Source organism: Mesocricetus auratus, unplaced genomic scaffold (genome assembly GCF_017639785.1).
Source record: "Mesocricetus auratus isolate SY011 unplaced genomic scaffold, BCM_Maur_2.0 Super-Scaffold_100026, whole genome shotgun sequence".
Lineage (NCBI taxonomy): Eukaryota > Metazoa > Chordata > Mammalia > Rodentia > Cricetidae > Mesocricetus > Mesocricetus auratus.
In genome coordinates, this window is record NW_024429207.1 from 25,584,356 (window position 1) to 25,849,684 (window position 265,329).

Genomic DNA, 265,329 nt, shown 5'->3' on the forward strand with positions numbered 1-265,329 from the left:
ACTCAGCCCCTGCTTTAGCAGCCATGACATGTAGGAAAGACACGTGGGCCTCTGACACAAGGAAACTCCAGATCCTCTGGCCTCCCAGAGCCTAGGGCCAAAACTGAACACAAAGAAAACTCCAGACACTCACCCTCCCCAAGCCTCCTAGATGCTTGGTTCCTGGGAACTGTTTGGTCACAAAAGAGACTCCAGGGGAGACCAAAACCTCCCCTGTAGTCTCCAGAATTTAGTTCTGAAAACTATTGGTATCTATGTACAACAAACTACCTGCAAGTGACAAGACAAAGCCATAGAAACCACAGAATGTTCTCTCTCAGCGCTGGCCAACGAGAATAATTGGTACACAGGTATTTCATGCCAACATATGATTTTGAGAAATTCTCCTAATTGTTCCCAAATGTCAGCCAATCAGAAACCAACCCGTACCTACTGATGTAATCCTGTAACTTTTGTCTTTAAAACCTGAGTTTGGCTTTTAGCACTCACATCAGGGAGTTCCCAGCTTCCTGTAACTCTAGGTCATAGAACCCCATACCTGTTCTGTACATGGAGAACACTATTCAAGTGCACACTCTCCCCACACACACTGCCTTTGAGGACAGTGGTGGTGCATGCCTTTGATCCCAGCACTTAAGAGGCAGAGGCAGGCTGCACAGAGAAACCCTGTCTTCAAACAAAAACAATGCAATATTTTAAGTGATACAGAGATTTCATGTACCCTTTTCCCAGTCTGGCCTGCAGCTGCAGCTGGCTTGTAACTTATTGTATACCAGGCTATCCTCAAACTTTTTGTGATCCTCCTGCCTCCTGAGTGCTGGGATTGAAGTCATGCACCACTCATTATTCATGGCCATTTTGTCCATTTCCTAGCTGGATTTATTAATAAACTCTTAGTAGTTTCCATTTTAGAAAAATCTGCAATAATATAGAGTTGCGATATACATCCCACCCAATTCCATTGAACTCAACTCCATTGCTTTATTGATAGTCTAATGGCTATCTTTAGTTTTTAACTGATAATTTTAACTTCAAGGGCCCATACAGTATATTTTATTTACCCACCATGTACTTTAGGGTATCTTAGCTGTGGTAGTTTCTCTGGCCTCATTTGATTTTGATGACCCTGACAGTTTGAGAACTACTGTCATGTATTTTGTAGATTGGCCTTCCATTGGTAATTGTATGTTTCTCATAATTAGACTGGGGTTATTTGTTTGGGGAGAAAAGGCACAGAAGTGGCCTTCCCTTCTCACCAGTCTCATTATCTACCTATCTCTGCTACATATTATAATATATATACATACATGCATATATATATATATATGATACCAACATGACACTATAGATATTGATCACCTTAATTACTGGCTAGAATAATATCTGTCATATTTCTTCCCTGTAAGGGTATCCTTTTGAAATTTTTTTCATTTTGTAAATGCACCTGACTTACTTTATAAACGCATTGTAAGTTGAAAGTTTCATAAATCAAAATGGGTTGAGGGCCAGTGAGATGGCTTCCTTCTAAGCCTGACAACCTGAGTTCAATCCTCAGAACCCACGTGAAGGTGTGCCTTGTTCCCTTCTGTTCCTGTGAGAAGATACCATGACCAAGACAACCTGTAGAAGAGTTTCGGAGTGTTAGTGTTTAAAATGCTTTTACTCTTGGCTTTTTTGTACTCTGGGGGTGCCACCACCCAAGCAATTCACACAGAGACTTATCCTTAGTTATGAATGCCCGGCCTTAGATCGGCTTGTTTCTAGCCAGCTTTTCTTAAGTTAACCCATCTTTTACCTTTCTCACTTCTCTATATTTTACTGTCCCACTCCGTGGCTGCCTTGGGTGGCTGGTCCCTGAAGTCCTCCTCTCCTTGTTCTCTTGCTGCTGCTGCCTCTTCCCCTATTTATACTGCCAGTCCCACCTGTCCTTGCTCCTGCCTCAATAGTGGCCGTTCAGCTCTTTATCAGAGCATCAGGTGTTCTCAACAGGTAAAGAAAGAATCACAGCTCCACCGAGCTAAATGCAGATAAACAAAAGTCACACACCTGAAAATAATGTTCCACCACAGGTTAGAGCAATGGCCATTGTGCTGGAGAGCAACCTGAGAGCGTACATCTTGGCCTAGAAGCACAAGGAGAGAGCGAACTGGGAATGGCCTGGGTTTTGAAACCTCAAAGCCTGCCTCCAGTGACACGGCTCCTAATCCTTCCCAAACAATTCCGCCAACTGGGGACCAAGTGCTCACGGATATGATCATTCACAGCACTGTGGTGGGAGAATTGACTCCCACAAGTTGTCCTTTAGATCCACATTGGCACTGTGTTCTGCACACACACACAAAATAAATGTTTAAGACACCGAATTAAAGGAAATGTGGCTTATTCTGGAAAGAAATGGGAATTGAATTTGACACGTAGCAGTTACTCCAACATTGGGTATAAATCTCTTTAGGCGCCTTACTAGCCACCAGCGCTACCTTTTGTAGATCATAGGTCAGCAACGACCTGAGACCAAATTTAGCTCCCCATCTCTCTTAGTTTCCGCACTGTCTGCAGCTCTGTGCTGCCAGCGGGCCAGTGGATTACCTGCAGCAGAGCTCTCGAAGCCACAGGGTACAAAGTATTTATCTGTCTCTGCACGACAGTATTGGAACCCCAAATAAAGCAAAGCAAAAAACACACCAAAAAGGGTGTTGAGTAAACGTGGAGCCGGATAGTGGTTTTGCACAGCTTTAGCCCCAGTATTTGGAGGCCAGTCTGGTCTACAGAGTGAGTTCCACAACAGCCAGGGATACACAGAGAAACCCTGTCTCGAAAAACAAAAAACACCCAAAAACAATAAAAAAATAAATGTGTGGCTATTTGTGTGTAGCTGTTTATTTGCAGAGAATACGTGATAAAAATGTCCACGTTCAGTTCCTTCTCGGCTTCTGAAAATGCTTTGAACCCTTGCATTATAATCAAATCAGCAAACACTAAAGCATCTTGCTTTTCCTTCCTGTGGCACTGCCAGCCAGGTGCTTCATCAACAAGCTGCATCTCGTCCCCGTCAGTCTCCAGAGTGCCGGGATTACATGAAATGTGCAGCGTCCACCAGGTTACGCCATCCAGGACAAAAATGCCTCATTTGCGGTTGCTTGCATCTTCCACATTCTGTCAAGCTCACCTCTCAAGGATACTTTCCTGGCAACCTCACGTTTTAGATTGGGGGAGGGAAGAGGAGAGGAGGGAGGAAGGAAGGGAAGAAGGGAAAGGGAGAGAGGGGAGAGGGAGAGACAGAGGAGGGGATAGAGGAAGGGAGAGATGGGGAGAAAGGGGGGAGGGAGGAGGAAGAGGAAGGGAGAGAGGAAAAAGTGATGAGGCTGGGAGAGAGAGACTTCGGGGGATACCAGCGCCCTGCAGCCCTCCAGCCTCCTTCATCTTCGTGTGCCCCATCCCCCGAGCCCGGCCCCTGGCGTCGACAGGACCCACTGGGGGTCGGGATGCCCGACTCCCCTCGGGGAAGCGCCGAGCCGCTCCGGAGGGTCCCGAAGCCTTCTCACCGCAGCTCCTCCCACCGCGCCCGCGCCCCACACCGCCAGCGCGTGCCCCGCGCGTGCCCGGCGCCCGGCGCCTGCCCGCCGGAGGAGCTACATCTCGCGCGAGCCCCCGCACATCTCGCGACACTTCGGCGGGTCCTCCCTGGCCTCAGGTCCTAACCCGGCGGCCGAGCAGACTCTGTCAGGCACGCTACTCGCCGCCGCGGCGGGAGCGCAGTGGAGCCCGCGGTGCGGGATTGGGGCGCGGCCGCAGGCTCCGCCCCGCCCGCTCCGCCCCACCCCGCCCAGGGCCGCGAGGTAGGCTGCGGCGGGGACATGCCCCGGCTCCCTCTGCGAGGGCGGAGAGCGCGAGCGGCGGCGCTGCCAGGCGAGTCCAGGTCCGCGGGGGGGCGCCTGGGCTGGAGCGGGCCGGGGGCGGGCTCCGGTGGCCACTGGACCCCGCCGCATCCGTGGGCGGCTCGGCTGCGCTTGTCCGGGGCGCGAGGCCGGGAGCCGAGGGCAGGCCGAGCGAGGGCTCTCCCAGGCGGATAACGGGGAGGCCCGGCGAGCTCAGCTCGGCGGTCCGACCGTGCCCGGTGCAGGGATGCTGCCGCGGCGCATCCGTCTCCCACTCAGAGCTTTGGGTTCCGCTTCCCTGTCTGCAGCGCCAGTCCGCCCGGCACTGGGGTATTGGATCGGGGGAAACTCACCCGCGTTCTTCGTGGAGGGGGTTCCTGAGGTCACCTGTTACTTTTCACCCGGAAACTTGGGCGCCCAGTCTCCGTGCACAACTTGGCTGCAGGCAGAGTTCCTGTTAGGGCGTTAGATGTACCACAGCTCCTGTGGAGGCACACTTGCAGGGTCAGCCAAAATGGTTAAGTGGTTGCTTCTGTTTTCCGTATTTTAGGATTCTAATTATTTATGTAAATGCGTAATGGTGATGTGTCAGAGAGCCTGGCGTCTTAATTAACCAACCCGTTATGATTATATGCCAAACTTGGAAGCAGTAAATTTTCAGCCTTTGGTGCTACGTTTAGGTTGAAAATTGTGGTGGAGTGTCTTGTTGCAGTCCGTTTTGACCGTGTGTATCTTGGGATTTCTGGGTCTGTTAAAGAGTTTATTGTCTGGTCACCCATTTTAGTTTTCTAAGGAGAATTGGGAGCTTCGGTACAGAATGGCGGAGCTGAATATTTTGTTTCCTTCCCCCAAATAATTTTTGTTTTAGTTTATGTAACTTTTCAAAAAATGGTCATGGGGGGGAACTCGTGAACATTTACAGTGTTAATGTATATAATAGTGTTGGGGGCTGCGCATTCCTTTAATCTCAGCACTCGGGAGGCAGAGGCAGGAAGCAGGCTGTTCTCTGTGAGTTCGAGACCAGCCTGATCTACAGAGCGTGTTCTAGGACAGGCTCCAAAGCCACAGAGAAACCCTGTCTCAAAACCAAAAAAAAAAAAGAGGCAAAGTAATTCTGATAGTTTGATTTTGTGCTCTAGAGCGAAATGTCATCAGTGGACTCGAACCAGGAGCACCTGTCTCAGTCAGATCCCTCCCCATCACCAAACTCCTCCAGTTCCTTTGAGCTGATAGACATGGATGTTAGCAGTTTGTACGAACCTGTCTCTTCACATTGGTTTTATTGTAAGGTAATAGATTCCAAGGAGATATGGATTCCTTTCAACTCAGATGATTCCCAACAGCTGGAAGAGGCTCACGGCTCTGGTAAGAAGAAAATGGTGACTTGTGACAAAGATTCTCATCTCTCTCGAGCTAAAAAGTAATGGCCCTTACTGCAGTTGATATTAAAAGTTAAATTTTAGAGGCTTTCCATTTTCATCCTTTTAAAGCTGTGCTAAATTTCTGCATATTTATCCAGCATTTTCTGTAGTCTAGCTTGTGTTTTAGTTTTTACTTAGAAAGTATGTGTATGGAGTAAGGTGTCACATTGCAGAATGAACTAACATGTCATTTGGGGTTTTGTTTTTGGCATTTTTTTAAAGTTTTATTTTACTGAGTTGTATGTTTTTCCCCACTCCCATTTCTTCCACCCCTCCCCCATTTCCTCAAGAGTTCTTGTATTTCTCCTCTTCCTAGAAAATCCATGTCTGTTTCTTAGGGCCCTCTTTGTCACCTAGGTTCTCTGGGTTGTGGCTGGCTGTCCTTTGTTTATGTCTAATATCCACTGATGAGTGAGAACATATTATATTAGTCTTTCTGGGTCTGGGTTACCTCACTCAGGATGGCTTTTTCTATTCTGTCCATTTGCCTACTAATTTCAAGATGTCATTTTTTTTTTTAACCACTGTGTAAATGTACCACATTTTCCTTATCCATTCTTTGGTTGAGGGGCATCTAGGTTGATTCTAGGTTCGGGCTGTTATGAATAATGCTGCTATGAACATAGTTGAGCAAATGTCCTTGTGGTGTGAGTGTGCATCCTTTGGGTATATGCCCAAAAGTGGTATTGCAGGGTCTTGAGGTAGATTGGTTTCCAATTTTCTGAGAAATCTTTCCCCTTCTTCCATATCCTCTCTAGCATAAGCTGTCATCAGAATTTTTGATTTTGGCCATTCTAGTGTGTGTATGTGTGTGAGTACTATTTATGGTATATCATCATGCTTGTCATTAATTTACCTTTTGATCCCTCAAACAAAAACTTGAAAAATCTTTATGAGTATGTATGTATGTATGTATGTATCTGTATGAGTGTCAGTGTGTAAGAGGCATTAATTAGAAAAACTGTTCAGGTGGTATTTTTTTCTTTAAAATATGATTGGTTTTGACATGTGAAAAGTAGTTCATGAGAAAGACAGGAACTATATTCTATTTACTTTTAATATGTAGCTCAGTAGAAACTTTACATTTCACATGATTATTTGGAGTGTAACTTACAATTATATTTTGGGAGAGTTATTTGACATACTGTACTTCATTTTTCTTTTGCAATTCTTATAGGAAAAGAGTGTAATGAGAGAGTTGTTCCCACGGATGGGGGCAGATACGATGTTCATTTAGGGGAAAGAATGCGCTATGCTGTGTATTGGGATGAGCCGCCATCAGAAGTGAGGCGATGTACATGGTTTTACAAGGGAGACAAAGACAATAAATATGTCCCCTACTCAGAGAGCTTCAGCCAAGTTTTGGAGGTATTCCTCTGCTTCTGTTTTACTTACCATCTTTTTTTCATTTTTTCTTCTTCTGTCATTTGTTTGTTTGTTTGTTTGTTTTTAATTCTTCTAACATATTTTGTGTAACTTCCAGGAAAAGTTTGCCTGCTTTTATGTCACACTTTGTGTAATATCTCTTTGCAAGTTTGTGTCAGGGTAAAGTTTTAATTTTAGATTTAAAATTTTATAGATATTGTATTATGCCTTTTAAGTGAAATGTAAATGTTTCCCTAATGATAATTATTGTTAACATTTAAAATATGACCAAAAAAACCCAATCTTTTGACTATTTATTTGTTTATTTGAGTCCTTGCTATTCTAGAGCTTGCTATGTAGGCCAAGATGGCCTCAAACTCAGAGATACCTGCCTTCCTCTGCCTCCTGAGTCCTGGGAATAAAGGCATGCACCATGACGCCTAGCCATTTTTAAGTTTTTTTTCATTTCAATGAGTGAGTGTTTTGCCTGTGTTTAAGTGTACCATATGTGTGCAGTGCCCAAGGTGGTCAGAAGGAGCTGAGTCCTCTGGAACTGGACTTACAGACGGTTGAGAGCTGCCATGGGGGTGCTGGGAACTGAACCCAGGTCCTCTACAAGAGCAGCAAGTGCTCTTAACTGGTGAGCCTTTCTTTAGTCCCAATTTGTATTATTATTGCCCTGAGAAATAATATTGGTTTTCTTTTTTTTAAAGATTTATTTATTTTAGTGTATATGAGTGCTGTCTTCATGTACAACTTTATGTCAGAAGAGGGCATCAATCCCACTATAGGTAGTTGTGAACCACCATATGGTTGCTGGGAATTGAACTCAGGACCTTTGGAAGAGCGGCCAGTGCTCCTGACTGCTGACCCATCTCTCCAGCCCATAATACTGATTTTCTTGAAATGAAATAGAATGTTATTGACACATGTATATGTCATTATGAATAGTGATAGAATTCAAAGTAGTATAAATTTATTTTAGTCTTTAATCTGTTGTTACTTGATTTTGTTTTGTTTCTCGAGACAGAGTTTCACATATCCCAGACTGGCCTCAAACTTAACAGGCAGCGGAAGATGGCTTCAGCTTCTGATACTCCTGCCTCTACCCCGTTGAATTCTGCGACTGCATCACTATACTTGACTTTATGCTTAGCTGGGGATAGGATATGGAACTTTCTTCATGCTAGTCAAGTACTCTATCAATTAAATTGCATCTTTTTTGAGACAGGGTCTTGCTGTGTGTCTCTGGCTGGCTTGGAACTCACCGTGAGACCCAGGCAGACCTCAGATTCATAGTATTTCTCATGTGCTGGCATTACTAGTATAGGAGACCATCTTGGTCATTGTAAAAGAATGTTAATGAGCTGGGAATATAGTTCGATGGTAGAGCCCTTGTCTCATACATGCAAGGCCCTGGATTAATCCCCTAGCACTACACTACCAGGAATTTTAAAATGAATTTGATAAGTTGGAGAATGATTTTCTTACTGGAATTCATCAATAAGTCCAGGTTTAACAAAAATCTCTTAGAAAGTCTAATATAAGAGCCGGGCGGTGGTGGCGCACGCCTTTAATCCCAGCACTTGGGAGGCAGAGGCAGGTGAATCTCTGTGAGTTCGAGGCCAGGCTGGACCGACAGCCTCCAAAACAATACAGAGAAACCCTGTCTCATAAAAACCAAAAAAAAAAAGTCTAATATAAAATGTATTTTATTTTAAGGAAACATACATGCTTGCTGTAACTTTGGATGAATGGAAAAAGAAACTAGAATCTCCAAACAGAGAAATTATTGTATTACACAACCCAAAGGTAAAGTGAAATAAAGCATGTTACTGAGATTAATATCAAAGGTTAATGTATTACTAAGCAAAACCATTGATACATGGTTCTATGGATGCTACACAGGATAACCTTTGGCATAGTTTATGTTAGATTCACTATTACAAAAGATATTAATGCTTAAGTCATTATTCCTTCCATTCAGCTTTTACGTAAGAATTTTCTTCTATTTGTGTATGGTGTGTGTGTGTGTATATGATATGTGTGTGATTTGGGTAAGATGTATGTGTGAATGTGAGTGTGCTTATACAACAATGTGTTGTTGCAGTCAGAAGACAGATTTGAATGTCTGTCTGTCCTGTTCTACCTGAGACAGAGCTCTTCATTGTTAGCTAGTCTCTTATTTCTACCTCCCAGAATCCTGTGTTCTGCATAAGAGACTGGGATTAAGATTCATGTGCTCTTGTGTCCAGCATTACATGGGTTCACATCCTACACTGGATAGCAGTGAGTGCTTAAGCCAATTCCCCAACCCTAAATAATTTTCTCCGGGAACATTATGCCACTATAGGTTAAGAAAACCATCTATATATTAAGTAAGCATGTCTTTCACGTATAGGATTTTTTTTTTAAGTCGTTGTCTCACTATGGAGCCTTGGTTGGCCTTGAACTCACTATGCAGATCGTACTGTGACTCAAACTCACAGAAATGTTTGCCTCTGCCTCCCTAGTGCTGGAATTAAAAGTGTCTGCCACCACTCCTGGCCCATGTATAGTTCATTATTGAAATATCTGTTAGTCCAATGTGTGTTTTCGGAGTTCTCATTTTAGATAGAGGAGTTGTATCTCAAAGCTCCAGTTGAGGTTTGGTTATATGAAAGATGTGTTTTTGTTGTTCAAAACCACAAGTTAATGCAGACTCTGTTGCTCTGGTCTTTTCTGTTTAAGCTCATGGTGCATTACCAGCCAGTTGCAGGGTCTGATGAATGGGGTTCAACCTCCACAGAGCAAGGGCGACCAAGATCAGTAAAAAGAGGAGTTGAGAACATCCCTGTTGATATTCATTGTGGTAATGTGAATCATTTATTTTCTCTTATATTCTGATATGTTGGTTTATTCTTTAAACTGTGGTCCTTTATTCTGTCAAGTTATATCATTTCGAGGCTTAAAAATGGTCTGTAATTATATAGGCTTATTCCAAATTAAGATTAATATCACTTAATCTAAGTTGTTTGGGTTTTCGTTGTTTGTTTTTGACAAAGGGTCTCATGTAGGGTAGGGCTGGTCTCAAACTCATTTGGTAGCTAAGGATAACTGTAAAGTTTTGATACTCCTGCATCATCCCTCTTGTACTGAAAGTACAGATGCACCTTGACTGTGCCTAGTTTATGTGATGCTGGGGATCAGACCTAGGGCTTCCCTGGACGTGGCAGTGCACATCTTTAATCACAGCTCCCGCAGAGGCTAGTGGACATCTGTGAGTTTGAGACTGCCTGGTCTGCATAGTGAGCTCTAGGACAGCCTGTGCTACCTAGTGAGGCTTTGTCTCAAACAAACAGAAAACCTAGGACTTTGTGTGTGCTAGACAAGCATTCTGCCAACTGAAGTGCATCCGGGTGGGGTGAGTGTGCTTGTGTGCGTGCGTGCGTGCGCGCGCGCGCGTGTGTGTGTGTGTGTATGTGTGTGCACTCAGTGCAAGCATGTGAATGGGGAGACCAATAGCTGTGCTCTCTGTCAGTCTCCACCTTATTCCCTGAGACAGGCTCTCACTGAGCCAGACGCCCACTGTTTAGGCTAGTCTGACTGACCAGTGAGCTCTGGGGAATTGTCTCCACTCTCCAGTGGTAGGTTGCAATTATTTGCAGCCATATGCAGATTTTTATGTGGGTGCTGGAGATTGGAATCATGCTTTTGCACTCTTCCAACTAAGCCACCTCCTCACCTCCAGTTTTGGTTTTCTTTTCTTTTGGTTTCTGGTCTCTGAGCCATTTATTTCTCAGAAATACAGAATGTTTCACAAATTTGTGGATTATCCTTACAAAGGGCAATGCTAATCTCTGTACTGAAGTGAACCCTGGCTTTATTGATGTGGGGTCTCACTACGCAGTTCGGTCTGGCCTACTCCAGTGTTCATTTTCCAAGTGCTGGAATCTCAGGCATGCACCACCATCCTCAGCTATTAAATAGTGGGATAACACAAAGATCATTTAAAGTCGTTCCTCATCAAGAAGTCACTGTGTAAGATGAACTGATTTGGTTCCAGTTCTATGAATTTGATTCTGCCTGATTAAGTAGAGATTTATTGTTGGTAATTTCTGTCCTTGATTTTCAGTTAGGGAAAACTTTTTCATAAGAAACTTGATGGCACATATTTAGCTACATTATATAGTGCTTTTTGTCTTGCAGAAGAAATTATTTCTTTCTTGAGCAAAGTCTTAGATTTGTAACTTAAAAGATGAGTTTGAAGCCAGACAAAGGATCTTGAGTTTGACCCATTGTGGGCTTCTTAGTAAATGCCAGGCTAGCTTGCACTTCCTAAAGCACCTCTGTCTCAAAAGTAGAAAATTAACAAGGATTCAGGGCATGATAACTCATGCCTTTAATCCCAGCACTCAGGAGGTGGAGGGAGGCAGATCTCTGAGTTCAAGGGCAGCCTGGTATACAAAGTAAGTTCCAGGATAGTTACAGCTATGTAGAGAGATGCTGTCTCAACTTTCCCTCCTCAGAGGAGATTAACTTAACATTTTAGCCTTTAATAACATGGTAGACATTATTGGGATGATTGGTAAGAGTGGAATAATTAAATGAGAGGAATGTATCTGTTCCCTGGATTTGGTCACTGTACTGTCGCTGTATAGAGCTACATTCTTAGGAAATAAGATGTCTTGAAAGGTTAAAGAGATTTGCTGCATGAAACCTAGTGATGAAGTCTGTTTACTTCCAAATAGTTCAGAAAAATAAATGTGTGTTTACACACCCCAAGAAGAAGGCATAGTAAAATTAATGTGATTATTTTAAAAGTTGGATTTGTAACTGGAATTTGGTGGTCCATGCCTATAATCCTAGCAATTGAGAGGTGGAGGCAGGAGGATCAGTTCAAGGTCAGTCTCAATTCCATATCAGGTTCAGGGTCAGCTAGAGACAGACCCTGTGTCAAAATGAAACACTACAACGAAGCAATTTGGGTTTTTAAAAAGCGAACGGAGTTTCTTTAGAATTCTTTTTCTATAGCTTATAGTTACTTCAAAATAGTTTTAAAACCTGGAAAATATTTCAAGGACCTATTTAAGAATATTTATAACCCTAGCATTCATGAGGCAGATAGGTGGATTGCTGTGAGTTCAAGGTTAGCCTGTCTGACTTAGTGAGTTAGGCCAGTCAGAACTACATAGTGAGACCCTGTCACAAAAAAATTTGAAAATTAATGTACTTTTACTAAGTAGTTAAATATGTGAGTATTCTGTGGCTTTTAAATTATCTCCTTTATTTTATATTTTGTTATATTTATAACATTTCTAATTTTTCTTTTTAATTTTACTTCTAGGGGAACCTTTACAAATAGATCACTTAGTTTTTGTAGTCCATGGGATTGGACCAGCTTGCGATCTCCGTTTTCGAAGCATTGTTCAATGTGGTAGGTCTGCAGAGCATGTAAAATAGATCACTTAAGAATTATCTCCTGTAAGCCAGGATCAAGCATTGCCTTTGGTCTGTTGTCTTAGCTACATAAGAAGATTTGTAGAGCTAAAGGTGGTGACAAGGGAGTGAAGCTTCCCAGCTGAGACCTAAGTGCTAGGAATTTCCAGAGATTAATATTCTTAACTAGTAATCCATGAGTGAGCAAGCTTGTAATCCCTGTGGATTGTGATTTAACCAACCTATTTATAACCAAATTCAGGAGAGCAGCAGAGATGGGAGTTTAAGTAAATAATAGAAACCTACTGCTGGGATTCATACTGTGACAAACCTCAAGCTGTAAGTCATGAATATAATTTAATTTTGAAAGGTGGCATCGTCAAAGCTTGATGGTATTCAAAGTCAACCCACTTGACGGTTCCCTTCTACTCGGCCACGGTTCTGAATCAACTAGAATTATGATCTGCACGGTTAAGGTTAACGTGATAAGAGTGTGGGACAGCAGTGTATTTTTTTAATCTAAAGTATTAGGGGCTCAGCAGTTAAGAGTACTCACTGACTGCTCTTCCTTGGGATCAAGCCTTGGTTCTGGCACCCATGAGGTGGCACACAAACTCTGTAACCACCAGTTAGTTCCAGGGGATCTCATGTCCACTCCTGGCCTCTGCAGGCAATGTGTGCTTGTGGTCCAGACATACAGTCAGGCAAAGCACACATATGAGTAAAATAAAAGTAATAGTTTTGTTTTTGTTTTGAGGCAGAGTCTCACTATATAGCTGTGGTTTCCTGGAACTCTACGTAGACAATGCTGTCCTCAAACTCACAGAGCTCCGCCTGTCTGCCTCTGCCTCCCAAGTTCTGGAATGAAAGACTTGTACCACTATGCCTCGATGAAAATAATCCTTTAAAAAAAATAGTACTGGCTAATGGATGCTTTTAAAAACCAGGAATTTTAGCCGGGCGATGGTGGTGCACGCCTTTAATCCCAGCACTCGGGAGGCAGAGGCAGGCGGATCTCTGTGAGTTCGAGGCCGGGGTGGACCGACAGCCTCCAAAACAATACAGAGAAACCCTGTCTTGTAAAACCAAAAAAAAAAAAAAACAGGAATTTTAACATTTGAGTAGCTGTCTTACCAGTACACTAGCCTATTTCTATTCCAGGAGTATCTGTGTGGGTGTGGGTGTGTGTTTAAACAGTCTCTCCAGCTGGGAGTGGTGGTGCACGATTTTAATCCCAGCATTCAGGAGTTAGAGGCAGGCAGATATCTGAGTTTGAGACTAGTCTAGTCTATAGAGCAAGTTGTAAAATAGCCCAGGCTATATAGAGAAACCCTGTCTCAAAAAGAAGAAAAAAAGAAAAAGAACCTTTTATATATGTAGCCCTGGCTGGCTAGGAATTCATTATGAGGACCCGCTGGCCTCAACTTGAAGAGTTCTGCCTGTCTTTACCTCCTGAATGCTGGCATTGAAGGTGTGAGCTACCACCCCCTTCTGCCTTTTCTTTTTTAGTAAACCTTGACTATTTTTTTATGTTTATTTTTTGTGCATTGGTGTTTTGCCTGCATGTGTGTCTGGATGAGGATGTTGGGTTCCCTGGAACTGGAGTTACAGACAGTTGCGAGCTACCATGTGGGTGCTGGGAAGTGAACCTGGGTCCTCTGGAGGGGTGGACAGTGCTCTTAACCACTGAGACATCCTGCCAGCTCCTCAACTATTTATTTTCAAAATAATTTTTAAACTTTTAAAAATTTCACTTTCTTATTTGTGTGTGTCATATATGACACAGCACATTTGTAGAGGTCAGGGGACAACTTGGAGAAGTAAGCTCTCTTCCTACCATGTGGTGGGTATACAGTCTTCAGACCTGGTGGCAAATGCCACTACTTACTGAGCTAGCCCAGCTAGCTGATGCTGTTTCTATCAAATGCATGTGCAAAAATCAAACAAACAGGAAAACAGCAACACTTAGAGTTAGGGTAAGAGCATGACTATCAGATTCTTGACATGGAGTCTTAAGATTCAAACAAACAGGAAAATAGTAGCACTTAGAGTTAGGGTAAGAACATGACTACCAGATTCTTGACATGGAGTCATGAGATTTAAAAAAAAATTGATGTCATCTTTTCTTTTGGTGAAAAGTTTTATGTGGTAAACCCAAGCCTTTTATTAAATGAACATCTTCTAATTAAATGTCTTAGTTTTTCCTAAACTATTAACTTTGTGTCCAGTCAGTGTGTGTTCTAAGCAAATGTTGTTAGGAAGGGTGCTACTGCATGTTTTGTTGCATCCCGAGTCTATGTATTCATTGCTTTACTGTTGATGCAGAAGTTAATTTTCTTTTCTAGTTAATGATTTCCGAAATGTTTCATTGAACCTGCTACGGACACATTTTAAGAAAGCCCAAGAAAACCAGCAGATTGGAAGAGTAGAGTTTCTTCCTGTCAATTGGCACAGTCCTTTGCATTCTACCGGGGTGGATGTGTGAGTAGTCCCTTATTAACTATGATTATAATATTTTCTGATCATCATTATGCTTAAGGACATCTCTGCTATAGCTGATTATTTATTAAAATAAAATTTTTAGTCAGGTGGTGGTGGCACACACCTTTAATTCCAGCACTCAGGAGACAGAGGCAGGGCGATCTCTGAATTTGAGGCTAGCCTAGTCTACAGAGTGAGTTCCAGGACAGGCTCCAAAGCTACAGAGAAACCCTGTCTTGAAACCTGCCCTCCTCAAAAAAAAAAATAGGCCAGTACCTGAGTATATACACTACTACATACAAATTAACTGATCAGACCTCAGCTTTTAGTGTTGAAAAAGAATAATTTTCCTGCTGGTCTTGGTGACACATCCTAGCACTCAGGAGACAGAGGCAAGTGGAAGTAGATGGATTTCTTTAGTTCAAGGTCAGCCTAGTGTACATACATAGTAAGTTCCAGGACAGTCATGATTACATAGGGGAACCCTGTCTCAAAACACCAAAGCAAACAAACACAAAAACAAGCTTCCCATGAAAGCAGGTCTTTTTGATACTTGAGCTTAGTATTCTTCTTTTTCTTTCTTGTCCTCCCCAACAGCATCCCCACCAACCTCCTCATAATCCTGTAAGGCAGCCATGTCCTCAAGGGCCTCACAAGTGGGTTTTTCTCTCGTGTGTGCTTTCTGTTTTGCAGTTTTGAGAATCAGCCCATAGGATTTACCCATGCCAGACAGGCATTCTATTACGAAGCCACATTCTCAGCCTGGCAGCATTGAGGGCTATTGTTTGTGGATGATGCAGGATTAACTCCTCCTCCCAACACAGCCTTTCTTCTGTATAGCCCGTGCTGACTCTGAAGTCTTGATCCTCATTCCTTAGCGTCCCAGTATTGGCATTATAGATGTGCTGTTCTGCCATGTACAGCTTCAATGTGGAGTTTTATATTTTCTTAATGTCTTAGTATATGGGTGTTTGCCTGCATGTCTTCACCCACTTACTGTTGTAGAAAGGCATGCTTGACATACATCAGATCAAATTTGTGGTAAAAAGTGCTGAATGTTTAAGTTGACATGCCATCTTTGCACAGGGAGCATGTTAATCTTCTCTGTATTATTCTAATTTTAGTATATGTGCTGCAGAAGCAACCACTATATATTTATAAGTTCTTGGAGATGTATCATTAAATGATAGTCAGTCCTCTGTCTTTAGATATCTGGTTAAAGTAAAGAATTGTTCCTGATGTGGTAGCACACGCCTTTAGTCACAGCACTCCGCTTGGAAGGGAGGCTGAAGCAAGTGCAAGGGCAGCATGGTGCACATCGTGAATTCAGGGCATCCAGGGCCTGCAGAGAGACCGGGCCTTTAGTCCCAGCACTTGGGAGGCAGAGGCAGGCGGATCTCTGTGAGCTTGAGACCAGCCTCGTCTACAGAGCGAGTTCCAGGACAGCCTCCAAAACCACAGAGAAATCCTGTCTCGAAAAACAAACAAACAAAAAACCCTGTGTGTATGTACATGCTTGCATGCAGCCACATTCACCATAGTGTACATGTGGTAGTCAGAGGGAATTAATAAATGGTAAAATTAGATGCTACCAAAGAATTATTTTAAAACAATTCTTTATTATTTGCTATCAGTGAATGTTTGATATATGCTTATATACCTACATCCCTGGCTCTGAATTATGACATTTACTTATTTTGTATGCCTACATACTTGAGTGAGGTCTCTGAATATATATTTACTTTTTACACCTATATACCTGGGGTTACTTAAACATTTTGGATAAAAGGAATCACAAGTTTAAGAAACCCTGATATGTTTTTTAAAATATGTACAATTTATTCATTAAATCAATACCATTCAAAATGTACTGCCGTGCATACTACATTCATACACAAAATTCTCAAAGTTTTAATTACTAGTAACTGTTCTTTAGGCCTGATTTGGTAGCAAATGCCTATAATCCTAGCATGTAGGAAGTGGAGGAAGGAGGACCAAGAGTTCAGAGTCATCTTTAGCACATAGCAACTTAAGGTCACTTTAGTCTACATGAGACCCTGTCTCAAAAACCCTTGAAATCCTGGTCCTCCTGCCTAAACTTCTGCAGTGCTGGGGTTGCAGGCATGCCACACCTAGTTTTCAGTGCTTGGTGCATGGTCCTAGGCAAGTGACCTGAGCTGTGTCCTTGTCCATCACAGATGTTAAAAAAATCTTTTATCTATTCTTCGACTATTTTATGTTTGTATTCAATGTATCTTGATGATATTTACTCCGAACACTTCCTTCCACTGCCCTGTAGTCTCCCAACAGATCCTTTCCCACCTTCATGTCTTTTCTGTGTGTCTAACTCACTTACCCCAGGTACCGCTGCCTGATGGAATGACTGATGCTTGTTGGCTTGCTCTTGGGCAGGCTATTATTTTATTTCCTATGTAACCATAACTGCAATGAGTTCAGGGGTGCAACAGCCATTTTATGTGCAGAAGACATCTTTTCTGCCCCCTCTTGTTGTTTCCTAGGCTTTGGAGGTCTTGCTGTAGGTGCCCTAGTAGGGTTGAGCACCCAGCAGTCACCTGTTCTCATCTCTGAATTGACTGCTACCCACTGCAGAAGAGCACCTGTGTGTTTCACTAAACACATTTGTTCAAGCCCTGGCTTGACTCTAAGCTTTAAGAATAAGCTAAATAATAATTTAGAAGCAGCAATGGTCTGGATTTAGGCTTTCTGCTCAAAATAATCTTTTGTTTTTCTCCCTCAGAGATCTGCAGAGGATAACCCTGCCCAGCATTAATCGCCTCAGACACTTCACTAATGATACAATTCTGGATGTCTTCTTTTACAATAGTCCCACCTACTGTCAGACTATCGTGGACACAGTAGCTTCTGAAATGAACCGAATATATACACTTTTTCTGCAGAGGAACCCTGATTTCAAAGGGGGTGTATCCATTGCTGGTCATAGTTTAGGTAACAAATGAATTCCCTGTAGCCAGAGAGGACTATCACATTGTGGTATATAGTGTCTTAATCAGTAACAGATTTGGAGAACTGCAAGTAATCTGTTAATGAAGAATTTTGAAGGGGTTGGAAGGGTGGTGGATACACTGGAAAGTTTCTCTGTTGCTTTTCTTACATTTGTAATTGGCTTATAACTTTTCTGTATAAGAGACAGCCAATGTCTTAGAAATTGTCCCTTCTTCTATTTTACTTATAGGTTCGCTTATATTGTTTGATATCCTAACAAATCAGAAAGATTCTTTTGGGGATATTGACAGTGAAAAGGTAATTTAGAAGTTTAGATAGGTTCTCTTGTAGTATTCCGTACTAAGGATTTTTAACCTTTGTGTTTAGCTGAGTTTAGTCTTATGCCATAATGATATATGTACGTTTATTTTAACAGCTTGGTAATTATCTCTTGTCATTCTTGGGTGATAGAAACAGGACAGTATTTTGCTTCTAGAAATCACTGTCATATTATAAAATAAGTATGGTGTCTTCCTTCTCTTTGTAAATATGCACTTACTAGTGCATGGATAGAGTTGTAGTCACTGAGTTAATTGTAGATTGTGTGCCACAATGTGAAGTCAAGTGGAAGCCAAGGAGAAACATGACGATGAAACCTATTCATCCATCAGCCAAAGTCCCATGAATGTTTTATCATGGTAATAGTGATCTGTGTATTTTATAGACATCATCCATCAGCCAAAGTCCCATGAATGTTTTATCATGGTAGTAGTGATCTGTGTATTTTATAGACACTGTCTTCTATTTTTCTTTTTAAGTGTCCTGTGAACCCTTGGGTTATGAGTTCTTCTAGGACTGGGCTCTGTCTTAGACTGTTTTATCTTTTAGGTATTTATCTTTTATATGTATAGCTGGGTTTTTATATTTTTATCTACATATGAACATTTTGCCTGCATGTTTGTATGCGCATCAGAAGGTGCAAGGTCTTCTGGAACTGATGGTTGTGAGCCACCATGTGGGTGCCAGGAACTGAACTCAGGTCCTCTGGTAGACAAGTGTTCTTTACCACTGAGCCATCTCTCCAGCCCCTGTATAGCTGTTTTGCCTGTATGTATGTATCTACATCATGTATGTGCCTATTGCCCCTGAAGGTCAAAAGAGGGCATCATATCCATGGAACTGAAGTTACAGATGGTTGTAAGCAACCATATGTATGCTAGGAACCAAATCCAGGTTCTCTATAAGAGAGCAAGTGTTAACTGCTGAGTCATCTCTCCAGCTTCCACACCCCTATTTTAAAATGTTTGTGTATAAATGTTTGGCCTACAAGTTTGTCGGTGTGCCACACTTGTGCATGGGCCCTCGCCGGCCAGAAGAGGGCATCAGATCCTGGGAACTGGAGCTGCAGATGGTTGTGAGCTGTCATGTGACTGCTAGGCATTGAACCCAGGTCCTCTGGAAGGGCAACCACTGAGCCTTCTCTCTAGCCCTGTCTGTCTCCCTCCCTCCATCCCTCCCTCTCTCTCTCCCTCCCTCCAGCTAGGGTTTCTTTGTTTACCCCCTGCTGTCTTAGAACTAGTTCTATAGACCAGACTGACCTTGAACTCATGGAGATCCACTTGCTCCTGCCTCCTGAGTGCTGGAATTAAATGTGTGTGCCATTACCCCCTGGCCTGTTTTATTTCTTAAATTATGTTTCTTTAATAAGAGCTCAGTAAAGGTTTGCTAATGATGATAGAGTGATGGGAGATGCCATTCTGTAAATCTGTCTCTCATTGATTGTTGAATAAAGCACTGTTGGCCAATAGGGAAGTAAGATAGGTGGGATTAGGAGTCGAGCAGGATTCTGGGAAGGAGAAACACAGGGAGTCACGATGTAGCCGCCATAGGGGTAAGAAGTCTGGACCCTTTCTCCCGTAAGAGAAATACTTAGATTAACAATTATGGAGTAAATACTTATGTCAGAGATAGCCAATAAGAAATCAATCAAACGGCCAACAGCTTCATAATTAATAAAGCCTCCTGTATGTTCATTTGGGACTGATGTGGCTCTGGAACCAGGCTGGTGGGAAGGGTTCTCTCTACAATAGAGAATATTTGATATTAATTTAAAAATACATTTTTGCTTGGTATGGTGGTGCATGCCTTTAATCCCAGCACCTGGGAGGCAGAGACAGGTGGATCTCTGAGTTTATGGCCAGCATGGTCTACATGGTGAGTTGTAGGACAGGGAGGGCTACACAGAGAAACCCTGTTCAAAAAACAAAATTGGAGGTCTGCCTTACTTACATAGTAAGAGACCAGCCTAGACCTAATGAGACCTTGCCTCAAAAACAAAGTATTTAATGATAAGATTCATTATTGTGAATATCTTATATAATAATTTCAAATTATTAAATAGTATTACTAAAGGAAACTAAGTGAATTTTGTGAATAATAGGCTTTATGATACAATTTTTAGGGTTCATTAGGAACTATTGAGGATCAAGGAGATGTGCCGACATTAGAAGAGGATCTGAAGAAACTGCAGCTCTCTGAGTTCTCTCCTGTCTTTGAGAAAGAGAAAGTTGATAAAGCAGCCCTGGTAAGAAGGCTTTATGTATTTTTTTATGTATTTGATTTTTCCAGACAGGGTTTCCCTGTATTACTTTGGAGACTGTCCTGGAACTCGCTGTGTAGACCAGGCTGACCTTGAACTCACAGAGATCTTCCTGGTCTCTGCCTCCTGAGTGCTGGGATTAAAGGCATGTGCCAATGCCCAGCCCAGCTTTAAATTTTATACCAAGCCATCTTCAGTATTTTTATCTCTATCGTGTTTACCAAGAACATGCCCTTTGGAAGCTTTTTACTTATAAATATTTCACCACTAATGATGACCCTTAGCATTGTTTATCTGCTTTTTATCATATAAAGAGGTCAAGGTTCAGATGAGCCATGTTGATGTGCACATGTAATAACGTGTAACCTAAAGCAGGCTAAGCTCAGAGAAAGCGTGGGGTAAGAGCTAGCCCTGGCGTGACACAGTAACTTTCCTAACTCTTATTTTCTGTTACAGGTAAATATATGTATCCTTGGTATTTTCTTTTCCTCATTTGTCTTGTGTTTTTTCTGGTTTGTAATGCATTTGTTCACTTAGCTGTTACTTAATAACTGCCTACTATGAGCAGGCATGGGCAACTGGGTGCTTGTGAGATGGTCCTCTTCACTGACTTCAGTGTTGGCTGTCTAGGGAAGGTACATTAATTACACATTATTTAATTACAGTTATATTAAGAACTGATAAGGAAAAGTACACAGTGGTGTAAGAATGCAAAAGAAAAGGAAGGCCTTCCCCACTGAAATGAGTAGCACTTACACTGAGGTTTTGATGTTAATCTATTATGTTAGACTTCTTTGTTGGCCAAATGTTCTCACAGCTTCTGTCCATCAGGAGGGGTACAATCCTGAGAAACTGACATCTAAATGGCCATCGTTTTAGTTCTTTTTTATATAATATTCTATTACAATCATATTGACAGTGTAGTTTTTACTAATACTTCTATTCTTTATAGTTTATTTTATGATTAATACAACTTTCTTTCTCAATGTTCCTTGCGCATTATGCCTTTGGGAGCCAGATCAGTATAGAACCAAGAAGAAGAGTGACTCCTTTAAGTGTCTACAGCATTTGATTTTATTTTGCCTAAAAATTTAAAAACAAAGCAAAACTGTTTTGTGTTCTATGCCTAGGCTTTATGTACAGAAAAAGATCTTCAGGAAATGGGAATTCCCTTAGGACCAAGAAAGAAGATACTAAACCATTTCAGGACCAGAAAAAATTCAATGGTTTGTCTCTAATATAGCTTAGTGGGGTGAGACAGTTTTTTTGACAGTGATCGTAAATCCTTATGCTTTGTGAGATATATTCTCTGCTATCCAAACAAATGATTTTGTTTATTTTCCATACTGGGGATTAAATCCAGGACCTCACACTTGCTAGGCAAGTACTTTAAAACTAAACAATATCTCTATTACTCTTTTGCTTTTTATTTTGAAACAGAGTCTCAGATAAGTTGCCCTGGCTGGTTTTGAACTCACTCTGTAGGCCAGGGAGACTTCAGTTTGAACTTGAGATCCTCCTGCCCCAAGCCTCCCAAGTAACTGGGACTATAGACCTGCACCACCAAGCCCAGATCCAGTTTCATTTTGCTTTATGTATTGTTGAAACAAGATTTCCCTGGGTTATTTAGTCTATCCCCAAACTCCTGGGCTTTAATTGAATTAAAGGTGTGTGCCACCATATCTGCTAAGACCCAAGTCTTGATTCAGTATTTATATTCAACACCCAGAGAGACCCTGGATTTGCCTTGATTACAGAGGCGCATACTTTATAGAGTTTAGCAACAATACTCTACTGTTATCTGTCATGCCTGCCTGAGATTTCAGTGCTGCTGATATAGGTGTGTATAGCCCCCATCATTTATTTATTTATTTATTTATTTATTTATTTATTTGTTTGTTTGTTTGTTTGTTTATTTGTATTTCTTTGAGACATGGTCTCACTGTGTAGTACTAACTGGCCTAGAACTCAACAGTAGATCAGGCTGGCCTTAAACTCAGAAAGATAGGCCTGCCTCTAACTCCTCCCAAGTGCTGAGGTTAAAGGTGTCCTCCACCAAGCCCAGAAATTATTTTTAAAGATTTGTTTTTGTTTTATGTGTTTGCCTGCATGTATGTCTGTGTACACTTGCATGCCTGGTGCCCATGGGGATAGAAGGACATTGGACCCTCTGGTACTGGAGTTACAGACAGCTTTAAGTTGTCATGTGGATGCTGGGAATCGAACCTGGGTCCTCTGGAAGAGCAGGCAGTCATCTTACTACTGAGCCACCTCTCCAGCCCCACTTACATTATTGTAAAGCACGAATGGGATGTCAGTTCATGTGAGACAACTATTAGTTTGAAGGACTCTACTTAAAATTATTGGTTCTACTTTGAAGCTTTTCCTTTGACATTAGCAGCTAGTTCCAGTGGATACTATCTCCACATAGCTATTTTTTAAAAATTCTTTTTAGGGTGTTAATAGACCAGCCACATCTGCTTCAGAGGTAAACAGCCCCAAGGAAAATGGTGACTATCTGGATGTTGGCATTGGGCAGGTAAATATACTCTTTGGTTTTTGTTTTAACTACTACTAGTCATACGGTAGGAACAGGTAAGACTCACTGTTAATGAGAAATACCTTTTTTCCTCCTTCCAGGTGTCTGTGAAATATCCCCGGCTCAACTACAAACCAGAAATATTCTTTGCCTTTGGATCTCCTATTGGAATGTTTCTTACTGTCAGAGGATTAAGAAGAATTGATCCTAATTATAAATTTCCCACGTGCAAAGGTTTCTTCAATATTTACCATCCTGTAAGCACTGAATAGCTACTATATGGTTTTACCTAAATACTAGGATTTCTTAGCAAACAGCATATAATTTTGTATTATATTGATTTGCTTTTTCTGTATTATTCTTTAGTTAACTAGACAGTTGGTAGTGCTAATTAGGAAGAAGCAATTAGGAGCTGGTGGTGGCACCCACCATTAATCCCTGCACTCAGGAGACAGAGGCAGGCAGATCTCTGAGTTTGAAGTTAGCCTCATCTACAGTGTTGAGTTCCAGGACAGCCAGAGATATACAGAGAAACCCTATTGAAGAATCAGAACAAAAACAAAAACCCAAAAACAAAATAAAAGAAAAGGAAGTAATTAGAAGAACTGCCTATTTGTGTGTCGGCCAGAGTACCTTGGGTACCATTTGTCAGGTACAGCCCATCTTGCCAAGCAGGCTGGACTGGCCAGCCAGTGAACCCCAGGGATGTGTCTGTCTCAGCTTCCTCAGTGCTGGGATTTACAAGTGTTTGTCCTTACATCCAGTTTTTTGTTTTGTTTGTTAAATACAGGTTCTAGGAATCAGATTCAGGCCCCTGTGCTGCAGGCCAAGCACTGTGTTGACTGAGTCATCTTCCAGCCCATAACTATACCTTTTTACAAAATAAATGTAATTATTTTTGCCTAAGATATGTAGTTCCGGGGCTGGAGAGATGGCTCAGTGGTTAAGAGCACTGGCTGCTCTTCCAGATGTCCTGAGTTCAATTCCCAGCAACCACATGGTGGCTTACAACCATCTACAATTCAATCTGGTGCCCTCTTCTAGCATGTAGACAGAACACTGTGTATGTAGTTCCTCGGACTGTCTTCTTTATTAGGGATAAATACTTAGCTGTTACTTTTTCTATGTAGTTTGATCCTGTGGCATATAGGATTGAACCAATGGTGGCCCCGGAAATAGAATTTGAGCCAATGCTGATCCCGCATCATAAAGGCAGGAAGCGGATGCACCTAGGTGAGTGTCTAGAACTCGATTCTGTGAGTATAAACTAAATGGGATCAATTCTTTTCTTTGCTGGGCCTTAAACCCCACATCATGTAGCATCCTTTATTCGCTGTTTCAGAACTGAGAGAGGGCTTTACCAGGATGAGTATGGACCTGAAGAACAACTTGCTGGGTTCGCTGCGGATGGCCTGGAAGTCTTTCACCAGAGCTCCATACCCTGCCTTACAAGCTTCAGAGACAGCAGAAGAAACCGAGGCAGAACCTGAATCAAGTTCAGAGAAGTCCAGTGGTGAGTGACACTGTCTAGAGATTACCTGAGGAGGAGTGCCATGCTGTGTTTTTCCCAGAGCCGCCTTTTCTTTCTTTCCCCTTTAATTATGTAGAATCCATTCTATGAGTCATAGGTGTCCTTGAACTATGCTAACTTTCCTGTCATCTCTTCTTGGGGGAAGGGAGTGTTGAGACAGGGTTTCTCTGTGGCTCTGGAGGCTGGCCTTGAACTCGTGATCCTTCTGCCTCTGCCTCTTTCAGCAGATCCTACCAGCATATGTAACCACAACTGGCTCCTATCATTTTAATAGCTAAAAATTATAGGGAAATACTACATGAGTAAAATGTCAAGAGAAACCATTAACTACTCTTGAAAACATTTCTCACTTTGGATTTGGGAATGATATTAAATGCCTACTCTGTACTGGGCTTCGTGACATATCTTTAATCCCAGAACTCGAGAGGTAGAAGCAGTTAATCTCTGTGAGTTTATTGCTAGCTTGGTCTATGGAATGAGTTTTAGGACAGCCAAGGCCACAAGCCTATTCTGTGAGTACGTACTTTAAAAACAATTGTGTGTGTGCTTGTGTGAATGTATGGCATGTGTGTATAGCTGCCATTGGAGTCCAGAAGAGGGCATTGGATCCTCTGGAAGATCAGCAAGTGCACTTAATGGCCCAGCCAACCCTCCAGCCCTGTGTTTGTTTTTTTTTTTAAGACATTTTTTCTCTTATGATTGTGTGCATGCTTGAGTGTGTAAAAATGTGCACCAAATGTATGCCTGATGCCTTCAGGGGCCAGAGTCACTGGATCCTCTGGTATTGGTATTATTGGGGGGGGGGTTGTAACCTACCTGATACAGATGCTGGGAATTAGACCTGAGTCATTTATTTGCAGGAGCAGCAATTGCTGAACCATTTCTTCAGCCCCAGTAGCTAGCTTTATAAGATGAGTTTGTGTGTCTTTGTATCCGTTTTCTTTCTATTGCTGAGAACTACCTTAGTTTATAAAATTCAAGACACATGACTTACAGGTGTACAGGTGATGAGATGTATTGTTCAAAAGAAGAAATTGAACAAAATTAGTATGGCTTGAGCTTTAAAGGAATTGAGAGGAAGAACACAGGAGAGAGCTCTCTGAGCAGAATAGCTCATCATAGGGTAAACATGGGATCTGAGGGAGTGCTGAATCTCGTGTGTGTGTGTGTGTGTGTGTGTGTGTGTGTGTGTGTGTGTGTGTGTGTGTGTGTGTGTGTGTGTGTGTGTGTACATACATACATGTGGAGGCCAGAGTGTCTTCTGTCTTTCTCTACCTGAGTTTATTTAGGCAGGGTCTCTCACTGAACCTAGCAAGCCCCAGGGATCCTCCTGTCTCTGCCTCCCTAGTGTTGGGATTACAGGAGTGTGCTACGTTGGCCAGCTTTTTATGTGGGTGTCTGGTGTTGGTGATTGGAACTTTCTTCGTCATTCTTGGAGGGCAAGCGCTTAGCCAACTCCACTGAGTCGTTGTCCCTAGGCCTGTGCTTAGGTTCTTCTGACTCTTCTCACCCAGAAGTTAACACAGAAGAGACGCCTGTGGAAGTTAAAGAAGACCTACCAATCAATGTGGGCATGCTGAATGGTGGCCAGCGCATTGACTATGTGTTACAGGAGAAGCCCATTGAGAGTTTCAATGAATACTTATTTGCTTTACAAAGCCATCTATGCTATTGGTAAGTGTTAAATGCTTTTTGTGTTGTATCTTTATCTAGTCTTCCTTCAGCTCCGACAGAGTTGTGTCTGGTCTCAGAAGTACTGGCACCCATCCTCACCCAGGTAGCTCTGGCCTTTAAGATGCATCTTTTAGACGAGTGGAATTGCTCATGCCTGTAACCCCAGCATCCGTGACACTAAGTCTGGATTTGAGTGGAGGCAGCCTGAGCTCCCCACTGAAATCTTCCTCCCCATCCCCCCAAGGGAAAAAAACCCATCTAAAAACATTTACAATAGCTAAGGCACAATTATATTATTAAATATAATTAATTGCCAGGTAGAATATAGATCAGAGTATTGGTGATAATTTGTATAACAATTTTCATCACCCACGAGACAGAAATAAAGCTAGAAAAATAAGAGTGGGCACAGAAAAGTGTTTTGAAAAGATGCTCACCTGTAATCCCAGTATGCTAGAGACCAGGGCAGGAGGAGTGTTATGAGCTTGGTTTTGTTTTTAATGTTCTGAGGAATTTCTCTATGGAAATTATCTGGCATACTCACTGTCACCCTATGTGGGAAATAAAATAACTAAAACTCAACAAATTCAGTCATTGTAAGGAGCTAAAATAATGCTCTTAAATGTGTTCTGTTTAAATTCAATTATTGGGCAGTGGTGGTACATGTGTTTAGTTCCAAAGCATTCAGGTCAGAGAGGCAGATGGATCTGTGTGAGTTCAAAGCCAGACTTGGTCTGCAGAGCAAGGTACAGGACAGCCAGGCTACACAGAGAAACCCTGTGGTGGGCGGGGCTCGGCGGAGACGACACAGGGATGGGACGGGACAGTACAGACAGATGGATGAACGACACACAAACCATTTAATTATGTCACTTCTCTTGCTCAGGTCATCAGTCTTGGTGGCATGCACGTTTACAGCTGAGCCATCTCACTGACCCTGCTTGTTTGCTTATTAGAACATTAAGCTCATTTAAAAACTGTCTTTAGAGCTGGAAATGTTGGTGCATGCCTGTATCCCAGGACCTGAGAGACGGAGGGGGGAGGGCCAGGAGCTCAAGGCCGTAAGCTACTATGTTTTTAATTTGAGGGCAACCTGAGCTACATGAGACCCTGTCTCAAAACCAAAAAGCTAGACCAAAAAGAACGGCCCTCCTAATGTGGATTAAACTCTGAGTGGGTTGAAATTCAAAGGAAATAGGTTTTTAAAAAGCACTTCCTTCCTGGCACCACCCTGTGCCTCCCAGTGCTGGGGTCCGAGGCATGGGTCAGCATGCTTTGCTAGTGTCTTGTCCCCATCCCTGAAGTACATAGTCCATTCTGGTATTTTATACTTTTGCCTTTTTTCTTTTGGTTTTTCGAGACAGGGTTTCTCTGTAGCTTTGGAGCCTATTGTGGAGCTCAGTCTTTAGACCAGGCTGTGCTCGCCTAGAATTCAGAGAGATCCACCTGTCTCTGCCTCCTGAGTGCTGGGATTAAAAATGTGCACCACCTTGCCTGGTTTATATTCTCGTTTTTACATGTAAATCTGGATTCATTTCAAATTTAGTCTTACATAGAATGGATTTAGGGTTTCTTTTGCTGTAGTAAAACTCATGAACAGAAGCAACTTGAAGAGGTCCAGGTTTATTTCAGTTTACAACTCTTAGGTCACACTTCCTTTGAAGGAAGTCAGGTTAGGAACTCAGGGCAGGAGTCTGGAGATGGAACTGAAACAGACACCATGGAGGGAAGTGTAGGACCTAACCTTTTCCTGCTTCCAGATCCCCTTCCTAACCGTGCATCTCAAATAGTAGGGCGATGTTGGTGCACGTCTTTAATCCCAGCACTCAGGAGGCAGAGGCAGGGGATCTCTGAGTTTGAGGCCAAAATGGTCTACAGAGTGAGTTCCAGGACATCCAGGGCTATTTCACAGAGAAACTCTGTCTTGAAAAACCAAACCAATCTATGGTATTTATATAGATAAATGAAAAGCATATGGCACCAGATTGTCCCATCTCTTCTCAATTTTTTTTCCTACACAGGGAATCCGAAGATACAGTATTGCTGGTTCTCAAAGAGATCTACCAAACCCAGGGTATCTTCCTTGATCAGCCTTTACAGTAAAAATGGCCCGTCTGTGGCTGCTTAATGTAAGTTTTCAATGCAGTGTAGTGTTTACATGTGAGCATGATAGAAAGGAATCGTGAGGCCTCAAGCTTTTATACAGATCTGTATGTGATCTAGGGTAATACTCACTTCGAGGACTGGTTAAAACTCATAGGAAGTATCCAGTCACCCACTTAGGGATTAGTGACTATTTTACCTTGTGCTTGGGATCCTGAGATACAGCATGCTCAGCCTTCCAGATAGGAACCTGGAAAGTCTGTTAGACAGCACCATTCTCTGTGGTGCTGGCTACCCTCAGCTTGAATGGCCTGGTGACTCTTCTCCCACTTTCCCCTGTAGATGGACACTGAGGGACCCTCTCCTGAGAACCCACAGGCCTGTTGCTGCAGCTCTCTTCCCAGCCACGCCCTGTCCTGCATGTTGCCTGCTGCTTACTCCACAGAATCGTTAGAAGATAATGAGTGAAAAGCAAAAGCAAGATCATTGCTTCGTAAGGACACTCGCTAGTTTTTGTAGCTAAGATGTTTACATCTTTTAATGTTTTAACAGCAGTGCTTCCTTATTAATTACATGGAAAAGAATACAGTCTGTTTAGGGGGGCTTAGACAAATTATAGAGAGGTTTACTCATTTCTTTAGAAGGCGGACCAGTTTGGGTGTGTATTAAGATTTAGAGGTACTTAGGGGTCCAGTCTTTTGTGTTCTCTGCACTGGAAGGCTAAGCATAAATGGATATGGACATAGCTATTTTTTTAAGCCAGCGTTTCTTTCCTGTGTGTATTGTATGGAGCTATGACTATAGCTTACTAAAAATATAGCTTGCTCTGAACACTGTCAGCTAGGTTTATTATAGGAATCACTGGTACTGTGTTGTTTTTACAACTGCTTCAGCTTCTGTAAATGTGAAGATTGAATGCCCTTTATACCATATTCCAAACTGGGGGTTAGATCTGAATAAGGTATTTGATAATACATTTGAAGGTGAAGTTGTAAGATTTGGTCAATTATATGGCCATTCGCAACTGTTCATGTTGTAAATGAGGTCTTTTAGTAGCACAAACTTAAGTCTCCTGCTACTTCCGGTTGAGTAAAGGAAGTATCTCTATGTAAACATTGCCTTCCAGGGTGTCCAAGGTCAAAATGTTTACTTAGTTGAGCATGCAGGTTAGCCAGGGAAAGATATATTCGGAAAGAAAACCCTATTTCCGGGTCTGAGGAGCAACTGTGTGCGCTCTTAGCTGAATCTGGCAAAATTAAGGTAGTTATCTCGAGGAATACGAGTGGTTGTGTGCGTTTCTCCCAGGGATCTGCTCGGCTTTAGGCTTTCCCGTCAGCATGTGCTGTCATCTTCCTTCTCCATGATAGTCCTTTATGCTCCTCAGACCAACTCCTCAGGTTCCCACGGGCCTCTTAGAGAGTGGCAGGGTGTTTTGATTTTTGTCTTTGTTTTTCTTTCTGTAAACCTATCATGGTATCCAGGAGTTCTACATTTAATATTCACTGAAACCATCCCTTAGCAGCGGTCTGTACTCCTTTTGTCCAGAAGAGAGAAGAGGTTAGTCACTGTGTCCTGGAGGTTACGGAGGCAAGCACAGGACACACTCAAGCCTGGCTTTCCCTTTCTCGCTTATGGATAATGCTGGAAAAGCAAGCTACTGAGAAATGCCAGGTGTATGGAATACTTTTTTTTAAACAATGTCTCTTGAGTAGGAATTATTGAGAATTAAGTAGACTAATTAAATACTAAAGGGATTTTGTCAAGTTGCTGTCTTCAAATTTGTTTACTCTTGTTCATAGAATTGTTATGACTTAAGAGTAAACCAAAGTACAACCAAGAGTGAGTTCTTGTAACCAAAGATGGGGGCGGCTTGGCCCTGGAGAGCGGATAGAGCCCCGTGCTGTGGCAGTCCAGGCATACAGTAAGAAAGAGCCTGACCCCCACCATCTGCCTGCGGGGTTTCTCACACAATGAGTAGGCAGTGAGGCGCTGTGTGTAGCTGTACGGTATTCGCCCTGCACCATTTGAATCACGTGCAATCTCTTGATTGAGGCTGTTTTTTCAACTCTAGCATAACAGCAATTTTGTCCAGATTCCTGGCTGCAGTTAGTGAGTCCGTTTCAAGGGAAATGAATAGCACCGATTACCTTTCTGATATTTTGCACTTTTGAAATGTTTGTTTTATATGTAATTATATTTAAGACTTTAGTAAATGCTGAAATAAAACTATTGACCAGTTACTTACTTTCATGTGGCCTTATTTGTCATCAAGAAAAAAATCAGTATAGTAGCCATTTTATCTTTTCTTATGCTAAACTCAAAAATTTTAGGCAAATAACTAATATGTAAGTTATTTTCTCTTGACTAATGTTTTCATTGTCATGGAGACATAATAGCTTAGAATTTAAAGAATGGCAGTTATAAGTGTGTCTGTAAATACAGAAAACAGAGCGTATTAGTATCTACAATTAGCTTGTACAACATATACCACATAAAGCAGATGAAAATTCAGTGTTGATCTCCTAGACCCCAAATGGTTCTTTTTTTTTTTTTTTTTTTTTGGTTTTTTGAGACAGGGTTTCTCTGTGGCTTTGGAGGCTGTCCTGGAACTAGCTCTGTAGACCAGGCTGGCCTCGAACTCACAGAGATCCGCCTGCCTCTGCCTCCCAAGTCCTGGGATTAAAGGAGTGCGCCACCAACGCCCGGCTCCCAAATGGTTCTTAAAGTACAAAAATTCTATTTCACTGACTTACAGAGGGGAAAAAAAATGCACTGAAAAATATATTTAAGAGCATGACCCGTTACACCTGGTCTCATTGGTGCACGCCTTTTAATCCCAGCACTTGGAAAGCAGAGGAAGGCAAATCTCTGAGTTTGAGGCCAGCCTCATCTACAGAGCAAGTTCCAGGACAGCCAGGGCTACAAAGAGAAACCCTGTTTAGAAAAACAAACAAAGAGTATGTGATAGGAAGATATACATAAGACAAAATTTTATTTAAAGTACAACAAAGTAGCTATTAGGTGGTCCTCTGTATAAGTTCTCATGATAGCCTATAATTGTTCCATATATTTGTGAACACAAGGCAGAAAGAGATACATTTGTCTTCCAGATAATCTGTAATTTTTCTTTCCTGATGAAGTAAAAAGATTGGCCAGAGTTGTTAGTTTCATTATTTAAGGCTTAATGGAATGTGACCACATACAGTAAACAAGTTTAGCTGGCACTGCCCTTGTTTGTAGGGACAGATTAAGTTTGGTAATAAAGTCTTCAGGATAAAATGGCCTCATGAAAGTCTCCTTGAGGGGAGTGACATTTACAGAAACGTAAAGACCCTCGATCCTGGAACACCAGTCTTATAACCCAGAAGCATTAACCTGTTGAGAGAACTCCCGGAAGAGCCCCTTGCCAGAGCAGGCTCCAGGCAGGGATTCCTGCGAGTCTAGCCTTGGAAGCGGGGCAAAGTGCACAGCCCTGTGGAGGCAGGAATCCAGTGTGGCCATGTCCTCACTTTTACCTTGGAAGAGACTCTTGGCTTGTGCACGGTGTCCAGTTAAGAGGATTGACTTGCTTGTTCTCCACTGAGGTAGGTTCAGCTAAATATCCAAGTGGTGAGACTCATTGGGCTTCCTCTGTGAAGAGGGGAGTCTGTGCTTGTCCTGAAATGGTTTGTGGCATTCTACATCAGTCAGAGGAGGGTAGTACTGCCTGTAGCAGACGTAGGCAAATGTGATTCCAATCATGGACCCAACTAGTACATCTGAAGAGAGAGATAGGCCTCCAGGTTACTCTGCGTGTAGAGGCTAAGAAAGCCCTTGGCCCATGATATAGTTCTTAGAAGTGTCTAAATTTTATATACAGTTACAGGATTACTAAACACCAGATCAGAACACACCCTGTGTTAAATCAGCATGGACTGAGTTCTAATATTTTTTCTTTCAGAGACAGAGTTTCTCTGTGTAACCACTCAGGCTGTCCTGGAACTCTGTAGACCAGGCTGACCTCCAACTCACAGAGATCCCCCTGCCTCTGCCTCCAAGCCCGGGGAGTTAGAATTTTTAAACACAGGAGGACAACAAATGTTCATGTGATTCCAATCATTGACTGCTCTTCATTATTTCAAGAATTGTGGCCCAAGATCATGATTCTAACACTTGGGAGACTGAGGCAGAAGGATAGTTTGTTCAAGGAGAGGCTTGGACTAGAAAGGAGAACCTGACATGTATGGAGGTAAAAGGATCATTCCAGAATCCCATCCTTCCTCCCACCTTTGAATGTGCTCCAGGGATCAAGCATAGGTTGCTAGGCTTGTGCAACAAGTATCTTTACCTCACTCTGAGCCAGCTCATTGGCCCAAGTTAACTTCCGACTCTGTGACACAGCACAGGACCCAGGCTGTCCACACTGGCTCATTTGCTCAGTCATTCGGCAGACACTTAGGAAGCCACTGCTCTGTGCCAGTTTCTCGGGTTAAAAGAGGTGGAGCAGGAACTCCCGGGCATCCATAACCGCTTACCTTGCCAGTGGTGCTTGTAGTCACACGTGCGGGACAGTGCAATTACAGCTGCGAGGAGTAGAGGCGATAAGAACGCACAGAGCCTCCAGGATTCCCCCCGGCCTCGTGGCGTGAAGCAGTGTAACTTCCCTGCCAGGTAGAAGGAGGCAAAGGCCAGACCAGCGAATGCAACTAGAACAGGGAAGACCTCTGAGTTGTGTGTTTCCATGGAAACCCAGTCACTCACATCCAGACAGGCTGGGGAGCAAGGGCGGGCTTTACCCCCTCTTGAGTTAGTATTTTAAGAATAGTTTCTGGAATACAAGTTAATAAGTAGGAATCCAAAAAACTCGCTCTATAGACCAGGCTGGCCTCAAACTCAGAGATCCACCTGCCTTTGCCTCCCAAGTAATGGGATTAAAGGTGTGCACCACTGTCTGGCCTGAATAAAGATGTCTTATGACTGGTAAGAGAAGGCTCATTCCAGCAAGGCTCTGTACGTTAAATGTAATACTTTTTATAAGTACATATTGGGGCTGGAGAGCTGTCTCGGCAGCAATTAAGGGCACTTGGCTGCTTTTGAGGACCTAGGTTCGGTTCCCAGCATTCACGTGGTACTGTAACTCCACTTCCAGAGGATCTAACACCGCCTTCAGGCCTCTATAGCATGCATGCACGAGCTCAGACACAAGCAAAACACGCATATACACGAAACAAAAGTAAGTATTGCAGTGGCTCATCTGAGGGTCATACAGGAGGAGTGTCCGCTGGGGAAGCTCTTCCGGCCCTCATTTACCACGCCCTCATCCCCTGTGCAGGTCAGGTCAGAGTGGGCCAGCCCATCAGGGAAGCACCGGTAGAAGAAATCTGGACGTGGCCTGGAAGAATAAGTAGCGTGAGCATCACGTACAATTTACTCCAACAGAAAGCATTTCAGTTGTAGATGTCAATAACTTAACTACGATAACGTAACTGGATTAGGATAGTCCTTACACTGAGAAAAGAGCTATAGTCACATGTGTTATAATCTAAGAGAAAGACACCATGCAACAGGATTCAAACAGGGGTTTTTATTAGGGAAGGGATCATAAAAAGGGAAAGGGGAGGGGGGAGACCAGCCTCCAGAGACAGGGAGATAGGAAGGGGGATAAAGCAGGAGAGAGGAAGGGGGGATAAAGAGAGGGACTGGAAGAGAAAGAAGGATGGGAGGTGGGCGGGGCCCTTTTAAAAGGGAACATAGTGAATGTGCACAGGTGCTGCTCTTAGTGCTGCAGCTGCGGGCGTGTCCTGTCAGAACCCCAAGGGCAGGCCAGCACAGATGCCTGAATGCTAACGTGGCCAGTGTTTACGGGAAAGGCACAAGAGCAGCTAACACCGCAGCCTTCAGTAGGCTGGAGGCTGTGATGGGAGCACAGGACAGGACACAGACCAGGTGGCACATTTAGGGCAGGCAGAGGGCAGGGGAGAGAGTTCTAGGTGAGAAAAGAAAGGTTGGTGTGAGAATAAAGGAAAAAGCGTTGAGACGAGGTGGCTGAGGGAGGGTTGGTCAGTTTCTCACCTGCCCACTATCAGTTTCACTGTGTTGGTGAAGACACCATTCAGAGCTAGGGCGAGGCTCGCAGCTGGAGAAAGGAAAGGAACTGTTGGTGTCTGCTTGGGGAAGAGAAGCCGCAGCCACATTGAAGAGCTCTCCCTGCTCCGATGTTGAAGCCAACCAGAGCCAGGCACAAAAGCAGCTGTGCCCTATGAACCTGAAAAGCTCCCATAGCAGCTGTGGCCCGGGTACCCGAAAAGCTTCTGTAAATAGCCCCAGGACACAGAGAGGCCAGGGGATTCGGGTGCACCTCCGTGCAGTGCCGGTGCTAACAGTCTACAGGACCACTGTTTTCTGCCGGTACAAGCGGGGCTAGAGGGCGTACCCTAGCGGTCCACACCAGGCTCCAGTGGCTGCACCCCACAACTCCTTGCCAGCACTAGCAGAGAAACCAGAAGGGCTTCTTACCCAGGCAGGCTTGCTTGCTGTCGTTGGCGTCAGCTTTCCTCAGAAACTTGGCTAGGAGGATCAGGGACAGTGGAGTGAGAAATGCAATGACCTGAACGAGAACACATGGCAGGTAAAGCCACCAGCTGCCTCGCTCCCCCACCCAGACGCCATGCTCTCGACCTGCATCTCAAGGACTCAACTCGGGCACCAAGAGCACAAGGCAGGGAGGAGGCCCCGCGGGCGCGGGGAGGGCAGCTCACGCACAAACATGGGGACGGTGGGGAAGTATTCGGCCTCCACGTACGGGTTCCGGTAGAGCCACAGCTCCTCCGGCTGGATCCGTCGCTGGAAGGGAGGGAGCAGCTCGGTCACCCTGAGGGGGAAAAGGGCGGAGATTGACAGGCTCCTTGGGCGGAAGGACCTGCCGCCCGGAGAGGCCTCTCAAGAGCGAGCACCCAGGGACGCCCGGGAGTGTTCTGACAAATCCTTACAGGAAGGCCACAAAGAGCAGGACCCGAACGCTCAGCTCCGCTCCCAAGGCCGCCGTCCCCATCCCGCAGCTCGGCTCCGCCACCAGGTGCTGACGTGGCTGGCTCTGCCCGCGCCGTGGTTCAGCCCGGGGCTCAGCGCCACCTGGCGAGCTCCGAGGAGACACCACCCGCAGGGCCTCCGACCTCCCGGAGCTGCTGCAGCAGTCCAGGAGCTTCGGGGAAATAGGCCATTCAGGACTCATTTGCTTTGAGTACCTCCTGGCACTGTCCTCTGGTTGACCGGCGTGACCTGACCATTGACTAACCAGCAGGCCACCTTTGGGTCTCAAAACACTGGACTGAAAGTGCCCTTCAACCACCTGGTACCCGGATCACCTTATAGAGCACTGAAAGGAACGCCATCCTCCAAGGACCCTTCCTCTACAAAAACAAAACAGAAAGCTCACCTTAAAGAAACCATTTCTTAGCAGCATTTTAAGGGGAAAAACCTGGCTGAAGTTGGGTGGATTTTTTTTGTGTGTGTGTGTGTGTATTATTTCCCAGTAAACTGGACATGAAATTACAGGCAAAGAACAAGCCCATATACTTAATTAGAACATATAGGACAATTTATTAAAGTCAACCTCAAGCAAGACCTGAAACCAATGGAATGCCATTAAAAACGTTTCCACATTCTTACAGAAGCAGAAAAGACATCTGAATTCTAAAGTATCTGTAAAATTAAAAAGGCAAACTTTTCGGTAAATACAATGTACAAAAAACTGTCCCACCAGCACATGTCAGTTAGAAGCTTAATTATTACAGGCAATCCTACACTACGACCAGTTAACAGTAAGTTCTCTTTATACAGGTTGACCAAGATGGATAGGCTCATTTTTCCAATAAAACATTTGTCAATCAACAAAATCCTTAAGCTATATTTCAAAGTCATTATACAGTAATGCCCTCGAAGAATATCCCCGGGGAAAATTAGCACTAATCCCTTAGTGTTAGGAGCTTCTGGTCAAGTCACAGAAACTAAAAAGACTGACCAGTGAAGGTTGACACTTTGAATATTAAGGACTCAAGTGGTTTAAGCAAAGTAATACTTCACAGGAACTACAAAGTCCATTACAGGTAAACACAGATGTAAACAATCTGTAAAGAACATTATTCAAAGAACACAAAGAATGAAGACAGAATCTGCAGGTATTCGTTTATTGTGTAATATTCAAATGGGCACACATGAATTTGTCATATCAATTCAAAATATACACAAATTTTTGTATATAAAAAGATCTTTTTTAGTCAGTTGTAATCAGTTAGCATCTTGGTTATAATTGGCAGTACAGTTACCATAGGGTACATAATTGACAACAAAAGCAAATGTAAAATTTCCTCGTTCCTTTTAATTGACAAGAACCCCTATCCAGGCAAACCGGCAAATGCTAGAAAGCCATCTGCACACACAAGGCTCTGTCAGCAGGTGAGGAAAAAGACAGTGGAGGCTGAGAGTGCCTCTCATCCCTTAGCAGACTAGTGAAGCCACAGGAAAACCAAGGACTCAATACTGACTCTGGCAACTTCTAGTCCCCCTTTAACTTCCACATTCATGACTTTCAGAGCCTACTAAAGGACAAGCAATACTTTTCTCCCCACCTCCCACACAGGTACAAGTGCTCACATTCGCCATTTTGGCAACGGCTTGACAAAAGCCAAACAACATAATTTTCTTTTCTTTTATGTGCCTTTTGAGACAGGGTTTCTGCATAGCTCTAGATGTCCTGAAACTCATTATGTAGGCCTTGAACTCACAGATGTACTCCTGCCTCTGCTTCTGGAGTGCTGGGATTAAGGGCATGCGCAACCATGCCTGGCAGCAGAAATGGGTTTTTGAAACAGGATTACACATAGCATTTCCGGAGTGTAACATAAATGCAAACACCCCCCCTCCCTCCGCACACACTCCTACACCCACCCAGGCATATATTAAAAGGGAAAAAGAGATACTTGGGATGAAGCAAACAAACAAAAAAGACAAAACAAAACCATAGGAAATTATTTCTAAAAATGCAGTCGATATCTCCTGCAGGTATCTTCCCCAAAGGTACCAACAAACCTAAGACTGCTACGCTCCACTGGAAGAACTTGACAGAACACAAAGCAGGGCTGCCACGTAGGGAACTGTAATGAGAATCTGGGGTGTCTCAAGCACTTGAAGAACCCGCATTCAATGAGGCGGAGGTCTCAGTGTTGCAGGGACAGCATTGTGCCTGTGGCGAGCACTGGCCACCGCCTTCCTTGCTCTATTACTTTCAAGATCCCCAGTACCCTACCCCAGGTCAAGCTGTCTGATGCTTCAGTACCTACAAACGTCCAGCTTCTCAGTATTTGCTAACCATTGCAAAGATGTCTACATTTACTCCTTGAGTCCAACTGAAAATGGACCAAGGTTTACTTTTGTTTACAAATAACCAGAGACCCAGGCTGGCTGGTCCTTCATGAAGGGCCTGTCTATCTGATCACGTCCTGTGCTGTCTACAGCAGCTTAGCAGAGTGGTCAGACGTAACAGGCATGTGAGAAAGAATCCAAGTCTAGCAGTAAAGCAGCTTCCCGATGTGCTTGTCCTCTCGAGAAACACAGAAACTACAAGTTACCCAAGCTGGGAGACTCAGGGGCAATTTGTTTTCCTCTCCCATTAGGACATGATGCGGGGCTGGAAGTACCTCAGCTTTGCGGAGAATGAATGCTGCAGGAGTGTTGTGTTTAAAATAAAAGGACAGATAAGCAGCAGGTCCTGGGGAACCAGGTCTACATTCTGAATAGATGACAGTATGTCTTCAATCTGCAGGTCTAACAGAACCTATCACATAAGAAAGAACTCTAAAAGGAAACTACTTCGTGAGAGTTCTCCAGCAGCCCCACCCATCTGAGTGTCTCACAAGACACAGACACCCAGTGTCTCGTGGTTCCACATCACTTACAGACACGCTTGCAAATACTGTGGCGGGCAGAAGGGGCAGCAGCTAGCTGCAGTCCCTTCCACAATTACCTTTTTAGTTTCAAGTATGCTACCTCACTTATATATGTATATATATATATGTATATATATTATTTGTTATCTATACAACACACAGAAACCTCCACGTTCCCATGGTTCCCAAACTCAGTCTATTCTACAGCTTAGGGAAGATAGTCTTTGTGAATGGAAATGAAGTAGGCTTGCAGTGCAAAGGTAAAGAGGAAATTCAATCCACTCTGATCTGCAACGGCCAGGAGATTAAAGAGGTGAATGGCTGCTTCCGCACACTGGCCGGGAGAGCACTGTCCTTTCCTCCTCAGCCAGGCACATGCAGCTACTGTGGCAGCCCAGGGTGGCCTCCAAGCACAGGCACAGGGCCTGTGACAGCTTCATGACACCATCTCCAGCTCTTATTAATCTAGTTTCTCATCTTCCTCCAAAGACTCAGAATGAGGTGAAAACTACACCTTTGGCCTGTGCTGCTCCAAGTGCTGTCATTTCTGGAGTGAACAAAACCAGCCCCAAATACTTCATACCACATACAGATTTAAAAGCTAAAAAATACCAGTTTCAGATATGAGTAAGCATGGTGCCTTCTGGATATACTCTTACGTAGGACAGGGAGAGCCTGGTATATGTATGCATACTTACACAGTCAATGAGCCTTCTGCTTTTTCACCCTCAACTCTAAGGCAGACCTAGGCCACGAGAGCCCAGGAAGAAGCCCTTGCATTGGCAGAGCCAAGTTTGGAGTACTGGAAACGTCTGGGCTATGCTGAGCTTTCTGACCCACACCTTGGCTTCTGAAACAGCAGAACAATCCTATTAGTCATCAAGAGAGATCTGAGAAGTCTTTGCAGAGCTCTTTTAGAGATAGAAAAACAAACAGCCACACCAAAGAAGCTGAGTAGCGATAAACAACCTAAGGTATTTATAAATACATGATGCACCTTGGGGCTTACTATATAAAAGTTATCCAATACTAAAAAAGCCTAAAGTCAAAAAGGAAATACGATACAATTTCATATTGGACACTGTTCTCACAAGAGTTACATTTGGAATATCAAAGGAAACCCTTTATCAGTGAGTTTAGAAAATGTTTATCATATCTGTATAAAATAATATTTTAGTATAATAGAACCCAGATATACTTACATTGTTTTTTAAAGGACATCAAACTTGATAATTGCTAAAGAGCAAGTATAGTGTTTGCATGGGCTATGCTTCACATCAGTCGGAGTGAGAGCACTGCACACTGCAACACCCTGTCTTCCTCCTCGTGGGAGCTTGTTTAACCACAGGATCACTAGAAGTGCTACATCCAGGAGGGGGCAGTTTAGGAGCTTAGAGAGGGAAACTGTAGTGTCTGTCGTCTAGAAATTGCACATTTATATATATATTAAAAAAAGAGGCACAAAATTGCTCTTTCACCCAGAGAAAGAGGTCTGAATTGATTCATAAAAAATTGAAAAAGGAACAAACACACGATAGAACTCCAGGGTGTCGGAGAGCATCTTCTACCCGCGTTAGAGAAGCGCTAGGTTCTTGAGGAGGATGGCCCGACTGTGCACTGCCTGCCGGCAAGCAGTTAGACTTCACTAAGAAAGTTCACGTTTCACAGTGACACTAGGCTTCTACTGAGTCTGATGTTACAGTCTCACATGATCTCATCCATGTAATACTGGGATAGATACATTCCTAAGTGCTAGATGCAGGTGTACTCTGTGGACAGACACGTTGCAATGCTCGAATCTGTTCTATTTAAACATCACAGCCATGTTTTCAAACACCAACTTTCTTGGAAGCGAGTGTTCTCAAGTGCTTTCTAAAATGAAGTGCGTCTCCACAGACAGCCCTTACATACCCTGTGAGTGTTCTTCCCTTACTCAATAGGGGCAATTTTAAGCATTGTATAATACTAAGAAAAACTGTTCACATATAACTTGGGGATGTCTCTGTCTACTTTTACCACCCCCAAGTTAGGAAATCAACTGAAAAAAATATAAAATAGAAATCAGGTTCAATTATATAGCTCTACCAGGAAATAGTGACCATCTGGCAGAGGGAACATGAGTGGCAGAAGGAAAGACAGAAAATCAAATGCCCTTAAAGTCCAAATAAGGCTGGAGTCTACCCTAGGTGGTCAGGAAACGGTGCATGTATGACCCAGCTTGTGGTCTGTGCTTCTTGATAATGTGTCAGGGTGACAGGAGTGAGCACCCTCCTATGTAGCCACATCCCCACAAATGCACTCAGCAGAAAATCTGTAAATGGATGACATCCCGAATCAGTGAGTGCATTTCATTCCCGTTTCCCTACTGGACATTCCCCGCCCCCCCCCCCCACATTTCCAGGTAGTTTCCGCATCGCTCACCTAGTTTAAGACCTCAGAGGTAAAAGCTCTCAAGGCCAGACTGAATACTTGCTGAGAGCCTTGTCTGAGACTAGAGAAGGCATGGCGAGTAGGAAAGTTAGCCTAGCCACGGCTCAGTAAAGAGGTATATAAAGATACACACACACACACACACACACACACACACACACACAGACATAGACACTCTCACACAGAGGTTAGATTGTTAAAACTAAACTTCTCACAATTCCTAAAAATGAAAATAAATAAAGGAATGGCTAATTTTGCTTTATACAACCAAGGATTGCATCTTAGGCTTGATCTTATTGACAGAACTCTCTCTCTCTCTCTCTCTCTCTCTCTCTCTCTCTCTCTCTCTCTCTCTCTCTCTCTCTCTCAAACAAGGACACCTCTTTCGCTAGTTGCAAAGACACTGAAGCACAATAAAAGGCAACCCCAAGGGAATGTCACTGTCCACAAAATTATCCCCAAAGCAATAATAATTAGAGAGAGCAGACCCCCCTGCTTAGCCCATGTGAACTGGTTCTCATCTTCCTTTTGTAAGGCAGTCCGAAGGCAAACACACTAGCATCGCTTGGTTTTAAATGCATCATCTGACTGCTTCTTCTGTTTAGAACAGCAGGGGAGGAAATCACCACCATTCAGTCTTTGATTTCTTCTCCATGATCTTGTGATTCCCATTTACATTTGATCTTGCTCCAAAACTCTGGTGACACGGGAGATTCTGGGTTGTGGTCAGAGCAGCAGAGACGACCTTCTAGTGCAGAGGGCACAAGAGCCCCCTTTTCATGATCTTTACAAAATGAGCGTGGGCAGAACTCACAGAAGGAAATGGCTGCTCGGTCACACTCAGCACACTGATGCCACGGACACTCCCACTTTCCTAAGGCAGGGTCAGAGAAGGAGAGCGCCTGTTAGCCTGGTTCTTCATTACCCAGGAAAAAAGCCAAGTGTCCTCCCCTGCTCCTGGAGATAGGGTCTCACTCTGTAGCCTGGCTGGCCTGGCCTACCTGCTACGATTAGAGGTAAATGCCACCATGCCCGGCCTTTTCTTTCCTTTTGAAACAATGCTTGTCTATAGAGCCCAGACTGGCCTCAAACTCCCAGGGACCAACCTGCTTATGCCTCCCAAGTGCTGGGATAAATAAAGGATGTGCCCCCTGCACCTGACTCATACCCTACCTTCTTTGCTGAGAGACTAATTCTAACCAAATCCAGCTCCAGACTCCAGTCAAACAACCACGTAGTCGTGTTATTTCATACAGACATGAGCTACTGGCCCAAGCCCAATGTCCTAGGTGCCAACTACCCACCTCTAGGAATCATAAGTAAGACACCTGTCCTTGCTACCACATGTGGGTTCTGACCAGAGTAATTTTGTATGCTCTGTGAAATGTTTCTTATTTCACAGTTCTATGAAAGAGAGCAGAGTGCATCCTAAGTTACACATAAATGGCAAACCCTGAAGCAGAGAATGGCTTGAAGGTCCAGCTTACCACATGGTGGCTGAGTCAGGTTAAGGCATAGGAGGTGGTACGCTTTGGGACAGTCTTTTTTGTCACACATGACCAGCTCTCCCCCATCTCCACACTGGAAACAGTAGTCCTCGTGGATCTGCTTTGGCTCTGTTCTGAGTTTCCGTTTTCTCTTTAACTTGGCATTTTTTGTCTTCTCGTCAGCTGCGGCCACACTTGCAGACTGGGAAGACAGACAGCACAGTTTCAAAATCAGAGAACCATGAGGCTTTACACAGTGTCAGGTGCACACCTCGGCCTTAACTGTGTCTCGGTGTGTCCCTCAAACGCCAGAAGGGCTTATCTCACAGCAGCGTGTGATAAAGCCAGGGTTGTCACTGTCATGGCTCCTCTGAAGAAGGCTATTGAGTGCACTGCTAGGAAACAGTGGATCAGGCGAAAACTACAATCCTGTTTGTCATTTCCTTGATTGTTTTTTTTAATGACTTATTTTTATTTTATGTACACTGGTGTTTTGTCTGCACGTATGTCTGTGAGGGTGTCGGATCCCCTGGAACCGGAGTTACGGACAGTTGTGAGCTGCCATGTGAGTGCTAGGAATTGAACCTGGGTCCTCTGGAAGAACAGCCACTGCTCTTAACCAGTGAGCCATCTCTCCAGCCCCCATTTCCTTCATTTTTTTTTTTTTTAACCAGGCGGCTTTAAAAAGAGAGGGAAAGGGAGGCAGGCCTTCATTCCCATGTTTCTCAGATTAACTTGGCTGAGGTAGAAGGTGCTTTGGAGAAATCAGTCAAGAAGCCAAACTCCATATCCTTCTCCGACTCCAGTCTTGAATGGGGCCTCAGTGGGAGCAGGAGCGGCCACTAACAAGGCCTTGATACTTCAGCAAGTGGAAAGTCGCCACACACTAAGCCAGGACCAGTCTGATGACAGAACATGGTGCTGAGGCGACAGTTAGATGCCCATTCCACAGACAGACACTGGTGACGCTGCTGGTAGTTTCCTCTGTGATGTCATGCACTTCGGTTCTGGACTTCTGATGTTTGCCCGGGTCAAACACCTGCTGGCTGCCCAGCGTGGAAAGGGGAAGCTGCCCAGCGTCAGCAGCGTGGTATTGCTGGCTCCCATTGGTCTCCAGGCTTCCTCGCTGCACATTGCTCAGAGTTTCAGTGGTGAAATCACCCCTGCAGACTTCAGAGGTGGCATCTAAGGCTTCGAAGAAAGTGGTCTTCTAGAACCGAGTGTTCTGGGCTGCACAGTGACCTCACATGGGGCTACAGCATCAACACGGGCAGCAGCTGGTGAGTCCCTGACCTCAGTGAGATCCTCCTTGGTGAACACAAACCGTCCCCCACCCCACCCCCAGACACAAGTGTTTCTCCAGAGCTGAGCTCTTTTCCAGAATCCCCCAATGGCTTTTCCTCAGGATGTCCTTGTCCATTGGCACCATAGCTGTCCCTCGGAGGACCATGCGGATCTGCTTGGAGCCCACATTGTCTGCTCCTGCACTGAAGCATTTTAGATAATCATCGCAAAGTTCAATGATCTTTCTTTAATGTGTAGGTGTGAGTGTTTGCATGTAAGTATGCACACATGAGCACAGGTGTGCACGGACACAGGAGGCACCAAATCCCCAGAGCTGGAGTTACCAGAGGGCTGGGAGGGTCTGATGCAGACACTGGGAACTGCATGTGGGCCCTCTGGAGAATGAGTGTCTTTCTTACCTACTGAGCCACCATTCCAGCAGAAGTGAGATGCTTGCAACCAAACAGCTACACGTCCAAGGTGACCATCTTCCCTAGGCATGATGGCGGCGCATTGACTGGTCAGTGATTGCTAGGTTGTGTTCAAAGACAATGTCCAACTGCTGAGCTGTTCTTTGTTTTAATTGTAATGGTGGTTAGCTGCAAGCTGCTTTACTTCATTACTATTCAGACTCCAGGCAGCCTGCCTTTCCCCCAGTGACCTGTAACTTACATGCTACAACAAACACCTTGTATTTATGTAAGGTTTTTGTTTGTTTGTTTCTATTTTTATTTTCCCTTTTGGGCTGGTCTGGAATTAACAGCAATTCTCCTACCCCTGCCTCCCAAGTGCTAGGACTACATGCTTGAGTCACCACACCTAGTGACATTCACCATTTTTTTTTTTTTTTTTTTTTTGGTTTTTTGAGACAGGGTTTCTCTGTGGCTTTGGAGGCTGTCCTGGAACTCGCTTGGTAGTCCAGGCTGGTCTCGAACTCACAGAGATCCGCCTGACTCTGCCTCCCGAGTGCTGGGATTAAAGGCGTGCGCCACCAACGCCCAGCGACATTCACCATTTTAAAAGTATATAATCCAGTGAGCTTTAGAACATTTCAGAAAAACCAGACCTTACTAAAACAAGCTTCATCAAAAGTACAGTAGTGGAACCCTGTGGCCCCAACAATCTGGGAGGTGAGGGCAGAAGAATCAGGAACTCAAGGTCATCCTCAACAACAGTTCGATGCCAGCCTGCGCTGACTCCATGAGATCCCTCCACCACGGAGAGTCATCAACAGACCCCACAGAGTGGCAGGGTTCTGTAACGCTGCAGTGGCCTACAGAGTCAAGAGGCTCCTTCAGCACGCACCCTCCCCGCCCTTGGCTGGGGCACTCTGTACAACTGACCTTTGGCCGCACTCCTAGAAAGCCGCTGCAGTTGTCTGACCCACAGTGGCACACTGTTGGGCCGTTGCCCAGACAGTCCAAGTTATAGTTAAATGTTAACTCCATCCCTAAAACACAAGAGAAATAATTATTCACAGTGACGCACGAGGAAGAGATACTCCAGACACGGGTACGCCGACACATGGTTCTAACACAAAGACTTGTAAGACAGCTCAGGTGAGGGTGCTCGCCACGCAAGCCTGGCACCGTGAGTTTGATTCAGACCCCATGGTGGGAGAGCAGAGCCTAATTCCAGAAGTCACTATCTGTCTCATGAGCACGTACGTACGCACACATCATGTAGACACACCAAAAAGAAGACAAGTTTAAAGACTTCCTCCTTCTACATCCCATCTCACCAAAAACCAATGATAGGAAAGTGGAGACGTGGCTGACATCCCTGCCAACGAGTACGGCAACGCTAAATGCTCTAAGCAGACGACACACCCTTTTATAGAAGCGGTTAAGACCCGAACATGTGATCTACCATCAAGAAGAAGGGCTTCTAGCCTAGGCTTCCTTTAAAGCTGAACTCTGGTTTCTTTTTCTGTTTTGTTTTGTTCTGTTTTTCAAGACAGGGTCTCTCTATGTTGCCATAACTGTCCTAGAACTCACTTTGTAGACCAGGCTGGCCTTGAACTCACAGAGATCCTTCAGCCTCTGCCTCTTGAGTGCTGGGATCAAAGGTGTGCACCACCAATGCACTCCAGTTTCTAAATGAACAACATGACAGGGCATTGTGACAGTGTTAGGAATGCTTTCCACTATGAACAAATTCAAGTTCACAACTCAAACTCATGACTCAAGTTCATGACCCACGTGAAAGCTCCAGGGACCCAAACTGAAGCCCTTTAACACTCTCAGTCAGGTGTGACCAACCCAGAGTCTAGAAAGAGCTTCAGTTTGTCCTCAGGACTGAATTGCTCTTACCAATTCCCTAAGCCTTAGGAGACAATGCAGGTTTCGATGAGAAGCTAAGAAGGGAAGGAGAATGAAAGTTCCCTGTCAACTCTGAGACAGAGTGGTCTTTCAGAGTGAAAAACCAAAGAAAGAAAAAGAAACCAGCTGATGCTGACACAAGCAAATTACTCTTTATAAAAAGATTGACTTGCATTATTTTTAATTATGTGTATGTGTGAATGCGGGTGGTGCCTACGGAAGCCAGAGGCCTATCTGACCCCCTGTAGTTGGAGTTCAAGCGGTTGTGAGCCACCCTACACAGATGCTGGGAATTGAGCTCAGGCCCCCTGCAAAAGAAGGACTAACAGCTGCCATCTCTCCAGTCACCACAAACTGGTTACTTTTCTTTTGTTTTTTCCAGATAGGGTTTCTCAGTAGCCATGGAACTCGCTCTATAGACCAGGCTGGTGCCAAACTCACAGAGACCCGAATGCCTCTGCCTCCCGAGTGCTGGGATTAAAGGAGTGTGCCACCACAGCCCATAAGCTAGTTGATTACATTTGGTATGTGTGTTAAGACATCATATAGATAGAAGTATTTTGGGAAAGTCATGTATCTACACTGAAAGTAGTAACACACACACTGGTGTACACACACACACACACACACACACACACACACACACACACACACACACACACACCACCACCAGGCCTACTGGTAAGTTCTCTCTTTGGATGCACCTTGACTGCACTGGCAAATAATACCAAGTTACAAATAGAGCATGTTATCTTATCTGAATCAACACTCGGGTGCCAAGACTTAAAGGATAATGTCCTCCCTGACAGACCAGATGTCTCCCACAGAGGGAGCCAGGACAGCAAGTCGCCCTTTACCTGCAGGGATATCGCAAATAGCAAACAGCCCAACTCGAACATCTCCGTTTACTGTCCACTTCTGTGTCTCACAGTTTGGATTACAGCTGTGGTTCATGAAACGAGAATAATTTCCTTTTGGTCCAGCATCAATTATTCGGTCCTTCAGAAAGGGGAGAAAATAAGGGGGGTGGGATACTTTTGACATAAACTAATGCAAGCCCATTTAGAAACACACATCATTGCCACAGCTGGCGTGTGGCAATGGGCAGTTCTGAAGACACAACAGTCACCCTCTGTGTAGTTACCGTTTGATGGTCTTAGATTTTTAAAGCTTCTACCTAGACACTGCGTAGAATGGTGTGATGGTGATAGTCTAGGCCACATGTCCAGGTGTTTTTGATAAGGGCTACACCATTCGCATAGCCAACTACTCAGTTACTTTGTTCTCAGTTTTTCTTTCCCCGCTCTAAGCAAGAAGTGAAACTGGGGGACAGATGCAGGTGGGAAGGGGGCTGGGACTCCCCCAAGGAGGATGTGGAGAGGCACCGTGTCTCTGCTCTCACGAGGGGCATACTTTCCAGTCGCTACCTACTTTGTTTTCACTTGAAAACACTAGACAGTTGCCCCCTCAGTTTCGACTCTTAACAACGTGGATAAGCTCCAAGCCTGAAGCTCTAGAATGTCACGCTGACTGACCTGAACTCAGTGAGACTGGAATTCAGAGGCAGACTACAGCATGAAATGGCAACCGAAGTTATGCTCACGAAACAAATGAAAGTGTAAAAATTTTCAAATAATGACATAACTACATGTAGTTAGAATACTTTCAAAATAAACGTTTTTTTTCTTTTTTGAGACAGGGTCTTACAATGCATTTCTGGCTAGTGTGGAACTTACTATGTAGACCAGGCTGTCCTTGAACTCACAGAGATCAACCTGCCTCTGCCTCAAAAGTGCTGGGATTAAAGGCCTTCGCCACCATGCCCAGCCATCTCTTTTACTATTCTTGTTGTTTTGCTTGGGATGAGGCTCAAACCCACAGCCTCACATGTGTTCAGTGCATGCTTTACCATGGAGCCATGACCTCAATCAGAACACAGGGAACACGGGTACTAGTCTTGGTCCTTAAAGTGTGACAGCACACTAAACAGATGAACTGTACCTTGACCGGGGCTTCCCTTCCCCTGTGGACTGCTACAGTAACTGAGGTCACAGCTGCAATGCCCAGGGTAGTCTCTAACTTAAATTTCTGATCCTCATGCCTTACCTTCCCAAATGCTGGGAGTATAGATATGTGCCACAATCCTGGCTAAAGTTTTATTTAAATTAGTAGTTTACTGCCATTTTTCTTATGACAACTTTCATTATTTTCCGTGTATGAGTACACTGCCTGCATGGATATGTGTGTGTCACAATGTGTGCCTGGTGTCTTTGGAGATAAGAGGAGAGCCCCAGATCCCCTGGAACTGACATTAGACGGCTGGGAGCCAGCATGTGGGTGTGGGGAACTGAACCCAGGTTGTCTTCGAGAACAACAAATGCTCTCAACCACTAAGTCATTTCTCCAGCTCTGCTGTCATTTCCTTTTTAAAAGCTTAATAAATACACAGAAACTTTCTGAATTTTTGGCTAACTAAAAATTTCAAGGTATTTTATTACTCAGAATCAGAGTTGATTCCTCTGACAGTGATAAAGAAACCAGGTCTCTCACTGACTCAGATCTGGAACTAGGACCCAACAACTGAAGCCTAGACGCGGTCTCTCTATCTCTGGCTAGACTCCTGCCAGAGTCTCATACCTATGAGGGTTCCTTCTGTACTCCTGAGAGAATTACACCACTGAGTACTGAAAATCATATATTATACTTAGAGAAAATGAAATGAAGAGAAACTAGGTTCAACATAATACTATGAACAAAACATAAAGTCCCTTTTTCTCACCAAAAAATAAAAGCAATTTTACCTTGGTAACAGTTAACATATAAAAATTAGTTACACTGTTCTCGTGCGCTCGCTTGATTCGAAGTCTGCATTCTTCTTCATCAATTAATTCACCAACATATTCATTTACAAATTCACCCTGCAGAGAGGCATTTAATACGGAACTGTAAAATCCATGCACTATACTGTAATGCATTTTTTGTTTGTTTTTCGAGACAGGGTTTCTATGTATTTTTTTAAGATTTATTTATTATGTACAGTGTTCTGCCTACACATATGTCAACTCACCAGAAGAGGGCACCAGATCTCACTATAGATGGTTGTGAGCCACCATGTGGTTGCTGGGCATTGAACTCAGGACCCCTGGAAGAGCAAGCAGTGCTCTTAACCTCTGAGCCATCTCTCCAGCCCTCTTTGTATTGTTTTGGAGGCTGTCCTGGAACTCACTCTGTTGACCAGGCTGGCCTCGAATTCAAAGAGATCCACCTGCCTCTGGCTCCCAAGTGCTGGGATCAAAGGCGTGCGCCACCACCGCCCGGCTGAATAGCATTTTTAACAGCATATGTATGAACTGAAAAGAAAAGAGTAGCTAGTGCTCCTACACTGCTTTCATCAAGCACCACAGTGTGAAGTGTATGTACATCGTCTCAAAAAAGAAAAAAGAAGGCCAAGGGCTGGGAATGTAATGCAATTAGTAGAGCCCTTGCATACTTTGTACAAGGTCATGGGTTCAATCCCCAACAGCGCATAAACTCCATGTGACAGCATGTGCTATAATCCTAGCACGTGGAAAGTACAGATAGGACATGTTGATTTCTAGTCCAGTCTGGGACACATGAGATCTTGCCTTAACAACAAAACCCTAGGGCTAGGGGTCAAAAATGGCTTAGTGTGTAACCTGAGTCTGACACCATGAACCCACATGATGTACTGAGAGATGTTCCACTCTCACCAAGGACCACGGTGTGCAAGTGTATGTGAATCCGCCTCTCCCAGTTATCTCAGACAAGCCATTAAAAATGTAAAAAACACCCGGGCCATGGTGGCTGGAGGCAGAGGCAGGCAAATCTCTGTGAGTTTGAGACCAGCCTGGTCTACAGAGAGTTCCATGACAACCAGAGCTACACAGAGAAACCAGTCTTCAAAAAAACAAACAAAAAAGTAAAAAACAAAAACCAGAGCTGTGAGCTGGCCCAGTTGATAGTGTCCCCCTCTCAGATGTGAAGACACGATCTCAGATCCCCAAAACTAAAAGGTCAAGCATGATGGCAGATGCCTGAAATCCTAGTGAGTGATGGGAGGTAAGGACCAGACAAATCGCTGGAGAAGTTCTAGGTCAATGAGAAACCCTGTCTCAAACAGCAAGTCTCACCTAGTTGGCCTTTTGTCAACTTGACAGGAGCTGAGTTATCTGACAAGTGGAACCCAAACGAGAAAATGTGTCCATCATGTCACCAGGGTATTCTCCTGGTTAGTGACTGATCGGGGAGTGCCCAGCTCACTGAGAGCTGCCCACCATGGGCGTGGACCTGGATGGTCTAAGAAAGCAGGCTGGCCAGGCTGTGGTGGCACACACCATTCACTTGGGAGGTAGAGGCAGCCTAGACTACATAGTAGTTCAGGACAGTCAGCTTTAAAAACAACAAAAAAACAAAGACAGGGAGGAGAGCTGACTGAGCCACGGGGAGCAGCATAAGCGCCGGGGGTGGCGTTCCTTCCTTCCTTCCTTCCTTCCTTCCTTCCTTCCTTCCTTCCTTCCTTCCTTCCTTCCTTCCTTCTTCCTGGCCTCTGCTTCGGTTCCTGCCTTGAGTTCTTGCCCTGACTGCTTTCATGATGAGCTACAACTGTAAGCTAAAATAAGACGTTTCCTCCCCAAGCTGCTAAGACATGTCAAAGACATGAAAACGGCTTAGAAACAACACCCAGATTGTCACGGGACTTCTACACGCATGAGCACACGTTCTAGACTAGAGTTACAGATGGTTGTGAGCAGCCATGTGGATGCTGGGTGCTGAGAATTGAACCCGGATCGTGTGTAACAGCAGCAAATGCTCTTACTGCTGAGCCATGTCTCCCATCACTTAAGTTGCTAACTTGTTTTGTTTCTGAGACAGGGTCTTACTGTTAAGGGTTAGGCCAGAATTCACAAGTTTATACAGCCCAGGCCAGCATCACATTCTTGGAGAGAGTCCTGCTTTAGCCTCTCAAGTGATGGAAACAAGTGTAAGGGACCACACCCAGTTTTAAGTTGCTAGCTTTGTGGTAATACTTTCTTGCAGTAACAGAAAACTAATATGCCATATCAATCAAGCCACCCTACTAAACATCCCAGTAGTTTTGGTCTGAGGTACTAACTGAGACCTAGCCCTTGGCTCCCGATCTCACCCGTGCCACCTATCACTCTGTTCATCCGTCTTGTCCAGGCTCACAGCTTGACTCCACCCCTTGGGTCTGCTGTGAGAGCAGGAAGTACTCTTTAACACTTCTTACATTTATTCTCATTGTATGTGCAAGAGTGCTTTGCCTGCCTGCGTGTATGTGTATCACATGTGCCTGGTGCCTAGAGGTCAGAAGAGGGCATCAGATCCCCTAGAACTGGAGTTACGGATGTGGCAGCCGCACTTCAGGACCTCTGCAAAAGCAACAAGTGCTTTTAACTGCTGAGGACCAGGCCCCGGTTAGTTTCTTTTCCTGAGTCAGGGCTTCACACTGTAGCCCTGGCTGTCTTGGATCTCACTCTGCAGATCAGGTTGGCCTTGAACTCACAGACATCCACGTGCCTCTGGGCTACCCTCCCCCACATCTGGTTCCCTGACAAGAGCCTCAGGAGACCCCATGCCTCTAACATCTGAGACCCACTATTTCAATAGCAGGGTTTACTAGAGATTCTCGTTTTTCTTTTCTTTCTTTCTCTCTTTCTTTTTTTTTATTTTTTTGTGGTTCTTCGAGACAGGGTTTCTCTGTGGCTTTGAAGGCTGTCCTGGAACTTGCTCTTGTAGACCAGGCCCTCCCTGCTCTGGGCTGTGTCTCCACCAGATTACCTTCTTAATGCTTCTTTTGGTTCTGAGGCCCCAGCCTTTCCGTTCCGTTTTGATGATCTCTGCATCGGGGTAGAGCCTCTTGGTAAAACACTGGTTCTGACATCGGTCCCCAGCAGGGCACACCTGCGGGTGACACTCGTACTGCGACATTCTGTTCAGACACTGCGACTCCAAGCCGCAAGGGTTTTCATCAGCAGGCTTACAGTTGCAGCGAGGAATCTCCGACAGGTCGGCCACCTGGATCGGGACCTTTCCTATCACTTTGTTAGCCTAGGAGACAGAACCGCGAGAAGGTGGGTGGCCTGTGAGCAACTGGAACTACACCGTTAAGCATGTAACACGACCCTGAGGGAAGTTCTGCATCTTAAGGTGTCCTGCACAAACAAGGAATAACAACTATGTCTATATACTAGACAAAGTGTTCACTTTGATGTTAATTCTCATTTGATTATTGCTCTTGCCACAGGCTGACAGAAATTGAATACCTGAAATTAACAGAAAATAAGCTATCTGTGAAGTGTCTGGAAGAGAGGGACTAAAGATCTACATCATCATTTGACTGCAGAATAATGTGGTAGAAACAGAACAAAATTTCACATAAGCTGTGGCTCCTGGGTATGGAACAGCTTGCCAAAGACCCACTTATCAGCACCCTAGGCAGGGTCCCCCCTCAGGCCCACAGGCAGGACTCCCGCTGAGGCAGCCTCAGAAACTGCTCGTCTAACAAGGAGGCGCTGACCCATGGGGAACATATCTGCAGGTCCCAGGGGCTTTGACACCAGGGATGGGCGTGCTCACCTTGATGTGTTTGTAGGGAGGGGGTTTTCTTGAAGTCTTCTCTATCTCCAGAGCCTCTTTACTTTCTCGCTGCGCTTTCAACTCCTGGAAACGCTTTGCAGCTTCTTCCAGTGCTGACAAGAAGGGCAAGCAGGCCATTATCAAAGTGCAAACATACACCGCAGGGCAGGAAGCTAAATTCCGCCATCTTAGAGATGCTCTGCATCTGGCCCAAGGTTTACTTTTTAAAATGATATCCTGGAAATCACCAGTCACCATCACTATAGACGTAATAATGATTCAGGGGACAACACATCAAATACTATACTCTGCGTGTTCCTCAGAGCAGAAGTCCTACATCAATGACAAAGGCCTCTAAGTAACCCTGTCCTAGATTTAAATGAAGTCTACCCTACTGAGAAAGGCAGACTACATCATGTTGTGAAGGCCCCAAGCTCTTCCTGGGAAGCCTTTTCTACTGCTTGGCAAAGGAGTGTCACCTGGTTAAAAGACACTTCAAACACAGCACAGCATCCCAGGGTTTATGCATCTCAAATCCAGGTCTGACGTCAGGGTAAGTTTATGAATGCAAAATCATAATGCCTGGAGAATAGTGGCAGAAACTTCGTGTGCAAACAAGGGGATTTGAAGGAGCATGCACTGGGGTGGTGGTTTGAGTCACTGTAAGCGTGGGCCAGCTTACCTTTTTTGAAGGTTTTGTTAATGCTAGTCTGTCCCTCAGCAAAGTTTTTGTCTCCCTCCACATAGGGGAACACTCTGCCTTGGTGTACCCAGTAGTAGTCATGAGAACCAAAGAAGAACACAGGGAAGTCCCCCAAGTCGTGCTTAAGGCCCTGGATGTTGTGTGGCACGGACCTGGGGCTGCAGATCTCTGCAGGCCACCATCTGAAAACAAAAGTGAGAAAGTGAAAAATTGCTCTCTTCTTCAGAGTGGACAGAGAGGAAGGGGTTCATCAGATTCAGATTCTAAAAACACAATACTTTTGTTTTCGTTTTTTGAGACAGGGTTTCTCTGTGTAACAACAGCTCTGGTTGTTCTGGAAGTCTTCGTAGACCAGGCTGGCCTCAAACTCACAGAGACCAGCCTGCCTCTGCTCCCAATGCTAGGATTAAAGGCGTGCGCCACCACCCAGAGACCCTGTCTCTAAGAACCACCACCCACAAAACAAAACTATTAATAAATTAACAAAACACGAACACAGGTGAAACAAAGCAGGCCCTATCTGCTTTGTTTGGTTTCTTTCCTTAAGAGATTAGCATTTAAAACGTATAAAGTATGTATCACAAATGTATCAGTTATAATGTTTAATAAAAAAAGATGTTGGACACATTTCTAGCTCTGGAACTGGGAAGTTAACTAATATGGTCCCGGCACATTTAACTGTAGAGAATTCACTTTCCCAAGCGTGACTTAATATCTTCCCAGGTAGAAAGATTATCTATCAAAAGTAAAAGCTGTCCCTAGCAGTAAAAGGCATCACTCTGAGAATAACCACTGCCATAGTAAAGAGTAAACATGGCATGCAAATCAGCATTTCCGGACTCCAGTCAGGCAGGAAATGCCTCTTGACCTCATGAATCAGCTTGTGTAATGATATTGTGTTTATGATCTAATAAAGCGTGCCTGAAGATCAGAGTGCAAAGCTGGTCACAGCCAAAGAGGCAGGCAGTGGTGGCACACACTTTTAACCCCAGCACTCAAAGACAGAGGCAGAAGGACCTCTGTGAGTTCAAGGTCACCCTGGGCTACATGGGAGTGAATCCGTCTAAAAGAGCTCACACCTTTAATCCCAGCACTAGGGAGGTGGAGACAGAAGTGATATGGCTGGGCAGAGAGAGGAAGATAAGGCTGGAGGAGACAGGAGCTCAGGGCAGGCTGAGGACAGGATGCCCCTTCAGTCTGATCATTGATAGAAATGAAAACTCTCTAGTGGGTGGCCACTTTGCTTTGCTGACCTTCAACTGTCTTTGGATTTTTATTATTTGTCTACAAAGTTTTATGTCAGTTAGCATTTTAGAATCAATTCGGTTTAATAAGTACAGGGTGGAGGTAGAAAAAATGCCTCCCCTTATTGTTGTGCCCAAATTCTGAACGCCAAAATCACCAAGAGACCGATTCCGATGCAAAAACAAAGTCTTTTATTGTTTAATGAGTTAACTGTCTTTAACTTGGGCACTTCATCCATTCATCACAGTGGACAGCATGAGAAAGACCTGGAGAAACCTCGAGGTGGGGAACTTATTGGGCAGCATAAGGGGAATGCCTAGGGGCACACAACAGTCTCAGGATTGGTACACTTTTGGGCTGGGGCGACCTGTCCTGTGTTGATTAGTCAACTGGTTGTTATGACCTATAGGCCCTCCAGGGGTGGTTGCTATGCTCTGCACAGCACCATTATGCCACTTTTACCATAAAGTGCCATAAAGCACATCAGCTAAGTTCTGATTGGTTCCTTGTCACGTGGGTATCTGACCTCCTAGTGACTGGGAGGAGGGGCAAGGTCAGGCAAGCACTTGTTGAGTCTTTTCTGTAGACTGTCATGGCTGCTAAAATGGAGGAGGGGGCGTGGGGGGGCACGCTGGTCCCCTCACTTATGATCTTGTCATGGACACTATTAATATTAGATGTACACTTCCCCAAATAGTAAGAACACATTATGGGGCAGGGAAAACATCCACACATATAAAATAATAACTAAATAATCATCAAAACCTTAAAGGAGACTATTTTTTAAAAATGCTAACCACACACACAATTTGTTGTTGTTTTTGAGACAGGGTTTCTCTGTGTAGCCCTAGCTGTCCTGGAACTCACTCTATAGACCAGACCTTGCCCTCGAACTCAGAGATCCACCTGCCTCTGCCTCCTGGGTGTTGGGATTGAAGGTGTACTTCATCATCATCTGGCTTATGTTTTTATTTTTATGTTTGTACACATGTGTGAGGCCAGAAGAGAATGTCTGAACGCTTGGAGTCCAGGTTACGGGATGTTGTAAGCCACCTGATAAGCGTGTGAGGAACCCAAACTCAGATCTTCTAAAGAGCAGCAGCAAGTGCTCTATCTCTGCAGCCTCTGCTCTTGTTCCTTTAAGAGCTAAGGCTTGGGTTGTCCAGGTGGCTCAGCAGGTGGGTGCTGCTGCCAACACTGACCTCCTGAGTTTATCTTGGGAACACATATGGTAAAAAGGAGAGACAGATTCCTGAAAGCTGTTTTTGACCTCTATGGTTGTACTGTGACTCGTGTGCCCCCATTTAATAAATAAGTACAAATGGATCTTACTGGAGTAATCTCACTCTTTTTTTTTTTTTTTTTTTTTTTTTGGTTTTTTGAGACAGGGTTTCTCTGTATTGTTTTGGAGGTTGTCCTGGAACTCGCTCTGTAGACCAGGCTGGTCTCGAACTCACAGAGATCCGCCTGCCTCTGCCTCCCGAGTGCTGGCATAATCTCACTCTTTTTTTTTTTTTTTTTTTGGTTTCACGAGACAGGGTTTCTGTTTTGTTTTGGAGGCTGCCGGTCCAGCCCGGCCTCGAACTCACAGAGATCCGCCTGCCTCTGCCTCCAATCTCACTCTTTATATGGCTTTTACACATAGTTTAAGACTACTTGAGCACAATCGGCCTGCACACATTTAACCCCAGCACTCAGGAGGCAGAGGCAGGCGGGTCTCTGTGAGTAATATGCCAGCCCGGGCTACAAAGCAAGTTTCAGGACAGACAGGGCTGTTACACAGAAAAACCCTGTATTGAAAAGTATTTTAGAAAAAAAAAATCAAATGGATCTATCAGGACAAGGCTATAAACTCTTGATCAATCAAATGGACCTATGGCGACAAGGCTATACTATAACTCTTGATCTTATTAGACTGGAGACTACGAGTTGGCTCAGTGATTATGAGCACTTACTGCTCTTCCAGAAGACCCGTGTGCCATCTCCAGCACTCACATGGTAGCTCACAACTGTCTGTAACTCAGTCCTGGGCAATCTGACACTCTGCTGGCTTCCACAGGCAAGCACACACACAGTATGTAGACATACAGGTCGATAAAGCTTCCATACACACAAATCAAATAAATAAGACTTAGAAAAATAAGTTAAAAAGAGAGATCTAAGATACAAAGAAAACATAATCTCCACTCTCCATGTAATTCCTTTCATTCCAAAATTTAGTAGCACATAATTCATGAGTATAAAATAATTCTCAGAACCTAAGAACATAACCCTTCCAATCCCCTAAAAAAACCATATCCAAACCCCATGTTCTTTACCCCTTTTGTTCGGGGAGCCTAGCCTGTCTCTGCCTGTGTGCTAATTCACTACATGCAGATTTCAAGTCGGCTCAGAACAGTCTTACTTCCTATTTGTCCTTGGAAAACTTGCCTGTAGTTTCCCAGTTTGGCCCAAACAATCTGTCTATAGCGCAGCTTCTTGCCCGTGCTACAGTCGCGGCAGCTCCAGCGGCCTTCGGGCATGTCTATGCTCAGGCACTCCGGGTGGAAGGACGCGGGGCATGATTCACAGCACAGCAGTTTGCCACCTAGAAACAGACAAACAGGCTGAGCGGCTGAGAAAGAAGGACAGGACAGTTACCTTTTAAGTACATTATATCTTTTTTGAATGGGAAAAACAAAGGGATTGATACAGTGGTGGATTAAAATAGGAAACAAATGAAACAGCCCATTTTTAAGACTCCAGTGACTTGAAACACGGAGCTTTTGAGTAGGACCAAAAACACTGCTGTGCCCCTTTAGAACATGAGCACCTGAGGAAGCAGGTGTCAGCTAGCTAAAACATCACAAAAGATACAGAAACTCTTTAACCCAAGTAGATTTGAAAGTACATTTTCAAACAAATGGCTTTCTTTTGTTCTTCCAAGCAAAGAAAGAAATAATCATGCCTGTATTTTAATCCACTGCCACAATGAACTAAACCTCTTTATAATAAAATCAGCCAAGCATGAAAATAATCATTAAGTTGATCAGTACTTCTTAAAATACAAAAATGGAATACAGATTCTTAAACTGGTCCTTACAGCACCAATACCTTCTCAGTGAAGGCAGGTACTCAGGCAGGCTACACAGCAGTGGTTTGAAAATGTTCCATCACCAAGGATTCCCTTTTTCCTAAATATGACCCAGATTTTCAAAATCATGCCAACCAAAAATAAACTTGCATTTCAATATTAATGATTTCCTCCACCTTTATTTGGAGATAGCCTCATTCTGTAGTTCACACTTCCCACTGGTGATCCTCTTGCCTGTCTCCCAAGTGCTGGGATTATAGGCATACACCATCATGCCCAGCTCTCCTATTTGTATTGACCAAAGAAATACGTAACTGTTGGGGGCTATGATCCAAAAGCAAAGCAAGTATTATAGTATTATCATGTTGGATAGTTCAAAGTCATAGCCAATAAACCTCATGTAATTCTATATTGCATAAATGTGTAATTATCTTAATTTTCTAAAAACACTTGAAATTTTTCTTTGGATATCTAGATTTCTGACTTAAGTTTGAGAACTGCTGCTTTACAGCACAAAACTAAGTAATTCACAATGAGAATGAAGTACTATATGCAAACGCATCACTTCAGGTTCCTCCTAAGCCCTCTCTTTTTAGACTAAGATGTTCCCAGGTTGATTCCAAAACAGGTGTGACAAATAGAATAACACTTTGAATGCAAACAAATACACATGGGGGGGGTGACTAGGTATTTCTAGTATGAATATCAACAAGCAACAGAAAAGGTGAACCACTGAAGAGAGAGACATTCCTATCGACAAGCCAGCTCTATAACCTACAAGCTGCAGAGATGCAAAGCCTTCTACATAACTTCATCAGACTACATGCTCCAGCCTTTTATAGTGTTCCAGAGATCCTGTCTTCCTGCACTTTCACACCTCTAACTGGAACTTTAAAACAAAAGGCAAACCTACATACAACCAGTGATGAACCAAGAACTGTATTTCCTCTGCCAAGCTACACTTCAGTCAGCGGTGCTTCCCCTTTGACTGCAGGCATCAATGGGGATTAATCGGTTCAACTTTCCAGTCTTGAGATTAGTTGCTTGAATGTTTTAAGTCCATTAAAAAGAACAATCAGGAGGAAGACCTGTCTTGCAGACAGCCTTAGAGACATGTGATTATCAGCACCACTGTGGAAGTCGGGCTGGCCATGTTCAGTGTCAATGTAAGTGGTCCTACATTTTCAGTCTTATTTAAGAGGAAATACAGAGCCAGAATCAGTGAAAACTACCATGATAGAAATGTCTAAAATATATAAGAATATAGAAAAAAATAAAAATATGAATGGTCTGTCTACCTTGTTGCTATACAAAAAAATAAAAATAAAACAAAACAACCACACACAAAAAAAAAGACCTGCTTTCCAGATACGAGAGGAAATACATCGTTCAAGCTAAGTAGAGGGCTCAAAACCATTTCAATAGATGTCAGGTTAATACTGAATGCTGGAAACAAAACAACAACTGAGTTAAACTCATTTTATAAATGTACTGACAGACTACTACTACTTTGTGAAGGAATAAGGCCCACCTCCTTGGGAAGCATAAACATCACTGTAAGGCAATGCAATGTGACCTCAGCAGGAAGCGAGCCATAGGCCAATCCTCTCGATACACCTAGTAGGCTCTGATCGCCTCGTTCAGGATCAATTATTGCCACTTGGGCCAGCAATGGAGCAAGGATATATCAAACAGGCAACACAAATGACAAACACTAATAAACACCTATGCTTAACACACAAACACGGTATATTGGGTAGGAATGATGAATTTTTCTTTATCAGTTCTGAACTTAGACCCCAGATCATAATGAAAATACATTAAGCAAAAGCCGTATCCTACCTTCCAAATTCAGATGATTGCTCTGAGATGGAACCCCCAAATAAGCATGAAGTCAGTCACTTTCCCTCTCTCACAAGCAGGCTACAGCAAGCTAAGCACAAATAAAGTTTCCTTGCACGAATGACAGTGATTGAAGAATGTGAACATACATTTAGCTCATGGTTCTTTATGGATAAACTAAACTCCCCATTGGTAATTTGGCTGGGCTACCTTTCAACATCTAGCATTTGGGGTATGCTCTCAACACCAGCTTCCCTCCTATGGAAAGGGAGGGCTCTTGCTTTCATGGCATCTTAACTAAATATTGAAGAAATAAAAAACAGAATAAGTTCCAGAAACAATCTTTTCCAGTACCCGTTACCTTGGTTTTCTTTTCTAAATAGCCTCTCTTGTTAGTTGCTTATAGGTATTGACAAACTATATTATGACTATCCTAATATAACATGGATAGAATGACAGTTCTAGGTCAAGCAAATGAGAAATAGTTTCTTAAATGTCTTTTATACTAAGTAGAATTCTAGTCTTCAGATTTTAATAACCTTTGGAATGTGTGAAAATTGACTCAGGGAGAAAAGTAAAAAATTGTGATGACAGAATAATTTTAAGCCCTTTTTGCTAAATTTCGTAGCTATATGAAAACACAGTCACAACCACCATGGCAGAATCTACCAAAACCATCAGGCAGAGCTTGACAGGCATACATTCCCCCCCTTCATTTAAAGAGAGAAAGAGAGAAAAAGGAAAATGCAAAAATAAAAACCAGAAAGAAACTATTTTAGTTATTACCTTTCTCACATTTCTTTTTGGAAGCTGACGAAGAAGGAATCATAGGTAATTTCATCAACTCAGCACGGTTTGATTCGTTCAGTAGGTAGTGAGATTTATAGGCATAGGAACTGAACATGGGGTCTGAATGGTCCTGAACTATCAGCCCTATATAAAACAAACAGAAAGAGATGAGCTGCGATGAAACTACCCATGATTCCATGAGGGAAAAAATCAGCCCCTATCATGCGCCCGAGCCTACAGTGAGAGATGGGAGCGTGTGAAAATGGAGCCCTACTTCCCTGGACTTTGCTAAAGGAGTGCAAACAATCTTAGATTTTATTTTATTTGTTCACTTTTTGCCAGCACAGAAAGCGATTACCACCTTAAACAGTTATAAAAAGTTACTCTGATCTACCTATAAACAAGATTCACTGTAACACACCGACTCCCAAGACCTCCAATTAAATTTATAATGCAGCTATACGCCATTTTCTATGCAGGGAACTGTTGTTCTAATGGTAATTACTCTGTTGGTTATTATCTTATCATGACCTAGGACACTATAGTATACTCAGAACAGTGTCACTTAGGGACCATTTTGAGACCAAGTCTGTTTGGGAAGGGTCACTGCTCACTCTTTCCTGTGGTGTAATCTTGATTTATGTTGCCCTCCACTGAGATGGGCTCAAGAAATGTCCGCACTAAGTAAAAGAATGGAACTTGACACTGCTACTAAAACAGTAATTTTGTAAAAAAATATGTAATGTCAATAACTTTTTTATTCATTTAGTGCAAAGAGGTGCTATTAAAAAAAGAAAGAAAGAAAGAAGAGAAAGGAGACTGTTAAAACGAGGAAGGTTAAGTAGAATCTCTCCACTCACCAACTGAGCGTCAAGTAAATCACTCAGCCTAGGCTGAGTGTTCTGACCCACACAAAACCGGAAATGTCTCCTAAGGCAACTGTGGCAATCGGTTCAAACTGTGTCTATCAAAGTGTCATTTACATATGCAAAATAAACTGCTATTGTTGCTATTAAAATAGAGAAGACCCTAACTTACCAGCTCTATTACAAACAAAGGCAAAGAATGTTAAGTAATTTTTATTTAACATAGTAGTGAAGATGCACAAAAAATGTAAATACTATAAAGTGCACTGAAAGATGTCTCAGTTTTCCTATGGCGTTTTGAGTTGGCTGGGGATGTGTGTAAGACCTCTAAAAATAGTTCTAGACCTTTCAATCCTTAAGAATTAGCTTCATGACTTGCTTTCAGTTAGCTAGTTTATTTGTGTGTGCTTGCAGACATGTGTACATGCATGTGTACAGTGTGTACGTGCATGTGAGTACAGTGTGTACATGTGTAAGTAGTGTGTGCATGTGAGTACAGTGTGTGCATGCGTGTGAGTACAGTGTGCATGCGTGAGCAGTGTGTGCATGAGTGAGTACAGTGTGTACATGCATGTAAACACAGTGTATGCATGCATGTGAGTACAGTGTGTGCATGCGTGTGAGTACAGTGTACATGCGTGAGTAGTGTGTACATGTGTGTAAGTACAGTGTGTGCATATGTGTGAGTACAGTGTGTGCATGTGTGTTAAGTACAGTGTGTACATGTGTGTGAGTACAGTTTGTGCATACGTAAGTACAGTGTGGCATGCGTGTGAGTAGTGTGTACATGTGTGTGAGTACAGTGTGTACATGTGTGTGAGCACAGTGTGTACATGCGTGTGAGCACAGTGTGTACATGCATGTAAGTGCAGTGTGTGCATGCGTGTGAGTACAGTGTGTACATGCATGTGAGTACAGTGTGCATGCATGTGAGTAGTGTGTACATGTGTAAGTACAGTGTGTGCTTGTGTGTAAGTGCAGTGTGTGCATGTGTGTTAAGTACAGTGTGTACATGCGTGAGTACAGTGTGTGCATGCGTGTATGTACAGGCCAGAGGACAATTTGCAGGGGTCATCTCTCCTATCAGCGCAACCCCAGGATCAAATATCAGGCCCAAAAGCCTTTACCCACTGAGCCATCTCAATGGCCCAGCTCAATGACTCAAACATCCAGTTACTAAGAGCTAAGAAAAAATACTTTATGAGGATGGAAAAATGCTTACTAAGGCTACAAAGATAGAAAATAAGCTCCTCTTTCTAATCCTAAAACATAATAATGTGTCTTGTTTGGCATATGAATCTACTATAGCCTCCTTAAAAAATAGGTCTCTAAAGTTTAGAATATTATATATTTGTACTTTTTTTTTAGTTTTGGCTTTTTTGAGAGTGGGTCTCATCATGTAGCTTTGGTATTTGTCCTGTAACTCAGTGTGCAGGCCAGGTTGGCCTAGAACTCACAGAGATCCACCTGCCTCTGTTTCCTGAGTGCTGGAATTAAAGGAGTGCACCACCTCACCTGGCTTGACTATTTGTACTTTAAAGACTTTGATTTAAATCTCAAATATCTGATATGTTTAGAGTAAAATTTTACAAAATGCTGTGAGAAGAAATGAAATTTTCTTATTATTACACAAAGTTACTTACTATACAGCTAAACATGCGGGTATTCAATTCATGGGCTTTTAAACAAAGTGTAAACAGATATAAACACAGTTTCTGATTCTGAATCATGGAGCTTTGTCCCATGTATTTTATCTTCAAGCTTTTAGTTAATGGTCATCAGTTTAATCTCACAAAGTAGCAAGGGTCTTTGTAAGTATTACATTTTCTACTTGTCCTAAATTGAAAATAGTTTTAAAAAGCAATCAATTAAAAAAATAGCCTGCTGTAATGACACATGCCTTTAATTCCAGAACTTGGGAGATAAGAGGCCAGCCTGGTCTACATAGTGAGTTCTAGGACAGTCAGAGCTACATAGTGAGACTCTGTCTCAGAAAACAAAAAATAAAACAAAGCGTTCCATTATTAAATGAAACAGAGCACAAAAAATATTGGTTAATACTGACTGAATTGGACTTAGAAGATACTCCAAAGTAAGCCATCACACTAGTTCTAAAGTGACATTTGTATACAATTAGGAAGGGTCTGGAAGGGCCAGAGTAGACGGGGATGGCAAAGCAACAAGGTTCCTCACCATCGCTGTTGCTCAAGTCTCCACCGCTACACATCAATTCATAACTCAATGGTTTGGGATTGAAGAGAAGGCTCCAAAACCAAGAGCATGGGCTTTTCTTGCAGAGGACCCATGTCTGATTCCCAGCTCCCCGTGGCAGCTTACAGCCACTTTCAATTCCAGTCCCAGGGTATCTGATGACCTCTTACGGCCTTATGGGCACTGCACACACATGGTTCACAAACATACATATGGGTACACACAAACAGTCCTTTCTGATCGCCACTCTATTCAGAACAGAAGATGTGGCAATTTTTTATTTTTTATTTGCCTATCTGAATCCTTTCTGTCACTATTAACAAGGTGGCAATGAGTATCTTGGTTGAACTCCTACAGGCTTCAAAGCAGGGAACTGTGAAGAGTCTAGCTTCAGGCTGGGGTAAGGATGGGTGGTAGGGAACTGGTCTAGCATGAGTCCCTGGGTTTAATCCCCAGACCACAAGCAAACCAGCAAACCAAAACAAAACATCAGTGTTTCCTGCTCTAATGGCAATAGAATATATGCTTAGGAGACTGAGGTGGGCAGAAAGCCTCAGGGTAAGGAAATACTAGTTGGCTGTAGAAGGCGCTGTAAAAGATGCTAATACAGATGTTTATTTCATTATTAACTGCCTATCTCCTCACATTTTTTAAAATGAGAGATATAGAAGCAAAACCACCTAAAATCTTTCATTCTTACAAATTGGCATAATAAATAAAATACCTACAGTCCCAGCTACTTGGGTAGCTGAGGCAGAAGGGTCACTTGAGTTCACAAGTTTAAGATTAGCCTCCAGACCGAGCTCATCTTAAAACAGAAAACAGGAAACAGAAAGGAACCCTTAAAAATGACCTAATAGACTTGATAGAGCTAATAGTTCCTTTAAATATTACATAGAAGGAAATGCAAAAAACAATGAAAATTTTATTAAAAACAAAAATGGCACTTTTATTAAACAAAAAGACAATTATAATGATTACTAACTACCCAAAAAGGAAAAAAAGAATTTAATTATAATACAGTTAGGATAAAGATGGACAGTGTGAGCTGGGTGATAGTAGCATACACTTTTAATCCCAGCATGATCTACAGAGTGAGCTCCGGGATAGCCAAGGCTACCCAGAAGAAACCCTGTCTCAAAACAACGAACAAAAGATGGACAGTATGCATCACAAGTGATGAATATGTAACGTGTGCTTTGGATAAAAACGGTCCCCACAGGCCCACATGTTTGGTGCCCAGTTGGTGGGATTGTTTGAGAAAGGCTTGGAGGTGTGGCCTTGTTGCAGAAGGTGTCACTGGGGTGGGCTCTGGGGTTTCAAGAGCCGCTGCCACTCCCAGTTTGTCTTCTTTCTGCCTCATGATAATTGACTCACATGTAAGCATTCCAACACCACGCCAGCACCACACCTGGCTGCTGCCATGCTCCCTGACATGACGGGGGACCATCTGAAACTGCAAGCAAGCCCCCACTAAATGCTTTCTCTTACAAGCTACCTTGGTCATAGTGCTTCATAGCAATAGAGTAATAACTAAGGTGGAATTTGGTAACAGGGAGTAGCATATTGCTGTGGCAAGCTTGATCATGCTGGGTTTTGGAGAAACGTGGAGGAAGCAAGGTTGAATGCAATAAGTGGGACTTAACGGGCCTCGCTAGCAGGAGTTTGGAAGATAGCAGGGGTAGAAACCATGTGGACTATGAAGGTTTCAGCTCAAGATGTTCCTGAGGGGAAGAGTATTAAGCATGTGGCTTAGAGACTATTCCTGTGATATTCTGGCAAAAAAAAAAAAAAAAAAAAAAAAGTGGCTGGTTTTTGGCCTTGTCTTTAGACTCTGCCAGCAGTTAAATTCAAGAGTTTTGGATTAACGTTGTTGGCAGGAATTTCAAGACAACCTAGTATTGACTGTGTCATGTGGTTATTAGTGATCACTCTTATGCAGATCTACAATGAAAAAAAACAGGGAAAAAAAGAAATACGAAATGTATAATTTGGAGAGAAAAAGAACATGAGAAAATTTCATGTTAGAGCTAAGTCTTGGGCTCAAAGAGATGAGAAATGGCACGACCCCACTCAGTTAAGAGTCCATGTCGTAAAAAAGAAATGCCTAAACAATCTTTTGCTTCTAAAGCAAAGAAAGCTTACTCAACAAGGAGAGGTCAACAAATCAGGGTTTATGCAAATGTAATTCAAGAAGGGGGCCAGGCCCATTCAAAGCAGAGTAGCAGACTATGGTAGCATCCCTACTTGACTCTGGCTTAGAGGCCAGAAGGATACACCAGCAGAGGGGTTGTGGAGTCTTCCTCCACAATTAAGGAAAGATGCTGAGGCCAGGTGAGTGGCACAGGAGTACCTGCCTAGAGGCTCTGAGAGGCCAACTGTGCAGAGCTGGGGAAATGAAGCCAGCATTGCAGAGGAGATCCCAAAATGTTGGAGATGCCAGAGCCCTGGGATGTCTGCCAAAGAGAACTGTAAAGAGGGCGTTGAAGCAATCCAAGAGAGAGCGGTGTGAAGCGCACTGTGGTCAACAAAGCCAGAAGGAGCAGGGCATCTGAAGAGACCTTTGACGTCAGACATGGAGATGCAGAATCTGGAGTTTGCCCCGCTGGGTTTTGGTATTGCTTTGGTCCATATTTTCTCATTATGCTATTTTCCCCCTTTTGGAATTGTAATGCATATTTGTACCAATATATGTTTAAGTACATACATCAGACATGGAGATGCAGAATCTGGAGTTTGCCCCGCTGGGTTTTGGTATTGCTTTGGTCCATATTTTCTCATTATGCTATTTTCCCCCTTTTGGAATTGTAATGCATATTTGTACCAATATATGTTTAAGTAAATAATTTGCTTTTTTGGGGGAGTTTGTCGAGACAGGATTTCTCTATTTAACAGCCCTGGCTGTCCTGGAACTCATTTTGTAGAACATGCTGGCCTTGACCTCACAGAGATCCACCTGACTCTTGCGACTGAAGAGTATGGGCACTTCTGAAATTAAACTAAATACATTTTGAATAGAGATGTGTCCATAAGCCTAGGGTTTCAAGGAGTGGAATGTGACATTTGAAAATGAAAGTGACCTTCATAGGATCACGTTTGAACGCTTGGTCTTTAGCTGGTAGATCTGTTTGGGAAGGATTAGGTGTGTCACTAAGGGGTGGGCTTTGAGGTTTCAAACGCCCAGGCCATTCCAGTTGCTCACTCCCTACCTCGTGGCTGTTCTCAACACGTGAGCTCTCAGCTACTGCTCCAGCACCATGCCTGCCTGCTGCCACGCTCCCCACTGATGCTCCCCACCGTGATGGTCACAGACTCATCCTCTTCAACTGGAAGCTCCCAATTCGAAGCTTTCTTTGATAAACTGCTGTGGTCATGGTGTTTTGTCACCGCAATAGAAAAGTAAGAATCACCATGACTTCTTAAGTTTGTTGATACCGCCCCACACTGCTTTCAGTTTATTAGTCTCATTCGGGGGAACCCTGCACGGCTGCTCAACTAAACCATCACACGTGTTGCCTTGGCTGTACCTCATCAGGCCCTCAGTGACAGATCAAAACAGACCTCCACTGGAAACTGTGCTAGCCTTGCTTTCCAGGTAACATCCCACAGCTGACATGACTATTCAGGAAGGACCTGCCTTAAGGAGAAAACTGAGGATGAGAACATTCTTTCCATCAGTCAAAGTATCAAACAGAAAAACTAACCAAGAACTTACTTGCAATTCTAAGTTTGCTTTTTTGTTTTCCTTTTTGAGACAAGGTCTCTCTCTATATATATAGCTTTAGCTGGCCTAGAACTTGCTATACTGACCAGCCTTGCCTAAACACCCAGAGATCCTCCTGCCTCTGTCTCTCCATTGCTGGGATTAAAAGGTGCGTGCCCAGCACTCGGGAGGCAGAGGCAGGCGGATCTCTGAGTTCGAGGCCAGCCTGATCTACAAGAGCTATTTACAGGACAGCCTCCAAAGCCACAGAGAAAACTTGTCTCGAGGAAAAACCAAAAAAAAAAAAAAAAAAAAAAAAAAAAAGGTGCGTGCCATCACACCCAGTTTAAGGTGTTTTTTAAAACAGAGTTAGCTTATGGAATTATTAGTTTTCTCAGGATTTGGATGTCTGCTTAGAATGTTCTCTTTCAGTAATAAGAGGATGGACTCAGCACTCCTAGGACGTATTACTATGTGACAGCTGGAGTTCTCTCCAATGCAGAAACACATTTAAATGGAGAAATATGCCAATGAAATCAGAACAAAAATAAAACGGGTTGACACTCACCTCTGGCACAAACGAAACAAAAGCCTACGTTTACAGCAGCAGAATGACTACTCCGCTTGGAATGGTTACTACAGATGAGAATGTGGGAGGACACAGAGACGCTTCCAGCAGCAACACACGCATCTCCAAAGTGATAGGCCACTGGACACCTGAAGCACCTCACCATCCGTCCTGTGTGAAGACAGGTTAAGAGCAGTCTACAGCATGCCGGCTATGGTACTCTGTGAGTAGGCTCCCCTGCCACTCGACACTGTCACGGTCAGTGCAAAATGCTCTTTACTAGGCTGCCTGTTATCCCTGTACTTTCCAGTCCCTAAATGCAAGCCTGATAATCACATCATATCCAAAGGAATGAAACACTATGTCTACACTTAGGGAGTTCTTTAGTGTAGTCTGAAGTGCCTAACAAGTCAGCCGCTGGGGCTCAGCCCGTAGACTTGGAGATGAACAGGGAGACTGCTGGATGCTGCGACGAAGATATGTACTTTGCATGCTGTCCCGTCTGGGGCGCTGGTTACCTTTACTTGCTTTGTGGATGTCCTTCTCCATGGAGCAGGAAGAGCAGCAGTGCTGGGGACAGCGGAACCCTTTTGACTCAAAGATGGCGGTGGGGAACTTTCGGACACAGGCTTCATGGTAAAACTTCCCACAAACATTGACAGAACAACGCTTCACACCCTCACCAGACGCTTTGCATGAAAAGCACGGGTGCTGCCCTAAGAAATTGATGAAAAGCAGGTTAGACACGTCCCACTGCATTCATTTAAGCACTCAGAACGCCAGGGTGAAGTCCAGGGCCTTGAGCGTGCAGACAATTACTCCTGACAACAAGTTCCATCCCAGCACTCGGTTTTTTTGAGATAGGGACTTTTTTATGTACCTCAGACCAGCCTCAAAATTGCCATCCTCTTGCTTCAGTCTCCTTAGAGCTCAGATTACAGGTGTGTGATTCCACATAAGCTAAGTGCTCCTTTTATACAGAAGTAGCTACAGACACAAAAGAGCTGCTCTTGGGAGAAATTCTGCTATTACACTTCAGAGTTTAGCATACAGAAAGAAACACCGGGCTGGAGAGATGGCTCAGTGGTCACAGGCACTGGCTGCTTTTTCTGAGGACCTGAGTCTGATTCTCAGCACCCACTTGGAAGCTCACAACTCTATCTACAATTCCAGTTCCAGGGCCTCAACGCCCTCTTCAGCCTCACTGGGCACCAGGCATACTCACAAACACACCTGCAGACAAAACACCCATACACACAAAATAAATTTCTTAAAATGTAAGAACACAGCCTAGCAGTGGTGGCACATGCCTTTAATCCCAGCACGTGGAAGGCAGATGGATTTCTGTGAGTTTAAGGCTAGCCTGGTCTACATAATAAGTTCTAGGACAGTCAGGGCTACATAGAGAGACTCTGTTTTTTTAAAAAAATTAATAGCATTATTTTTCCACTAAACATGTAATCATATTTATAGTTTTACTATAACCATAATTTATATTTACTACATTATATTTAAATATGCACTATAACCATAGTTAGAGTTTGATCAATGCTTGTTGAAATCTATGACAGGACTTTAAACCTATGTATTAAGCATGTACACACACACAAATATTAGACTCAGCTGCAAGGCAGCATGATCCACATACACCTACACAAAACAAAATCATCGTTTTTTGTTTTTGGGTTTTTTTTGGCCACTGGTACATTGTGAGAGGAAATCTGGACTGCTCTTTTGACCTTGGCAGTTTAATTCTGTATAGCGTCTTAACTCTGAGACACCTATGGGCAGGCGGGGAGGAGAGCTGGCTTAGCCGTGGACATCAGGGCAGCACATCCTCCCTAGCCAGCTCTGGGGCACAGCTCACCGGTTTCACACTCCTCACAGATGAACCTTCCCTCAGGGACCGCGGTCAGGCCCAGGCACTCCCAGTGAAAGTGTCTGCAGCACTCCCCTTCACAAGACACTAGACAATCGCCAGCGGTTTCACAGATCTGTAAGAGCAGAGAGCAGCAACTTTCAAACTGGAGCACCAGAATTGACCGGGGCACTTGCTCAAGTACAGGCCACTGGGTTTGTCTCCTAATATTCTGAGTTAGAAGGTCTAAAAGAGTTTTTCTGAGACAGGGCTTCTCTGTGAAGCCCTAGGTTTGGTTCCCAGCACCTACATAGAGCTCACACACTCATCTGTAATTCCAGTTCCCTCTTCTGACTTCTTCAGACACCAGACAAACAATAAAAACTCACTAAGACTGACACTTGCATTTGAAATGACATATTCCAATTAAGGACAGGGAGCACCACAGATATCCTTAGAACCTACAACTTTAAAGAGATGTAATAATAAAAACAGAACAGCCACCTGCCTACCTGACACACAGTGTCCTTCTTACTCGAGCCAACGCCTCTCCGAGACAAACTCGAGTCCACTGACTGTGAGTCAGAAGCATCTGCATCTGCCGCAGCTGAGGGGCTGTCCACTTCTCTCCCATAGCCAACCTATGGAAAACAGCAGATGACAGAGAGAGACAATTCCTGTAGACACAATGCAAAGCCTAGGGAAACCAGCTCAAATCGATCTCGAACAGCCTGCCTCCCCGCCTGCCTGCCTTCTCTTTTCTTCATTTCCCTTCCTTCCCTCCTTCCTTCTTCAAATCTGGGGATGCTATGTGTCTGTCATTTGGGAGAAACTGCAGCTAATATTTAAAAAGCAACAATGACAAAACCCCTCTGGTTCTATTATGTAAGAAATCTACAAAATAAGTTACAAATAACCAAAGGAATTGTTTTTCTAGCCAAGCTACGCCTTTAACCTCAGGCCTGGGGAGGCTGGGGCAGGGAGGCATCTGTGATTCCCAGGCCAGCCTGCTCCACATGGAAAGTTCCAAGCCGTCCCAGGTTATATAATGAGGCCCTGTCTCCAAAACATATTTTTTCCTCTAGAAGTTTTGGTTTTTGCTGTTATTATTATTATTAGCCAGGGTCTCACAATGTAGCTCTACTGTCCTAGAACTCGCTCTGTGAATAGGCTGGCCTGTAACTCAAATCGAGCACTCTCCCTTCTGAGCATGGGATGAAAGGCATGCACCACCACACCTGGCCCTTCATCTGTTTTGTTTTGTTTTGTTTTGTTTTGGAGACAGGGTTTCTCTGTGTAGCTTTGGGGCCTGTCATGGAATTAGTTCCTGTAGACCAGACTGTCTTGAGCTCACAGAGATCCGCCTGCCTCTGCCTCCCCAATGCTGGGACTGAAAGTGTGTGTCTCACCACTGCCTGGCCATCCTTTTTTTTTTTTTAAAAAAAAAAAAAAACAAGGCTGACCACTACCATATAGAGCACCTCTCTGGTAGGTGTAGTTTTCAAGGCCTGACTACCCTACATTATCCTACAATGGACCCTGAAAGCTTGTCTGGAGGTTCAAGCAGGAGAGTGAAGCTACTCATACAGCCTTGACCAAGACCTTCCCTTGGGGAAGGCCATTCTCTTCCATTTTTGGAGAGTTGCATATGGAGTGATGAAGAAGGGGCATGAACCTACCCAGACAGGTAAACTGAATTATTGTGGTAACCAAGCGTCAGAGATCACAGTCAATTCAGCCCTACACCCTCCCATGAGTGTTTACGTCTCCCTGATGTCTCCCACGGAAGCAAACTACTGTGGCTGGCAAGAGCAGTCTGACCCGACCCCTGCACAAACTTACCTGCAGATCACTCAGTCCTCGAGAATCGGAGTCAGATGTGTCTCGGTATGCGGAATTAGCCGTGTCTACATCGGTTGAGGCGCGACTCCTTTTCTTTAGAGGCTTACAGGAATCTGAAATCTCGCTGGCACCTTAACACAACACACTGAAATTAATCCTCAGATCACATTTAGGGTCACTGCTTTCCTTTTTTGTAGGAGAGTATTTTCTTTCCCCAAACTCATGTTAAGTGTGTTGGGGGAATTCACAGCTCACTGTACCACTTAAGTTGCCAGTCAAACCTTCAGAAGCTTCTGGCTTTCCTGGTAGAGGTGGTTCATTTACAACTGCTCTAGAAAACGTTAAATTTAGTTCTGCTATGTTCACCAACAGAGCCCAAGTTCCAATCTAGACATCAATTCTATCAAAACTGAAGGACAGCCAATTGATTCAGAGAACCATTCAATTTTATAAGGGGAAGACATGAAACCCAACACAGTGCAGTTTACAGATATGGTTGCAGAGACATCTCCATCTTGTTTTATTAGGGATGTGACAAATCTTTGATTTGTATTCGATTCGTACACGGATAGTGCCATTTCAACCCCCCAATTTTGCAATTCAGTTGATGATTATCCCCCAAATAAATTTTGGATGTTCATAATTGCTCTTTCTTGGTAAAGTGGCATTTATTGTGACCATTAGCAAGTGCTGCAGCACATCTACACACGTCCATCTACATGTCATGCCATGTGGGAGGCACAGTAACCGAGGGCTGTAATGGACAATCAGTGTTCAAGTGCAGATCACGAAGGACTCACGAGAGGCCTCTGGACTTCGTGAGGGAAGGAATAAATATATATTTGAAAAAAAAAAGGCAGAGAATAGTGTGGAAGTTTTTTTTTTTTAAAACTGCGTGTAATACAAATCCAGCCAAAACAATAGTGCAAAAAGTTACAAAGCAACAATCTCTTGGGCTAATGCAGTAGGCTATGCGGAGACAGCCACGGTGAAGTGTGCAGGTCAGGCACGGTGAATACCAAGGAACCAAGGAGACGCTTAATATTTCCACCCACAGTTTGTGTTTTAGATGTCCCCCCAAACTTTCCATACAACAAACACTTCTAGGTCAGCCCAGCAAGCTATGGTGGAAGTGCAGTCCAGAAGAGACCATGGAGAAAGAACTCTCCTGAGGCCATGAAGATCCGCAGCAGGCTGGGTGGGAGCAGAGCTTGGTGTACAGCCTCATTCTGTGGTGGAAGATGTGGGCCTCGGGAGACTGCTCAGGTTACTGGAACCTGGTTATCACATCCCATCCTACAAGTTTGCACTGAATGCTTCCTGACTACAAGTGAGGGTGCCTGCCCATGTTAACGCTGATTAAAAAACACAATACACAAATCTATCTCTTTCATTGCTGGTGTGTGGAACCAGAACACCACCACAAAAGATTTCCTTGGGCCTAAAAGATCACTGAATTAACAAGGAGGTTTAACAGAGGAACAGGAGTGCTGTACTGAGAGGCTTTCGAAGGGAAACACAGGTACCGCCAATTCCGATGAGTTTCTGAAAATGCTAGAAAAATGACAGACTGCTGAAGACAGCCATCGTGCTGTTCTCCATGATAACGGCACTAACATTAAAAAAAAAAAAAAAAAGAGCTTTTAATGATTGCAATGTATACAGTTAGGGCCGTTTGGCAAAACCCTGCAGATGTGTATTAATGATGCTTTATTTAAAAACAAAAATGAAACAGTCCATGTTGGAATTGATCAAGTTAAGTTAATGGTAGTTTTTAGGCTGGACCCATGATTTAAGCTGTACCCATCCAGCTCAGACAAAAAAATAAAAATAAAAAAGAGAGAAATCATCTGAATGTTAAAGCAATTGTTCAGAGTCTTGAAGAAGAAACCAGGCCAGAGAATGCCAATAATGATTGGCAAAATCAAAATCAAAACAAAAGAAACTTTATCGAGCCGCCGACAAAGAAATCTTGCACGGAGACTACAACTCTGGAGTTTCTGGGATGAAATTGTACAGGAATCTCAGTCCACAGTTTCCTCATTCGCTGCGGAGACGGAGCTGTCACTGAATCTGACAGAGCCCTGCACTCCTCGGTCCGCCGACCCTGTGGAATGGTGGAAACACAACGCAATCAGGCCTCCTAATCTCGCAGCGATCGATCGCGATGTCTTTTCTTGGAGCTCCGCCAAGCAGTGTTCCCTCCGAGAGGCGTTCAGTTCTGCTGAGGATCTCCACGGAGACCATCGCTGCAGACTTCTCCCCGAGAATGCAGAGAGGCTGGTGTTTTATTTTATTCATTTTAAAATAATGCAATTTGCCCAGAGTAAACTACAGGTATTAAACACAGTTTGAGCTCACCAAAATCGCATGAGTCATGCTATGGAGTTTGCACTATACTCAAATTGCACACAGAAAACGCATATATAAGTTTAAGGGCTCTTAAACTTTGTGCATCTCTCAAATAGATTCACATATGGTCATCTAATAGTGGCCATAATTATGCTATGGGTCAATTTACAAAAGGATTGTACAGCACTGTAAAAAGTAAGCGTGGAAACACTTTTCCCAATCAAGCTGTCCTGTCTGATTTGCCATAGTCCATTTTTTGATAAACAACATTAATAGCTACTATTCGGTATTCAGTCGAATACCAAAAAAGTGGATTCGTCACATCCCTAGTTTATAAGCCAGTGAAATCCCAAAATCTTAACGGAGAAAAGTTGGAAGCAATATCGAGTCTACATGGTATTCTTCAATTTACCAAAACAAGAGAGACTTTTCATGTGGAGGAAGAGAGAAGGACCAACTCTAAAAGTCAGTGTCTGTCTCTCTCTCTCTCTCTCTCTCTCTCTCTCTCTCTCTCTCTCTCTCTCTCTCTCTCTCTCTCTCTCTTTCTCTCTCTCTCTCTCTCATACACACACACACACACACACACACACACACACACACACACACTCCACCAGGGGGGTGACATTTCACACCGAAGAACAATGATTTACAGAGACAGACAAAAATACATGAGGTACAAGTAAGTTATTCTTAAAAACTGGTTTAATCAAGGAAATGTCAAGCAGCATAGTACTAACTCACCTTTCTGTAATCCAGTCTTCAGGGCAGCCTGAGGAGCTGTTTCAACCTGTTTGGACAGAAAAACGAAGCATTAACAGGAAGGTTTTTCTCACCTTTAAAAAATAGAGGGAAAAATAACATTTTCATCAAGCTAAGTAGTGACGAGTGACCAATGTTACCGAGAATCTGAATTCAACCCCGTCTTCAGGGTCAAGCTCTCTGTCTCAAAGTTAGGGAGGGTTAAATCCTAGCTGCCTGTGCTGAGTGCCAAGTGACAACACACAGCCACATGCTCTTTGGCAAAGACTTCCCACCGCTCCCTTGGTGCATGACGAGAACAAGAGTATTTTTCTCAGTGTCTGGGAGGCAGGAGAGGAGCGGTTTCTTTGACCAGCCCCATGTTGCTATGGACCCCTCCCGCCCCAAAGACATTAGGATAAATTTTTACTTACTATGATACTCAGGTTAATGTAACTCACGCCACTTTAAGACCCTTCCGCGCCTGCACTCACAGCTAAGTTGCTGGGAACCGGGACCCTCTCTGTACAGAGTGCTACATGGCTCCACACTGCTGGAAGCTCAATACTTGTGCTGCTAGAACAAACTTAGTAAGTCTGGGACACTGCAATAGCACTTTCTTGAGTGTCTTATGAACAGGGTCTTGATCCTACATCAGGAGAGCGAGATCAGAAGTTATTCTGCCAATGTATATGTAAAACACGTGGTACTGGAAGACTGAACCATTGGAACAGGGAAAAGATGCTGTTTGGAGAGGTTCCTGTTTAGGCTATGATTGAATTTTATGTTTCTTTAAGGTGTGAAATATGCATGTTGAAACACAATTTGTAAATATTTAAGGATTGTTCTAAGCTTTTTAAAAATTTTTTTAATTTTTTTTACAACAGGTAAAAAAACATACAACAGGAATGCTTTGTGTACGATACAATTAGTTGTACAAATATAAAATCTTCTAAACAATCACTGGTATTATTCTACTACTAACTATATATATATAACACAGTGGCAGTAACAATTTGTCCCATTATTTTTACTCATTCTGTTTATAAATTTTAAACTGACTGGTCACAGACTGAATTTGGGAACCAGGTGGCAAAGTCACAACTTCATTTTGGTAACAAACACTATAGGTTTATCAGACTTGGAATTTTTTGGAATAGTCTAGATATGGAAATTATATGGTAAATGACAAGTATTACTGAAATTTTAGCTAAATATTCTCAAAAAATGTTTTATATGCTTGTGATACCATAGAGCACCCACAAAGTTAGCTTTTAAATTTGGAAATTTAAAACTGTGAAGATTTTAAATAAAAAAAGTACTCTTCCATGATAAATGGCTCTAAAACATTAAACTTACTGGAACTAATTCTGGATTTATTTTAATACTAGGTGGTTGGACTATAAAAAATAACTATTCTAAAGCTGGTTGTGGTGTCAGACACCTTTAATCCCAGCACTGGGGAGGCTGAGGCAGGCGGATCTCTGTGAGTACCTGGCCAACCTGATCCACACATGGAGTTCCAGGCCAGCCAGGGAAATATAGTGAGACCATCTCAAAACATGAAGAAAGAAAAGAATATTCTGGGGACATAGCTCATTGGCAAAGTGCTTATCTAAAAATGGATATTCATTCGCTTTTTAAAAATAAAAAAAAATCTGAGTTTATAATTTATAGGAGAATCATGTCTAAGAGTTACTTGAAAAGGTAATTTAACATGTATATTACTACATTGATTACACCAGTTGACCACATTCAATCAAAATGTAACCCTCCCCACACACTTTTCCTTGAATATTGTTTATCTAACAGTCTGATTTCAGGTGAGTGCCATTTCACTGGAAAAATAACATTTCAAAAGATTTGTGATACCAACAGAAAAACCAGATCACCTATGATTACCTGCTTCTTAAATATAAGAATATAAATTAAATTAATTTGATTTGTTCAAAAAATAAAAACAATATATACCAGCAGCTAAAACCAAAAATCAAACTTTTAAAAAGGGAACTCCACGATGGTTCCAAGTAAAACTCATGAAAACATGAACTCATTGTGCTTATAACAGAAATTTCAAAATGAATGGCTTCCCGTCTCCCAAACCTGTATTCTGTGAGGATGCCTGAAGCACCACCACAGGTCGCCACTGCAACCCAGCAGGACAGATGGAAGGATAGTTCAGGACGGAGGCCAAGGTGGGGAGAATCTATCTTTGGTGACAAGAGACAAGCCACCACATTACAGAAACGCTCTAACTCTCTACGTGTAGGAAGCCAACCTGCTCCTTTTTGATCTTCTTCTTTGGCACAACCTCGGTGGATTTCTCTGATTCAGATCGAGTCCTGACTGATCTTCTATGCTGCTTCTTTTCTGCTGGGCCTATGAGATGATTTAAGCACAAACAAAGAAAAACTCATTAAGATTGCTTGACTCATCTGGTTAAGGCTGACCAGATTCCTGACTTTTTTATCTATTACTGACAGAGTTATAATTAAAAGTCATTAAAAAGCCTTTAAACACTTGGGAACACAAAATTATTTAACAGCTCAAATAAACTGAGAATGGGCTCTACAAAAGATCCTAGTTACGCTGGGTGGTGGTGGCGCACACCTTTAATCCCAGCACTCGGGAAGCAGAGGCAGGTGGATCTCTTTGAGTTCCAGACCAGCATGGTCTCTTGTAAGAGCTAGTTCCAGGACAGCCTCTAAAGCCACAGAGAAACCCTGCCTCAAAACTCCCTCCCCCCAAGATCCTAGTTACACAAGTAAGGGAGATGTTTTAGTTTAGTTTTAAAGTCAGACCAAAACAGCAGCGGCACAGTTGCCTCCTGAAGGCCGATAAACACACTTAAGAAATGTGACTCTGGGGACTGAAAGGATCAGCACAAAGGGCTTTGCTATCCTATACACACAGGGAGACTGGGGTCAGATCCCCAGCAACTACTTGCAACAGAAACAAGGGGCTTGGCAGCACACACCTGTAACCCTGCTGCTGGGGAGTCAGAGAAGGGTCTCCAAGGCTTGCTGCCAGCCAGCTAGAGACCCCATATCAAAAGATAGGGTGAAAAGCAATTGAGAAGTACACCCCCTAGCCTCTACATACATGCATATGCACCTGAGTGTTCTCTCTCTCTCTCTCTCTCTCTCTCTCTCTCTCTCTCTCTCTCTCTCTCTCTCTCTCTCTCTCTCTCTCTCACATACACACACACACATACACACAGACACACCCTACATGGGTTCAAAATTCAATCGCTGGTACACATTTTGCACCTTCTGTGAGTTGAACAAATTTTATATATAAACAGCAACAGCACTGGGTACACTTGTGTAAGTTATTATTACTGCTACACCAACCAAGCTAGAGGAAAAGAGATGGACACAAACATGTGACCAAACACAACCACTACCTTGACTATCACACAGAGACACTGCTGTAACTCGGAAATGGCTACTCAGTTGGTGGAGTGCTTGCTTAATGTGCATGAAGTCCTGAATAAAATCTGCTGTGCCACACAAACCAGGGTACAACTGCTTAAAAATAAACTGATAAAAACTTATGTGGACCCCATGTGGAAAATAAAAACTGACACGGCAACTTGGAAGAAGACCAGGAATGAGTACCTCTGTGACACAAACAGCAACACCTTCACTGCGACTATTTGTCAGGTCTTAAGTACAACTGACTAAAATGTCCTTCCTTGTGAGACTCAAGTCTGAGCCAGTGGGATGGCTCAGCAGGAAAAGGTGCCTAACACCAAGCTCACAGTCTGAGTTCCAACCCAGAGCCCACATGGCAGGAAAAAAGAACCGACTCCCCCACAACATCTGCTGACCTCCAGTGGTGTACTCCTTTACAATCAGATAGAAGCCTCTCCCATGCAGCAAGGCAGATAACCTTCAAGACTCTGCAGCTCACTGCTCTGGGTTACACGGAAATGCTTCCCTTTGCCTTAGGTCAAATCCAGAACAAAGAACAATCTCACTACTTTGTTTTTGGTAGAGTCAGTAGTTTGGTAATACTATAGTTATTTTTTAAAAAAAAAAAAAACAAAAAAACCACATTTTATGTATCTTGTGTACCTGTGTATGTGTGTGTGTGTACAGGCACACATGCCACAGTGCCAGGATGGGGATCAGAAGACAACTTGTGGGAATGTGTTCTCTCCTTCCACCATGTGGGCCCTGATAATCAAACTCAGGTTGTCAGGTACCCACTGAGTATCTCACCAGCCATTTTTCTTTTCATGTATATATGAATGGGATATACCTGTGTGCATGCATGTTCACATAGGCACATATGTGTACAGGTGTGTGTGCAAGTTTGTGCACATACAGGTTGAAGGCACTATCAGGAATCAGTCAAACCCAGGCATCACTGATGGAGAGTCTCCATAGCCACCTTCCAAGGCTGGAATTATAGGCAGGCTACCACACTCATCTGTGTGTCCAAGGAATCTGCACTCCTGGCTCCTCGCTCGCTGACAAGAACTTTAGTTGCAGAGCTAACTCCACAGTGTGGCATCAGAGTACTGCAGAACTACAATTAATCTGCACCAAAGTCACAATCTAGTCACAGAAGTCAATCAAAGTTCTGGAACTATCCTTTAATCTTTTCTCTTTAAACTGATAAGAAAATTTTACTAGGAGAGGCTGTCCTCATAGACCAGCTGAGGATTTCAGAGGTCCCAGGCTTCAGTGCAATCATCAACACCCAAGTACTACCCAGAAAAACAAAAGGAAAACAGCCTGGAAGCAACAGCAAGCAAGCAAACAAAACCCAGTTGCTTCTAGGGTCACATGTGGGGCTGGCAAACAATCTGAACTACAGTCACAGAACTTTCACATCATCCTATGATGTGCTGACCAGATATAGCTTGCTTTGTTTTGTCTCTTGAGATAGGTTCTCATGTAGACGGACTATCCTCGAAATGTCGTGAGTTTCTGATCCCCCTGCTTGCATCTCTCAAAAGATGAACATGAACCAACATGCCAGTTTATGTAGTACTGGGGTTTGAACCCAGGGCTTGGTGCATGCTAGGTAGACACTCTAACAACTAAACTACATCCCCAACCCTGACCTAATTACTGTCTTACAGAGGGTGACAAAACATGACTTCTTAAGATTATTCTGAAAGCTACATAAAAAACAAACACATTTAAAACCACTAACAATTTTTATACTTATTTTCTAAGGACGGGGTGGATTTGGAAAGTAATGTAGTAACCTAGTATGAATGTAAATATCATTCTTCAAACTACAGAAACATGTCAATGGCACCCAGTTGAGGTATTTAAGTTAAAAAAGAGAAAAAGCTCAGCTAAGATGATACAATGTCTTCTAAGAGGAAACAAGCCTCTCTTCTGACCTTTGGACTACTACAAGTTATTTTTACAAAAAAAAGTGAGATGATCATTAGAAAGACAAACGAATATTACCAGTCATAACTGCAACTAAACTGAAACCAAAATCAAAATTGTATCGCCCATCCTCAAGATAGGTTCGAGTCAAAACTTAGCACCTAACCTCCGTGTTTCTAAGGAAGAACCCTGATTGCCTTTTTCTAAGTATAAAGAATGAGAACATTCTACTTTAAAAAGAAAACAAAGGTGAAAGCTCACAGCAGACCTTGAATTTTATAATGAATAGACATGTTCAGTAGTTGAAGGGAAGAAAAACAGGACCCATTAATAAAAACTGACACTTAAGAAGTGTCCAGTAAAGCCGGGCATTGGTGGCACACGCCTTTAATCCCAGCACTTGGGAGGCAGAGGAAGGAGGATCTCTTGAGTTGGAGGCCAGCCAGGTCTACAGAACTAGTTCCAGGACAGCCAAGGACTGTCGAAAAAACAGAAAAAAAAGAAAGCTTCCAGTATGAAATGAAGAACTTATTTTCTCCCTTCTTAGGAGACTTTAGGTGTATAAGTAAAGATCTAGATATCTCACTTAAAGTAAGACAGATTAACAATGCTACAATAAAAACTGATACACCTATTTGAACAGCTGAGGCCAAAGGGTTTCATGTTTTTTGCATAGTCAAATGAAAGCAAATATTGGCCGGGCGTTGGTGGCGCACGCCTTTAATACCAGCACTCGGGAGGCAGAGGCTGGCGGATCTCTGTGAGTTCGAGGCCAGCCTGGTCTACAAAGTGAGTTCCAGGACAGCCTCCAAAGCTACAGAGAAACCCTGTCTCGAAAAACCAAAAAAAAAGAAAAAAAAAAAAAAAAAAAGAAAGCAAATATTACATCATGGCCAATCAATGCAAAGTCTAAGTCACTTGTCACTTGCTCACCTTCAACTTCACTAGAGGGTGTCCGACATGAGGCGAGCAGCAGACCTGGCTACTCCCTCTGTTCTTTAATTCAGCTTCCTTTCCCAATTTGATACTGGATAAAGATACTCTGCTTACTGTGCCTCATTCAACTTGTGCCTAGTGCCCTCTGGAAAGATCTCGCCCTATCCTGCATTCTTCCAACCTGTTTTTAGAGAGCTAGCCCAAGTATCCCCTCAACAGGGTTTCTCTATGCAACAGCTCTAGCTGTTCTGAAACTGACTCTGTAGACCAGGCTGTCCTGGAACACACAGAGATCCTCCTGCCTCTACCTTCAGAGTGCTGGGATTACAGGTTTATGCCACCAAGTCTTTTTTTTTTTTTTTGGTTTTTATGAGACAGGGTTTCTCTGTATTGTTTTGGAGGCTGTCGGTCCAGCCCAGCCTCGAACTCACAGAGATCCGCCTGCCTCTGCCTCCCGAGTGCTGGGATTAAAGGCGTGCGCCACCACCGCCCGGCACCACCAAGTCTTTTTTGAATGGTGGTTGCAATAAAGATTTTGTAATAATTCAGATTTTACTTAAGATTCAAACTCTCAAAAATAGCCCTCTGTACCCTCTATCACAGATTTGCCTGGATTCAAGATCTCTATTTCTGCTTTCCAGACTCTGACTCTTCCAGAAGACAATGTGATCATTATAATATTACAATACACTAAGAAGTACACTGTGTTGTGCAATAGTATTTTAAGATGTTACATTCGCTTATGCTGTGGAATATTTGTTTAATAATGCAAGGGTGTGTTGCATTCTTTTGTGTTGCATTTGTTTATTTCCGTGGAGCTGTGTTACTTTGCCTGTCTAAAACACCTGACTGGTCTAATAAAGAACTGAGCGGCCAATAGCAAGGCAGGAGAAAGGCTAGGTGGGGCTGGCAGGTGGAGAGAATAAATAGGAGGGGAAATCTGGGAAGAGGAGATTGGGGAGCGATTAAAAAGGAGAGGAGGTTGGGCGCTGGTGGCGCACGCCTTTAATCTCAGCACTCGGGAGGCAGAAGCAGGCAGAGCTCTGTGAGTTCGAGGCCAGCCTGGTCTACAGAGCAAGTGCCAGGATAGGCTCCAAAGCTACACATAGAAACCCTGTCTCGAAAAACCAGAAAAAAAAAAAGAGAGTAGGACATCAGGGGACAGTCACCTAGCTACACAGCAAGCCACAGAGTAAGAAGTAAAGAAAGGTATATAGAACAGAGAAAGATAATTTAAGAAAGGCTGGCTAGAAAGAAGCTAAGGCTAGGCATTCTAAGAAAGACTAAGCCTCCATGTGATTATTTGGGAGCTGGGTGGCAGCCCCCAACAAAGAACAAAGAGTAAAAACAAACAACTACACCACCGGGTCAGTGAGGTGACTCAATGGGTAAAGGCACTTGCACCACCACTGAGCTCAGTCCTGGGACCCACACTGTGGAAAGACAGAACCCACTTCTGCAGGTTCCCCTGACCTCTGTGCACATTCACAGTGACACACACACACCACACACAAAAATAAATAAATGTCACTTTTTAAAAAGCACAAGTATATATTTGGTCTCTGCCTTTCATTCCTAAATCCTTTCTAATTCTCTGAGTCGTATGAACGCATATTTGTCCTGTTTGGTCTTTGACCTAGTTCTCGGCACACAGCTGCAAAGTAGATGGCATGGATCAGTCTTTTACGCTAGTGAGACAGCTCCTGGGCTGCTAGGCAGAGGCTAGTCACTACAAGGTCAAAGCCACACTAAGTTTTTAGTTCCAAGCCCGAATTCCTGACCAAAAGGGAAGACAGGCTGGAGCCTAAATTAACAACATGTGATGAAGCCTCCCGAAACCCTCTGAAGTATGGCACTAGAACTTTCAGATGAGAACACTGGAGGTGCCTGGGAGGGCAGAGACACTACAGCCCTCTGTATCTGTTGTCAGGGAGTCTCTTCATCTGTCTGTACATCTGTAGCCTCTGTGGCATCTTTAAGGACAAAGTGGTAAGCTCCACTGAGTGTTTACCTGAGCTCTGTGAGCCACTCTAGAAAATAACTCAATCACAGGAGGGAGTAGGAGCAACCCCAATGTGCAGATTGTTAACCAGAAACTGGAGACAGGGTCACATGGTGGGTAGGCCAGAAGATCTGGAATCCAAAGTCAACCTCCTGTCCTCAAAAAACCCAAGTCTTGGAGCCTTCTGGAGTCTATCCTGAGCCCAAAGGCATGGGCGCTGACGCTGGCTGGGACAGCAGTTGGGAGGTGGGAGCAAGGGTTAGTGAACCCAGGGCCAGCTTGTGCTTCATAGCAATACTCTACCTCCAAGAAACCAGAAGCAGGTAAGTTTAAACCTGAACAGTCTGACAGTGTGAGAAGTGATCAAATAAATGTTCAGGTGACACATAGTTTCTAAGGAGGCAGAAGCAGGAGACATGTGAGTTCAGGGCCAGCCTAGACAGTGAGTTCCAGACCAGTCAGAGCCATACAATAAGACCTTGTCTCACAAATAAAAAGTCGCTTAGCAAGTGTCTAAGAACTGGTCAGTATGAGAGAAAAAATCATCTACTCATCTGGGTCACAGGAGTATGCAAAATGGCCAATGTATGCCAGAACAGAGTTTTTTAAAATATATTTGTATATATATTATAAAAATCATTTCTTAGAAATCAAATTTTTTTAAAGAGCAAAATAAAATAAGCTCTTATTTCTAAGATAAGATTCTAAATGCCCAAGCTTATTAAAACTTTCCTTTTCAGTTAGGTACTAAACTTAGGTCAGTTTGTATACCAGGCAATCAGTCTTCCACTGACATATACAAAGCCCTACAGGGGTGGGGAAAAGTTGTTGAGACAGGTTCTTGCTCTGCAGCCCAGGCTGTCCTGGAAATTTATAGATAGCCCAACTAACCTTGACCACAGGGATCCTCCTGCCTCAGCCTTCTGAGTGCTAGGCAACCACCACTTGGCTCCCGCCCCACTGTAGGGTTTCATTTTGGCACAAGGTCTCACTAAGTTACCACACTGGCCTTGGAGTTGTGATGCTCACGGCAGCTTCTTCAACTGAGATTAAGCACTACTATAGAAATAACATTCATTGTATCACTCGTATAGTACTGTTGTTATGACACAAATCTACTAGGCAACCAGCTTAAACTAAGATACATTGTAAGTCTTTTTGAAAAATAGCTTTAGACTGGTAAGATGGCTCAGTGAATGCAGGCACTTGAACCCCAGGACCCACCTTAGAGACTAATTTGAATAGGTAGTCCTCTGAGATCCACATGCATGCCATGTCACAGCATGTGTGCACATGTGTGCACACACACACATACATACACACACAGATGAATAAAATTAAAATTTTAAATCAAAACATAGCCTTAAATTTTCCAAAGACACACCCTTACTAAACACAGGAATTCTTCTACCTCTGCATTTGTTTGTTGTTGCCTTCCTTTTGGTTTGTTTTGTACAGCCCTGGCAGGCCTGGAACTCGCTCTGTAGACCAGACTGGCCTCAAACTCACAGAGATCCTCCTGCCCAGCCACACACTCCCTGCTTCAGGTGTCTCCCTTTTAAGGAAGAATGACCCTGCTCAGTTTTCAGTCCCAGGTATCTGCTGACCAGAGAACAAGTCTCATTAGCGTAGCTAGGTTCTGGGTCCCAGAGCTAACACTGTACACATCTACCAACAAATTTATTTGCAATAGAGGATAAAGAAGCACATGGTGAGGATGAGAAGTCCACTACTGCTGGAAGAGTAAGCTGCTATGAAAAGAGAAAGGACCTAGACATGCTTATAATTCATAGCCACACACACCCTTTATTTACCTCCTTATTTACTTCTTTATTCTGAGCTGGAATGTTGCTGGTTTCTTTTGGCTGGGATTACACACAAACTACCATACTCATCATAGAATTTACAGCCATCCATTCTCATTCTCTCTCTCTCTCTCTCTCTCTCTCTCTCTCTCTCTCTCTCTCTCTCTCTCTCTCTCTCTCTCTCTCTCTGTGTCTCTGTTTTTTGAGACAGGGTTTCTCTGTGTAACAGCCCTAGCTGTCCTGGAACTCGCTTTGCAGACCAGGCTGGTCTTGAACTCATGGAGATCCACCTGCCTCTGCCTCCTGAGTGCACAGCTATACTCTTAACTATGGAACCATCCTAGTATTTAAATTTCTGTAGGGAAAAGAACTATGGATAAAACTCTCCAGTATTGTATTCATCATTTCCTACTAAAATGATTGCTTTTAAAATCAAAATTTTTAGTTTTACGTGGATGAGTATTTTGCCTACATACATGTCTGCCTGTGTACCATGAGTGTATCTGGTGCCTGTGGAGGCCAGGATAGGGCGTTAAGTCTCCTAGGACTGGAGTTAGAGTTATCATATGAAGCAAGAATTCTCACGGTGAAATACCTATGCACGTGTGCTATTACGATCTGTTTTCACTCATCACGGTTTACCTTCATAAGGAAAGGAACCCGTCAGCATGGATCCAGGTGCCCCTCAGTCATACCCACCTGCAGAACCTGATGTCGCCTCAGGAGATGACGAGTTCTGAGCTGGCTTCTCGTTTCTCTGACTTGGTGAAGAGATTATAAGCCTGTCTTGCCCCCTGACACTTATTTCTGTTTTGTTACCAATTCCCTTTAAAACGAGGCAGAATAAAAAAAAAACAAAGCGATTAGCAGGCACATAGTGTCATGAACTTAGAAAGATGATTTAACATAATCATAATTTGCTCAAACTTGTATTGTCAATTATGATAAGTCGTATCAGAAACGTTTTATTAAGTCATCAGGATATATTTTAAAATATACATTGAGATTATTTGAAAGAAAATTGAAAACTATTTGCCTTAAGTTCCGTTGTTAAATGTCCTTAATAAATTAATTTGCATCACCCCATTCTCTGTCAAAAACAAAGTAACCTTGGTCTGAACAGTTCCTTTCTTTACAGGACCGTCATTTGGTGAAGTCATATGTTACAAAGGTAGAAAGGCCAATGTGTCTTGAGATGAGAATATTTTTAGATAAAGAAATATGCCATTTATGCTTATAAAATGTGATCAAATAGGTCACATGGAGCAGACAGCAGGTGCAATTAACTTAGACATTAATTTAGGCATTTTTAATGTAATGAAATACGAACCATTTTAACTGTTATATTTATTTTTCAAAAGTTCACTTTGTTTTTAAAGATTTATTTTCATTTTACATCTATGAGTGTTTGGCCCCAATGTATGTGCACTGCATGCTTGCCTGTAGAGACCAGCATGCAGTCTTGCAACCCTTGGAACCGGGATTGCAGATGGGTGTGAGCTATCATGTGGGTGCTGGGAACCAAATCCAGATCTACAAGAGCAGCAAATATTTTTAAGGACTGAGTCATCATCTCTCCAGTCCCCAAAGATCAGTTTTATCTTGAATTTCCTTTAATAGTGTTAGGGTGTGGGGGGGTATTTTTTCATACAGAAGCAAGTAAAACTGTTCTAAGAATAAAGGCAATTTGCATTCAAACAATATGCAAATGTTGCTATCAAAAGAATCACACTGAGGCTAGAGAGTGGTTAAGAACACTTGCTGCTCTCCAACACCAATATTTTGGGGCTCACAAATGCCCACAGCTCCAGCCCCAAAGGATCCCAACACTCTCTTCTGGCAAGGAAAGAAAATGAGGAAGAAGAAAGAGAGAAGGAGGGTAAAGGAGAAAGCAAAGGAAAAAGAAGCCGGAGAAGTCAAGTGGAGGCTATTCTTTAAGCTTTTTTTGGGAACTGAGCTGTATTAAAATCAATTAAACCCACAAGCAGAGACAGATTAACAGGCAGAATCCCTGAACATTTCTAAGAATGAAACATCCCTATATGTAATCAACTATTTTAATGTGTATATGTTAATGCAGAAAAAAACACAGACTTCCATAATATACACATGCATGAGATACAACTAAATCAAAATCACAAACCCCAAATTATAGAGTGGGTCGTGAGGTATGTATATATTCTAATGACACAAAAAATTTTGACACCTTCAAGCCAAAGACTAACTGCCTTAAATGGAAACCCAGAGTAGACTTATAAAGAGTTTTAGTAGCTGATCTATACCATTAATTACCCTTTCCTCACCACAGTTCATTATAGGACCAACGTAGTAATGAAATGTCTCTAAAACTCAATGAGCTATCACAAGCTAACAGGAATCTAACAAAATTGCTGGCTCAGCAATGTCAAGCTTAACATGGCCTTTACTCAGCAGCTTCGAGCTAGATTTAAAGACAGCCTGAAGTAGAGGTACAGGGTTAGGAGGGGTGCTGGCCGGTAGGCATAACCAGCCCTGTTTTATTGTTTTAGACAAGGTTTTGCTATGTAGCTCAGGCTGGCCTTGTGCCTCTGCCTTCTGAGTGCTGGAAGGACAGGTGCAGACCACTATGTCCAGTCAGAGGACCTCACAATGTGCAGATGTAAGGACATGCATGAAATCCTCACTAGAACTGCACTCCAACACGGCAGCCACATGAGGCTGACCTGCAGTGTGGTTAGTACAGAGCTTGTCTAGTGCGCATGGCCCAGTTGCATGGGCATATCTACAGTCCCAGGACTGGGAGACAGAAGCAGGAGAATCAGAGGTGCAGGCTATATTCAATCACAGAGTTTAAGGCTCCCCTGGCCTGTATAAGACTCTAGAGAGGTGGGGAGGGGAGGGGATACACTGAATTGCAAAAACTTAGATGAGAGAAAAAAGAAACAGTTCACCAACCTCTTTGTACTGACTACAAATCAAAATGTTTAGTCACATTAAGTTAAATGAACCGTGTAGTTAAAATTAAAACAAAACTAAACTAAACTAAAAAGCTACTGCCGGAACAACCAAACAGATGAGCAGGCACAATTATTCCAGTAGTTTTGTTTTTTTATAACAATTCAGATAAAAGAAAATTTTTAATAAAAATCATACTTTACAACAAAGAAAAACTAACTCTACAAATGAAAAACGGCAAACTGCCCGATTTTTCCATGACTTTCAGGAGCTAAGCTCGATCCTGGCTCCATTGCTCAAGATTAATCTACTGCAGATGTGAGTGTTACATGAAATGGGAAGAACTCACTTCTTGCCCAGAGTAAACGGGACTGCTTCAAATGCAGTGGATCCAAAGGGCATTTAAATCACATTCTTAAGTGGTTTTTTTTTAGTACCATTCCCCGAACCCCTATAGAACAAGAGGTACCTTCGTGGAATAAACAAACTGATCAATAAACTTCCCATCTCCCGTGGCATTTTGAAGAGCAAACACTTGTTCAATTTTCACAACTGGAGACATGTTACACTTCTGCAAATCTAGGCTCCCTTTGTGCATCGTGATGGAAGCGGGTAAGGATTTCCTTGCGGCTGCTGTTTTCCAGGCTATTTTAACAGGAGGCGGCTCTTCCTCTTCCACGCTCGTGTGCCGCCTCTGGCTTTGTCTTCGAATGTCAGTACTTGATTGTGAGGAGGCCACCTCCCCAGCATTGGTCTGTTCTGGCTGACTGTTCAGCACAGATCTTGGTCTTCGGGGTTTCTTAACTTCGGTCTTGGAGGTAACATTCTTCTTTGCTTGGGATGAAGCCTCTTCTGGCTGCTTGTCAACATAGATGAATGTGTACTGTTCTACTCTTTCTTCTCGAGTCATTTTCAATGCTTTCTCTGCATGAGCGATGCCAATGTCCCACTGGGCACGTTCTCTCTGAGGCCGAGGTTTCCGAATCTTTATAAAAAGATACAGGCATTATGTGAAATTTTATATATGTCCAATAGGCACATTAAAATTGGCATGTACTTTCCAGGCACCCTGAAAATTCTTTCAAGTACAAATAAATATTTTCAGTTTCTCCAGGCAAATAAATGGAATGTGCTGATCTCATGACATTAATAAACTAGTATTACTCTATTAAATGGCACGAAGGTATAGTCTTTGATTTCTATTTCTTTGGTGACTTCTCTGCTACAACGCACCAAAGAGTGGTCCTTCCACATCAGTATTTACTGAACGTTAGTAATGGAAAAGGAGAACGACTACAAAGATGACTTGTTTTCAGGGGCCAATAAACACTAGCACTGAACATGCCATGGCAAACTTGCTATTCCTCCATATGAAGGCAAATAAGTCAGGTACTATGGGGATCTGGGCAAAGCTTGCTGCCAGCCAATATTTGGAGATGTGTGGCCAAGCTATGCTAATATGCAAACAAGGATTGATGAGGAGAAAGAAGAAAAGCCAAGAGAGCAGCACAACCAAGAAAAGCATGTGTGTAGGGGGTGGGGTGGTGATGAACAAACCCTGAATCCCTTTCCATATGGTTGAGCAGAAGAGTCTGGGCGGGCGGGAGGGGAAGAAAGCTTGCAGTCACCGTGTGTGAGATGACCAGAGAAACTAACTGAAAGTGATGAGCAAAGCAACCAAGAACCGTTCGGATAGGGGCCAGGGAAACGGCTCAGCAGGTAAAGGTGCTGGCTTACTAACCATCCTGGGGACCCACACGGCAGAAGGAGAGAAACAATTTCCCCAAGTGTCCTGTGACCTCCACACACACATCAGAGCATGTGAGCTATACATAGATGAACAGAATAAATACAACAATAGGGCTGGGCATGGTGCACGCACCCATAATCTCAGGACTCAGGAAACACAGAAAGGCAGATCACTGGGAGTTGAAGGCCAACCTGGGCTACAAAGCAAATTCCAGGCCAGGCAGAATTGATAGTAGTGAGATCCCATTTCAAAAAATAACAACAAAAAAGTGATAATAAAAAAAATCAGACTATAGATGGTATAGTATATGCTAATGTTGACTAAATCTTTAAAATATAAGTCAGATAAAATTAACTAAAATCCTCTTTATATACTGAAATTTGTTTAGTCTCAGTACTTGGGATGGGGACAGGGCAGGGGGCGGGGCAAGGGCAGGGGCTGAGACAAAAGCAGGCAGATTTCAGTGAGTTTGAGGCCAGTCTGGTAGTTTCAGGACAGACAAGGATACAAAGGAAGACCCTGTCTGGAAAAACCACTCCCTCCCTCAAAGAAAAGGTGTGGGTGGTGCTCTGGAAGACCAGAGTTTGATTCTCAGCACTCATGGCAGGTAGCTCACAACCGCCTATCACAACAGCTGCAAAGGAGCCCATGTTTCTGGACTCTGCTGTCTGTTTTATTAAAAAGAAGAAAAGAGAGCCCGGTGGTGGTGGCGCACGCCTTTAATCCCAGCACTCGGGAGGCAGAGGCAGGCGGATCTCTGTGAGTTCGAGACCAGCCTGGTCTACAAGAGCTAGTTCCAGGACAGCCTGCAAAACTGGAGAGAAACCCTGTCTTGAAAACCAAAAAAGAAAAAGAAGAAGAGGAGGAGGAGGAGGAAGAGGAAGAGAGGAGGAGAAGTTGAATTTCTTTAAAAACTTGTGATAAAACTTGGTGTTTTTGCTGTTGGTGGTTTAAACTCACTGAATCACTCCTAGCCAAAATGTAGCTTTTAAAAGTATAAAAATTACAAATTTCTGAAGCATAAGAGACCTACATTAACTGCATGATATACTTGAAAATTTTATCTTTATGAAACCTAGTACTAGGTACAATGAATATATGCAAATAACATACAATATAACCAAACTAAAAAATAAATAAATAAATAATCAACAAGACATACTGATAATCTGTTTCAAAAGTCTAAATATCCACCACCACTTCAAATGCATTGAAGTTCTATAATTCTTGTGGCCTGAGCTCGACCAGTAACTGAAGTCTTCTGTACCTCAGTTCCCTGATCTGAAGAAAAGAAAAATATATACCTTACCGGGATTTTTATGAAGATTACGTAAGCACATCAATACTTTCAAAAATACTGATTTCACAGAAGGCACTAGATAAACTTTTTATTTGGTCTGGTTTTGGTTTCTGAGATAAAGTTTCACTGTGTACCCTAAGCTGACTTTAACCTGGACCCTCCCCTCTTACGTCAGCCTCTCAAATGCTGCCATTACAAATCTACTGACTCTTATCGAGTATTTTTAAATCTTTGATAAAATAACTTTGTTAATAAAATAAAGAAGAATTAAGGGTAGATACTAATACAGAAAAATTACTTAAAATCTTTAGCAAAATAAACATCACTAATACCTACTGGATTTGTACACATCAATTCACAACAGACTGTAAAGTTGGTCTTTGTTTTATGAGACAGGGTCCCATGTATCCCAGGTTAGCCCTAAAGTCTATGTAGCAAAACTTGAAGCTCTGATCCTCCTGCCTCTACTGGATATGCAGCCATGTCCAGTTTCTGTGGTACCAGTGACCCAAGCCAGGGCTGTATGTGTCCTGGCAAGTACTCCACCAAAGGAGCAACAGACTCAGTTCTGAGAGTTTTTAGTAATACTATAATACTGCAGGACATATACAATTATTTACTATGTGTTTTGAGATAGGGCCTCACTATGTAGCTCTGAATGGCCTGGGACTCACTACATAGACCAGGTGGGCCTCAAACATTGAAGTGCTACATCTGCCTTACTAATGAGTGCTTGGATTATGGGCACATATCATTATGACCACTTATAAAATGCGTTAATGGACAATGGGGATATAGGTGGGCAGCAGACTGCTTGTCAGTCAAGGGAAACACCCTGGGTTCCATCTCCAATGTAACAAACAAAGCAAACCACACACAATAGTTACCTTTTGTTTTTCAGAGTGATTGCTGGCTTGTTTGGTTGCCTCAGCTAGTAACTCTTCATACTGTTCATGACCTTTATACTCCCGTACCCGTTTCTCATGAACCCATGCCCTCTCTGGCTGGTTGCTAAAAAATTGGACATGATATTCCCGGGCACCTGTAAGAAAATATTCATATTAATTACGTTAGCACATAAAAATCCACATATAATTTGCCAAAGGAACCTTGAACACTGTTTTCTCAGCATTTTTCCATTAAAACTTGAACATTTTAAATTGCCCAAAGATATACTACAACATTCGGTAACCTTGCAACTAATAGATACTATAAAATCACTCCATATGATTAAAATCAGGGCAGCAAGTTTTAAGAGAAAGAAAAATGTGAAATTCTGCTAATTGCCCCATTTATTACTTTGATTACATAATTTATTTTTTACTTGTCTCTAATATTTTTACAAATTAGAATATAAATACACAATGTTTCCTTCCAAAACTGTACGTTTCCTTGGACTTTAAAGAGCCAAGAACTGAGTGGATCGTTATAAATGTAAGATTGTTTTATGGGTCCTGTGACCCCTATATCACTGTCATAATAGTATTACTGATTTCTCTTTTACACTTAAGACAAAGCAATGGCAGATAGAACTATGGCATCGTACCACAAACACTCCACAGAGTGACACCTAGCTACTGCGTGCTTCACTGCCGACACTGGCATTTGTTTTGTTTTTCGAGACAGGGTTTCTCTGTATTGTTTTGGATGTTGTCCTGGAACTCGCTCTGTAGACCAGGCTGGCCTCGAACTCACAGAGATCCGCCTGTCTCTGCCTCCCGGGTTCTGGGATTAAAGGTGTGCGCCACCAATGCCTGGCACTGGCACTTTTTTAAAAGGATGGTTTTATATGATGTCCTTGATAAATCAGCACAATGATTAACTTTCCTGCATTTCAGTCTTGAATTTGTGCCTCTTTAATACTCTGTGCAGTAAGAAACCACAAGAAATGAACGAGACACTTCGGCATCCTGGACAGAGAAGGCTGCCTTAAGGGAAGCACTAGTTATGGTCATCTGGCAGCAAGATGGGATGTCACAACCACTAGAAAATGTGCCTTTCTATTGCTATTCGAACATGAGAAGGTGGCAGATGTCTCTCAAGAATGAGTTCCTATTTCAAGGAAAACACATTATTTGTTATCAATAATATACTTTGACCCTTCAGGTAATTACTAGGATTTTGGAAAACCCACCTTTGCCTCTCTGAATCTCCTTACTTTCCCAGATCAAAGAACTTCTGAGAAAGTAAGTGGTGATTTAGAAAAACATCTAGCTAGGCACAGTGGCACACACTTTTAATCCCAGCACTCGGAAGGATCTCTTTTACTTTAAAGTCAGCCCGGTCTACATAGAGAGTTCCAAGACAGCCAAGGCCACATAGAGGTACTCTACCTCAAAAAGAAAGAAAAAGAAAAAAAGCTATAAAGGAATCTGTCAACATATGAAAGATTTACATGACTCACTGAAACAAGACTTTTTTTAATTTTATTTTTATTTATTTTTTGAGACAGGGCTCCTCTGCATGTAGTCCTGGCTGTCGTGGAACTCGCTCTGTAAACCAGGCTGACCTCAAACTCACAGAGATTCACCTGTCTCTGCCTCCTTGGTGCTGGAATTAAAGGAGTGCACCACCATTGCCCGGCATATGAATCATTTTTTAAAAAATAAAAAAGACAAAGGGTGTAGCTCAATGTCAGATCATGTATAAGGGGCCCTCGATTCAATCCCCAGTTCTTCTCGCCCACAAATCTAAAAACCAAAATAAAAAATAAAATCCTGAAGACAGGAAAACTTACAAAGCAAACACATACCTGACTAAATTGTCTAAACTTTCTGTCAAAGGTTGAATGTGTAGAAGAAATGTCTTTATATATGAGGAATAAGGCAGTGGCTGAGATGCTCAGGGGTGAAGAGTACTTACTGCTCTTCTGGAGGATGGGAGGCTGTCCCAGCACCATGTCAAGTGGCTCACAACTACCTGTAACTCCAGCTCCAAGGGGAATCACCCTGAGAACCTTGGGGGCCACCTGTACTCGGGTGCACATACCCACACCCAGAATTCTAAGGTAATTTTTTAGGAATCTGTTCTAAAGTAGGGGCTGGACAGATGCAAAGCAATTTAGAGCACATTGCTATGGCGGAGGACTAGGGCTCTGTCTTCAGCACCACACGGCAGCTCACAGCATCCATAACTCCATGGACGCAACACCCTTTACTGGCACCCCAGGCACCAGTCACACATATGGTGCATATACATACATTCAGGCAAAATACTCAGACACATAAACATTTTTAAGTAAGACAATGCAAAGATAAATTACATACTTTTAAGCTTTAAAAATATTGCTAAGCCAGGCATACACCTTTGATTACAGCACTCAGGAGGCAGAGACAGGCGGATCTCTGTGAATTTGAGGCTATCCTGGTCTATATAGTGAGTTCTAGGATAGTCAGGCAACAGAGAAACCCTGTCTGCAAAACAAACACACTTAAAAACTGATAATAAATAAATAATAACTATTACTGGTGTTAAGTAAACATGGGAAGGCTGGTGGGTGGTGGTGCCCACCTTTAATCTCAGCACTCAGGAAGCAGAGGCTGACAAGTCTCTGTGAGTTCCAGGCTAACCTGGTCTACACAACGAATTCCAGGCCAGTCAAGGCTGCATAGTGAGACCCTGTGACAAGAAGGGACGAAGGGAGAGGGGAAGGAGAGAGGGTGGAGGATGGAAGGGGAGAGAAGGCACGCATGAGGAATGAGGCTGAGACATGAGAAGATAGCTCAGCAGATAAGCACACTTGCTGCACAGGCATGAGGATCTGAGTCATATCCTCAGCCCCCTGGTGAAAATTCCAGGCATGGCCTCAGCGCCTGTAACCCAGGCCCGAGGAAATGGACACAGGACCGGTGGGCGTTCTGACCATCAGATAAGCCCCAGCTGAAGAGACGCTGACTCAAAGGAGTGAGGTGGAGAGTCACAACAGTAAGACAGCCCGTCCTCCTGTCTCCTCTCAGTGTGTGCACAGGTAAACACACCACATACACACAGAGCAAAAGTAGGGTTACATGACACAGTACTCTGAGAGCATGAGGACCTCAAGCTCCAGGCTAGCCTGGGCAACATAGTGAGACACTTCAGGAACAAAATCCACTCCCATCCCAGGGAAAACCTCATACCAAAGGCCTTCATGTACATGACTGCTAATTACAAAGAGAGAAAGAATTACCTTGATATTTACTTTTATTTTATAAATACCACGTGTGGGGGTGTTTTGTCTACTTGTATGTCTGTACAGCAGTGCCTGGTGCTCAAGGAGAGGACATCAGCTGCCCTGGAACTGGAATCAAAGATGCTATGTAGGTGCAATACGTTGTTCAGTGCTAACAATGTGACTAATAACAATTGTAACCCAGTGGCTGATAAGTACAACCCAGATAAACTGCATACAGTAGCTTAAATATAGAGCAGCACAGAGTGCTCCACAGGCATCAGGTCCACAACGAAGCCCAGTCTCTGTGTTCAGAGATGCTGTGGCTGTAACAGGATACTACTTAGCAACAAAAAGTGATAAAGTACCGATGCATGTCAAAACACAGATAAACTTCTAAACCATGCTAAGTGGAAGAAGCCACTAGACTGGTACAGACAGAGGCAGAAGGTTCTCACGTCAGCTTAGCCTCCAGGGTGTGGGAGGGAGTTTTCAGTGATAGCTACTGGGTGTAAGATTTCTTTTTTTTTTTTTTTTTTTTTTTTTTTGGTGTGTGTGTGGGGGGTAAAATTCTTAATTAGATTGTAGTGGGGTAGCACAACTCTGAGTGAACTTTTTAAAAATCACTAAATTCTGGGCCGGGAGGTAGTAGTGCACACCTTTAATCCCAGCACTTGGGAGACACAGACAGGCAGTTCTAGGCTAGCCTGGACTACACAGGGTGTTCCAGGCCAGTCAGAACTACATGGTGAGATCCTGCCTCAAATAAATAAACAAAAATAAATAGATAAATTACTAAATGTTATACTCAGAATATTTTAATTGATTTTTAACATGAATGATTTTTAAATTCTAGATTTGCAAATCACTAAGAGTAACATAAACAAATTTTCTAGCACTAAAGTACAAAACTGCCTAGGAAACATTGAGTGAATTAATGAATTAAATGTGAAAGCTCCTGGGGCTGAAGATGACTCAGTAGTGATGAATGTAACTGCTTTTACAGAGGGCCCAAGTTCAGTTCCCTACACTCTTTAGGAAGCTCACAAGAGCCTGTAACTTTAGCTCCAGAGAATAGGAGCCTCCAAGGGCACCTGTACACATCTGTACATACCGCCCTTCCCAACCCCACGCACGGCCACACACAAGAATTTAAAATTTAATAAATCTTAAAAAGAAACATGTAAAAACTCCTTATATGATCTCAAAGGGTTGCTTTCTTGAGAGCACTTTAGAGTCATGACTCTTGTGCTGTCATTTTAAAAGTTCTCAAGGCCTAGATATGGACAGGAATTGTTATATTTCAGAAGATTCAGTCTCTTGGATAATACTGCCCTGTTCTTCATTCGCAGAGCTGTAAGAGTTTCAAGACACTTCACAAACTCTGACCTCTCAGGCCAACCACCTGCGTTGTGACTGCATGGATTCAACTGCTGAGAGTTGCAGAGCAAGGGTCACACAGTAAGATCTTGTGAGGCTCCTTTTCTGAGACAGGATACGCCTCATGGCAGCTGCTGGGAGCACCGCATTAGAACGTTCTCGAGGGAGATGACATGCAGCTCTGCTGACAAAGTGTTTGTCCAGCAAGCAAAGAACCCTGGGTCCATTCCCAGCACCTATAAAGCAGCCATTGTAGCACATAACTGTAATCCTAGCATAAGGTAGAGGCAGGAGAATCAGAGTTCTACGTCATCCTCAACTACATAGCAAGTCTGAGGCCAGCCTAGGCTACACGAGACCATGATTCCAAACAAACAAAAAAACCTTAAGAAGATACATAGCAGAACCACCCACTACAGTACCTTGCACAAAGCTAGACAATGTTGATTTTTTTCACTCCTGCCCCACTTCTTCTACTCGCCCAGCCTTTAATCGGCACATACTGTCAAAATGAAAGATGGTAAGCCACACCTCCTAGTACACTAAGACGGTAAGCCACACTACCTAGTACACTAAGACGGTAAGCCACACTACCTAGTACACTAAGACGGTAAGCCACACTACCTAGTACACTAAGACGGTAAGCCACACTACCTAGTACACTAAGACGGTAAGCCACACTACCTAGTACACTAAGACGGTAAGCCACACTACCTAGTACACTAAGACGGTAAGCCACACTACCTAGTACACTAAGACGGTAAGCCACACTACCTAGTACACTAAGACGGTAAGCCACACTACCTAGTACACTAAGATGGTAAGCCACACTACCTAGTACACTAAGATGGTTATGCCACACTACCTAGTACACTAAGACGGTAAACCACACTACCTAGTACACTAAGATGGTTAAGCCACACTACCTAGTACACTAAGATGGTAAGCCACACTACCTAGTACACTAAGACGGTAAGCCACACTACCCAGTACACTAAGATGGTAAGCCGCACTACCTAGTACACTAAGATGGCAAACCACACTACCCAGTACACTAAAATAGTAAGCCATACTACCTAGTATACTAAGGCAGATTTTAGCTAAGTGTCACCAATAAGGTGGAACCCACAAATCTGTTTGTTAGATTTAAACAGATACCTTTTTCTTTTCATTGATGGTGAACAGGTATCAAGAAGGAAGTTTGATATATAAAGAAAAAGAGTAAGATGGAAAATTGTCACAGAACTCAACACATTACAAAAGTGAGTTCCCAAAGCAAGTACCCTAAAATTAAGTTACAAGCCACACTTTCTTTGAACTAAGTAGGTTATTTCCAGGTGGGAGAATCCTGGGAATCTACTACCCATCCTGTTTTGTCAAAATCAAACATCATGTTTGGACAAAATACACACGGAACATAACTTTTCTTAATTTGAACATTCCTAAACTAAGATCATCTATTATAACTAGATCCAAGTTATACTTCTATGTCCTATCAAGCATGTAAGGCTTTCCCAGTATATTTAGAGTCATGAATGAAACAGGAAAGGATAAAGCACTGAGTGAAATTTAATATAATGAAAAGCACTTGTTTGGGTGACAATGATTCCCATAGGAATACATAGTGAACTAATGATCAGCCAAGTTAGGTATGGTGAGATAAATCTGCAATCCCTGAACTCAGAATTACCAGGGGAAGAATAATGAGCTCAGGAACAGCTTGGACCATACAGAATGAGACCCTGTATCAAAACAAAACAAAACACACAGCATAGTTCAAAACAGGCTTAGCCTATATGTTAAACTCACATAAAATATCTAATTACTTACTAATATGCATTTATCTATCTATCTATCTATCTATCTATTTATTTATTTATTTATTTATTTAGGTTTTTGGAGAGAGGGGAGGGGAGAGAGGAGAGAGAGGAGAGAGGGGAGAGAGGAGAGAGGAGAGGAGAGAGAGAGAAAACCCTGAGGAGCAGAAGCAGGATTGTTGGATAGTCAAGGCCAGTTTTGGCTATAGTATAAGATCCTGTATCAAAAACAAATAAGCAATAATAAAAATCTGATAAAGATTAATGTTTTATGTCAGATAATATATATGCATATTCTTATATTCACATACAACACCAAATGTTCACTTTTCTTTATTGCAAACTTGTTACTTAGTATCTATTTATTACTTTTCTTACCTCTTGTGTTAATTTTGGTATGGACCTCAAGCTGGGGGTCACTTGAAACCATACAAGGCCACCAAGGATAGGTTCCCACCTTGGACCAAACAAGATCACCAACCTGGAACTTAACACCAGTGGATGCTTCTGTTGTTGGAACAGAAGACAGTATTGGCTGAACCTACAGGAAAAGGTTACAAAACTCCATCAGAAGAGAAAGAAAGAGGGATGAAGGGCCTGAAAAGGAAAGGAAATGGAGGGAGGGATGGAGGGAGGGAGGGAGGGTGAGGGAGGGAGGGAGGGAGGGAGGGAGGGAGGGAGGGAGGGAGGGAGGGAGGGAGGGAGGGTGAGGGAGGGCGGACAGAGAGGGGAAAGAGGGAAGAGAAGGGAGAGAACTATACATAAAGCATATCCAAAGTGCTCCCAGGGGCTGGGGAGATGGCTCAGTGGGTGAAGTGCTTGTCACTCTAGCATGAGGAGCTGAGACAGAGTCCCTAGAATCCACATGACGTAGGTGTGCTAACATGCATTCATAATCCCAGTGTTCCTAAGGAGATGAAAGGGGGAGAGAAGCTCATGGGCCAGGCATCCTGGCAAACACAGGGACAAAGAAACACTCTGTGCAACAAGGTGGGAGGATGCCCGGGCTGACCTCTGACCTCCAAGCTGTAAACTTGGCACACACACAACCACACTCACGTACACGAACACACACAGAGTGCCTGCAATGTAAAATTATCTCCAGTTATATTCTTCCCTCATATCTGCGATCTATAACTAGCAAAAAAAGAATGAAGGAAAACTACTAAGCCCATCCCAAACCCTGAAACAGGACTACTGGTTCCTGTTGCCAAACTAATGATGGAGCATTTTGAGAGTCCAATGAAAACAAAACGATCATGGTTTTTAATAAGGAAAATAATTTGTGTAAATTTAGAACAAATTTATTCCTAAAAGGCCCCAAGGTTTTCCCAGTGCACTTTTTGACATAAAGATGGGCAGGGGGCCGGGCGGTGGTGGCGCACGCCTTTAATCCCAGCACTCGGGGGGCAGAGGCAGGTGGATCTCTGTGAGTTCGAGGCCAGGCTGGACCGACAGCCTCCAAAACAATACAGAGAAACCCTGTCTCGTAAAACCAAAAAAAAAAAAAAAAAAAAAAAAAAAAAAAAGATGGGCAGGGAGCTGTAACGGTACACTTCAAAGAACTGTCTGTCACCTCCTTTGCTGTTGTTGAAGATTCATTTATTTTCCTTCATGTATATGAATATGTTGCCTGCATATGTGTAACATATGTGGTTAATGTCTCTGGGGGTCAGAAGAGAGTGTTGGATCCCCTAGAACTGGAGTCACCATGTGGGTGCTAGGAAATGAACCTGGGTCCTCTGGAAGGGCAACCAGAGCTCGTAATTGCTGAGCCATCTCTCCAGCCCTGTCATCTTTTCTGACATCATACCTGGTCACTGTATTCAACAAGCCACTCACCGGGACGGCCTCTTTGAGCACTGGCTCTTCTGTTGGTTTTTCTGGTGCAGGGTCCACCCTCTCATTTGGTCTCTAGGCAGAAAAATGTAGGGGACAGAATAAAGAGGCAGCAAACTAGGAACTGTGCTGTATGAGAATAATCCAAGAAAACCAAACGGTAAAGAACATGAGGACGCACAGTACTGAGAGGGAGGAGGAGATTATCTATGCGGTACATGATGCCAACATTCACTTTCCATCCTAAGCCAGTTAGGACTCTTATCTTTTCCTTTATCACCCAAACAGCACTGTTCTAAGCAAACTGGCTTGTTCCTTTTTAAAATCTGGCTTTTCTACCATCTACCCTCCCCACCCTGGTTGCTCTGTGTGACTGATGTGTGTGCAGAGGTCAGAAGACACTTGGGAGTCCGTTCTCTCCTTCCACCTTTCTGTGGGTCCCAAGAACTGGACACAGGTCACCAGGTTTACTCAGAAAGCTCTTTTATCCATTGACAGCTCCCAGCCGGCTTTCTTTTTAATGTTAACAGACTGAAGGGAAGCAGGAACCTGAACCTGCTCACAAGGTCTAACCTGAATTTTTCTGGGAAGAACTTTGGTAATGTGTACAGAGAGCCTTGTCCAGGTCGTTTTTCTAGAATTGTTTCTGAGAAGGCACCGAGGGGAAAAACTCTTAAGTATAAAGATCTGCAAAGCATCCTGCTTATAGAAGCAACATAATGAGGCAACGTCGATGGGGCTGGAGACGGCTCAGCAGTTAGGAGCACCTGCAGCTCCCAGCACCCACATCTGGAGGCTCACAACTGCCTGCAACTCCAGCTCCAGGAGCCAGGGCCACTGACCTCTGAAAGCACTCATGTGCACACATCCACATAGACACACACACAAGCATAATTCAATAAATAAGTCTTCTTTAGTCCCAGCACTCTGGAGGCAGAGGCAGGCAAACCTCTGTGAGTTCGAGACCATCCTAGTCTATGAGGGCTAGTTCCAGGACAACCGCCAAAGCTACAGAGAAACCCTGTCTAGAAAAACAAAAAAGAAAAAATGTACTTATATAAAAATAAAATTGGGCTGGGTGGTGAGGGCGCACATCTTTAATCCCAGCACTTGGGAAGCAGAGGCAGGTGGACCTCTGTGAGTTCAAGGCCAGCCTGGTCTACAAGAGCTAGTTCAAGGACAGCCTCCAAAGCCACAGAGAAACCATGTCTTGAAAAACCAAAATAATAATAAAATAAAATTGGTTAAATTATGGTATAAAGGCAACATATCCATTATCTATCTTCCTATGAGTGCATTATATATACATATTATATGTGCACAATACACCTGAGACATGAAAGCAGAAGATGGGCATTTGTTGGGAGGAAGGGAACTAGCAAGACAGGTGGGGTGTCAGAAAGGGTGGTACTTATGCACGTATGAGTGAGGAATGTCATAATGCAATCTATTATTTTATATATTATCTGAAATATTAATTTAAAATAATAGAATATAAGCATTCAATGTATAAACTATTATGTTACTTTTTAAGTCACGAGCACCAGAAATATATCCTTTTTTTTCTCAAGTGAACTTTGGAAGACTATAGATATGGCTCTTTGGTTAAAAGCACTGGCTGCTCTTACAGAGGACCTGGGCTTGGTTCCCAGAACCCACACGGAGGTTCACAGCACCCACAACTCCAGTTCCAGGGGATCCAATGTCTTTTTCTGACCTCTAGAAACACCAAGCATGCACATGGTACACACACATACATGCAGGCAAAACACTCATAAACATAAACATATCTCAATAAATAAAAATTTTAAAGCAGTGAACTTTTGACTGGCAGGATGGTAAAGGTACTTGCCACCACGCCTGACAACCTGAGTGCAATACCTGGAACCCATACAGTGGGAGAGAGGGTTGACTCCTTCACTGCCTTCTACTTATGCACCAAGGCACACACGCACGCACGCACACACAGTCAATACCACAAACAAACGAACAGGTTACTTCTAAAGTAAATGTCTATACTGGGTCCCGTGCTGTGCACTTGTGACACCAGATACCTGGGAGCTACGGCAGGAGGATAGCTTGAGCTGAGGCCAGCAGAGTTGACAGGATTTTTATATTAAAAGGGGGGGTAATAAAACCGACTAGCAAAAGCTGTACTCTGATCCCCCTACACATACAAGCATATCACTATTGATGAATAAAAAGTTTTACAGGCAGGTCAGATGACGTGGCCCTATGGTTGAGTGCTTCCAGAGCATGCTGAAGCACTGGGTTCATTTCCTACAGGCTGAAAGAAAACAGAGTATCTTACAAGGCCATGTGGAACTAGCAACCAAAGTCTAAAATATGTCTACTCTTCAGAAATTACATTACAGGAACTAATCCTGCAGAAATACAAAAAAGAAGAAATTTAACCAGAGGGATGGTAATTATAGTATTAATGCATAGCAGTAATCCACACATTTATCAACATTTTCAAACTTTTTACTAAAAAAAGAAAATCACAATTAATGTGTACCTTGAAAAGATCTGATGCAACATAAGATAAGTTATATCAGTAATCTGTTTTGACAATGAGATTAGGGAAATGTTAAAAGAAAACCTATATTTTTGTATTGTTTGCATTTTCTGTAAAAAGTAAATTTTCTCAGGAGACAGAGGCAGGTCACCCAGAGTTAATAAGACTTCCTTAAAAACAAATAGGTAGGAAAATAAATAAATTGATTAATTTTATTTGTTTGTTTTGGTCTCTGGCTGTCTTGGAACTTACTATGTAGACCAGGCTGGCCTCAAACTCACAGAGAACCAATGGCATCTGCTTCCCAAGTGCTAGAATTAAAAGTGTGTGCTACCATGCCTGGCAAAAGATTTTTCTTTTTCTTTTTTTTAAAATTTCTTTTCAGAGTTAGATAAAATTCAGATGGCTTAAATAAGGGCCTATGCTTAAGAACAGCTGTGGCTCTGACCTCAGAACCCTCTGAGCAAGGTAACTAAGGAGAGGCGCTGGCTTAGTAACGACTGGAGAAAACAACAACAGGAAGAAGCAAGCAGGTGCCTAAGCTTGAACAGGAGCAGCTCTCATAGCGTTTCAGTGCTTAGTCTCCAGTTGGTGGACCGTTTAGGAGGGTTAGGAGGAGGCGTGGCCTTGTTGGAGTGGGTGTGGTCTCGTTGGAGGAAGTGTGTTGCTAGGGGTGGGCTTTGAGGTTTCAAAAGCTCACACTAGGCCCAGTGCCTCCCTACTTCCCCAGCACTGCCCCGTGAGCTTCCAGCCATGATGATCATGGACTAATTCTCTAAATGAGTTCTTTTATGAGTGCCTGGGACTGGTCCTGGTGCCTCTTCACAGCAGTATAAGAGTAACCAAGGTTAAAGGCAGATGGGGGCAGAGTGTTAGAGCACTAGGATTAAAGGTGTGTACCTTTCGGGCCACTGCCCTGGCTCTGAAAGGCCTGTTTTAAGAATACGTTCTATTGGGGCTGGAAAGATGGCTCAGTGGTTAGAGCACTGGAAGCTCTTCCAGGGTTTGGGCACCTTTTCTGATCTCTTCACGCACCAGGCACATACATAGCGCAGGCATACATATAGGCCAAACACCTATGCACATTAACATAATTAACTAGTTATTTTTTTTTAAGTCACACTACTGACCCACTGACCAAGGAAAGGAGCAGCTAAAAGGTGAGAATGGAAGAGCAGGCTAGAGTGCAAGAGCCTTGTAGACCACGACAAAGCGTTTTACTTCATCTCGAGCACAATGAAAATCACCCAGAGACTGAGGCAGACAAGCAGTAAGTCACTTTTGTTTAAAAGATGCTGCTGGCTGCCATGTAGAAAGCAGGAGGGAAGCAGAGTGCTCAGCTAGAATACTGCAGTAACCCAGGTGCAAGGCAGTGGCAACTGACAGAGCCCCAAGCTCTGCTACATGCTTCTGCAGTGCTGCCATGCACACATGCAAGGAGCAAAATGAGGACGGACCGCACACACCTTTATTCCCAACGCTCCGGAGGCAGAGAGGGGTGGATCTCTGAGTTCAAAGCCAGCCTGGCCTACAAAGCAAGTTCCAGGACAGCCAGGACTATTTACATAGAGAAACCCTGTCTCAACAAAACAAAACAACAGGATTCCTCCCTGTCTAATAATTCTACTTCTAGTTGTACCCTCAAATAGACAACGGAATCTCAGAAAGCTGTATCTACTACACATGTTCACATTAGCCTTACTCCAGCTAAACCATGGAATCAACACACACACACACACACACACACACACACACACACACACACACACTAGACAAACATAAGTAAATAAGTGAAATATGTTCCAACTATATTAGCTAAATAAATTCCAAAGATATAAGCAAAATCATATTCCCCAAAAGAACAAAATATTAACATTCACATTAATGATGAGAAAAAAAGAGGCTGGACAGATGGCCAAGTTGACAAGATAACTTGTTATGCAAACATAAGAAGCTTAGTTCAGATCCCAGCATTTACATAAAAAATAGTCAAGCATGGACACCTGTAACCTCAACACTGTGAGGAATGGAGACAGGAGAATTGCTGGGGCTTACTGCCAACACGGCTCCAGGCACAGAACCTATCCCAAGGGAACAAGATAGACCCTGATAAAGTGGGAGACCCAGCATTCTCCTTGACTCTCCTGTTGCCCCTACATGCATCACACAGGCACGTGCACTTACACATACACATATACATATACTACATACAGACCACACACATATACACACAAAGGAAAAAATCTATAGAAGATAAAGTGTACCCTTTTCTTTTACCGTCTGAGTAACAAAGTTTATGCTGTTACTGTTTTTTAAGTGTGTGAACATTTTCAAGAGCAAAGGGGCATTTATTAATAGTCCACACCCCACTCTTCTTCCATCAGCACAGATTCCCCCGTCTGTCTTGTTCTCTGTAAATGTTCCTGTCTGAAGGTAAGTGTTGTGGTTTCAGACATGTTCTACATACATGGCTCCTGAATTCTAATAAAGCAGAATGCTACTTCAAGAACAAAACAGACAATTTAATCTTGCTTCATGGCTCCTGGCACTTGTTCTATTAGGGGTTTTCATGTACTTTTTGTTTGTGCTGAATTTTTTGTTATTCTGTTAGTCTTTTGAGACAGGCTCTCATGTAGCCCAGGTTAACCACAAACTCACTATATAGCCAAAGATAACTCTGAACTTGTGATCCTCCTGCTTCTACTTCCTAAGTGCTGTGATTACAATTATGCACCATTAGGACATGTTTTTAACAAACTCTATCACAAAGTGTAGCCTAATGAATACAGCTGAATATTACCCTACTTGCCAGAATCTTTATAGCAAAAGCCAGCTCAGCACAGCAGTTCTTAGAAACTAATGAGCTAAAAGCCAAATCCAGATCTTCTCAAGTTTTGTGATTCTCCAAAGCCATTGTGTACTCATCTCTCTTCACTGTAGGTCTAGACAAGAAATGTTACAATGGGGCTGGAGTGTTGCGCAGTGGTACACACGTGCCTACCCTGTGCAAAGTTAGAGTAAAAAGAAATGCTATGTTGAGTATGTCTGGAGCACACAATTAACTTCTATCCTCCCACTTATTAATTTACTCAACATAAAGTCAATATAAGATATATGGAAGGTAGTTCTGTGTGGGGTGTTTAACAAATAACATCAAGAACTCATGAGGGAGTTGGAGAGATGGCTCAGGGGTTCAGTGGTTAAGAAAATTTGCTGCTCTCCCAGACAACCCACGTTCAATTGGTTCATTCCCAACAAACACAGCAAGTGGCTTACAACAGCCTATAACTGTGTGTGTGTGTGTGTGTGTGTGTGCACACGTGCGCGCGTGCATGCCTGCATGCATGCGTGTGTCCCTGTGTACCTTTGGAGGCTGTCCTGGAACTTGCTCTGTAGAATAGGCTGGTCTTGAACTCACAGAGATCTGCCTGCCTCTGCCTCCCGAGTGCTGGGATTAAAGGTGTGCTCCACCACTGCCTGGCCAGCCTGTAACTCTTAAATCTGGCCTCCACGGGCACCTGTATGCACATGCATGCATACACAAGAACAAATGCTCAGAAGATAAAGGGCACTTGCTGCCAGGCCTGACAACCTGAGTCCAATTCTTGGGATCAACTATAAAAGAGCAGAACCTTCTTGGCCAAGTTATCCTCTGACCTCCATGCATATAGTATGGCATGCATGTATACATGTGCATGAACACGCAGACACACAGACACACACAATAAATGTTTTAGAAACAGTGCATTGTAGAGAGCATTTCATGGTATGCTAACTCTAAAAGCCAATGAAAGAGAAAGAAAAGGGAGGAGCTGGAGAGGTGATGGCTCAGCAGTTAAGAGCACTGGCTGCTCTTCCAGGGGACCTGGCTTAAACGCCCACACCCACATAGTGGTTGATCTCTGTAACTTCAGGGAGTCCAATGTCCTGTCTGTCTCCATAGGCCCTGCACTGACATGACACACAGACAGACATGCAGGCAAGACACCCAGACACTTACAACATTCTTTTTTCACTCTAAAGCCTTTATTCTACACCAGAATGGCTGAGTATCTGTGACTGCTCCTAATCACTCAATTCTATTTCTTTCACAGCATGTGACATCCTTTAAACCTTTGTGTGTGTGGTGTGTACATGCATATACACACACACACACATGCATATGAATGAACTGGAAAAAAAGCACCCATAGGTAGGCATCTTTTGCTTTGCATCCAGTCACACCTTCAATTCTTCGAATGGTGTCAGCACATGATATTCAGTCAGCATATGTGTTAAAAGAATAAGAAAATGGCAGAAAAATATGGAGACATGTGAAACATCCATGTGATCCTCATGGGGACACCAATCACATTTGAGTCATTAGATGCAGCTACCCAAGAAATATTCAATTAACAAGTAGTCTTTCTTTAAATCAAAGAATAAATTAACTTTACTCAGATATATGAAATATGAAAGCGAATAACTGTCACAAAATAAGCATTTATTATTTTCTTCCTAAATACATATATAGGAAACATCTGTAGTTTATATCACAACCTCTTTTTTTTTTTTAAGATTTATTTATTTATTATGTAGTGTTCTGTCTGTATATATGCCTGCAGTCCAGAAGGGGGTACCAGATCTCACTACAGATGGCTGTGGGCCACCATGTGGTTGCTGGGAATTGAACTCAGGACCTTTGGAAGAACAGTCAGTGCTCTTAACCTCTGAGCCATCTCTCTAGCCCTATATCACAACCTCTTCATTGAAGTTAGAACTGATCTATTACATACTTGCTATTATTATCTTATTGCCATGAAACTTCACAATCAAATCTCAGACAGTAAAATAATCTACCAGAGCTGGGCATGGTGGCTCATGCCTTTGGATTAAAAACTAGATAGATAGATAGATAGATAGATAGATAGATAGATAGATAGGTAGATAGGTAGATAGGTAGATAGGTAGATAGGTAGATAAATAAATAACAGCAACAAAAATCCACCAGTACACATGAGCTTTTATAAAAACTCTGCCTGGCTGGGCAGTGGTGGCCCACACCTTTAATCCCAGCACTTGGGAGGTAGAGGCAGGTGGATCTCTGTGAGTTCAATGCCAGCCTGATCTAAAGAATGAGTTGCCAGGACTGTTTCACAGAAAAACCTTGTCTTGAAAAACCAAAAATTCTGCCTAAAGTCCTAATCAGCATGTTTGAATAATCTGTTTTTCTTTTTTCTTTTTTTCTTTTTTTTTTTTTTTGAGACAGGGTCTCACTATATCGTCCTGGCTGGCCTGGAACTGGCACTGTACATCAGGATAGCCTCAATTCACAGAGCTCTACTGTTCTGCATCTGTCTCTACTTCCCAGACATAACCCCTGGGGAACGTCTTGACTGTAAATAGCTCTCCCTCCTACTTCTGCTTAGTTAGCACCAACCATGTCTACAGAGAGGGTTCTAGGACAGCCAGGCTACACAGAAAAACCTTGTCCAAAAAAAAGGAAAAGAAAAAGAAACAAGATTCTTCATGCCAAACACTTTTAAAATATCTCTTCAATTACAATGTCCATTATACACACCAAGCATTTATTCATTAATTCTAATATTTCCAAACACCTTGCTAATGATTACAGGAAAGAACTCATCAGAAATATATTTGAAGAGAAAAACACACTTAAAAAGATTTCCAACTTCCAGTAAACATAAAAGATTACAAAACTTTACATGAAATGTCTCAACTTACATTCTGCCCCTCTGGCTCTAGCTTGGGGATTTTGTGTGATTTGCGCTCTTCAGATCTGGGTGTCTCGTGCTTGTTGCTTTTTTTCCTCTTTTCCTTTCTGCTTTCATGCTTTGACTTGGTGTGTCCACTCGCCTGGACTTCATTTAAAAGATCTCCACAAAGGGAGGACTCAAACAATTCCCTGCCATTCTGGATAGTTTTGGTTATTTTTAGTTTAATCTCAGGTGAGCCCGTCTTCTTTGGAATTACAGTTTGTGGTACCGAAGGAGGAGGTGGGGGTTGTGGAGGAGAAGGTTTTTCCAGAATTTCATGTGGTCTTGTGTTTGGAATCTCTGAGTGGTAATAGTCAGTGGGGCTAAAGTTTCTAACTGCACCAAAACCGTTGGCTGACCCATTGGGATACTGATTGTATGGTGGATATTTGGTTTGAGTTTCATACAAGCTGATCGATGGTGGGTAGCCATTTGTGAGTGGAGGAAGGTCTTCTGTTGTGGGTGGATACTGGAAACCTTGTTGCAAAGTAGTTTCGAAGGGTGTCTGGCCACCATCTTCAACAATGTCACTGTTGTTATCAAAGGCATCCTCCTGGCGGATGTTGGCGGAGTCAATGAGTTGAGGTGGTTGCTGAATTGTGTTTCCCATGATCCCTTGCATGAAAGAGAAGGAGAAATCCATTGTTCTGCTCCAGCATCCTTAACTTTCCCTTTCTCTCATCGAGCCTAAAATTAGAAGAGGATGAAAAAGTATTAAAATTCTAATAGGCAAGAAGACAACCAATTGATAAGTATTATAAAGTGTTTTAAACCTAATTTTCAAATTCAGATATGCAGACATTAAGCCTACATATTTCTGACATAAAACAAATAGGATCTACTATGGAGCCCAGGCTGCCCTTAAACTAGGAGCCTCCTTCCTCATCCTCCCAGATACTGGGATTATGGGAACACCATCTCACCCAGAAAAAAATCCCAGTTACTTTCATAACAACTTTAGCATGTATAAGTAATTCTCATACATACATTCTTCATATTTTTGTTTGCTTTACTTTCTTGAGACAGGGTTTCTCTGTGTAGCTCTGGCTGTTCTGGAACTTGCTCTGTAGACCAGCTGGTCTTGACCTCAGAGATCTGCCTGTCTCTGCCCCCTAGTGCTGGATACACTTCATTCTTTAAACAGTTGTGTAGTAAACTGTAGCTTTCAACTATGTATGTACTTTAAATCATTAGGTGCTTACAAGCTTTTAGTATATGAACATGTCTACAGAAAACTTTTGGAGGCATAGTCTTGCTATGTGGCCTAAGCTGTCTTCAAACTCCTGGTCTTCTTACTTTGCCCCTGGGTAATGGGACTGTGGGCATGTACTACCACACACAGCTCTTGAATGTTTCCTTCAGCAGGGCACACTATCGGATGCCTGTCATCCCAAGTTTGAGGAGGTAGAGATAGAAGGATCTTGAGTTGGAGGCCAAACTGAGCTATATATAAGGAAATCCTGTCTAACAGAGGGGAAAACAAAACAAAAAAAGCTTCAAATTATAAATATATCTATTCATACAGGGCAGATTTAAAAACTACATCTGAGCCAGGCATTGGTGGTGCACGCCTTTAGTCCCAGCACTTGGGAGGGAGAGGCAGGCAGATCTCTGTGAGTTCGAGGCCAGCCTGGTCTACAGAGCAAGTTCCAGGACAGGCTCCAAAGCAATACAGAGAAACCCTGTCTCGAAAAACCAAAACAAACAAACAAACAAAAAACCAACCAAACAAACAAAAAAACTATATCTAACTGCAAAACTGTTCTATGACCATACTATGTCCATTTATAATCATATTAATAGTGTGTAAAGATGTCTAATTCTCTACACCCTTGGCCATTATCTAGTTGTTTTTAAACTGGTGTATATAGGGGATTCATTATAAAATGTACATGCCAGTGTCCTACTCTTGAAGAGTCCGGTTTAATAAAGTCTCTGTGGGGTGTGGGGGAAGGGGTCAGAGCATAAGCATTTTAAGATCACATCCAGCTGATTCTTGAGGCAAGTCCTTTGTTAGATCACTGCAGCTCACCACTATATTTATTACACAAATATGCAATGTATCTACAAGGTATCTGAACATGCCCACTAGGTGATAATGTTATAATGCAGACAAGCATTTGCAACAAAACTGCCCTGTCTTGTCAGAAGGTTGGACAAGACCACATCCAAAGTAAAGAATTAATGAAAAGTTCATATATTACTTCTACATTTTCATCTACAGAGCAAACAGGTTTTTATTACTATATTAACTCTGATGAGCTGATTTTAGCTGTTTGAAGTATTGTGAAGGCTTCTGATGTTAGTATTCAAGCATCTGCACTGGCCTGTCCTTGGGGTTCTGACGGGATACACCATCAGCTGCAGCCACTAAGAGCACCACCTATGCATATTCACTATGTTCCCTTTTAAACGGGCCCTGCCCATCTCCCATCTCCCATCTCCCATCTCTCTCTCTCTCTCTGTCTCTCTCTGTCTCTCTCTGTCTCTCTTTCTCTCTTTCTCTCTCTCTCCTTCTCCCTCTCTCATCTCTCCTGCTGCTCTTGACTCTGAAAGCTGGTCTCCCCTCTTCCCTTTCCCCTTTTTATGATCCCTTTCCCTAATAAAAAAAACCTCCTCTGCTTGAACCCTGTTTCGTGGCATCTTTCTCTCACACACGCTTTTCTTAAATTACAACATCTGAGGCATACAGACCAGTTCAATTATATGATTAATTGACAGTGTCTACCATCTTAGTTTGAGTAGTGTCAAGTACTGAATTGTGTTTCCCATGATCCCTTGCATGAAAGAGAAAGAGAAATCCAAACTCAAAATAGCAAATCAGAAAGGAAAAAACCCTATCCATATATCCATCACTCATATAGCTGCTGTTTGTTGTACTGTAAGCATACAAATAACTAGAGATTTTTTAAAGTTTCAAACAAAAATAAAAAGGCAAATGATGGCCAGGTATGGTTGCACACACCTTTAATCCCAGTACTTGGAGAAGCAGAGGCAGGAGGGTCTCTTAAATTCAAGGTCAGCCTAGTCTACACAGTGAGTTCCAGGACAACCAGGGCTATTTACAGAGAAGATCTAAAAATAAAAATAAAAAGAACAAAAAAAAACAAAGAAATGGGTAAGACTACTACCTCCAACTCATAGATTTGCTCTCCACCAAGGCAACAGATGATGGAGAGAAAGCAACATTCTCACTTTCTATCTCCTCTGGGCCAGCTATTTCATGCTATCTCATTGACCATTCATAACAACCTGCTAAGTAGCTAGGTATTGTGATTCCCATACAAGAATGTGAAGGTCTGAGTGAGAGGTTAAGTGGCCTGCCTAAACCACAAAGCAAAGGGTAGCACTGGCTTGAATAAAGACAGGTTCATGTGCCTCTAAAGCCCATGGTCTTTAGCACTACATTATTTCCTCCTTCAAGTTATCAGTTTCTAGAGAATTCATTCTTTTTGTTCATGTGCTTTATTCCTGGACAACTGTCAAAATAGCAACTCTTCTAATGACTACTTCTAATGTTTAAACAGTGCTTTATATAAAGTTCAACATGAAAGCCTCCCAGTAGCCTTTCCCCAGATTTTATCTCCTATGACAGATGGAGAAGTAGGGGCAGAGAGAATTGAGACAAGTAAACACAACTCCATCAACTGACTGTTAAGCGTCAACTCAGCTGGCTCAGAAGTATTAGGAGTAATGTCTTAGGATACAGAGCAAGCATAGAGACATTTCTGCAATCTGATCCTTGATAAAAACATAGCTCACAGCAACAGACCTAAGAAGATTCTCCTAGTTGGCTGCAGCTGTCAACGTGGACACAGCCCAGAGTTATCTGAGAGTCTCACTGGGGGACTGCCTCCATCAGACTAGCCTGAGGGCATGTCTGTGGGCATTTTCTTGATGGCTAACTGGTACAGGAAGGCCCAGCCCACTGTGGGCAGTACCATTATTAGGCAGTAGGCCTGTGCTACCTAAGAAAGCTAACTGAGGAGCATATCAGTAAGCAGCACTCCTCATGGTTCCTGCCCAGCTTCCCTCAAAGATGGATGATGACCTAGACGTATAAGATGAAACAAACCCTCCCCTCCAGAACCAAGTTGTTTGTGGTCACGGATTTTTTTTTTTTTTTTTTTTTTTACGAGACAGGGTTTCTCGTAAGGCTGTCAGTCAGTGGAGGCTGTCAGTCCAGCCTGGCCTGAACTCACAGAGATCCGCCTGCCTCTGCCTCCCGAGTGCTGGGATTAAAGGTTGGTCACGGTTTTTAATCACAGTAACAGAAGAGCAATCTACAAAGGACGACTTCTGACTCTGTTACCACACACAGAGCACCGCACAGATTGCAATAAAAACTTTCCATTGATACTTCAACTTAAAGGCATGTTAAATATTAATAGCCAACAAGATGCAACCTGTATTTTTAGTTGTGATCACCATCATTGATGACATAAGCTTCCAAATGAGTTTCAGATACATGTGTTAAGACTCAAGTTTCTAAGCTTTTCACTAATAACCAAACAAAAGCTATTAAGAATTTTGATGTTTTTCTTATTTTGCCTGATCTATCCCTAACTACAAATATTTTGTTTTAGTTTGAACTGAGAAGTGACATGACCATCTTATAATTGCATGGGGAATTGCAACGACAAGGGTATGATTTTATATCCCTGAGAGTACTAGGGATCACACCCAAGGCCTGTGTACCCTAACATTTGCTCTACTACCCAGCTACATGCCTAGTACTATAAACATTCCTAGTATAAGTATATTATAGTATAATACTATAAGTATTCTTAGTACTATGTTTTTAAATTGCATATGCACACACACACACACACACACACACACACACACACCTCGAGTGTGCATACATGTGATTCAAGTGCCCATAGAGGCTTCCAGATCCCTTAGAGCTGAAATTACAAGGGGGCTGTAAGCTGTTCAAGATAGGTGCTGGGAACCAAACTTGGATCCTCCACAGGAGCAGTCAGTGCTCTTAACCTCTCAGTCATCTCTCCAGCCCCCAATGTGCATTCTTACTTCATCTGCAAAACAACCCTGGAAGGCTGCCAAGGCAGATGTGCATTAGCTCCACTTGCTAGATAACTACACTGAATACCGGAGATGTCGATTTTCCCAGGGCCATGAAGCTAATTAGTGATTTGGCTTGAAGACTAGATTTCCTGCTTTCTAATCTTGTGTTCTTTTACACAGTATCTTTGCCAGAGAGAAAATGATGCCATCAGGACAACCATACTTTAACCTCAGGAGTCACACATTCAAGACTAAAAGCAGGCCTTTGCTTCCTGGTCATTTTGTCCTGGCTACTGCCCTTTTTTGCTTCCTGTATTACAAATCATAGAATCATAAATGACTTATTTTTCCTTCCCTGTTAAATCACAAAACTAGTTTGAATAAATCCTATAGTTTCTTCTTTAAGTTTTGTTGTCTGAGATAGAACCTCCTTGTGTTGCTCTACATAGCCTGGAACTTGCTAAGTAGCCTAGGCTGGCCTTGAACTCAGATATCCACCTGTCTCTACCTCCTGAGTGTTAAAATGAAAGGTATGCATCACCACGCCTGGCAGTTTCTTCTTTTAAAATCTGATTTATTCTTTGACTTACAATTTCAAAACACAAACCAGCCCTCAGCACCTTATCCTCGACTATGATCATTAATTTTTCTATATATTGCTTTTGTTTTGTTTTTTATGTAGTCCAGGATGACCTGGACTGAACTCATGGCAATCTTCCTGCCTCAACCTCCCAAATGCTGACATTACAGGCAAGTCACCACACCTGCTATCTGAATATGTCTTGCCTCTATCTCTTCTTCACAGAGCAGTTAGAAAAGTTCTTGAAATCAGACTTCTAACTCCAAACATAGAAACACTACAGCTTCATAATTTAACAAATCTCCCCCAGGCCTTTCAAGGGGTTCCATACCTTTTGCCCATCAATCCAAACAACATGTGCTTGAAACACTTTTCTGAGCATCTACGGAGGCAAACAGCTCTCAATTGTAGACTCGCTCTCACATCATACTTAACTCTATAAAGCAAATATTTCCATTTCACACGAGAAAAGATTAAAAAAGAAATCAAACGATTTTCTCTCAGTCAGTGCAGCCAGCAGAAGCTGGATGAAATGGTAACGCTGAGATCTCACAGAGGAGCAGTACCGTCTCTGCAAGTACCTTCACTGTTCTACTGTGAAACGTCTCACTTCCCCTACGTGTAATGCAATGCCTGTGGGAAGGCACTCCTCGCATCTCAAAGTCCGTACTCTATCTAAATGTGTCCTTCCACTCTTCCTTCCAAAAGAAGCTCCATCTGTCAGCTGTCCAAGCAGGAAGTCTTAGAATCACAGTACATCGCTTGAGTTTTATTCCCTGCATATGTAAGTCCCAATCATCATCTCAGCTTCCTTATTCCATATCTACTATTCTGGTTTGATGTGAAACTGCCCCCCAAATGTTCATGTCTTTAAGTCCTTGGTTCCCTCCAGGTGGCTTTGGTTTGGTAAGGTGTGTGATTTTTTAGAAGGTGCAGTCTTCTTGGAGAAAATCATTCCTGGGAGGATAAGTCTCTCTCTTCCTCCTCTCACCACCCCCTCCCTCCCCACTTCCCTCTCCTTTTCTACTCCCCAATGCACAGCATGTAATCAACACCTGTCGCATGTTCTCCTCACCATGAACAGAGGCTGCTCCCACCAATGCCTTCTCCATCATGATGAATGGACCCTTTCAAACTATGAGCAAAAATAAACCTTCCTTCCCTTAAATTGCTTCATGTCAGGCATTTGGTCATAGAACAAGAAAAGTAATTAACAGAGACACCTTTCCAGCCTCCTGCTTCTGCTTCTTCATAATCTATTTTCCCTTATCACATCACTCTTAGAAGCAAATCCAGTCATACAACTTATCCTCTCAAAATCCCCGAACACAACATAGAAAATGAACTATTACTACAATCAGCAATGATGGCTCTCATAAATATCATTCTGAAGGTTGTGGGTGTTGCTCAACTGTTAGTACGGGATTTGCCTATTGTGGTGGTCTCAATAAAAATGGCCCCTATAAGCCCCAGTGGCTTTATTAACGGTGTGGCCTTGTTAGAGGAAGTGTGTCACTCGGGGTGGGCTTTGAGGTTTCGAATGCTCTAGCCAGGCTCATTGGCTCTCTCTTCCTGCTACCTATGGATCCAGATGTAGAACTCTCAGCTCCTCTCCAGCACCATGTCTGCCTGCATGCCACCATGCTTCCTGCCATGATGATAATGGACTCAACCTCCAAACTATAAGGCAGCCCCAGACCCTAAGATACCTAGCATGCACAAGATTCTGGTCTATCTACAAGTCACAGGTACAGTGAGAAAGTAATAAAAGTACTACATTCTGTTTAGTTTTTTGTGGGTTTTGTTGCTGTTGCTTTGAGACAAGGTATCACTGTGTACCCTTGACTAGCCTGAAACTCATTATGTAGACCAAGTTCACCACCAACTCACAGAGATCTAGCTGCCTCTGCCTCCCAAGTGCTGGAATCAATAGGGCGCATCACCATATACACCTGCTATGGTTTTGTTGTTGCCGTTGTTGCTGTCTGCTTTAGTAAACGGTACTGCTAACATGTAGAACATTAACAACATGGGCAGTACCCAGAAAGCCTCGGCATCTACTAAGACTCCCCATTGCTACACTCACTGGCCTTTTTAGTGCCTCAAATATGCCATGTTCATTCTTGTAATCAATTTATTTTTAAGATTTACTTATTTTTAGCCGGGCGTTGGTGGCGCACGCCTTTAATCCCAGCACTCGGGAGGCAGAGGCAGGCGGATCTCTGTGAGTTCGAGGCCAGGCTGGACCGACAGCCTCCAAAACAACACAGAGAAACCCTGTCTCGTAAAACCAAAAAATAATAATGATAATAATAATAAAAATAAATTAAAAAAAAGAAACTGGTGCTACAAAAGATTATTGGCTGCCATGTGGGTGCTGGGAGCTGAACCTGATTCCTCTGGAAGAGCAGCAAGTGCTCTTAACCAGTGAGCTTATCTCTCCAGCCCCATTTTTTTTTTGAGACAGGGACTCACTATACAGTTCAGAGTGGGCCTTGAAATTGGTCCTCCTGGCTCAGCCTCCTGGAGGCTGAGATATAGGAATACAGTGCTACACTAGGCTTATGATCAGATTCTTAAATTTTTTTTATTTATGTGAACATGTTTGTGTATATGCAGGTACCTGTGTGAGCACACATGTGGAGATTAAAAGTCAACATCTGATGTCTTCCTCGATTACGTGCCACCTTATTTTTTTGAGACAGAGTTTCTCATTCATCATAGAGCTCATGGACTAGTCAGAGAGTAGGCAACAGAATCCCTGTCTCTGCCACCTCAGCACCAAGATTACTGGTATGTGCTGCCGTGCTGTGTTGGAGATCTGAGCTCAGGCTATCATGTGTACACCACAAGTACTTTACTGGCTGAGCCATCTCCCCAACCTGTAATCACAATTGTTTTAAGTGTGCTTTACCTACCCATCAACCCTCAGTGGGGGCCTTCTAAGGTCCACCACATATTCTCCTCACAAAGCCTACTTTTTCCCCTTCATGGTACTTAGCATGATATATGTTATACAAGGATGAGGTTGTTCTCTAAGAATTCTTCTAATAATTATCTACCCCACTCACTGAGCTGTATACTCTAGAAGAGACATTCAACATTGTTCTGAATGTTCAATAAATGAATAAATAAAGGGCTGGAGAAATGGCTCAAGGGTTGAGAGCACTTACTCTTTTTTTTTTTTTAAGATTTATTTATTTATTATGTACAGTGTCCTGCTTGCATGTGCCTGCAGGCCGGAGGAGGGCAACAGATCTCATTATAGATGGTTGTGAGCCACCACGTGGTTGCTGGGAATTGAACTCAGGGCCTCTGGAAGAGCAGTCAGTGCTCTTAACCTCTGAGCCATCTCTCCAGCCCCGAGAGCACTTACTCTTGCAGAGGACCCAGGTTTGGTTCCAGCACCTACAGAGTGGTTTGCATCCACCCATAACACCAGTTTCAGGGGATCTAGCACCTTTATCTGTCCTTTGAGGGCACCAGGAACACATGTGTACACAGACATACATGCAGGCAAAACACTCATGCACAGAAAATAAAATAATAAATCTAAAAAAGAGTTTAAAAAAATCAGTAATTGGAAGGACCCCCCACCTTAAAAGACTTAACTGTTACACCTCCATTGCCTGCCAGTTTCCTGAGTATACTAGCCTTCAACAAGAATCACTCACCCAGAAGGTAACTGCATGATAAAAATGTGATATGCTCATTGTAATAGGACACCGGACACCTGTGGTTATGTTGTCAACTACTCTCGCACAAGTACCAAGTAATTCAATGAGAAAGGACAATAAATTCAACAAGTAGGGCTGAGTAGAACCCCTGGATGAGTTGGGAACCTCAATCTTTGGTGTTTATAATAAACAGAAGTAATTAAAATTATACAAAACACCAAAGTTAAAAGTGTAAAACTTCCAGAAAAAATACATGAGAAAATGTTAGGCAAAAGATACACGCATTGTGGCCCAGGAAAGAAAAAGACAGATAAAATGAACTTCCAAGGTTAAGACAAATCTAAGAAAGAAATAAAACATGACTCCTGCAAGATGGCTCCTTGGTTAAAGATGCTAGCTGTGCAAGCCTGACAGCCTGAGTTTGAGTCCCCAGATGCCACATAAAGATGAAGGAGGAAACTGACTCCACCGAGTTTTCATTTATCTCTAAACCTATAAACACAAACGCGCACACACACACACACACACACACACACACACGTATGTATACATATATGTGCAACATCTACACATATATAGTTAGGTAGACAGAAAGACAGATGATAATAGAGATTGCATCACATAATGTCTGTTGTAATTTAAAAATCAATGTGTGTGAGAGAAAGATGCCTTTCCACAGAGCTCACATACATGGAAAGGTTTTTTATTAGGGGGAAGGGAATGAGAAAAGGAGGGAAGGGAGAGAGGAGACCAGCCTCTGAGGACAGGAACAGCAGAAGAGAAAGGGGGGAGGGAGAGACAGGAAGAGAAGCAGAGAGAGAAATGGGAGATGGGCAGGGCCCCTTTAAAAGGGAACATAGTGAATGTGCACAGTTGGTGCTTTTAGTGGCTGCAGCTGAGGGAGTATTGACAGAACCCCAAGGACAGGACAGTACAGATGCCTGAATACTAACAATGTTGAGGTATTTTATATTAGATAACAAATAGGGACCCATCTCTGTGAGAGAATAATTGTCTCTTTCTCTCAGCAGTCATTATTTGCCTGTAGACAGTCTCTAAGAATAGGATTCTTCTTTGTTCACATGTCTACCAGTATTATCACCGTTTAGGCAGCCATATATTGATGTGTTATCAAGAATGCAGCTTCCTTGTCATTTTGAGACATAAACTTTTTTGCTTATAATTTTGTTTGTGGTGCTGGGGTATAACACAGGTCCTTACACATGCTATAATACTACTCCATCTACATCCACAGCTGCAGCTAATAATTTTCAGGAGTATAATAACACTAATCTAACTTACAAGAAGATTCCTTATTCTTCGGAAACCCATGTCTTTTTTTGTTTTGTTTTTGTTTTCAGGCAGACCGGATGTGAGATTTATTACTAAACATGATTTGGTGGGGTATAGGACAGCACAGTAGAAGTCTGAGGAGTACAGGTCTGTCTGTCACTTGTCAAGGGCACCATGTATGGGTTTATATGTGACCCCACAGTCAGGAAACTGACTTACACTTGGCTCTACCAGGGCCTCAATCACATGTTCCTTATTCTGCAGTTTGTTGTGGATGGATGTGAGGACTTGGTCACTGTGCCCTGGGGCTCCCTCCCCAAAGTCACCACACATACCTGTCTGAAGTTTACTTTAATGACAGCACTGAGATCAGTCACACATGAATAGCTGCCAGGAAATTGTCTTCAAGATCCCTTAGGGCAGCCCATATAGGAAACAAACAGTATGTACTGAGGACAATGCTGTCTGCAGCCACTGCATACCAGGCCTCAATCAAGAAAGGGTCCTGGTCAGCTGAAGTGGTTATAGCTCCCTCCCTCCCTCCCTCCCTTCCTCCCTCCCTCCCATCTTTCCTTCCTTCCCTGCCCCCTTTCTTTCTTAAGACAAGGTCCCATTATGTAGTCCTGGTTAGCCTGTAACTCACTAGGTAGATCAGGCTAGTCTTGAATCCAGAAATCCACTTCCTTCTGACTCCAGAGTACTGGGATTAAAAACTGATGCTACCACACATAGCCCTCCTTTCTAAAGGTTTTCAATTTTTTTAAAGTAAAAGTTGAGAAAAGTTTGATTTTTATATTTGTATTTTGTATGTCCATATGCACATGTGAGCACGTGTCAGAGGACAACTTTCAGGAGATGACTCCCTCCTTCCACTATGTGGGTCCCACAGATCAAACTTACATTTGGTAGTAAGTGCCTTCACTCGATAAGCCATCTGGCTAGTCTGTGAACCAGTTTTTGTTGTTTTGTTTAGACAGGGTATCACTAGCTCTGGCTGGCCTAAATCTCACGGAAATCCATCTGCCTCTGCCTCCCTAGTGTTGGAATTAAAAGCATGTGCCACCTACACCCAGCAAAAAGTCTGCTTTTTGATAATCCTTTTTTCAATATATTTTGGAACTACATGTGTCCTTCTATAATGGTTTGTATGCACAGGAGAGCCAGGCAGCAGCCTGCAAGCAGCAGACATGTGAACCGAAGCCAGCACTGATGCCTCACAAAAGAGGGCGATTCTGTGTTGACCCCTTAGCCTTCTTTAGCTTGCTTTTCTAGATGTGTCTACCTTCCTTGTACAGGGCTATTAGAAGAACTAACCGTTAGTCCTCAAAAAAACACTTAGGACAGTGCCTGTTTGTGGTTTGCCCTTGGTGCCTCTTCCCTATTATTTGGCACAATATTGGATACAGAAGAAGAAAGAAGAAAGAAGAAGAAGAAGAAGAAGAAGAAGAAGAAGAAGAAGAAGAAGAAGAAGAAGAAGAAGAAGAAGAAGAAGAAGAAGACAAAGCTCTGACCTAAAGCATTTACAATATACTTTTATTTTTAATTTTATGTGCATGAGTATTTGCCTGCATGTTTGTATGTGCACCATATGCATGCCTGATAACCATGGAGGTCAGAAGAGGGTGTCAGATCCCTGAGAACTGGAGTTACAGACACAATATGGGTGCTGGGAACCAAACCCAGGTCCTCTGCGAGAGCAACAAGTATTCTTAATCACTGAGCCATCTCTCCAGCCCTTACAAGGTCTTTAGTAAGACTCATAAAATAGCAGTAAACAGTGCAAAACAAAAGGCGACAGAAATCAAACTGTGTTGCCACTGTTATTAAAAAAGGCTTTGAGGAGGCGTGTGTTGGTGGTGCATGCCTTTAATCCCAGCACTCAGGAGGTAGAGGCAGGCGGATCTCTGTGAGTTCGAGGCCAGCCTGGTCTACAGAACGAGTTCCAGGACAGACTCTAAAGCAATACAGAGAAACCCTGTCTCAAAAAAAAAAAAAAAAAAAAAAAGAAAGGAAAAAAGAAAGAAAAGAAAAAAGGCTTTGAGGAAGAAAAATAATGTGAAGAAAGGAGATATTGAAGCCATGAAAGGCAGGCTGGGGAACTTAGGGAGTTTTTCCACCCACTGCACTAAAACCACTCTGTACAGATAATTTAAAATTCTCACATCTTTGTGTTCTAAATAAATCCAAACAAGGACAGTACACCTAAGATGGCCTTTCATCTTGAAACTGGCTGTCCTAGAACTTACTCTGTAAATCAGGCTGTTCTTAAACACAGGGATCCACCTGCCTCAGCCTCCCCAGTCCAAGGCTCTCATGTGTTGTTTCTAATCAAAATATAATGTAGCCATTAAGTTATAAATGTTGGTAGAGCTTTAGGAAAAAAATAACAGAAACCAACAGGGTTCTAAGAACCTGACCACGCCTCCACAGTACCAGAAAGGAAATGAATAACAATGTTTACCCTCACAAAAAGCAGCTACAATTGATAAGCATCTCATCCACTTCCCAGAGATGAAAGGCAATACCGGAATTTGGCACAGTAACTTCAATAGAAGGCCAATCTTTCAAACAAGATGGATCCTGCTTGAAAATGTTTATGGGGAACTACAAACAAACTTCCAAGTGGAAGGGGTTGCTCCGTTTACCTTTCGATTATCCTACCCTCTGAGAGAGCAAACACCAGATTATGAGACTTTACTATTTTGCCAACAAATGAACTGCTTTCAATGACGTCTTATATGTACATATACAAAAATCTGGGTAGAAATATATAATTTCTGACTTAAATTTGGACATTTTTCTCTGTTTGTAAAACAGATTTTCAGCTCATTATATCTCCATAGGCTCTTTACAATTTTTTTCAGTTTTCTATGGCTTTTTAAAAGACAATTTGACAATATCAAAATTTTAAGGTTTGAAAGAACTTCTACCAAGCTTCGAGTAGTGGGCCAAACCTTTAATCTCCCAGTGCGTGGCTGGTCTACATGGTGAGTTCCAGGACAGCCACACAATGACGCCCTGTCTCAATAAAATAGAAGGAAGGAAGGATGGAGGGAAGGAAGGAGGGAGGGAAGGAGGGAGGGAGGGAGGGAGGGAGGGAGGGAAGGAGGGAGGGAGGGAAGGAAGGAAGGAGGGTAGCAGGTCATCATTTTGGCTGAGGCTAGCCCTGAAGTTTAAGGCTATGATTTATAAGGAAGCCTTTCCTTCAGTGACTTTTCAGCATCACAGTAATAAAACATTATGATCCCACCAAGGTGGCACGGCACATTCTTTTCTAGTAACCTTATCTGTGGATCTTCACTAACGGTACTTTCCAAGGTAGTCTTTCAAAAAAAAATCAAACCTGATGACTAATTGATGAGTGTAAGTGGAAAACCTACTTGCTTAAAAAAAATAAAATAAACAATTGAAAATTAGCAAAAATAACAATTGGGTTGGAAAGCTGGCTTGGCTGGTAAAGGGGTCTGCTTGCAAGCCTGACCACTCGATTTCAATCCAGGTTCGGGGAGACTCGACTGATTTCTACAAGTTATCGCCTGGCCACTACTTGCGTTCGAATGGTGTGCCCGTGTGTGCGCACGCACGGGCACACACACACACTAAATGGAATTGAATTCTTCAAAATAAACAAGTGAGGAGAGACTACTATATTTTCATGTGCCTTGACTAAAGGAAGAAGCAAATTATGTAGTTCCTGTAGTTTTCAGGGTTTCCTCCCAGCTCAGATTCAGGTAGCTGGACTACACACACAGCACTAGGCCCGAGTTTTGTGTGAAACGGGAACTGGGGCCTCTTGCTGGGTGATGCTCTGGATACAGAAATGATGGTAGTACACCTTGCAAATACACTAAAAGTCACACCACCGTACACTTTAAAAGAATGAGCTTTAGTCAGAATAACGTTAAATGCTTCAAAGCCAGCCTGGTCTACACAGCAAGTTTCATGCTAACTAGAGCTTCACTGTGAGACCCCGTCCAAAATAAAATTACGTCTTAAAAAAGTGAGCTTTGCTAGGCAGTGGTGGTGAATGCCTTTAATCCCAGCTCTTGGGAGGGGGGGCAGAGGCAGGTGGATCACTATGACTTCAAGGCCATGGTGGCGACCACCATTAGTTCCAGCACCAGGAGGCAAAAACAGGAGGCTCCTGTGAGTTCAAAGCCCTCTAAAGGCAGATCAATCGTCTCCTCCACGAACACAGCATTCCATTTGAATCCCACCACAACACTACACGCCTGCTTTAAGGCTGTCTTGTCATAGAGCAAAGGGGTACATGTTGTGTGAAGTAAACATGACCTCACAACATTCACATAAGAGAGAACGGTAAAACACTCCACCACATCAGTTCTGGACACCAGCTGCTGCCAATTACCCTCTGTGGGCTGAGACAATGGTTCAGCCAAGGCTCAGGTCAGCTCCTTCCCTCCCATTTTGTGGCTGCTATAATGGGAAAGTAACCGAATGTTACAGACCATTTACCCACCCACCCCCAGCCCCAACCTATTCAGACTTCTCTACCAAAACAAACATTTATTGGGTAGACACTGTGCTAAGATCTGACGTACAGGGCGGAAGCCTCAGACAAGGTCCCTATAACCCTGCAGCTTACAGTGTCATTAGAGAGGAAGGCAATAAAGGGAAATGCTAGGGGTGATGCTCAAAAGCCGTTCCTGATAAGAGCATGTTAACTTCGTACTGAGTGCCTGCCTGCCTGCATTATGTCAAGTCCTGAGCACAAGAGATACAAGATACACCAGACAGAGTCAGGCGTCCTGACAGAAACTAGCCGGGACTCAGAAGGTGAAGGTGAAACAGTTTTCAGACTTTCCCAGGCTGAGAAAGCTGCACTGTTCTCTGGACTGACAGCAGACAGCACCTCAAAGAGCTCTGATTAAGACCTTTCTGGGTTCCTTAGTATATAAGCACCAAATGAGCTTGATTTTCGAAATATTTTTCTTGATATGCTGTGAAATCAAATTAGAGGCACACTGGGAGTGGAGGAGCAGATACCAGAAACTAAGGAGAGAATGAAATGTGTATTGAGAACAGTGGAATAGGGTCTGGAGAGATGGCTCAGTGGCTGGGAGCACATGCTGTTCTTCCAGAAGACCCAGTGTCACAACATCCTATAACACCAAGATCTGACACTCTCACACAAACAGACATGCAAGCAAGACACCAATGCACATAAAAAAGTAAGCTTTTAAAAGGGGGGCTGGAGAGATGGCTCGGAGGTTAAGAGCACTGACTGCTCTTCCAAAGGTCCTGAGTTCAATTCCCAGCAACCACATGGTGGCTCACAACCATCTATAATGAGATCTGATGCCCTCTTCTGACCTGCAAACATACATTCAGGTAGAATACTGTATGCACAATTGATGAATCTTTGGAAAAAAAAAAGAATGCTGAACTAAATCATCTTTGACACCCACAGCTAATGCAGTACCTGGCACATTATCAATAAATCAATTCTCATAGGGAAAAAAATTATCAGATGACACAGGACTGGGTTAACCACCAAAATATTTTATTACCATTAAGTTTAAGTGCTGTTACCATGAGTGAGCGCTGACTTCACAGCGTTGTCACCTGTGGGGTGGCACACATGCTGTGCACATGCCTGAAGGACAAGAGACTTTCCTATCCACTCTCCAGTTCGTCTTGAGACAGGGCCTCCCACTGAACCTGGCTGGCCAATGAGCTCCCAGGAATCCTACCTGTGTACCCCTCAGCTTCAGGGTCAGAAGTGAAACTGCTGTTGTACTCATTCATGCACCAGAGTATGCACACACAAATAAATAAATGTAAAAGAATCTAATGCTGAAAATACATACTATAAACAACATATCATCTAAGCCACTGACTAAAAAGTATCTTTTAAGAAATATATAACATGATTCTCTACAATAAGTCTAAATACTATAAGCATATATATATATATATAACTACTGACTGTGTTTCATACTGGGTACATTATGAAATACTGTCTTTTTGTACAGTATATAAAAATTTGAGTCACTGTTAATGGGATTACAAGAAACTGTCATTGTTATACTGGCAAAAATATTAGAATCTTGACTTCTAGTAAAAATGACTCCAAGAAAAATGATTTTTGATATTAATTATAGATTAATACCAGTCCTGTCCAAAACACCAAAATCATACATATTTGAAGTGTCTTTTTGCACAGCTTCACTATTGACAGACTGGCCAGTTCAGATATCTAAACTTCCTGTCATCTGTCTTTTTGAGATAGTCTCTCAGAGATCTGCCTGCCTGTACTTCTTATTCCCAAGAACTATGATTAGAGGTGCATGACACCATTACCAGCAGATTTAGATGTCTTTAAAAATCCAAGGCAAAGTATGGCAGTGCCTTCTTCTGTTATGGAAGAGATCACTCCAACAGAAATTATTGGTAATAACTACACAAGGTGGAATACACTTTTAGTCCCAGCACTCAGGAGACAAAGGGAGGTGGAGCTCTGTGAGTTCCAGACCAGCCTGGTCTACAGAGCTACTTTCAGGACAGTCAAGGCTACACAGAAGAACCCTGTCTCAAAAAACAAACAACAAAAAAGAACAGGTTTTCTTAGCAGGGCAGTGGTGGTGCACACCTTTAATCCCAGCACTCAGGAGACAGAGGCAGGCGGGTCTCTGAGTAGAGCCCAGCCTGATCTACAGAGCGAGCTCCAAGACAGTCAGGGACACACAGAGAAACCCTGTTCCAAGAAGGAAGGAAGGAAGGAAGGAAGGAAGGAAGGAGGGAGGGAGGGAGGGAGGGAGGGAGGGAGGGAGGGAGGGAGGGAGGGAGGGAGGGAGGAAGGAAGGAAGGAAGGAAGGAAGGAAGATGAAGCCAACCAACAAAACCTCACCTAGCACTCATGATGCATTCAGTCCTGCATCCCCATCCCTAGTACAGCAGATGTGTAGAGAAGCTGTTTATGAATTCACAGATAGTAGAAGAGTAGAAGACAACCTAGCCTGTATTATTCCACTGTTAGCAGTAATTCATGAAAGAGGGTTAGAGGCAACACTGAAGGTAACTATGCTGATAGCTTTCAAAATGGTGGAAGGAGCCAAGAGTGGCGGTGCGCATCTTTAATCCCAGCAGAAGGAGACAGGCAGGCATATCGCTATGAGTTGCAGTCCAGTCAAGACTACACAATGAGACTTTGTCTCAGAAAAATAAAGTTGGAGAGGAAAGCCTGGAGAGACAGCTCATAGTTTAAGAGCACTGGCTGCTCTTTTACAGGGCCCTGGTTTAGTTCCCAGCATCTTCATGGGGTCTCACATCCATCTGTAACTCTACCTTCAGGGTATCCAACACCAGCTTCTGCCCTCCAAAGCACCAGGCATGCATATGGGATGCATACATACATACACATACATACATACATGCAAGCAAAACACTCATACATAAAATAAAAATAAGTAACCCAAAATATGTTTGACGTAATAAATTAATAAATTTTAAAGGCTCACTCTACACAATCCCCCCCCCAAAAAACTATATCAAGCAAGCACTTTTCTAATGGCTAGCTTTAAGTAGAAATTTATTTTGTAAAAATAAACTACATAGAATTGGGGGACAGGTCAGTGAGCAAAGGGCTCACTATACCAGTATGAGGACCTGGATTTCGATCCCCAGTACCCAAGTAAGCCAAGTCTGGCAGTACATATCCATAACCCCAGTGCTGGAGTGGGTACCAGGGGCTCACTAACCAATCTAGCTAAAATGATGAGTTCCAAGTTCACTGAAAAACCTTATTGGAAAAAGTAGAGCCTGGAAAGATGGTTTACTGGTTAAAATCACTTGCTGCTCTTGGAGAGGACCTGGGCTTAATTCCCAGTCTCTACATAGGGGCCCATAACCATCTATATCTTCAGTCCCAGGGATCAGACATGTTCTTCTTGCGTCCTCTGGCACTGCACAAAGGTGGTGCAGTCACACAGCAGACAAAGCAGTTACATACATAAAATAAATCTTAAAGCAACTTAGGGTAGAGAAATGATGAAAGCCCCTGTTGCTCTGGCCTCGGTATATACTCACAGGTGAGAACAACCAACACACATGAACACACACCAAAAGAACACTTACTTCTGTAGAAGATGTGGGTCCAATTCCCAGCACCTACATGAAGACTCACAACCATCTGTAACTCCAACCGGACCTCCAGGAGCAAGCACATCACACACACACACACACACACACACACACACACACACACACACACACACACGCATGCATGTATGTATATACATATATGCAAAACACTCATACATGTAATTTTTTAAAATTTGTATGGAAGCCAGGCATAGTGGTGCACACCTTTAATCCCAGCTCTTGGGGGGTAGAGACAGGCAGATCTCTGAGTTCAAAGCCAGCCTGTTCTACAGAACAAGTTTCAGGACAGCCAGGACTACACAGAAAAACCGTGTCTCGAAAAGCCAAAGAAACAAAAAGGGAAAAAAATTTTATCGCTCACAAGTCTATGCTGTTGCTAATTCCATTGACTAAAAGAATTTTAGGAAAACTGGAGAATTGACTCAGTGATTAAGAACACTGGTTGCTCTTGAAGAGGACCAAGTTTCAATTCCCAGCACCTACATGGTGGCTCACAACCACTGTAACTCCAGTTCTAGAGAATCTGATGCCCTCTGTGACCTCTGCAAGCACCAGGCAGGCATGTGGTATACAAACATACATGTAAGCAAACTATTCAAACATAAAATAAATAAATGTAAAAATAAAAAAAGAGTTTTAGGGACCGGTTTAAAAAAGTGAAAGAGAAGGTAGGTGGGCAGCAGAAGCCAGGTCCATCCCACACCAAAACAGAACAAAGAACTCCAGAGCCTTCTGTCTTTTAACTCCCTTTGCCCCCAACTTTTTTTTTAACTGGGGTGGGCAAACATGAGTACCAAGTCATGCACGTGGTGTTGGAGGCTACTTGCAGGAGTTGGGTTCTCTCCCTCCACCATATGGGTTCCAGGTTCCAGGGAATCAAAATCAGGTAACCTGAGGCTTGGCAGCAAGCACCCTTACCCACTGAGACATCTCATGAGCCTGTATTCTGGATTTCAAACTTTTATTATTAATAAGATGTTTTCTGTGAATGGGTTTATTAACTTCAAAAACAATCATTCTGGAGTGAAGGCATTCATAGTGAATATTCTCAGGGGAAGACATGTATAGTGACTATTCTGGGGGAAAGACCTTTAAACTGGCTAAGAGCTCATTGCTCTTGTAGAGTTCAGAGTCCAGTACCCATGTCGGGTGGCTCACACCTGCCTGCCACTCTGGCTCCAGATGCCCTCTTCTGGCCTATTCAGGCACCTTCATGAACACATATATATTCACACACAGACATAATCCACATAATGTAAGCTTTTTTAAGTTTCTAAAAATCTAGACGCTGCTACTACTGCTGGTGTTGCGTGCCTGTAGTCCAAAGGTCAAGGTCACATATAGCAAGTCTGGGGCTGCTTAGGCTGGAGACCATATCTCAAAAGGGAACTCAGTTCTTCCCACCACTTCAAAGCTCTGCCGCACAGCGCTCACCTCACAGCACTGTCTGGTAAAATGCTGCCCTTCAAACAAACTCAGGGAAAACGTTTCCACATGCTCACGGAAATAAAGTTAGCCATGGACTCTGAAGCAATGGGCAAATATTGTGATGCAAGAAAGAAATCAGCCTGGCATGGTGGCACATACTTTTAATCCCAGCCCTCGGGACTCAGAGGAAGAGGCAGGTGAATTTCTGTAAGCTCAAAGCCAGCATGGCTTACATAGAGCCACACTGTCTCAAGAAGGAAAGGAAGAAAGAAGAAAGAAAAGAAGAGAGATCACATACACAGACATTTAAGCAATCATACTACATACTAGAATAAAATGTCAGGTAAACCCAGGGACAAGCAGAATATCCACAGAGTAAAAGCATGTACTATTAATACCGGCCTTAAAGTCATGTGTCTTTAATTGTAGTCAGTAGACTTTTGCAAAAAAATTTTTTTTAATTTTACTTGTATGGGTGATTTGCCTGCATGAATGTCTTACATCATGAGTGTGCCTGGTGCCCTTAGAGTACAGAAGAGGTGTTGGAATACAGAAGAGGTGTTGGATTCCCTGGATCTTGAGTTACAGACAGCTGTGGGCCACTACGTGGGTGCTAGAGATGGAACCCAGGTCCTCTGGAAAAGCACACAGTGCTCTTAACCACAAACCTATCTCTCCAGATCTTGTCATAAAACTTCTAAGAGCTGGATGTAGTGGCTCACTTCTTTAGTCCCATAATTTAGGAGGCAGAGGCAGGAGGATCTTTGTGAGTTCAAGACCAGCCTGGTCTACATAGTGAGTTCCAAGACAGTCAGAGTTACATAGTGAGACTGTGTCTTGAAGTAAAGAAAAAAGGAAAGAGAAGAGCTGGCAAAGAAACAAACTTGTGACTCAGTTGTGTCAGTGTGGAGGAGAGCTAACACCTCTAGGCTCTCGTGTACAATGTACAGGAGGGTTAAACCAAGTGATGAAGTGTCTGAAATGACTCCAAAGAACGGTAGGAGATGCCAATCCCCTAGATGTTGTAGATAAAGGATAACTTGGCTTTTTATTTTGACATGACATATATGGCTTTTTTTTTTTTTTTTTTTTGGTTTTTCGAGAAGGGTTTCTCTGTATTGTTTTGGAGGCTGTCCTGGAACTCGCTCTGTAGACCAGGCTGGCCTCGAACTCACAAAGATCCGCCTGCCTCTGCCTCCCGAGTGCTGGGATTAAAGGTGTGCGCCACCAACGCCTGGCTCGACATATATGGCTTTTAAATTAACTTTAAGTCTCAATTATATTAACATTATTTAATGACTTTTATTTGCAATAATATCAATCATTAAGTGAAATTTACATACAATGCTTAGCTACATTAGTAAGATTTTAGAGATACAAAACTCAACAAAACTGACATACTGTCTTTGTAAAATTTTCTAAGTAAGCAAAACATGTCCAAAGTTATATATTTTCTTCTAATTTTTCTTTTTACATTTTAAAAAATTTTGACCGAACAAAAAAAAAGTTTTAAGTATAACTATGCTATTCCATAATCTGGTTAGCTTTCTTTCTATCACCTTGAGTATTTCCTAAAACTTTCACTCGAAATTCTCCACTTACAGTGTGCTACAGTCATACAAGATAGTTCAGGATTTAGAGACTAATCTAAATGGACTGCATGGTGAAACACCATCCCCATCTCAAACAAGCCAAAGTGTTAGAAGAAAACTCATTTCCAAGGAGAGTAAAATATCCTACATCAGGAAGTGACCTGCATGAAGTGGAATATAATTAGTTAACGAGAAAAATTTTAAACCTGAATCTTATTCCACTTAACCATAAATCCTGTTATTAAATTCAATTCATTTTCACTTGATTATAATTCCATTCAATTATTTAACACTTTAGATTATAGATTAAGTTTTTTCTAAGTTACTCTTAACTACCTTATGACAATACAAAGCTTACTAATTAGACACTGTTTCCTTTATCTATATACAGTTTCACCTCCACAGTCCTTACTTTGTTCTTGGCCACACCAAATAACAAACATGGTTACTACTTGAAGACATGTATTAAATTTTTGTTTAGTTTCTTACTCAAGAGCACTGAAAGTTACTATAAACTAGGCAACTTTTTAAAAAGTATTTATGTGTATGTGTGTATGCCTGAGTGTATGTATGTATACTATATGTGTAACACATGGGTACAGGAGACCATGGAGGTCAAGAGGGGGCATGGGATTTCCTAGTGTTAAGCACTCTTAACCACTGAGCTATCTATCTCTCTGGTCACCTTGTTCTATTCTTTATGAAATCTAGTACATTTGAATATTTTCTTATGCTTTTCTCAGAAAACTCTTAAAATTAGAGTAGTTTCTGAAATGGGTTCTTATAGATTTAATTTGGTTTTTTTTTTTGAGACAAAGTCTTACCAGATAGCCTTGGCTATCCTGCAACTATGTAGACCAGGTTAGCCTTGAACTCACAGTGATCCCCTGCCATCTACCTCCTGAGTGCTAGGATTAAAAGCATAAGCTGCTGCTGCTGCTGGTGATGGTGGCGGTGGTGGCGGCACATACCTTTAGTCCCAGCACTCAGGAGGCAGGAGTAGGTGAATCTCTGTAAATTTGAGGCCAACCTGGTCTACAGAGAAAGTCCAGGTCAGTCAGGTCTGTTACACAGAGAAACCCTGTCTCAAAGAAAAAAAAAGACAAAAATAATACATATTTTAAGGTACTAAACAATATACAAAACTAAAAACTATAAGTTTTCAATTTCCTATAAAGATGTTTGGGTATTTTCTGTTCTTTTGCTTTGTTTTGTTTTGCTTCACTAGCTTTATCACGTCAGGATTTTAGGCTCAATTATACTCAAATTTTACAACACTTTTGGTCTCATCAGAACATTAAGCATTGGTCCAGTTATAGACACATCATGTTACAGTAACAATAGTGGAAGTAAATTTGAACTGGAAAGTTAACTTCTTGTTCATCCTTGCACCAACATGAATTCTCATACTGAGAACACCCACATAGCCTAAGCAAAGATGCTGCTCCAACACATTTTAACTTCTACTAAGGCAACCAAGTGAGTTCATTTCTTCCTCCACGAAACGTGATCAAAGACAACCTCATTTGAAAACATGCTCTTTCTTCCTTCTTTCCTTTGTTTGTTTTTTAATTCTGGAAATCAAACCCAGAACCTCTTTCTGCAATGAAAAACACTCTACTACTGAATCACACCCTCAGCCTCCAATACTTTATTTCTGTTTTTAAGAAGTATGTATGTATTACCAACTACATGCCTACTATAGTTTAGATACTTTTCAGCACTTCCAATTTTAAGTTCTACAACTCGAAGTAGTAGTCATCTCTATTCAACCATAAGAACATTAATCCTTGGTGATAAGATGAATGGGGGTTGGGACTCAGATCTCGACTTAGGTTCTTCAACTCCACTGTCCGTTGAATTTAAGAGGGGAGGGTGCTAGAGCAATGGCCCTATGGTTGAGAGCTCTTGCTGCATAGCCATGAGGATCTGAGTTTAGATCACAGCACCCACATAACAAGCTAGGCATGCTCTCACAGATACACATTTGTAACACCAGCACTGTGGGGGCAGAGCAGGAAGATGCTGGAGGCTTGCTGGCTAACAGCCTAGCAGGAAAAAGCATGCAAGCTCCAGGTACAGGGAGGGCCCTGCTTCAAAGGAAAACAGTCAGGAGGTGGGAGAGGATACCCAACAACTCTGTGCTTATGCACACAGGTGCATATACGCGTGTGCATATACCAAGCCCCCAACACACACACAGTTCTGCTAAACTGGCTTAAAGCAAACACAACTGCAGAACAACTAATGGGATAAAGGTCAGTTACATCAAAGCAAATCTCTTACAGTGAAATAGATGGGAAGAACACACTGTCCATGTACCTCTCCCTCTCCCCCTTCTCCAAAACAGGCTTTTTCTGTACATGTAGCCTTTGCTGTTCTGGAACTCACTTTGTAGATCCACCTGCCTCTGCCTCCCGAGTGCTAGGAGTAAAGGTGTGTGCCACCACCATCCACCCAGTGTACACAAAAAAAGGAAAAAAATCTTATAAACCAATTCTGAATCAAAATGTTTTTGCTTTATTCATTTAACTACATTTATTTATGTGTGTGTTGGAGGCAGAAAGATGCATGCGCCACAGCACTTAGGAAAAAGTCACAAGACAACTTAGGAAAACCAATTCTCTCCTTTCCATAATGTTACCAGCCTTAAGGGCAAGTAAAGTCTTTAATGTCCTCAATATTGCAATATTGAAAAGCTGTTAAGATTTCAAATTAAAAGTTGGATAGTTCGAAGAACTTCATCTTGAAAAAACAGATCGAATGTCATCTTCCTTGAAGGATTACAGCAAACATAATTTCAAGCCAAGTAAGTCAAAGAGCATTCTAAGTGCAAGAAATGAATAAATAAAAACTGGCCTATTAAAAAAATTGGGGGGCTAGGGCTGCTCTTCCAGAGGACCAGGGTTCAATTCCCAGCACCAATATGGCAGCTCACAACTGTATCACTCCAGTTCTAGGGGACACAACACCCTCACACAGACAGAACATGAATGCACATAAAATAGAAAAATAAATAAATTTCGAAAAAACAGTAATTTTTAAGTAGACTGAAATCTGAAAACTTATTCCATACTAGATGACAGTCTTTTTGGTCTGAGGCATCTAGGAAGTTTCACATTCTCCCATTCCTGAAATTAAGTAAGTATTGTGTCTTCAAATTCATTTTTTAAAAATTGAAGTTATTGCATGGGTATTTATAAAACCTAAGAGGGCACCATATGAAATGTTATTATACAGCTTAAATGAAAACTATAATGTATATAATTCTTTTTCATTTTCCCATTTGCTTTCTCCTCAACATAAGTCTTAATTAGAATTGAGAACTGTATCTACTCCAGCGTGGTGATACACGCCTGTAAAGCCAGCACTTGGAAGATGGAGGCAGTGCAAACAGGAGGTTCAAGGCTAGCCTACTCCACATAACAGGTTGAGGCCAGCCAGTCTCAAAGAGAAAAAAAAAAGACCCAATCTGGTTCAGTGTAAAAGTGTACACCCATACTTAGCACTTGGGAAGCAGAGGCAAAAGGGTCACTTGTTCACAGTTACATAGGAGTTCGGTGGAGGCTACTGGAGACTATCTTAAAACAAAACAAACAAAAGCCACACATATAATTTTCAAATAAGCTCAGAATCCTCTTTCAGGGAACCTTTTCAGATTCGAAGTCTTGTTAATGGCAGATGTACTACAGGAGTAACAACACACAGTAAAAACAGCTAGTAAACAAAATTCAAAATATGTCTTTTACTTTTTCATGTCACACTATATAGGTATTATACATGCTGTAGTGGTGTTCACGGAACTTACTATCTGTTTCCTAAGGTTAGTAGTAAAACTGAAAATGAAACTGTAAACAAAATACAGGATAGGGCCAACCAGGCTGTTGAGGAGTCAGCAACATGCCTGGACAGCCTGATTTCCCAAGTTTGATCCCTGGAATTCAGAATGGAAGGACATACACCCAAATTCACACAGTAAAATATGGTATACTTTTAAGTTAGGTTACTTTAGTACATCAAATTGGTATTTAGTCTTTTTAATTTTTAAAGATTAAATTCATCTGTGTGAGCATCTGTGTAGGTCAGGGTAATCGGCAGGAGTCAGTTCCCTTTTTCCACCATTAAGTGAGCTAACCGAGGCTGTCAGGTGGGATAGCGTGTGCCTTCACCTGCTGAGCCATCTCCTCCACAGGCCCCATCTATTAATATTTATGAGAAGATTAGCCTAAACAAATACAGCTCATTAGTCATTAAAAAGTCAAGTGCCAGATGTGTTATTTATTAACAAAAAATAAATTGAGTTGCTTCTTCAAAAAGTAATAATTTTTTCTCTCTAAAGTAAAGCTAAAAACAGCATTGCATTGAACAACAGATTTTTATGAATACCAACTTCTAAGTCTTTTTAAAGCTTTAACAATTTTAATTTCCTGGGATTGATCTGTTTGTCACTGTGGAGTGTGTGCATATGACTTTTGTTTGGAATCATAGAATGTATTTTCTTTTTTGGTCTAGCTTCACTAACAGAATTAACTGAAGATTCATCCATGCTGTGTTTCTCATTTATTTCTTTTTATAAATGATCAGTAAAGATGTATTTAACTCATAGTGTGTGTGTTATTTTTTGAGATAAAGTCTTCACTGTTTGGACCAGATTGGCCTCAGACTTGAGATCCTCTTGAGTGCTGGTATCCTGAGCATTTGTCACTCTTAGCTTTGTATTTGACAATTCTCTCTCTCTCTCTCTCTCTCTCTCTCTCTCTCTCTCTCTCTCTCTCTCTCTCTGTGTGTGTGTGTGTGTGTGTGTGTGTGTGTGTGTGTGTGTGTATGTGTGGGGGGGGGGAGTTTTGGGTGTCTCTTTGTAGCCCTGGTTGTCCTGGAACATGTTCTGTAGACCAGGCTAGCCTCAAACTCACAGAGATCGGCCTGCCTCTACATCCCAAGTGCTGGGATTAAAAGCGTGCACCACCAACACCAACACCAACACCCCCACCACCTGGTTTTGACAACTCTTCTTGATAATTATATATTTATGGACTCTAGTCCACTTATCAGTCTTTATGCTAATAAGACATAGTCACTGGCTTTGTAAACCTTGAGAAAGGGCAGTGTAAGTCTGCGCGGGAAAGAAGGCTCAGCAGTTAAGAGCACTAACCGTGCAGGGACCTGCACAAGTAAACAGCAACTAACAACGGTCTGGAACTCCAGTCTCAAGACCTCCAACACCAACTTCTAGCCTCCACGGGCGCGGCACAAACACAGTGCAGAGACATACATTCACACCAAAATTAAACAATAATTTTCATTTCATATCTGCAACAGGTAAGACTTTTTGCTTTAAGAGATTCAGTAATTTGGGCACAGTGGCACAAAACTGTAGTTCTAGCAGTTAAAGGACTAAGACAGAGGAAGGCATGAATTAGGTATGCTGGCAGGGCTACACAGTGAGTGTAAGTGAGTTCATGAATTCATGGTCACTTATTTTTTATAGGAAAAAATAATTAAAAAATAAATCAACAGTGTCTCCTGAGATTTTTTTTATTGTTTTATTTTATTGAGACAGGGTCTCACTATGTCTGATTGTCCTGGAACTCACTATGTAGACCAGGTTGGCCTCAACTCAGAGATCCACCCACCTCTGCCTCTCAAGTGCTGAAAATAAAGGCAAGCACCACCATGTCCTGCCTGAGATGTTTTTAAAACTAATGGTTTTAATTAGGGATTTTTCAGCTTGTTAAAAACAAAAACAAAGAAAACTTGACCAGCGTCTCAATTTTACTTTAGGACCAAGACAAGGCTTCTGGTTTTTTGTTTTGGTTTTCTTCATTGATAACTATTTCATTGACAATTTTATTACAACAAAGAAAATCCTGCCAAAACCTATTTCCTCACACAAAACCCAAACCTCAAGATAGCCTGCATGTAATTCATTTGCACATAAACCACTCTGTGCACATGCTACCTATGGAAGTGTGAAAAAGACATGAGCATGAGCCCTGCCTCGCTGCAGCTCCCTGGACTCAGGATGCTAAGGGTGCCCGACCTCAGCTCACTCCCTCTCCCCTTTAGCTTTAAAGACAGGCTCAAAGACTTTCCTAGTAAGGAAGCAAAGTAATGTGGTCTTGAGAGCCAAAGCCTTGGACTTCACTTCTGTAGGCCTCAGGATTTTTCTCCTGTAAAATCCTGAGTTAGGTTGTACCATTTACCTTCCATTCAAACAGACTGTTACAAATGTAGTCAAAATTAACTAGATTCTGGTAATAGCCAAAAAATCGTTAACTTAGCTGGACCTAATGGGGAACACCTTTAATCCCAGCACTTGGGAGGCAGAGGCAGATGGATCTCTGTGAGTTTGAGGCTAGCCTACTCTACATAAGGAGTTCCAGGACAGCCAGAGCTACATAGTGAGACCCTGCCTCAAAAACAAACAATCAAACAAACGGGTTAACTTAAGTGGTAGTATTCTAAATAATGGACCACTACCTGATTCTAAAACAAAAGTTGTAGGTCCACATGCCTGCTGACTGATTAAAGCAAAACAGTAGCAGTGCTGTGGTATCATAATCTAGGATACATGCAAGACTGAAACAGGGGGATATCAAGTTTGAGGACAGCCTGAGCAACTCAAAATAAAGTAAGAAAAGGCCAAGGTGTAGCTCAGAGGCCTGGGTTCTAGAATTAGAGTGTGAGCACATTATATGTATGTTAAGTAAATCCACAGAAACTGTCTAGGACATTGAAGACTCTTCCAAGAAGTTATAGTGACAACTGGGAGCACTATTCTTTTGAAATATTTTAAATAATAAGCATGTGTTATTCCTGTGACTTTAAAGAAGAAACTAACAGAAACAGTTTCCTGCCCTGGGTTCTATAACTCAAAAGACCTAAACTCAAATACCAGCTTGGTAATTTAAATATTTAATAACACTTGCAATCTTGTTATCTAACCTGTTTCTCCATTTGCAAAAGCAGTTGGAGGTAGAATCTCAGAAATTCACAAGGAAGATAAAAGGAGATCATTCATGTAGGACACTTAGCATAGCATACTGCAAGAGGACAACTACTGCTATATTACTATATATTATCGTTATTATTTTACAATTCCAGAATCTATTGTCTTTAGAATTACTCTGGGCAGCTGAGCCATAAATAAATAAATAAATAAACAAACAGTTTTGTGGGCAATTAGCTTCCTTCATTCAAAATTCCTTTAATCTAATCATTTGAAGGCTATCTGAAAAAAGGGAAGAGGGATGTAGTTTAGTTGGCAAAGTGCTTGTCTAGCAAGCATCAAAATCCTAGTGGGACGCATACCCTAAGCATGCTAGCACATGCCTATACTATCAGCATGTTCAGGAAATGGAAAAAGATCAGAAGTTCAAGGTCACCCTCAGCTATATTTAAAGTTTGAGGCTAGCCTGGGATATATGAGACTCTGTCTCAAAAAATAAATAAAACAATATCAGAGTCAGAGAGATGAATCAGTGGATAAAAGCACTAGGTTTTCCAGGGGACCTAGGTTCAATTTCCAGCACACATATGGCATTTCACAGCCATCCATACATAATTCCAATTCCAGGTGACCTGATACCCTCCCTCTTTTGGCCTCTGTAAACACAGACATACATACAGGTAAATCATTCATATACAAAAAATAAAATAATAAAAAATTTTTTTCAAGTACCAACTAGGCTGCCGATGAGCACAGTAGCAGTCAGCACAGACATAGATTTCAGGTGTTAACTAACTACAGCAGCTTTCTTCACTGAATGGACACCTATCCAAGGAGCCCAGAACAGAGCACTCTTCCAAATAGATGTTTGCTATATAATATACAATTGCTCATTTTCCTAAAAATGGTGGCACTGATAGTTCATGCACATAAGTTTACGAATATGTCAACCAAAAAAAAATAGACATAAAATACCTGTATCAAAATAAATTTCAAGTACAGGGTGAATAGCTTTTTTTGAATGGAATTTGTCTCCAGAATTTAAAAAAATAGGCTATATACTGTCAAATCAAAACACTGAGTTATAAATCCAACATTTATGCTCAGTCTAATCTCAGAAAGAACCACTCCATCGGGAGGCAGAGGCAGGTGGATCTCTGTGAGTTCGAGGCCAGCCTGGTCTACAGAGTGAGTTCCAGGACAGCCTCCAAAGCCACAGAGAAACCCTGTCTCGAAAAACCAAAAAAAAAAAAAAAAAAAAAAGAAAGAACCACTCCAACAATTCCAACAATATTAAAGTTTTCCACCAAACTCTATAAAGACTGAGAGAACATTACTATTAAAATTTGTTGAATCAGTCTGTAGTGCAAATGGATTGAGTCCATTATAGAGTTAACAGGACTTTCTGGTATTAGAAAATAGTTTCAATACTAGCACATGAGCTAAAGTTTGGATTACCATAATTACAATTATTTTTTTAAGAAAGGCACATACTGATCCTTTTCCATATGAAAAGAAGTAGATTTCACCCAATACCAATATATCTACTTTGTCAAGATTTAGACCCTTCATAGCTATTTAGAACCATACAAGTAGTTTTATCAGAATGCACTAAAGAATCACTGTAGCTTTCATGAGAGCGACAGCACTTCCCACCCACCCACCCCCTAGAAGCTGGCAACTCAATGAGGAGCTAAGCATTACATGTCTACTTCACAGATCTCAGTGCTATGCTGAACCGGCATTCGGAGACTATGTGAAAGCAAAGGGAAGAGGTAGTAAAAAGCTAATTTTTAAAAAAAGCATTATTCATAACAGCATGCATATCACCTATCGCCAGGAACATTTCTAAATTTCCAATATCCAAAATTAGGCAAGCAGATTATCTACCACAGGCTGACTGATCTTCCCCACCCCTTCCTAAGAAGGCTCCAGGTAAAATAACCAATGCAATTTCCTTGTTTACTTAAAGAATTGAAAAAAATCATGTTGAATTGGTTCTGAGGTGTCTGAAACCAATCAATATTTAAGAATTTCCACAATCATGTTTGAAATGGTAGTAATGAGTTCTTCAGTCAGGAAAAAAGAACCTAATTTTAAATTTATAAAAAGGGTTAAATTTTACACTGCAATTTATCAGTATGCTTTTTTTTTTTTTCAACCAGAAGGAAGAGGGGGAGAAAGGGAGAAACAGCAAAACACACAAGATGGAAAACATCGCTACCTTCTTTGGTAGTTATGAGTAATTGCAAATGACCCAAGAGGTAAGAGAAGTTCATGAATAGAAGAGGGGTGTAACAATGTGAACTGGTCGGTTCCAGATTCACGCAGATGTCGGAGAGGAAAAGGAATTTATTTACACTGCAGTGCCTGGTAGCAAACATGGCTGCCCCTGCCCCCTTTAAATCTGAATAGTCTTCACTCCCTCACCAAAACCACCAAATTATGGCCATGTCTCTCCCTGTCTCCCTACCATAACACAAACACATCTTCTCTTCTCTCAGAACAGTAACACCCACACCTCCCTCATTTCACAACAATCACAACCCCATAACCACTAGCTTCTCTATTTCTCTAGCCTTGAAATACAAGACGGAATACACACCAATATAGGAACAAAAGGCTTTCCTTTCTAACACTTCAATAATCCCCATCCTTTTCCTCACACTCTGACGCCTGGTCGATAATTCTCATCCCTCCCAACACTCAGCTAATGTCCTTCCCTAGCCCAATCGTATGTCTTTCAGTTTCCTGCGTCTATTTCCTATCCTCCTACTGCATCCTGACACAATCATTTTTCATCCCTATTTCCTAATCTTATCTTTTCCCCACTTTGATTCACTAGTTTCTCCCTTGGTTCCCAGAAGATGCCTCGTTCTCCATCAATCCTATCCCTTTTCCCCAACTCTTCTAGTTTCCACACTCCATTCCAGACCTCCCTAATTTGCAGTCTGCCGAGGTCTCTAATGTCCAAATCTAACTCTTCTCTTTCCCTCCCCCTCCTCCGTTTCCATCCTTATCCCCGCCCCCATCCCACCTCTACTCCCAATTCCCAGCTCAGCACCACTACATCATATCCCAAGCCTACCTGCCCCACCTCCCAATTCCTTCCACACCCACCTTACCATCTGCTCTTCCTTCCTCGAACCCTTTCACCACCCGTGGCACCTCCCCTTTCAGGGTCTCACTCCTTACCGGTGTCTGGGTTTTAGGTCGCCCCCACCCCAACGAGCCTCCTCAGCCCTGACGCGCAACACACACACAAGCACACACAAGCACACACACGCACACACACGCACGCACGCACACTTTACCTTCAGTTTGTTCCATTCTAACCCCCCGGCCGTGTCAGTGCGATCACAGGAGAGACACGGAGGCCCGAAGTGGGGCTGGGTTGCCGGCAGCTGCCGGGACCGCGGGCGCAGGAGACGGAACCGAGCTAGGCCTCATGAAATCCTCGGACTAGATTTCCCCCGCGCCGAGCGCCCCTGCCATGGCTGCCGGCACTGAGGAGGGCCACGGCCCGGCCGGCCAGGCTCGTTTGCGGGCTGACGGAAGGCTGCGGGCGACGCGGAGCGAAGGGGAGGTGGCCGGACGGGGGTCGCCGAGTAGTAGCTGCTGGTGCTGGAGAGGAGCCGGAGGCTGGCGGCCCCGAAGGGCAGCGGGATCCGGGGTTTCAATCGAAAGCTGCACACCTCTCCTAAGCTCCCGGCACCCAGCCCCGGCCTTGGCCTCCGTCCGGATCTCCGCGCCGCCAGCTCCCGCCGCCGCCGTCCCCGCCGCCGCCGTCCCCGCCGCCGCCGCCGCCGCCGCCGCCTCCGCGCACAAAGCCCCCCCGCCCCGTTCGGCGGCGGCGCCGCCAAATCCTAGGTCCCTCATTGGCCACGGGCCGCGGTGCCTGCCGGGAAATGAAGTCCTGGGCCCGGGCGCTGGGAGCGAAGGAGGAAGAGGCTTGTCAGCCGCGGAGAGGAGGGGCGCGCGAGAGTCAGGAGCCGACGCGAGACCGCAGGCGATGAGGCAGAGGGACAGGAAGGGCTGGTGCGGAGGGGCGGCCAGGTCGGGCCTGCGAGGCTAATACTTACTAAACGGCAGCACGTACTAGACGCCATATGGAGCTCGAGTGGCCCTGCTCTACAGTTCCTAGACGTTAGGAAGAACCTGGTGACCCGCACGCGGTCTCTTAGACCCGGGAGTGCTGAGGTTCGGGAGTCGCTGTCACTCTTGACAGCTGTCAGCAGAGCGCGCTGGCCCCCCGCGTCCCGACCGGGGGCTGCCAGCGCTCTAGGACGAGAGCCTGAGCCGGGAAGTCTCCCTTTCTGCCACGCTGAGAGACGGAAGGCTGCCAGTGTGCTAGCCCTGGGGGGCGCCGGGCAGCGTCCGCGCGCGGCTCAGAAGGCACCCGACCTCCTGGGCAGGCACTGGACCCGGCTGCCCTCTTCCTGCCCGCACCGGGGCACAGAGGCTTGTGGGTAACCAGGAGGACGTCAGCGCGGCTGCATCCCGGGCCGCGGGCCACAGCGAGGACTGCGGGCGGGTCACGTGCCCGGGCCCTGCTGCGCTGCTCCGGGCCAGACCTCCGCACCGAGTGACGTGGGGGTATTTGTCCCAGAGCGGTCACCCGAGAGTGAGAGGAAGGAGGCAGTGCTCTGCAAACCTCCAGCCCTCCCCATTCTAGGAAATACGAGTAAGACAATGACAGGGCCGGGTAAACAGTCTCGAAAGGGGAGTGCAGATGTAGTTTCCCGGGGCCCGGTGGTAATTACTTAGAACGTCCAAACCAGAGACGTGAACTTACAAAAGAAACGCACGGAGCGATCAGATGAGGAAACCGATATACACTGTAGCTTTCTGTTCTGAGAATTACGGAACCCTATCGCTACAAAGTGTCATACTCTCCACACACACTACAGTGCTCGAGCTGTTTCCTACCATTACGAGAGATTTCTGATGTGTTTGTTCCTCTTTTCAAATACCACCTCGGAATTTTTTTTGAAGATTTTATAATTTTATGCTTATGGGTCTTTTGCTCACATGTATATTGTGCATGCCTCGTCCCCGGGGAAGATCTGCTGGGACTGGTGTTATGGATGGTTGTGAGCAACTACGTGGGTGCTGGGAACCGAACCCTAGACCTCTCTGCAAGAGCAAGTGCTGGGCTATCTCTCCAGCCCACCACCTCAGAATTTTACAAAATTTCTACATTTCAGTGATTTGACTTATTTTGTGGGTTTTTTGTGGGGGGGGTTGTTTTGTCTTTTTCGAGACAGGGTTTCTCTGTGTCACAGCCGTGGCTGTCATAAAACTCACTCTGTAGACCAGGCAGGACTCAAACTCACAGAGATTCTCCTGCCTCTGCCTCCCCAGTGTTGGGATTAAAGGGGTGTGCCACCACAGCCCGGCCAGTTCAGTGATTTTAATGGGCACTAAATGTGTATGTGTTTGTTAACATGACTGTTGATACTAAGGGTAATACTGAAAACAATTCAATTGATTTTACTTATTTAAATTTTTTAGACAGGGTCCCTGACTGTCCCAGACCCTTTATGTAGGCCAAGGTGGCCTCGAACTCATATAGTTCTCCTGCCTTTGCTTCCCAAGTGCCGAAATTAAGGCCTGTGACACCATTTGGGGGGGGAGGATACTATTAATTTTATTTTTAATAAATTAACGTTAATTATGCCATTATTAATTTTTAGTTATTAATTATGCCTGGTGTGGTGACATGCACCTTTAATCCCAGCACTCAGGAGGCAGAAGCAGGAGGATATCTGTGAGTTTGAGCCAGCCTGGTCTACAGAGTGAGTTTTAGGAAGCTGGTTCCAGAGTTTCATCATGTAAGTCACATTTCTGCTGAGGCACCTCCCTAGCCTACTTTACAGTTAATCTGTAAAGTTTTGTTTTACCCAAGTTGGCCTTGAATTTATGCCAATCTGCCAGCCTCAGCCTCCAGAGTATTGGGATTATTAACACAAACCACCATTCCCAGCTAATCTGTAACCATTTTCTATTTAATCTTATTTGTTTTGAGCTGTGGCTTACTATGTGGCCCAGGCTAGTCTCCAACTGGACCCATGCACTCCTCCTTCCTCGGCCTACCCGGTAGCTGAGATCATAGTCTAGGACTACTGGGCCAGGCTTTTCACTATTTTAAATCTATCCTTTGTGTATTACTACAACTTAAAGAAAATTGCATTCATGAATAGGCAAGTTTGTAAAACACGAAAGGTGAACAAGGGAAGTGATATGAACCCATCTTGACCCTCTCCCAGTCCTTTGCACTTCCTTCTCCTAGAATAGGCTTGCTTTTTTGATCAGGCATTTGGATTTCCCACTTAAGGAGCTCATAAATGTCCTTAGAGATTTTATTTTGGGAAATAGGCACATATAATGCTTTATGTCTTCAGAATCTAACATATTCTGAGGCTCAAACCATTCTTACTTTTTTCATGGCAAATGAGCAAACAGCTTCTCAAGACAGAAACAGGTTTCTTGGAGTTATGGCAGTAAAATTTTTGGGGGGTTTCTCTTCTGAAAAAAAAAGTTTAGATATAGAGGATAGATAGGTAGGTGGATAGATATAATTTACATTTATTGTGAAAACCAAATGTCAAGCCTGATAAAATATACAAGCCTGGAGAAAGTGTTCATTGCTCCAAGCAAATGGGCTTCATAAGAGGGTTCTTATCCCCCCTGCCCAACTTTATTTTACAGACTTGTAACCATGCCAGAAAATCTACGTTATGTTTCAAATATTGGGCATGGGATAGTTCATCTGGATTATAAATACTTATTTTACTGTGCCTGTTTGTAAATGAATATAATGCATGGATAAGAATTTTTCCAATATAAAATATCTCATTGTGAAATGAGAGGAATGTTTTTTGCATCCTTTATTAATCTTTTCCAGAAAAGTACGTTTATGATAATGCAATGATTCACTTATGAAATCAATATTAAAATTATTATTGCAAAGCTTATAATCAGAATTTTCAGGGAGAGAAAAGAAAGCTTTGACCTGGTGTGGTGATCAGAAGGCAGGAGGATCTCAGTGAGTTCCAGGCCAGCCAGGGCTACATAGTGAGACCCTGTCTGAAGGCGGGGAAGGAGGGGGTAAGCTTTGTAAATTTTAATTCCACTGTGAAAGGAAACCCTTATGTGGAAAGTTGTCCGCCATGCACAAGGGGACCCCTAGCGGCCGAACTGAAAGGTTTTGCTGATTTTAAGTAGTCCATTCGGTTTAGTTGAAATACACTTTTGTGGATTAAAAGCAGCCTGAATTTCTTTTTTCTTTTCTCTTTTTTGGCTCTTTTGAAACAGGGACCCCACTGTGTAGCCCTGGCTGTCTTGAAACTCACTTTGTAGACCATGATGACCCCGCACTCACAAAGATCCGCCTGTCTGCCTCTCATGTACTATGATGAAAGGCATGAGCTATTGCCCCCAGTCTTCAGAAACGATTCTATTTTGTACAGCTCATAATTTTATCATCACAGTTCTCAGAAAAAGAAAGGTAGAGGAAAATTTGAGCCAGGCATGGTGATACATACCCTTTAAATCTAAGCAGTCCGGAGGCAGAGGCAAGTGGATCTACATAACATGTTCCAGTACAGCCAGAGCCATGACGTAATGAAATCCTGTCTCAGAAAAATAAAGCCCAGCACTTGGGAAGCAGAGGCAGGTGGATCTCAGTGAGTTCGAGGCCAGCCTGATTTACAAAGCAAGTTCCAGGACACTCAAGACTGTTGTTACACAGGGGGAAAAAAGTTGTCTAGAAAAACCAATAGATAGATAGATGAAACAAAAATAAATAAAGAACTGCCGGGTGTTGGTGGCACACGTCTTTAATGCCAGCACTTGGGAGGCAGAGGCAGGTGGATCTCTGTGAGCCTGGTCTACAGAGTGAGTGCCAGGACAGCCTCCAAAACAATACAGAGAAACCCTGTCTCTAAAAGAAAAAAAAAAAAAAGATACATACATACATAAAGAGCCAAAGTCGGTCGTAATGTTGCACACTTGTAATTCAAGCACTGGAAAGGCAGACAGAAGGTTCAGGGGTTCAAGACCACTTTCTGATACCCGTGTTAAGTTCTAGAACAACCTATGTTACATAAGATTCTGGGGGGGGGATAAAGTTGAAAAAAATTGAAAGCCAGATAAATGAGTGGGAACAAAAATGTTTTCAGAACTTTGACTTCCCAAAGCTGGCTTAGTTGCCCATGGTAGGAACAGAAGTCTCCCCAAACCTGCAATGCTTATCTAATAGCTACTTTAGAATATATCTTTTTTTTTTTTTTTTTTTTTTTTTTTTGGTTTTTCGAGACAGGGTTTCTCTGTGGCTTTGGAGGCTGTCCTGGAACTAGCTCTTGTAGACCAGGCTAGTCTCGAACTCACAAAGATCCGCCTGTCTCTGCCTCCCAAGTACTGGGATTAAAGGCGTGTGCCACCAACGCCCGGCTTAGAATATATCTTAAATGTGGAGATTTCTACACAAATTAATAATAAGCGACAACATTTAGAAACCAGTTTCTTTAGTGAAATTCAAATTCCGTATGAAGGTTTCAGTAGCATTCCAGCCTTCGAGCCTGCAGAAGAGAGTTTTCCTTCCCAGTGTTGTCCCTTCTGCTACCCGGACCCCACAACCTCCTCTGCCAACCAGAGACTTCTAGGCAGTTTCAGAGTTTGAAGGGACAGAGGAGAAAACATCAAAGCGATGATATTAGTGACTCCAAGATGGGTTACCAAGGCGACTATCAGACCTTAGTAGACACTACAGAATGTGGGCAGGCAGGGAGGGGGGAAACGCAGTTTTGGTCTCTATACTACAGACGTCCCCTAAACTAACTCTAACCTACAAGTCACTTCTTGGTATCGTAAGGAGGACTCCGCGGCTGCCTTCCGCGCTGCTACCGTGAAGGATGCGAGCGGTTCCCAGAATTTGAGAGCTCATTGGATGGTAATCGCGTCACTCAGAGTGACGTCACAGGGCGAGGCGCAGGAGGTGGGAGCATGGAGGCTGGGCTTCCGGCCCCAATGGATTGGGGGCGGGGAGGAATTGGGAAGGCAGGGTTTGGGGCCCCATCGCCCCGCAGGTAGCGTGCTCACCCTTCCCGCGTGCCCCCTCATCCCCAGACCTGGCCCCGAACTTCGTCGCGCAGCCGACATTCGCCCCTTCGGTGTACCTAACCCCACCCCAGCAATCCCCAAACCCACAACAGCCCGTTGCACATCCTCCGAGGCCGCCGGCCGTGAGCCGAGGGCGCCTTTTGCACCGGTGCGGCGAGCGCGGGGTGCAGAGGTAACCCCGCAGCGCTGGGCGTGGAGTTTCCCCGAAACGCCGGGCCGACTGCCCGGGAGTGGCCTGTAGCCCGCGGTCCGGGGCTGAGAAGCCTCTGCAACAGGCCCGATCCCCCCTCCGGAGAAGCGCCAACCGCGGTGGGCTGGTTTCCGAGGTGCTGAGCCCGGTTCGCGATGGTAGCCTTTGGTTGAGGTTTCCAAGGGATGGGGGAGACCTCGTCGGGGGCCTCCTCCCGGCGCGATTGCGAGTTAGAGTTACTGCCAGTAGCTGGAAAGCGGCTGCGGGTGGAGAACGGTTTTAGTTAAAGGTACAGAGCTTAGTTGGGGCTCCGGAGATTCAGTAACACTAGGATGGTATCCGTTTCCGTCTGCATTTGAACCATTCGAGGTACCGTTGTGTCTTCGCTATGACACACATGAAATGAGTGAATAGTTTTGGACTTTGGGCTTGGCTGTAGCTTGGCCAAACAGTATGGGAAACACTGAAAATGAATTCAGGATGCTTACTTTCTACTTGTATTTTCTGGTTACAGATAAAGATGTCGTTCTCCTTTTAACCGTCGAAGCAGATTAGACATTATTGACCAGAAATAAAAAAAAAAAAAAAGCCTTTGGAGGCCATATCGTCTTCACGAGCACCTTCTTAGAACCCATTTCTGTGTTTTGGGATCGAAACAGTACCATTTTCACATCCAGAGCAAAGACAATACTATGACTGTTGGAAATGAACCTGAAGGAAATTTTACACCTTGAATATGCAAATTTCTGCCCTTGCATTAGTTTTTTTAAAAAAACTAAATTCTGATATTTAATTGATGCCTTTTTAAAATACTAAATTGTTTACTTCTTTTGCCTAGGTCTCTGTTGGCTAGTTGAAACAAAAAAATAAATATGACCTTCTACAGTTATAATTCTTTCTTAGCTATTTTGTGGACAAGGTAAGGTTTGGAATTTCCCACAAATATGTATATGAATTCAAATATGTATATGGAAAATATGTGTAAAAGGATTGGCTTCTGGCCGCATGTGGTAATACATGCTCTCAGAAGGCAGAGGCAAGCTCATCTCTTTGAGTTCCAGGCCAGCTAGGGCTATATACCAAGACCCTGTCTCAAAAAAAAAAAAAGAAAAAAGAAAAAAGAAAAAAAAGAAACCAACAAAACAAAAGGATTGGGATAGTACATAAAACCTTGCTGAATTTTAAATACATCCTTAGTAAAACATACTAAAATTTAAACTTCATTAGAATGCAGGCTGAGGGATTTTGTAGATGTGTGATAGAGGAAAAAAATAGGTGAAATAATTTTAGAGTGGCATTTCTGTTGCATGAGGACCTCAGATGTAAAAAGCAGTAAAATGGCTCATGAACAAGCTTGGCCCAGGGCTTGTCCCTTTGTAAGGGCTCTCGTCAGTTACTATGTGTTCAGAATATTACTGAAGACTCATCATGTGTCACATTCGTTGTGTATTTTCCCATTTGGCTATTTAAAGAGTAGATAGATACAGATATGTTTCAAAAATTTGACTGAAGAATGGGGAAAAAAGGCATCATTTAGACAAAAACAAAAACTAACCAACTCCTTTGTTAATAGCTTTCTTCCCCTCCCCCCTTTCTTGTTTATTGTTGTATTGTTTTGCAAGACAGGGTCACACTTTGTAATTCTGGGGTGCTCAATTCTAATTCTTTTTTTTTCTTTGTCTTTTTCCTTCTTTTTTTTTAAGGCTCTTTTTTTTTCAATTTTTTTTTATTTTAAATAGCTTGTTTTACATGTCAATCCCAGTTCCCTCTCCCTCCCCTCCTCCCGCACTCAGGGTTTCCCTGTGTAGCTTTGGAACCTGTCCTGGAACTTGCTCTGTTCCAACTCACAGAGATCCACCTGCCTCTGCCTCCTGAGTGCTTGGATAAAAGGCATCTGCCACCACTGCTTGACACTCAATTCTAATTCTTAGTTTTAAATGCTCTTGAGGAATTTTAGGGGAATTATATTTCATCACGTAGGGAGAGTCCTTAGACACACGGGCAAAGCAATATTACATAATTAATTGGCCCTCACAGGGACTATGAAGTTGCTTCATTAAACATTCCTTGTTTCCACTAGAAGCTAATGGCACAAATCAAATCTTCATCTCCTTTATGAGAGAAGATAAAGACAGTCCTATCAAACATAATCCCTGTCCTTAGAAGAAATATGTTTTTGAATAGATATTTTTTCTAATAAAATATTTTAAGTTTTTTGTTATTAAATTACTGGAGAGAGCATGCCCCCCCCCCTACTGGTATCCACCCTCCTTTTTTTTTTTTTTTTTTTTGGTGTTTCAAGACAGTTTCTCTGTGTAGCGTCCTGGAACTTGCTTTGTAAGGCAGGCTAGCTTCGAACTCACATAGATCCACCTGCCTCTGCCTCCTGAGTGCTGGGATTAAAGGTGTATAGCACCACTGCCTGGCGCCTGGTACCTTTTTGGAGATCACAGGACAATTTATAGGAGTCAATTCTATCCTTCTATCCTCTGGGTCCTAAGGATTTAACCAGGGTTTGACTGACAGCAAGTGCCTTTATGCCCTTGAACTATTTCACTGGTCCCTAGATTACCCTTCAAAATTAGCTTATTAATACTTTTTCATGGGGATATGTTCAATGATTGAACACAGTTCATCTGTTTAAGAAGTTATATTTTTGTGGGTAGAGGTATAACTCAGTGGTTGGGCAGTTGCCCAGCATGTATGAACTACTTTTGGCTTCAGTTCCCAGAACGGTCTTCTTATTTGCACACACCTTTAATCCTGGCACTTGGAAGGCAGAGGCAGGCAGATCTCTGAATTCCAGGCCAGTTTGGTCTACAGAGGGAGTTCCAGGACAGCCAGAACTACATAGAGAAACCCTGCCTCAAGTATATATATGTATGTATATGTATATTTTAAATGTCAGTTTAAAAAAGAAACAAAGTTGCATTTTGACTGGAAGGGGATGTTGTAGCTCAGTGGTAGAGCACATTCTTAGAATGTGTAAGGTCCTGGGTTAATTCCCAGTAGCACACGAGTACACACACACACACACACACACACACACACACAATTATATTTCATTCATTAATAATGGTTACAGGCTTATTGTTTTATTTCGACCAGATAGAATACTTTTTTGTTTGTAACAATACGGCCAACTGAAAGAAAGTTACTCTTGTCTTCCAGATTGCCGAGCCATTCTGTGTATCCTTCCTGTTCTCACTCCCCATCGCTTGCGTTTCTCCACTTGCCAGATTCTCATTTGCGAGCGACCTACATGAAAAGCTATGGAAGCAGGAAGTACTCCTATCCCAGTCTACCAGGCCATAAAGCCCATCCTTTACGAACTAGACTCACACAAAAACTACACACAACTTGCTGGCTACAAAATCTCCCCAGTAAACCTCAGCCAATGCAAATCCCAGAAAAACCTAAGCCAATGAGCCCTCCACCTCCCAAAGGAGCCGAGACAGAGATTACAGAAGAAAAGCGATCTTTAAGTCAAAAAATCATGGATGAACTCAAGTATTATTACAATGGATTCTATTTACTTTGGAATGACACCAAAGTCGCTGCCAGAATAGTTTCGAAGCTACTGCATGGGTATACGCTAACGAGACGAGAGAGGCGAAGGGTAGGCAAGAGTCATATTTGAAATGGAAAATGTAAGATTAAAATGAAGTAGAACTTCACCTTAAAAATCCATAGGTAACTTCCTTATCATTCTTGAGGCCCTGGGTTTGATGCAGAGTGCTCCCCCCCTAAGTTGGAAATTATAACTACTGGTCAGAAACCAAAGCTTCACACCGTGCAGGTGCATTCCTTGGCCATCTAGACTAGACTAGAGAGCCTGTTTCAGTCTGCGCTTGTCTTCAGCCGACTGGGATGTCTGCCTGTGGAGATGTGAGGGTCTTCAGATTTATTTTCACAATTTTAAAGTATGTGCAAGTGTGTGTCTGCGTGTAGGCTAGAGCAGGTGTCTGCAGAAGCCATGGGCATCTGACCCCCCTGGAGCTGGAGTTTCAGACACTTGTGAGCCACCTGACATAGGTGCTGGGAATCCAACTCTTGTCCTCTGGAAAAACAGCAAGTGCTCTTTAACTGCTGAGCTGTCTCTCCAGCCCCACAATTGCATTTCTAATCTCTTCAAGGAAATGAGAAACTTCATATTTCTATATACCAGAAATAGAAACCAGTTGGCGGTGGGGCACATCTTTAATCCCAACACTTTGGAGGCAGAGGCAGGTGGATCTCTGAGTTCAAGGCCAGCCTGGTTTTGAGTTCCAGACTACATAGAAAAACCCTGTCTCAAAAAGACCTAACCCTGACCCAATATATAATGTTGTTAGTATATTAAATATTTATGTGCATTTCAAAAACCAATGTTAAAACCAAGTGCAATGGAACATACTATCAATCATAGATACTGAGGCAGGAGGATCAACTGAGCCCAGGAGTCCAAGATCAGCTTGGGCAACATAGTAAACTCTTCCTCTCAAAAAGGAAAAAATAACTTTAACTAATACTGTGTTATCAAAATACTGACCCTTAAGAAATACTGCTAATGCGTGTTGATTATCATAGATTTCTTTGAGGATAGCCCACAAATGCTACTTCAGGGCTATGTTGAAGAGAAGACCCTGCCTTTCCAGCTGTAGAAAACCTTAGTTTTTAGCACTTTGAATATCAAGGCAGGCTGTGTTCCGGTGGTTGTTCTTATTTGTTTGGGGCACGTCCTGAATGTATAATATTGCTTATGCATTTATCTCCTTAGCTGTTGAGAACGTGCGTTGATGTCTTCCGATTGGTTCCATTTATGGTGTTCATAATTGTTCCTTTTATGGAATTCTTGATACCAGTGTTTCTGAAGCTCTTCCCAGACATGTTGCCATCAACTTTTGAAAGTGAATCCAAAAAGGTATACAGGATTTTAAAACTTTGTTTACAAAAATTAATAGACTATTTTTTAGAGTAGTTTTGTAGGCTTACAGGAAAATTGGGCAGAAAGTATAGACTTGCCATATAGCACTCATACCCTACCCGTTTCCCATCAGCAGCAATTGGTGTGGTGCCTGTTGTAACTGAGTAACTAATGTTGATACCGTTAGTAATGAAAACCGTGCTTGGCATTGGGGCTCTCTCCTTGTGGTTCTGTGAGCTCTGTAGTACTTACTGTCCTGTCCAGTGTCCTCTGGAAGAGTTTCACTATTCTGGAACTCACATGTTGTCTACCTGTTTGTACCTACTGTTTCTCTTTCAGTCTGGCAACAATAGATGTCTTCGTTCTGTAGTTTTGCCCTTTCCAGAATGCCATGTAATTTGAATTACACACTGTGCAGCCTTTTCAGACTGGATTCTTCCACTTAGCAATAATTATTTTCAGCTCTTCCACGAGGACCTAGAGAGATGGCTCAGTGGTCAAGAGCACTTTCTGCTCTTGGCAGAGAAACCTGTTTCAGTTCCCAGCACCCATGTAGCGGCCCACAACTACCTGTAACTCAATTTTCAGAGATCCAATATATAAAAACATGAATACTGCCTTTAATCCCTGCTCTTGGGAGGCAGAGGCAGGGGGATCTAGGTGAGTTCAAGGCCAACCTGGTCTACAAATTGAGTTCCAGGATAGCCAGACTGTTACACAGAGAAACCCGGTCTCGAGAAACAAGCAAAAACAAAACAACAACAAAAACCTGAAGCTCTTCCTTGAAAAGACATGATTTTAATAATTCTATTTATGACTATACAAGTGTTTTGGAAATTGATTGCTTCTAATTTGGACAGGCATAATGAATAAAAATGTTATATTATTAATGTTCAGGGTTTTTTAACTTAGGCAATTGTGATTGCACACAGTAAGGCTATAGCTAGCATTGTAAAAATTGCTAAACCAAACTTTTCCAAAGCAGCCATGTATTCTGCATTCCATCCAAGAATGCTGGACCCTGTCTTCCCCAGCGTCTGATACTGGACTTTGGATTTTAACCATTTTAATAGGTGTGTAGTGGTTAGCTTCTTTGGCATCTCTGTAACTTCTTTGAAGGGATATATGTTTATTTTGCCCACTATTGGTGTGTGTGTGTGTGTGTAAATATGTGTGAGGTGTACATGTATGTGAATGGCCATGCATGTATATGCAAGTGTGCCTACCTTATATAGAGTTCTGATATAGATGGACAGACAGACAGATATAGATAACAGCTCTCCACTTTGTGTATTGAGTTAGGGTCTCTCACTTCAGCCCATAGCTCACGGATTTGGCTAGTGTAGCTAGCCAGTTTGGTCCTGTGTTGCACAGAGTAGGGCTACAGGCAGGTACAAGTCTGGTCCCCATGCCTGTGTGAGCAAGCACTGAACCCACTGAGCCATTTCCAGCATCCCTTTTTGCCCACTTTGTAATTAGGTGGGTTTTTTGTTATTGTTGTTGTTGTTGGTGGTGGTGGTTTTTTTGTTTTGAGACAGGGTTTCTCTGTAGCTTTGGAGGCTGTCCTGGAACTCACTTTGTAGATCAGGCTGGCCTCGAACTCACAGAGATCTGCCTGCCTCTGCCTCCCCAGTGCTGGGATTAAAGGTGTTTTGTTTCTTATTGTTGTTTTGAGTTCTCTGTGCATTTGTACTTTATCAAATATATTCTTTGTAAATATTTTCCCTCAGTCTGTACCTTATTTTCCACCCATTCCTGGAGATGGCTGTTTCTTTTCTTTTCATTGCTGTGAATGGATCCCAGTCTTTTCCAGTGATAATTCATTAAGCTACACCCCATACTTGTGGTTCATCTTTTCATAGCACAAACACTTGAAATGACCAGGCCGTCAGAGGTATAGCTGACAGCTGGCTAACAGACTCAAGGTCTATTAGACTTTATGTGTATGGGGTTTGGTCTGCATGGAAGGCTGTGTATCACATACATGCCTGGTTCTTGAGGAGGCCAGAAGAGGGCATTGGACTTCCTGAAACGGGGGTTCCAGAGGGTCAAGTAGGTGCTAGAACTAAGCCTGGGTCCTCCGGAAGTCAGTGCTTTTAACTTCTGAGCCAATCCATCAGCCCCACGTTAGATTTTGCTATTTTTTCTATGATTTTTATAGTTATGTATTTTGTGTATTTGGATACAACCCAGTTTGTCTTTATGAAAGTTTGTAATATCAGTATCAGGATTTTTATATGTAAATATCTAGCTTTTCTACTACTATTTATTGAATTTCTATGTCTACTATATTTTATTATTTTTTGTTTGGTTTTGGTATTTTGAGACAGGGTTTCTGTATGTAATGCTGACTGTCCAGGCTGTCCTGTAATTCACAGAGATCCACCTGCCTCGGCTTCCAGAGTACTGGGATTAAAGGTGTGCGCCACCTCATTTGGCTCCTTTTTTTTCCTTTTAGTGATGTGAGGAATAGAATCCAGGGCCCTTGTGCATGCTTGGCAAGCCCTCTACCACTGAGCTATACCCCTAGAACATAGTTTGAGATTAAAGTGGAAAATCAAACTACAATATTTAACTGCCTGAAGATGGTTTAATATACTTAAACTCTAGCTAGATGCCCTTTTGCAAGCTGCTAGAATTGCAGGCCTTAATTTACTTACATTTAAAAGAATCAGGATCTAGAAACAATCCACAGCATTCTAATGAAAGCGGTCTTTTTTTTTTTTTTTTTTTTTTGGTTTTTCAAGACAGGGTTTCTCTAGCTTTGGAGGCTGTCCTAGAACTCACTATGTAGACCAGGCTGGCCTCAAACTCACAGAGATCTGCCTGTCTCGGCCTCCCAAGTGCTTAGATTAAAGGCACATGCCACCATTGCCCAACTGAAAATGTTCTTGAATAAGTGACTTAACCATATTCAGTTCTGTGTACCCTGTGCCCAGCATTTTGACTATGGTTATTTCAAAAATTCTACCACTGCATTTCTGATGATGAACGAGGATCTACAACTACTAGCCAACTGTCTTAAGAATGTACATTAAGTCAGGCATGGAGACACACACCTTTAATTTCAGCACTCAGGTGGTAGAGGCAGGTGGATCTTTATAAGTTCGAGGCCAGCCTGGTCTACATGGTGAGTTCCAGGACAGCCAGGGATGTAGAGAGAGACCCTGTCTCAAACAACAGCAAAAGGAATTTATATTTAATTCTCTCCTGTATAGTGTTTTTTTTCTTCAAATCCATTACAGCACATAATGCACTATATTATGATTATATACGTTCTATTTAAACTGTACAGTTGATCAGCTTAGAGTTAGTTTCTTTGTAGAGCAAAATCCGGGGCTATCTACCAGAGTTTGGCTTAAGTAGCAGCCTAGATGAGGTTAGGAGGTAGTGATTCATCTAATAACCGAGCTTTTCATTGAGGCTTATCATCATTGTTATAATGAGAAATAAATGCAAGATTACGGAGACAAGCTGAGTAGAAGCCCCTTTACAGTGGTCTGGTTCTTACAAACTTATTTACTCAGGTCTTTCTGTGTGGTGGGGATGCACAGAGGCAAAGCAGTCGTTAGATCTCTCATCATTACCAACCTGCAGTTGTGATTACCTTTCTCCTCTTCAATTAAGGAAGAAAAACAGAAAAAGAAGATGGCTGCAAAGTTGGAAATAGCAAAATTCCTTCAAGAGACAATGACGGAAATGGCGCGGAGAAACCGAGCCAAGTTGGGAGACGCCTCTTCAGAGCTTTCCTCCTATGTACAACAGGTGTCAGGGGCTCACACTAGGCCAGTGACCTCTGGACTGGAGTCATCATGGATCACCCAGATTGCTCAGATCTTAGAAATGCCACATATCTAAACTATAAATATACTACACATTAAACATTTAGAGTAGTTTGCAAAAACAACAAAAGTGATCATCTCAGAAAGAAAGATCAGTACAAGCTTTAGAAATACTCCTGGGTTTTCTAGTGACTAAGTTTGATTCGAGGAAGATTTTTTTGGGGGGGGTGGGTATAGGGTGTTGGATTAGGCATTGAACCTGGCTGGCATGCATGCACAGTAAATGCCCAGTCTCCCACTGAGCTACAGTTCCACACTAGACTTAGTTATTACCAGTGAACCACAGGATCCATTCCCATGCAACACATAAACTCTCTAACTGCTTTGACAGCTCTTGCAAATAGTCTATTAGGAGATTTATGGTAAGTAGGAAACACCTTGTAATTGGCCTTTGTCCCATTGCCTAGGTCCAAACAGGCCACAGACCCAGCACTAAGGAGATAGTTGGCTTCTCTAAACTCTTTGAGTATCAGTTAGCCCTGGAACATTTAGATCGACCTCAACTGGTTGCCCTGTGCAAACTGCTGGAGTTGCAGACCTTCGGAACAAACAATCTGCTCCGCTTCCAGCTGCTGATGACACTGAAGTCTATAAAAGCAGATGACGAAGTAAGAGCCTAAGCACAGCAATAGGGGGTCCAGGGGGCACCTGCGGGTCCCTTGGTGGTCCCTTGGTGAAATGCGTTATTTTCTGTTGGGTCTGTCAGAGTCATTCTGGCAAAATGTATGGTTTAAAAAACCATTACTGTGACAACTTCAACTTTCACCACTCATTTCAATATTTGTTGTATCAAGATCTATTTTCTTGAGAAGGCCATTGTAAGCAGCCAGTAATCTGAATGTATTAGCTGGGACTAATCTAAAGTAGTTAGGACCCGCTGGGAAGGAAATATCAGCTCAGTGGTTTCTTGGCAGCACTCCGGCATCACACACACACACACACACACACACCTCCATTCTCCTACAGAGGAACTGGTGCCAAAGTTAATATCCCTCTGGGTGAGTTAGTGAAAAAGAGGGTGGCAGAGCACAATGGTAGGAGGAAACCAAGGTCTAGCCATCGTGTAGACTGTACCGCCATTTGGAGTATAACTACCAATTAATTAAAACCGTGGAAAGAATGTTTCCCGAATCAAAATCAGCTGCTGTAATATTCTACTTGGGGAAGCAGGTTTCCTAAAACAGAGAAGCCATGAGCACATTGCCCTATTTAGATTTTGGATGTTGCTTTCAGAACTTGGGTATAAACAATACTGGCCCCAGAAGAACTGTAGTTTTGGGTCACATTCGGAAATTGTTATGTATCAGGAGTCTTGCAGACCAGAGAATCAGGCCACTCGGGTAGTGATGGGGAAACAGCACTGAGACACATAACAGATGGCAACAGAAAGCTTTTCGGGATGGATATTTTATTTCCTAACAAACCCTAAAAATGAAAAGGAAACGTAGATGTTACATCCAGGCAAAATTCAAACCAAGATAGGAAATACTTTACTGATAAATGTTGGGGGCAGTAATGTAGTTATTTTTTATTGCTGTCCATTAGCAGTATCCTTGCATCTCAATTGTCACCTTTCTGAGTTGCTGGTTTGCAGCCATCGGTGTAGGGGACAGAAGGCCAAAGCATCAGATTTGGGCTTTCTATCGATTATGCTGGAATATAGGCGTTAAGTAAAATTGAAAGCCAAAGATCTAACACAGTTCCTTCCACTTCTTGCAGATAATTGCCAAAGAAGGGGTGAAGGCTTTGAGTGTGTCAGAGCTGCAGGCTGCCTGCCGGGCACGAGGGATGAGATCGTTAGGCCTCACCGAGGAACAACTTCGGCAGCAACTCACAGAGGCAAGCCGCGCTCCAGCCCTCTTCAAGAGGCTTCCCCCCTGCTGGTGCTTTCTACTTTGCCTGTTGTGGTAGTCAGCCTTCCGTTGCCTTGACAACTTGCATCTGAAGGCGGGGATTTATTTTGGCTCTCGGCTTCCTAGCTTTCAGCCAGTTGCTTGGTCCCATTTCTCTGGCTCTGTTTATCTTACAAAACTGCATAGCAGAGGGGTCTTGTTCATTTTCCTGTGGTCAAGAAGCAAGGAAAGACAAGCTCGCCCGTAATCCCGGCACCTGGGAGACAGTGAGTTTGAGGCCAGCCTGGCCCACGCAGTGAGTTCCAGGACAGCCTGGGCTATGAAATGGGACCCTGTTTTGTTTGCTTTTTTAAAAAGGCAAAGAAAAAGGAGACAAGGTTCCGCCATTCCCTTCAGTGATCCTTCTTCTTCCCATGAGGCCTCACCTCCTAAAAACCCCACATTCTCTAGAAGCACCATAGTCTGGAGAGCAAGCTTTCAAAACACGGAACTTGGAGGAACATTTAAGGTCCAAACAGCTAAGCTGCCATACCTAAATTGGCTTTATTTCACAGATCAGTTAAACATACCCTAAAGAGGTTCATCTGTTTTCCCCTTGGATAGGGACAGGAAGTCACAGGCTTCTATAGCACTATTACAAACTACCACAATTGTAAATGGTCACAGCAGCAGTCCAAAGGTCACAAGTGCAGGCTGTATCCCTTTCTGGGGTTTCTGAAGTAACCCACTCTGACTCCTTCAGTCTGCCAGCTGAGTCTTGGGGATAGCCCACTCCCAGACTGATTCACTGTGTCGAATGAACCGTGTTCACTGCAGCTGTAGGGAGGAAGATGCTCTTGCTTCCTCACTGACTGCCAGCCTACTCTCAGCTCCAAGAAGCTACCTGTATTGTTCACCTCTTGGTCCTCTCTTCCACTGGCGAAATCTGCCATGTACTTCAACTCTTGCACTCTCCATTTTGGGCCTCCAGGTCTAATGATGAGTTAAGCTCTCTGGATCTTACTTCAGAGTAGACTGACTAGGGACCTCAATCCCAGCTGTAAACCCCTCATAAAGCATCTAGTCCAGTGGCCCTCAGCCTTCCTAATGCTTCGGTCCTTTATCGAAGTCCCCACCAACCATTAAATTAGTTACCCCACTGTTACATTGCTTTGCTGTTACTTCATAACTAATTCTGCTACTGTTATGACTCATAATGTGACTATCTTTGTCTTTGCATGGTCTTAGGTGACCCCTGTGAAAGAGGTGAAAGGGGTTGAGAACCATGGATTAGACTAATGTTTGAATAACTGGGAGGTGTGTATATAAGATAGATCTTGGGGCCAACTTGGAATTTGCATACACCAAAGTAATGTTCTCGGCAGAAATTCTCATACAAAGGGCTATCGTTGTTGCCAGCCTGTGCAGGGTCCAGATGGTATCCGGTAGCCCACTTTGGCTGCTTTTCTTCTTGAGCTCCAAACCAGTGTACAGGGTTGGCTTTGGTAGATATCTGTGCCGCCCATCAGAAAGCACACTTGGGGTTCTAACAGTAGCAGTGCACTCGAAAACTAAGAACAGCTCCTGTTGGGTTCTCAGTGTTATCAGTGTGAAAACTGCTGTAACATGTAAAAATTACCATGTTACGTAGCAATTCTCCTCTTACATTTATAGAGGGTAATCCCAGTGCACTGCAGACGGGGGCAGGAGGGTGCCATTAGTTGAGACTAGCTTGGGCTATATAATAGGTTTTAGGACAGCATGGACTTCAGAGTGAGACCTTGTCTCAAGAAAATAAAAGATATTAAAAATGATTTGTGAGTGTGACCATGTCTTTGCTATAAGATAGTTCACATTTATCTGGTCTGCAGGGACACATGCAGGCAAACCATTGTATAAATAATCATAAAAAAGTGTTTCTAACCATGTTCATCCTTGCAGCACCAGTTTTAGTTATTAGAATTATCCCAAAGGTTATTAATAGGATTATCAAATAAAATATGTCATTTTTCATACAATGGAAACTGTCTGAATATGTAAGTGGGTATACAGCATCAACTGACATGAGCCAATTTCAAGCTATTTTGGTGGGGATAAAAAGCAAAGGACAAATAATGCTCATCTGGCAAAAGCCTGACACCTGTGTTCAGGTTCCAGAACCAATGACTAAAGGACAGAATCCCTACCAAAAGTTGTCCTCTGACCTTCACACTCGGACCCACACTCATTCATCACACACACACACACACACACACACACACACACACACACACACACACCGTAAAAAGCAAAGTACCAAACGGTATGTGTCACTCATTATGTAGAGGTTTCACAAAACAGTTGTGACACAGCGACTCATGCCTCTCGTCCCAGCACTTAGGAGTCTTGTGACAAGAGGATCACAAATGAGAAGCCTGAGCTGCATAGCAAAAATAAACAACAACAAGGGAGCTGGAGAGATGGCTCAGTAGTTAAGAGTATTGAATGCTCTTCCAGAGGACCAGGGTTCAATTCCCAGCACCCACATAGCAGCTCACAACTGTCTGTAACTCCAGTTCCATGGCAAAATACCAATGCACATAAAAAATAAAAAAACATTAAAACAAACAAAAAACTTGGCCAATTTGCTGCTTTAAAACCTTCATTCTAAGCCGGGCGGTGGTGGCGCACGCCTTTAATCCCAGCACTCGGGAGGCAGAGGCGGGCGGATCTCTGTGAGTTCGAGGCCGGGCTGGACTACCAAGTGAGTTCCAGGACAGCCTCCAAAGCCACAGAGAAACCCTGTCTCGAAAAACCAAAAAAAAAAAAAAAAAAAAAAAAAAAAAACCTTCATTCTAAGGTTGACTTCACTGCTTAATAGGTTGTTAATTATTTTGAGATAGGCTGGCCTTGAACTCAGCTCCCTGCCTCAGCCTGGATTACAGGATTCCCTGGCTTGTAGTGTATTCTTTCACACCGCCTGCTTTTTGCTTAGAGAAGATCCATAGCTATTTGGATCTGGAATTGGCTGAGGAGGTTAAGTGGCTGGCAGGAGTGGTTGCTAGGTACTGGCCCGGGGCAGAAGCCAGGAGGCTGGTGTTTCCATCCTTATGCCACAGGTTATCAGTGTGCTTGAGAAGAGGTCCACAGGAGGGAGCTCACTATGTAGACCGTAGGTCTTCCCCGCCACAACAGTCTCTGACTCCATGTCTTGTTATCTTCCCTTCTCTAGTGGCTGGACCTCCACCTGAAGGAGAATGTGCCCCCTTCTCTTTTGCTCCTGTCACGAACCTTCTACCTAATAGATGTGAAGCCAAAGCCTATCGAACTACCACCAAGTATAGAGGTAAGTGAACGGATGCCGAACCCAGCTTGCCATCATTCCAGGACTCTCCCCAGACCGATGCCTTGAAGGCAGAGCACACACTACTTTGGGAATTAGGCTTTAACATCTAGTATTCTTCATTAGCAACTCCTATACTCTTCTCCGTTGACACTAATGGCTCCTTTTCTTTCCTATTTCATTTGTTCAGTTTTCTATAAATTTTCAAGCCAATAAAGGGCTAATTTAGAACGTTAACTTTTTGTCTCCATTCAATTCATTAACCTTTTTTTTTTTGTGGGTTTTCGAGACAGGGTTTCTCTGTGGCTTTGGAGGCTGTCCTGAAACTAGCTCTTGTAGACCAGGCTGGCCTCGAACTCACAGAGATCCGACTGCCTCTGCCTCCCAAGTGCTGGGATTAAAGGCGTGTGCCACCAACGCCCAGCTCCTTTTTTTTTTTTACTTGTAGTTTTTTTGTTTTTGTTTTTCCAAGACAGGGTTTCTCTGTGTAGCCCTGCTATGTCTTTGAACTCGCTCTGTAGACCAGGCTGACCTCTAACTCAGAGATCTGCCTACCTCTGCTTCCTGAGTGCTGGATTAGAGGTGTGCACCACCACTGCCCTACTAACTTAATTAATGACTGGGAGCAATACCATAATTGCCAATTTGTGTTTTGGGGGTTTTGTTTATTTTGGGGTGCATCTCACTGTGAAGCCCTGATTAACCTGGAGCTCACTATGTAGACCAGGCTGGTCTTTTTTTGGTGGTGGGGGGAGGGGTTGAGACAGGGTTTCACTGTTTAGCTCTGGCTGTCCTGGAACTCACTTTGTAGATCAGGCTGTCCTTAAACTCTGCCTGCCTCTGTCTCCTGAGTGCTGGGATTAAAGGCATGTACCAGCACCATTTTTTCATTTTTTTTAAAGATTTATTTATTTATTATGTGTACAATGCTCTGCCTGTATATGCTTGCACACCGAGGAGGGCACCAGATCTCATTACAGATGGTTGTGAGCCACCATGTAGTTGCTGGGAATTGAACTCAGGACCTTTGGAAGCATAGCCAGTGCTCTTAACATCTGAGCCATCTCTCCAGCCCCCCTTTTAAATGCTTACTTTTTTTATGTGCATTGGTGTCTTGCTTGCATGTCTGTTTGTGTGAGAGTGTAAGATCTTGGTGTTACAGGATGTTGTGACACTGGGTCTTCTGGAATAACTTGCTATTGAAAGAGCATATTCCATGTAACTCAAGAAACACTTCGTCTAATAAAGGGAAATGAGTTTGAACTGAAAAAAAGAAGAAAGGCTTAGTCTATCAGGCATGGTAGCGCACGCTTTTAATGTCAGCTCTCAGAGGCAAAGGCAGAGGAATCTCAGTGAGTTTAATCCCAGCAGAGGTGAGTTCTAGGTCAGCTAGATCTACATGGTGAGATCCTGTCTATCTATCTGCCACACATGCACGCACTCACAGAGTCAGAGGATGTTAACAATGATGTCATGTTTCTCCAGCCTCCAAAGTCAAACCTCGTCTTGGCTTCATCTACTCCCCCTGAGTCACAACAGAATGTTGTAGATACTGCACCTCAACTAAAAGGAACTAAGGTTAGCTACTTTCTTTCTACTCGATCAAGCTGATTAATTTTTTTCAATGTTAATTTTCCTATCCTCCAGACAAGGTCTGACTGTAGCTTAGGCTGGAGTCAAACTCCCGATCCTTTGCTTCAGCCTCCCAAGTGCTGAGACAACAGACACGCACAGGCAGCCAAGTGTCTGCATTTTAAATCCTTCTAATGAAACAGAAGGCATCGTACTCCATACAGTACTGCTTGCTAATAAAGAACATCTATTATGGTGTCTAATGTGTTCCTAAAAAATTCAACATACAGGACTAGGTGTGTAGCTAACTGGTAAAGGGCTTGTGGGAATCATGAGAAACCACAGCTTCTATCCCCAGCCCTGCAAAAAACATTTAAAAAAATAATCAACATTTTAATGACATGCAATTTTCAGACTTTTTGCCTTTCAAATGCTACATAATAAAACGTAGTTAAGGCTTCTTGGTATTCATGGTAGATTCTCGTGTGTGCTGTATTAAATCACTAATCTCTCAGTTGTGATGTTTAAGGATGAAGAATTGATAAAACTGCCCCCAGTACCATCCTCAGTCATAAAACCACCAGCAACCATCTCCAAAGAAGCAGTAAGTAGTCCACAGAGAAAGTTCTCTTCCCCCTTCCCGGTTATCTGTAAGGGTACCACAAAACACCACACAATTCTTCCTGTCAGCCAAACAGGAAGTGGTAGGCTGGACTCCAGTCATCTCATAATTGGTATCTTTTTACCTGTTATCCAAAAGTGGAGAAAAACAAATAAACAACCCCCACCAATGCAATGGCAGAGCAAACTTAAGCATGTAAAGTCTAGAAGCTAATTACAGTATAGGCAGATCCTTATTTTTTTATGTGCTGAATGCAAATAGCTTACACATGTTATAGAGTTTCCAGGGGCTTCTAATGTCAGGATATACTAGCAGGAAAGCAATTAAAGTTTTAGAAAAATGCATGCAAATAAGAAATTTCTGTGCCCACTTCTCCCATTTGGGTGATGGAATTTGGGGGAGGGTAGACACAATCGAACAGTAGGAAGGTCACCCAGTGGGGGGGTTGGGGGATAGATGAACTGTGTGTGACAGATCCACTTAGGGTCTGTGAACCTCTGACTGGGTAGGCATTCAGAAGACGATCCCAGGGCTCCTACTTGCTTGTGTCTTCATCTTTATTACCAAAGCAGTTGACACGTGTGACTTCATGGCCACTGTCTAGCTGCTTTTCTTTGGGGGATGGGATGGGTGAAGAAAGCTCACTCTAGTTCAGGCCTTCCTGGAATTCGGGCCAGTTCTCCAACCTCGCCTGCCTGGGCATTGGGATTACAGGCATGACACACACACTGAGCCTGGCTTGTGGCCATTAGTTTGGATAAGAAGGTAAAAGGGGATGCCTGAAGAATTTAAACTGGTTAAAGCCCTCTTTTGCACCTAGATTATCCAGGCCAAATCCCAGAAGAACTCACAGAACAGCAAGGCTAATTCAAAAGGAGCCTAAGGACCCCTTGAAGATGGAGCTCACTCTCTCCAGTCACTGTCTCCTCAGCAGTGGCATCCATGAAGGAATTCTAGCTAAGACTGCCTGGCTTGAGATAAAGGATCAGCCATTAAGTCGTTGGAGGCCTCCTGACCATTCCAGATGTGCAAGCAGTAACACCAAGTTTAGGCCACTTAGAGAAGCTTAATTGTGGTCTATTTCTACTGTATAATGTGTCATCCTACTAAACTTTGAGTAAAGCCCACTCCCATGTTGTTTTTGAATGGCTTCCTGTTTGTGTGCATTTGGAGGGAGACTGTGCTGGGGAGTGAAATCAGAGGACCTGTGGTTTCTAGGCAACTACTCCATCACTGGAGTAGTTGAGGTAAGGTCAAATTGCCCAGGCTAGCCTTGAATTTTTACACACACACACACACACACACACACACACACACACACACACACACACACACCACTCCATCATCTCCCAAGTACCTGGGATTATAGCCCAGGTGGTTCAGACCTTTTAAGAGGAAATGCATTTCATAATGGAGTCAGCTTGGCACCTTGGATACCTCTGCCTCCTGTGGTGTGGAATCCCTAGTCAGAACATAGAGGTTACCAAAACCACTTTTTTTTTTTTTTTTTTTTTTTTTGGTTTTAGGAGACAGGGTTTCTCTGTATTGTTTTGGAGGCTGTCGGTCCAGCCCGGCCTCTAACTCACAGAGATCCGCCTGCCTCTGCCTCCCGAGTGCTGGGATTAAAGGCGTGCGCCACCACCGCCCGGCTCCCAAAACCACTTTTAAGAGCGCCTGACCACCTTTGCAGAGTGATTCTTCAGTGGAACAGTGCTATAAGTACCTGGGACCAGGTTGGACATACTTCCCAGGAAGGCAAAGCATCTTGAAGAAGTCAAAACAGATTAGTGATGCTGGAGAGATTGTTCAGCAGTTAAGACCATTTGATCTTGCAGAGGATCAGGGCTCTAATCCCAGCACCCTCATGGTGGCTCACAACCATTTCTAACTCCCATTCCATAGGACCCAACACTCTCTTCTGAATTCCACAGGTACCAGTCATGCATGTGATGCACATACATACGTGCAAACAAAAGACTCATAAATCTTAAAACGAGATTAACTAGCCAGGCAGTGGTGGCACACACCTTTAATCCCAGCACTTGGGAGACAGAGGCAGGTGGATGGATCTCTGTGAGTTTGAGGCTAGCTTGGTCTACATAGCAAGTGCCAGCATAGGCTCCAAAGCTACACAAAGAAATCCTGTCTCAAAAAGGAGAGAGAGAGAGAGAGAGAGAGAGAGAGAGAGAGAGAGAGAGAGAGAGAGAGAGAGAGAGAGAGAGTTGTTGTTGTTTTTCTCAAGACAGGGTTTCTCTGTGGCTTTGGAGGCTGTCCTGGAACTCCCTTGGTAGTCCAGGCTGGTCTCGAACTTACAGAGATCTGCCTGCCTCTGCCTCCAAGTGCTGGGACTAAAGGTGTGCGCCACCACCACCGAATGCATGGTCTCTCGTGCTAGCAATTGAACTACATCTCCAGCCCAGAAAGACGTGCCACAAAACACTCCCTTGTCATGGAGGACACGCCCCACCCTGTGCTGCTAATTAACTGATTTCTCCAGACTGATGAAGCCCTGTGTTAATACGTCATCCTATGCTGTTGCTATTGGTCTAACCAGTTGGCACACAATAAAACTTACCTCTTCAAGTGGTGTTTAAAAAATGTTTATGTATATGTTTATGTATATGTTCATGAATACCCGAAGAGGGAATCAGATCCCATTACAGTTAGTTGTGAGCCACCTTGTGGTTGCTGGGAATTGAACTCAGGACCCCTGGAAGAAGAGTCAGTGTTCTTAACTGCTGAGCCATTTCTTCAGCCCATGATTTTTTTTTTAACTTGATGTACATTACAGGTATGGAATATGAGAACAGGATTAGCTAGTTAACTGGCTTAACTGTTTCATCTACAGGACTCGTATGTGGCTGCCCTCTCAATACTTTCTAGTCTTCTCAATGGGCAAAATGGGAAGTTAAATCTAGTCACTGTGATCATCAGTGTGCTTCCTTTCTGTTTTACTTTTTGTTTTGGAGATTACTGGACAATCTTGGTTGGCCTAGAACTTGCTATGTAGAGCAGGCTGGCCTTGGATTTACAGAGATCATCAGTGGCCACCCTCCTGAGTTCTGGTATTAAAGGCATGTGATACCAGGTCTCTCTCTTGTTACTTTGTTTCATTTGTGGGTTGTTTTGGTTTTTCAAGACAAGGTTTCTCTGCTTAGCCCTAGCTGTCCTGAACTCTGTGTAGTCCAGGCTAGCCTTGATAGCAGAGATTCATCTGCCTCTGCCTCTGCCTCCTAAGTGATGGGATTAAAAGCATGTGCCACCATGACTGGGAACTTGTGTTTTTTAAGACAAAGCTTCATGTAGCCCAAACTGGTCTTAAACTAGTAGTAGCTTTCCTTGGTTTTGCTAACTTCTAGGCTAGTAAGCTACTTGATACCTCTCTCTGCCCATCTTTATAGATGGTATCGATGCTTCCATTTTCAACATTTAGGATACTTGGCCATAACCCCAGGCTGCAACCTCACTGGTAGAGCCCTGGCCAGTGACCAGGAACCACAGCTACAGAGCTCAAACCTTACACAGGATTCTGCCATAATAGTTGTTGGTGGCATTTAATAGTATCACCCTGCACTTGTGACAGGTCTAGTTCTGCACAAGCCACATTGGTCAAGTCCAGAGTTTTAGAATACTAAATCCAGGCCAAGGATTCCCACTCGCAGGTAGGTCTGTTATGTCAGAGCAAACTGGCCCATTACCTAATACGGTGGTGGTGGTGGTGGGGACTTTAGCTTGCTGGCTCCACCCGGTGGCAGCTGATAAACAGACTTCATTACCATTAAGGCAGTTTCTTCATCTATGTTCAATCTTACTTACCTGAAATCAATATATTACATTAACAGAGCCAGGGGACTGATGATCTCTAGCCTCTGGCAATTAGAAAGGGTGGAAAGGCAGTATTGATTGATGCCTTGGCCATATTTTAACCCTCAGGAAACCAGACAGATGCAATACTTTGACAGCACATCTTCATTAGATAAGCTGGGTTCCCTGTCCCAAGAGACTCAATCTGGTCATCTAAGTAAAACAGCCATTTCATTTTCCTTCAGGTCAATTTTACTGTCTTTTATTTGATAGCCACCCTGTCTCGGGGGATATTTGTGGGCAATTTGAATAGCAACAGCGAGGACTTCGGTGCCTTCTATTCCGTAGCATCTTTCCTCAAATCATACAAAGCCCTCTGTAGATTCTCCCATCCATTCACACAACATTGAGCCAAGCAGCACTGAGGCAGAAATTATGGTCACTATTTTAACAAGGAAAACAACTATGATATGACCTCTAAGCAGATGAGTCTGAGCTAAAATTCATTCCCTGGTCTTCTTCGCCGAATTATACCTTTCAGCATAAGAAAACACTTGTAATACTTTTGACAGTTACATGTTTACAGAGAGAAACAATGATAACAACTCCATGATGATGACCAAAACTATAGTCACCAAAAATGCCCCGCTCAGAATGTATTAAAGAAGCAGCCTTAATCCCCGCAGGATGAGGCCACATTGAACTGTCTTGTATTCAGCAGTGACCCAGCAGTAAGCACTAAGAATACAGCAGGGCTGGTCTCAGCCAGATAAGGTGCCACCTGAAAGGACAATAACCACCAGCAGGTGGCAGAAGTAAGTCTCCAAGCAGAACCAAACCAAAGGAGATTGTTTTCCCTTTCCTGAGGGGTGGGTGGAGTTTGTATAGGAAAAACCACAAGCCAAGATCAGGGATAGTCCCAACAAATGCAACCTGGAAGGGGAGGGCAGGAATGGGAAAGGAAATGGAGAGGAGGTTGGTTAAGACAAGACTAGCTTTGGGTGACATTTTCTCTCACAGATGCAAAGGCGCACCCACACAGGGTTTGGGCTTTGAGTCTCTGTATGGTTCGTTCTACCGTTGGCTAGTTTCATCTCCTCTGAGGAAACAATCTGGTCGGAGGAAACAAGCTCGTAGTCTTGGTTCTCTGCCCTCCATTACTTTGGTCTTCTTTCCCTGTCTTTCCCAAATCAGAGATAGAAGGGCTGCCTGTGAGGTCAGGGAAACACAGAAAGCACACAGTGCCAACAGCTCATGGCCCCTTAGTCCCTGTCTCCCTCCTTTGCAGGGACATCTGCTCCCTTTTCACACGCCCAGGATAAAAATGAAGCAGCAGCAATTTTTATTGAGGGACCTAAACTGAAAATAGGTCTAAAACATAATTTAAAAAAATAAAACAGCAAAAGTAGCAAAAAATATATGACCTTTTAAAAAACATTTTCCTTTTTTTTTGTTTTTGTTTTTAATATATAGCAATGGATGCCTCCCAGCCACCAGGAGCATCTCACCCAATGGGTAAATCTCTAGTAACGGCCCTTTTAAAAAGACATGTAAATATATACTCAGATTTATACACTTTGTGTTTTCTTCATAGCTATGTACAGAGCCCCGAGTCTAGGGCTCAGCCCCAGGACCACATCACTGCTCCCCATCTCTGCCTCACCATCTTCTGGTACCAGGTATTTGGTCAGCAAAGCAAATTAGTATTGGAATTAAGAAGCCACTGGTACCACCCATCCGAAGCAGAGGCTGTCTTCAGTAAAGGCCTGAACAGAAACAAACCCCACTGCTTCAGTAGCCCCACGGCTGCTGCCACCAGAACACAGGAGGCCAATGGGTCGACCAGAACGCTCGAGAGAGCTCTTGCTCGCTCTCCTGTTATTCTACTCCCCAGGCCTCCAAGGAGTACCAGGCAGCAGGAGGGGTCTTGGTCCAACACCCGGGAAGGAGGAAGTGGCTACCAGCAAGTACCTGCCTCTTGGCTCCCCTCTCACACGGCAGGTTGAGAAGGGGAAGAGGGGTCTGGGGTGGCGGGGTGATGACGGGGGCAGGCCACACAGGAAGGCCTCAAGTACACACCGGCTCTTGCCAGCAACAAAGGAGAAAGGGAGAGGCAGTGTGTCCCGCAGGGAATTATGGGTGAGGGGCACAGGTGACGACGAAACTGGGGAAGTCAGCGCCTTTTGAGTCCACCATTGGCAAGCTGGGCCGGGTGTCGGGGCAGACAGGGTTCCTTGGCCGGGTGTCGGGGCAGACAGGGTTCCTCAGGTAACGGCTCATGAGAGAAGACAGAGTCCTCCCCTGAAGAGCAGGTAGAGCTCCGTGTGTCGGGAAAGCTGGGAGAGTACTGGTCCAGCGGCATCGACAGGTCCAGATACTCCTGTGAGGAGGAGGGGGCAAGTGGCACACACACCTTCCTGCGGCCGTGTCCCCTGAGGTGCCTGGGAGGACGGCCCACGTCCCAGCCCAGAGGAGCTCTACCTGGTTGGAGGTCAAGGCCACAATGCGGTCCAGGTCTTCCACCAGCTGCTTGAAAGTCGGCCTCTGAGAGGGCACTGCGTGCCAGCAGTCCCGCATCATCATGTACCTGAAGCAGGACGGTGAGGTCAAAGAGAGGGCAATGGCGGGGCGGGGCGGGGCGGGGCCGGAGGGCGGGGCCGGGATGACCAGGGAGGCTGCTCCCTCCAAACACATAGCTTTCACCATCTGCCTTCCCTCCGTGCTCCCACTTCCTTCAGAGCCAAGAACTTCAAGAACCTCCCATGAGCAGCCACCTAAGGAACCCGCCCTGTCTTCCCCAACACGTGACCCAGCCTGCCAGCGGAGGACTCGAAGGGCGCCGGTCTACCAGCAGCCTCTCCCCCACGGTCTTCCCCCCAAGTCGTGCTTACAGCTCATTGGTACAGTTAGTGGGCTTGTCCATACGATGACCCTCCTTCAGCAGCTTGAAAAGCTCTTCCACAGGCACACCAGGGTATGGGGAGCCACCCAGAGTGAAGATCTCCCACAAGAGCACCCCAAAAGACCACCTAGAGGAGAACGCGGTGCCACTGAGACTCACGGCACCGGGCCAGACTGCCCTAGGGCTTCCTAGGTCCTCTTGAGAACTCAGCACGGGAGGTGCTCACCTTGAACCTCTCTGCCCCCCCCCCCGCACAGCCCTTAAGTTCAGGAGGCAGGGCACAGGAGACAAGGGGTCAGCAAGGGACAAGACAATAGTCCCTCCCCCCCATGATGGAGAGAGATCCTCAGCAGTCTAGAGTTGCAGGCCTGCTGGCATTCTTTCCCCAGCATATCCCGGGTGATCGTGTGTTTCAAACTCACACGTCACTCTGGTGGGTGTAGATCCGGTCGAACAACGCCTCGGGTGCCATCCACTTCACGGGCAGCCGGCCCTGCAAACAGCAGTGTGGGGAGAAATGAGCCAGACAGCTCCTGGGATGGCTCAGGGCAGCGAGGGGACCCAGGGCAGTGAGGGGACCCAGGGCAGCGAGGGGACCCAGGGCAGCGAGGGGACCCAGGGCAGCGAGGGGACCCAGGGTATGGACAGGTGGGACCCAGGGCAGTGAGGGGACCCAGGGCATGGACAGGTGGGACCCAGGGCATGGACAGGTGGGACCCAGGGCAGTGAGGGGACCCAGGGCAGGGACAGGTGGGACCCAGGGCAGCGAGGGGACCCAAGGCAGCGAGGGGACCCAGGGCAGTGAGGGGACCCAGGGCATGGACAGGTGGGACCCAGGGCAGTGAGGGGACCCAGGGCATGGACAGGTGGGACCCAGGGCATGGACAGGTGGGACCCAGGGCAGCGAGGGGACCCAGGGCAGTGAGGGGACCCAGGGCGCGGCACGCACGCTTTCTTTCGGCCAATCCCACGGCACCTTTCCTTAGATCACAACCCCACGTGAGCATGGCAGAGCGTATAGGGAAAGCCTAGTGGGGTGTGGGACCCAGGAGATGCCACGCCAGAGACTCACATTGGTGGTTTTTTTATAGTAGTCGATATGGTGAATGTCTCGAGCTAGGCCAAAGTCTGCGATCTTCATTACGTTGTCTTCTGTCACCAGGACATTCCTAGCAGCCAGGTCTCGGTGTATGCACTGCAAGGGGGGGAAGGGGGTTGACGACAACCTTGAACCACGCTCTGCCACACAGCCAGCTAGCCCCCCCCCTACTCCAGCCAGCACTTATTGTGTAGTAGGTGGCAGATCGCTGTACCTCACAGGCCTTCTGCCCTCTGGCAACCCCCCAGAATATTCTTTAATTCTCGACACCTTCAGCTGTAGTCTTCTCAATCAATTTAGCAAGCCCTCCTTTATGCACGCCTTCTTTCTTGATCCCAACCTCTAGCTTTTGGAATTATAACCCCCCAAACAGGATGTTTAGGCGCGCACTCAGGCTGTGGAGGTGTGTGTGCTGAGCCGTGCCCTCCCTGGCAGAGCTTGTCTGCACTGGGTAGGGAATTGAAACAAAGATATAGTGAACACTGAAACCCGAGACAAGCACTTTGACAGACACAAGTCATCTTATCCTCACCTAATTCTAGGACATAGAAATTAATATTCCTATTTTTTGTCTGAAGAAATACAAAGCTGGGTTCAGTGGCACATGCCTATAACCCCAGCACTTGAGAGGTCGAGGCAGGATAATCACAAATTTAAGGCCAGTCTGTGCGGCACAATGAATTTGAGGTCCGCCTCTGTTACCAAATGGGACCTTAGATATAAATTTAAAAATAGTTGCCTCAGTCTATGCAGAAAGTGGCTATGTAGATTTCAAACCCAATTCAATCGGACCCCAAGGCGACAAGGGCTTTCCTGAAAGCCTAATGAAACACAAGTGGTCTGGTTTTGGGCACCCCGAGCTCTAAAGGACACAGTGATAGGCTGGAGCCAGGCACAGTAGTGCACACAGCATCCTGGCACCAGAGAATGGGGGTACAGATGAGCTCAAGGCCAGCACAGACTATGTAGTCAGAAATTCGAGCACTAGGCAGCTTCAGTCCTACCCTGACTTTTGTGGGGAGGAGTGCAATCAGGCTCCATACCTTCTTAGAGGCTAGATACTCCATGCCCCGGGCCACCTGATAGGCACAGGATACCAGATCTTTAGAGGACAGCTGTTCCTCGGGGTTGTGGCTGGGGTTGTAGCAATATTCCAGCCCAGGAGGCCTCCGGGCCTGCAGATACTCCCGAAGGTTGCCTTTGGAGGCATACTCCACAATGACATAAAGAGGACCTATGAGCACAAAGATAGAGCCCACAGGTCAGGCAATAGGTCAGCAGGTGTAGCTATACCTAATGGAAGCCCCTCCTCCAAATGTCACAGCCCACATGTGTCCCATGCCTAGTGTAAACCCCCTTTCCTGACTCCCCCGGATGGGAACAGGGAAAGTCATTCTTCCTATAGAAAGTCAGAGAAAGAATTCTTCCCAGTAGAGTCCAGAAAGTTCCCAAGCAACGCTGAGGGTAGGAGCCCCATAGTAGACTCCAATAACATCCTTGTTCCTGTTCACGTACTGAATCTAGGCGTCAGTATGTAATCTTGGACAAATGCCAGCCCCCGAGAAACACGTTAAACTCCCAGCTAAAGCCAGGTTCTCGGCTGCTGCCCGGAGCCACCTACCGTCCTGTGTGCAGGCCCCCAGCAGGTTGATGATGTTCTTATGCTTGCCGATCATCTTCATCATCTCCATCTCCGAGATCAGGTCCGACAGGTCCTTCTCTGTTGCGTCGGCTTTACAAGCAAACCGGAGAGTGGCGTGAGGGAAGCTGAGCCCAAAGGGACCCCCGTCCCCCAGGACCTGCTTGTCTCCCCTCAACTCCCCATCCAGGCATCGCCACTGCCATGTGGTGCTGAAAGTGGCCGGGGAGACCATGAGGAAAAAGAAAGATTGCCCCTCCAGTCCCAGGTTAGCCCCTCAGGCAGTGCGGCAGCGCCACAGAACGCTTTCCATTTGGTCCAGACCTCGTTTGCTTAGAAAGGGAAGAGACTACCATGGCAGCACACAGGAGCATCACTCACATTTCAGCATCTTCACAGCCACTTTGGTCACGCGGTTGGGTTTGTCCTTATCCAGCCCGATGGCCTCCGCCAATACCACCTGCCCAAAGCAGCCCTCTCCAAGAGGTTTGCCTAAGACCAGTCTTGAGGCAGAAAGAGAGTGACAGTCAGGGCTGGACACACAGTGAGTGACAGTCGGGGCTACTAAAAGTCAAACTCTTTCCTACAGGGCAGCTCATCCCCGTTTCTCCTGGCGTTTCACCCAGTCAAGAGCGGGGAGAAGCTATTTCCAGAGGCATCTACCTAAAAGGCCTCAGCATACGATTCCTACAGCTAGGACACGTATGGGGTCCTCCGTGGGAAGTCACAGCGTATTATTACCTGTCTCTCGGCAGCTCCCAACGGGGGTCTTCAGGAAGCTCATACTCAGAGACTCCAGCTAGCATGGGGGTCCCACTGGAGGAGAGTCGTGAAGGCCGAACCAGGAGGACCCCAGAGTTCATGGATGCACTGGAGTCAGCGGACACCTGTAAGAAAGAGTGGGGTCACCCTTCTAGCAAGGCGAGCAGGAAGGGGCAGCAGACTCCTCCCAAATCCCCAGCTTTTCTCCACAGCACAGATTGGCTCCTCTCCTTAGCACGGTGTGGTGAAAAACAAAAACATAAGAGGTCAGAAGCTATATGACTGAGTAATTTCTACCATCAAAAAGTCTTTCCAAATCCCAGCACTCGGGCGGTGGTGGCGCAAGCCTTTAATCCCAGCACCGGGGAGGCAGAGGCAGGCAGATCTCCGAGTATAAGGCCAACTTGGTTTATAGGATAGCCAGAGCTACAAGGGAAACCTTGTCCTGAAAAACCAAATTAAAAAAAAAAAGTCTTTCTGGGCTCCATTTTACTCACCTACTCGATGAACATACCAAATATACCTCTTCCAGTTTAGTGTTTTATAATATCATTAACAGCTCTTTTCTTTTCCCAACTGTTTGCAAAAAACTCTTTCTCAGACTATGGAGACCTAATCCCCAAGGCACCTTTCTGGGTCAGCAGTGTTCTGAGGGACAGTTAACCATTCACACTTTCTAACCCAATTCCTCCCACCGTGTCTCAGGAGATAGACCGAGGCCTTTGTGGTTGGGGTACAGGTAGACAGGTTTATAACGTTCCAATGTCTCTAGTCCAGAGGGTGGAGCAAAGCCCGGCATGGTAGATGAGGAACAGCCAGGGGCTGGGAAAGGAAGCAGGCCCTGGAGGCCCAGAGGCGGCGGCAGTGGTGAGCGTGCAAATCCCCCATCTACTTTCTGTTACCTGTCTGCGCAGAGGGATGCTCTTGGCCAGCTTGTGCACAGCCATCTGGCTATGGAAGTCACTCTTCTTGGTGCCGCTCTTCATCTTGTAGATGATGACAGAGCCCACCATACAGGAGATGAGGAAGGCCCCGGTGCAATAGATGATGATCTCCAGATAGAGCGGTGACGTCATCACAGCTGGTCTCTCTTCCAGGGCTGAGTCAGTGTGGACAGGGCGTCAGCGGGTTACGGGGGCTTTGCCCATGAGAGGTATGCCCCATGAGAAACCCAGCCCCTCTTCCTTTCCCCCTGGGAACTTATAGGGAAGGGGAAAACCCAGCCAGATCCTAGTGAAGACTGGGATTCTGGTATCAAAAGAACCAGACATCTTTAACGTCCTTAACTTCAAAGCCCATAGAGGATAAAGCCTAGACTATCCTGCTATACAAGTCAAACACTCATTAACTCCAGAGCCACCTTGCAGCTCCCTAGAGGGCTAGATGGGCACCACAGACCCTGCAGAACCTCAATGTTGTGCCATAGATCATACAGAGACAGGCTGTTATGACCTCAAAGAACAAGACATAGAGTGGCACTCAAATGGGGGCTAATGAATGCTCATGGAAGCCACCCTGTGTCTTACTAACCACCTGTCACCTGTTAGATCCGACCCACCAATGGCCAAAACACAGTCGAAATAAATTCAATGTCTAAGTGTGTCTGTAGATGGAAAAACGTGTATTTGGCAGTTCTTAGGTAATCTACTTATGGCCCCCACAGGATTCCTAAAATGTAAGGAAGTGGGAGATTGGGAGGGGGGGCATCGATTTACTGTGTTCTTCCACTTCTATTTAGAATTCATACTGCCAGGCAGGGTGGAGCACACCTTTAATCCCAACACTTGAGAGGCAGAGGCGGGCAGATCTCTATGAGTTCAAGGCCAGCCTTGTCCACAGAGTTCCAGGACAGCCAGGACTGTTACACAGAGAAACCCTGTGTTGAAAAAATCAAAAGAATAGAATTCATACTGTCTTGGCTAATTTTATGTCAATCTGATACAAGTTACAGTCATCTGAAAGAAGGAAATCTCAATTGAGAAAATGTCTCCATAAAAGTGGGCTGTGTGTAAGCATGCACGGCACTTTGCTATTAGTGATTAGTGCAGAGGGTCCAGTCCACTGTGGGGAGTGCCATTCCTGGGCTCTGGGAGAGCACAGAGCAAGCCATGGGGAGCAAGCCAGTAAGCAGCACCCTCCTTGGTGTCTGCATCAGCTCCTGCCCCCAGGTGTCTGCCCTGCTTAAGATTCTGCCCCAACTGCCTCTGATGATGAATTGTGGTATGGAAAGATAAGCCGAATAAACCCTTTCCTCCCCAAGTTGCTTATGGTCATGGCGTTTCAACACAGCAATAGTGACCCTGACTGAGACATTTGCTGGTTAGTCCACCTTTCCCTTCAGCACCAGAAACAGTGTCTGCCCGCCGGAACCGCCTTCCCCTGCACGTATACAGCCCTCTTCCTACAGTCCTCCCCTTTAAAACCTCAGTCAGCCGGAGGAAGAGGAAGGGACACCCGGGGAGTCCTCCCCACCCAACAAGGGACCTCAGAGCTGATGACAGGGAAAGCGCTATTTGTCCTTTCCCCCGCCCAGGATCAGAAAATGAAGACTCACAGGGAGCACTGACTAAACAGTCAGGGGTGAGGATAAAAAGAAGATGCTTCTCTGCAAGCATCAGTGCGCGGGGCCGCTGGGCAAGCAAGGTGGAAGGGAAGAGTCGAGAAGGAATGAGAGGCAGCAGCCGCAGAACAGCAGCACCCAGGTCTCACGCAGCCAAGACCATACTGGTCTTGTGTCACCAGCCCACCACCCGGCACGGCTGCAGGCTCCTTCCTTCCTGGCTGGTACATGGGACACAGATCTCCCCGCTTGGGAGGGGTAAGCCAGAGAGGCCGAATGGTCACTGTCAGGTTAAGACAGGCCTTTCCCAAGGTAGCTCAAGTTTGCTGCTATCCAGGCATGCCAATCAAAGAGCAGCAGAATGAAGACGGGGCCAGCAGCATCCAATGGAAGCCGTAGGCTCCCGTTGGCCCAGAACCTGTATTCACAGAGAAGAGGTCCAGGGCTTTTCTTATTGACGCTCTTGGGACTGGCTAAGAGGTCCCAGTAATTCAAACCCTCGGGCACCAAGTGGATGAGGGAAGATGCTATTCCCAAGGACAGAAGGAGCCTGTGCTTTCCGGAAAGCCCTGCTGCAAGGTAAACCCAGAGCTCATGCATGCATTACACTGACCAGGGAGAGAGCCAGATACAGATGTGCAGGGGGAGGCTGCCCCGTGACTTCCTGAGAATCCAGGGACCCCCTGCACGTGCCTCAAAGCGGGAGCAGAAAAGGGCACACAGCAGATGGGAGCCATCTCTTCTGGCCTCTCCCCAGCCCTGTAATGGATGCGCTGCTCCCATGGCAAAGGCAGGACAGGGAAAGGATCAGTGCAGTGTATACCTTCCAGAACGGTCAACCATGCAGAGTGATGGGAGAGTCCGATAGAGTTACCCGCCAAGCACGTATACTCCCCCGCATCCTCAAAGGAGACATTTCGTAAGTGAAGCACCTCCATCTCCTTGTCGGTGGTATTAACTCCAGCAGTCTAGAAGAGACAACGGAAGCAAAATGGACAAGCACAGGACATGAGACCTCAGAGGGACAGAGAAAGAGTGGGGACAGCGAAGGGGACCAAAACCAGAGGAAGAAATGCTCCCAGCATCTCCTTTGCAACAAGGCAAAAACCACCAGGCAGCGAGACCTGTTAGAGGAAAAGAGTGAGGTCCTGAGGGAGGCGCTCCTGCAGACCTGAGAGGACGGCGGCGGGTTACGACCCTTCACCAGACGCTGGCAGCCACTGGCCCAGCCAAGCATGCGGGCGACGGGCAGCATGGAGAAATGGGGCCTGGCAGGCGGGGGCTGTTTGGTTTTAGGTAAAGAGGAGTCAGTGGGTACAGATGGACACATGGCGGGGAAAGAAAGGCAGTCTACACACACACACACACACACACACACACACACACACACACACACACACACACACCCTCTGCAGATACAGGTAAGAGAGAGAATAACGGTCCCTTCTCTTCGCCACCATTTGAAACTTTAAAGTATCATTCCTAACACAAAAGACTATCTCATAAGTGCATGGATGGGTATAAGCACTTACACACACACACACACACATACACACACACACACACACAACCTGCAGATGCCAGTAAGAGAGAGAATACCCGGTCCCTTCTCTTCGCCACCATTTGAAACTTTAAAGTATCATTCCTAACACAAAAGACTATCTCATAAGTGCATGGACAGGCATAAGTACTTACACACACATACACACACACACACACACACACACACACACACACACACACGCATATGGGAGGGGTAGGAAGGGGAGAGGGAGAGAGAGGGAGAGAGAGGGAGAGAGAGGGAGAGAGAGAGGGGGAGAGGGGGAGAGAGAGAGAGAGAGAGAGAGAGAGAGAGAGAGAGAGAGAGAGAGAGAGAGAGAGAGAGAGAGAGAGAGAGAGAGAGAGAGAGAGAAGGCATAAGGCATAAAGGGAACCACAGATAACCAACACAGTACCAAACCAAACCAACCTCCCAAGCCAGGGATTTTTCCATGGCTCTGGGCATTAAGAACAAAGTAAGAGAAAGGTAGAGTTGGTGCTGGCTTCCCAATCTGCCCCAGCAGTGTGGGGCCTAAATCAAGTACCCAGTATAGAGTCCCGTCCATCTCCCCATTACCTTTTGCCACAGGTCTGGTGACAGTGAGCCACGCAGACTGGTTAGCTTCACCAATATAATTGGAAACCTTACACACATATTCCCCGCTCTGGGCCTCTGTCACATTGAACAGGGTCAGCACCTCCGCATCCGAGCTATTAATCCCCGAATGCTGGAATAAACCAACGACACACCAGTCAGTTGGGCAAACACTGAGATGTGGCCACACTGTGCTCCTGGGGTAACTTTCAGTCAGGTCCAAGGAGCCAAGGTAAGGGAGACGCTGAGACCTACCACCTTCTCTTCTGGGTGGAACAAAACGAAACCTCTTAGAAGAGTAGATGGAAAGGAAGGGTAAGACGGTAAAACAGGAGGGGAGGGGGAGGGAAAACAGAAGAAAAAGGGAAACAGAAAGGGGGAGGGAAAGGGGGAGAGCAGAGGAAGGGAGGGGACGGGAAGGGTCACTGTCCCAAAGCAAATATTCTCTATGTGTTAAACTTCCTCTACCAGACCAGGGTGGGGACTTGTATGTAATTGGAGACAGAGCTCCCAGGCTCAAAGCTAGAGCTGGCCCTCTTTCTTCCAGAATATTTTCAGCTCCAGTGGCAAAGAGAAGGGACAGCCAGTAAATCTCTAGGACAGCCAAGGCAGGGGAGGATGAGGTCTAACTTCTGGTTATTCCTGCTGTAAAACCCATTGGAGACATAGGCAATTACCCCCCTGGATTAATGGAGCACTCAGGGGCAGTGAGAGACTGGGAGTGAGGGGAAAAAGAAAGAAAATGCCACTACTCCTTAAGCGCCTGAGAATTTATAGGTGGCATTTACTTTTCCAGCTGTTTAAGCAGCGCCCTTATCGTTTACCTTGTTCGCCAAAAGATTGTAACTTGGGAAACAAGCAGGTCGGACACGGGTAAACACGTGTTGTTGGAAGGCTGTGCTGCTGGGCCACAAGCAACAAGAGTCTCAATGCCTTCCTCGAGTGACTGATCCAAGATCCTGAACCACTCTCAAAGGTCCTTAGAAGCCAGCCGCTATTATCACCCACCCCACCCTCTCTTCCCAACGCATTCCCACCTTCTGCTGTCACCAGCCTGTGTCTAGATCCCTACTAAGATGGAGTATGATGTGCCTTACGGGTAAGGCTGAGCCCTAACCCCGGGCACTGAGCCCCAGGGGACACCTGGTCACCTTCCCAGCATATCGACCAAGAATGAGGCTAAGATTACCTTCAGGATCTGGACATATGGCAGGTTGTCCGGGCCAATCTTACTTCCATTCACCTCAATGTGCTTGAGCCACTGGATGTGAGGCTGTGGGTCACTGTACACCTTACACATGAACTCCACGTTGCTGCCCAGGGCCACGGTCTTGTTGGCAGGTAACCCTGCCTGCAGGATGGGCCGGTGAGGGGACCGCTCTGTGGAGGAAGGGAGAATATGGACATGTCTCTTCAATGGCCTGGTCCTGGTTGGGATGCTGGCAGAGGTAGGGTCTACCTTGGTTCTCCAGTGTCCTACCCAGTGCCTCTGTTCAACTCCAGCCCCTTGGACCCAGTTTGAGAGAAGGGATGCCATTTCCTCCAGTCCTGTACCACATTTCTTGTCTAAACAGAGACACACTCCCAGATTCCAGTGTCTTAGAGCCTCCCCAGATCTTCCCGACCAGAGTCATCTTCCTGAACTGCATCAATGTCAAGGTAGGTGCTGGTTCTGAGGCTCTGGACCATATACCCTACAGAACAGAAAGCCTACAATCTCTGTAATCACAGCCCCGAGACAAACAAGACACTGTTCTTCCTGTCTTTTGAAACGCCACCAAGTAGACTTGCTTGAGACTCTTTTATTTTTAATATTTTTTTTGATGCTTGAAATTCTATATTCAAAGGCACTTGGCCTCTGAATCTCAGTGTGTGTACTTGGCCTACAGCAACTCTAATTGTGCCTATACTGTTGAGGACACAAAGGACAAAGTCCAGGGCATGAATTTAAAGACCCTGGTATGTTAGTGGTGTTCATTAAGCAACTGCTACTATTATGCTACAGTTCTCACCACCGCATCAAGACACAGTAGCGGTTGCTTAATGAATGAATGGGAAAAAAAAAAAGTGAGTTAAGAATGGTAGTGCGTGCCTTTAATGCCTTTAATCCCAGCACTCAAGAGGCAGGGCAGGCAGAGTGAGTTCAGGTGAGTTCAAGGTCAGCCTGGTCTACATGGCAAGTTCCAGGATAGCCAGGGACATACTGAGACCCTGTCCCAAATAAGTAAATGAGTGAATGAATGAATGAATAAATAAAACAAAAGAAAGAAGAAAAGTGAGGCTTAAGACAGGCTCATGCCTGTAATCCCAGCACTTGAGAGGTTGGGGCAGGAGGAACACCATGGATTCAAGGTCAAGCTGTACACACAGTGAATTCCAAAGCAGCCTGGGCTTAAGGTCTGAGATTGATATAAATCAAATAGGAAGGAAGAGAGGGAGGAAGAGAAGGCACAGAGGGAAGGAGGGAGGGAGGGAGAGAGGGAGGGAGGGAGGGAGGGAGGGAGGAAGGGAGGGAGGGAGGGGCTCAGAGTGGGAAGCACAGTGCCTAATGTCCAGCCTCATCCCCAGGGCCTCTGACACCTCGGCCACCTTTCCTGCCCTGACTCTTGCCACCTTAGCCTTGGTCTTCTTACCTACAACATCAAGCTGGTAAGTATGGTTGATGCTGCCATACTCGTTCTCCACGATGCAGGTGTAGTTGCCCTTGTCAGAGGGCACCACAGAGTCCATTATGATGCTCCAGGTGGCATAACGAACCTGCAGGACACAGGCAAAGGGCTTTGTTGAACGCCGGGGGAGGGGCAGATGGCAACAGGTAGCGTGTTGCCAGTGCCGCACTGTTAGCCAAAACAAAGCAGGAGGGGCTAGTTCTCAGCCTATTCACACTCAGGACATGCCACGTGGTCTAAGTTAGGACGCTGTGAAAACCCTGGACACCTTCACGGTAGCTTCAGGAGCAGCCATGATTTGCACAAATGTGCCTTTGGCAAATTCCCCTAAACTCCCTGGTAACCCTCTCCACGCCCATCAATCTCATTCCTACACTGGATGTGGCTCTCCTGCTATTCTGCACACCGAGTCTCAAAAGCCAACTCCTCAGGCTTGGCACTTGCCACCAAGCCTGACAAGTTTGATCCCTAGGCACCACATGGTACAAGGAGAAAAGCAGTTCCTGCAAGTTGTCTTGTGATGTCCACATACACACCACTGCTTGCCCACAAAATGAATGAAAATGCAATTAAGACAAAACAAAACACCCTATCTCTTCTTCCTGCTGACAATGCTCAGATCTGTGCTCAACCTTCCTTCTGCTCTTCCTCCAAGGTACTAACCGAACAGCTGTTCACCACAGTTGCCCTTTGACATTTGCCTTCTTATTAGGCTACAAAAATCTTCATAGGCAGGGCTGGAGTGATGGCTCAGAGGTTAAGAGCACTGACTGTTCTTCCAGAGGTCCTGAGTTCAATTCCCAGCAACCACATGGTGGCTCACAACCACCCTGAATGAGATCTAGTACCTTCTGCTGACCTGCAGGCAGAAGGCTGTATACACAATAAATAAAATATTAAAAAAAAAATCTTCATAGGCCAGAATGCTGTCTCGTCCTAGCTGAAGCACAGCAACTTGCATACAGCCAAGTACTTGGTAAGTTAAGGTAAAGCGTTTCCACATTCCTTCTTTTAAAAAAAGAAAAGAGAAGAGATTCTAGGTGAGATGAGACCTATTTGGGAACCTTGAGGATCATTAGATCTCGGAGGAAGAGATTCTCATCCAACTGTTCTTCCTACAAATATGAAGGACTTGACCCAGAGGGAAAGGAAGAAGCTTATCAGCCTAGGAACCGCCTAATGGTATCAATAAGCCACACAAATGCTTTGATATGCTGTATTTCTTGGCAGAGGTCTAGTGAGTTTGTCGTTCTCAGGTTCTCTTATGGGGAGGTGACTGGTTTTCCCTTTTAGACTTGGGGCCTGAAGATGTGACTCAGTGTGGGCTTGGTATGCAGAAGGACAAGGGAAGGGGAAGGGAAGGGGGGGTGGGTTCTTTGTACTGACAGCTTAAAACATACCTACACTCCTCTATCTGATAATTTCATTTCCAGTAATCTGTCCTGAGAAAAGTCCTTTAAGATGACCAGGCATAGTGGCACACATATTCTTTAATCCCAGTACTTAGGAGGCAGAGGTGGATCTCTGAGTTGGAGGCCAGCCTGATCTACAGAGTGACTTCTAAGCCAGCCAGGGCTACGCAGAGAAATTATCTAGACACCCACCCCCACAAGGGGGCAACTAAAACAACAAAATAATAAAGGTATTTAGTGTGGGTTTCCTATCCTAGCCCTCCATCCAATGTCTTCTAACTTCTCTTGGATATGAACACACACGTACCTTATAGCCTCCAATTCGGTGGTCAGGTTTGAATTCTTTGCCATTTTTCAACCAGCGCAAAGTGGGATTGGGTGTACCGCTGGAGGGGCACTTGAATTTCACCGTCTTGGCAGCTGGCACAGCATGAAGTTTCTTTTCCATCTTTTCTGGAGATGTCCAGTATGGGGCTACAGCTGCCCAGGAAAAGTCAAGGGAGACAGATGAGGGAAGGAGGAATACTCAGAAGCAAGGGCCCAGGCAGGATCACACACACCCCATCTATCTGCTCAATACCTCAGGCCACCTACAGGGGCAGCAGCCAGGCACCATGGCCCACAGGCCCTCCGAGCCTCTCTCCTCCCATTTAGGCAGCCCTTCCCCTAAATCTCAACTCCCGATGTCTCAAAGTCAGTAAAGAAGGTAGAAAACAGTGTCTCACGCCTACGGTTTGGTTTGGTGTTGTCCGTCTCTTTCTCCTCTGAAGAGGAGTCATCATCATCATCATCATCCTCCGAGGAGGGGAGCGCATCTGTGAGAAGAAGGGGGATGGGGGGCCCTGAGGCACTTCTGAGCATTTCCAGATTGTCACCCAAACAGGACTGCTCAGTGCAGTCACGGGCAACACACCCATCCATCCCCTAAGTACTCCAGTTCTCCCAAACGTTGCCTCAGTGACAGTTTAAGACCAGCATGCTTCAGTGCTCATCCCAACCCAATGCTCTGCCCCCTTCTCCTGAAGGGCAGATGGCTCCAGCAGGGCCAGCTGCCCCCCCCACCCCAAGTTTACTTAATTCCAGCCTATACACCGAGGCCTCTCAGCTAACAGCACCACCTGGGTATCCACAATAGCAGCTGAGGAATTGGTCTTCTTTGGACATCCCATTGAGAAACCCAGGCAGGTCTTGAAGCTACTTCTAAAACCGTAAGATGAACAGCCTACCATGGGGATCCTCTAGTGTAGACATGCTGAGGGCAGGGGCCTGCCTGCTTTTCTTTCTCTTTCTCTCCCCCGAAAGATTTCTTTTTTTTCTTTATGTATATGTATTGAGCCTGTATGAGCATGTACCATGTGCATGTGGGAGCCCAAGGGGGCCAGAAGAAGGTGTTGGATCCCCAAGAACTGAAGTCACAGACAATTGTGAGCACACTGTGGGTGCTGGGAACTCCCTGCAAGATTATCAAGTGCTCCTAACAGCTGAGCCATCTCTCCAGCCCCGGAGCGCCTTTTTTATAGATGTTTTAAGACAGGGCCTCACAATGTAGGGATGTAGACCAAGCTGGCCTCAAACTCACAGAGTGCTGGGATTAAAGGTGTGCACCAACATGTCCGATACAACTGCCTTCACTCCCTAACTGGGATGCACCCATTTAAAAACAGGCTGGGTGTGGTGGGCACACCTTTAATCCCAGCACTTGGGAGGTAGAAGCAGGCATATCTCTGTGAGTTTTATGGCTGGCCTGGTCTATATAGTGATTTCTGGATAGACAGGGCTGTGTAGAGAGATCCTGTCTCAAAAAAGAAAAAAAAAAGGGGGGGCTCGCTATCCATTCACCAAAAGTCTCTCTCTCTATCCCCCCCTGCCACTCTTGGGGTTTAGGGAGGCATGTCCCTCAACTGGGGACAAGCTCTACATGATGCCTGCTAGAAGGTATCAAATCACATCTTGGCATCAGGAAAGTTGCAGCTTTCCTTTCTCAGATCCTGGTTTTGTGGAAATCACACTCTACCGCAATCATATTCTCAGCAACAAGAGCTCTGGGCTTACCTGGCCGTGCTCATACCGTTCCATGAGCTGGACAACAGGTGTCCCCCCACCCACCCACAAAGCCAGGCTATGGTGGTAAACCTGAGTCCTTCCCACCACAGCAGGAACCTTACCATATATAAGCTCTCAGGCTCCAATCACTAGCCCCAGGCCTTGACAAGATGAAGCTGGCTGAGCCCCACTTAGCATGATTGGGACTCGCTGTGGTGGGGAAAGGGTCTTCACAGCCCTGAGTCACTGGCCTGGCATCTGCCACCCCCGGTCAACCTCTTGAGAGCTAAGCCACGCAGCACAGCGGGCAGGGAGCGATGTTAGTGGGCAGCAGTTCCGAAGCAGAGGAGGGGAGACCACGGAAGGGAAGGAAGTCGGCCTCCCTTTAAAACTAGCAAACCAAGTTGGAGGAGTGGATGGGGAGAGGGCTTTGCTACCAACCTGAGACATTGACGGAGAAGTAGGTGGTGTCGCTGCCAGAGGGGCTGCTGGTCACGCAAGCGTAGAGGCCGGAGTCAGCGGGGATGGAATCCCGCACCTCCACCTCCTCCCCTGTGATGCGGGTGCGGTTGCTCTCCGCCAGCTGCACCCCGTCCCGCAGCCAGTTGATGCTCTGCACATCATCCCGCAGCCGGCAGCGAAGCTGTAGCAGGTCACCAGGGTGGACCAGGAGAGACTCCACTTCCACAGGGACTCCCCAGGGCTGAGCTGCAGCCACCCACAGGGACCAGGAAGAAGAGCCAAGTGGGGAAAGGAGGAGGAGAGAGAAAGGGAGTTAGGTGAGCCTTAGGCCACTGACTGCACTGTCCAGGCCTCAGTGAGGCCACAGAGCTGGGGACTGGACTATGTGCCAGGTGGAAATGATGGGCAACCTGAGGTCCCAGATCTTCTCCTCCACCCCACTTCTCTGTAAGTCAAGGAAGAAAGAGGCCGGAGTTAGGAAGCAGCTGCAGCAGCATTAAGCAGGTTTCGGTTTCCTCCATCCTAAGGGGAAAGGTGTTCCTGTATCTAGAATGCCCTCTTCCCCATATGCTGCTCAGTTCTTTGCCAAGAACAGCCACATCCCACTGGAACACCCCATTCCTTTCCAGTCCTGTCAGCTTCACTCTTTCCCTAGGGAATAAACCCAGCAGCCCCCACGCCCAAGATGAGAGCAGGCATTTGGCCCGATCAGAACTCTGGGTCCACGTGACTCGGCGAGGGTGGGGGCCTGGCCCTCCAGCAACACAGATGCACGTGTGGGAGGGGCAGCCAAGGAGAGGTCAGCTCAGGGGAGCCTCCAGAGAACAGGTGTTAGGCCCGAGGCCTGCAGCTGCCACAACCGCACATTTGCTCTGGCAGCAGACACGGCACACATAAACCCTTTCTCATCCGCTGCCTGGGCACACGCTCTCCTGCACCCCACCTTCCTCCTCAAGCGACACAGCACCACACTGCGGTGCCTGGAATGAGGGTGGCTCCCAAAAGCTCATATATTTGAATGTGTGGTCCCTAGCTGGCAGAACTGTTCTCAGCAGGATTAGAAGGCATGAACTATCACTGCTAGTGGGCTTTGAGGTTCCAAAAGCCCAAGCCAGGCCCAGTCTCTCCCAATCAGTCTGTCTGTCCATCCCTCCCTCCAATTTGTGGATAGTATGTAAGGTCCCAGCTACTGCTCTGGTACCATGGTTGCCTGACTGCCACCATGCTCCCCACCTAGATGGTCATAGACTCATCTGGAACTGTAAGCAGGCCCCAAATTTAAATGCTTTCTTTTTATAAATTGCCTTGGTTCTGGTGTCTCCTCCCAGTAAGAGAAAAGTAGCTAAGACACACACACCCTAGGCATCCCAGGCAGAAAGTGCTAGAACTACCGGAAGATCTGATGCTATGGAGCACACCCACCCCTCTAGTTCGTGAGCTGACTGACTCGCTGTGTCATCAGGAAGACCTATATTCTTGGCACTACTAGTAAGTAGCCAGCTACAATGGTCGAATAAATCCCTTTGCTAAGAAGGAAGCAAAGAAGTTCCCGTTCTTTTTCGGGCGTTCAAATGTATGACTAGCCTCTTCCTCTAAAAGAAAGTACCAGGCGCCCCTCAGCCTGCCACCCACCTAGGCTTGAGTAGAATTGGGCGCAGGTGCCTAAGACTCTGAACTAGCGTTCTGGCCCTCGGCTCTGCTCTGACCCCATCCTTTGCCTCTTTCTAGATACTCACCAGTGTTCAGACTGGTACCTACCTACCTCCTCCTGGAAGCCAAGTCTCACCACCATCTGGTGAGAGGATGGGATGGGTCACCATCAAGAGCTGCCCAATTAAACACTTGTGGATCCAAAGACATGGGCATTCTCCCTATGGTCTTTCTTCCTGAGTTCTCTTTGTTTTTTAAACTCCGGCCATTATTTACTGGTTTTCTGAGACAAAACTTGCTATGTATCCTAAACACACAAAACTTGTGGTCATTCCGTTTCTGCCTCTGCCATTTAGGGATTATAAGTATGTGCCACCATATCCAGGCCTTTTCTTTCTTTCTTTCTTTTTTTTTTTAAAGGCAGGGTCTTACTTTGTAGCCCTGGCTGGTTTAGAACTCACAGAGATCCACCTGCTTTTTCACCCTGAGTGCTGGGAGTTACAGGTATAAATCACCACACCTGGCTTATACCCAGATTTGTGTTTTCTGAGACGGAGTCTCAGGGTGTCTTGAACTCACTGTGGAGCACAGACTGGCCCCGACACATCTGACTCCCCAACCCTCACTTTTTTTTTCAGTGCTGGGGGTGGAGCCCAGTGCTTGGTACACACTAGACAAATGCTGTGCCATTGAGCTACAGCACTGCTAGTCACTCTCTGGTCTAGATTTTTTGTTTGTTGTTTTTTGTTTTTGGAGACAGGGTTTCTCTGTATTGTTTTGGAGGCTGTCCTGGAACTAGCTCTGTAGACCAGGCTGGCCTCGAACTCACAGAGATCCACCTGCCTCGGCCTCCCGAGTGCTGGGATTAAAGGTGTGCGCCACCAACGCCTGTCTTAGATGTTTTAACTATGTGTACGTGTTTGTGTCTGTGGCATGTGCACACGAGTGTGGGTCCCCATGGGGGCCAGAGGCATCAGATTACCTAAAACTGGAGTCACAGACGGCTGTAAGACACCTGACGGGGTGGTGGAAACCAAATGGGATCCTCTGAACTTGGATCCTCTTAGCCAGGAGCCATCGCTCCAGCTTCTCACTTTAATGACTCTTTCTGAAGCGCTCCATTGGTTTGTACTAGAAACCTTAGGTACACGGGGGCTCAACATGGTTCTTCCTCCAAAGAGCTCGCACACTGTCATTTATCAGCCTTTCTCCTAAATACTGGGCCACGGAGAAAGGAGAACTCCTTTAAAAGGGTCCGGGTACCAGCAGGCTAGCACATGTTTATTTCTGTGAATCTGGCCAAGGAGTGCACCACGGAGAGCAGAACACACAGCTGGTTAAAAATAGCTGTGGCAGACTATTCCTTCCATTTTTTTATGGTTCATGGTTTTGCCAAATGAAGAAAAACAGCTTGGAAGTTGACCCTGAAGGAGCACAACAAACGCTCCTCCTATTGATCCCATCTCATTTCCCTCAAGTGATCTCACTGATTAAATATTTTGCTGCTCGGGAACTGCACCAGCCATTGGTCAACAGTGAACTCAAATTCTCAAGACTCGGGCATCAAACAGCCTGCCCGTTCACTCAGGTCCCAGAGACAAAAAGCAGTTCCCAAGGAAACTTGGCAAAAGGGGAAAAAAAGACAAGAGGAGCCGATCCCAAGGGGAGGAGCCAGGGAATCAGCCCTTTTGCATGGCCATAACTTCCTGTCAGTGTTGACCAATGTGGAAAAGAAAGTCATCTCTGTGCTCTACAAAACCTTCAGGAACCAGCTTTCTTGTTTCCAGACTGCCTTCTCCTGCTCCTAGAGCCATCCTGGGATAACCTATGTCATTCACATTGGTTTACATAGCCTCACATAGCTGCCCTCATCCAAATCTTACCCTTGATATAAAGTAAGACCCAAACCCTCTTGGCCTCTGAGGCTCCTACCAATCCTGCCTTCCCACTCGGCCCAACCATGTCTCTGTCTTGCGCCCAAACCCGGCTGTGCCTTGGTACAGCTGCATCTTGCCCTGCACAGAAATCGGACTTCTGCCGGCAGCAAACATAGCCCTTGTGTTCTCCTGACATCCCAGCAGCGTTTAGTCCACGATAGTGGTTATGTTTTCATACATATTCAGTACAGACCAAAAAAAATTGCCAAGAGGTTCTCCATCCACAGTTGATTGATTCAGCAAACAGCATTCATAGACACCGAGGACTGCCTGAATATTCAGAGTTAGAAAAGAATTCCAAAAATCTAATTTTAGATTATTGTATCTCCCTGTCTAAGAAAATCCATAGTCATAGAAGTGACTCCTGCCTGGCCTTTCTATAGCCCTAGCGATGCTGGAAGTTATTTACTATGGAGACCAAGCTGGACCTCAAACTCACAGATATCATGTGTCATGTGGGCAAGGTTCTTCTATGCCATTATCTTTTGTCTCAGTATTTCTTTTTTTCCCTCCTTCCTTCCTCCCTCCCTCCCTCCCTCCCTCCCTCCCTCCCTCCCTCCCTCCCTCCCTCCCTTCCTTCCTTGTTCTTCAGGACAGGGTTTCTCTGTGTAGCCATGGCTATCCTGGAACTCACAATGCAGACCAAGTGTGCCTGTCTCCTCAGTGCTGGGATTAAAGGCGTGGACTACCACTGTCCCGGCCTACTTCCTTCTTTTTAATGACAGTGTTCTGCAGCATGGTCTATCACATCCCAATGACAACTCTCAGTGATAACAAGTGCCCAAACCATCCCCTAAGGACCAGAGAGCAGACCTGACTCTTACAATGATTTTGTATCCCTTCACAGCAGTAACACAGAAATGGGACTCCCATATCAGCTGAGAGGCCGTAAAACATTAGTGGCCGTTTTAGTTGACAGCAGAGCCCTTAGGTGTGTTAGGCTCTCCATTCACAGAGCAGAAAGAAAGCCATTTATCACGGGTGTGTGTGTGTGTGTGTGTGTGTGTGTGTGTGTGTGTGTGTGTGTGTGTGTGAGAAAGGGAACCAATTGGACTCTTGCCTGTGTTACTGTCCAATAGAAGGGCCCTGACCTTGTCCCTGTTCCTAGGTAAGTGGCTAACTGCTCACTAACAACCCATGGACTGCTGTTAAAAATTGTCCTTACTTAACAGTATTTGTCCCTAGTGCATGAATGGACTTTGGGAGCCTATTCCCCATAGAGGGATGCTCTCTCAGTCTAGACACACGTGGGAGGGCCTAGGCCTTGCCCCAAATGATGTGACAGATTTTGAAGATTCCCCCATGGAAGGCATCACCCTCCCTGGGGAGCAGAAGAGGGATGGGATGGGGGGTAGGTGAGGGACATGGGAGGATGAGAGGAAGAGGGAACTGGGATTGATATGTAAAATAAGATTGTTTCTAATTTAAATTAAAAAATAAATAGTTTTAAAAAATTGTCCTTACTCATGCCCTCCTTTGACAAGTGATAATTAACTGAAAACTGAACTTTTTCAGTTAAGACCAATGGGCTAGAACTACATATGCGGAGGCTCATTGGTCAGTGGGAGACCAGCTACTGCTACATGCAGCAGGCTCATTGGTCAATGGAAGACCAGCTACTGTTACATGCAGCAGGCTCATAGGTCAATGGGAGACCAGCTACTGTTATTAAACAGGCTAAGGACGAAGAAAAGGAGGACATTTAATGGCTCAGTCACCAGAAGTCTGCATTCTAGTTCTTGAAGAATGTGACCCTGTTAGAATAAGTACAGGACCAACCAGCCAGCCAGATGGTTCAGGGTAAAGGCACTTGCTGCCAAACCCGATGAATCATGTTTGCCCCTCAGAGCCCACGTGGTAGGAGAAATCAACTCCTGAAAGCGATTCTCTGATCTTAACACATACATAATAAACAAGCAAACATAAATGTCTTTCAAAATTCTTTTTTTTTTGAGACAGGGTCTCACTATGTCGTCCTATCTGGCTTGAAACTCACTTGGTAGCTGGCTTCAAATTCATAAGAGATCTGCCTGTTTCTGCTTCTAAGTACAGAAATTAGGTGCGTCCCTCCTAGCTGATTGAAAAACATTTTAAAAGGGCTGGAGCGGTGGCTTAGTGGTGAAGAGCACTGGCTACTCATTCAGAGGACCCAGGTTTGAATCCCAGCATCCACACCAAGCTCACAACCACCTCTATAAGTTCCAGTCTCTGGAGACCCAATGCCCTTTTCTGACCGCTTCAGACACCAGGTAAACATGTGGTGCACAGAAATACACACAGGCAAAATACACATCCCCATAAAAAAAAAAAACAAATAAACCTTAAAAAAAAAAACAACTTTTAAGAATCAAATACAAAGTCAATCCTTCCTTAGTATGCACAATGGGTGGGGATGCTGTGAAGAAATGTCTGGTCAAACCTCTGCTTCATGTGTCTCACCCTGAAAGACGAGACAGGGCGCTGTGTCTGGAGGGCTGTGGCGTCTGGATTGTCAGTGATCTACCTGATATGAGGCCGATAATGTTTGACTGTGAGTCAATAAATGATGTTCACAAGCTTGTCTGCAGCTTGCTAAAAAATAAGCCGCAGAAAAAACAAACAAAGCCATACAGCGGGTGCTTCAGGACCTACTGAATGGGATGCCTATTATCACCAGGAATGGGCAGGCTCCATAGAGTTTGCATCAAGCATCCTCAAGACAGCTCAAGCTGCAGTCCTAGATCCTGAAGCCTGCGTGTACAACTGTCTAAAACATAGGAGAGGGAGGGGTCAGGCGCCCCAGCAGCAGGGAAGCTGAAGAGGAGGGTCCAGAAGTGAATGCCAGGTTGGGCTACGCCGGCAACAGAGAGACGAAGGGAAGGATGCTGGGAGGAAAAGACGAGGAGAGATGTTCATAGTTGGCTGCTGACACCTGCTTGAGGCAGGTTTGATGTAGATGAAAGATCATGCAAACAGGCTGGACCAGTATTCCTAAGAGGTAGGGAAAGGATGTGCTGACCCCATCCTGCTTCTCTAGGAGCAGAAGGGAGGACCACACTTCAGAAATCTTCAAAAAAGCAGCAAAGGGCACAAGAAGGAGATATTTCTCATAGTGCTTTTATGTTGATTAATATGAATGAGTCCCTATTGTCCCCCCTTCCTATTTGTGCCCCAAATATCTTGGCTATGTAACTTCCCAACAAGCCAAGAGGGATGACATTTTTGTTCATGTCAGAGCTGGCCAGAAATGTCCCAGTCATTTAGCGGGTAATTCTGGTCTGAGTATGTTGATCAGATTTCTTGACTCTAAATCTGTTTTCTGACATGAGCCCTATCTATGTAAGTGGGAAATAGAGCCTTGAGGCCCAAATCCATATAAATCTTATTATACTTCAGCTTGTACAGCAGTCAATAGAAGACAGCCATTAAAGAAATCCCTGGGGACACACCTGTCTGTGGAGACCAAAAATGCAGTCCACTTGTGCCACATGAATAAACAGAGCTGGAAAAGCATTATATTTTAAAATATCACTTCCTGGGCTGGCAGGATGGCTCACTTGGTAAGAAAGCTTGCTCCAGCCTGACTTGAGTTCTACCTCCAGGACTTGAGTGGTAGAGAGAACTGACTCCTACAGGCTGTCTCCTGACCACCACATGTGCACCATGGCCTTCATGTACACACACACAATTAAAAATAAATGCAATTTTAAAAATTTATAAAAACACACCACTTCCTTTCCCTGCCCTGATTCTATAAAAACCAACTTGGGCTGAAGGCAATGCATGCCCAAAACCTACATCTTCATGTGACTCCAGACAACCAATTTGCAAAATACTTTGCCATTCACCCTGTGTGACACTTCTCATTCATTATAAATTGTACAAACAAGATACCTGCAAACAATTGAGCCACACTTTTCTCCAGGCTGTCATTTCATCTGAAAGCAGCCTTGTGGAGTTCATGGTGTATAGTTAGACTTTCTTTTGTGGGCCTACCAGCTGTCCAATAACAACACAGAGACTTAATTATGAGAGCTTGGCCTTAACAGGCCTTTTCCCAACTAGCTCTTATGACTTAAATTAATCTGTCTCTGTTAATCTACATTCTGCCACATGGCTCATTACTTCTGTTCTGTACAGTATGTCTGACTTCTTCAGAGACTCTAGCAAAATCTACACGCCTAGATTCCTTCCCTTCTCTCCTTCCTGGGAAATTCCGCCTATCTTCTGCCTTGCTATTGGCCATTCAGATCTTTATTACACCAATCACAGCAATACATCTTCACACAGTGTACAACTATCCCACAACAAGCCAGGGGGTGGTGGCGCACACCTTTGATCCCAGCACTTGGGAGGCAGAGGCAGGTGGATCTCTGTGTGTTTAAGGGCAGCCAGGGCTACACACTGAGACGCCATCTCGAAACAAACAAAGCAATGCTTCTAACTCAAAGGACCCCTTCAGTTGAGCAGATTTGGAGATGGGGTGTAACCCCTTGTGGCACACTCCTAATGGCGATGTCCTTTTTGGCACTGCACATGGCACTTCACGTTTATTTGAAATCATGTCATGTGTGCTGCTCCCCACTTAAGAAGTGGGGACTGGGAGCCTTCTTGCAAAGTCACAAGACAAAGAGGCTCTAGGTGTCTGGTCAACTGTGTCTCCCCTCCCCGTGCTTCTCACCCCAAGTGTGCTCTAGACAGTGAGAGGTGACCCACTGGAGGGAGGCCCAGCAATGCAGTCTATCCCCGGCAGTCCCGTCCTCAGGGACACCCGAAGCCCTCATGCTGTCCTCCCTGGCTCAGCTTTTGGCAGTCAGCTGAGCAGACACCTGTCTTCTCACCCTTTACTGACAGTTTCCAGCTGATAACCTCTGATCCCCCACCCCCACCCCCACCCCCTGCCGGCAGCCCAACACTAGGCAAAGGGGCAGCCAATCCTCTCTTTGGCCCAGCTCCACAGGTCAGGGGTGCCAGAGGCCCTGGCTCAAGAGCTCAGATGACACGCTGTCGCCTGGCCTTGATATTGCCTCCTCAAGAATCCAGAGTTGTTGGGCATGGTGGCGTACACCTTAGCACCAGCACTCAGGAAGCAGAGGTAGACAGATCTGCGAATTCAAGGCCAGCATGGTCCATAGAGCTGGTCTACAGAGTTCCAGGATAGCCAGGGCTACACAGAGAAACCCTGTCTTGAAACAAACAAACAAACAAACAAAAAAAACCCAACAAAATCTTTTTCATTATCTCCTCTCCCCTGCCACAGGGGCCCAGTCTCCCCACTTCATTATATTTACTTAGCAATTTGCCATCCTAGAGACCTCACAACCCTTAAATGTCTTTCTCTAACAACAACAAAAATCACCTCAAATTATTATTCCTAGGTTTATAGTTAAAGAAACTCCATTCCTCACTGTTAGGAATAAAGAATAATGGGTTGGGACCGCAGGTGGTGGATCCCCGGTCCTGCGGGGCGGGTGATGGACCGCGGTGGATGGGGAAACCTGAAAGTTTTATTGAGGGGGAGGTAAGAAAATAAGGTAAAGAGACACAGAGACAGGACAAAAGAGAAGGAAAGGGGGGCCGGAAAGGTCCTACCTGCCCTTCGGAGTAACGGGGTGCAGTGGGAGGGGGGAAGACCCGGACAGAAGTGGGCGGAGCTTTTCTTTTAAAGATCCAGGGAACACACACCTGCCATGCGCAGGTGGGTGAGAGGCGGGGCCAGGTCTGCCTGGATGCCAACACTCACTCCTTCCCTGAACACACAGGAGGAATGCTGGCATTACAGATGCTTACCACATGCCCACTGAACACAGGGCTTCCCACAATCTAGGTAAGCATTCTACCAACTGAGCTACATCGCCAGCCACAGTTTTGCTCTTGGTTTTTTGTCTTTGAGAAAGAGTCTCACTATATATTCCAGGCTGGCCTGGGACTCACTGGCACAGACATCCACCTGCCTCTGCCAAGTGCTGGGATTCAAGGTGTGTACCACCAAACCTGGTAACCCCTTTCTTGTTTGCTCATTTTAGAAACAGCCTCTCCCCAGCCCCCTGCACCGGCACCCCCTCCCCATGAAGCATGAGGTGGTCCGAAGTAAGATCCTCCTGCCTCAGCCTGGCCTTAGTTCCATGGGCTTGAAAGTGTTCCTGGCTTCGTTTATATACATCAACCCCATTGCCTAACGGCTAGAATGGTCTGCACATGTGTCTCATTCCCTCTCAAAGGCCAGGAATAGTTTAATGACATCTTAGGTACCAAAGGACTCCCTCCACAGAATCCAGACAGGGCCACCTCTGTTAATCACTTTTGGTTGAGATTTTTGGGTTAAGAACATGAAGGGAGAGGGGCACCAGGGGTAACACGAGGGAGATGGTGGTCTAGGATGTTTACAGTCTTGGCACAAGCTCCCAGAGATAAATGAGGGAGCAATTGTGGATGTGGGAGGAATTCGGGGTGGCTTTGAAAGCAACTTAAAAGGAACTAAGAACAGCACCGCGGGACTCCAGGGGCCCTCGGCAGAGGTTTTTTATTACATTATTTTGACTTTGAAATAGACCCGAAAACTTACTTTAGTCTAATATAATAAGACCAAGACAGAGCAAGCAATCTCGGTGAAATCCCAGGTGAGAACTATCATTGTACAAGGGGCTGGGCAAAGAGGAGGCACTCCAAGAGACCTGTGACCTCTAAAATCCACTCGATGAAGGGGTGCTGCAAAAATGGGGGGCACAGGTGTGTGGTATGGGAAACAGGGGTGCCAATCAATTACCAGGGCCTGTCTCCCTGTCAGCAGCATCCAGGCCCTGACCTGGGGGTTTGGACATTTTTTTTTTTTTAATAGAAAAGGGAAAGGAGCAAGGAGGAACATTTTGCATGCAAATGGGCCGCTGCCAGAACAGCCCATTAAAATGTAAAACTCCACTTTCAGCTGACAAAACGGTGCAAACCACAGGGCTTGCCACAGGGGCTGCTATAAAGCCAGCAACAAAGGGGCCGAGGAACAACAGGGGCTGAATGGCCTCTGTCAGCAGGTCCCCTCTCTGGTTGCCATGGGGACTCCACCGGGGCTTACTAAAGGTATTTCCTGAGGAGAAAGGCGGCACACACATGCCCAGGCAGCCGAGCTAATCCTGACAGGAAGCCATCGCCATTCAGGAGCCCAGGGGCTTGGGGCTGAAGTTTTGTTTTGTTTTTATTAAAAAAAGATTTCAGCCTTGTGTGTGTCCCACCTCATCACTGTAATTTAGTGCAGAGCTGCCCATGATGGCCAAAGCCACAGCTAGGGTCTCTGCAGCCACCACATGGCCCCCCCAAAATCAGCTCCCCAGGAGCTGCGCAGGAGGAGGCAACAGGCAGAACCTTACTTGGGAGTCCCAGGCCAAGAGTTTTGTTTCAACCTTAGACAAAGGCAGGCATCAGAACTGTGTTCCGTCAGGGCTCAAACTTTACCTGAGAGCATCAGCCTGTATTTTTCTTTTCCCACTGGGAATATGGTACCCACGCCCTGTTGTCCCCACCCCCACCGCAGCTTGGTCCAGCTGGAAGGATTGTAATTAAGTGATTAACAAAGGAATCAAGTCTCCTCTTCCCCCCCCCCCCAGCAAAAGTTCTGGCTCTGCTGATAAAACCCTGGACCAAGGGGGGGGGGGGGATCTCTTCCTTTACCCTTTCCCCCAGCTGGTTCCTTAATACACTTTGCTCCTCTCTCTCCTAGCGAACTGGCCAGAAAGAACCTAAGAAGAGGAGGTGCAGACACCTTGCAGCTCCAGGAAGAGCGGGCTGTGCTCAGGGCTCCCCGAAGTTGTCACTATGTCTCAGTTGGCACCAGAGGAATGCAGCCATGGCAGATTCAGGGAAGGAAGCCAACAACACAGCTGGCAGTGGAGACAAACTCCTGTGTGACAACTGCCTCCTAGGACAGTTTAGGGTCCACTAACATTTCCTTAGCAATTTTAAATGGGAAGAGCCTTCCCTGCTAGGGAGCGAAAAGACCGAGGAGGTCCCGGATCACAATGCCGGGCCTGTGTGCTCGCAAAGCCTATGCTTTCGAGGCGGTGCTCCCCCGTGCCACGTACACAGACATACAACATGGCCCGAATCGCGACAAAATCAGAAAGGAAACGGGTTTGTGGGAGCATCGAGGCTGCCTGTCAGTACCGCCCCGCAGGACACCTGTGCATTAGGAAGCTGCTGTGGTCATACTAGGTAGCTTCAATTTGGGGTTAAAAAAATAGCTGGAGACTGTTAAGACGACCCGAGGCGCTTCAAGCCTGGGATGCTTCACAGGTGAATCCAGTTCAGGTTCTCCTTCACCAGAAGTCACTTCCTAAATTCACGCCAAAACTACAACTGGTGGTCAACTGATGGACCGCCCAAGAGCATCTCTGCTGAGTTGTTGGTCCGGGGTTGCGGGTGGAGGGGTGTTACGTGTTACAGGGTGGTGGTCCTGTTGCTAGGGAGGTTGCTTGGACCCTCCCACTGCTGGCAGGGAGCCCAGGCCTCCCAGCCATGTGTCTGCAGCTGCGACCTGTCATGCACTTCCTGGTCTGGGTTCTGTAATGGAAAAGATCATTAAGCGTGGGGGAGGGAAGGGAGTGAGAGGACTCTACGGGGTAGAGGTAACTCAGCAGCCCCACTCTTCCCAAGGCCCTGACCTTAAAGTCTGGTCAGGTTCCTTAAAGAAAGGAATGCATTGCCCTGCCCCCAAGCGCCCAGCGCCTCCAAGCGCCGCGCCGCCCCGCCCCTCCCCCAGGCTCGGAAGCTCCAGTTTGGAGAAGGAAAAGGCCGGCAGCTGGGCAGGAAAAGTTTAATTCCCCCAAATTTGCTGATCCATTCGGTTGGAGAGTCAGCTGTTTCGGAATGTGCCTTCTGCCCCCCCTACACTCCTCCCCCCCCCCAAAAAAGCCCACAGATGGTGCTGGAGTGAGCAATTTCCTATGTGCTGTCACTGTTGCCGGCTGTCTGTTTGCACCGTGCCAGTGAGTCTGGGGGTGTTCAGGTCAGACAGCCCGGCTTTAGACCACCCACTCCACGGTGGGGAAATGGCCTTCTCACTCATGTGACTTTGCTACAGAGAAATGCCCACAGCTGGGGCACTTATTAGGCATTCTTGGGGCTCCAGTAGAATCCCCACTTTCACAGTTACCCATACATATTCAAAAAAAAGAAAAAGAGGAGGGGTGATCTTTGGTGACACATACACCTTAAGCCCCTGCGCTGTGTATGAGTATGTGCATCCAGAGGCAGAGGCTAGCCAGACTGCACAACACCCTGCCTTTAAAATAATAACAGTAATAGTAATAATAATGACAAATGGTAATGGTGATGCTTATTTTCACATTATGAAAATAAGCACAATACAACCTCTTAAATGAAGTAATATGTAGAAAGCTGATGAACTGGCCAATAGGCAGAGTGTCAATTAGGGAAGGTGAAAGTTCTAGAAACTGCTCAACAGCGATATGAATGTGGGTGTCATGGCTCACGCCCTGACACCGAAGCAGGAGCATTAACAAAAGTTCAAGGGCCAACCTGGGCTACGTAGTAAGTTCCGGAGCAGTCAGAGCTGCCTAAAGAGACCCACCCGGTCTTGAAGTTACATGTATTTGGACCTAACAACAACAGAAATGGCAACAGCCCTGAGACCCTAAAGATCTGGAAGCCACAGATGCCCAGAATGGAGAATGGAGCTTCATTTTATAGCCCACCTGTCCACAAAACATTGTCTCTTCAGCCTCTCCTTATTGCATGCATGCACAGCATCAAAGGCCAGCAGTCTCCTGCTTCAGTATTCAGAAGAGCATGGTGTGTGTGGGGGGGGGGTTCTGCCTTGGGAGGGCACCTCTCTGTAGGGCAGGGTCTCTCTATACCTTTCTACATGGTAATCCAGAGCCATGGGACTCTATGGGACTCTTTGGGCACAGGCCCCTTCCCTCAGCAAAACAGTCCTAATGTCCTCTGGAAAGGGAGGGTTGTCTGAAGAGTCACTTAGTCCCAGGTCCAGCAGCTCAGTACAGCAGAGAGGGACTGAGCGAGAAGACCCTACTACTGTACACTGTGATTCTGGGCAGGTTATCTCCTGTTATGACTCAGGGTCCTTCTTGTGAAATATGAAGGCTAACCTCCAGAGCTAGGCCCCTTCTAGCCCATGTTTCACCTGAGTTCTGAGATTGGCGATTCACCAGGCCTGGCTAACTTTTCAGTTTTAAGATTAAAAATGCTGAAGACAGGTGTGGTGACATTCGCCTATAATCCCAGCGTTTAGGAGGCAGAGGCAGAGGTGGGTTGATCTTTGTGAGTTTGAGGACAGCTAGGGCTACAAAGAGAAACCCCGTCTCAGAAACCCCAAACACATAAACACACAAACAAACAAAGACACAATAAGAACCACCACAACAAAAAACTTTCGACTCTAACATGGTAGTAAAGTATAAACAAATGTTTCTACTTTGTTGACCATATATATTCTAGACTCCTCATATGCCACAGTCTTTCTTGCCATACTGGAGATTAGCTACAGCTCCCAAGCAGCCCAGGATCACCAGGGCTGAAACTGACTTTTCATAAAACAGGCCCCAAGGCCCTAATGCATGGTAAACAACCCAGCCACTAAGTTACATCCTCCACCTTAAATGGTCTCAAACTTGCAATCCCCCTGACTCAACCACCCGAATATCTAGGATTACAGGCAACTATAGAGATATTGCAGCATGGCTAAACTTAGGCTTTTGTGTTAGATGATTTTGCCAACCTTCGGGCTGGGGTAAGCAGGCTGAACACATTTAAAGTGGGCCAAACAATGATATTGCGTAGGTTAGATGTGCTTAAAGCATCTTTAAAAATTATTTACTGCTATCATATTATGTATGTGCACAGTGCCCCCCTGTGCCTGTGGAAGCCAAAGGACACCGCTGTAGAGTAGGTTTTCTCCTACCTTTACCTAAGTTCTGGGGACTGAGTTCAGCCAGCAAGCGACTCCCCAGGCTTCCATGCAGCAAGCATTTTTCCTGATGAACCATCCCAGCTCAGACTATGCTACATTTCTTAACCAGTACTTTAGGATGTAGCCCGCTACATATAACATGATTTTCGGCTTGACTATCTGAGTTCAGACCCTAGGACTCACAGGGTGAAGGAAACCCAGCCAGTTATCTGTTGACCCAGGTGTGTGATGGGTTACACTACAAAAGTTTGTAAGAACACTCTTATCTTGTTTGTATGATGACCAAATCTCTTCATAATACATTTCTCAGAACATCATTAAGGCAGCAAATAAATATAAATACCTATATATTCAAACATACTACACACTAACAGAAACAGCCTACAGATAAGTAATTTACCCCTTTTCTTTGAGCGAAAGGCCATCTTATGCAGTGTGAGAGGTCTTTAAATAACCTGGTTTAATACTTTATTTGATGTGGGCTTCAAACATCACTCCCTAAATGAGTTCTTTATTGTATCTGCAAGTCTATTAAATGATAAAGCTTCCAGGTGTGGTGGTGCATTCTTTTAATCCCAGCACCCCAGAGATAGGAGGCAGGAGAATGTCTATGAGTTTGAGGCTAGCCTGGTCTACATAGCAAGTTCCAGGAAAGCTAGGACTGCATCAAGAGACCTGTCTCAAAAAAACCCAAAACTAAACAACAATAAGGTCAAGCTGGCCAAAACTAAGCCTAACCCATGGTGAGGGCAGAAGGGACCCACTCAAGCATTCATGAGGGGGACCCTCAGACTATTCACTTTTCCTTTTAAAAGGCTACATAGACCAAATGGCAAAAATGGGGAAAGACAGTTAATAAATTTCAATACATTGTATTCTCTTTCCAGTGCACTGCTGGCATACCAAGGCACATGAGTAAGATGTCAGAGGTTCTCGACTTCTACCACATGAGTCTTGGAGATGGAATTCAGGTAATCAAGTACATTTACCCACCGAGCCATGCTACTGGTCCTTGCTTTGTTGCTATTTTATCCAATTTTATGTGTTTATGCGTTTGCCTGAGAGTATGTGTGTACACCACATGTGAGGCATCAGGTCCCCTAGAACTGGAGTTACTAGGGCCATATATATAGAACTGGAGTTACTTAATGTGTGGGAACTGAATCCGGGTCCTCCGTGAGAGCTGAAAGTACTTTTTAATCTCTGGGCTCTCTCTCCAGCCCTGGTCCTTGGGTTTTTTTTAAAGACAGTCTCTCTATATAGACCTGACTGACCTGGAGATGACAATATAGACAAGGCTGGCCTGGAACTCTTCATGCCTCTGCTAGGATTAGGTGACCCCAGGGCTGGCCTCTAACTCACAGCTCCACCTGAGTGCTGGGATTAAAGGCACGCCCCACTATGTCCAGCCCTGACTGCTTTTTGAGAAAAGGTCTTGATATATGGCCCTTGGCAGCCTGAAACTTAATATGTAGCCCTCTGCCTCCAAGCACACTGTACACTCGGCAGTGAGGAACACTAGTCATTCTTGCAGGGGACCCAGGTTCCCAGAAATCACATGGGAAATGTCTGGAACTCCAGTTCCTGGGATCCACTGACTTCTGGTCTCCAAGAGCACCAGACATGCATGTGGTACACTTAACATACACACAGCAAAAACACTCATGCACATAAACTACAAATTTTAATAATCTTTAATAAAGTTTGACCTACAAACCAACTCAGAATTTCAGTCTGATATGAGGATACAGCACAATACAATACTGAAATAAATAAAGCAAAATTGTAGTAAGGCCGCCCTTTGAATCCTAATTTGCCCATTCACCAAATGTCTAACTTTAGGCAAGTTACTGGACTTCCCAAACCTCAATATGCCGCTTTAATTACGGGACTAAAAACTGTCAATGGGATCATCGTAAAAATCGCAAAGTGTGAGGATGCCACGAAGCAGCATTTAATATTATTCTAAAAGAATTTTACTGGCACTACTTCCGAAGAGTGTTTTGATATAGGAATGCAATCAAAAAATTTTAAATGGGAGCTGGAGAGACGGCTCAGTGGTTAAGAGCACCGATGGCGCTTCCAGAGGACCCGGGTTAGAATCCAAGCACCCACATGGCAGCTCACAACTGTCTGTAACTCCAAGATCTGACACCCTGACACAGACACACATACAAGCAAAACACCAATAAAAATAAAATTAAAAATATTAAAAAATTAAAAACAAAGGCTTGCCACATAAAGCCCTGATGCCCCAACACTTACATGTAAAAAACCGGGCATGGCAAGGAGCCCCCCTTCCCCCACACTGGGAGGGTGAACAGTGTGGCCTGATTGGTGGTGAGCTTCAGGTTCAATGGAGAGACCCTGTCTCAAATGAGGAAGACACCCAGAGAAGACTTCTGGCTGCTTGGCCCCCGTGCAAGTATGCAGAAGCACAGGTGCACCCCCCCTGCCCCACCCACTCCTGTGCAGCCCTGGCTGCCCTGGAACTCACTCTGTAGACCAGGCTGTCCTCGAACTCACAGAGATCCGCCTGCCTCTTCTTCCAGGGTGCTGGGACTAAAGGTGTGTGCCATCATGTCCCCCCCAAAAGTAAAACATTTTTTAAGGTAACCTTCCTTGGCTACATAGGCAAATTTGTTTTTAAAAAATGTGGGGAGCTGGAGAGATGGCTCAGAGGTTAAGAGCACTGGCTGCTCTGCCAGAGGTCCTGAGTTCAATTCCCAGCAACCACATGGTGGCCTGCTACAATCTATAATGAGATCTGGTGCCCTCTTCTGACCTGCAGGCATTATAAATAAATAAATATTTTTTAAATGTGTTTAGCTGGGTGTGGTGAGTCATACTATAATTTCAGCACTCAGGAGGCTGAAGCCAGAGGACTGCAGCGAGTCTACGTTACATAATGAGTTCAAGGCTAGCCTGGGCTACAGTTTAAGATTGTCAAAAAACAACTTTCCAGTTCGATGGCACATGACTTTTATTTCAACATAGTTTATACAATAAATCCAGGAGGTCAGCTAGGGTTATAATGAAACCCTGTCTAAAAAAAAAAAAAAGATTCAAGTCAACTGTAATTATTGTTGGACAATGAAAATCTAAAATTATTTTTCTGCCTGCACAGTTCTGTAGTTTCTATATAAATTATGTATTAGACCACATATAAAAATAAAGTTTTAGAGCAGCCAGGGCTGCTACACAGAGAAACCCTGTCTTGGAAAAGCAAACCAAAGTTCTTTTTTGGGGGGTATGGGGAGTTTCAAGACAGGGTTTCTCTGTGGCTTTGGAGGCTGTCCTAGAACTAGCTCTTATAGACCAGGCTGGTCTCAAACTCACAGAGATCCGCCTGCCTCTGCCTACCGAGTGCTGGGATTAAATGTGTGTGCCACTGCCCAGCCAAAACAATGTTCTTAAAGAGTGTGGTGACACACATTTGTAATTGCAGGATCAATCTTTGCTACATACTGAGTGCAAGATGAGTTTGGGTTACATGAGAACCCCTTCTTAAAAAAACAAATAGTAAAGACATTCTTTTCAATTGCACAGATCTTTGGTCTAGTAGAATAAATAGGATCTTTTACCTAGTATATGCAAAGCCCTGGGCACTAGGGCGGGGTGGACTAGGAATGACATCCAAAAAAGAAGAAAAAACACACTGTACAGCAGAATAAAGCACAAAATGAAAAGTGAGGGTCTGGGGTTCATTCATAATATGGAGACATAGGGCCAGAGAGATGTTCAATGGTTAAGAGCACTTATTGTTTTTGCAGAAGACACTGGTTCCATTTTCCCCAGCACCAACATGGCAACTGCAGTTCCATGCACAAAGTAAACACCCATACACATAAAACAAATGGTGGTATATAGCGTGCATGTTACATTCAAGGAAAACAGGGACATCTGGATAGATAGACAGAGATCAGTGAAGGAATGGGCTGGTAAGAGCCAGTGTCTAGCAGTCACGGTAGAGAACACTGAGGAAATGGTTAGATCAGGACATAATTTTCTTTGCAAATTAACCATTTTAAATTTCAGTACTGGTGCTTTCTACCTAGGCTCACCGGCAGCAAGTCTCCATTTTGCTGAACTGCCAAGGCCTTCTCACTCACGTTGCCTACACGTTCAGGGTCTAGGAAGCCATTGCTTTCGGGCAAACCAAGAGGGTCACTGCCCTGAATCACCTCTCCCAGGAGACGCAGCAGCACAGCAACTCAGGGGATGGGAACCCTCTGTCCGGCCTAGCTCATGAAGATGGCAGGAACCGCGTGTCGGGGGAGAATGGACACTGGTGTTAGCCAAAGGCCAGATCAGGGGCGGTGCGAGGGCAGGTGCTCAAGCCCAGTGCTCTACTGGCAGCGCCACCATGAAGAGAGCCCAGGAAACCATTTTTCCCTACAAGTAAGTTACCCCATAGGTGGACAGCAAAATGAAAGTCAGAGGCTTCTCCTAAGGCAGTGGCTCCCAACCTTCCTTCCTAAAGCTGCCACACTGTAACACAGTTCCTCACATTGTGGTGACCCCAACTGTAACATTATTTCATTGCTACTTCATAACGATAATTTTGCTACTGTTATGTTATATACACATCTGATATGAAAGCCCCGTGGGGGTCACAACCCATAGGTTGAGAACCTAAGGGAATTTCTTAAGAGTTTGCCCCTGGAGGCCCTTAGGAGCCCAGGTAAGGCAATTAACTTTCAGCTAACGTACTTGAACCCCAGAGAAGAGGGATAGGATAGAGTAGGCAGACATAAAAGCCTTTGAGGGGAGTCTGGGTATGGCCATCTTCTAGAAGCAGAAAACCCCGGCAGCTGAACAAAAAAACCGAGAAGAGAGAGAGCAGCTGGGTGTCTCCCTGTTAGGGGACCAACAGTTGTCTCCTTTCCAGGTTCCCTGGAAGAGGGAAGTGAAGGTGTTGTCCAGGGGAAGGAGGCCAGACTTTCCAATAGCCTAGAGGAATGAGGCCCTGGAAAAACAGGGCATGGCGGCTGGTCAGGCTCTCTGACCCGGCCCTCACCTCCTGGATAATGATTCCTCACTTCTCTGAGTCCACGCATTGCAACCCAGAGTCACCCTGCTCCCGTTGACAGGGCTGACCCCTTGCTGGGGCCCTGTTGACCCACTCTGTGCAGAATCCAGCTCCCTCCCTCCCGTTCTTCCCTTCCCACAGGTAGTCCTGGGACACCAGGTGACAGAATTCAGGCTTGATTCTTTGTATGGGCTCCCTCCCTGCCCCCACCAACAGCAAGGCCTCTGGATAACCATTTGTTCTTTCTTCCCTGAGAAATTCCTCCTCCCTGACTTTGGGGAGCGGCTGGCAAAGCCAGAGTGGAAAATCAGTGAGGCTAATGGCGCAGCAATGCAGAAGCCCGAGCCAAGAACACAGCCTTGAGCGGCTCTGCTGCCCAGGCCTTGCTGCTGAGCAGGACATGTGAATGCCCTCACATTCTCTCACAGGCTGAGTAGTGCCTTCCACTGCCCGCCAGCCTCTACTAGCAAGCAGCAAGCGCCAGCACCACCTCAGGGGGAGAGAGGGTGTGCATGCCACTAGGTGTGTGTGACAAGGTATATCCTTCAGGGAATCCTGGCAGCTTAGGACACACCTCAGACTTCCCAGACCTAAACTTCCCACCCTCCATTGGGCAGGGCTGTGTGTGTGAGGGGGCCATATAATTCCCCTGGCCTTCTGGGATCCTCTACCATCCAGTGTTAGAAATAAACAGGGTCTTTTCACAAGACATTTTACTGGGGGTGGGGGGGTGGCGGGGGTGTATTCCCCCCACGTGTTCCAGGTCAGCTATGTGACACTGTTCCTCAGGCTAACGTGGTGGGGCTACAGCCTGCCTATTAGTCATACCAAGCTAGGCTCCCAGGCAGCTCGGCTGAAATGCACACCCTCTAGAGCCAAAGGTAGCTGGGGACCCCGGGTGGGGCGGGCGGTGGGAGGGCTACCAGGGAACTTCGACTGAGGCCAGGGGCAGATTCTGGCAGCCCCTGCCTGTCTCCCCCACCCCCCCATAGGCACAGGTTTCTGCAGAACAAGGACAAAGCCCTGCTTTGTGGTACACAGGCGGCCTGCAGCCAGCAACAGAGACGTGCAGCTTTTCCATTAAACGGAACCTCTCCTCCCTTCCACCAGCCACCAGACTCCCTCGAATCTGAGTGGGTGGGAGGAGCTGGAAAACCTCAGCCATTAAAACCGCTTATGAGTTGCAGGTTTCTGTGGATGAAGGAAAGTATTTCCAAACTAGAAGCCTCACACTCTCTGCTCCATCTAGGGTGCTCAGGAGAAAGGGAAGGAAAGGCCACCACTCCCAATGGTCACAAGTGGTGGCCTTGCAAAGTTTTGGACATAGCCACTCCCTGATCCCTCAGTTCTGTTCTCAGAGAAAAATGCACGCAAATGGCCTTCCTCAAACCCAGATCTCCTAAACTGGTTCTTATCTTTGGAAAGAGGGTACTCAGCCCCTGGGCCTGTGTCCCAGATTCATTTTACCAACAAACCTCAAAGCTTGATCTGAAACAAACGTAGACTCGGTAATATGGCAAACAGGAGAAGGAAGGAGAGGGAGAGAGGGGGGAGACTGGTTTTCCTGGAACCCTTATTAAATCAACTTTGTAAGGACAGCCAGAAACTGCAGGCCTCCTAGGTCCCCCAGGGGTGTTTGCAGAGGCAGCCAGGATTGTGATCGTTCGGTCAGGGGAGGGGCTGCCATCTCTCTCTCCCCCCTCCTCCCCCAGAGCCTTTCCAAAGCTCTCAGTGCAAGCAAAGTTTGGGACGGTTTGTTTTCAACTTCTGAACCAATCTTTTTCACATAGACTGCAACTGTTTTTGAAGACAATAGCAGCATTACTTAATAATCAGCGTGGCCAAGACTACAATATGCTGCATGTCTGTGAGGCTCCAAGAGTTTACACAGCACGAGAAAAACTATTCCTGTGTCATCACAGTTCCAGTGGTTCTCATATTCTGTCAAAAAGCCACCCCCCCCCACGGTGTCCCCCAGGAGCAGGGTGTGGTAGCATAAGCCTTTAACCCCAGCATATGGAGCCTGAGGCATGTGCATCTCTGTGAGTTCCAGATCAGCCCGGTCTATGTAGTAAGTTCCAGGGCAGCCAGGGCTACACAGTCACAAAGAAAAGTAGAAAAGATATGAAATAATACAATGACCCATGTGGGCATCACAGATGAACAGATTCACAGTCACCTTAAAACTTCATTCATTACATGAAATCCTAGAACAGGAAAAACTAATGTATGTAACAAACAGGAAGCAAGTGAGAGATTGTAAGGAAGAAGCCTGGGAAAAGCTTTTGCAATGACAAACTGATCTCTTGCCTGAGGTGGTAGTTACATGGGGTGCAGCACTTATGAAAACACATTGAATTACCTGTCTAAAATTGGCACATTTTAAGCTGGGCAGTGGTGGCGCACACCATTAATCCCAGCACTTGGGAGGCAGAGTCAGGTGGATCTCTGTGAGTTTGAGACCAGCCTGGTCTATAAGAGCTAGTTCCAGGACAGCCTCCAAAGCCACAGAGAAACCCTGTCTCAAAAAAAAAAAAAAATTGGTACATTTTATACTACATAAACTATACATCAGTGAGTTGACTTCACTCTTGACTACTGTACAGCCTAGTCACCCTTCCCCATTTCTCCTGCCCTTCGTCTATTCCAAGAACCATTTCTGTACCAGGTGGTAGTGGCACATGCCTTTAGTTCCAGCATTCGGGAGGCAGAAGCAGGTGGATCTCCTGCGGTCAACCTGATCTACAGAGTGGGTTCCAGATCAGCCAGGGCTACATAGAGAAACCAACCCTATCTTGAAAAACTAAAAACCAACCAATCAAGCAAACAAAGATCTTCCATGCCCTAGCTCCAACCTCCATCATTGCATTGCCACTGCTTCCTGTCCTATACTGGGCTGATACTCAGCAGTTTCAATGACACCCTCCACCCCCTCACCCCACCCCCACCCCCGCCCCATCTCACTTAAATCCCTCCAGTAAGGACCGTCCAGAAAACTGCCTGCCTGCCACAAGATCTGAACTGCCCACTTTCCTTTCTTGGGCTGCAAAGAGCCTATTAGAGAAAGGAAGAGAAGGAGGTGGAGGCTGAGGAGGGGGTAGGAAGAGGAGTTGGCATTCAACCACTTAAACCCATGGATTGATTCTATTTCTAGAATGCCATTACTATCCCTGGCTCCCGGTCTCATTCCCTCTGACTGACATTCAACACAACCTTCTATCTTGTCTTCCTGACAACAGTGGCAGATGCAATAATAGCTCCTCACACTTTACGTGGAAGTGTTTTATCTGTACTGTGACATTTAATCCTTTATTATTGTTTCCATTTTAATGATTTGTCACATAATGCAAGCCAACTTTCTGAAAACGGATCATGTCAGTAAACTTCCAATTTCTCAGCAAGAACCACTTAAATATCCTAAGCTCCTTAGCAAGACGCAAGCCTTCCAGTTTTTCCAGGTGTTACTCTCTACCGTTATTTACTCAGGGAACAATATGGCTCGCTGTCCATACTTCTTAAGCCTCCTGACTTCATAGCTCGCTCATTCTGCTGCACCCTGAATGCCCTTTATTAACCCCCGTGGAGACCTGTACCTTGGTACCCTAAGGTAAGATTACAGAGTAAACACCTGTAATCCCAGCACTCACAAGACCGTGGCAAGAGGGTCATGAGACCAGTCAGGGCTATACAGCAAGATCCTATGTCAAAAACAACAAGATTAAAGACCCCTGTTTTCTTTTTTCTTTTGAGACAGAATCTGTGTAGTACCAGGTGGCTATAAAGGCCAAACTGGCCTCAGACTCACAGAGATCTGGCTCCAAGTATTGCGATTAAAGGCTCCCTGACTTTCTAGGCACTCCCGAGTTCTCTGCATGACATTTCCATTGCATTCTCTTACAACTCACTGTGTAGCTTAACTATGAGTCTGCTAGGGGCTGGAGAGATGGCTCAGCAGTTAAGAGCACTTGCTGTTCCTGCAGAGGGAAGGGGTTCCCACCAGCCACTTTTGGTTTCTGTGGGCACCAAGGACACATGCAGCACACATACATACGGGCAGGCAAAACACTCAACTACATAAAATAAAAATAAATAAATCTTCAATAAATAAATACAGTCTGCTCAATAAGTATTGCCTCCCCACTGCTCGGTGACAACCTCCTTATAGGTAGAGAGGTCCTCTCTCGCTTTGGGACTCCAATGTGTTCTAGCTCATGTATGTCTTTGGATGTGCTACTGACTGCAACACAGTTCCTATTTCAGCCACTGCAACATATAGAAAGTCCCACACTTGTCCCTGGCCCTCTCTCACCACTATCTGTACACACAGGCTTACCTGACATCAAACAGGTCCCTGACAGCTTAGAATGACAGCCCTGTAAACACAGCCACTACTGTCAATGTGCATTCTCAAGCCTTTAGCCCACTATTTTCAAGCCTTCTCTGTGACCAGCCACTAACTCTCAAGCCACACTCACTGCCTTTTGACAGCAGAGATATCCCAATGTTTATCCTCCATGTCCCTCAGGTATCTTACGAGCAGCAGAAGAAGCCTCTGGGGATTACAACCACACACCACAGGCCAGGGGGCCTCATAATGCCCCATGATCCCTCCTGGTTCTGTCTCCTCCAAGTCCCTCAAAAAGGCCATCTCCAAAGCAAACTGTCCATCAAGTCCCCAAACAAGAGCAGGAAGACAAAGTCCAAAAAGGCGTGTGTTTGTGACTGCTCAGCCTACAGAAGATGCATCTCTGGAACAGCTTTCTGAAAGGCAGAGGTCAATTACCAAGCTCTTCTTATTTTAGAATGTCTCCTCTAAATCTACATTCATGACACTCTTTCCCACTGCAACACATCCCTTTTCACGATTACTTGAGTTAAAGACCTAATTACATTTTTTTTCTCCAGAAAAAAAGCATAAACTATCCCAAGTACCTCACCTCTGGTAAGTGGATGTCACTAGCCTTCATGATCCCTACCTCTGGTAAACATGTATATTGCATGTTTGGAGATATATACATATATATCTCCAAGCCCAAATCAGCCCAGATGTTTTCGGCGTTTTACCACTGGGAAAGGAGCCCTTTGCTCCTCCAAGGAAGAAGTCTTCCCAGCAGCCCCCACCTTTGTTTCCTCAGCTCAGGGGTCCAGCTGACCCTCAGCCTGTGGTCTTACCTTGTTCGGGCAAGGTCGGGGCTGGCCTGGCCGTGCAGAGTGCTGCTGTGACCAGCACAGCCCAGAAGAGGAGGGTCCTCCAGCCCCACATCCCAGATCTGCACTTAGAGGTTGGTGACGAGGCTCCACACCGCCATGGATACTCAGCGGGAGCTTGATCTGCCTCCTCAAGCTGACTCTGGGGAAAGAAACAACAGCTATAATACAAGTTGGGGGCTGGGGGTTAAGGAAAAGAAGAAAGTGCATCGTGTCCACGGTCAGCCTGCCCAGAAGGATGCTGGAAATAACAAAGCGCTTTTTAAGGTGCAAAGGGAATTGAGCTCATAATACAGCTTGCCCCCCCCACCGTCCCCCATGGGGCCCTTTGGGGAGGTGATGGGCCGGTTGAGAGACAGACCCTGGTGGGAGGTTTTAAGTCAGCTGGGGGCATGCCCTTGAAGAAGGTTATAGAAATCCAGTCTCACACCCCTCCTCACCCTTCTGTTCCAGGCCTGAGTGAATGCACAGCCCCGACAAGCTCTGAAGACATTTTTTTTTTCATCCCACCATAAGGTGAGCTCAAAAGCAACAGTCAACCAGGGAGTGAAATCTACAAAACTTTCTCTCTTTTCAACCTGATTGCCTCAGGTCTTTTGTCACAGTGAAGGGAAGCTGGGCTCCACCCTTCAGTTCTACAGCTATGTGTTGAGTACAGACTGAGTTGCCTAGTGGGGTGGAAGGGAAGGGGCTCGTGAGAGCCCCAAAGAGCCACACTGTGACCAAAATGCACGGAAATGGCATCGAGAAACCCCAGTCACAAAGCTGGGTGTGGTGGGGCATTCCTTTAGTCCCAGCATTTGGGACAAAGGCAGGTGATTCAAGGTCAGTCTACATAGAGACAGCCAAGAAAACATAGAGAAACCCTGTCGACACACCGCCCCCCAGCAAACCCCAGTTACAATGATATGAATCTTTTAAGACGCAGGCAAGCAATACAAAGGTAACAAGAGCACTGGCTGAGGCTATAAAGGCTCTTCTGAAGCCTAAGGAGGCTAAGACGCCAAAGAATCCCAACCAAAGGCAGACTTGCTTTTATCATCCACCCCAAGTTTGGGAATCGGATTTGTGGCTACATGGCCAAAGGTTGCCGGCTGTGCCAACCAAAGACTAAGGCCCAACCAAGGCTGAGGGGGCAGTTGCAGCTCAGGTCCCGGCCCGGGCTTCAGTTCCAGCTCAGCTCAGGATCCCAAAGGTGTCTAGGCCCCTGTGAAGGCCCTAGAGTAAAGGCCTTTATCTCTCAATTTGAAAGCAGATGGAAGACTATGTATAGGCCCCAGAGTAAAGGCCTTTATCTCTCGATTTGAAAGCAGATGGAAGGCTATAATGGCTGATCAGTGGTGGCGCACGCCTTTAATTAATTGCAGCACTCAGGAAGCAGAGGCAGGTGGATCTCTGTGAGTTCAAGGTCAGCTTAGTCTACAGAGCGAGTTCCAGGGTGGCTAAAGCTACACAGAGAGACCCTGCCACAAAGAAAGAAAGAAAGAAAGAAAGAAAGAAAGAAAGAAAGAAAGAAAGAAAGAAGGAAGGAAGGAAGGAAGGAAGGAAGGAAGGAAGGAAGGAAGGAAGGTGGATCAGTGTGACCCCCACCCCCACTCCTGCCACCCCAATTCCGGCCACACACGCACTATTTGCAGATGGTTGCTGACCTGAGCAAAACAAATAGCAGGTCCTGCCTCAAGTTTAAGTATTGTGCAACCATTTCAAAAGACAGGAATCTGATGACTCCCCAGGCACAAGACTTTGTTCCATCTGGGACAATCAGTCTGGTGAGAAGCAGAGAGGTAAAGAGTGGGGAAACATGGAGACAGGAGGATCTCTGTGAGTTCGAGGCCAGCCTGGTCTACAGAGCAAGTTCCAGGACAGCCTCCAAAGCCACACTGAGAAACCCTGTCTTAGAAAAACAAAACAAACAAACAAACAAACAAAAAGAGTAAGGGAAGAAGTCAAGAAACAGAAGGCACACAGGGTGGTGGTGGTACTTGGGAGGCAGGCAGATCTCTGTGAGTTCAAAGCCAGCCTGGTCTACACAGTGAGTTCAGAACAGCCAAGGCTATGTATAAGAAACAAAAGAAACAGAAACAGGAGGCAAATAGGTCACAAGGAATATGGAAACCTTGATAAATCTCCCTAGACATAAGCAATACGACGCCAGAAGACTTCTTTTTCCTCCCCCCACCCCCCACGAGGGATGGAATCCAAGGCTGTTCACAGGCTAATCAAGTGCTCCACCCCAAAGATCCATCCCTAGCTCTCCGGGGTCTTTTTTTGTGCCTCTAAATCACCGGCACCTCCCGTTCTACCAGCCTCCCTTCCAGAGAACACATGCTTTACCACTACTTAGGGTGAAGACAGAACAGGACACTGTGAGGAGGATCCAGCTGCCTCTGAGGTTGGATGGTGGCGGCGGTGATGGTGGATGCCTGACAGCCATGTGTAGAGACGTGGGGGTGAGGTGGGCGACCAGAGCCCTGCACACAGTCAGGCACAGTCAAGGACTTGCAGAGGCTGACTCAAACAGCCCTAGCTAAAGCTGTGGATTCTGTAGCCCTTGACCCTTCTCAGGTTTATGAAGGCATTTTTTTTTGATATTTTAAATGTTTTCTTTTATTTCCTATTGTTGCGTGTGTGTATGTGAGGACATGACTGTGTCTGTCACAGCACACACACAGAAGTCGGAGGACAACTCCATGAAGTCGGTTCTTTCCTTCTACCTTTACATGGCTTATGAGACCTGACCTCAGGTTGGCAGGCAGGCAACTTTCCCTGATAAGCCATCTCACTGGTGGTGGTAAAATTTAAAACAACTTCCTACGGTCCTAAAGAATAGATGATTGACGGTAAAACAACTATCAAGTGACACATTGCTGGGCACTACGTGTGGGGTGACCATCACTGTCTTCCAGGTGTTTTCTGTCTTCCAATGCTCCAGGAAACCATCTAAACTATTTGGAGAATCTGCCTCCGGAATATGCTCTAATGTGGTGTTTCAGCTCTGCCTCTGTCTGAACCAGGCCGGGCCCCTCTCTAATGAGTCAGTCCTGGCTCCCATAAAACCCCCAAAATCTTGGTCATCAGAATATGTATGCACTACCACTAGCTGCCTCCAAAGACTTACCATAATTAATTAATTAATAATTTCAAACCAAAAGCGAAATCAATATTTCTCTTCTGGGTTTCTTTTCTGAATTTAGGAAAAGGACTAGAAATAGAAGGAATATTTACTGAATACTCTGTGGACTCTATATAAGTAAAACACATTTATAACTATAAAATTTACTTTATTCCTCCCTCTCTGTTTCTAAGGAATAGTACTAGTTCTGCTAAGAGATGAAGAAACTGAGGGCCCAAGAACTTAATTACTAGTTTAAACTGGGTGGTGGTGGTGCACGCCTTTAATCCTAGCACTCAGGAGGCAGATCTCTGTGAGTTCGAGGCCAGCTTGGTCTACAAATCAAGTTCCAGGACGGCCAGGGCTACATGGTCTTGGGGGAAAAAAAAAGAACTTTAGTACTTTGCCCAAGGAAATAGAGCTGTTAGCAACTTGATCCTCAGGTTTGGGGGATATTAATTCAAGATGAGAGAATGAAAATAATTTGGCCACACCTAACTGGGATACAGCTCAGAGGAAGAATGACTGCCTTGCATAAGGAAGACCCTGAGTTCATCCCCAACACAGGAAAAAACAAAAAACAAACCAAAAAGTAGCTCTCTACCTGATGCAGATACGGGAGGATTCCCATACACTAGAGAAACCAAGGGGATAATAAAGACAAATCCAAGTTAATACTGGAAATTACAAGTTACTGATTCTGTTTCTTTGGTGGACAGAAAGACCTTTAGAAACCAATCACTCAGGGCCCTGCAGGCCCCAGGGTCAGGCACAATCTCAAGCCAAGTATAGAAGTAACTATCACCCGAAGACGCCTCTGAACCCACATGTCACACATTCCAAAGATATATCTAATCAGTGTGCGGCTGTTATCCAGAACGGCACACTTGACAACAAGAACCTGGTCCCACAGTAACAGTGACTACTAAACCTTAGTATCAACACAGGGCGGGTGGGAGGAGGTAGTGTCATCATGATATGATTGATTAGATTGCAGCAGATGGCAGCTTCCACCTGTCACCCTGTCCCCTGAGATGTCTGCCCACCTACCTCCTCCTAGGTATCTAGCCTATGCCCTTTCATCCCTGGTGACGAGTGCACTTCAGACATGTCAGACTTTTGGCACCTTCTCTCTGACTCATTTCCAAAAGAGGTACAAGAGTTCCTCCTGCCTTTCCCTCTCCTGCCCTCTAGGCCTCAAACAGCACACCAAAGGGAAGCTATAGACACTTGGCCTCCTGGTGCCAACTCCAGGAATGAAAAGGCTGCTGGGTACATGCACCACTCTCCACATCTGCAGGACATTCTGTCGCACAACCACAAATCCAAACGCTACTTGGAATCCTGGAGACTGACATCTTCGCTCTTAAGGATTTCCTCCTTCCTTCATCGATTGACAGGGGTAGCCTTGTAGGTGTGCGCAACAGTTTCCCCACAGTGCTGCATGTGTTTCCACGCCATTCTCTCCACTATCTGTTGAGGTTCCCAGAACTCAAAGCCCAGTTCGTCTAGACGAGGAAGGCTTCAATGGAGGGCAATGAGGAGACCACACGACCTCAGTTTTCATACTTGTGGGAAGGCTAAAATATCTGTCCTGACTACATCTGGGTGGTTACAAGGAGCAAATGGACAGCGTGAAAGAAACTGAGTGTGTTTCTTTTAAAGTACTTACACAAAAGAACTTTCAGGGCATCTAGTGGGAAGTCAGGGCCTGGGACACTTGGCCTTGGTCCTTCAAATTCTGAAGGTGTAAAGAATCTATTAACATCAAGTTTCTCTGCAAGAGAATTAGTTGCTGCACTGAGGGCCAAGTATTTGTCGTCGTCTTCCTCCTCCTCATCTTCCTCTTAAGGAATTTACTTGCAAGTGCACACACTTGCATCTCTCTCTCTCTCTCTCTGTGTGCGTGCGTGCGTGTGTGCGCGTGTGCATGCACGCGCACATGTGTATGGGTGCCTGAGGAGTCCAGAAGAGAGGACATCATACCCGCTATAGTATACTATATAAAGCTATATCAACAGGAGGTTGGTCCTGGGAATGGAACTCCAGTCCTCCTGAAGAACAGCAAAAGCTTTTAATGGCTGAGCCATCTCTTCAGGCCCTAGGTCTTCATCTTCCTATTCTCTACAGAAGGCAGTCGACGGACAATTTCACTGATGACAAACGACACTGCCACTCTGGGACAGCTGCTTATGCCGGGCTTGAACTTCCCACCTGAAAGAGACCACAGTGTTTGTCTTCCTACGTCACAGGTGGTTACAGCTCAGTAAGTGGACAGCACAGTGAAGAGCCTGCCCTCCACAGCAGTAGCTTAACAGAAGAAATAACAGTAAACTTGAATTAAAAAAATTAGAATTATTTATTTTATGTGTTTTTCATGCTTGAACGTCTGGGTACCATGTGTATGCCTGCAGAAGCCAGAAGAGAGTAGCAGATCCCCCTGAAATTGGAGCTAGAGATTGTGAGCCACCGTGTGGGGGTGCTGGGAACCAAACCGAGATTCCCCGAGAGTCAGAGCTCTTAACCACTGAGGCATCTCTCCAGACACCAAACTCCTTGTATTGGGAGTCATCCCTTGACAACACTCTCCCATAGAGCACAGACTTCCCACAGCTATTGTGACACTCCATCTCCACACCCTTCGCCCTCTAGACTTAGCAAATCTGGTGACTCCTGACCACATGCAGCTGTTGAGCTATTGAAATATGGTTCCTGCCAACTGGGGTGTGCTAGAAGTGAGAAACAGAAACTGTACGTGAACATTTAACAAGGGGGGAAAAACATAAAAGATCTTACCAAATTTTTTATGTCAGGACCAGGTACAATGTGTACTTTAGCATGCTTGAAGCACTAGGTTCAGTTACCAGCACTCTTACTTTTTTTTATATTGATGACATGCAAAGGATGGTATTTTAGAAATGTCAATAATAGGGTTACTAAAACATAACATGAATACAATGTATTCTTAAAACCCAAACAAGTAAGCTTAAAGTGGATTTCACCTCTTTCTTTTCAAATACTTTCAAATGGGGATACTATCACCCCAAAACTTAAGGAGGCTCCTACTGTATTTACAGGTCTGTGCAAGTGTCCCTCTTCCATAATTAGGCCAGGTCCAACCTAATCAGTGAACCCCATCTCACAAAGCTCTGCTTCCTCAGCCCCACCCTCTGATTTCCCACTAATTACCACCCTTTCCCAATACCCTCAGCATGTACCTAAGAGAAGCAGGCTTTTATGCTGAATGGAATGAAAGAAGACAAGTGAGACTGAGGAGACATAAACCCAGGCCTAGCATCCTCTTTGTGAAATGTCTGGAACCATGCATGTTTCAGATTTTGAAGTTGTTCGGATTCTAGGATATTTGATTCGGCCTTGCCAGAAAAGATCCACATGCAAGATCCCGGACTCTTTGAATGACAACATGACATGAGCTTCCGGGAGTCCAGGTTTCTCAACCTGCATATATTCTTCAAGAAAAAAGATTAGATTATCAGGGAGGGGGGAAAAAAGCCACAGTCAGTTCCCCGTGCTAACCAGAGAAGTAAATGCTCTAAACATATTGAGGCCCCAGAGTTGAGGACCGTGATACAGAAGTATGAATCCCTTTAGACTGGGATACAACTTATTGAACAACAGAGGTAACTTTTCCCTCGCAATCACTTTAATAAACATTTTTAGACACTAGGGCAGGTTTGCTTACAAAATTGTAACTGGTACAAAAGAAATGCTAATTGTGGGGCTGGAGATGACTCAGTTTGCTGCTGTAGATGACAACCGCCGTCGTTCCTTCTAGTGAGCTAGGTTCTGAGTTCTGTGACACAAGTTCACACTCAGACACAGACACACACTTACACATAGATAGAAATAAAAGAGAAAGAAATGCTAATTGTTTGCTCGTGCTTTATGAAGAAGTTTGGTTTTTTAAAAATATTTTAAGCATGGGGATTAAGAGAAAGAAACAGGCTTTCAGAAAGGAAGACACATCCGCAGAGGCTGGCTGTGGGTCTCTCTGAGACCAAGTGGCTGAGAGTGTTGCATCTTGTTAAAAGGTATCCAAATGACTCACAACAGGCTGGGGGTTTAGCTTCACAGTAAAACTGCTTGCCCAGCAAGTGCAAGACCCTGGGTTCAATAATTCCCTGATGAAACAAAGTAAACTCCTGTGTGTCTGTGCACTGCGTGTGCCTTCATACATATGAAGAGCATCTAAAAACATTTTGTACTGAAAAACCAGTAATAGCAGTCTGGCGGTTAGGGGTGTGTGTGTGTGTGTGTGTGTGTGTGTGTGTGTGTGTGTGTGTGTGTGTGTGTGTGTGTGTGTGTGTGTGTGTGTATCATCTCACTCACACTCAAGGGGCTGAGACAGGAGTATTTCAAGCTTGAGACCAGCCTGGGCCTATATGAGAACCCGTCTCAAAAAACAAACAGGCTAGAGAGATAGCTTAAGAATTCCCTGCACTTGTTGCTCTTGAAGATCTAGGTCCAGTTCCCAGCACCACAAAGTGGCTCCAGTTTCAGGGAAACTAGACACCCTCTTCTGAACTCCTAGTGATCAGAAATGCAGGTGGCACCATACATACAGTGTAGACAAAACACTCGTACAGGTAAATAAATGTAACAACAAAAAACAAACTCAGTAACAAAAACACAGCAAAGTGAAACAATGTAGAGGCTTAGCTGTTGAAGACAGATACAGGAGAGGAGTGTTGCTATATTCTTGGAATCCCTTATCCAGGTGAACTCTATTTATTTCCAGGGTTGGGGTGCTGCATGTGCCCACAAATAAAGTGTCTTTCTGAAGGGGTGGTAGTAAGTACAGAAATCCTATTTAAGAGCAACTCAGACTTGAGGGGGAAAACAAATATCCCATCCCGTATGAGGTGTTTGATCCCTCTGGAAACACCGGCACCTTCGCTAAAGACCCACATCTGGACTCCTGGGTGCATTTAGTTAGGCCCCTTCCAGAACCCTGGGAAAGAGAAACCCAAGACAAATTTCCCGAGAAGAAATTAAACTCCTCTTAAGTGATGAAAGTGAGGCCTTTTCATAGGAAGACACGGGAGTCAATTCTCACTCCCTTCCCTCCTGGGGCTCAGGGAGGAAGCAGAGGGGTCCTCAGGAGGCCCACACTGGCTTCAAACTCAGCATGTAGGATGACCGGCCTTGAAACCCTGACCGTTATACATCCCTCCAGAGTGCAGGGATGACAAGTGATACTGCATTTGCCTCGGAAGCTCTTCAACAGCCACTCGGATGAAAGAGATTCATCAAAATGGAGGCAAGGAAAGGGCCATTGGTGCCAGCAAGAGAGATCAGCAGGTGGGGGGGCGTGAACTCACATGGGAGAAGATTTTTTTTAAGATTTTATTTTCAATTATACATATATGTATGTGTATATGTGCATGCTAGTGCAGGTAGCTATGGAGACACAGATTTCCTGTGAACTGTTTGATAAACACGCTGGGAACTGAACCCAATTCTTCTGGAATGAAAGTCAGTGTTTTCGTTTTGGGTGTTTTTTTGTTTTGTTTTGTTTTTTTGGGTTTTTTTTTTTTTTTGGTTTTGTTTTTAGAGACAGGGTTTCTCTGTATAGCCTTGGCTGTCCTTCTATAGACCAGTCTGGAATCAAACTCAGGGAGATCTACCTGCCTCTGCTTCCCGAGTGCTGGGATTAAAGGTGTGTGCCACCACTGCCCAGCTACAGCAAGTGTTCTTAATTGCTGACCCATCTCTCCAGCCTGGAAACCACTTCTGGCAACCTATTCTCTGATCTCACTGGAGCACTGTGGCACCCATGTGCACACAAATAAATGAGTAGATAAATGTAATTTTAAGAATTAAAAAAATGGCCGGGTGTTGGTGGCGCACGCCTTTAATCCCAGCACTCGGGAGGCAGAGGCAGGCAGATCTCTGTGAGTTCGAGACCAGCCTGGACTACCAAGTGAGTTCCAGGACAGCCTCCAAAGCCACAGAGAAACCCTATCTCGAAAAACCAAAAAAAAAAAAAAAAAGAATTAAAAAAATGTATGAAAGGAAAGGGCCTTTGGAGACACTAACTGCTAAACCCCAGGTTTCACACAAACTAATCTTTTAAGAGTCTTGCATCAGGTCAATAACACAAATAAGAAAAAACAAAAACAACAAAAAACAAAAAGCAGCAAAGTCTACAGATTGCCTTTGGTCTCCAAGGTTGAAGTCTGCCTACCCAATGCTCCATTCAATTTTCTTATCTGGAGTCCACCCTGAGTAAAGCTAGCTCCGGTTTAGGATGCCTATATGTATTTAATCTTCTTTTGTAAGGAGACAGTGATGACATTTGTGATGCCCCTCTGTTCCTTCTGTCCCCTTGCTTCACTTGCTATTCAAAGGGTACCTTCCAGTGTGTTTCATGGCCTGCAGCCAAGAAAAACAATACTCTAAGACTATACCTGGGAACCAAGGGAAGTGATGCCCATGTTTGCCCAAACTCCCATTGTGAAAATACCTCTGAAACTGGCATTGGAAGTACACATGGTTCTCAGACCATGGCCCATCACTGAAAAGCTGACACTCAGCTATGACTAAGAGTAAATGCAACATATTTCAAGTAGCTTGTCACTGATGAAATATATAAATGTCCCTGCTGGAGCCAAGTCCCAGAAAGCGTCTCAGTCCCCAAACACTCAGTAGTAAGGGGTTAGCAGGGTCTCAGGAGTGTGTTCCAACTGGGGAAATATGTAAACAAGCCATTAGGGAAGGAGGCGAGACAACAGTACAGTTGGCTGGTATTAGTTGAGCTTGCCGGCCTTAGGTCACTGAAAGGAAGGGACACCACCCCAGCGTGGGGGTAATTGGCTAGACCATGGCCCGCCGCTCCCAGGGGCCCTGCTACTTAGCTTTAAAACAAGCCTCAGAGAAACCCGGAGCCTGGCCAAGGAAGGAGGAAAACAGCCACTTTCTGCTCAACCATCTCAGGCCAATGGTTCTACAATTTAGATACTATTCCAAAAAAAGCACTGGTCCGGAGGTACAAAGACCAGGGTACATCTCCGAAGGAAACAGTCACCTTAATTACCATGTCTAGAGAAAGTGCGATTTCATTACAGCCTCCAAAACTACCGCCCCAAGGAGGAAACCAGAGAAGTGTTTTCAATTTAAAAGACTGGAGAGGGGAGAGGCACCAATTCTCCCCACCCTGACGCCAACTTTGCACCCTTTGGAAGCTTTGCTGTCCCCGCCCCCGAAAGAGTATTACAAAAAAAAAAATGGACATTCCATCCCTAGCCCGAAGTCATTGTTTAAACGGTCAAACACCCCATTTTAAGTTTCCAAGGGCTGCAACCCAAGGAGCTCACTGAAAACGTAAGGCGCCTCTGGCTGCCACAGCGGCGACCGCTGCACCCTGCTTGCACCCTGCGTCGAGTATGATCGAGTATGGAACCCCGCCAGGAACCCGGACGCGTGGCGATAGGTGGGCTCCACACGGGACAGACGCTTCAACTATAATTAAAGGGTGAGGCGAGGCTTTGGTTCCAGTACACGTCAAGGCCTATTTTGGCCCAGAACAGTCGACAAGGGCCACCTCTAATAAGCAAGCCGCTCCCAAGTGGGTCCAGGGAACTATGGCCTCATCTCTCAAGATGATCCCTTGGCACAACCCCGGCCACCCATGGCTCGCCACCAGCAGGAGGTACTAGTGTGGAGGAATCCAAAATCACTTGCGATCCACAACTTTCTTTTCTTTTCCGACCCAGAGCTCTTTCTTCTCCACGTCTCAAGAAATTTTTAGAGGTGGTGCTGGGGGTAAGAACCAGAGAAAGAATCTCAGCTTTAATTTAGGAGGGGGAAGGGAGGAAGAGAGATGTTTAATAATGTGGCTGCGGTGTACCCGTGTAGGGTGAAACGGAACCAGATGCGGCAGCTACATCTGGGAAATGGGGGGTTGGGTAGGGGAGAAAAACGCCGCCGAAACGCTTTGCAAATGAGTGAATAGCTTCTAGGCCCAAAAAAAGAGAGAACTCTCCCTGCACTCCCAAGGTGTACAGCTGCTTCACTGGGGGTAAATGCAAACCCCACTATTTTAAAAAAAAGAGTCGATAAATTCCTCCAAAAATATGGGTACTCGCCTGTCTCATCCCGCCGGCGACACCACTAGAGGAGGCGCGGGAAGCGCGGAGAGAGGGTCTGGGCCAGAGAAGCAACAAGCGGGCGGGCAGCGGCCGGCTCCGCACCGGACCAGTCCTCATCCCTTCCCCCACTTCCCAGAACGATCCAGACCCCGCAGTCCCCTCCCCTTCCCCGGGCCCCTTCAGAAGTCCTCTAGGTCTAAGACTTAACTAGAACATCACCACCAGCACTCCTCGGAAAGGGGGAATCTTTTCTCGCTCTCCACTAAAGCCGATTCAGCCATTTGGTGACGACACCTCCTTCCAACCTATTCCAAGACAAGCTAGCCTTCCCCGCCACTTCCTTTCCTCCTCAAGCCCCCAACCTGGACCCCAGACTTTCCGGGACGTGGAAAAGCACTTGAAAAGGTCCCAGATGTGGGGTGTTGTGCCCAGAGCCACTGGATGAATCGGGGTGTCTTCACAAGAGGACCAAAAGAGATGGAGTGAACACACACACACAGGAAGGACCAAAAGAGATGGAGTGTGTACACACACACACACACACACACGGGACCAAAAGAGATGGAGTGTACACACACACACACACACACACACACACACACACACACACACACACACACACCTCACAGCCCACTCCCGCCCTCCTCCCCGCGAGAACCCACGGCCTCCGCCGCCTTCTCCTCGCCCGGAAGGGTTGGGGTCTGGCCTCGGAGCGCTGCAGCTGCCTCGCCAGCTCGGGAGCGCGAGTTGGCGGAAAAGTTGGGCAGCGGGCAGCGGCGGCGGGCCCCGCGCGGGGAGGGGGCGCGGGCGGCGACGCTGGCCGAAGGAGGAGGGACAGGGGCGCCGGGAAGGGAGTGGAGCTGGGGTGGGGTGGGGGGGAACGGAGGAGGGAGGCGCAGGCTGCGGCAGGCGAAGCGCGGGGGCCGCTCGGGACGCCCAGCCAGCCAGCTCTGCGGACGCCGGCGACTCTTACCTCACTTGGCGCGGCGGTCCCGCCTCTGGAGAGCTCGCCGTGGCGCGGCCGGTGTCTATGGCTTGCGCTCGGGCCGGTCGTCTGCGGGTTCCGTTCAGGTTCTTCTGGCGGGGTCGCGAGAGCTCCGCGGCCGAGGCACGACTCCCGGCGACACTCGGAGCCCGGCGCCTCCAGCCCGGGCGGGAACAATGGAGCCGAAGCTGGTGCCCCGGAGGCGGGGCGGGGGGGAGGGCTCGGGTCCGCCGCCGGGGGTCCCCAGATCGTGCGCCCCCCGCTCTCCAGAACGCGGCGGCGGCTCCTCACGCTTCTGGCAGCCCGGGTTCCATCGCCCCTCCGGGGGCCACGGTGTGCACTGACTGCAGCACTGGTGTGGTGCGCCCCTGGGAGCGGAGAAAAGTCCTCGGGCTCCGCTGCTTTTCCAGCTGCGGCGCGCGCTTGCGGCCGGGAAAGGCGAGGTCGCCGCAATGCGCTAAGCACAGTGTCCGACCAGTCCGGACGTTGCGGCCCAGCTCCCTGTGCAGTCCAGGTCCTCGACACGCAGCGACTGCACCGGCGCCCTGGCTCCCGTTCGGCGCCACCCGCTACCGAGGGCCCCACAACGGTACCCGCAGGAGCGCTCCTAGCGCTGTGCGCCGGCGAGGCGCGAGGGCTCGCTCTCTCACTCCCACCCGGCGCTAGTCCCACCTCCTCCTCCTCCCCCTGCAGATGCCTGCTGGGCCTTGTAGTCCCCAAGCCGCAGCCCGGGACAAGCCTGGAGTGGAGTAGAACCACTTTACAGTCTGGTCTGGCTTGAGCATCGCCTGGAGGGTTCCCGAATTTCAATCCATGAATAGATCAGAAATTTGGAAATGGGAGCGAGGCGGAGGGGAGTGGGAGGGGGCTATAATCTTGAGACTGTACTTGGCAACTCAATCTTTGGTTATTTGTGTACCTTGGGGTATGATTTTGGTGCTCTAAATCTCAGTTTTCCATCTGTAAAAAAAAAAAAAAAAGAAATAGCAATACACATAAAATGGAGAAATAAATAGGACCCTCACATGGTTTCACAATATATATGAGCTGATTTTATTGATGGATGAGTCGATCTCCCCCCTCCCTTTCCTTGGATCTAAACTTTCCCCAGCCCCATAATTTAGGTTTTGTGGTTCACTCTGGAATGGACCCTGCAAATTCTACAGTGTGGTTCTTGGTAGACTCAGAAATCACCAGCTTTCAAAGAATGTTCAGGAAGCAAGCAAGAAGTGCAGGAGAAGAGTACGCCTCCGCCCCCCCCCACCCCCCCGTGCCTCCTGCTTAGGAACTAACCAGAGCCAACCCAGAGACCCCACAGTATGCTACTAGGGCACTCAATGAAAATGGCTGAAATGCCCTTCCTACCAGATCCATCCACAGAGTGGTTAATCTGTAGTTCTTTAATTCAATGTGTATGAGTCCAGTGGGCATGAAACCTGTTGGGAATGTTGACAAAGACAATACTTGGTTCTGCTTGGACATGAGGAATCATGACATCCTAATGAAGCACGCTAAGGATTGTAAGACGCTAAGGTAGGGTCTTTGCCTAGCAGGCAGGAACTCAGTTTCCAGCACGGAATTCGCCAAAAGTGAAGCCGCAGACCTGCGTTCCGGGGAGCAGAGAGGCTCAGGGTGGTCATTGACTGCAGAGGGAGTGAGAAGACAGCCTGTGGTGGAGACCCTGTCTCAAACCAAAGGGAAAGATGGGCTGGGGATGCAGCTTCATTGGGAGACAGAGCTTTGATTCCAGCCGCTCTAAACCTGAGTGGGTGGCAGAAACCTGTAGACTTGTTACATAGCAATGGGGCGGGGGCTCTGCCAATGTTCCTAAGGGTTCATGGTGACTGTGATGTGCTGTCTAGTGGGGGGGCAATGCTGGATGGGTGGGAAGTCTGCCACTCGAGGTGTGAAGAATTCTTCCACTTTTTCCACCACTCAAAGACTTTGGATGTATCACGTGTCTGATAAAATCAAATCACAGGTGTCCCTATGGGACTCCCCCCCCCCTGAGACTCAGGCTGAATAATGAGTGTTAGTTCACCAAAATGGTTACACAAGTAAAACGCCACTGTGAGAAGAACCCATCAACAGACCAAGTAGTGACAGCTTGAATACCCAAACTATCTGGCATTGAACAGTTTTCTATGTGGCCACCAGTTGACAAAATAGTAAGCTACATGATGCTATCACAAATGTTTATCTCCAGTGATGGGTGGAGGAGAAGAAGGATCTAGAGTTTATTGATTTATTGACTTTCAGGGTTTGTTGGGTTTTTTTGCTTGTTAGGTTTTGTTTTTTGAGAGGTAGTCTTATGCTGTAGCCAGGAGTAACCTGTAACTCAAACTCAAGGCATTCTTCCAACCTTCCCCTCTTGAGTGCTGAGTTATAAGCCATTGGCAAGCCTAACAAAGCTGGATGTTTAGCTCAGTGGTAGGCCCTGTGCTTAGGTTATGCAAAGACCTGGGTTCAAATGGGGAAGAGGGAGATGCAGAGAGAATACGAATACATTTATTGAGTGCTTAAAAAGTAAATATTCGGCAAATACTTTCTGAACAAATGAATAATCAAAAGCTAAGTAAAGAGCAGACAGCCAACTTTTAAGGGTTATTATCCCTATAAGCATATCCCTGTACTCTTCAAGCCCTCAGATCCTCGTCAGGGCCCATCTATCCTCTCATAGAAGCTGCCAAACAGCATTCCCTGCCTTCCCCAGGTACCTGGAGATGCTGCAGCCTCCTGCTGTATCTACTGATTTGATATTTAACATGGTTTGCTAGTTGTCTTTTTACTTTGTTGCTTCTCTCCAGCAAGCTTCTAAACTGTTCTAGGGCAATGATCCCATCAGCGCCTCTCACCTATCTCAAGAGATTCTCTTGAGATACATACATCTGTTGTTTGGGGTCTGGCTGCATGTAAGAAACCGGCGTTGCCAGAGAAAGATACCTACCACTTGAGGTAATGACAGGGAAGGTGAGTCATGGAAAATGCAGACCTGATGGCTGGGTGCTGACCACACTTCCCCGTTCTTCCTGAGGACAGTGTAATGCTCTTCATCTCAGTAGTTCTTCTGACAAAGATCTTTATTTATTTAGAGACAAGATCTTACTATGACTTCCACACTGAACTCTCCAAAGCAGGAATTCAGGGCTGCGCCACCAGGCCCTTCTAAATCAAGAGGGTTTTAATAACCTGAGGGCTGGGGATTTGGCTCAGTGACATGCTTGCCTAGGGGGAGTTCAGGCTCTCGTTCTCTCTCTCTCTCTCTCTCTCTCTCTCTCTCTCTCTCTCTCTCTCTCTCTCTCTCTCTGTTTCCTATAATTAAATTTATTAAATAAATATAATTTTATAATTTTATAATCCAGTCCTTTAAGTTTTGATTTCTTTTGAAACGTCTGAAGAGCATGTAGAAGCTAGAAGTTGAAAATATGCCCTTGTCGTAAACAGAAAAAAAAGATCCACATGTGTATTTGCTGTTGAGGCTGGTAGTTTGACACCATAAGGCAGTTCTTCTACAGATTTAGGGGTATGGAAATAAAAAAGAGTAATCAGCTTGCTAGCTGTCCGTCTGTCCACCTGCTGTCCCGGAAACAGCTGGAGAGGCTGGACTGGAGAAGGTGACAAACGCAGAGGAAGCAGTGGTGTCCCCAGATCCAGCCAGGGCGCCTGCTTTCCCGCTGCAGCCCATGACACTCCCGTCCGGCTCTTGCAGAGCCGCAGACCCTCACGGAGCCGCACACCCAGGACAGCTCTGGGATGCCCCAGGCCACAGGGTGGGGCAACCGCAGTGGGGCCCAGGCCTGCATGGAGGGCGAGGGCTCCTGGCAGTTGTCTTTTTACCAGGAAATGTAATCTTCCCTCTGAGATAACAAAGAGCTGGGAGGGTCATGAAGGGTTTGGAGGCCCCTCGCCTGGCCGGTGGGTTGGCAGAGGGGGAGACAAAGGCCTTGCCCTCCAGGACCAGAGATAACCAGGGAGCCTGCTGCCTCTGGGATCTGGGGGCGGAGGGGAGTGGTGCTGACTACAAGTGGGGAAACAGAGTTCTCCAAAGCCCCCTCTGCCTTCTTTGTTTCGCAATACCGCTGTAGAGCCTTCCCTTTGCCTCAGCGGTTCTAGCAAGAAGGCAAGAATTTATAGCAAGGCTCTCTCCGAGCTGTTAACTCGGGAATCAATGTGCCCACCAGGGCGAGCACCCCTTCCTGCTCCTTCCGTCAGAGGCTCTAGGTCCCGAGTCCTCCCCCTCCCACCCGCTCAGCCCACTGGAGTCCTTGGAAGATTGGGAACCGACCAGACTAGCTGGGACAGCCGTCGCAGGAGGGGATGCAAGAGCAGGGAACAGCCTGGCCTTCCGTGAAGTGGCTGGTTCACAGGCTATAGATGATAGCAGGTGGGCCGCTTGGGCCTTTTGCCCCAGGCTCCTGGAGCTAGGGACAGCAGCCAGTTACCATCTGGCCGCCATTTGGTGACCCCTGACTGTTCCTTACGCGCAGCATCAGTGAGTGAATGAAGGGAGGGGTGGTGCCTTGTTTGGCATGATGTTTTTGTAAATAACTTTCGGTTCGTTTTATATGCTGGGAGTGGGAAAAGGAACTGCCACATTCATTCTCCGAGGCCCAGTGTCTGCTTGAGGAGGGACACTGGTGTGTCAGGCTGTACCCGGCATAGCATCTAAGAGAACAGATTAGAAAAGGAGGTGCCACCTGGGCGGTGGTGGCACACACCTTTAATCCCAGGACTCAGGAAGCAGAGGCAGGTGGATCTCTGGGAGTTTGAGGCCAGCCTGGTCTACAGAGTGAGTTACAGGACAGGCTCCAAGGCTACACAGAGAAACTCTGTCTCGAAAAACCAAGAAAAGAAAGAAAAAGAAGATGCCAGAACCTTGAGCCAAGCGAACACCCAGACTTGCCCAGAGATACATGGAAGGCTGACACTGGGTCAGTTTTGAGTGTGGGTTTCAAATCCTACCTGATCGTGGCAAGTTTCCTTCTGCCCTTTCTTTCCAGGACGGTACCTGGAAGATTCCAAGGGTGATTCTTAAGATTGTTGAAAGGATTAAGGGAGATACTTCAACAATGCACCTGGCATGGTGCCTAGCACACTGTAGGTGCAGCATAAGTGCCTGCCATTGTTATCACATTGGACCAGGAGCTTTCTTTTGGCTCAGGCCATCTCTTCTGTGGCCTGATTTCTAGGTTCTGTGTGGCTTAACTATCCACTCTGCACCTCTGCTCTTGCCTGAAACCCCTTTTCTCCCAGCTCCAGCTGCTGAAAGGAATATTTCCCACACTTACCTCCCCTCCCTTTTGGCACCCCGAGATAAGCAGCCCCCCTTTGGTTACGGGTCCTTCTGGGAAACAAGAAGAAAACACAAACATGTATGGAAAAGCAAATCTGTACAATCTTGGTCTCTGGCCTAACTCTCCAAGTCCCTTGCGAATGCTAGCTGAAGGCAAGTTGGCCTTTTGTCCTCTGTTTTTTCTTCGGGACACTCCAAAGTTTCCCTTCCTCCACCTTACAGACTTTTCCCAGTTAAAGCCACCAATTCATCCAAGGCCTGGAGACCAGAGAGGTGACAGAGCAAACACTCTGCATTTCTGAGAAGCCCCAGGGTGGGTGGGGGTGAGGGTGTTGCTGAGGCTTCTGCTCTTCCTAGGGACAAAGATCAAAGATTTGGGGTTAGACGGAGACACTTGGGGATTGAACTTTGAAGTGGATTCCATCCAAGTCGCAAACCATTTCTGCTAGGTGGTTAAGGACTTTTGGTGGTATCATCTGGAGAGCTAAAGGGGAGAAGAACTTAAAAATTGGCGGCAGAGCTGAAGGTAACAGTAGAGTGGCTTCCTAGCATGCACTAGACTGAGCTTGATCCCCAGCACCGTATAAACTGGGGATCCCCAACACCCAGTACATGGAGCATGTTGGCACATGTTTGCAGTCCAACACTCAGGACATACAGTAGACAGGATCGGTAGTCGGGGTCACCCTCTGGCCTGGGTGAGTTTGAGGCCAGCATGAAACCCTGTCTTTAAAGGGGGAAGGGAGAAAGAAAACAAAACATCTGGCTCCAATAACTCTTTTTGATGAGATCATCACACAATAATAAAGGCCAGAAGAGGGTGTTGGATCCCTAGGCCTTGGATCTGGATTTCAGGTGTTTGTGAGCTGCCTGGCACGGGTGCTGGGAACAGAACTTGGATTCTCGGAGGAGGGTGCCCAGTTTTGAAATGATGGAAATACATGATTTATTTTATCAAGTTCCCTGTGGACCAGTTAGACAATGTGCATGTACACTGTGTTCAGTGCCTTTCACTCACAAACAATGCTGTGACAGTTATTGCTGTATACATAAAATACAAATTGCCATAGGTATCTAAAGGAATTCAGTTTCACCTCATGAACACCAAAATGTGGTGCCAAAATTCTGAGGATACTGGAGTGCTTTACATAACATGGATTCTATTTTACACACACTTCATCCCAGATGCTTCAAACCATCCCTAGATTACTGATAATTCTTTTTTTGTTTGTTTTGTTTTTTTGAGACAGGGTTTCTCTGTGTAGCCCTGGCTGTCCTGGAACTTGATCTGTAGACCAGGCTGGCCTCAAACTCACAAAGATCTGCCACCTGACTTGCCTCCCAAATTCTGGGATTAAAGGCATGTGCCACTACCACCTGGCTGCTGATGTTTCTTTCTTCGGAGGGGTGGGGGAGAGTTTCAAGACAGGGCTTCTCTGTACAGTTTTGGAGGATGTCCCAGAACTCACTCTGTAGACAAGGCTGGCCTCGAATTCACAAGATACTTCTTAATCTGGTATAAATGCTATGTAAATACTGTTATGCTATATTGTGTAGAGAATAATGGAGAGGAAAAAAGTTTTCGAATATTCAGTAGACACAATTTTTTTTGTTTTGTTTTGTTTTGGTTTGTTTTTGAGACAGGGTTTCTATGTAGCTTTGGAGGCTGTCCTGGACCTCACTTTGTAGACCGGGCTGGCCTCGAACTCACAGAGATCCGCCTGACTCTGCCTCCCGAGTGCTGGGATTAAAGGCGTGCGCCACCAACGCCCGGCCACAATTTTTTTTAAAAACATATTTTTTTGTATTCTAGGCTGAATCTATGGATGCCAAACCCTTAGATATGGAAAACGAACACATTGGTTTATCTAGGATATCTGGAAAGAAACTCACACAATTGATGGACTAAGTGATGAGTGGATGAGTGGGAACATAGAGGCTTATAGAATATGTCCTTTGGAACTTGACATTCCTACCATGGGAGCCAGTGACTTAGAAGGTAAAGATACCAGAACTCATAGGACAGAAGCAATTAACTCCCTCGTGTCCTCTACCCCCCATAAGTATGCTGTGTATGCTGGCTAGTTTGTGTCAACTTGACACAAGCTAGAGTCATTTTGGAAGAGGGACCCTCAATTGAGAAAGTCCTCCACCAGACTGGCCTGTAGGCAAGACTGTATTGTGTTTTCTTAATTGATGATTGATGGAGGGCTCAGCTTACTGAAGCAGTGCTGCCCCTGGGCTAGTAGTCCTAGATGCTACGAGAAAGCAGATTGAGCCAGGTAGTGGTGGCGCACACCTTTAATTCCAGCACTCAGGGGGCAGAAGCAGGAGGATATCTGTGAGTTTGAGGCGAGCCTGGTCTACAGAGTGAGTTCCAGATCAGCCAAGGCTACACAGAGAGAAACCCTGTCTTAAACCACCACCACTACCCCCCAAAAAAAGAAAGAAAGAAAGAAAAAAAAAAGAAAGCAGGTTGAGCAAGTCATGGGTTACAAACCTGCCCTGACTTCCGTCACTGATGGACTGTCACCTGGAAGTATAAGCTGATATAAACCTTTTTTCCCCCGAGTTGCTTATGATATTTTTTATTATTATAGCAATAGGAACACTAACTACAATACTGTGATATACATGTGCCCATGTGCCACATAGGCATACATACAACACACACACACACATACACTTATGAGCTCTACAGATAGCTCAGTGATTAAATGCATTTGTTGCTCTTAGAGGGCATTTGGTTTCGATTCCTGGTATTCACATGAAGGCTCACAACCATTCATAACTCTAGATCCAGGTGACCTAGGTGACTTCTTCTGACCTCCAAAGTCACCAGGTACACACCTGGCACATGTACACACATGAAGGCAAAACACACACATAAAATAAAATAAAAACTAAAAAAAAGAAACAAAAAATAAAACGAAATGTAATTTTAAACAACTTAAAGAAAATTTTGCTATATGCCTGTAATTTCTCCCTAGCCTGTTACTTTTTTCTCTCCTATTCTGTTAAAACAAAAGGATGATGTTCTGCTAACTAAACTACTTGTTGCAGGCTTTCTTGAACTGCCAATCCGTTTCCAAGTCAAGACACAGATTTATTATTAGCTATGAATGCTCAGCCCCATCTTATGCATCTCCCTCTAGCTCTTATAACTTAAATTTGCCTGTTTCTGTTCATGCACATGTTGCCTCATGGCTTTATTTTTTTTAATTTTTTTTTTTTTTGGTTTTTCGAGACAGGGTTTCTCTGTGGCTTTGGAGGCTGTCCTGGAACTAGCTCTTGTAGACCAGGCTGGCCTCAAACTCACAGAGATCTGCCTGCCTCTGCCTCCCAAGTGCTGGGATTTGCCTCATGGTGTTTTACCTTTCTTTTATTCTGTACGTCCTACTCTGTGTCTGGTTGCCTGGCAGCTGCCTGGCTATCTGGCACGGGGGTTACTAACTCCCTCTCTGTCTCTCTCTGTCTCCTCTTCTCCTTCTCTCTCAAGCCTAGATTCCTCCTCCTACTTATTCTCTCTACTGCCTAGCTTTTGGCCTTTATTGGACCAATCAGGTGCCTTAGGCAGGCAAAGCAACACATCTTTACATAGTTAAAACAAATGCAACATAAATAAATGTAACACACCTTTACATAGCTAAAGTAATATTCCACAGCAACTACTAATAATGGTTATCTTTGAGGGTATGACAACTTTTTTTTAATCTGTTGTATTTAGATTTTCAAGATAGGGTTTCTCTGCACATCCCTGGCTATCCTGGACCTCTGTAGAACAGACTGTCCTCAAGTTCAGAGATTCATCTGCCTCTGCCAGAGTGCTGGGATTAAAGGTGTGCACCACCACCATCCAGCTCTTTATTATTTTAAAATTTATTTATTTATTTATTGGTTTTTTTCAAGACAGGGTTTCTCTGTATTGTTTTGGAGCTGTCCTGGAACTCGCTTGGTAGACCAGGCTGGCCTCGAACTCACAGAGATCCGCCTGCCTCTGCCTCCCGAGTGCTGGGATTAAAGGTGTGTGCCACCAATGCCCGGCTATTTATTTTTTCTTAAAGGCTGAATCTTACTGTGAAGCCCTGGCTGACCTGAAATTCATAATAACATAAAAAGCCATACTCAAGACGGTCCACAGGTTATCTCATTTAAACCCCATGACGATGAGCCAGGTACTATTAGCAACTCCTATTTCACAGATGAGAAGACTGAGGCTTCCAGAGGCTAAACAATACCAGGTGAGGAACAGAAGCAAGCCTCCACATCCAAACGGGAAGACTGCAGGAAAAGAGGCAGCTCTTCCTTAACAGGGTTAGGGTGGGGGAATTTAAAACTGCTCTCTTTAAAACTTCAACAAGGCAAAAAGGAATTCTGAGTGGCTTGAGCAGTGTGTAAAAGAGGACTTGGTGGTCACCACTTGAATCCATACCAGCTCTGTCCTGTCAGATCCAGTGAGACAGGGTGTGTTTGTCCAGGATTACTCAACAGATCATGTGATTGTGGAGGAGGGAGCCAGTGGGGTAAAAGAAAAGAATGTTGAGGGCTGTGTAGACGGTTCAGTGGATAGAGTTCAGATCCCTAGACTCCATATATACAGAGTATGTGTGTGGCTCACCTGTAATCTCCATGGGAGCAGAGATGGATCCCAGGAGGCCACCTGAGTGGGTTCTGGGTTCAGGTAGGAGAATGCCTCAGAATAAGGTGGAGAGTGATTGACGAAATACTAGCAACATCAATCATCGGGCCTGCCTCAGACCTCCTCTCTCTCTCTCTGTCTCTGTCTCTGTCTCTCTCTTTCTTTCTCTCTCTCTCTGTGTGTCTCTCTCTGTGTCTCTCTGTCTCTCTCTCTGTCTCTCTGTCTCTGTCCCTCTCTCTCTCTCATACACACACACACACACACACACACACACACACACACACACACACACACACGAGCGCGCTGTGTATAAGCCCTCCCACACACATGTGCCCATATATATGTTCATATATGCATACACATCATACAGACACACACAAAACAAACAAGCAAGCAAAAACCACCACTGGGATCTGACACCTATGGGTTGGGATCTGTGCCCCTTAGCCAGGTTTCAGGGTCACCCCAACCGCAGCGCATATTCAGCTGGTCTCATTGGAGGTGCCGGTCAGGGTTATGAGTTCATTTGAGGCAGGGCCAGGGAAAGTATGGCAGGCATTTTTAAGGAGACTCACCCAGCCAGTGCAGAAAATGTATTTTAAGAAACCATATCTCTGTTATGAATAGGCCCAGGGAGAATTGAAATGGAAAAATTCTTCCAAATCAAGTATGCTTTCTGCTATGTGTTTCAAGTTTATTTTTGTCATTTTCCCCCTGACACCCTTCACCTGCATTTAATTCCATCTACTTCGGTCTTCCAAAGTTTTGGGTCCAGGGGTAAGGAACGGTATTCAGGCTCAAGAAAGAGCTTTGTAAGACATGATGGTACCAGTAATTAGGAGGCAGGAAGTCCTCCTCTACGGTGAGCTCCAGTCAGCCAAGCTACATAGGAGGCCCTGTCCCAACAAGCAACAGACACATGATTTTGTCTTTTATTTCATTGTCAGTTTCGCCTTATCAGAAGCTGTGTTTGGCTCCGATGAGCTAGGCTTATTGGAACCCCTTGCCCAGTAGCACCCCTGTTCCTTCCTAAGAACAAAACGTGAGTCACTAGTTGCCCAGATTAGAGTTGAACTGAACACCACGACTAAAACCAAGGCTGTTCTGTTGTTATTTGTTTTGCTTTTTTGACACAGAATCTCACTATATAAGCTTGGCTGGCCTAGAACTCCCTATGTAGACCTGGCTGGCCTCAAACTCATAGAGATCCTCCTGTCTCTGCCTCCTGAGTGCTGGAATTGAAGGCTTGAGCTACCATATCCAGTAAAGATTTATTTTTAGTTTTTAAATGTGTGTGTGTGTGTGTGTGTGTGTGTGTGTGTGTGTACCAATGAGTCCTCTACAAAAGCAAGCAGTGTGCAATTTTAACTGCTAGACCATCTTCTTCGGCCCTTTAGAGCAATAAATGTCATTAAAAGAATAAGTGAATTAGCTATCACGGAACATTAAATATGGAAGTAAAGAAAGAATACATACAGTCCAGGAAGACAAGTGCCCAACAGGTCCTCTCTGTTGCTGAGCCCAGCCCATGTTTCCACCAGGAGGGCCACCTCCTCTCCAGCACCAGCCTAGAGATCACCAAGCAAATGCAGCCTTCACACTTGAGGGACACTCCGGGAAGGCTTGCTGAGGCATCTAGTTCTGCGGTTTCTTCCCTCCGGCTTTTTTATTGAAGCCCCGGGAAGGGAGCCAGGACATTTGATGATGTTTGCTTCTATAGATACCTTGCTCTTTCTTTTCTTTCAGATCAGATTATCATGTGTTGGTGGCAGCAAGGAGGAGTATTGATGACAGCTAGAGAACTGGATTGGAACACACTCTGTAAAACAAACACTCACACAATGTCATCCAGGCAGCGAGCTGCGATGCCCCTGCCCCAGGCCCTGGAGGTTTCTGCTTCAGGGTTGTGCTGAAGCCTCTGGGAAAAATCTCAAGGAGACTTTCACTGTCCTTAATCAAAACACAGAATAACCCAAGACTAGCCTTTGTTTCACTGGCCTTCCACTACTCCCCTGGAGACTAGAAAAACCATTGTTTGGTCTAGCACACACCGTGTCGTTTTTGTTTATTCCTCCTGCTGTCACTTTGGCATGCTGAACAGTGAGTCACTGCGGGTCACTTTTACTCAGCTGTAAAACGGAGGGTCCCTGACCCGTTTGACTTAGTGAGTTCTCAGCTGTGCTGAGAAAGCCAGAGGCCTTAAGTAGCATTTTGAGTTTTGTGTTTTGAGGCAGGGTCTCACTATGTAGCCTTGGCTGGCTTGGAACTCAAAGAGATCTACCTGCCTCTGCCCTCCAGAGGTCTGGAAGTAGAGGTGTGTGCCACTGGGCTGGGCCTCTGATTTTTTTTTTTTTTCCTTTTTAAAAATTTTTAAATTAGAGGCCGCGCTCCAGCCCCTTCCTTCAGTGGCGCTACCAGCTACCTGCGAGGTGGCTGCCATCTCTTTCGCGGCATCATGGCTGCCCTGCGCCCTCTGGTGAAGCCCGAGATCGTCAAAAAGAGGACCAAGAAGTTCATCCGGCCCCAGTCAGACCGATATGTCAAAATTAAGCGAAACTGGCAGAAACCCAGAGATACAGGGTTCGGATTCAAGGGCCAGATCCTGATGCCCAACGTTGATTACCGGAGCAACAAGAAAACGAAGCATATGCTGCTAGCGGCTTCCAGAAGGTTCTGGCTCACAACGACACGGAGCCGTGCAGCAAATCTCACTGCGCTAAGATTGCTCACAGCGTTTCCTCCGAGAACCGAAAAGCCATCGTAGAAAGAGAAGCGCAGCCGTCAGAATCACCAATCCCAACTCCAGGCTTCGCAGTGAAGAAAATGAGTAAGATGGCTGGTTGTGCATGTTTTATTTGCATTTAAATAAAACCATAGAAACTTAAAAAAAATTAAACTAGAAACAAGCTTGTTTTACATGTCAATCCCAGTTCCCTCTTCCTCGCCTCCACCCCTGCCCCCCACCAGATCCCTATCCCATCCCCTTTCTGCTCCCCAGGGAGAGTGAGGCCTTCCATGGGGGATCTTCAAAGTCTGTCATATCTTTTGGAGCAGGGCCTAGGGCCTCTTCCGTGTGTCTAGGCTGAAAGAGTATCCCTCTATGTGTAATGGGTTCCCAAAGTCTATTTGTGTGCTAGGAATCAATACTGATCCACTGCCAGAGGACCCATAGATTACCCAGGCCTCCTAATTGACAGCTGCATTCAGGGGGTCTGGAACAGTCCTATGTTGGTTTCCCAGGTATCAGTCTGGGGTCCCTGAGCTCCCCCTTATTCAGGTCAGCTGTTTCTGTGGGTTTCTCTGGCCTGGTCTTGACCCCTTGCTCATCAATCCTCCCTCTCTGCAACTGGTTCTGGGAGTTCAGCTCAGTGTTTAGCTGTGGGTGTCTGCCTCTGCCTCCTTCAGCTACTGGATGAAGGCTCTAGGATGGCGTATAAGGTAATCATCAATCTCTATCAGAGAAGGGTATTTAAGGTAGCCTCTCCACTATTGCTTAGATTGTTAGTAGGGGTCATCCTTGTAGATCTCTGGTGCCATATTTATCTTTTTATGTTTTGTTTTGGTTTTGAGACAGGGTTTCTCTGTATTGCTTTGGAGCCTGTCCTGGAACTCCCTTTGTAAACCAGTCTGGCTTTAAACTCACAGAGATCCACCTGCCTCTGCATCCCAAGTGCTGGGATTAAAGGTGTGCACTGCCAACATCCAGGGCCACATTTCTCTTTAAACCTCCTTCTATTATGGTATCTCTTTTCTTACTCTCCTCTATTCTTCCCCCAACTCAATTGTCCTGCTCCTTCATGTCCTCCTCTCCCCTCCTCTTTTCCCCTTCTCTGTCTCCTAACTCCCTCTCCTCTCCCCCCATGCTCCCAATTTGCTCAGGAGATCTTGTCCCTTTCCCCTTCTTCGAGGGCCTCTGATTATTTCACTAATGATGTGCAGAGTGGCACTGGGCGGTCACAGCAGCTCAAGTCCCCAGTGACCCCATACTAGACTCTGTGCTTGTCCCACAAAGCCAGGTAGACTGAACTGTGGTTCCGGCTGAAGCTGCGAGGTGGCCACAGGGATGGGAGTGTAGATGATGGATGGGTGACACTTGAGGCTGTGCTTGAGATGCAGAGGGATGACTCGGTGGGGAAGGACCTCAACACTAACATTCCTGGACAAGGGAGAAGGTGTCTGAAGCCCCTGAAGTGAAGAAGAGCTGGTGAGAGAGATTATATTTCCTTCCTCTTCTGGAATCTTCACAGCTTCCTCGCAGACGGGTTACTGACTTGGAAAGTAGATTCATCCAGTCTTCCAGTCTGTAAGTAAAAGGAGCGACCATGTTCCTCACCCTCAGCATTTCACTGCCTGGGAGGAAGCACCAGCGTGGTGTTTACTGTCCCAGCCCAGAGGTTACACCACACACACACACACACATATGCACACGCACACATACACAAATATATACTCACACACACATACTCACACACACATGCACACATATACACACATACACAAATATACACTCACACAATACACACATACACAAATATATACTCACAATATTCTCACACTCACACACATATACTCTCACACACTCACATATATACACCTACATGCACACATACACACATACACAAATATACACTCACACACATACACACACACATGCACATACATACACAAATATACACTCACATACACACACACTCACACACACACACACTCATCCCTGTAGAAAGGAGTCTCTCTGCTCTGAGGCAGGGTTCTTGGGCCGCTCCCAAGGCTCTCAGTTCGTTCCTGCCTTTGTCCTGTGGCCTGCAGTACGGTCCACTGCAGAAAGAGGCCTTGGCTTGGACTGGTTTTGATATCAGCTAGAATAAAAGTATTCAGAGAGGGAAGAGGTCCAGAACTTGCCACACATAGGGAACCTTAGCTCCCTTAGCCAAGGGCCATCATTTGTTCAGAGGCTATTTCTTACCTCACCGCCATTATCTGAACCAAAGAGTAGAAAAGAAGTAAGTGCCTCTCCTCCTGGCATAGAACCCATCTTCCTCAGTACGTACTTATTTTGGACTAATGGGCGGTAATGTAGATTAACAAAAATTTCTTTCATTTGCTTATTATAATTAAATACCATATATATGTAATATGTATTATGTATCTATTATTTTCATCTAGTCTTCCAGCTCCCAAGTAAAAGCAATGACCATGTTCCTCCCTGTCAACATTGTCACTGTCTGGGAAAAAGGAATATATATACTGAGACAGTCTCCCTGTAAAGATCTGGCTGGCCTGGAAAACTCTGTGTAGACCAACCAGGCTGTCCTGAAACACACAGAGAACCACCTGCCCCTGTCTCCTGGGTGCTGAATTGTAAAGATGTACACTACCACGCCAGGTTATTTAAATATTTTTTATTTTTAATTTGTGTGGGTGTGTGTGGGTGAATGGATTGCTCTTTGAGGTTGGATGGCATTGGATCCCCAGGAGCTGAGTTATAAGTGGTTGTGAACTGCCTGATGTGGGTCTGGGAATCTAACTCAGGTCCTCTGTAAGAGCAGTATGAGCTCTTGATCTCAGAGCTATGTCTCTAGCCCCTTACTTTAAAATAAAAAATATAAGTGTGTGTGTGAACAATGTGTGTGAGGGTGCACATGACATGACACGTGTGTGGAAGTCAAAAGACAATTTTGCATAGTGTGTTGCCTCCTTTCACCTTTACAAGGGTTTTGCAGAATGCCTTTACCAGGTGAACCATCCTGGTGGCTCTATTTATTAATTATTGCATTCAGACACCTGATAAACACCAAGACATGAATGGATTTTGGCTTCTCAAAGTCTTTGATTCACATGCTGAAATTAAAGAATTTCATCATAGCCATTTTTAGATCCTAGGTTTTATATAGATACAGGAAATCATTTATCTATGTGTGTCGTAAAAATGGAAGCAAAACTGTTTGGGAGAACAAAGGATACCCGTGGGAGGGGGAGGAAGAAGAAAAGGGAAGGAATGGGGTGAGCATGGTCAGAGCTTATTGGATACTTATTATGTCTTTAAGAAACCCATTACTGCCTTGGTAGCTCACACCTTTAATCCCAGCTATTGGGATTAAGGTGGATCTCTGTGAGTTCATAAGCCTGGTCTACAGGACAAATTCCAGGACAGTCAGAGCTATACAGAGAAATCCTGTCTCAAAAAACCAAAAATGCCAACCAACCAGCCAGTCAAACAAACAAACAAATCATTATTAGGTACAATGATTGTATGTCAACCAAAAAGTTCTCATCACACTCGACTCTAATAGATAATTATTTTGTCACCGCAATGAGCCTAAAACGTTGTGCTTCATTTCTCGTGTAGGGAGAAACATCAGGAAGATCAATTTCACTTGAAGAGAAAGAAAACCACTGTCATGGCGAAGACTGTCTAAAGATAGAGCAAGATGTCTGGGAAGCTGTTCCTATAGACGGGAGGAATAGGGTTGCAGGACTGAGGGCCATGCCTGAAGAGTTTGGCCAGGAGGCCTGGTACTGAGGGTCCTTTTTATCCCAAGGGTCAAGGGTGCACTAGGAAGTGTAAGCGAAGGCAGTGTCTTTTGGACCCGAGCCTCTTACATCCCTACCATGCCAAGCTACCAAAGAGCAGTTTGGTGCTGGAAGAAGCAGCTTCATGAGTGAACACTAACGTCGGGAGCCTTCACTCGGCTACCTGGGGACAGGGAGTTTAGGAAACCTCTGAAACAAATGAAGAAAAATCTCACTTCCCCTTTTGACAGTCTGAAACCTCTTTGTCAGTTCAGAAGCAAGGCAGGCAGCGTGAAGCAAGAAGGAACCATCCTGAGGACCTGCTCTGCAGCAAAACCGTACAGGCTTTATTGTTATTTAGTTTAGGTGTTCATTTTAACTGTAAGATCATTCTTTGTTGCCATTTGAGAAACTCCTGTACTGGTTTCCATAGTGGCTGGATTAACGTAAATTCCCACTAACAGCAGATCAAAGTTTTCTCTCCAGTATTTGTTAATATCTATTTTATAAATGAAAGCCATTTTGAGAATCACCACAATTCTTTTTGAGACAGGGTTTTGCTATGTAGCACAGGCTAGCTTCAAATTTTCTGTGTAGACTAGGTTTGCCTCTAACTCATGACTTCTGTCTCTATCACCTGAGGGATGGGATTTTAGACATGAGCCACCATGCCTAACTAAGCCCTGGTTAGGATGTCAAGTGAAGTAGCTCTTTATGCTGCTGGTAAGAATTGGTACAGCTATATCAGAAACCATCAGGCAAATGACCTTAAGACTGGAAGTTTGTGGTTATTCTACCATGAAACAAATCCTGGAGAATTCTTGAACCTGTGCGTGTGTGGCCAGGGCAGAGACACAAAGAAGGCCTTACAGCAGTCACAACAGGAGACAATCTAATGCTCATTGTCCAGAAGATAGGTCAGCAAACCAGGTCCATTCACTCATGAGATGCTGCCCAACAATGAAAAAAAAATTGAAATCATTATCATTGTTGATCTTAAAAGTATATAGAGAGCCGGGCGTTGGTGGCGCACGCCTTTAATCCCAGCACTCGGGAGGTAGAGGCAGGCGGTTCTCTGTGAGTTCGAGGCCAGCCTGGTCTACAGAGCGAGTTCCAGGACAGCCTCCAAAGCCACAGAGAAACCCTGTCTCGAAAAACCAAAAAAAAAAAAAAAAAAAAAAAAAAAAAGTATATAGAGAGAAGCCAGTTAGTCACAGAAAAATACAGTGTGATGCCGTTTTTAAAAAGCTCAAAGCATGTACAATGAAGTAGCATGTTATAGTTAAGGATATGCACATTGTGATAAACTCTACATCCCAAACCAGGTCAGTATGAAGTAAGACAGGCCAGTGGGCTCCTCTGTAGAGTTAGAGAAGAGCTACAGGAAAATTTGTTAGAATTCATTATAAAAAGTTAGGTTTGTTTGCTGTTTTAGATTTTTTTGTTGAAATTAGATTTTTTTCATACAACTTATTCTGATTGTGGTTTTCCATTCCCCAACTCCTCCCAGATCTTCTCCACCTCCCCACCCACCCAAATCCACACCCTTTCTCGATCTCTTCCATCAGAAAACAATCAGGCATCCAAAAAATAACAAAATGAAAATGAACAGAGTCAAAGAAAAAGCACAAAAAAAAAAACACGCAGATGCCGAGACACACACATTCTCATATACAAAAATCCCATAAAAATGCAAAATCTGAAACCATAATATATAAGCAAAAGACCTGTAAGGTTAAAATAAAAGGTTCACACAGCGCAATATTAGACAAAAAAGACCCTCCAAAATTACCACTGCGTCCATTTTGTATTGGTCACCTACTGCTGGGCGTGGGGCTTGCCCTCAGAGTGGCTTGTATACCCAGTGAGACTTCATTGAAGAAAACTAATTTTTCCTTCGCAATCGAAAAACTGGAGGAAGCTTCTGGATTAGGAACGGGGACTTGCATCAACGTCCCCTCTCAATGCTGGGACCCCCCATCTGACCTGAACTGAGACCTGTGCAAGCCCCGTGCATGCTGCCATTGTGCCTGTGAGTTCTTATGTGTGTCAGTCCTTTTGTGTTTTAGGGCCTTGTTTCCTTGGTGTCCTCCATCCCCAATGGCTCCTACAGTCTTCCCACCTCCTCTTCCTCAGAGATCCCTGAGCCTAGAGAAGACATCCCATGTAGGACTGAGTGTCCCAAGGTCTCTCATTCCCTGCACATTGTCCAACCGTGTGTGTCTATGTGTGTTCCATTAGCAGACAGTAAGCTTTGGTTTTCTCCTCAGTCCATGGCCTGTCTGTTCTCAGATCCTTGGCCACCAGAGCAGGGTCAGACCCGGGTTCTATCTCATAGAGAAAGCCTTAAGTCCAATTATCTTTGGGTCACTATTGCACCAGCGTATCCTGCAGGTGGGTCACCTTTGTAGAGTGAAGGGTTTGTAGCTGGGTTGGTGTTTATCTCTCTCCTCTGGTATCGTGCCGAGTACCTTCCAGTACCGTGAACACTAGTCCATAGGGGTGAAGGCACTTCACCAGCTCAGCTCCCTGTGTTCAGTGAGTTATACAGGTGTTGCTTCAGCTATAAGGCCTTACCATCAGCTTGTAGAGAGCAACCAATAGCATACATGGTTGTTGAGAGGTTTTCATCTCACCCCTTTGGCCAACAGTTTGATTAGATGTAACCCGTTCCCAGTGCTGGAGGTTTCACTTGGTGACAAGAGATGTCTAGTTGGGGCTCTGTCTCAACCCATTATCTGGTGATTCCATTTAGATTTCTTTCAGATATGTATGTATCTTAAGAAGCCTGACTCCCCAAATGGCCCTTAGCTTTAGCTGTCCATCCCCATATTCCCTTCCTTATCCTCCTCTTGCCCCCATTTGACTCTCCTCTTCCAAACGCCTCCCCCTGTATCCATGCTTAACTATTCTATTTTCCTCCCTAGGGAGATGCTTCCTCCCCCCAGTCCCTTACTCTATAACTAACTTCTGTGATTATACAGAACGTAGCCTGTTTATTGAAGACTCAACAGCTAACATCTATGTATAAGCAAATACATACCATATTTATCTCTCTGGGGCTGGGTTACCTCACTCAGGATGATTTTTTTTTCTAGTTCCATCTGTTTACCTGCAAATTTCATGATTTTTTTCTTTTTAAACAGCTGAGAACATTTCAGGGTGTTTTTTTGTTTGTTTGTTTGTTTGTTTGTTTTTTCCAACACAGGGTTTCTCTGTGACTTTGGAGGCTGTCCTAGAACTAGCTCTTGTAGACCAGGCTGGTCTCGAACTCACAGACATCCTCCTGCCTCTGCCTCCCGAGTGCTGGTATTAAAGGCGTGTGCCACCACTGCCTGGCCATTTTAGTTTTTTTTCAATTTTCATTTTTTATGTGTATAAGTGTTTTGCCTGTATGTATGTATGTATGTATGTATGTATGTATGTATGTACGTATGTGCTCTTGGAGGTCAGAGCCTCTGGAACTGTAGTTAAGGATGGTTGTGAGCCATCATGGGTATGCTGGGAACTGAACCCAGGTTCTCTGAAAGAGCAACAAGTACTCGTAACAGCCGAGCCTTCTCTCCACCCCCATAATTAGTTTGCTTCTGAAGCAGAGTCTTCTGTGTCCCAGGCTGGCTTGGAACTTGCTGTGTAGCTGAGGATAGCCTTGAACTTGTGATATTTGCATGATCCACCATACTTGCAGATTGAACCAGGGCTTTCTGCAAGCAAGGTAAGCACCCTCCCAATCAAACTACATCTTTAGCCCTAATAATGTTTTAAATGTTGGAAAGGTACATAAAGATATATAATGGAAATTGTTCTCCCAAGGTAAATGACATTTTCGTATTCGTGTGTGTTAATTCAGAGACTGTGTATGTTACAGAACAATGTATACCTACATCTGTTAGAGGTAGGCTAGTGTTTTGAATTACACTCATTGATTTGTGTGTGTTTGTGCATGCGTGCATGCTTGAGGTATATATGCAGAGGTCAGAGGACAAACTTACAGGAGATGATTTTTCCTTTCCACCATGTAGGACTCAGAGACTGAACTCAGGTCTTTAGTCTTGGTGGCAAGGACCTTTACTATCTTTCTAACTATTCTTGACAGCAAGGATAAATGTATTTGTATGTATTTTACTTTTTCTGTGGACTTTTTCTTTTTCTTTTCTTTCTTTCTTTTTTCTTTTTTCTTTTTTGAGACAGGGTAGCCCAGGCTGGCCTTGAACTCACAAAGATCTACCCCACCTCTGCCTTTGTTTTGTTTTGTTTTTTGAGACAGGGTTTCTCTTTGAAGCTGTTCTGGAACAGGCTAGCCTTGAACGTAGAGATCTGCCTGTCTCTGCTCCCAAGTGCTGGGATTAAAGGCATGCACCAACATTACCACTGGCATCCAATGACTGTTTTTAAAGAACGCTGTCATCAGATGATAGAACTCAGGTCAGAGCCAGAAGTATGTCTGAGAAAGAATACAGATTTGTGTGTATAGTGATTTGAAGAACAAAACAAAACAAAAAACAAAAACAGCCTAAAGCAGAGTATAACAGTGCGTGCCTAATCCAACACTTAGGAGGTAGAGGCAGGAGGATCACACGTTTAAGGCCAGCCTAGACTATTAGACTACGTAGTAAATTGAAGGTCAGCTGGAACTACACAGTGATATCCTGTTTTGCTTTGTTTTGTTTTTAACTAAAAGACTATTTCTCATGGGGGAAACAAACAAACAAAAAACCTAAAAACCTCAGAGAAAGAGGATCGATGCTCTGGGGGTGGGAGTCCAGTCACATCCTACTGAGTCAACGGAAGGGCAGAGGCAGACGATTCGTTCTTTCTTTCTTTCTTTTTTTTTTTTTTTTTTTTTTTTTTCGAGACAGGGTTTCTCTGTGGCTTTGGAGGCTGTCCTGGAACTAGCTCTTGTAGACCAGGCTGGCCTCGAACTCACAGAGATCCGCCTGCTTCTGCTGCCCAAGTGCTGGGATTAAAAGTGTGTGCCACCAATGCCCGGCCAGACGATTCTTTCTTGACCTGAGCTGTGTCTCAGACGAACTGTGAAGCTGTGGAGAAGAGGTCACACTCAAAACCAAAGGAGAGTAGGAAGCGAATACATCAAGTGACAAGTAGGTATTAACATCAAATATATGTCAAGTGCGTGACGGAATCAGGACAGCATGGAGTACGGTGAGGTAGGGAAAGGAAGTGTGCTGTGAAGAGGTTCCACAGCTGAGACCACCAGCCTTTAGGTGGAAGGGATGAGCAGCAGCCAGGAAAAGGGTGTGGTTCCCATGCAGCCAGCCTGAGGAGCTGATCTGGGAAGGCTTCCCAGAGGAGATGGGCTTCCAGAGCCACTCGAATGAGGGAGACGCAGGCTGCTGACTGGACTGTGGGCAGGTGTTTTGGGCAAGTGACAATCCACTGTCAGATCTGATGGTGGGCTTGGTTTTGTGTCTTTTTGATGTCAGAATCTGGCAGGACATGGTGTGTGTGTGGGGGGGCTGCAGCTTCTATGACAGGCTGATGGCAAATGAGCAGACACCAGCATGCAAACAAAGAATTCAGCATCCTTGGTGTCCGGTGAGACCAAAGGACTGGAAGCCGATGATGTGGTCCTGGCAGGAATAGAAGCAGACTAGCAGGAGGCACAGAATGGTGTTTGGGGATCAGAGGTGCAGATCTACTGCTGGGCAGGGAGAGAATGAGAGAGAGAGACAGAGAGAGAGAGACAGACAGAGAGAGAGAGACAGAGAGAGAGACAGAGACAGAGAGAGAGAGACAGACAGAGAGACAGCGACAGAGAGAGACAGAGACAGAGAGAGACAGAGACAGAGAGAGACAGAGACAGAAAGACAGAGAGAATGAGAGAGAGAGACAGACAGAGACAGAGAGAGACAGATACAGAGAGACAGAGAGAGAGACAGAGACAGAGAGAGAGAGACAGAGAGAGAGAGACAGAGAGAGAGAGAGAGAGACACCCTGTTGAGGGGTGCAGGGGTGCAGGGCCGGGGAGCTCTTCCTAATCTAAGTAGTTCAGCCATTGATAACCAAAAGAAACAAGTCTTTCAGGTCATAGACTCCAACAGCCTCAGAGCTGCAGTGTAAACACCATTTATAGTCACACCTGGCAGACCCTCTCTCTAAAGGTCATTCTTTTATACACCGTTTCATACCCATGAGGCAGGCAGGGCAGGTGTGTATTAAACCGTTTGACAAAGGTGGGCGCTAAGGAGCAGACTCAAGGGCTCCCCTCTCCTACTTCCAGTTGGATGGCAAGTGACATTCTGAGCATGCCCAGTACCGGTTTGGCTTCTGAAGCTCTGATGCTTTTGTTTTTGTTTTTGTTTTTTTAAGACAGGATCTCCCTATGTAGCCCTCACGATAGTCTGGAACTCAATGTGTAGATCAGGCTGCCATTGAATTCAAAGAGATCTTCCAACCTCTGCCTCCCAAGTGCCGGCATTAAAGTCACCCACCAGCAGCAGGGTTTGCCTGTTTTTTGTTTCCGCCCAGGTTAGTTTTAGTCTCCTATCCTTACGGTCATTCTGGGCCACTTTCACCTAATCCTACAAGTGGCCGTAGTGCGCCTTGCACTTGCACTCAGGCCAGTTAGGGGGCACCTTCTAATCTCATGAAAGTATGCTGTAAATTGGCACTCAGACCCCAAGGGATCCATCCTCTGGGCTCTTGGGGCAGTGGCATAGGCTGTTTGGGCTCTCATGTGAGGGGAGTGTCTTTGCTTTTCTCCCAGCCTGGCTTCCTGTCTAGACATCTTGAATGGTCCACTGCATTTAGCACGCTGAGTTTGCCTGCCAGCTCTGTCACGCCCACGCAGTTCACTCTCCAGTGCTGCCTCCCCCTCATCAGGCCTGAGTTCTGGAAGGAGAGATTGGTCACTGAGGATCGAGCCTAGGAAATTGTATAACAAGAGGGTACAGGGGAGCATAAAGATGCCAACATGCCTAGAGGCAGCTCAACGTCCCCAGATCCTGTCCTCCCTTTCCTCCCACACCTGAGAGAACAGGTTGTCAAGGCAACTTCTCGAAGGCCCCAGCATCCACAGTCTTACTGGTCCCCAAGGGCCACTGAACTTGGCTGAGAGGGAAGGACCCGGTTCTTGGATTGGCTCTGGGAAGATATGAGCAGAGATTAAGCATCTGGAATATCTGACCTCCAGCCAATACTCTCCCCTTCTCGGGCTCCACTTTCCTGGAGGGTGACCCCTGCAGAAGAGGCATGGCTAGGAGAAACATCATCCTAGCCAGGTAGAGCCAGGATGCTAGGGCTCGTTTTCTGAACAGGTGACACACTCACACACAGCTTCACCTGCACTGGTCCCTCAGCTGGTCCTGACACAGGGCTTTATGGTGGAGGGACAGGGAGGTGACACTCTCCCTAGCCCGGGCAACAGAAGTAGTTTCAGCTCTATGGGCTCTAGGGTGACTCCAAGGGAACTGAAATCAAAATCGGGTAAAGAAGCAAATCCCAATCATGTGATGTCCTACAAGACACAGTTGGCGTTCTGTATCTGGGACTCCACAACCATAATTCAACCAGCCTTGGGCTGTTCCTTTTCAGCGTTCCTTAAGCCACACAACATAACAACTGCTTATATGGCATTTACATTATATTGGGTATTATAAGTCATCTAGAATTAATTTAAAGAATATAGGAACAGCTTCTATGGAAATATAACTAAATACAAAAATCAACATCTTCAGGTCTTTTTCAATCCTGAAGGTAATCCCCCATGGATACGACAGGAGGGTCAAACCTGACCCGAACTCCTCTTAAAATAAACCAAAACAACAGCAAAGTGGGGGCTGATGGCCAGTGAATACCTGAAATCCCAATAGTCAGGATTTGGAAGCAGGAGAGGCAGGAGTTCAAGGCCAGCCCATAGAACAAGAGACCCAGGCTCAAAAAGCAAAAAACAAAACCAACAACAACAGTAAAAACCTAAAACAAACCCAAACTGCCAGGGCCATCAACAGGAAGAAACGTTGGCTAAACTGTTAGAACCAAGAAAAGCATAAGGAGACATGGTGTATGGGAAGCCATGTGCAAAACAGGGTGACCACTGGGTGGGGAATCTACTACCAACACCCATAACAAGCAGTTTTGCCAGAGTGGTTTTCTGTTTTGAAACCCATGTAGTTAAAAAAAAATTTATGTATTTAGGTCTGTCTCTCTATCTCTCTGCCCCCCCCCCGTGTGTGTGTGTGTGTGTGTGTGTGTGTGTGTGTGTGTGTGTGTGTGTGTGTGTGTGTGTGAGAGAGAGAGACAGAGACAGAGACAGAGACAGAGACAGAGACAGAGACAGAGACAGAGACAGAGTGCTAACGAGCTAACTCTGGGAAACCAGCAGGGAGTGATGAATCTGTGGGCGTTGGAGTTACAGGTGTTTGGGGGGACACCTGGCTTTTTAAGTAGATGCTGGCATCTAAACCACAGCCCTCATGGTTGCACAACAAGCCCTGTTACCATTGAGCCATCTCTCTGGTCCTTATACAACACTTTTTCTCAAATAAATATCTTTATTTCACAGGTCCTAGAGAAGCAGTTTGTCAGGAAAGTGCTTGCTGAGTGAGCGTGAGAACCTGAGTTTGGAAACACAGCACTGACAGAAAGCTAAATGTGGTTGTCTGTAACCCCATCCAATGCTGGGGTGCGGGGCTGGAGATAGGCAGATCCAGAGGCTCACTGGCCAGTCTACACCACCCGAGTTCAGTGAGCACCCAAGTCTGGAAAACACAAAGGCACTGGAGAGATGACTCAGCAGTAAGGAGTACTGGCTGATCTTGCAGGGGACCTGTGTTCTGGTCCCAGCATGCTCATGGGGCCTCACAATCATCTGTAACTCCAGCTCCAGGGGACCCGTCACTCTCTTCTGGTCTCCCTCCACCGGCATCATGCACACATGGGATACACGTACAGGCATGCAGACAAAACACTCATGCATATAAAAATAAAACTGAAAAAACAGCCGGGCGTTGGTGGCACACGCCTTTAATCCCAGCACTCGGGAGGCAGAGGCAGGCGGATCTCTGTGAGTTCGAGACCAGCCTGGACTACTCGAAAAACCAAAAAAAAAAAAAAAAAAAAAAAAAAAAAACCTGAAAAAACAAAGACAAGAATGGAAACACCGAGGTGAAGAAAATGACTGAGGAAAATGCCCAGTATCCACCTCTAGCTTCCATGTGCATTTTCGTGCACGCACACACGTGCTAAATTTCATTTTATGGGGCTGGGAAGCTAACTGAGTTCTTAGATTGCACGAAGCTCTGAGTTTGATCCCTAGCACCATATAAAACAGCTGTGATGGTACACATTAGCTTTGGTTACATAGCAGGTTTGAAGTCAGCCTGAGTTACATCTGTCTCAAAAAAAAAATCACACACAGACACACACACACACATGCACATGTATTTATTTATATGTTTAGACATAGCCAGACATGATGGCACATACCTGTAATCCTAGCAGTTGGGAAACTGTGGTGGAAAAATTGCCATGAGTTCAAGACTAGCCTGGGCTATGTAGTGAGTTCCGTGCCAACAGAAGGTAAAAGTGACACCCTATCTTAAAAGAGGGGGGGCTGGAGAAATGGCTCAGTGGTTAAGACTCCTCTTCAAGAGTTCTCCAGTTCAATTCCCAGCAACCCCATGGTGACTCACAATTATCTGTAATGAGATCTGGTGCCCTCTTCCGGTGTGCATGAAGGCAGCTCATCATTTACATAAAATTAAATAAATAGTTTTTAAAAATGGGAGGGCAAAGAAAAGTGAGGCCCCAGCATCAGCATGACTTGTCATGCTGGTGTCCACCTGGGTCAACATGGCTGAGGGATTATTATAGTGTGTTACCCACTGATAGGCTATGTGAAAAACAAAAACAAAAAACAACTTGCCTTTTGCTTCTGATTTGCTGGTAGTGTTCTGAGGCCTAGTACCATGTAGCCCAAGCTGGCCTTGAACTGAAGATTTTCCCGCCTGGGCTTCCTGAGTGTGTCGTGACAAGCAGAAAGAATACTTCCAATGCATTCTCCTTGAAGCATCTTTAAGACTTTGCCTTCCCACTTAATATCTCCAGCCCCTGGATTTGAGGGGGGGGACACCAATCACATCTAGGAGGCCCTGGTTCTAAGGTTCAGGTGTGTTCTGTTCCTGCCTTCTGGCCTATGGAGTCGGGGGGGCAGTCAGAGAGCTACCTGAGTGTCCTTCCAACCTTCCTAGAATGACAGGTGCTCAGGAGCTTTGAAAAGCTCCACCAATGAACACAGGAGAAAGGAAGTGGAGCGGCTGCGTGAATGGACAAGACATTAAATGGGCTGGAAACTAAGGCCTAGGTCTACACGAACCATGACAAGGAATAAAGGTATCTGGGAGGCAGAGGCAGGTGGATCTCTGTGAGTTCAAGACCAGCCTGGTCTACAAGAGTTAGTTCCAGGACAGCCTCCAAAGCCACAGAGAAACCCTGTCTCAAAAAAACAAAAGAAAACAAAAGGTGTCTGGGAAGTAATGCCTATCTCCAGCATCATTCATGTTCCACATCATCCCTGAAGCCATTGCTCAGTGTCTGGCTATCCCTTTCAACCCTCTGTGTTCCAGAATGGCATTCACTCCACATGGCTTGCTAGTAATCCTGAGCATACGTGGCTTGCTCTGGTATACAGGGATTCTGCTCTTCGTCAGCGAGTTGTTATGAAAAAGTACTCTGTGGTCTCTATGTCTGAGGTCATAAGCAACTAAGGTCTTGGGCTGGAGAGATGGCTCAGCGGTTAAGAGCACTGGCTGCGCTTACAGAGGTCTTGAGTTCAGTTCCCGGCACCCACATGGCAGCTCCCAACCATCTATAACTACAATCCCATAGGATTTGATTCCTATGGAGTATAGACATACAGGCTGACAAAAAGCCCAGATAAATAAACAGATAAATCTTCAAAAGAAACTAAGGTCTTACTAGGTAACAAACAGGCTGGGTTGTAAGGAGGGGATGTCATGGGCGGCTTCCTGGAAAAAATGAATCTACAAGTGTCACAGTGACAAATAAAGATCTTTTATTTTCCCCTTCAAAGGAGGCAAGCATGAATTGCAAACCAGGCTCCTCATCCAGTGAGGCTCAGGGACCAGGTCCACACCCAGATCTTCAAGCTGGCCACTTCCTGCCTTCCACAACCTTACTGTTTAATCTCAGCTCCATCCACCCGCATTCTCCTTTTTTCTGGGACCCTGGTCACTGTAGCCTTGGTGGCTTTGCCCTTTTGACTGCCAGGCTGGTGTGTCAGTTTGAAAGCCTTGTCTGGGGGGTTGGTGGCGCACGCCTTTAATCCCAGCACTCGGGAGGCAGAGGCAGGCGGATCTCTGTGAGTTCGAGACCAGCCTGGACTACCAAGCGAGTTCCAGGACAGCCTCCAAAGCCACAGAGAAACCCTGTCTCGAAAAACCAAAAAAAAAAAAAAAAAAAAAAAAAAAAAGAAAGAAAGCCTTGTCTGGTAGACTGTGGTCTGACCTGGATTGTGAGTTAAAGTTTGTGAATTGGTTTGGGCTTTTCCGGGCTAACATACCTGGGTCTCCGTACCCCCCAGCTTAGTCCTAGCTGTAGTGTACGTTTGCCCAGTCAACAGGGGTGACCATATGGGCTCCTTGGTCTTCAAAGGTCGTAGCCTTTTGCTTTTGCCTGGCAGCTTGTCATGTCTCCAACACCTGACTGATTCTTCCTCTTGGGTTTCTTGTATGTCCTTGCCCAACCCCCTTTCCATTGATGGGAAAACTCTTTAGAAGGAACACGGCTCCCACCTCCTCAATCACTGCAGCTCCCATGGGGCTTGGGAACTTGTCTATCAGAGATCCAAACGCCCACACAGTCTGTATCCTAGCGACTCTGGATGCTTACAGCCCCAGCCTGTCTGTGGCCTGTGAGGTAATATTGGGACGTGCATTTTTGTGAATGTGTGTGGGCGTGATAAGGAGTTGTATATTGTGTTTAGATTATAATAGATGTCGGTGTGTACGTGCGTTCTCTATACACCTGTGTGCCTTGTGTGTGTCATATGTATGCATGTGTATGTGAGTGTAGGTGTAGGTGTCATGTATGTATACATGAGTAAAAGCTGATTCTATGCAGAGGAATAGTGTCATGGCTGCTTGCATGTGTGGGTGTGACAGGGCATGAGTGTGTACAGGTGTCTGTGTAGGAGTCAGAAAGATAGCTGGGCAGTGGTGGCACATGCCTTTAATCCCAGCACTCGGGAGGCAGAGGCAGGAGAATCCTTGGAGGTCAGCCTGGTCTGCAGAGCAAGGTCCAGGACAGTCAGGGCTACTTAGAGGAAACCCTGTCTTGAAAAACAAAAACAAAACAAAGTTCTGCAGCCTAATCCTGGGTGGAGTCGGGACTGGATCCCAGCCCTCTCAGATCACAGGCTGGGGTGGGGGGTGTTTTCACTCCCTTTTCCTGTCTACAGTTACCCCTCTAGACACCAGTGAGTGCTCCACAGTCCAGCGAGCACGTGGACATATTACAAGAGGCCACATTACTCCAGCTCCTCCAGAGAGAGTTCCACACGGAAGGTCACTTACTGCCCCCTTCATCTTGGTCCAGTCCCCTTCTATCAGGGCAGGGCCAACCATGCTCGAAACATTTGGTATCTCCTAGACCCCACAGCCCAAGGAGATGAATTTGGCAGCAGACACCAAATGGCAAGAAACTGCTGACACAGGCCGGAGGTTGCGTAGGCTCTGCCGAGGTGATGGATGAGGAGCTTTCAAGTGAATCGAATAGAAAGTCCATGCATAATACATCTTTATGGGAGTAGGTCCCAATTTGCATCCCATTAAATAGCTGAGGTCTCAGAGGCTCCAAAGTACAACGCAAGCCTCTATCAGAGGGAACCCTGAGAGGGGAGGTGCCTGGGCTCAGGGGCAAGGTTAGTGGACAGGGCTGTCCCTTCAAGTCCTCTCTGTAGCCCCAGGCTTGACTCTAGAGGCTTTGGGCATGCTCAGTGTCCTGGGCTTGTCATAGACAAGCCCCGATTTCCAAGGCTACTGTCGTTAACATGCATTGTCTTGTAGATCAAGAACAGGGAGGAGAATAGTATGTGCCTCAGTTTCCAAAGCCGTAAATGGTGCCTGAAAAGGACATAGACTTGTCCTGGCAAGGACTGGGTACTGGGGACAGTGGAGAGATGCCCAGTAGCTAGGTATGGTATGTTGCAGAGCGCTTATCCCAGAGAGTTGGGACATGTGACCAGGGTCATCCCAGTTTGGCTTTTCCGACACCAGCCACTGTGTAGTCTATGTACCATTCTTCACTTCCGTTTTCTGATCTGGAAAGGAAATACAGTAGTCTGCTCTGCAGAGCCTTAATGAGCTTGGGGATGTACCCTGGAGACCTCACAGGGCTGCAAAACGAAGGAGGCTCCCTGAACCCCATAGGCCATGCGACAGTTGAGGGAAGGCAGGATGGAGCCCAGGATTCAATCCTCTGTTCTTCCGTCTTTTCCCCTCCATGCCCCAGGCTTCCTCTGCAGTCCCCCAAGTTGGTGGCAATAGTAGTTGCCGCTGGCCAAGTGGGGCCTCAGCTGGGTGTTATTTGGTTTCCTTTCTGGACAGAGAAGTCTAGGTGGGGAGGAGCCTGGGCAATGGTCAGGACAGCTAAATTGGAGCTCTTGATATTTTAAGAGCAGAAAAGAATTCTGGAAAAACTGGAAGTGGAATGTAACCCCCATTGGAGGAGGGGCTGGCTCAGACCAGAGGCTTGGGCCACAGTCCATACCTTTACTGTCCCGAGGTCATTCCCAGGCCCCTCCCTGCTCTCCCCTCCCCCAGGGTTTCTCTGTATTGTTTTGGAGGCTGTCCTGGAACTCACTCTGTAGACCAGGCTGGCCTCAAACTCACAGAGATCTGCCTGCCTCTGCCTCCCGAGTGCTGGGATTAAAGGCGTGTGCCACCAACGCCCGGATTATTCCCAGCTCTTTTTGTTTTTTCTGCTTTGCATTGCTGGAGATAGAACCCAGGGCCTTACACATGCTAAGTAGCCGGTCTAGGCAGAGCCGCACCCCCAGCCTTTCCCTGGGTCTTAGCCTTACCTCTCTGCTCCAGGGTCAAGCCCCTTTGTGTGTACCACCTAGGTCCCACTTGGCTCTGAGTTTGAGGCCAGCCTGGTCTACAGAGTGAGTTCCAGGACAGCCAGGGCTACACAGAGAAACTATGTCTCAAAACAAAGAAGGTGCAAATGTATTTTTTTAAACTCTCTGTCCCTTTTGCTATTAGGAAGGGTTAGGGGCTGAGTCTTGTGCATGGTTGCATACTGAGCAGGACAGTCTGCTATTGAAAGTATACCTCGAGTTCCTGGAGTGTCTTGCAAGTCCTAAGTAGATTGTGAAGGTCTAAGATGTTATTGCACGTGTATAGCTTACTGTAATTGTTCTGCAGTGTGGTAATAATGTGCCTCTGAGTCATAATGTCACACTGACAGGGCAATTGTCTAGATGTCCAGCCTTTTGAATTGATACCGAAGCATACAAGGTCCCAAAGCCTGGGAGATGTATCTTTTTTTTTTTTTTCTTTTTTTTGGTTTTTCGAGACAGGGTTTCTCTGTGGCATTGGAGGCTGTCCTGGAACTCACTTGGTAGTCCAGGCTGGTCTCAAATTCACAGAGATCCGCCTGCCTCTGCCTCCCGAGTACTGGGATTAAAGGTGTGAGCCACCAACGCCCGGCCTGGGAGATGTATCTTGAGATGCTAGAAACCTCCATTGTTCAGAGGGGCAGGGGCTTTTTACCCAGGTCTTCCTCAGGGTTCACGGTTGGTCTAGCATTGTCCTGCCAGGGCATTGATGTTGCTATTGCTATTTTGAGATATTCTCTTGCCACCCAGGATGACCTTGAACTTCTGATCTACCTGCTTCCTCTGATTACCTAAGATTATCACACCCGTTTTTATTCAGCGCTGGGAGCTAACCCTCCTACATGCTAGGCAAGCTCTCTACCAGTTGAGCCACAACCCAGCTAGGTTGATTTGTGCCTATAGAACCTGCTATATAGCCCCGGCTGGCCTTGAACTCTCACACCAATCCTCCTGCCTCAGCCTCCTGAGTGCTGGATTATAGGGGTGCTCTACCACGCCCGACTATTTTGCAATTTTTAAATAGGTGGGTTGATGTTTGTGGCTTTGTCAATAGCCTCAACAATAATTATTCTTTCCCAATAAACTGTTTGCTCGGTTAGACAGGATTGGTTGAGGTGCTGTCACAGCTCAATCCCAGGATGTTCTGTGGTGACTATTTCCCAAAGAGTTCTTCAGTTTGTATTGTCATACTACACCAATGCTTTTATCGGCCCACATTTGAGAGCTAACTGCCATTACATAATCATTGTATACCTGTTTGGATGCTCCTCAGTGGATAGGTTGGCCTGGCCTCTGTTTACACCTTCAACTCTGTGATTAGCTGCCTGTTGTTGTGCAAGCTTTCGTCTCTCTCTCTCTCTCTCTCTCTCTCTCTCTCTCTCTCTCTCTCTCTCTCTCTCTCTCTCTCTCTCTCTCTCTGTTCTTCAAGACAGGGTTTCTCTGTGGCTTTGGAGGCTGTCCTGGAACTAGCTCTTGTAGACCAGGCTGGTCTCGAACTCACAGATACCTGTCTGCCTGTTCATTTGCTATTGGCTCCCCTCCCCATAATTTTCCTAGTAGGTTTTGGCTGTTGGATTTTCAGGTTTTAATTCAAGATCACTGTGATTTTCACAGACCAACTAGGTTGCTATGATACTCCCTCACGTAGACTTGCCACATTTGGCAGTCATGCATCACTCTGTTGTCAGTTGTGACAGTGTGACTTACTGCCTTTCTACCTGGGGACCGGGGAGGCATAGATCATTGTTCATTAACATGATGACGTTCTGTACATTGTCTACCGTGTTAGGACAATCATGACAAATGGCAACAATTACCCGCCATTCCTCTCCTCCCCTCCCCTCCCCTCCCCTCTCCTCTCTTCCTCTTTTCCTCTCTTCTCTCCTTTCCTCCTCCCCTCCCCTCCCCTTTCCTCCTCCCCACCCCTCTCCCCTCCCCCCTCCCCTGCCTGAGACTGAGTCTTGTTAAGTTCTTGACTCTGCTGCTGAATTACAGGTGCGCACTGTCTCACGGCTTCACTTCTTAATTTTGTCCACGGTGCTCACCGTCCCCCCTTCCTCTTTCTTACCTTACTTGTCTCAATGGTATCTGCTGGGCGCGAGGCAGTGAGAGGTGTGGGGTAGACCGAGGCCCAGATACTCTCTTTGCCCCTGCCGAGACTGGAAGGTTCATCTCACTCAGCTTTAGAGACCTAGCTCCAACACAAAACAAAACAACAACAACAAAATAAACAACAACCAAAGAGCCTCGAAGGCCAGAAAAGATTCCTTTGAAGAGAGAAGGGACTGCTGGGGAACTGTGACTCTCATGGGACAGCCTATAAGGTTGCAAACCTTTTGAGGGTAGGGGTTAAATCACACACACACACACACACACACACACACACACACACAGAGAGAGAGAGAGAGAGAGAGAGAGAGAGAGAGAGAGAGAGAGACAGAGACAGAGACAGAGAGAGAGAGACAGAGAGAGAGAGACAGTTGTTGTCTCCCAGTTTCTCTTTGCATGAAATTTTCCTGAAATGAATGATCCCCTTTGGGGTGGGCAGGGAGAGTATATATGTCAAATTGGGGCCGTGCCATTTGAAAAGGTTTTCCTATACTATACTATAATCTGCTATTTACAAAACCAAAAGGAAAAGGACTTAGTACTTTTAAGTGCAAATCAGAGCGTGAAACACCTCCTGGGAGGCTGGGAGATGTTGGTTCTGTATCAGTTTTCCCAGGGGTGAGGGAGGGGCCTGCAGACTATCACAAGTTGTTCTTTCACAGTTTGGTTCAGTTTACATGTCTTCTTGGCAAGGCCCATCTTGCCAGGGAGCGTAGGGACCTGACTGGCCTGTCAGGTATACCTAATGGATTTGGAATTGAACCTTTTTCTGGCAGACTAGGGAGCCAGCTGGTGTGGCTCTCCGCCTCATTCCCTGACTTTGCAAAAACAGCCTTTCACCACACTGGCTGTAACGGCTGGGAGTCGCTGCGTGGATGGGTGCTTAGACCCTTGGGTGTCACAGTAGGGATGGCTGGATTTGTGGGATGGATATGGGCAGAAAGACCAGGAAAGGAAGAGGAGGGAGAGGAGGGGAGGAAGAGGAGAGGAGGAGGAGGAAGAGGAGGAGGAGGAGAGGAAGGGGAGGAAGAGGAGAGGAGGAAGGGGAGGAAGAAGAGGCTCAAAAACAAACAAAAACTAGCCAACCCAAACCCCTGAATACTGACAGGATTCCTTCGGAAAGGCGGGGCCAGTGGGGAGTTGCAACCAAACCCCCTGAGACTCCAGCTCAGAGGCACAGCTGGGCAGTTCAGTGAACCTGTTAGTAACATGAACTTGGTTGCTGTATTTCTCAGCTTTGGCTCATGCATTATTTACCTGGCATAAGTAAACCTGCTTCTCTTGCTGTTGCCAGGGAAACCACTTTGATTTATCGAGTTCTCTTACAGTCTCCAATGGAAATGCTCCATAGTGGGATGGAGGCAGAGGGCAACCCCAGGTCCCAGAGGCTGTGGGTACAGAGCAATTTGGGGAGTCCCTATTTCCCCTGGGGAGAACTCATCAGGACAAGTATGGATTGCAGCACTGGGAGCCCCAAGGCTGTCATTTCCTGGTTTGTGGGAGTGTCCCCTGCTAGGTGCTTGTGTGAAAATCCCAGAGAGAGGTGAGCGCTTTCCAAGGCTCTGTGGCGGCTCAGCAAGGGGCAGAGATAGGCATCAGTCTGCACTGGGTCAGGAGAGAGGGAGTCAAGTTTCCCTCGGGGGCTGTTTCCCAGCTAAGTCAGCCTTGGGGAACCAGTTCCATGAGCACAGGTTGAGTGGTCCTCCCTGCTCCAAACCTCCCTTGAGCTCACTTTCTGGGAACTTTTGGATCACACAGATGTGGGGGTGGGGGGAGACTTAAGAAGCCATTGGGACTCAGGGCTCAAATCTCTGTGTTTTTTATTGATAACGTGCTTACCCACATGTTACATAATCTCTCTGACCCTCCGTTCCCCACCAGCAGAGGTGGATACTAGGACCTGCATTAAAGTGTCTTGGGGAACACTGTTCATTGAACCCCGTCCATGCTAGGCTTGAGGCCTGTGTTATGGAGTAAAGGCAAACAACTTCTGCCTCACATTGCCCCTGCCAGACAAGACTCTGACATCATCACCACCACAGAGCTTTCTCTTTATTGCCATTGATTTTTCTTTTCCTCCCTTTGTTCTATTTATGGCTTCTCGGCCCTTCCCAATTGCGTTATTCCTTTAGAAGTGGGCTGGAGGTAGAGAACCCAGCTCGCTCTGGACCCACCCAGCCGGTGTGGCTCCTCTGGTCTATGACCTTGTTCTCACTCTCCTGGGTGAAACGCACCTGTGGATCGTTCCCCATTCCTGGAAGGAAGTGACTGCTTGTCAAAGTGAGTGGAGGTGTCTGCCCTGGGGGCAGACTCGAGATCTGTCAAGAATATGTTTACAATGATCTATGGGTTGGCCAAGCATTTAAACAACAGCGTTCAGTTGGAGAACTTTGGTATTTTTGTAAAACGTAATGAGATGAATTTCCAGCTGGGCCTGGTGGCTCATGCCTGGCTGAGACAAGAGGATGGAAGGTTCAAAGCTTGCCTGGGCTACTTAACAAGGCTTGACGGGGGGGGGGCTGGAATGAAGATCAGAGATAGAGTACTTGCCTAGCGTGATTAAGACCCAGATCAAGCCTCAATTCTACAAGAAACACAGATGCAAAGCAAACTTCCAACTGCTTCAGGCACATCTTGCTAGACTTTCTTTTGTCCTTCCTCCTGGGGCTATTTGCTTATAATCAAGCTTATATTTAAATCTGTACTTATCTCTTATCACATAAGTATCCTGGCATTTTTGACATTTCTGCTCTTCAAGTAGGTGCTAAAGGTCTCCCAAGTGATTTTATCTCCATTTCAGCCAGCTGACCTGCTCAAGGCCTCTGGCATTCCTGCTTTCTGTTTCGGAAATGGCTTCAGGGTCCTAGATCTGACTTCATGTAGAACGTGTTCCTATAGGGTGGAAGTTTCCAACTGGCCTCTCAAAGGTACATCTAATTTATTCGAGACTAAATAACAAATGAAAGAGAACATAGGTGGCCACAAATTGAGATTCTCCTGAGAGGAAGACAAGGATTTCCTCCCTAAGGCCTTCATCCAAAGAAGATGGGGGAGGTTTCTAGGCTGGTAGCTCTGTCCAGGAGCCTCTCCTAGGGAGACAAGATCCTGATGTCACTTGCATTTCTGTTGAGTTCTTAGGAAGTGCTGAGGGTGTGTTTGGGAAGGATCCACCTGCCTTAGCAGAAACCAGCGGAGGGAAGACGGGAACAGCGAGGAGGGATCAAGACCATAAAAGGAAGGCTGGACAGTGTGGCTGAGTGGCAGAGTGTGCGTATGGGGGAGGGGGTTCCAGTAAAGGACAAAGAACAAAAGCCTGGAGAGGCAGCAGGCTTGTGAAACGGTGGGGTGAGGATACACATATACTCACGGGTGTGTTTCAAGTCGGGGGTGAGATTAGTCTTTTGCCATTGTCATTTCATCTCATGAGATTCTTTTCAGTGTCCTCAATACGGTAAGCTCTTTTGTTGTTCAAGACAGTGGAGTTTCGTTTTGCTATGTAGCCTTGGTTTACCTGCAGAACAGGCTGGTATCGAGCTCACAGAGATCTTCCTGTCTCCACCACCAGTGCTGGATTAAAAGTATGCATCACCAGACAGACAGGATCTGGATCTACTACCCAGGCTGACCTCAAACTTTTTGTTTGTTTGTTTGGTTGGTTTTGGATTTTCCAGACAGTCTCTCTGTATAGCTCTGGCTGTCCTGGAACTCCCTTGGTTGACCAGGTTGGCCTCGAATTTAGGTGTCTGCCTTCCTCTGCCTCCCGGAGTTCTGGGATCAAAGGCATGCACCACCGCCACTCGGTTGATCTCAAAAGTCTAGGTTCAAGCCATCTTCCTGCCTCAGCTTCCGGAGCACTCGGCTTCCAAGAGTCACTGCACCTGCCTGTTTATCTCGGCTTGGTCTCTGACCACGGCTTCTACCGTGGAGGAGGAGTTGACTAAAATTCCTGCACACCAGCTCCGGGCTGTGATCTTAAAATCTTAGTCCATTTACTCCTCCTACCAGCCCCTGAAACAGGACCTGCTCCAGCCTTGTTATGCCGGTAAGGGAAACAGAGCAGAGAAGTCCCGTAGTTGTCACACTTGTCCAGAGTGACGGAAGTAGGATTTAGGAGCTGAGCTCTAAGCTTCAACCACACCCACATGCTGCTCCTCCTCGCCACCTCAGGGGAACAATCCTGAGGTTGACTGACTGACTGCTACTTGTCTTATTATTTTCGAGACAGGGTTTCTCTGTAGCTTTGGAGGCTGTCCTGGAACTAGCTCTGTAGACCAGGCTGGTCTCGAACTCACAGAGATCCGCCTACCTCTGCCTCCGGAGTGCTGGGATTAAAGGCATGAGCCACCAACGCCCCCGGCCATTATCTGCTTCTTTTTGTTGTTGTTTGCATTCAATTTGATTTTCAGTGCTGGAGATAAAACCTGGAGCGTGGAGATCTACCACTGAGCCCCACCTCGGGTCCCCAAGAGCTACCTCCTCACTGCAGATTCTCACAAAGCTGTGCTGTTAATAGCCGGAATCGTTAAATGAGGGTCTCTCGTGTGCTGGAGCTGGACCAGGTGGACTAAGAGGCTAACTCTGAAAAGAGCAGGCCCCACCTGGCAGGTGTGAGGGCGAGGCTGCCGGCCTTCTAAGATAGGCAGATAGTTTTGTTCGCAGGATGGGCCTCCTGTCCCACAGCCTTGCTCCTTTCAGGCTGGGCTGGGGCAGCAGCTGGGTTCCTAGGCCTCAAGGTGCCAACAGGGCCAGTTGTTCACAAAGCCACACAGCCAGGCAGAGCTACAGTCTTCCCCCGGGGAGCGAAAGCTGATACTGTAAACACTTAGGGCTTTATCTTTGATCTGCTGGGTCATCAGAATGCCTCTCGCCTCTCTTGGCCAGGTAGAGTTCCCAGGGGAGGACTGACCCCCAACCTTTGGGAAATGCTGCCTGCTGGACAGATGGTAGGGGCTGGGAGGAGTGCAACAATTACACCCCCAAACCTGGATCCCAGACACTGAATTTCCAGTATCAAAAAAAAAAGATTCTTGGGGTGATTATTTTTGGCTTTTGTTTCTGAGACAGGGTTTCTCTGTATAGCCCTTTCTGTCCTGGAACTTGCTCTGTAGACCAAGTTGGCCTCAAACAGAGAGATCTGCCTGCCTCTGCCTCCTGAGTTGTTGGGATGAAAGGTTTGCACCACTATGTTGGGCTTACTTTCTAAATTCTTGATGCAGATCTAAATGGGATAGAAATAAAAGGAAAGAATTGGTGTGGGCTGTGGTGTCTTTGAGGGAGTCCCAGACAGTAGGTCCCAGTGGCTTTGGGGTTCATCTGCTTGGGATGCAGGACAGATGGGGTGATCCCCAGCCTCTGCTGGCTAGAGAATGCTCAGCATGGTGTCTTCCGGTGTCTGACTTTTCCAATGGGGTAAAAACATCTACAGCTGTATTTGTGTCTCCAAAGTCAAACAATGGGAAGGGTGTTGGAGTTTCTGTATGTCAGCATGGCGGCTCTATGTAAATTGAAAACTGACACCCCTTCCTTAAGTATAATTTATATTTAGTGCCTTTTGCTTTAAAATTTTAAGAGGTTTTTTTCTTGATTCATGCGAATGTTTTGCCTGCATACATGTCTGTGTACCACATCCATGTCTGTGGAGGTCACATGAGGGTACTGGATTCCCTGGAACTCGAGTATGGACAGTTGCAAGCCACCTCATGGGAGTTGGGAATCGAACCCAGGTCCTCTGTAAGAGCAACAAGTGCTCAAACCACTGAGCTATCTTTTGGCTCTTCCGCCGCTATGTACCTTGAAGAGCTGGTTATGGTAGCCTTAGCTGTGCCCAGTGCAGAGATTTCCTAAGCACCAGCTGCAGTGGCCAGGCCTGAGGACACACCTGTGTTCCCAGTCTCACTTTCTGTGGCTCCCTGTGGCCAGGACACACAGGTCAAAGTGTGGAGGGGAAGGAAGTTGGTCTCTAAGAGCCGAGGGGGAGCAAAAGCATTAATCCTAGAGAGCTGCGGTGCGCAGCTGAGACAGATGCCGCGGTACCCTGGAGAGCCTGTCAGCGGTGTGCGTGCCTGTGCTTTGGAGGGTGTGTGCTTACTCTGGTGCGTGGGTGTGTCTTCTAACAGAGGACTGTTCTGGTGAAAGCTCCACCCCAGCTCCTGCCATCCGTATACCCAAAGAGTCTGGAATGTTCTGGTGGAAGCAGCACCTCAAGCCCCTCCCCCATCTCTCTCCCAACCCTGACACATTCCAGAAAGGCGACTCCTCCCCCAGAGATGCTCAAGACCACTCCCACAGGGTGTTTAAACCCCCTTGAATACCGACACGTGGTTTTTCCAGTCTCTCTTCTCTGTCTCCTCCCTGGGGAGCATTTCAACCTGGGGACCTGTTTTAATTCAGTTTGATTTGGATTGCTGAGTCTGCAGAGAGGTTTATCGGGGTGCAGAAACTTTTTCTTTTTCTTTTTTTTTTAAGATTTATTTATTTATTACATACATATGTGTGTATTCTGCCTGCATACCAGAAGAGGGCACCAGATTGAATTGTAGATGGTTGTGAGCCACCATGTGGTTGCTGGGAATTGAACTCAAGACCTCTGGAAGAGCAGTCAGTGCTCTTAACCTCTGAGCCATCTCTCCAGCCCCCCAGAAACTTTTTCAATGAGAACTATTGCATAGCTTCATGCCTTAAGTTGGAACTTCTAGAGGCGTACTCACTTCCCCAGGTCCATAAAGTAAATAGTGTCTCCAACCAGATCCTGTACAGTGTCAGGTCTAAACTACATACAGTGCTCCTTGAATTTAAAAAACGTTTCAATGGTTAAGAGCACTGGTTGTCTTCCAGAGGTCCCGGTTCAATTCCCAGCACCCATAAGGTGGTTCACAACCATCTCTAACTCTGGTTTCAGAGAGCTTACTCTCCTGGCCTCAGTTGGGCACCTAGCATCCCACTGGTGCAAAGACATACAGGCAGACAAACCACCAGACACAATGTAATTAAATAAATTTAAAGAACATTAAAACCTTTTTTTCCCTCTTCTTCCCTTTTCTTCTCTTTCCTTCTATAGCACTCATGATCAAATCGGTTCCTCACATGTGCAAAGCTGTTTGCCCTACCACTGAACTATATCTCCAACCTTCTTATTATGAAAATTACAAAATTTACACACACGTGAGCGTGGGTACGCGCGCACACACACACACACACAGAGGGGGTTGCTTCTTTTGCAAAAATGTTTTAATAATGTGGAAGTATACTATATGTTGTACTATTTTATTTTCAGTATTAGAGAACAAACCCAGGGCTTTGCACATAGTGGGCAAGTACTCTACCAGTGAGCTATGCGTTAGCCCCATGTATACTTTTTCAAAAAGTGATATTTTTAATTAAAAAAATATTCATTTCTTTTTATGTGTATGGATGCTTAGCTTGTGTGTATGTCTGTGTATCACACATGTGCCTGGAGCCCATGGAGGCCATAAGGGGGGGGTGTCAGATCCCTGGGAACTTGAGTTACAGACGGTTGCAAGCTGCCTTGGTGCTGGGAATCCAATCTAGGTCCTCTGGAAGAACTGACAGGGCTTTTAACCACCAAGCCATCTCTCCAGCTACCACATACACTTTTTAAAACTGAAACCACAGACAGTGTTGCTATCCCCCTTTCTCAGTCACTAGTCCGCCAAGGTATGAGCAGTCCCAGCCACATGCTCCTGCTGCTATGAACCATTCCTTCTCTGCCACGAGAGACTGGATCCTCTCAAACTGTGAGCCAAAATGCTTGATCTGGTACCCCCTTAAATTACTTTGTAGGGTATTTGGTTACAGCCATGCGACGTGTGACTACTAATATTAATATAGAAAATGGGCACTGAGGAGTGGCTGCTGTGGTTCTTAGACTGTTTTTAGAACGGGTTTATGGGAGTGGACGTGGAGGAGTTTGGAGCTGTTGACTAGAGAACCCCTGTAGTGCTGTAAATACAGCTCAATGGGCCATCCTGGTGGGAACATGGAAGGCCAAAATGCCAACAGAAATGGTTTCAGAGTGCAAAAAGGACTCTTTAAGGAACTGCATTGGCAACCATTTGTGTTACATTCTGGCAACAAAATGGAAACAACGAGAGCAACAACAACAACAACAAAAAAAACCAAATGAACAAAACCTAAGAAGCAATTTGCTCTCTGCCAAGTGCTATTAATTTGAAAAAGGTGAATTCCGAAGTAAGGGACTGTGGTGGATTGAAGAAGAATGGCCCCCATTGGGTCATAGGCTTGAATGCTTAGTCATCAAGGAGCGACATTAGAAGTGTGACCTTGTTGGAGGACATGTGTCACTGGGGGTGGGTTTTGAAATATCCAAAACCCAAGTCAGCCCCCCCCCATTTAGGTTCTACTCATTTTTTCCAACAATGTCCTTGGTAGTGGTAGCCAATTTTCATTTTCTTTGTTCAGAATGCAATGCAGGACCACACACTACATATGATCATCATTGTTTCTTTTTTTTTTTTTTTGGTTTTTCGAGACAGGGTTTCTCTGTATTGTTTTGGAGGCTGTCCTGGAACTCACTCTGTAGACCAGGCTGGTCTCGAACTCACAGAGATCCACCTGCCTCTGCCTCCCAAGTGCTGGGATTAAAGGCGTGCGCCACCAACGCCCGGCGTCATCATTGTTTCTTTACTGTCATAATTTTTAAAATTTTTGTAGAGTTGATGATAGAGCCTAGGGGCCTTGAGCTTGCTTGACAAGCCCTCCCCCGCTGAGCCCCACTCCCGCCCTCTTTACTCTGTTTTAAACTGAATGCTTCTTACCTTTTCTTTGGGTTTCCAACGCCCTTAACTCTAATTTGGTTCATAAAGTAGCTCAAATTAGACCTTGGCATTTTAAAGTAGCTTAGGCCACCTATTAGGAGAAGTATCTTCAGTTTGGTTTTTTAAAGATGTTTTATGATGATCAGGTTCAGATTATATTTATTAATATCTCTATTTTTCACCAAAGCTTTGCAAAATAGATATTTAAAAAGTGTTACTTGCTGGGCACAGCGGTTCATCCTTTTAATATCAGCACTCAGGGAGAGGCAGGGCATAGTGAGAATAAGTATATATTAGACGTATGTAATTTTAATTGTATGCATGTATAGAGTATAATACATACATACAAAATGTATAGGACATAGTGATAAAATCATATTTTTCATTTCTATCTCCTTAAATGTTTTTTCTTTTTTTCTTGTTTTGGGGGGAGGTTCACCAGGCAGGGTTTCTCTGTGGCTTTGGAGACAATCCAGGAACTAGCTCTTGTGGACCAGGCTGGTCTCGAACTTGTCCACTTCCCCCAGCACTGAGAGGGAGAAGTAGGCCACATGCCCATCTGTAGATGGCTAACACGAAATGAATTCAATAGTATTTTGATAGACTTTTTGTCTCATATTACTTTGGGCATTTTTTGCTTTATTTGTCTCTTGCTTGTATATTATTGTTTCAAATTTCTTATTTTTATGGGCATTTTTTATGTGTATGGTTATTTTGGTTTTTTTCCTTTCAAATTTGGTTCTTTTATTTGTTTGCTTTTTAGAGAGAGGGAGGGAGAGAGAGAGAGAATGGGGTTGGGAAGACAGGGAGTTGGGAAGGATCTGGGAGGAGTTGGTGGAGAAGAAACTGTGATCAGAATATATTGTATGGGAAAAATTCTTTTTTTTAATTTTTAATTTTCAGGACAGGGGTTCTCTGTGTAGTCCTTGCTGTCCTGGCACTTGCTCTGTAGACCAGGCTAACCTCAAACTCAGAGATCCGCCTGCCTCTGCCTCCCTCCCTAGTGCTGGAATTAGAGGCGTGTATTATAGTGTCTAGCAGAAAAAGGTTGTTTACAATAGCTAATATGTTTTTAAAAGTTGTCCTCTGACCTCCAGCTGTGTGTTTCATTTCTGTGTGTTCATTCCTGTGCTGAAACACAAAATAAACACAAAATAAATGAATATAAAAATATTATTAAAAAATCAAGGCAGCCTAATAATGACTCTGTCACATGGTTATTAGTAATAACACTTACTCAGGTCTACAATGAAAATGAACAAATAGGTTAAAAAAAATACGAAGTGCACAGTTTGAAGCAGAAATAGATCACTAGGATATTACATGTTTGTGCCAAGGCTTTTGTTAGAAGAAATAAAGAGAGGCATGATTTGAAAGGGTTCGAGGCAGTACCTATCTTAGCCTCTAACTAGTGTTTTTTGTTGTTGTTGTTGTTGGTGGTGGTGGTGATTTTTTGAGACAGGGTTTCTTTGTGTAATAGCCCTAGCTGTCCTGGAACTAGCTCTGTAGACCAGGCTGGCCTTGAACTCACAGAGATCCATCTACTTGTCTTTGCCTCCCATGTGCTAGGATTAAAGGCCTGTGCCATCACCACCTGGCTTAGCCTCTAACTTGTAACAAATGAAATGACTAAGGAATTTTCTACTCCTAAAAATCTTCAACAAAGTAAAGCTTAGACAAACATAACTCAAGGAGGAGGCCAAGTCCCATTCCAAGATGGCAGATAGGCAGTTTCAGTCACGTGGTTCTGGTTTTTGAAGTCATGGAGGATACAGGAGTAAAGGGACTGTGGGATTTTTCTCCATGATTAAAGACAGCTGCTGAGGCCAGGCAATGTGTCGCAGGAGAGTCCTTCCTGCACGAAGGCCCTGAGAAGTCACTTAGTGAAGCTGTGAAAATTAATCCTGGGTTGTATTGGAGACCCCAGAACGCTGGAGATGCCAGAGCCTGAGACGTCTTCCAGGGAGCTGCATATAGGGAGTGGAACCAGAGAAATATGTTGTAGTCAACAAAGCTGGAAAGTTACAGCCATTTAAGCCTTTTGACATCAGACACGGAGTAACGAGATTTGGAGTTTCCCTTGTGGGGTTTTGGTCTCGCTTTTGTCCAATGTTTCCTCATTATGCTCCCATTCCTCCCTTTTGGAATGGTCATGCACATCCCGCGATATTGTATGTGCGTAATTTGCTTTTTGCAGGGGGTTCCATTAAGAGACCGCCTTGAAGCCGGGCGGTGGTGGCGCACGCCTTTAATCCCAGCACTCGGGAGGCAGAGGCAGGCGGATCTCTGTGAGTTTGAGGCCAGCCTGGACTACCAAGCGAGTTCCAGGACAGCCTCCAAAGCCACAGAGAAACCCTGTCTCGAAAAACCAAAAAAAAAAAAAAAGAGACTGCCTTGAGTCTTAGAAGACACTTTGATCTTTTGAAGTTGGATTAAATACTTTTTGCATTATGATTTAGCCAGAAGCCTATGAGGGTCAGGGGTGGAATGTGGTGGTTTCAATGAGAATGACCCCCATAGGCTCAGAGTTTTAAACCCTTGACCCCAGTTTGTGAAACTTTTTAGGAAGGATTAAGAGGCGTGACAGTGATGGATTAGGTGTGTCACTGTGTGTGGGCTTTGGGGCTTCAAAACCCCATGCCACTCCCAGTTGGCTCCCTCTGGTTTGTGATTTTGTATCAAGACACTCACTGAGCTCTCAGCTAATGCTCCAGTGCCATACTTGCCTGCCTATGGTTATGACTATGGTCGTAGATGTTAACGTATGAAATGTATGTATGGTTGTTAATGGAATTGTAAGCTGTTGGGGAAGTCCTGTGTATATGTCAATAAAGCACTGTTGGTCAATAGGGAAGCAAGATAGGTGGGACTAGGAGTCGAGGAGGACTCTGGGAAGGAGAAACACAGGAAGTCAAGATGTAACTGTGATAGGGATAAGAAGCCTGGAAACTTTGCTCTCGTAAGAGAAATACTTAGATTAACAATTATGGGGTAAATACTTAAGTCAGAGCTAGCCAGTAAGAAACAAGCAAGGCCAACAGCTTCATAATGAATATAGCCTCCTGTGTGTTTATTTGGGACTGATGTGGCTCTGGAACCAGGCTGGCGGGAAGGCTTCCCTTTACAGTAAGTCCCATATAAATGCTTTATTTCTTTTCTTAAAGAATGATCTCTTTTATGTTTTGATATTGTAACACATAATTTCCCCCTTCCTTTTCCTCCAAATGCATTTTTTTTGTATAAGTTGTGTTGGTCATGGTGTCACATCACAGCAACTGAAAATTAACAAAGGCATTTACTTTAACACTTTTCATTTTATTATCATTAGTGTGTCTGTATTAGTCAGGCTTTCTAGAGTAACAGAACTTAGAAAATGAATCCCTTTATATACATAGGAAAGGGCTTCATTAGAATGACTTACAGGCTGTGGTCCAGCTAATCCAACAATGGCTGGCTATGAACAGAAAGTCCAAGAATCCGGTAGCTGTTCAGTCCATGAGGCAGGATGTCTCAGATGACCTTCTGCACATGTTAGAACCCCAAAGGAGTAGGCGCTAATGCCAGTGAAGGAACAGATGTGCTAGCAAGGTAAGGGCAAGCAGGCAAAGAGCAAAAACTTCCTTCTTCTATTTCCTTAGCTAGGATTCCAGCAGAAAGCATGACCCAGATGATAGGTGGGTTTTCTTAGTTTAAAAGATCTGGATTGGGCTGGAGAGATGGCTCCGTGGTTAAGGGCACTGACTGCTCTTCCAGAGGACTGGGGTTCAATTCCCAGCACCCACATGGCAGCTTACAACCACCTGTAACTCCAAGATCTGACAGCCTCACATAGACATATGCAGGCAAGACACGAATGCACAAAAAGTAAAAGTAAATAATTAAACCTCAAAGATCTGGATTAGAAGTTGTTTCTGCTTCAAATTAAGCAAAAATCTCTCACAGGGGTTTTATTTATTTATTTATTTATTTATTTATTTTTGGTTTTTCGAGACAGGG

The 265,329-nt window shown here is 45.0% G+C and overlaps 5 protein-coding genes, 2 non-coding genes and 1 pseudogene across 35 annotated transcripts; 3 read left to right on the top strand and 5 right to left on the bottom strand.

The window, feature by feature from the left end:
• Positions 1–3,407: 3,407 nt before the first annotated feature.
• Ddhd2 (DDHD domain containing 2) lies at positions 3,408–30,210 on the top strand. Of its 7 annotated transcripts, none has more exons than XM_040731764.1 (18): positions 3,408–3,916; positions 5,165–5,240; positions 6,474–6,664; positions 8,384–8,473; positions 9,392–9,512; positions 11,988–12,077; positions 14,425–14,560; positions 17,319–17,527; positions 17,775–17,842; positions 19,986–20,108; positions 21,254–21,349; positions 22,579–22,662; positions 22,764–22,919; positions 23,793–23,895; positions 24,005–24,175; positions 25,672–25,867; positions 27,889–27,996; positions 28,313–30,210. In XM_040731764.1, the coding sequence occupies exons 3-17, from the start codon at positions 6,542–6,544 to the stop codon at positions 27,968–27,970; spliced, it is 1,848 nt and encodes a 615-aa protein (XP_040587698.1). In that variant the 5' UTR covers positions 3,408–3,916; positions 5,165–5,240; positions 6,474–6,541; the 3' UTR covers positions 27,971–27,996; positions 28,313–30,210. The 7 variants fall into 7 exon arrangements, 6 of the variants coding, with proteins under 6 accessions (XP_040587698.1, XP_040587695.1, XP_040587696.1 ...); XM_040731761.1 differs by having other exon boundaries at positions 3,688–3,916; positions 5,015–5,240; XM_040731762.1 differs by having other exon boundaries at positions 3,689–3,906; positions 5,015–5,240.
• Positions 15,603–15,704, bottom strand: LOC121134196. Its single transcript, XR_005871236.1, has one exon. It is a non-coding gene; the product is annotated as a U6 spliceosomal RNA (small nuclear RNA).
• Positions 30,211–30,945: 735 nt separating the features above from the next.
• On the bottom strand, positions 30,946–35,083 carry Plpp5 (phospholipid phosphatase 5). Its single transcript, XM_013110701.3, has 7 exons — positions 34,939–35,083; positions 34,712–34,820; positions 34,466–34,556; positions 34,022–34,085; positions 33,217–33,341; positions 32,485–32,655; positions 30,946–31,728 (listed from the first exon to the last, which is right to left on the bottom strand). Exons 1-7 carry the CDS (start codon positions 34,998–35,000, stop codon positions 31,565–31,567), a joined length of 786 nt encoding a protein of 261 aa, XP_012966155.3. The 5' UTR covers positions 35,001–35,083; the 3' UTR covers positions 30,946–31,564.
• Positions 35,084–40,281: 5,198 nt separating this feature from the next.
• Positions 40,282–140,554, bottom strand: Nsd3 (nuclear receptor binding SET domain protein 3). Of its 5 annotated transcripts, none has more exons than XM_013110771.3 (24): positions 140,121–140,554; positions 107,336–108,054; positions 99,097–99,168; positions 97,633–97,795; positions 90,795–90,949; positions 87,327–87,842; positions 84,623–84,749; positions 76,102–76,202; positions 73,827–73,872; positions 70,734–70,864; positions 69,404–69,532; positions 68,901–69,027; positions 67,552–67,749; positions 67,034–67,204; positions 59,683–59,829; positions 56,412–56,568; positions 52,716–52,918; positions 52,034–52,146; positions 51,236–51,505; positions 48,217–48,333; positions 46,273–46,414; positions 44,438–44,544; positions 41,811–42,012; positions 40,282–41,197 (listed from the first exon to the last, which is right to left on the bottom strand). In XM_013110771.3, exons 2-24 carry the CDS (start codon positions 108,008–108,010, stop codon positions 40,956–40,958), a joined length of 4,311 nt encoding a protein of 1,436 aa, XP_012966225.1. In that variant the 5' UTR covers positions 108,011–108,054; positions 140,121–140,554; the 3' UTR covers positions 40,282–40,955. The 5 variants fall into 5 exon arrangements, with proteins under 5 accessions (XP_012966225.1, XP_012966226.1, XP_005066626.1 ...); XM_013110772.3 differs by lacking the exon at positions 140,121–140,554 and adding an exon at positions 139,353–139,789 and having other exon boundaries at positions 48,250–48,333; XM_005066569.4 differs by lacking the exon at positions 140,121–140,554 and adding an exon at positions 139,353–139,789.
• LOC121134201 lies at positions 118,342–118,473 on the bottom strand. Its single transcript, XR_005871240.1, has one exon. It is a non-coding gene; the product is annotated as a small nucleolar RNA SNORA70 (small nucleolar RNA).
• Positions 140,555–144,567: 4,013 nt separating the features above from the next.
• On the top strand, positions 144,568–162,593 carry Letm2 (leucine zipper and EF-hand containing transmembrane protein 2). 11 transcript variants are annotated; one of them, XM_013110866.3, is made up of 11 exons: positions 144,582–145,487; positions 145,866–146,270; positions 148,523–148,970; positions 150,111–150,254; positions 153,885–154,022; positions 154,507–154,707; positions 155,819–155,938; positions 159,143–159,256; positions 160,739–160,831; positions 161,355–161,429; positions 162,268–162,593. In XM_013110866.3, exons 2-11 carry the CDS (start codon positions 146,224–146,226, stop codon positions 162,328–162,330), a joined length of 1,443 nt encoding a protein of 480 aa, XP_012966320.1. In that variant the 5' UTR covers positions 144,582–145,487; positions 145,866–146,223; the 3' UTR covers positions 162,331–162,593. The 11 variants fall into 11 exon arrangements, 10 of the variants coding, with proteins under 10 accessions (XP_040587782.1, XP_012966320.1, XP_040587779.1 ...); XM_040731845.1 differs by having other exon boundaries at positions 146,190–146,270; XM_021225142.2 differs by having other exon boundaries at positions 144,582–145,470.
• A 2,904-nt stretch (positions 162,594–165,497) lies between these two features.
• Positions 165,498–220,520, bottom strand: Fgfr1 (fibroblast growth factor receptor 1). 9 transcript variants are annotated; one of them, XM_040731969.1, is made up of 19 exons: positions 219,875–220,520; positions 207,643–207,820; positions 182,913–183,179; positions 181,154–181,243; positions 180,736–180,908; positions 178,981–179,104; positions 177,537–177,727; positions 175,037–175,181; positions 172,550–172,752; positions 171,633–171,778; positions 171,273–171,394; positions 170,874–170,984; positions 170,296–170,486; positions 169,226–169,348; positions 168,576–168,646; positions 168,143–168,280; positions 167,733–167,838; positions 167,515–167,631; positions 165,498–167,484 (listed from the first exon to the last, which is right to left on the bottom strand). In XM_040731969.1, exons 2-19 carry the CDS (start codon positions 207,731–207,733, stop codon positions 167,425–167,427), a joined length of 2,469 nt encoding a protein of 822 aa, XP_040587903.1. In that variant the 5' UTR covers positions 207,734–207,820; positions 219,875–220,520; the 3' UTR covers positions 165,498–167,424. The 9 variants fall into 9 exon arrangements, with proteins under 9 accessions (XP_040587903.1, XP_040587902.1, XP_012966276.1 ...); XM_040731968.1 differs by having other exon boundaries at positions 165,498–167,631; positions 172,556–172,752; positions 181,160–181,243; XM_013110822.3 differs by having other exon boundaries at positions 165,498–167,631; positions 181,160–181,243.
• An 11,685-nt stretch (positions 220,521–232,205) lies between these two features.
• LOC101842218 lies at positions 232,206–232,649 on the top strand (annotated as a pseudogene).
• Positions 232,650–265,329: the final 32,680 nt, after the last annotated feature.

Excerpts from the sequence above, each read along its gene's own strand:
- Fgfr1 (XM_013110821.3), bottom strand. The coding sequence starts at position 207,733 with ATGTGGGGCTGGAGGACCCTCCTCTTCTGGGCTGTGCTGGTCACAGCA. Across the intron at positions 179,105-180,735 it reads ACCGAATTGGAGGCTATAAG|GTTCGTTATGCCACCTGGAG; the intron begins GTACGTGTGTGT and ends TGTGTCCTGCAG. Across the intron at positions 171,395-171,632 it reads TGGGAGCTGCCGAGAGACAG|ACTGGTCTTAGGCAAACCTC; the intron begins GTAATAATACGC and ends TTCTGCCTCAAG.
- Ddhd2 (XM_040731761.1), top strand. The coding sequence starts at position 5,021 with ATGTCATCAGTGGACTCGAACCAGGAGCACCTGTCTCAGTCAGATCCC. Across the intron at positions 22,663-22,763 it reads TGGATGTTGGCATTGGGCAG|GTGTCTGTGAAATATCCCCG; the intron begins GTAAATATACTC and ends TCCTCCTTCCAG. Across the intron at positions 24,176-25,671 it reads AAGTTCAGAGAAGTCCAGTG|GCCTGTGCTTAGGTTCTTCT; the intron begins GTGAGTGACACT and ends CGTTGTCCCTAG.
- Nsd3 (XM_013110771.3), bottom strand. The coding sequence starts at position 108,010 with ATGGATTTCTCCTTCTCTTTCATGCAAGGGATCATGGGAAACACAATT. Across the intron at positions 59,830-67,033 it reads TTGTTTCGTTTGTGCCAGAG|GGCTGATAGTTCAGGACCAT; the intron begins GTGAGTGTCAAC and ends TGTTTTATATAG. Across the intron at positions 48,334-51,235 it reads CCAAAAGAAGCATTAAGAAG|GGTGAATTTGTAAATGAATA; the intron begins GTAATCTGGTGG and ends GCCTCTCTGCAG.
- Letm2 (XM_013110866.3), top strand. The coding sequence starts at position 146,224 with ATGACCTTCTACAGTTATAATTCTTTCTTAGCTATTTTGTGGACAAG. Across the intron at positions 155,939-159,142 it reads TTCGGCAGCAACTCACAGAG|TGGCTGGACCTCCACCTGAA; the intron begins GCAAGCCGCGCT and ends TCCCTTCTCTAG. Across the intron at positions 160,832-161,354 it reads CTCAACTAAAAGGAACTAAG|GATGAAGAATTGATAAAACT; the intron begins GTTAGCTACTTT and ends GTGATGTTTAAG.
- Plpp5 (XM_013110701.3), bottom strand. The coding sequence starts at position 35,000 with ATGGGGACGGCGGCCTTGGGAGCGGAGCTGAGCGTTCGGGTCCTGCTC. Across the intron at positions 34,557-34,711 it reads TCCCCACCGTCCCCATGTTT|GTCATTGCATTTCTCACTCC; the intron begins GTGCGTGAGCTG and ends GTTCTCGTTCAG. Across the intron at positions 32,656-33,216 it reads CCCCAGCGGACACTCCTCCT|TTGCATTCGCTGGTCTGGCC; the intron begins GTATGACCCTCA and ends TCCCTGTTCTAG.